The 246,203-nt window shown below is 40.2% G+C and overlaps 10 protein-coding genes, 5 long non-coding RNA genes and 1 pseudogene across 49 annotated transcripts; 9 read left to right on the top strand and 7 right to left on the bottom strand.

Moving 5' to 3' along the window:
• Window positions 1–43,681: 43,681 nt before the first annotated feature.
• LOC144990962 (uncharacterized) lies at window positions 43,682–56,703 on the bottom strand. The gene is made up of 2 exons (XR_013654848.1): window positions 56,346–56,703; window positions 43,682–43,909 (listed from the first exon to the last, which is right to left on the bottom strand). It is a non-coding gene; the product is annotated as an uncharacterized LOC144990962 (long non-coding RNA).
• A 4,541-nt stretch (window positions 56,704–61,244) lies between these two features.
• On the top strand, window positions 61,245–117,837 carry cbfa2t3 (CBFA2/RUNX1 partner transcriptional co-repressor 3). Of its 27 annotated transcripts, XM_078944374.1 has the most exons (13): window positions 78,168–78,518; window positions 100,116–100,271; window positions 102,940–103,181; window positions 103,400–103,489; window positions 104,719–104,900; window positions 107,263–107,546; window positions 108,156–108,241; window positions 109,230–109,365; window positions 109,450–109,518; window positions 109,978–110,046; window positions 110,680–110,733; window positions 111,996–112,186; window positions 112,709–117,837. In XM_078944374.1, exons 1-13 carry the CDS (start codon window positions 78,314–78,316, stop codon window positions 113,099–113,101), a joined length of 2,157 nt encoding a protein of 718 aa, XP_078800500.1. In that variant the 5' UTR covers window positions 78,168–78,313; the 3' UTR covers window positions 113,102–117,837. The 27 variants fall into 27 exon arrangements, with proteins under 27 accessions (XP_078800505.1, XP_078800507.1, XP_078800498.1 ...); XM_078944379.1 differs by lacking the exon at window positions 78,168–78,518 and adding an exon at window positions 61,245–61,263 and having other exon boundaries at window positions 109,230–109,518; XM_078944372.1 differs by having other exon boundaries at window positions 78,167–78,518; window positions 100,116–100,262; window positions 108,159–108,241; window positions 109,230–109,518.
• On the bottom strand, window positions 88,465–91,329 carry LOC110017447 (uncharacterized). The gene is made up of 2 exons (XR_002292853.2): window positions 90,722–91,329; window positions 88,465–89,388 (listed from the first exon to the last, which is right to left on the bottom strand). It is a non-coding gene; the product is annotated as an uncharacterized LOC110017447 (long non-coding RNA).
• A 1,384-nt stretch (window positions 117,838–119,221) lies between the features above and the next one.
• On the bottom strand, window positions 119,222–121,106 carry LOC144990961 (uncharacterized). Its single transcript, XR_013654847.1, has 2 exons — window positions 120,970–121,106; window positions 119,222–120,716 (listed from the first exon to the last, which is right to left on the bottom strand). It is a non-coding gene; the product is annotated as an uncharacterized LOC144990961 (long non-coding RNA).
• Window positions 120,984–124,738, top strand: pabpn1l (PABPN1 like, cytoplasmic). Its single transcript, XM_011490104.3, has 6 exons — window positions 120,984–121,168; window positions 121,972–122,086; window positions 122,507–122,574; window positions 122,653–122,759; window positions 122,851–122,938; window positions 124,123–124,738. The coding sequence occupies exons 1-6, from the start codon at window positions 121,097–121,099 to the stop codon at window positions 124,450–124,452; spliced, it is 780 nt and encodes a 259-aa protein (XP_011488406.1). The 5' UTR covers window positions 120,984–121,096; the 3' UTR covers window positions 124,453–124,738.
• trappc2l (trafficking protein particle complex subunit 2L) lies at window positions 124,734–126,834 on the bottom strand. Its single transcript, XM_004067053.5, has 5 exons — window positions 126,698–126,834; window positions 126,269–126,441; window positions 125,891–125,978; window positions 124,956–125,035; window positions 124,734–124,887 (listed from the first exon to the last, which is right to left on the bottom strand). Exons 1-5 carry the CDS (start codon window positions 126,728–126,730, stop codon window positions 124,842–124,844), a joined length of 420 nt encoding a protein of 139 aa, XP_004067101.1. The 5' UTR covers window positions 126,731–126,834; the 3' UTR covers window positions 124,734–124,841.
• galns (galactosamine (N-acetyl)-6-sulfatase) lies at window positions 126,785–147,653 on the top strand. The gene is made up of 14 exons (XM_004067054.4): window positions 126,785–127,370; window positions 127,702–127,825; window positions 129,240–129,314; window positions 129,392–129,494; window positions 130,473–130,616; window positions 131,359–131,425; window positions 132,421–132,548; window positions 132,646–132,785; window positions 132,880–132,983; window positions 136,249–136,391; window positions 137,891–137,993; window positions 142,706–142,827; window positions 146,719–146,836; window positions 147,099–147,653. The coding sequence occupies exons 1-14, from the start codon at window positions 127,251–127,253 to the stop codon at window positions 147,183–147,185; spliced, it is 1,578 nt and encodes a 525-aa protein (XP_004067102.1). The 5' UTR covers window positions 126,785–127,250; the 3' UTR covers window positions 147,186–147,653.
• Window positions 147,654–149,282: 1,629 nt separating this feature from the next.
• LOC101172145 (CKLF-like MARVEL transmembrane domain-containing protein 3) lies at window positions 149,283–156,705 on the top strand. Its single transcript, XM_004067056.5, has 5 exons — window positions 149,283–149,810; window positions 153,700–153,855; window positions 153,941–154,036; window positions 154,119–154,236; window positions 155,469–156,705. The coding sequence occupies exons 1-5, from the start codon at window positions 149,694–149,696 to the stop codon at window positions 155,495–155,497; spliced, it is 516 nt and encodes a 171-aa protein (XP_004067104.1). The 5' UTR covers window positions 149,283–149,693; the 3' UTR covers window positions 155,498–156,705.
• An 83-nt stretch (window positions 156,706–156,788) lies between these two features.
• cmtm4 (CKLF-like MARVEL transmembrane domain containing 4) lies at window positions 156,789–170,455 on the bottom strand. Of its 2 annotated transcripts, XM_011490132.4 has the most exons (5): window positions 170,250–170,455; window positions 169,692–170,136; window positions 163,802–163,978; window positions 159,386–159,484; window positions 156,789–159,290 (listed from the first exon to the last, which is right to left on the bottom strand). In XM_011490132.4, the coding sequence occupies exons 2-5, from the start codon at window positions 169,875–169,877 to the stop codon at window positions 159,126–159,128; spliced, it is 627 nt and encodes a 208-aa protein (XP_011488434.1). In that variant the 5' UTR covers window positions 169,878–170,136; window positions 170,250–170,455; the 3' UTR covers window positions 156,789–159,125. The 2 variants fall into 2 exon arrangements, with proteins under 2 accessions (XP_011488434.1, XP_023809184.1); XM_023953416.2 differs by having other exon boundaries at window positions 169,692–170,306.
• Window positions 170,456–171,985: 1,530 nt separating this feature from the next.
• dync1li2 (dynein, cytoplasmic 1, light intermediate chain 2) lies at window positions 171,986–188,951 on the bottom strand. Of its 6 annotated transcripts, none has more exons than XM_078944394.1 (13): window positions 188,767–188,951; window positions 185,673–185,746; window positions 184,486–184,602; window positions 184,134–184,364; window positions 179,011–179,171; window positions 177,356–177,449; window positions 177,102–177,237; window positions 176,905–177,016; window positions 176,717–176,776; window positions 176,550–176,594; window positions 176,357–176,471; window positions 175,794–175,922; window positions 171,986–174,793 (listed from the first exon to the last, which is right to left on the bottom strand). In XM_078944394.1, the coding sequence occupies exons 3-13, from the start codon at window positions 184,571–184,573 to the stop codon at window positions 174,684–174,686; spliced, it is 1,281 nt and encodes a 426-aa protein (XP_078800520.1). In that variant the 5' UTR covers window positions 184,574–184,602; window positions 185,673–185,746; window positions 188,767–188,951; the 3' UTR covers window positions 171,986–174,683. The 6 variants fall into 6 exon arrangements, with proteins under 6 accessions (XP_078800520.1, XP_078800522.1, XP_023809182.1 ...); XM_078944396.1 differs by having other exon boundaries at window positions 171,986–174,788; XM_023953414.2 differs by lacking the exon at window positions 188,767–188,951 and adding an exon at window positions 186,467–186,881 and having other exon boundaries at window positions 171,986–174,788.
• Window positions 188,952–190,479: 1,528 nt separating this feature from the next.
• On the top strand, window positions 190,480–195,341 carry si:dkey-56m19.5 (uncharacterized). 2 transcript variants are annotated; one of them, XM_078944393.1, is made up of 2 exons: window positions 190,480–190,684; window positions 193,117–195,341. In XM_078944393.1, the coding sequence occupies exon 2, from the start codon at window positions 193,125–193,127 to the stop codon at window positions 194,808–194,810; it is 1,686 nt and encodes a 561-aa protein (XP_078800519.1). In that variant the 5' UTR covers window positions 190,480–190,684; window positions 193,117–193,124; the 3' UTR covers window positions 194,811–195,341. The 2 variants fall into 2 exon arrangements, with proteins under 2 accessions (XP_078800519.1, XP_004067182.1); XM_004067134.5 differs by having other exon boundaries at window positions 190,480–190,696.
• Window positions 195,342–205,105: 9,764 nt separating this feature from the next.
• Window positions 205,106–209,797, top strand: LOC144991195 (uncharacterized). Its single transcript, XR_013655153.1, has 2 exons — window positions 205,106–205,758; window positions 206,777–209,797. It is a non-coding gene; the product is annotated as an uncharacterized LOC144991195 (long non-coding RNA).
• Window positions 209,798–214,671: 4,874 nt separating this feature from the next.
• nae1 (nedd8 activating enzyme E1 subunit 1) lies at window positions 214,672–220,160 on the bottom strand. Its single transcript, XM_023953411.2, has 20 exons — window positions 219,862–220,160; window positions 219,427–219,530; window positions 219,278–219,338; window positions 218,557–218,587; window positions 218,269–218,340; window positions 217,998–218,077; window positions 217,783–217,892; window positions 217,578–217,687; window positions 217,431–217,493; window positions 217,249–217,312; window positions 217,081–217,172; window positions 216,917–216,976; window positions 216,695–216,828; window positions 216,500–216,575; window positions 216,301–216,340; window positions 216,061–216,147; window positions 215,847–215,939; window positions 215,419–215,533; window positions 215,280–215,329; window positions 214,672–215,155 (listed from the first exon to the last, which is right to left on the bottom strand). The coding sequence occupies exons 1-20, from the start codon at window positions 219,909–219,911 to the stop codon at window positions 215,046–215,048; spliced, it is 1,602 nt and encodes a 533-aa protein (XP_023809179.1). The 5' UTR covers window positions 219,912–220,160; the 3' UTR covers window positions 214,672–215,045.
• A 260-nt stretch (window positions 220,161–220,420) lies between these two features.
• ca7 (carbonic anhydrase VII) lies at window positions 220,421–226,450 on the top strand. The gene is made up of 7 exons (XM_023953412.2): window positions 220,421–220,578; window positions 220,982–221,179; window positions 222,631–222,749; window positions 223,036–223,131; window positions 223,364–223,426; window positions 223,512–223,667; window positions 225,500–226,450. Exons 1-7 carry the CDS (start codon window positions 220,542–220,544, stop codon window positions 225,617–225,619), a joined length of 789 nt encoding a protein of 262 aa, XP_023809180.1. The 5' UTR covers window positions 220,421–220,541; the 3' UTR covers window positions 225,620–226,450.
• Window positions 226,451–227,484: 1,034 nt separating this feature from the next.
• LOC110017420 (histone H2A-like) lies at window positions 227,485–228,127 on the top strand (annotated as a pseudogene). The gene has a single exon (XR_013654844.1). The product of XR_013654844.1 is annotated as a histone H2A-like (transcript).
• A 5,308-nt stretch (window positions 228,128–233,435) lies between these two features.
• LOC144990959 (uncharacterized) lies at window positions 233,436–237,874 on the top strand. The gene is made up of 3 exons (XR_013654843.1): window positions 233,436–233,494; window positions 236,498–236,576; window positions 237,767–237,874. It is a non-coding gene; the product is annotated as an uncharacterized LOC144990959 (long non-coding RNA).
• Window positions 237,875–246,203: the final 8,329 nt, after the last annotated feature.

The following is a 246,203-nucleotide window of genomic DNA, read 5'->3' as shown; positions in this document are numbered from 1 at the left end:
GACTAACAGAGAAAACAAGATACCAAAGAAAGATGGCATTACGTAAAGAGTGTGTTTATTAGATTTGAACCAGGCTGCAAAGTGGTGATGTCTATATTTGTTAATGGGGCGGGGAGAGGGTGGGGGACTTTATGTACACTGACTGGAAGGGTATGGGACGTAGCTTTAGTACGTATCTTATCTGTGTGTTCATTACTGCTTTGCATTTCACTCAGTAAGCTTGGGTGCTCCACTAAATCGCAGGAAGGATTGTTAGACACGCGTGTTATTAATTTTTTCAGGGTCCCTGTGGCGTCTGTATGAATCTTAATGCTGCTGACTGGGCTGCAGCTCTATCGACTTTCTTTAAAATATGAAGAAGCTTTGCTGGAAGCGCCTGGGGTCATTAGCTGAAGAGTAGGCGCAAATCCCTCACCGAGGCTGCTCTGGCTTCGCCATGTTAAATGCGCTCTTAAAATATTCATAATCATACTCTTGCCTGCACTCACAGTCTGACACACACACACACATATGCACACAGACAATGCACCAGAGACTTAAGGGGATCAATATTAAAATGTATTCCTGTTTTGGTGTGCAGTTAATTAGCTGTGGTTCTTTTAAACCATGAAGTTTGAGAGCAGATTAACAGTATCTTTTTGTACACCAGATGAAATGCATAATAGAAGAAGTTGACATATGAAAGAGGAAAAAACCCTCTTCAAATCATTAGTTCTTTTGTTTCTTTAATGCTTTACAGACATGTTTTAAGAAAGATTCCTGCCAGCCAACCGTGGCGGCTCCTCTGCGGTTGGGGTTGGTTACTCTGTAACTTCTTCTGTGCTCCTAGAATTCTTATGTTCTGAATTCTCATAATTAAGTGTGAATTTGCATAAGATGTACATACAAACTATCAAAGAATGTTAAATAAATTCATACTGGTTATTTTTTTTAAATGACAAGATGTATTTTTTTGCCATTTTTTACTAGTTTTTGTGTGTAGTTATGATGTTCTGATCTGTGCAAGTGATAACTCACAATAAGGTTTTGAATAAATGCTTTCCATTTCTTTAAAAAACAAAAACAAAAAAAGAACAAAGAAAATATTTGCACAATTTATAGATGCAAAATGAATGTTGCAATGATTGAGTTTTGTTTAAAGTTTACCGATTTTGTTTGTATGTGCATAAGGGAAAATTGCAAAGGATGCCATTATTATTTACACTTTTCTATTATGGGAGTTCTGTCAGCTGTGCCTGCTGTGATCTTCAGCATGTTTTTTACTTCTCTTGAAGCTAAATATCACTGAACTGAATTTGGTTTTTGCTTGTAGTTTCCTTTTGTTTCAGATGATAAAAATGTCTTATTGTTTACTCTTAAAAAGTACAGTAAATGTCTTAGAGGAAGCATTTATGATTTTTTTTTTATGCATAAAAAGTCCCCCCAGAAGATTTCTTAGTTGGATGCAGAATTTTTATAATTCTACACCAGATCTGTGTATTTAGCTATGGACATGAATAATTTCATGCTTTTTATTTTTTATTATTGTTTTTGTATTTAACTTCATTAAGGTTTTTCTTTTCACTTCTATCATCAGTTCCTTTTTAAAATTATTACTCAGTCACTTATTTTATTTACTTAATCCTTCTAAAAAATAAGGTAAGCCCTAAATTGTACATTAAAATATTTGAAGTAGATCAACAGGCACAGCCTAAATGTGAACTGCAGGAGTGCAAGCTGAAGCTGTTCATGTTTTCTGTTTTACTGTATCTACACAGCTAAAGCTTATAGTTTGACTTGTAAACTTTTCTATTAGAAATGTTCTTTCAGTTGTGTGAATATACCTAAAATCCTGTAAGGTGGGAGACTTGCTTTAAAATTGAGCTGTTTCAGGTTTTAAATGTTCAGACATTGTCTTTTTTTTTGTCTTTTTGTAAAATCTAAAAATATTCTGCAGTCAGCCTGTGTTTGCTACTGTCTCTCTGGCATACTTTGTATATTATAGTGTAGATCCAGAACAAAGCAGAAGTGCAAACGCAAACAACCCAGTAACCCCTGTGGAGGATCTGCACATACAACTGACAGATCTATAAATCAAACATGAGGATGAGGTTAGACTCAAGACATTATTCCAAAAAAACTAAATATTTTGACTGGATCCAATTGTCTTCATGCTTGTTTTTTTTTTTTTTAAATAAATATCAGCACCACATTTTCCTTTTTTACTGCAAGACAGAAGTGTTGGTTCCTGTCTGAGAGGTCCTGCCCATCTACTCAACTAAAAACCATTTTATTTCATGTCTTTTTCTCAGGTTTGTTATCACCTCTATAAAACTGTTGCTTTACTGGGATTTTGCTCAGTTACAAACAAAAATAAACAGTAAATTAGGCACTATGTTAATTCTGTACAGAAATAAGCTGCTCCCTAAGGGGTGCTGGCTGTGAACTGCAGTCTCCTGCTTTGTGTTTCCCTCTTTTTCCAGTCATTTCTCGACTGGAAGCTCTCAAATGAAGCCATAAAAAAAGTATAAAGAACTAAAAATTGTATTTAAGGTCCAGGTTCTTAAAACATTGAGATAGAATTTTTTTACATCAGTATAACTGATTGTTAGGAACTAATAAACTACCTTAGACATTTAAACATGACGTAATAATTTAGTTAAAAGTGAGAGCAGTAAAGATTTTCAACAAGGATGCTCATTTTCTGAGCCAGAAAAGAGCAGCGCCTGATGCTGCTCTCCCACTGTAATATAAACAGGGTTTAGGATTCAGGGGATGGACGCATGTCTGAGACAGGTGCAGCCAGATCACATTGAGAGGGAAAGGTAAAACCTGTTTAACTGATGACTGTTTATGTGGACCCGGACAGTGGGTTTATCCTGATGGACCATTGAACCAACAAGCTTGTAAAGGTTGGTGTTTGCCTGTCTGATGAAACAGGACAAACTGATGGGGAGAAAAATGAGTGCTGGTAATAAAATAAGCATTAACTGTCATACATCAACCACTTAATTATAGTAGATCACAGATATTTTAGGAAAATTTGAATAAAGATCTAGAAAATGAGGAATTCTTTACTTTTTTGCATTACGTTGACTTCATAACAGGTTAATTGTGACATGATCAGAGCTACACCGAGCAAATAGTTGTTATACCTACTACTTTAAAAAGGAAGTAGAGTGAATAAGCAGCTGGTTGAGGTACACTATTACTATTCCCCTCAATTATTGAAACATGAATATTTCATGAGGATCCAGCCTCTTGAATGAGTCACTTGTGGTCTGTGGGCTCACGCTTATGTACCATTCCTCAAAGTTTGATAGCAGCCATTTTCAGTGGAGCGAGTTTTGTCCTGCTCCTTCTTTCAAACAGATAGATGGAAGCAGTTTTTCTGTACGCCGCTTAGAAGCTGATTGACTGTGATACTTCTTAAAGTGAAAACAGGACTGTCATCATTTCTGAGCTCTGCCGCTACATTCAGACGAAGTGTTGTGCCAGCAAGGGAACACAAGAACATCTCAAGGAGGAGGAAAAGGGTTTAGAAGATAACAGAAAATGCCCTCATCAGGGTCTTCCTCCTTCCAGCGTTACATATTGATCTGGTGTTGCAGCTTAATGTTGGTCTTTATGGCTGCTTCGTGGTTAGACAAGCCAGTTGGAAAACTACTTACTGCAGCCCCTCTTATAACTGAATCAATCCATTAAGTGAAGAGTGAAACTGTGGTCACCCTTACAATGCTTAGTGATTATATATGGCTGCTGATTGAATTATTCAAAATGCTATTCAGTTATGAGGAGCATGTAAAAAAAAAAAAATAATAAAGATGGATGTATACCACAGGTTGGAGTTTATCCATGCCTTGACAGAAAAAGTTTTAAAAAGAGTTCACCTGGGTCCAGATGAACCGTTTAAAACCTTTTCTGCAGCGGAACAATTCTGGATGAACGAGAGTCTTCACAGATATTCATGCTTTAACTTCAAAGAGAGAACCGTGACATGAAGCCGTAATGTCAGGCCTTTCAAAATCTTTTGTTTGCATGGTGTCCGTGTGTGTGTGTGTGTGTGTATGCGGGGGGGTTGTGTTAGGAAGTCGGTGAATGCGCACTTGTCTCGGCGAAAATGACTTCTGCCAGGCCCGCCCCCTCCCCTCTGCATGCCCATTGAAACCAAAGGACTGTGAAATCAGAAATTAAATGCTTCCCCATCGTGAAGCAATTCAGCCTGATACATCTTCCTGTCTTGTAATTGTTTGTTTATTGGACCTTGCTCAAAAGCAATATTGTGAAGGTCCCTGCAAGCTTAGGGAGGCAGCATGAATGCTGGAGGGAGGTCACAACACATCAATTAGCCAAAGAAAAGACAAAATAAGAATGAAGACAGTTCTGAAGAATAACAAGAAGGAACAATGGTTGTACATCTTTTGTAACACGGATTTAACGTTTCCTTTTACCTTGCATAAGTATTTGCCTCAATAAGCATCCAGGCATGTCCCACTAAAGATGGTAAGGTGGTGACAGTATTGATAAATGGGACAGGTCGTGGCCAAACTGACCTTTAAACCTTACCCTCTGTGGGGTAAAGTCCATTTTCAACCTAGACCAGTAACTGCACCCTTTTTTTCTTTCTTAGACAAAATGGAGGAGATCGGGGGTTAAACATAATTGACTAAAAACTTTTTTTCTTCTTCCAGGAAATGGGATAGAGTTTGATTAAATATGAAAACAGGTTAACAGTTTTTTTTAAAGGGCTTATACCATGCTATTCTTAAACCTTTAATAGTAAACAATATCCATGCATATGATAATAATTTTCCTTTGGTACACAAAAGAACACATTTTTTATGAAATATGAGTTATTTCTGCAGCTCACGTTCCTACCCGGAAGTACGTTTACTTGATTTCCGAGGCAACGACTCTCTCTCCGTGTGGGTGCCGCCTATTTCTTGGCGCCCACAAAAACAAGCAAAATACGAACTTTTACAAAGACAAATGTGGATATTGTGCAGATAAAAGGAAAGCATTTTTTGGAGCACCACTAGCTCCACAGAGTGTGTGGGTGTGTGTGTTAGTTTGGGGGCAGTGCTACAGCACAGACTCTTCCTGGAAGGGGCTGTTCTTACTGGTCTACATCACAATGTGAGGAGTTGCTTGATTTCGTGGATTGGGACGGGCTGGTGCTCAGAGCATCGGTTTTTAGAGGAAAAGTCAGAAATGTCCATGAAGATTCTCATTCATCCAGGTAGATTCTATCATAGTAGTAGGTTTAAAGGTTGTCATCTGGACTTGGTTTTTAAAGTTGAAGATGTTTCACCTCTTTTACCAGTCTTTTACCAGCTTTTTCAGAATTGACGTCTTCAACTTTAAATACCAAGTCCAGATGACAACCTTTAAATGTACTACTATGAATACTCAGAAATGCGTAAACGGTTCAAAATACCACTTTGGTTTTTTTTTCATGAGGAATGAAGATGATAATACACTTAAAAGCTCCAAAAATTGACTTTGCATCCTATAGGCCCTTAAAGGTTACCTTCTATCATGAAATCCTTCCCTTTTTTATATTTGAACTTAATCTTCAACTCCTTGATAAAAAAAAATCACTTATGTTGTTGCATTCAAGTAGATGCTAAATTATGGTAATTTAGGAGCTAAAGGGGTTTGATGCATATTTGCATTAAAGGGCATCAAGGGGTTAAATCACAAAAAAATGGTAAATAAGACGACATAAAAGCAGTTCTGGATTCTTTGATAACGTAAGTGGAAATGTTTTAAGGTACATTATAAAGACAGGCTTTATGAAATGCGTTAAAACTATTTCTGTCACATAAGTTGAAGTGAGGACATTTTAAAAATAGGACCAAGTCTTCAAGTTCCTGTCATTATATTAGTCGGTGACAGGTTTCAGTTTGGTTTTGCAGATCATTCGAATAAGTGTAAATACTGTTATTTTGCCCTTACTGAATGTCCAAAACACCTCTGTTTGAGCTATCTTTTCTTCTTTGGCTTCAAAACGGCTGCAACACTCTTTCAATCTAATTTCAGGAATTACAGTAAAGACACAGATCTGCTGCTTCAGTTGTCCAAAACCTGTATGAATCAGAAAGAGAATCAAAAACAAACAAACAAATAAACATTTGCATTTTACAGTACATTTCTGTTTATGTTCTCAACTCAAAACCATAAAGCAAGGTTTTAATGTTATTTTGTCCTCCAGAAATAAACATGCTAACTTGAAAGGTTTCTAAACATCATCATTCCCCCTTTAATCATTTTGCTTGAAGAAGAGCAAGAACAATATGCAGAGCAAATAAAGATGGATTCCGGTTTGGTCAAAGTGGTGCAGTTCAAATAAAAAAATTACATCTTATTGTGAAACTCTCCACCATAATCAAGTACTGACAGACAAATCAGAACATAAGACTAATATAGCTGTGTACTATCTATGTGTGCACAGACACACATAACTTGGTTACAATTATTTTTCCAGCACCTTTCCTCCTTACCTTTTCTTGTAGTGATATATTGGTGCATGTGAGGCAGGGATGGGGGTTGTACACAGGAACATGTACCATATGGATTCACAGACACCTGTCAGTAGCAGGTTTGAAAAAATGTCTCATGAATAATTCAACTTCAGCTGTAATTACTTTGTATCTACACTATATATTATCAAGCATCTGGAAAATTAGTTCTCCTAGTTGACCAACCAAATTAGTTTCTTGGCCACTTTTTAGTTTAGGAATAAAATTAGGGGTTGCGCAAAAGTATTTTTTTTAATAATTGAAAATAAACTCACACAAGCAAATATCAATATGAAACTATTGGCTTTGTGAATAGTGTGATTCCCTTCTAATTAGCTCCTTTACCAGAAGCCTTGGAGATTGAGGATCCTGCAAATTGAGTGTATTAGAGAACTGGACTGAGTGAGTGTGAGTAGAAAACAGCTTACTTCTGGCTCCAACCTGATGAAGTCAATTCAGCCTCCATTTTTCCAAGATTTGGAGCCAGACGAGGTTAGTAAGCAGTGATTGGGCCGAGACAGTTTTAGTCAATGTTTCTTCGGCAACTACTGTCGCCATTAAGGAGTGAGTTTGTTGGAAGTCCACACCCCTTCCACTGAAAGCAGGCTTGGGAGAATCTGTCCATCAAATGTTTCTAACGTTTGAGGTGGGGGCCAGAAGACATCACAACCTCTTACCGAAGCATTTGATTGCTCGGTTAAAATTAAAAAATTAAGCACATGTTTAAAAACGTAGCAGAGAATGGTTATTTTGACAGACTCAATGACTAAGTAACAGCTGTTTATTTCTCTATAGGAGTCTATTGGATTTTGGCTTCTGGGAACCAGCGGGTACTTCTTGTTTGGAACACGAGGTGGGTAGGGGTCACTTAGTCCAGTTCTTATCTACAGTCAATGATCCTGCACAGTAAGGTGTTTTTAATACAAAGTTCTCCTGGACAGAGATATCAGGTGTTGCTCTTGGAATCTGCTGGAGCCTTTCTACCAGTTTGGGATTCACAGCTCTGAATATTCCAGCTATCACAGGGATCACAAGTGCTTTCACCTTCCATATTATGTCCCAGCTCTTCTCTTAGCTCTCGGCTTAATTAGCTGCCATGAGCAGGAAACTGTCTTAGAAAACCATTATCGCTTATTGTGTAAACTCACCCAGAGTTCTCTTCTTGCAGAAAGTCACTAAATGGCACAAAACCATTTGGTCTGCACAGTTTATTAAACAATTCATAGCATTATAATGCATTGTCTTTAACATTCACTAACGGTAACAGCTTTGTAAAAATAAATACAGTAATTTGTGAAGTTACCTCATTACAGAACACTGATGCCTAATGTTGTTATTTTTAACAAAGTTATTGACACTGCTGAGTGACTATTAGGGTTAAGCAGTTCAAATTTGGGTTTCGCAGCTCTGCTATTCGATTCTGCTTTTATTAATAATACAATATTTACAGAAAATAAAGCATGCATCCTTGTGTTTGGATATCTCGCCATGCAAACTTCACCCAAAGAAAAAACAATTTTTTGTTTGTTTGATCCCATTTTTTGAATTCTATGCATAAAGCCAGACTCCCATATACAACTGTCCAGTCACGGTTGACTGCAATATAGAGTGGCCCTCTGGGCAGGGGAGTGTTGCTTTATCATTTTATTGTGCCTAGTGTTTGCAGAGCTCTCTGTAATAATGTTTATTTACAAAATACACCAGCCTATATAAGTCATTGTAAACAGGTACACCATGCTGATGCCAAATTTTTGAAATTGGGAATCAAAATAAACAAAACAAAAAGAAAAGAAAATGAAAAGAATACATGCTAACGAGCTGTTTCAAGCCTCAGCCACGCAACAGAGCTCACACTGAGCCGAAGTGTGAGATGAGTGTAAAATCAGATAGAAGAAACAAGCAGACAGTGGGAGCCGGAGCCCCAGGGCCCCGAGATCTCACCAGTCCAGATATGCAGAGTAGTGACAAAACTGAAAATGTGTTACTACAAAGTGCTCCGCGCTACAGAGTGTTTGTGCGCGGTTAGTTAGCAGAGAGTGGCAGATGTCAGACTTCTCAGCCCCACCCCCATATTGGGACCACCTGTTGGCCTGAGGCCATCTGGAGTGTGGGCTGTCTGTGGACTGATACCGCGAGGGTCAGACCAAGCATGCTGACCAGACACAAATGATCACCAGATATGACAAAAACCGACTCACTCCATCCAGTCTGCTCTCTTTGTGGCTCTTTATTCCATATCACCATTTTTTCCCTTTCCTTTGTATTTTTTATGTCCTCCAAGTTCCCTGGTATTCAGAGGTGCTGCCAGATTCTTAAGGACCCTTAAAAAAATTATAGAAGGAACATTTTTTAAAAGTCTCCAGAACCATCATTGTTATAAAGCTATATTGCATTTAAGTAAACACTTTTAAGGAAAATTAGAAATGTAGGGATTAATGAAAAATTGCCCACACATATTTTTTTCTCAATACCTTTAATATTTTAATTCACAATTAAAAACAGTCCCCTTTGAAGAACATCAAAAACAGAATAATAAAAAGATATATAATTAATAATATGAAAAAGAAAAACAGCCCATTCTATTATACAATGAAACAGTTTTTTTTTACTTAAGGAGTTATAGTTGTATGGCTATTTTTTAAAAACAAAATATTTAATATAATTTATATTTTTTAAAAGTGTATTTTGTTTACTTTGCAAAAAGCATTGCTGGAACAACGGTGCATAAAATGTTTTTCGTTTCGGTTTTGGTTACATGCAAAACTGATTACATTTTTTTGCCACTCTAGTCACATCTATATTTCTGAATCACCAAAAGAGGTCACTGAAATCTTGTCGAGTCAGCCCAAAGTTGCTGCCTTACATGACGTCTCTGTTGGGTTAGATCTTTTTGCGTCAAGTGGGTTTACAAAAAAAGAATCTGGAATCCCCACTGAGTACGTTTAAATGGTATTCAAGCGACTGTCAAAAATAAAGCCAGATGTGGGTCTTATGAATACCTTGAGAACAATAGAAAGTGATTTGAGTGAATGTAGAAAATTACGGTGGATTCGTTTCCCTTCCAGCTGATGTTTTATGAAACAGATTTCAAAGAGAAGTGGTGCAACCACTGAGCTTACGTAAAGAGTGCTTTATTGTGTGAGAGACTTGTAATTATGTGGCATACATATTTTGATTTAGTTCATGAAGGGTGACAAGCACAGTGCAATCAATTTACAAGTCCAGCCTGTTTATCAGCATGGTAAATTAGATTGTATTGCTGTCACACCTACAAAAAATACTGATTGTCTTGATTAGTAAGAAACAGGCCCTGACGCCGCATAGGTGAATATTCTTTTCAATGCTAAGATGTGCACACACGCTCTTGAATGCCACAATAAAGCTAAAATGAAAAAAATTATTTGTCCAATAGTACTCCCTGGTTTGTTATGATTTGGAGGTATCTGACTGCACCCTGCAGACTCCTTATAAAGTTGTCCATGTGTCACTTAAATGTTGGAGTGTGCAAGCATATGTCTGGGTGTGTACCACGCCTGCAAGTGAACTGTACAAATTTGAGTTTGTGTGCATGCGCCCACTTGTGTGTGTTATCGCTTGTCTATTTTGGGGTCATATTTGATAAGCCCCTGAGTGATGTGGCAAGATGAAGTGACAGTTTGTCAGAAAGCGGGTCATGGGGCAGTCACTGTGGAGGCGGCCCTCTGCGCCCATGTACTGGGTATAATTAGGTACTCATTACCATATCAGTCAATTACCATCAACCGCTCTGGCTGCTTTCTCTCAGGAATCTGCCCTTCTGGACACCAACTCTAGAGAAGAACAGATTTTTTTTTTCCGGCCACAGAAGTAATTATTTTTTCTCTGTCTTTCTCCTCCTTCCTCTCATTATGATTGCTGCTGGTAAAACAATGGCTTAGGTTTTTGTTGTGCTGTGATGCTGCGGGCACCATCTGTGGTGGTGAGGGGGAGGCACAACAATACCCATCCATATGGTCAGGGCATCAGCAGTGGGCTATCTCTGCTCATCAAGCCCCTGTCATTGTCATCAGGCACCGTGTGCATACACTTCTAGTTCATATTCATCTTTTTCACATGCACACACACGCACACAACTGACACTGAAAAGCTGAAAATGCAATGAGTGGTTCTCCATCAGAAACACTTGAGGAAAAAAGGAGGTTTATCAAGTGGTATAACTCGTAAAACATGAATGAAATACATGTCAGAATTTTGAGTCTTAGGTTCAGTTTGTTTGTAAACCAGTCTTTTCTGAGACACAATACAGTTTCAATCTTGAAATCTTTGCTCATAATCAGTTTTCATCTGCATTGATGCATTGATGGAATAGTATGTGACCGAACATCAATCTGAACCTGCAATCTATGATTGGTGTTGGAAGCTTGGGGCTTTTTTAGACATATCCATCTGTTGTCTCACGCCTCCTAATCTGAAACATAATGAACACACAAACACACACACACACACCTGCACACACACAAACACATGCAAGCATGTGCACGCAAACACATACAAGAACTGCACTCATGCAAGAACAAATACTATCCTTGATGTGTGTGCAAGCACATCCCCAAAGATATATGTTTTGACATTGATCTATCTATCTTTCTATCTGTCTGTCCGTCCGTCCGTCCGTCCGTCCGTCCGTCCGTCCGTCCGTCCGTCCGTCTGTCTGTCTGTCTGTCTGTCTGTCTTCTGTTCATTTACCAATTCACCATATGTCTTTCTGTCTGTCCATCCACAAGCTATCTAGTCAACCGTCCATCCATCTATCCATCTCTTAAAATTTGTGATTAATGTTTCTTCCTCATCTCACCATGTTACTGAGACAGAAACACCTAAACAAAGCCAGGGTGGTGGTGGGGTTTACAGTAATTACAACACATTCCATGGCTCTCAAAGAACTTTCTGTCTGTACATGGAAAGAAGAAATGTTTGATAGCTGCAGTTGGTTTGAAGTTTATCACTGAGATTTGTTTGATGGAGGGATTTCTACATTTCCTAAAAGGACCCCGTAGATCAATGCTTAAATGGTAAATATAAGTGAATCCATAAAGGGTTGTTTTATATTCTTAGCCAGTTTACTTTTGGTTCATTTGTCTTGTCATTAAGCCTTTTGGCCCATATGGATGGCATAATACTCAGCAGATCACAGGGATTGGGTTATTGTTTAAAGGATCAGATGAACAATAGGCAGGGGAGCTTTTCTTTGCCCTCTCTAGCTCCATGTTGCCTCAGGCATTAGACTGGACTGCCTCACCCTTTTCTTTCCCTCCATTCTCTCAATCCAATATTTCTCTCCAACTTGACCTATTCCTTCTTTTACCCTCTGTTCTTGTCCATTGGCGCCTCCCCCCCAAGTATACCCATCTTCCTCAGTGTTGGACAATTTTTAGGCCCTGCTTGTCCTGGTTGAACTTGGCCAATCAGCTTCCAGAACTTTTTGCCCTCTGGTCAGCTGGTACTACACCACAACACTGGGGATTTGGGATTGACAGTTTCGCCTCTGGCAAAGTAAAGACAGTCTGAGGGACAAAGTGGAAGAAGGAGGTGCAGGAAAAGAGGGCTCTCAGGGCTGCCTCTGTCAGGTCCAGCCCTCAGAGACAGCTGGGAACCCTCTCATGTCCTGGCTTGCAGGAGGGTCATCCCTAACACCACAGCCATAAGGACCAAGTCTTTTCTTTGGAACTTGACCAACATTTTAGACAATTGGTCTGAGTCAGATGTCGACTATCTAACAAACAGCAAAGAGGTCAGAAAATTAGTTGGGACCAAAATGATAAAGGAAAGGACAGACAATTTGGAAGAAAAATAAACAATCCACAAAGTCTATCTTTTCATTGGTACCCAACTTTTTTCTTCGCACAAGCTTGAAAGGTGTGTTCTGCATCTTTGATTGTCTTACCCATATTTCGTTTTTATCAAATCTCCTGAAAGGTATAATTATATCGGCCCCCTTGAAATATCCCTGGCGTGTTCGCTCGTGTTCATTTGGTGCTCAGCACATATAATTTAATTTGAATTCATTACTCCCCCTCCTGTCAGTTAATATATTCATGACTTCCAATTCCCTCAGAGCTGTCCCGCCACCTGGAGTGTCCTCCCTCATCTGTGTCACTCCTCCCCTTTCTCCCCCCTCATCCTTCCTTTTCCTCACCCCTTCTGGCCCTGCGGGATCCCTGGGGGCCCATGAAAGGGTGTTAGGGCCAGGGTCACAGAGGCTGGGGGGCCTCGCTGTCATTAGGGTGCAGTGGAATGTGTTAGCAAGGACCAGCTGGGACCAGCAGCCCTGTCCCATCCTTCTCTGTGCTGTGCTGTGCTGGTGCTGCTGGTGTGGTCATGTTTGTGTGTGTGCGTGTGTGTTTGTGTGTGTGCATCGCAAATAAGATGACACCTGCAAACATTAGTAATGATGTGGCATTGTTGGGTATTCAAAAAGACTACTGTTAGATTGTACTATTGTGTAGGTAATTCTATTCTATTCTATTCTATTCTATTCTATTCTATTCTATTCTATTCTATTCTATTCTATTCTATTCTATTCTACTCTATTTGTATACTATTGCATGTCTTTTTCAATAGAAATCTAGTAATATGTAAAAACATCTAAGAACTGCTGAGTGTTGTACATCTTATTTTTCTGGCTTATTCACCTTTTGCCAAAACATCAGGTTGTCAACAGCTAAAAGGAAAGTAATTTTTTTTTCCCATTTCATGGTGTCTGTTTCAAGCTGATTTTCTCCTCTGTTTATTTATATTTTTTTCCATCTCTCGTGTACCTGAGTGCCAGAACCTCAATTGACACAAACGTTCCTCTGTGTGCTAAATATTTCATTGCAGTGATGAACACAAAGTTTGATCGTTGCAGGATGCTGGTGTGGGAGTTCAAAGGAGACGGTGTGTCCTCTGACAGCTTGCCAGAGCAAAGATGAGAAGGAGGGAAAGGAGGAGTGAGCAGGGCATAAGGTAGGTGTGTGTGTGTGAAGAAAAGAAAGTTGAGAGGGTAGTCAGGTGGGGAGGCACTGCTGAGTTTAAATTCAGCACCACCAGTTTCCTGGACAGCTCCCTCAGTCCAGAGTGCATCAGAAAACAGGAAATTGTACAGGTTTCTTCAGGTGAAAGTGTTGTAGATGCAGCAGCAGAAACAGATCTGTGATGTTGAGCATCAAACTAAATGAAATGGCCCAGCAAAATTATTTTAAAGTTTCACTTTGATCGTCTCTTGATTTGTTTAAAATGTGTTTCCAGTGGTGTTTTAATTATCATTATGTTGTCTTTAAGCCAAAATAAAGAGCTGCAGTAGTTAATAAGAAATTCACCTCTGACTTGAGGGCAGAACTGTTGGTGTGGCTGAAGCCTGCGTCCATTTCCCTTCATCCATCTGTTTCCACTCTCTCCTGTTAGCTTACAGCCCCTCACAACCCCAACAGAACAACATAACATTAGTGGTACAACAAAAACGGTGAGCAATATTAGACCTTTTTAGCTGTACAGTTTTGAGCCAGAAGCAGCTCAGAAAAGGAAAACCAAGACGTACATGGGTCTATTTGTCTACAAATTGATTATTTTAATTGAGGCAGAGATTGTAGTACCTATGTAACATTTACAAGCTTTGTTACACTGCATTTTTTCGTCCACTTCTGATTCACTACGATTTGAATACATAAATACTCAGAAATGCAATTTTAAGCTTCTTTTTGTGTATGTCCTCCTTGAGAGGAAAAATGCTGCAAGAACATATTAAAAACACAAAAAACAAGATTTTCATGGAAGAGGGTCTTTAAAATGAGAATAGGGAGGTGCCTTGAACTCTGGTAGAAAAGCATTTTAAACCATTTAATACATAAAATTTCACTTGAGAATGTGAGTTCTAAGAAGAAAAATACACTTAATTGGTTTAAGATGGTAAAAATAAAATGCACATCTACCAATAAAATGTTGGAGGATTGATTCCTTGTGTTTGTTGTCCATTTGTCTGTCCTGCAATAATGTAGTTCTACTCTAACACAAGCTTGCACTGACAAAAGAAGTAGGCACAGAAGAAAAGGTAAACCTCTTTGTGTGATTGAAAACTTTAGTGCCAAAATGCGCCACAAATGCTGTCCTTTAACCAGAAGTCGAAGTGCAGAGAGCATGGAAATTCTTGGGGGTTAACTGCAAGCACGCTTGTGTGCGTGCATCAGAGGGAGGAGCGCAGACCTTCATTATTAATCAGAGCTCTTTCGTTAGCTTGATGGCTGCTCACACTCCATGGCTTAATGATTGAAAATGAGCCATAATTATGGGCTGTCAGTCCAGCCGCTGACACCCTCTATGCTTTTTGCATCTCACGGGTCCATGTCTTCCCCTTTTTTGCACCACACCAGGAGTTCCATCTCTTAATTTGATCGTTTTTTTTTCATCATGGACATCATTACTCTCGACACCTGTGCAGTTTTTTACACCAAACTAGATGTTTACAAAAAATCTATTTTCGGGAAAAGCTCAGATGAGATAGAAGACAAAAGTTTAAGTTGTGTAAAATACTAGTTCAAATACTTAATAGATACCTGACATATATTAAAAAATATAGACTGCAGTCGTCCTGGAAAATTTGTGAGGAGTAGAGATTACCACTGCTCAGTATGCACACACCTCCTGCTTTTCTTGCAATCTGTCCCTTGTCTCTTTCCGTCTCCACCCCCTACCTCCCCCCGGCTCTGTGCACTTAAGCTCATCGTTATGCGGCATGTGGTTTGTCAGAGCTGATGATGAATTTGTTTATGAGTGGAGGGAGCTGATTTCCCCTGAGTGGTCCTTCTCTCTCTTCCCCTCTTTCCCTCCGTTTCGTTCTATGCTTTTCTCTTGATCAGCCCATCCAATCAAACAATACGTCTGCCTCCCGGACCACCACCCCCTCCCTTCCCCTACAGCGCTTTTGGAAACCTGCAGGGTGCCTCACCCGTCTGACATTTGGATTTGATGTCAGGCAATCCTGAGCTGAAGAGGTCACCAACCATCACACTGCACAAAGGGAAACCTAGTCAGATTTCTGATCATTTCCTCATAACAACGCTGGGAGAGTGCTAATCTGTTTGCACATCCCTGCCAGTTAGATCCCTTCCATTATGCTCAGTAGTTTTGTTAATGTCATGTTTTGCATCCTGCAGCAGCAATTAGAGAAAGAGTCAGGTTTTTCAGTGAACGGCTGCTCAGCAAACTCAAACTGAACAGTAAAATAAAATAAAAATCCCATTCAGCACTATCCTGCAAGCTCTCATACATGAGTAATGTGTTGGTTGTTTAAGTCTTTGGCATCTTTTACAAGATGCCAGGTTTAAAAATGCAGGCATGTTGATGTTACAGACAATATAAACCATCTTGTCTGACAGGTTCCCCTCCTGGGCTTTTCAGTACAAGCACGCTGTTTGCAATCAAAATGCATGCACACATGAACTCCATTCATTTACACAGACGCCTTCACACACACGCGCGTTCACACTAATATCACTGTTGGAAGTGGTGGAAGTGCCAGCTATTATCAATTAATCTTTGCGTTTTTTTTCTCTTGCAGAGACGGGTAACATATGGTTCCCTGTCAGCCACTGCTTTTAATTTACTCCTTAAGTCTGCTGTGAAAACAGACCAACATCCTACCTAAATTGATGATTTGATCGAGGGGTTGTGCACTGCATTGTATTTTGTGCATTGTGTGTATTAAAGTAGTACTGTGTGCAATAAGAATGAAAAAAGGAGGTAGAATTTTGCACATATTTGACTTTCATCAAGGTGACAAAATTCTGTGGAACAGCTATATTTTATGCCAGTCTGAAGCTACTTTTGGATGCAGAAATTAATAACATTTTTTATAAAACAAAACATTTTGACATGGAAAATATCTTGTTATAAATGGGGCTTGTGGTTTTGTTACCTTAATTCAATATTGCTTTGCCACCATGATTTGCATCTACTGGTAGCTTTATTTTTTGTCGCTATTGTCTTGTTATGAATTTGCACAGACACCTGAAACAACTTCAGTAGACTGACTGAACCCTGAATTGGATAACAAATGCTGAAAAAAGAATAGGTGTTTGCTTTAGATATATACATTTAGACACAGCATTATCACAGCATTATGTATGTGCATCAGCTTCATGCACACACTGTAACTCTTTGTAGTAACATTTGACTTTTTGTTGGTGACTAAAAGTGTCAATAAGCCTTAAATGTGAGTTCATACAGAATTTCACTTGTGTGTCAAAGAAACAACACAAGTCACTGAGCGAAAGCTCATTTTCTTGAGTCCTGTACTTGATTTTTTTGTTATAGATTTTTTCCTGCAAATGTTTTTTTAGGCTTCTTGTGGCAAAAAAAATCCATTATATAAACTATTTTTTCACAAAAACTACTCAACATTATATATGTGATTGTGGATGGAACAGTTTCATGCAGCAGTGCATTGCTAAAAGCAGGTGACTGTTTACAGCCGCCAGCTCATGCTTGTCTACTTGTTTAGATAGAAGTTGATGCTGTTCAAGTTTGACCGCCTTGAACAGCAAGCCTATTACGCAAAGGATTTGCATACAAAAGGATGTTGTTGCTCCAGGTATTTTCTTTTTTATAAACATTTGAAATTGTTTCATAGAATAGACTGGATACATAAAACTGTTTTCTGACCAGGCTTGGTTTCTATAGAAACATGAAGATAGCGGCGCACATAGTTGCAGCAGGCTGGTGCTTGAATGGGTGGTGTTATGTTTGGATATCTACGGTGGCCCAGAAGGGTCACAACACAACACATTAACTTTACACACAACACATTAACTTTACACACAACACATTAACTTTACACACAACACATTAACTTTACACAACACATTAACTCACAACACAACACATTAACTCACAACACAACACATTAACTCACAACACAACACAATAACTCACAACACAACACAATAACTCACAACACAACACAATAACTCACAACACAACACAATGACTCACAACACAACACATTAACTCACAACACAACACATTAACTCACAACACATTAACTCACAACACAACACATCAACTCACAACGGAAGTAAAGCTGCAATGGAAGTGCTTTTATTCTGAAATTTCCACTGGGCTGAGTGGCTAACTGCCTAAAAGAAAGTAACGTCACAGTGAGCTGTTTTGTTTTGTTCATAGTCTGTTTTGATCTACAGCCCCCCCCCCGGCAATCTGACGTGCATTTTTGTGATAATTATGGCAGAAAAAGCAGGAAGTTGCAGATGTTTTTTCTAAAAGATGTAATAAAAGTTAAGTTACATACAAACTGTATGTTCGTTGTGTTTTCAAGACGCTGTCCCTTTAAGCCAATGCATCATGGGAGATGTAGTGTGAAAACTGCCAGAAAACGGCAGAAAGACTCGCGTCTCTGAGCTTCATGGTTTTGTTCACTTGTTCCACGGTCTGATACCGGATTCTGTGGAAAGTTACATCGCTAAAGACGAGCTTTAGCTGGTGTTTTTGTCGGAACTGACTGAGTTATGAGCTAAATTGGAACAAGGAAGTGGAGACTTTAACCACTTCTGATTGGTCAGACTGATGACATGTGATTAAGCCTTCAAGAATGATTGGTGGAGTCGTGGAGACAGTTAAAGCTGCGGGACTTTTCCTTACACAGTTATAGCTGCAGCTATTTCGCGTTACCGTCATTCTTATCAAAATGTCTTTAATAGAATCAAATAAACACAACGAAAAAAGTATTTTATGATCGTTTATATTCCTAACTACTCAGTGTTTTATCAGGACCTGTTTGGATGAACAAAGAGCTGATTTCCTGGAGATGGTTAATGTTTTTAGATCAGTTAATGAGGACAATTTTCCACGGCACACTTGACCATCTCCCACGGCACACTAGTGTGCCGCGGCACACTGGTTGAAAAACACTGGGTTAGATGACGGAGCCCGGTCCATTAAGCTCTGCCGTTCACGGAGCTTCAGTAGAACTCCAAAAGCCACACGGCCTAACGTAGGCCGCTATTATATATTCATGAGTGGGAAAAAACCCGCTGAACCGACCTTATAACTGCCCAAATTATGCATTTTTGACCGCAAATTTACACCCAAAACCGCCCAATCTGGCAACGCTGCTGCTAGCTTCTCTTGTAGAAAATTATTTTTTTTTTTTTTTTGCTCAATTTTTATTTGTTCTTCATGTTTTATCAAAACAAACAACCAAAAAGAAAATGTCGATGTAATAGTTTTTTTTTTTTTTTTTTTAATTGAACAATTGCAACATACAAAACAGCTCACTGTGACGTTACTTTCTTTTAGGCAGTTAGCCACTCAGCCCAGTGGAAATTTCAGAATAAAAGCACTTCCATTGCAGCTTTACTTCCGTTGTGAGTTGATGTGTTGTGTTGTGAGTTAATGTGTTGTGTTGTGAGTCATTGTGTTGTGTTGTGAGTCATTGTGTTGTGTTGTGAGTTAATGTGTTGTGAGTTAATGTGTTGTGTTGTGAGTAAATGTGTTGTGTTGTGAGTTAATGTGTTGTGTTGTGAGTTATTGTGTTGTGTTGTGAGTTAATGTGTTGTGTTGTGAGTTAATGTGTTGTGTGTAAAGTTAATGTGTTGTGTGTAAAGTTAATGTGTTGTGTGTAAAGTTAATGTGTTGTGTTGTGACCCTTCTGGGCCACCGTAGATATCTATCTAAGAAATGCTGCAATTACTTTGACATTAGTCAATGCAAAAATGCTACTGTGGAAATCCTTATGTCTTGGATAACCTTTTTTTATGTTTAAGATTGTACGTTTTTTTCCCACAACAAAGCTAAACAATATTTCTCAAGTTATAACTTGAAAAAACAGATCTCAAAATGAACTGAAACAAAAATATTTATAATAAAATAAAGCATTTTGCAAGTTAAAATGCAGTTTTTTTTGCTAAACTGTAACACAAAAACATAAAACTCTTTCTGAAATGAGAAATCCAAGTATATTTAATTAATAATGTATTGGTATCCCAGATTTTAGGGGATCCAAAGACCCAGTTTTGTTGTTAAAAGGTGTAGTAATTAGGACTGATGCAAAAAAAAAAATCGTATTGCATTTTTTAATAGATCTTTTTCATTTCCATTTTAGGACATTCTGGCATAGTCAGAGAGGGTAGAGAGATGCAGACATTGGTGTGGGAGACAACACAAGACTGAAAGGTCATGTCCTTTGTGAGTGAGGGGTCAGAAGTAAGTGTATGTGTGTTGTGTGTGTGTGTGTGTGTGGGGGGGGGGGGGGGGGGGTTATACAAACTGATGGTCTCAGGTGGAAAAGGAAATATGTGAGTTGAAGAGATGCTTAGTGCTGATGTGTGTGTGTGTGGTAGTGTGTGATGGATGAGGTGTGCTCATGTGGTTTCTCTGTACAGATATTATGGTCAAACAGACAATCCATCAGTGCGTACCGGTCTATAGGATTCCTCCACTTCCTCCTGTGCTGCTCAGACATCGGTCCTCTGCACATGCTAATTGTGAAACAGCTTCTTTCAATCAAATGACTAAAAATAGAAATACAGTAATAGCTTCCTGTGCAGTTTAAAGTAAAGCGAACCTAAAGACGTTTCAGAATGAAAATACACTTCTTCAGTCAGAAAGTGCCTGCAGGGTGAGAAAAATTTGTCAAGCAGCTGGTGACACATAAAACTAAGTTGTGACTGATTGGAGACAAAAACAATCCATGTGACATCTCTGAGGTGCAATTGTCATGTGGTCCTTGTGGAATTTTATTTTCACAGTATGTGTTTGCAGTGGGGTTTTTTCTGTAAAATTTATGTATCACTAATTAAGTGTGTTTGCTAGTGGAAATTGTCACAAAGTTCTCCCCAATTTCTTTTACTTTTTGTGTTAATGGCCAGCTGTTGTAGCACAGTAAGGTGCAACCCTGTTTGCACAAAATTACAAACAGCATTTGTAGGAGACGTTTGAACATGTGTTGAAACGTTTGCTGGTTTTCTGTTCCCTTAAGTTATGCTGATGCAACCAAAAAAAATTCATCCATCCACCCATCCATCCATTTTTTTATACGTCTGAATCGCTTTTGGGGTCAAGGAGTTGGTTGCTGGAGCCTCTCCCAGCTACTGTTGGGCAGAGGTGAGGTACATCCAGGATAGGTCACCAGTCTGTCGCAAAACCACACACACATTCACACCTAGTGACAATTTAGACTTATCAGTTATCCACACATGGATGAGAACATGTAAACTCCACACAGCGAGGTTTAAGTCAGAATTCGAGCCGGAGTCTCGCTGTGAGCCAAAAGCACTAACAACAACGTGCAGCCCACCAAAAATCTGAAACAGAAAAATTCCACAGCCTTGATGTTTTGGGCTCGTGTTTAACGTGTTTTTAAGTAGGAATTTGTGTGAAAATTGTGAAAAACGTACAAATCTAAAAACCAACAGCTGGAGACAGTTGTAAGCAAACTACTATTAAAAGTGCAAATAATACTTATAATTTTGAGAAAAATTACAATTCGATTCTGATTCTGATATTTGATTCTGAGAGAAAATAGTCAAAAGGCTTAATTTTTAACAATGTAATGCATAATCCATTTGTGGATATTCAATCTTATGAGGATCTCCTTTTTATTTATCTGATGAACGCTGATTGTTTGCAATATTTGTTAGACGACTGATTAGGTCCTACCTGTAAAAACTACCACGCTTCCTGGGATGTATTGATGAAGTATTCTAAGAAAGAGAAAGGAAGCATCAGCATCACTGTTAAAGAGTCACCCATGAGCTCAGGTGCTTGGTCTTGAGGGCCAATCATCACAGAGTTGGCTTCACTTAATAATGAGATCTCCATGATCCTGTGTCCAGAACAGGGTATCTTGACCCTCATCCCCCAGCCCTCCCAGCTCCAGGCACCAGCTGCTTCTGTGGCCTACCTCCACAGAATGAAAATTAGGGAGCACACACTCTCAATTTGTTGACCTTACTCTGGTCTATGAAGCATCATAAAAGCACAACAACCTGCATTATTTGCTTGAAACTTTATGAAGATTTTCACAATAGTTGGGGGGAAAATAAAAATATTGTGATCACTTTGTTTGTCTTCAAGTTTGTGCACTTAGTGAATTAAAATAAAACTGTTTTTATCTGCAGAAATTACAGTTAGACTACAGTCATTTTTCTTTCATATATATGTATATATTTTTACATCTATATTGCTGAGTGGTGTTCGCGGTACAAAAGAAAAGAAAATTGTTGAGAGTGAAAACAAGAGCAGATATTATCAGGTGTGAAATACCAACAGTCAGAGCATAGAATGACCTGGCAATATTGCTGCGTTTCGGCAAAATTAAGAAACTTATAAAACCTAAAGAAAAAACTTTTTTTGGTATAAAAACAAATTTACAAAATCTGACAGCAAAAGGGATTGCAATCGTGCAATTGCTGTATCAGAAAGGTCAAGAGTAGAGCAACAGTGGCAGCGTTTTTATTCAAACATGCCGATTTTTCATTCTTAAAAGGCAATTATTAGTTCGCAGACATTTTCTGCGAAAGGGGTCAAAATAACCTTGGACCTTCTGAATTGAAAAAATGAACCACTGTTCATGCTCTTAAATAGGAATGTCAGATTCTTTTTAAAACAGAGAGCCTTGACATGTTGTAAAGAACTTAATTACAACATTCTGAGTATTCTCCCTCCACTGAAAGACAGTCATTATTTATCAATTCCCTTTTTCCCTTGAATAAAAGTTACTTCAGAAACCTTTTTCTTATAAATGCAAATGCATGTAACAACTTATGGACTAATTCAGTTGTTTTTTAGCTTTTTTTCTCCAAATCTGTAATGTAACAAACGGACACATAACCTTTTCAAACCTCTCTACCTGTAAAAAATCTGCATATCTATAAAGTACAACTTTATTTAGTAGCAGAAGCTGAATTGCTGAGGAGCCAAACAACTCTAGATTGGACCCAACTTTTGTTTTCTTTTTTGAACTTAATTTTGACCAATTTTGGTTTATTCGCTTTAAAAGAAAAAAATGTAAGCTGAGTGTGATAAAAATGTGATAATGTGACACCAAATGTTAAACTTCATTAGTGCTTAAAAAGCACGTGTGTCATTTATATTTTTCTTGTATGCCTGCTATATTAGATTAAACCAAGAAGGTCTTAAATTAGCCATCAATAGCCTTCAGATTGTCATAATGTGGAATGACACTGAATTCTCCAAACTAGTCAACGAGTGTGATATCATTTATAGAAAAAAGAAATTGACTTTCCTCCAGCTCCAACGAAATGAAGTCAAGACCCGGCCCACTCATTTATGTTCTTTATTATTTTTTACAAATATAATATTTATATTATATAATAATTTTATAATGGACATTTTTTTTACCAGTATATTTCTAAGGAATTAAGAGAAACCTTTCCAAATCCTGCTCTACTCTGTAGAGGACATCCTGGGCTTTCAAGTGATGTGTCATGTGATGAGTTTGCATGCTGGGAACTTTAAGTTTTTCCTCTACCAAGATGGCTGCCATACCAGCAACCTCATTTTATGGAAAGATGAAAGATAAGTCAAATATATGTATCCATTCCTTTTTTTAACCTTGATAGTTATATATATATTCTTGGTCATAAAGATTCTAGGAACAATGTTTTTAGATCTGAAAACAGTTTCATGTTTTAAAAGTTTCTGTTTTAAAACGGCAGGTATTTAAAGAATGTCAACTGTGGATACCAGGACCATTTTTATGTATTTAATGGCTGCACATTAGGGGCAAAAAGTGAAACAGAGAGTATTATACATCAGATGGTTTAGGGAGATTCAGATTTGGAGCTTTCGGATGATGAGGAGGATGAGACTCAGTCTGTGATATGATGATGTAGTTGAAGAAGATGATGATTCAGGAGAAACTGATGAGTCAGAGAAGGAGCAGCAAAGTCATCGTGCTCTGAGGACTAACTTGTTTGCTTTATTTATTTTCAGGCTAATGTCTTACATTTTATGACCATGTTGAAACATTGTAGTATTTGTACTATGTTTAAATGGAAAAAAATGGCTGTTGTTTTTTTATTAACTTGATTTTTTGTGTGTTTTTTAAACAACCATCACAACAAGTTTACACCTGTGCTACCAGGGCTCCCTGCCTATCAAAATGACCCTAAAGTTTTTGAGTACTGGAGTCCAATCCCGTACTTTCCACAGTACAGTGTAACAACATTGTTCTAATTGTTTTTCAACTACCAGGGAATCACCTCAGCCTTCCTGGGAAAGTCTATGCCAGGGTACTGGAGAAGACAGTCCGAGAGTCGAACCTCAGATCCAGGAACAACAGTGTGGTTTCCGTTATGGTCGTGGAACAGCAGAGCATTTCTACACCCTCTTGAGGGTGCTGGAGGGTTTGTGGAAGTTCGCTCATCCAGTCCATATGTGTTTTTTGGATTTGGCGAAGATGTTCGACTGCGTCCCCCGTGGTATCCGGTGGAGGGGGCTCTGGGAGTATGGGGTCCGGGGAGCCTTACTTAGGGCTGTCATGTCTCTGCATGACCGGAGCAAGGGCTTGGTTTGCATAGCCGGCAGTAAGTTGGACCTGTTCCTGGTGTATGTTGGACTACAGCAGGGCTGCCCTTTATCACCGGTTCTGTTCATAGTTTTTATGGACAGAATTTCGAGGTGCAGCCAGGGGCAGGAAGGGTTCTGGTTTGGGGATCACAGGATTTGATCTCTGCTCTTTGCAGATGATGTTGTCCTGTTGTCTTCATCGAGCTGAGACCTCCAGCGTGCATTGGGGCGGTTTGCGGCCGAGTGTGAAGCGGCTGGGATGAGGGTCAGCACCGCTAAATCTGAGGCCATGGTTCTTAACCGGAGAAAGATAGTTTGCCCTCTCTAGGTGGCTGGAGTGTCCCTACCCCAGGTGGAGGAGTTTAAATATCTTGGGGTCTTGTACATGAGTGAGGGAAGACCAGAGCGTGAGATTGACAGGAAGATCAGAGCGACGTCGGTAGTTATGCGGTTGCTGTACCGGTCCGTTGTGGTGAAGAGAGAGCTGAGCCAAAAAGCAAAGCTCTCAATTTACTGGTCGATCTTCCTCTGTAGCAGATGGTCCAACAAGTAACAAAAGATTGATGTCGAATTTTACTGATTTAGAATAAAATTCAATGTTTTTTGGGTGAATATCACTCTAATGATTTAATTTGATCCTTTTTTTTTATTTTCCAAATTTAGTCCTATTTTCACAGAAATATCGTCCTGTTGTCCTTTCCAATGGACATGTTGTGAAATTAAAATAAAAAATGTTTTTAAAAAAACTTTAAATTGTAAGGTGTTTTTTTGGGCCAAATAGATAGGAAATCACATAAAAACAGAAATTGTAAGACAGTTTTTTTCCTCGGTTCTCAGGAGGATAGAAACCACTTTCATCAACCAGGAAGGAGAGAGCTTGTTGGAAATCCACATCCCTACCACTACCAGTTGAAAGCAGGCTTGGAGAATCTGTCAATCAAAAGCTTTAACCCTTGTGCTATCTTAGATGACCCCACCCTTACTTTGACGTGTTCTCCCTACCATGACAAAGGTGGATAAAGGTGGAAAGATTTCATGCAATCCATGGACACCAGTGAAGATCACAAATCATTGAAGAAAAAAGCGCACTGTCTAGTGGGTCTAGATGACCCAACTCCCAACGTTAAAGTGCCTAGGATAACACAAGGGTTACACCGTCCAATGTGAGACTACATACTCTTATTGAGGCATCTGACTGGTTTAAAAAGTGGCAGAGCAAGAATGGTTATTCTTAGAATTAGTATTCTTAGAATTCTTAGAATGAGTAACAGCTGTTTATTTCTCAATAGAAGTCTATGGGATTCTGGCTTTTTGTAACCAGCTGCCACTTCTTATTTGGAATGAAGTGGGGAGGGGTCACTCAGTACAGCTCTCGTATAATAAAGTCAATAGTATACACATTATTTTACCCTTTCAATTGCTGTCATGGATAAATAATCATTCAATCGTCATCAGACTTGATGACTTGGTGGAGTGAAAACCAAGCTAAAGAAAAAGAGAAAGGTCTTTGATCATATCATGGAGGTTGGAGTCAGAATTGCAGTCTTAAGTAATACAGAAAAACTGTAGAACAACTGCAATTTTATCTCACAACCATCTTGTGGAATTACAGATGAAGATTTGTGGACAGAAATCAAGTTAGGGATCAGAAAAAAGGGTGGACTGATTGAAAGTGATTTAAAATGAAAATAACCATCCCTGCATGTAGAAAAAGTTGAACCTTGGAGCTGATGAGCAGTGATGCAGCAGAAGACCACGTTGGCTGTTGAGTTTTATCCGGAACATTCACGTGTTTAGGATGAGTTGTAAACTATATTAAAGCATGGATCTGTCCTGCCTGGTCTCAAGCTCAGACAGTTGCTCAGATGTAGAGGAAATGTTCTTTACTGTGGATCCATTATTCTCACTGGGTATGGTTTAAATGCCCGAGCCAACATTACTGATATCATTTCCCTGCTTAAACAAAGAGTACCGATCTACTTCCACCAAGAATGTATTATTTAAAAGAAATTGGTCAGAACTACCAAACTGCTTGTGGCATAATGTTTAGTAAAAATTTGTTATTGCCTTTTTGATGCTGTTAAAGTGTTTCCAATCATCTTATTTTATAAAGCCTTATTCTAAATAAAACCAATCATCAGTCCAAAAGGAAATCTAGAAAAACGTATTTTATTATTATTATTTTTTAAGTCATGAATTAATGGAGATTTATCTTTGGTCATAAAAAGCTTTATCCTTAGGGTTCTAACTTTGTTTGTTTATTTTTATTCTTATAATTTATAAATCTCTTGGAAAATGTTCCCTTATGCTTTTTAAGTAATATCAAAGAAATTGTTTTTACAGTAAAGCTGACATTGAACTCTCTCTCTATGGTTTTCAATAGCATTTAGCAACTGTTTAACTTCTTTATCATTCTTTTACATGTAATATAAAGCCATGAATAAAAGGTGTTTCACTTTATAATCGTGATTTTTTTCTATACACATCTTCCCATTCATTTGAATAGGAAGGTGTGTCAAAGATTTTGGTCTGTACTGCACATCTATATCCCATTCAGTGTTCTTCTATTCTTGTCCATTTGAGTCCTAAATCATTAGTTTGGGATGTGGTTTTCATATGAAAATGCAGTGTAAAATCCATATTGGGAAAAACTACAGTTGGAGATGGAGCCACAAAGATGTGATTTTTGCGTCAAACAGTTTGATCTCGGTTGCATTGTACAAAGTTGGGACAGTTGGTCTTAAAAACTAATTAGCAAAACAAATCAACCATATGATGTAAGAGTTTGCTGATTACTGACTTTTTTTTTCCCTCTTCTTTTTTTTTTATTGGCATTTTGGTCCTCCTTCCAGTGCTTTCCTCCTGAAGTTGCAGCTTTCTCGCCACGAGGGTCCCTGCAGACCGGACCAGATGTTCCAGGCAGCACACTTCCCCACTCTCTGCCTCATGGAATATTCATGGGCAACCAGGCACCACCGCACAGCCGAGCACCACACAGACAGGGGATTGTTTATTTATTTATTTATTTACCTTTTTTATTTACTTCATCAACCTTTTGCCTCGCTGTCCAGCGCACAATTGTGAGAGCATTATGTTGTTTTCCTTTATTCTTTCCCTGTTTGTGTGTTTTTAAACCCCAATATTTGCCTTTGTAACTACGCAATGTGTCGACGTTTCCCGATCCTCCCTTTTTAGCTTCATTTAGTCTGATCTGCTTCGCTCCCGTGCAATCGCACGCTTGGCATCACTTTTGTTTTGCAGATGGGTGGGGCACAAGGAAAGCACTGAATAACTCATATTTTTCTGTGAAACCTAATGGTGGTGCTTAAAATCCAGCGCCATTATTTACAACCCCACCTAATGCATTGGGACTCTCAAATTCTTTGTTTGGTGGTGATAATTAGGATAAATGCTCTACAGTAATGCATCCTGTTGGGCTGTTAGTGGCACATTTTCCATGATGGATCGGCTTTTTGTTTGAATGCCAGTGTTTATCAATATATGCTCAAGTGGCATTTATAATTCGCTTTACTGTGCAAAAAATGGAAAACAAAATTCATAGCAAGGGAGACCCTGAGAAGCCCGGATACACTCTGCTTCTTTCTAAAAGACACAAAAACAAAACAATTCTTTTAAAGAAAGTCAAGGTCACAAGCAGAAAGTGAGAGAAAGGCGAAAGGAGTGGGTGGGGGGGGTAGGCACATTTTACAGTAGTTGAAAGACAGGCCAGCTCTCTGGATTGAAATGGGAGGCAGAAAGGCAGGCTGCCAGGCGGTACCTCTGCTCCACTTGACTGCGGTCCAAAATGACAGCTGACGGCTGCAGCGCAGACATCATGGACGAGCAGATGTGGCGGCAGTTTTCCAAGTGCAGCAGCACTTCATCCCTCCTCTCCCACTCTCTTTTCCCCTCTTCTTCATCTGCCTCTTTTTTCTTACCAACTCAAGAAAAATCTTGCCTGTCTGCCTCTCAGCACACATCTACGGCTGCACCCCCCCTCCGACTACCCCTTCAACTTCCCCGTCCTCGCTGAACTTTTAACAACAGAGGGCTTGTGATGGGGAAATTAACTCTCTTGATGCAGAACATGTTGTTTTAGCTTGGGAAACTGATCCCCTCCCAGCATGCACCTGTGGAAAAGAGGTTATTCAGCTCTCTCCCAGCTGAGGCACAGCTGACTACTCTCTGGCCCACATCCGGCACTATTTCTACTCCAGTTAATCAAACTGCTTTCATACAATCAACTTATTAGTAGCTAATGCAATTTAAAACCCATCAGATTCCCTAATGGATTAATTTTTAAACATTTTGCTGTGAAACTGACTGTCCTTCTTCTTCCCTTGGTTTGGGTTGTCTGAGATGTATGTGTGTCAAACATTTTCTCCCACGCAGAATTTTCACTCATCACTCAATGTTTACAGCTTCTGCTGGTCCAGATTAGAGTAATCCTCACATAATAGCACAGGGAAGAAAGCAGGGACCCTCAATGGGATGCCTTTATCAGGAGGATAGGTCAGCTAGAGCTCTTAATAAGGTTGTTATCTTGAGAGTAATGAGGAGCAGGAGGACGATGGGCGAGGAAGCAGAGGAGAGTGAAGATGCAGAGATAAAATAAAGGTGAATAAAAAGAGGAAGAACAGGTGTATGAAGGGAGCTAGAAGTGGGGGGAGGAAGAAATCAGCTCATGGTTCAAAAGGAGCTGTGCCCACAGAGAGACAGAGCCGTGCTGGGTCTACGCAGGAGGCAGTGGGGCAGGAGGAAGTCTGGAGGGCTGTGTTTGTCTGAGCACATTTGTGCATGTGGCTGTGCTTCTTTGTGTGCAAATGCAAAGGTAGGTCTGCCATATTCAATATTCCTGTCAGCCCAGACTGAGAATACAGAAACAACCTTTCTGGGAGTTTCCAGATGTTCCTGCCTCTCCGCACCTTTCCTCCCCCACATTTCTCTAGCGTTTCTCCTCTCACACATATGGCCCACCATTTCAGCAAGTATTTTTCTGACAAAACAGGGATTTGTTTCTAATGGGGTCTTTAAGGTTGGTTAAAACATTTGTTTTGAGCGTGCGGCAAGCATGCTAATAGTGGATTTTGAATAAAAGCGACATGGTTTCAGCATAAACACAGATGTTTGCTGTTGTGACAGAGACAGTTTGTACGGTTTGAACACTGCCAGGGATGCTGAGTGGAGGCAAATAACTAAAGGCTAAAACAAAAAAAACAATAAAAAAAGTTACAACATTTTTTTCTATCTTTTTTTTTGAAAAAAACAAAGCACCTTTAGATTGACTTTGTTGCTGTTTCTGCTGTGGATTTATAAAGAATAAGGGGGTTGGCGGTGTAAAACAACAGAGTTGCCTACATGCAGACTCCTCTTTTCTGCTCCCTCTTACATTTAAACAAACCTCATAAGATATGCTTGTAGTGTTGAGAAAAAGGCATGCTCCGCAGAACAAATGGTGTTAATTTGCCGCGCCTCTCTGAAGCAGCACATTAGAGAGAAGCCTTAAGGGAGAGAGTGAGGGAGGAGAAGACGTGGGGTTGGAGGTGTGGGGATGTGGTGTGTGTGGGGGGGAGATGGGAGGATGAGGAGGAGGAGGAGGAGGAGGCAGCAGCTGTGCTGGAATTAATGTCTGCATGCCAAATTAGAAACACCATGCATCTCCGTCAGAGATAAAAAGATAGATAGATAGATAGATAGATAGATAGATAGATAGATAGATAGATAGATAGATAGATAGATAGATAGATAGATAGATAGATAGATAGATAGATAGATAGATAGATAGATAGATAGATAGATAGATAGATAGATAGATAGATAGATAGATAGATAGATAGATAGATAGATAGATAGATAGATAGATAGATAGATAGATAGATAGATAGATAGATAGATAGATAGATAGATAGATACAGAAGTGTTGTTGTGGGAACACCCCAGAGGTGCAGTGTGTTCAGGGGCCACTGGTCCCAGTGGTGCCCCTTGGGGACAAAGCTTGCATTTGATTATCAGTCAGGGGATCAATAATGAGAGTGTGGGCTCTTATAATGATAGCTGCAGGCCACAGGGCCAGGAGCCTGAGGGTACTGAGCTGGCAGAACAGCCCTCATGAATACAGTACAGTGAACTCCTTCCATGTGTGTGCAATTTACAGGTCGAATGTGTCGAATGTGTGTGTGTTTGTACGGGCCAATATGGATGAGAGGTAAGTCAGATGAAGGACAACCAGAGCAGATGGTTGGTTCAAGCTGGAAGAACACCTCTCCCTGCCTCAGCCTGAGTATTTTCCTCACAACTGAAAGAACCACACTTACCTAAGCTCCAGAAGCCAGGAATGAAAGCAAGCAGCCTTTATGTGAGGATGATATGTTTTGCACCGACAATCTGCATTAGGGGTGTAACGATTGTTCGACTTAATTGATTAATTGAATTATATTCCTGCATTCCAACCAGATCGATCCGTCTGAGGCAAGTAAATAATTGAATCGACCTTAACCATTTTTAAATCATCAAATTCAAAATGAAATAACTTGATTTCAGTGATCTTGGAAAATACCATTTGGATGGAATGAGGCAGTGTAGTTTTATTTTACTATAACATAAAACAACCAAGTGTCATCATAGCGGACAACACACAGGTGATGTCAGCAAAAAATGATCAAGCCATCATTCCAGTCCGGTGTGTGGAAACACTCTGAATTTAGCAGACATGTGACCATCCAGTGTGGTGGACAGTTCACTCTGGGTTATTCTGACATGGAAGAACAACAGTGGGCTGAACTTTAAGAAACTAAAATGTGAATGGATTTACCATTAATTCTTGTTTACTTGTTTGTTTGTACACATATTTAATTTACACCTGCACTGTTCAGTACCAGGTATTTATCTCTGAGTCACACTGGTTGACGTTTTGACCAAAGACGTCCTTCATTTTGGTTTAGTGAATCGCATCGTTAAAAATGAACCAAAATAAACTACGAGCCGTGTCAGCGATCACAAACCACAAACTGTTGTTAAAATGAATCGCTACACCCCTAATCTGCATCCACATCTCCAAACCAAATGCAAACATGGTTGGAAACTTTTTCCTTCTGTATGCAGGTGTACACTCGATTTGTGATCATTAATATGGTGGTTGTCCTCCCCCCACACCGATGTGCAGCAGCAGGCCATAAAGCACAGCAACATGCAGAGTGACAGCTAGATCAACAGCATGCTCATTAGTTCATTTTGGATTTTTTTCATCTCTTTGTTGCTGCTGAGCTAAATTAACCATCACATCTTTCTTCTTTGTGTGTCCTCTGCAGAAACAAAGCCATGCCCTGTACCCCCCCACACAAAACCTCCTCCCTCCCTCCTCCCCACCCATCCTGTCATTGTAAAGTGTACTTCTCCTGTCTGACCACACTCCCCCTCTCTTTACCCCCTCCCCAGTTGTCTTGCTACCTTATTCCCTAACCCACTTGCTCCCCCGCCCCCCATGCCTTCCAATCACCCCCCGGGAGGTGACATCTGCTGGGATGCGCTCGGCTGGTTCCAGATGCACCACCGCCTCTTCCACCATTGCCACAGCCGCCGCCACCCGAGTGTGCGAGCGACACCCCGGCACTCATTTCAATTCCATCACCCTCTCCCAATCATCTTGCCTCTCCCCAGTGCAACATTAACGAGCCTCTTTCATTTGAATACATAATTAGCCGCCCGAGCACTCTGCTTCACTAATTTTGAGACAAAAGGATGGCGGAGACGAGGGGGTGGGGGTAAGGTTTGAGGGCGAAAGAGTGGGGGATGGCATGTGGGATGAAGAGGATGAGGCAAGTAATGATAACAAAAAAAAAAAAGAAAAAAACATTAGCATTTTAATTTGGAAGCAGAGGGAGGGGTTTCGTTTATCAGGATTTTCTCTTTGTCTACTTCCTCATGCTTTCTTCATAAAACCTGTGTTTGGGAGTCTAAAATTTATTTTGTCTTGTATGCTAAGTATGCAAATGTGACTACATCTGCCTTCAAGTAGTTCTTAGCTCTCTATGCATGTTTAAATGACAATGCAGGCATGTGTGTAAGCGAATCCATCTCCAAGCCTTAGGGCATGCAGCACTCTCAAGCCAAAATAAACCCCAGTTACTCCTGCACAATAAATCATTCCTCTCAATGAGTTGAGGCCAGCTGAGACACCCCTTAGTGCATTTCAGCATCATCCAGCTACATTCAATAAACATGTCTCCTTTTGCCCCTCACTGTGGGGGATTTGGGTTCGCAAGAAGGAATGGCCTTGACACTATTGCTGTGGCAACATCTAAAGAGAAATGAACAAACGAAGAGCTTTTGTGATTACTGACTCCCATTGTGATCTGGAGCTCCATTAGCTCTATTTTACTTTTCCACGTGTGAACATGCATCATTAATAGACAGAAAAGATGGACAGACTCGACAGTAAAAGAAAATGAGCGTCAGCTCTGTTATTATGTAGCTGTGACAGCGACGCTGTGTCTCCTCCTTCTTGGTTGTGTGCCAGGCCTGGCCTACTGTCAGCCATCAGGGGAGCCAAATGACAGCTTTGATCCTATTAGGATCAGCGCCAAATCAACACTTTGCTCATTAAGGGCACGCATAAGCCAGCTAACGATGCGCCCACCTTCCGCGCGGCTCCGTAGATGACCCTCTGTGCCAACTATCTGTGCCCGGTGAAGCAGAGGAGGGAAAAGTTAGTGATGAGTCAGCACATAAAAAAAAGAAAAAGCTACATTTATTTTTATTTAGAAAGCAATCATGATAAAAAAAAAATATGTTCACAATATACCAGCTGTGTGCCGTGTAAGATCCAGAATATTATTCAGTGTGGGAAAATATACATATTAGTTTAATTAGGATTTCTCTGTCTGCATGTTTTTAAAAAGATCACTTAAATCAGCTCCAGCTTTAAATGTCTGCTCTTTCCTTCTGATTATAATATGGGTCGTGCACCACTCCTTTTATCAGGACAGAATTTTAAAATTTCACCCATGACATTAAGATCACATAAAATAAAAACTGTACAGAAATTAAAGATCATCGACAGGAGAACAGGAGTTTCTCGTGTTCCAGCTTCCTCAGTATTCCTTTCCGAACTGTAATATAACTGGAAAACATCCATATCTTTTCAGGAGAACATCATTCAAGTCAGAGAAAAGTCTTTTCAAAACACCTAAAGAGGGTGGCAGAAGAAAGAAGACGAAACTATTTCATTTTGCTTCTTTAAAAAGGAAGCTCTGTTTTAGATGTAACAGAAAAATATATCAGCCCCAAATTACAGAGCCATTAAAAGTTGGTGTTTTTTGTTTTGATCTATTATCTCACTAAACTGGTTGACTTGTGCCTATCAGTGTGCACAGCAATTTACACACTCTTCACTTTGAACCCTTCCCTTCCACTCATGGAACCGTCCAGGTGTCTCTGTCAGTTTATTAACACTTTATTGATTATTGACAGACTTGAGCAGGGAGGTCAGAAAACTGGGTTCTGGTCAAGCTGATGGAGAGGAAAAGCAAACATCTAGTGAAGAAATGAAATGTTGAGGTCAACCACACAGTCTTTATCTTATGCCTTAGTCACATGAACCCGTACTGAGGTTGACCCGTATGGATGCTGGTGGTTTTGGATTGTCCAGGCCTGTAAAGGAAATTATGAAAATGGAGAATACTATTGTCGGCTGTGGTAAATGTATTATGAAGTATTTGTAAGGGGTAAGTTGGAACTCATAAAGTACAGGGGATTCTGTTGTATGGTGTCATTACGTCTCATCTACTTCACCCTTGCTTACCTTTACGTGTATCTTAATTGTTCACTACAACCTGAAGCCTACAGCACGTCCACAGAAAAAAAAAATATGCATGAACAATGTTTGCCTTACGGGCTTACCGAGTGGTCCACGATCCTAAAATCTCCTGCAGGCCACCTGTGTACTCTGTGCAGATTTGCCCATGTTTTACCCCCAAACAGCCTGTATCCATCCCTAAGGGAGGTGTGACTGAGGCATTTCTCTTCTGACCTCTGTTTTGAGAGTTTGCATGTGAAACATCCTGACTTTGTTGGCTAATAGAATTGTTTACACTCTTTCCAATCTCTGTAAAGGCAGGAATTGACATTCCTTGTCTTTTGAACAAAGAATCAACTGCGTTTTTATTGTGATTCTTAAATATATATTTTTTTATTATTTTAATGTAATTTAATGTCTCTAATGTTTCCTATTTACATCTATCAGTTCACAAATATAGTTGTGAAAGGGTTAAGTTCATTTTCAGTGTTGTGTCTGCTCCACATCAGTGTACATTATGTACCCCTCATTTGCATACTGCAGTGCGAGCTCAATTAAAATGAACTTTTAATTTCTTACAAGTAAATTAGTTTTGCATGTGATGCGTGCAAATGTTGGGATAATGGGTGCTTTTTAATGAGCTCACAAGCTGAGTGCACCCGATCAACTCCCAGGGAGGGTAAGAAGGAAGCAGGGGACTGAGCCCCAAGCCAGCAGTCTTGTGGTCACCACCAGCCACCCCAGTCTCTTCTCTGTTTTCACACCTTCCCACCTGTCTTCTGCATCTGACTCACATCCAGGCTTCCACCACTCATTCTCACCTCAGTGGATGCTCCTCCTGAAGGCCCGGCTCCCCCTCCCTCTTGGAGTGCAGAGGTGGTCTTTGTGCGCTGAGTGCTGCTGATGTCAGTGCAGCTGAACAGGTGTGCGGACAGAAAGAGTCCCGTTGTTGTGGCGCGATGGCTGGGTAAACAAACGCAACAGAGGTCTGCGCCTTATTGTAATGCCACACACAGAAAACAGTGGTATTGTAATCCCCCACACACACACACACACACACCCACCACACGTATCTAGCATCCCAGTTCACAGGGGTAGTAGAGCAGAGTGGAGTTTGAGATAGCCGAGAGACAGAGAGGCGCACAAAGCTGTATTATGATGATGTAGCCACACACACCTGCAAGCGCACACCATTAGAATAGAGTGTCGCCACAGTGTGACCCTTGCTGTGCTGCAGGTGCTCTCTGTGTGAACTGCTACAAGCAAGGAAGCCGCTGAGGGATTATCTGAGAGTCACTTGGTGTGCACAGACGCACACTCCTTCTCACATACATAAGTGCACATTCTTGTCTCAAAGACTCACTCCAATGGAATTTGTGTTTTTGGTGTTTTTAACATTTTCCCATGATGGATAATATACATATACAGAAAATCAGGCTTAAAAATGTGTTCCTGAGTATTTCTTTATTCAAATCAGGAGCAGATGAAAAAATGTTGTTTGAAAAAGATTGTGATAGTGACGTAGAAGCTACAAGCTCCCTGCTCCCCACCATTCTGATGCATTTACTTGTAGACAAAAAGATGAATGTACTTCTTGATCGTCTGAGCTGGCATCTGGCTCAAAACTATACCACTGGATAGCTCCAATATTGCTCGCCATTTTTGTACAGTATTGTTAGGTTGGGGGTGTGAGGGACTGTAAGCTAGAGGGATGACAGTAAATAGGGGTGGGTTTACTTCGCCCACAACTCCGAGGCGAGTTTCTGATGAACAACTGGCGCACTGCAGAAACTATGTCCCAGAAAACAACACAGGTTTATAGATTTTTCATGTAAACTGCATAATCAAAAATTAAAGACCACTAGGAAAGCTTTTATAAGAGATCAAAAAGATGGCCGGGGTGGGACTTTAAAGATTGGGAGTCCACAATTATCTTCATTGTTTGTTTTGCTTAACTTCTCTATTCTTCTTCTTTGTTTGCCTCTCTTTCATTCACTTCTCCCCTCAAGTCTTTTCATTTCACAATCATCCTCATCTCTATTCAACCCCTTAGCTTCCCCTGTCACACTCCGTTCCTCCATCTATCTATCTGTTTCATCTTTTTCCTCATCCCTCCCAGCTCATCTCTGTTTCCATTCCGCGCTCGGTTTTTCAGCCTTTTCCCCCTTCCTCTCCTCCCATCTTCATTGCTCTGCACAGCTGTGCAGAGGCAGATTAGTGTGTTAGTACCTGTGAGGCACAGGCAAGGCAAGCTGCATGCTAAAACCCAATCAGCTAATGTTGATAAAAGAGGTGGGGAACGGACATCTGTTCACACAAAACACCAAACTCATTTGAATCACAAGATGAAATGACTCACATCTGCTGAATTGGAAAATATCTTTTAGCCCTCCTTGTTTTAATTTGGGTGGAGGTGGGTGTGCTGCAGAAGCTGAGTTGACATGCAGAGTGGCATGAATCCAGCATACCATCGAAGCAAATGTTCGATAAAGAATGTTTGTGTTTATTCATAAAGAGGACAGGTTTTCTTGTCAGAGACTAATGGAGAGCAGGGTTAACATGTCTTTATGAGGAGGAATGTTGTAAATAAAACACAGCATGTATAAAAACTAATCACAAACATGAGCCTCTTATTGTTTAATTCACTCTGATTCATTTCCAAACTGATTGCTAAAATAAGACCACCATCGTCCTCAGATTTGTCCTTAAAATTATTGACAAAACAAATCTTATATATTGCTGCTGTGTCCATGTAACCCTTTTTCACTTCATTTTTTTTCACTTAGATTTCTTTTTAATAGATGTAATGCTTGCAAATTTAGTTGATATAATTAAAGTGAAAACGTGTTTGAGACTATATCTGTAGAATGACGTGCAGAGCACACTACAAGAACATATGAGAATATTTAAATTAGTTACAGTTCAAGGAAAAACAGCATTCCTTTTTCAAAACCCACCTATCTCACTTATGTATTGTCAACAACCTGCTATATTTATTTGACATTCTATTCATTAAAATTGCAAGAGTGGAAAAGGAAGGGTTTTTATTCTAGCAGAAGAAAGAAAGAAATGGAATTTGTGATTTTAAATCTCTTTTTTTCTACCTTGATTAATTCCACTCTTTCATATTCTTCAAATCAGCAACAATTTCATGAATCTTGTTCCCTTTTTTGGTTTGCAAAATGAATCAACAGTTGTTCAAGAAGTTGCACAAACTGCTTTTTAAGTGTATCCTCTACACAGGATGATGTTTTCTTATGTGACTTATAGGTGCTCAACAGGCTGAATTGGTGAGGGGTGGTCATTTTTACCTGCTTTGGTGGCAGATGTTCAAATAAATAAATGCCTGCAGATGTTCTAAAAAAAATTAGAAACACTTTTTTTAAGTTGAGAAACTGACAAGAAGTTAGAAAAGCTCATCCAAAGGAATGAGACATTTTAAAAATACACATATTGAATGTATTTCTTTATTACTTTTTTTTTCAAGGAGGAGAGAGATTCCTGGAGTACTGAGACGTAAATATGCATTTTTAGAATAACAAAAAAAACTTTTCAAAACAAATTTATGACCTTAGATTTCTTTTAAATAGATCATTTTCAGGTCAGGTTCTTATCTGCAATGAAGTTCAATTATAACCATAGACTTTTGCTTTGAATCTGTCACCTAAAACCTCAGTGGTACATTTTTGTTTCTCTTATTTTCTTGAGTTCTTTTTTGTTTTAGTCTTTTGAATCCTTTCCCCGATACTCTTTTTAGAATTTTATGCTTCTTTTAGAAATGATGAATCATTTGTTTATGAGGTGATAACTGAAAATCAGTTAATATTCATTGTCTAAGATGATTGGCTTGAAACAAATGTTCCTTGTTTCATCCTCATTGTCTCTATCAGAATGTTTGATGAAGCTTCATTTGCTGAAAGATTTGTGATTGTGTGTTTTATCCTCGTGCACGGCTGTGTCTGTCCATTTTCAAGTGCCCTGTTTATTTGAGCTGCTCTTTTTCTCTCATGAGCTCGAGGCATATTTTCTTTGGCGATGAATGGCGATTAGCGCAACTCTGCCAATCACTGCAATTTACATTAAATTCAAAATTAATTTCACACTTTTTTTCATCCATAATTGTGTCAACAGCTGCTGTGAAGCTAAGCTGCACACATGAATTTTAATAGCACTTTCTTCTAAACCCCTCTGAACTTTGGACAGAAGCGCAATTTTCTTGTTCAGCTCAGAAGAATTTACGAACAGATGGGGCAAAAGCGTTATTAAAACACTGTATAGTATTTTTCTTACAATGATGACAGGGTTCACGAAGTAATGAGGTGCTACTAAAAGGTGCAACAAGATTTTAAGCACAAACCTTTCTGGGTTAGAGGACAGGTTTGCGATTCAAAATTACATAGAATGTCTGAACAAATTTATATTGTTTTGCTAAGCCCTATACAATTATTAAAAGACTGGGCATATGATGCTCGTACAAGAACGTGCTGAACGTCGGTTCTTGAATGCACTGTAAGCAAACGGTGTTGACATTGGACAGTCGCTACCCAATACCAGCACATGTACCTACAGTTGGAATAGGCTAGGTGCAAAATGTGGTGCAAATCTTCGTTCACAGCTCTATTCCGATACATGAAAGACTGGGCATCATATAATTCCGGTTGGGCACAAACCACAATTAATAATTTCTTCTTCATGATCACTTTTCAAACAGTTGGCATTTTTGTTAGTTAAATAGTAAGCTACTCATACGTCACCAAAGCCCAGTCCCTGATTGGTCAAAGTTATACCTGTTTAACATGCAATACGTGTTTAATGGTTCAGCGCTTTTTACAAAAGGCTAAAAATTTACTTAAAAACATGCGTAGCGATGCGTCAATACAAGAATTTTTAAAGCAAAAGCTCAAAAAGCACAAATATGTGTGTTTACATAGACCTTTCATTGGAAGTGGCTGCTTGAAAGGGTGAGGCCTAGGGCAGTGTAAAAGTAGCATTCAGGACAAAGTGGTTTCAGTCTTCAAGTTGCATCTGCCTCTGTTTTATCTCATGACACTGTTAAGTCTTTAAAATAGCACCTGCTAATCCCCCAAACTCCGTCACGCTAACAAACCTGCCACCCGCCACAGCCCTGCATGGGTCCATCCCCCTACTGGGCCGAACATTTGATTACTTACCACAGGCAGCAGTGTGCCTGCGCGGTCAGTGGGTACGTTTCACTGTGTTTGTGTGTGAGATGTACAAGCACAATGAGAGAGTGAAGGGGGCAGAAATGATGAGGCAATAGAAGAACTCAGAGAAGGAGAGTGGAAAAAGACAGAAAGAGAGGCAGGATCAAAAGGTCAAAATTGAAGCAGTCGAGCTCTCGTCTCACCACAGCAGGAAGCCCACGACAAGCAGCCCTACAATTACATAGCCATTTAGAACAGACAAGGGTGGGGGGGGGGGTAACCCCTTAAAGCTCTCAAACAAGGGCTGTCAATGTCAGCTTAAACCAATCTTCCTGCAGAAGGACAGAATAAGCCACATGTAAAACATTTTTATCCACACAAAAATGCCTGAAAGCGGTTGGGTAAAGCTGGTCACAGACGTGCAACAGAGTGCAAAAGAGCATTTAATGTGTGCCACTGTTTCTTAAAATCAATGTTTCACTTTGTATGTTGCTGGCTACCAAATCGATTTTGTGAATACTGCCTCTAAAAGGATTTTTTTTTTTTTGCTGAAAAGTAAGAAATGCAACAATGTGTCAGAATGTTTTTACATGAAATAAAAAATATTAGTTTTTAAAAAATTCTGTCCATCTGAATCCTTCAGCGTCATCGCTGAACAACAGCTCAATTCACTTGCAATTGAATGAGACCAACGTTCGCGCAGATACAAAACCAAGAGGGATTCTAGTTTGGAGCAAAGAGCTCAATGTGAAAGGAGCTTTATATTCCACACTATTACCATAACACAACAGAACACTCCCCCCTGCTGTGAGCTTTGAAATCTTGTGTTTACATAATTAATAACTGAATTCTGAAGTAAAAAGTGCAAAAATCAGAAGGAAAAAAACAGTCATAATTGATTCCCAACTGCTTTCTATAGACTATAGATTTAATAATACTTCAAATGTATACAGTTGTGGAAGACCAGAGAATTTACAAGGTAATTATGGTGGGATCTATCAGATCACTGTTGTCTCATTGATTTCTGTATAACAAATCAAACTAAGGACATTAAAAGGATCTAAAAAATAAAAGCCAAAGCCTTAGCAAATTTCTGTGTAAAAGGGATGCATGTTGATGATGATTATTGTCTAGCTTCATCTTCATCACATTGTTTTTAAACATCTTCCATCGGCCTCCCACTGCTTTCACACTGTGTCGCGGTTTTAGATAAAGGCACATGCATTCATGCACACACACCTGCTACTTTTGCCATGTCTTTCAAAATTAGTCACACTTACTTTCACAGAAATGCAGCACAAGGAACAATGGTGCTTCCTATTGTCTATAATTGGGTTATGGTTTCATTTCATGATCTTGATCAGGAAGTCAGATGTCAAAATTAAAGTGCAAATTGATACCAAAGATTTATTTTCTTTTTTACGGGATTCTGAAGGACACAAGCTCACCCATTAATCCACTATCATAATAAACATTAACTATAAGTTTTTTTATTCATTCTCTGGGTTGAAAGCATTCCTTGGTACCTCTCAAAACCGCAGAAGATGTGAAAGGTTTGATGTAGTCCGTTGTTTTCTTATTGTTAGAAACTAATGCACCAATTCGATCTTTACACCTTAAACTACCAAGATCTTGATGTTACTCAACCAACAGAATATGATTGCAGTGACACTTGGGCTCTGTCTGAATTCCCTCAATACTCACTACAAAGTGCATTATATAGTTCATTCGCCATTTTGTCAGGGAGCCCAAACCAACAATTCCAAAATCCAGCGCCATAAAAGTTTCCTGTAAGTCTCTGCAAAAATCCAGTGTGCATCAAGGCGCTCTGGACTGATGAATATTAAAAAACACAATGCATTGCGTCTGAACAATTTTTTATGTGAAAAAAAGGTTTTTAATTTATATTTTTATAAACCATCTAAGTTTTCATCATCAGAACACAATGGATTCATAAATAGTTTTTGTAAAATGTTTATATTTATTAGGTTTTTACTTCAGGTAAACTAACATTATATGTTATCATATGCCATTTAAAAAAAGTAGTCTGTGACAGACTAGCGACCTGTCCAGGGTGTCCCCTGCCTTCGCCCACAAGTGGCCGGGATAGGCTCCGGCAGCCCCGTGACCCCGAAAGGGACAAAACAGGAGAAGATTAATGAATGAAAATAAAGTAGTGTGCATGAATTGCTTTTAAAATTTCAAGGCAATAGATAGTCCTGCTCTCTATATTTTTTTGTAGTATTTTGGGAGTAGGGAGGGAATTTGGACATAACTTTTGTTGAAGGATGTTTTAGTCTTTAAAATGAGTGTAGACCATAAATGTTCGCCACTGTCCTTTTGGTCTAAAAGGTGATCCCACAGGAAAGGCTAAAAGATTTGAATTTTGAGAATGTGATGTTTAACTGGTGGCACCATGACCTAAGCTTGGAATCATTTATTTTTCATTTACAATAATCTATTTAAAGAAAAGGTTACAGCGCTCTGTACAGAAAATGTTTTTCTGCTCAATCTCTTGCCCTTTTCAGCCCTCTGTCACTTTGTCTTTGTGATTCCCATCCTTTCTTTCTTATGCACGAAGCCCTCAGGTCCCCAAAGGTGCTCAGTGTGAATTGTGTTTGTGTGTGTTTTTTTGTGGTTTCCCAACTGATCCTTGGCACAGCCAAGGATCCAAAAGATGCTAACTCTTTGTTATTAAAAATTAAACCTAGCACTGATCCTCCAGCAACAAGCATGGATGCACACACAAATAAATACACACCCACACACAGGAACCGTGAATGTACATTGTAACCACAGAAGTGAGGTTCAAATACCACTCAACCTCACAGGGGAGACTGGTGACCTTTACCACAGCAGCTCAGTCTGTCCCTTTCCTTCTGTCACTCTGCAGCTCTTTGCCTCTCTCTTCTCACCCACATGTCAAGCACCTTATCAGGCTTCTACATCCTTATGCTCCCATGACACCTCTGCTCCTCCCTCAGTTCCAGAAAATACATCTCTTCTGCTTCACATCTCCCCTTTACACCTTGAACCTCTCAGACAGCAAGAACAACTTTTTTGAAAGCATCTGCCATGTGTCGCTTTATCACTTTACACCGCTCTACACATAATGTCCTTCAGCTTTGTTACCATTTTCTCAAGCACTTATTTTTTATTTCATTTTTTTTGCCCTGATGAGAAACAAAACTTTGATTATTTTTTTCAGCTTTCAGAGACACAGACATGTTCACAGCAGCTCCCACGTCCGCTAAAGACCTTCAGCATCAATGTCAGTGAGGACAAGAAGGTTCTACCTGGATACCTTTATACATATATAGAAAAAATGCAAAATTAAGTTATTTGAAGAAATGAGATTGTTTTAGTACAAGTTTTTGAAGTCTATTACCCCATCAACTTTATTTCCAGCTATGAAAAAGAAATCTTATTAGTTGGGTTAACATATATGAGAATAAATTTCTGAAAATTATCAATTACTTTGGCATCAGTGACAAATCCTTTACATTTTTATATTTACACTACTGCTGAGAAGCTTAAGTTATTTTAAAATGTTAGTCATGAAACAATGTGTACACTAGATTTTTTTTACTCTTTTGTTTAATTTGTAGACATCTATATGATGATGTTCTTTCATCAAGTGCTTTGACGTCACCGCATATATAAATCATCTTTTGTCACATTAGTTTCTGTCTTGAGCCATCACGCTCCTCCAGAACTAATGTCTCTAAGCTCCCCAACCACAAGTGCTTAAGTTATTCCTTTTATAACTAATATAATCTTTCATCGCCCCCATTCACTGCGCTCCCCAGGGAGGTCGGCCCTGCACTGCGAAAACCCTTGCTATGAAACATCATCATAAACAACATGCACATTTACGTTGATGGTTTACCATCTTTAGAAGTTGTTGGAACACGAATGCAGGTTTGTTTTTATGCAAAGACAACAGTGCGAATGCATTACAGTGTATTTGCCATGGAGGGAAGAACAAACACCAGAGTGGGCTCATTTCTGTTGGGTATTTTACTATGTCAATTATTTGCAGTACGTCCTATCCTCCAAGCCGAGTTTGCCTTCCTCTTGTTTTCCCTAAGAAACACCCCACTCATGAGAAGAGAAGCGAGGCAAAGCAGCTTTTAAAGACGGGGGAGAAGGAGACGCTGAAAATAAATGACTGGTACACGAAGACAGAGCGACAGAGTCGGGGACAAGGTGCAATGAGGAGGAAATGGGAGGGAGGAAGGAGGAGGAGGAGTTGAGAGTCTGAGGGGTCGAGCACCACCTGGTATTCCTTTACAACCAAGGAAAATGCCTAGAGAAATGATAATAAAATAGAGAGAAGTCGCAGGGCCTTCTGTTGCTGACAGGAGCTGTGTATGTGTCCTGTGAGAGATATGTGCGTGTGCTTGTGTGTGATGAATAATTCATGGCAGTTCATTAAGGAGAGACAGTGTGAGTGAGCGATTGTGTGTGGACGTGGACGTGCTCGTGCACCCCACGTTGCTCTGCGCCACATCGCCTGCCTTGTGGCTGCCATCTGGCTTCACGCCATAAGAGTGCCACCCTCCAAAGCCCTCACTCTCACAAACATGGCAGCAGAGGAAAGGAGGTGAGGCTGAAGGGAAAAAAACAAGGGGAGTTTATGAAGAAAAAAGAGAAAGGAAAAGTTCATTTTTCTCTTTTATTGATATATCCATATAGATTGCAGATAGAAACCTGCAAAAAGCAAAGTTTCTAAAACCTGAAAATAAGTGAATAAATAAAAGAAATAAGCATGCAGCACATGTGTGTAAGATACGCCTCCACATAGGTCCATGCGAGCCTCAGCTATCCGTGCCATCACCTCTTGACCCTGCTTCTGTTGGTGGAGATCTGCTGCCGTTTTGTCAACAGTGCTGTGAGGGCACAACCACTATGTCAGCAGAAAGCATAGCCCCTATTATTGTATGAATATTAAATGGATAGGATTTAAGCAAACAAAACCGCAAACCGGTTCGCATAGACAGCTAGTTTGGTGTTCAGATTCCCATTTTTCTTATTCAAACTTTCCCCTTCACTTATGCGCCATTGCATGTAACCATCACCATTATCACAATGATTCATTTGTTAATGACCTATTTCTATATTATTTTTTTTTTTTTTTTTTTTTTTTTAACTTGTCCTGTCCAACAGCTAGGCAAACAGATGAGAGCTGAGGGCCTCTTGTGTTGGACATATTTTATTCTAACAAGAGGGGTTATTCATCTTCAGACAAACCAAAGGTATGTCTGAATAAACCCCTTTTGTAATTGAGGCCAAACTTTATTAATTTCAATCATGTTTGAAAATCTTTGGTGTTGGACCGGACGGAAAAGGAAAGAGGGGAACAAGAGAGAGGGACGTTAGAGAGAGGGGGGGGTAGGAGGGTGATAATAGGAGGGGAAGGGGGGTAAGACCATGAAGCAGCATAGAGCAGACAGGTTTACTGGTTGTTTATCGTTACGGTACGGTTCAAATGTAGTACAAAAAGGGCGGGGCCTGTTCACACACACTCAAATATTATCAACACACCTGCTAGCCGCAGAAATGTCCACATGTCAACATGCACACAAAACAGATAGTGTTCACGAACGCATACCTATGCCTTTAAACCAACTAGTGTGAAATCTTTCATTCATTCAATCATGCAAACTATTAGTGCAAAGGTGAGCTAACACCTGTGCTCAGGTGAGTGTTTATGTTCTTCTAAAATGGATGGTGGAATGTGAAAAGAAGGAGGAGGAGCGCCCAGCCACCCCCACACCCATACCCCCGCCGCAGCAGCAGCGGCAGCCGGAATTCCCCCAGCGCCACACGGGAACAGGCAGGGAACAACCGCCCCCCGGGCGACCAAGACCGCCACCCAGGCCAGGGCCAGCAGGACCGCCGCGAGGCCCCCAGAGCCAGAGAGCAGGGAGGCGCAGAGGGAAAGAGAGCGCCGCCCCAGCCCAGCCAGGAAAGCAGCCCCCCGCCGCGCCGGAAGAGCCCAACGCAGGGCCCCACCGGAGAGGGACGCCCACAGCCCCAGACGAGCACCCCACCACCACCCAGGAGTTCCGGGCATCCCCCCGCCCCGACCCCAGGTACGAGCCAGGACCCCCCAAGGGAGACCCGCTCCGCACTCCAGGCAGCCACCCACCCGGCCCACGGTTGGTCCAGGTAGGAGCAAGGCAGGGGCCCGCCGCCCCCGCCCAGGAGGGGGGAACCCCGGGGAAAAAAGGGCGGCCCTTAAGGGATGTTATAAATATGGCCCGACCAGGCTCGGCCATGTTGGAAGTTTGGCGGGGCCCAGCGCCCAGGGGCAAGGACCAGGACCCACCCCCCAGGGACACGAACACCCCCGGCTCAGGTGTAATATGAACCCCCCCACCGCGCGGAGAGAGCACCGCCGGGCCCAGGGAGCCGGCACCCAAGGGACACGGCCGCCATCGCCAAGAGGCCCGCACCCCCCACCAGGGACGGGGTAGGGGACAGATGGACCCAGGTCCCACCTTCCTTGTAAAATGTGTGTGCGTGTATGGGTGTTTGAGAGGGTGTTTGTGTGCATGTGTGTGTGTTTATGTTTGAATGTATATATTGAAGGGGGAGGGGTGTGTGTACTAAGGGGGGTGCAGTTAAAATTGGCGAGTAGGGCACTAAGGGGACATCTCCTGATTACTCACAGTGATGTCCCCTCACCCTCCACACCAAGGGGCCCTAAATGTCTAAGGTGCGGTTAAAATTGGCGGGTAGGGTGCCAGGAGGACATCTGCTGCTTGCTTGCAGTGATGTCCAAGCACCCCCCCTACCAAGGACCCTACGTGTCTAAGGTGCAAATAAAACCGAAAGAGGGGGGGCCCACTCCATACGGCAACCATAGGAGGGGGGCCACTCCCAAGTAGCCCCCCCCCAAGGCGCATCGCAGGCTAAACCCCCCACCCCCTCACCCTAATATGAGGTTATATAAGGAAGGGGGTAAGTTGGGGACAGCTGGTAGACTGTCCCCCGGTGGTCAAACAGCCGTCCCCCAGCCCACCCCCAGCAAAGGGGCCAGGGCCACCCAGCCCAGGGGCCCACCCCCGGAGGCGCCGACACCCCAGGCCCGGCACCACCCACCCCACACAGAGAGAGAGGAGCCAGAAAGCGTCGCCCCCCCCCGGAGCAAGCCCAGGCCCCCACCCCCAGACGCCGGCCCTAGAAGAGCTCTGGTCAGGCCTCGACGGGACCGAGGAGGCCAACCGGCCGAGGCAACCACTGATTGCCTCAGCGGAGACCCCGACCCGCTAGCCCCCCCGACCCGTACTAATAATGGGCCCCCCCTCCCCCCCAGAACGCCCCCCCACAGGACAGGGCCGACAAGCCCCCCACCCCACCCCACCCCAGACCCCGCAGCCGAAGCGGGTGATACCCAGAGCGACCGGGGGCCCCGAGAGGGTTGTCCCGTCCCGTCCCAGAGCCAGGGAAGGGCCGATCCCAGCCCCAGGTGCAGATGGGCAGCCCATCCGGCGCCGCTGGGCCCCCCCCACCCGAGCAGGGCCCCCCGCCAACCCCCCCCAGCACAGGCAAAGGGACCACCCCCCCAAGCCAAGCCAGACCACCACCCCACCCCCCCACCACGCACCCCCACACCCAAGCCCAGAGGACCACGCAGCGCCCCAGCCCGCCCCACCCAGGCACCGGACCCGACCCCCCGACCAACGGAGCCCCCCACCGCCCCCGCCAGGCACCGGAAGCCCCGACCCCCACCCCAAACCACGGCAGAAAGGGCAAGGAGCAGCGACGACCAAGCCCTCCACCCCCTAAGTCATGGAGTCAACCACAGGAGACCAGAGAGACTGAATTCTTTCAAAGTTACTTGAGCTTTGGGCTGACATTTTTTCCAAGCTGATATGATCAAACAGCAGATTTCTGTGTTGACTTATGTTTATATTTTTCTTGTTTTTCCAATTTATTAAAATAGTTTTTTTGGCAATACAAAGAGTTATGAAAATGATAGATGCTAATCCTTCTTCTATATCGATGGCACTCATGTCACCAAGCACACAAAGTGACGGTGAGGCAGTGATTGAAACCTTAAGCCAGACTGATAAATCGGCACATACCTGCTGCCAGAGAGCCCTGACAGGAGTGCAGAACCACAGTGCATGCATGTAGCTGTCGGGTAGATTATTATCACAGTGCTCGCAAATGTCTGAGTTACTGAGACCCATCTTGAACATCCTCTGTCCAGTGTAGTAAATTCTGTGAAGAGTTTTGAGATGGATTAGCTGTAGATTTGAACTTTTTGTCAGTTTAAAGGTGTTTAGACAAAGTTCTGACCAGAAGCTTTCATCTGTGCTGATGCTCAAATCTGCATCCCATTTTTTTGTTGGAAGGGCAATATTGTTATCTAAATTGCATAAAAGTTTGTATATTTTGGAGAGAGTTCTATTCATTGAAAAATTAATCAGAGTGGTAACTACATCTGGTAGCTTTAAATCGTCGTCTTTAATTTTATACTTTTTAGTAATACTTGATTTAAGTTGCTGATATTCCAAGAAGTTATTTATTCCATGTTTGTCTTGAAGTTCCTGGGGGGTTATGAATCTTCTATCAATAATTACGTGCTCTAGTTGTTTTATGCCCCCTGCTTGCCAAGCTGGGAAGTGAATCATTTTTTTGTTAATAAGGATGTCCGGGTTGTTCCAGATGGGTGTCATTTTGCACGGTTGAATTGATGATTTTGATATTTTGAGAAATTCCCACCAGGCTGTTAAGGTGGCATTTATATTAATGCTTTTGAAACAATCCTGTTTTTTAACTATTTGGCTAATAAATGGTAGCTGTGACAGGTTGATCTTTCCACATAACACCTGTTCCAAGTCTAACCATGAGTTGGTTTCTGGATTATTTTTTAACCATTTTAAGATATATTGTAATCTATTTGCAAGAAAGTATTTGTGGAAATTAGGTAGTTCTAATCCTCCACAGCTTTTTGCAGATTTTAAAGTTTTTAGACTAATTCTTGCAGGTTTGTTGTTCCATAGAAAGCTTGATATGGATGAGTCTAATGTTTTGAACCATTTTAATGGCGGTTGTGTGGGAATCATTGAGAAGAGATAATTAACTTTGGGTAAGATTTTCATTTTAACCGTGGCTACCTTGCCCATAAGGGACAGAGGCAGGTTGGTCCAGCGTGTTAGATCGTCCTGTATGCTTTTCAGTAATGGGGTGTGGTTTAGCTGCACCAGTTCTGATAGTTTGGGGGAAAAGTAGATACCCAGATATTTGATATTTCCTGTTTTAACTGGAATTGTGAGTCTTTGTTCCATATTCCTGTTGAGTGGTAATAAAACAGACTTATTCCAATTAATGGAATAGTCTGATATGGAGGAGAATTCATTTATGATCATTGCTGTTTCATTTACAGAATGTAAATTCCTTAAAAACAGTAATATGTCATCCGCATAAAGACTAATTTTATGATGGCTGTGTTTGGTTTTTATTCCTATAATGCTCTCATTCTGTCTTATTGCTGCAGCTAAAGGCTCAATGAATATAGCAAAAAGAGAAGGAGAGAGTGGGCAGCCCTGTCTGGTTCCTCTTCCAAGAAAAAACCTGTTTGAAGTCTGTTTATTAGTTCTAACTGATGCATTGGGGTTGTGATATAATATTTTGATCCAATTGATGAATGCTTCTCCAAAACCAAACTTATGGAGGGCAGCAATAAGGAACTTCCAATTAACTCTGTCAAAGGCTTTTTCAGCATCCAGCGATAGTACCGTCATTTCCTGGTTTTTAATGGTGGCAAAGTCTATTATATTAACTAGTCTACGGACATTATCATCCGAGTGTCTGCCTTTGATGAATCCAGTCTGGTCGAAGTGGATTATGTGAGGAGTGATTTTTTCTATTCTCTGTGCTAGTGCTTTGCAGATAATTTTTACATCTGCATTGATTAAAGAAATGGGGCGATAGCTTGAAGGACTAGTGGGATCTTTGTCTGGTTTTAGAAGAAGAATTATGTTGGCTGAGTTCATGTTATGTGGCATTGATTGGCTCTCATTAATAGATGTGACAGTTTTATAAAATGTTGGTGCCAGTTGTTCCCAGAATTCTTTATAAAACTCAGCAGGAAAGCCGTCAGGCCCTGGTGCTTTACCATTAGGCATTAGTAACAGAGCTTCATGAAGTTCAGACGGCGAGAGCGGAGAATCTAAGTTTGTGATTTGATCCTCATTTAGCCTGGGTAGGTTTACATTATTAAGAAATGAGTCAATACTTTGCTCTGACGGATTGATCTGCGGTGTGTACAGGTTTTTATAAAAGTTTTCAAATTCGTTATTAATTTTGACCGGGTCATGGGTGACATTTCCCGTTTGGTCCATAATAGAGGTGATTGATGATTTTTCTCTGTTAATTTTAAGCTGATTAGCCAGAAATTTGCCAGATTTATTAGAGTTTTCAAATCTTTCAAGTCGTAGCCTTTGTATTTGAAATTGTGTTTGTTTATTAATGATGTCATTTAACTGCAGCTTTAAATTTTTCAGATCTCCCAGAATGTGTTCCTGTGCAGAAGCAGCATAAGCAGTCTCCAGGGTTTTGATTTTATTTTCTAATTCTAATAAATCTGCTTTCTCTTTGCGTTTTTTGTGCGTTGAATAAGAAATGATTTTCCCTCTCATGACTGCCTTTGCTGTTTCCCAAAGAACGCACGGTGGGATGTCTGGAGTATTGTTGAAGTCTAAGAAGGTTGCCCACTCTTTTTTAAAGAATTCAAGAAATTCCTGGTCCTTTAACAGAGACGTATTAAACCTCCAGGTTGTACCAGAGGGTGTGGATTTTTCCCTAGAAATGTTTACAGAGACTGGTGCATGATCACTGATAATAATTGGATGGATATTGGAGCTTTGAATATTTTTTAAAAGAGAGTTACTGATTAATAAATAGTCTAAACGGGAGTGTGAATAGTGAACTGGAGAAAAAAAGGTGAACCCTTTAGTGCTTGGGTGACATGAGCGCCACGCGTCGCAGAGACCCAGATCATTCATGTACTGCTTTAGAATACTTGCAGACCGCCATGTACGCTGGTTTGCTGCTGTGCTGAGTCTGTCAAGTTCAGGGTCCAAAACAAGGTTGAAGTCTCCTCCTATAATGATTGTGGAGTCAGAGTGAACTGAGAGTGAGGTGAAGAATCTGTGAAAGAAGGAAGAGTCGTCAACATTGGGACCATAAATACTCACTATACAATAGTCCTTATTCTGAATGGATATATTAATGATTACAAATCTGCCTTCTGGGTCAGTAACTGTATCCTTATGAGTAAAATTAAGATTTTTATTAATTAAAACAGCAACTCCTCTTTGTTTGGAGTTGTAACTGGCAGAGTATATAACTGGAAATTGTAAGCAGCACATAAGGTGATTCAAAGAATCTGATAAATGGGTCTCCTGCAGTAGAGCTATATCTGCTTTTAGACCATCCAGGTGATTTAACACTTTCAATCTCTTTGGCTCAGAGCCAAGTCCACGCACATTCCAGCTAACGATGTTAAGACTGTTCATAACTGCTCTGACTGAAAAGGTGTAAAGCTAAGTAGTGCTTGTGTGCCAGTCCGTGTGCGCGTGCCCGCATTGAGAAGCGCTGTGCGCGTGAACGTTTTCTGGCTATGTGAGCTGCGTGTCGCGTGCGTCCTATGAGAGCCTGTGTGAGGTGATTGCAGTATGTCGGCGTGTGTGTGCGGGATCGCATGTGCACGCCCCTGTGTGCGCTTGTGTGTGCGCGCGCCCGTTCCGTGCATAAATAAATACTTACCGAGGATGAGTTGCTTCCAGGTGATTTACATATAATGAGGGGGGAGAGGGGGGGGGGAGAGTAAAGGAAAGAAAAAAAGAGATAGAAGGGAAAACGAAAACAACAACAAAACAACAATAGAAACATCAGTGGGACTGAGGTGACGAAGAAAAAAAAAAAGACTGTTTTCCTGCGATCGAGGTGTGGATTATTGATGATCCGGTTTTCCATTCATTGAAGTAAGTTTAGCGGGTTTCTTCTGGGCAGCGCAGATGTTCTCAGCGCGGATCTGAAAGCCTTCAGCACAGCCAGGGGGTGATCTCCGGGTCCCGGAACAGCCGGCCGTCCACGTAAAGTTTGTCAACGGCCACAATCGCTCTCGAACCAGCAGCAAGATGCTTCCTCCTCAGTGGGAACAGGATCTTCCTTCTGCGGAGGATTTCTGCCGGGAACTGGTCATTAACGCTGTAATGCGTGCCTCTCAGTTCCCGTCCGCGGCCCTTCACCAACTCCTTCTGTTTGAAATGTTCGAATTTAGCCACAATAGGACGCGGGCGCTGGTGGTCGGACCTTCTTCCTCCGAGGCGGTGAACCCTGTGGAAGGAGATCTTCTGCACCTCCTCCTTGGGGAGCTTCAGGTGGACCTGTAAAAAGGATCTGACGGTGGCCTCGGGGTCTTCTCCTACCTCCTCTGGAACCCCCGCGACCACTAGATTGTCCCTCATGCTCCTCGACTGAAGATCCAGGAGGGTTTCCTTGATGGATCGGTTCTCCTCGGAGAGACGGGCGGTGTCACTGCTCAGGGTCTTCACGGTCTCTCTGAGGGCCTGGTTCTCTGCTGCGAGCTCCCGCACCTGCTGCTGGCTGAATTCCAGAGACTCCCGCAGACCTTGAAATTCTCTATGGAGGATCTCCAGCAGATTGAGGCGGCCATCAAAGCTGGAGAGCTTTTTGTCAATCGAATCCAGGATATCGCTCATTCCGCTGCCTGGAGAGGACACAGCCCCGGGAGAGTCCTCAGGCCGTTCACGCTTGGCGGAGGGGGTGGTGGTGGCGGTTCTGGGCTTCACCATGTTGCAGGTATTAAAACACTCGTCGATGAAATTCTCCAGGTCCTCCAGGCTGACAGAAGCTTAATACTCTTAACAGGTTATGTTAGTTAGCAGGAAATGTTTTAATATGGCGGAAAAATGAAACAAGATCGAAAATGTTTGTTCAAATGCTTACGCGCCGCCAAGTCGACTCACCACACTCGTCTCGCTGGGTCTCGCGATACTACAGCATCACGCCACCTATTTCTATATTAAACAACATTTCTAAAAAATATATATTTTTAAATTACAGAAATCAACTCATTTCAAAAATACTTGTGAATGAAAGACGTTGTTTCAGGCTTTGTTTTGTTGGTTTATTTTTTTTGAGAGAAGTTAGAACTGCAATGCATGTCCTTAGAACAACTTCAGTGTAAACATGATTTAATGGATTTGCACGCACAAGTAACCATAATCTGATTGTTTGTTACTAGTATTTAGTAAGGAATTACATAGGTGATTCAAATTTGCAGAAATTTGTCGCGCAAAGCAATAATGCAAACTTCTTCCACTCTTATGACTTTCTGTGGCAACATAGCTTTAACAATTTTCTCAACAAAAAGTAATTTGGTTATTTCCTGATTGTTTCTGTCTTCTTCTTCTTTCTCTTTCGGCTTTTCCCATCAGGGGTCGCCACAGCGAATCATCCTTTTCCACCTCACTCTATCATGAACATCTTCTACCCTAACGTTAGCCAACTTCATGTCCTCTGTTAAGACATCCATGTATCTCCTCTTTGGCCGTCCTCTTGCCCTCCGGCCAGGCAGCTCCATCTCCAACATCCTTCTACCAATATATCCACTATCCCTCCTCTGAACATGTCCAAACCATCTCAGTCTGGCTTCTCTGACTTTGTCGCTAACACAGGCAACATGAGCCGTCCCTCTGATGTACTCGTTCCTTATCCTGTCTAACCTGGTCACTCCTAAGGAGAACCTCAACATCTTCATCTCTGCTACCTCCATCTCAGCCTCTTGTCTCTGTCTCACTGCTACCGTCTCTAACCCATAGAGCAGAGCTGGTCTCACCACTGTCTTGTACACCTTTCCTTTGAGTCTTGCTGGCACTCTTCTGTCACACAACACTCCTGACACTTTCCTCCAACCGCTCCAACCTGCCTGCACTCGCCTCTTCACCTCTTTTCCACAATCCCCATCACACTGAACTGTTGACCCCAAGTACTTAAACTCCTGCACCTTCTTCACCTCAGCCCCCTGTAACCTAACGCTTCTACCTTGATCCCTCTCGTTCAGACACATGTATTCTGTCTTACTACGACTGACCTTCATACCTCTTCTTTCCAGAGCAAACCTCCACCTCTCTAGCTGTTCCTCCACCTGCTCTCTACTCTCACTGCAAATTACAATGTCATCCGCAAACATCATTGTCCAGGGAGATTCCTGTCTTACCTCGTCTGTCAGCCTGTCCATCAGCATAGCAAACAAAAAAGGACTCAAAGCTGATCCTTGGTGTAGTCCCACCTCCACCTTGAACTCCTCTGTCTGACCTACAGCACATCTCACCACCGTCATACTTCTCTCATACATGTCCTGAACTACTCTGACATACTTCTCTGCCACTCCAGACGACCTCATACAGTACCACAGCTCCTCCCTCGGCACCCTGTCATACGCCTTCTCTAAATCTACGAACACACAATGCAGCTCCTTCTGACCTTCTCTGTACTTTTCCATCAACATTCTCAAAGCAAAAATGGCATCAGTGGTGCTCTTACGGGGCATGAAACCATACTGCTGCTCACAGATCTCCACCTTCTTCCTAAGCCTGGCTTCCACTACTCTTTCCCACAGCTTCATTGTGTGGCTCATCAACTTTATTCCTCTATAGTTGCTGCAGTTCTGCATGTCACCCTTGTTTTTAAAGATCGGGACCAGAACGCTTCTCCTCCATTCCTCAGGCATCTTCTCACTCTCTAGAATCCTATTGAACAACCTCGTTAGAAATTCCACTGCTGTCTCTCCTAGGCACTTCCATACCTCCACAGGTACGTCATCAGGACCAACGGCCTTTCCGCTCTTCATCCTTTTCAGAGCCTTCCTAACCTCATCCTTTCCAATCTCTGCTACTTCCTGCTCCACAACAACCACATCTTCCTCCCTTCTTTCCCTGTCATTTTCCTCGTTCATCAGCTCCTCAAAATACTCCTTCCATCTTTTCTGTACACTCTCTTGGGTTGTTAGCACCTTTCCATCTCTGTCCTTAATCACCCTTATCTGTTGCACGTCCTTCCCATCTCTGTCTCTCTGTCTGGCTAGCCTGTACAAGTCCTTCTCTCCTTCCTTTGTGCCTAACCTGTCATAAAGCTCATCGTAAGCTTTCTGTTTGGCCTTTGCCACCTCTCTCTTCACTCTACGCTGCGCTTCCTTGTACTCCTGTCTACCTTCCTCAGTCCTTTCTACATCCCACTTCCTTTTAGCCAACCTCTTCCTCTGGACGCATTCCTGTACTTCCTCATTCCACCACCAAGTCTCTTTACCGTCTTTCCTCTTTCCAGATGACACACCTAGCACCTTCCTACCTGTTTCCCTGATAATCTCTGCTGTAGTTTCCCAGTCCTCTGGAAGCTCATCCTGACCACCCAGGACCTGCCTCAACTTCTGCCTAAATTCCTCACAAGTTTCTTCATTCTGTAGCTTCCACCACTTGGTCTTCTTTTCTGTTTTCCCTCTCTTCTTCTTCCTGACCTCCAGAGTCATCTTACACACCACCATGCGGTGCTGTCTGGCTACACTCTCTCCTACCACCACTTTGCAGTCATTAACCTCTCTCAAATGACCTCGTCTACATAGGATGTAGTCCACCTGAGTACTCCTACCTCCACTTCTGTATGTCACTCTATGTTCCTCTCTCTTCTGGAAGTAAGTGTTGACTACAGCCATTTCCATCCTCTTCGCAAAGTCCACCACCATCTGTCCCTCCAGATTCCTTTCCTTCACACCAAACCTGCCCATCACCTCCTCATCACCTCTGTTGCCCTCACCAACATGCCCATTAAAGTCTGCTCCAATAACAACTCTCTCTCCTCTGGGAAAACTCTCTATGACCTCATCCAACTCACTCCAGAATCTCTCCTTCACTTCTAACTCACAGCCAACCTGTGGCGCATACCCACTGACTACATTCACCATCACCCCTTCAATTTCTAACTTTAGGCTCATCATCCTGTCTGAGACTCTTTTCACCTCTAGAACACTGTTTACAAACTCCCCCTTCAGAATCACACCTACCCCGTTTCTCTTCCTATCAACACCATGATAGAAAAGTTTGTATCCTCCTCCAATACTACGTGCCTTGCTGCCCTTCCACCTTGTCTCCTGCACACACAGTACATCTACCTTCCTTCTCTCCATCATGTCTGCCAGCTCTCTGCCTTTCCCTGTCATTGTGCAAACGTTAAGAGTCCCTGTTCTCAAACCTATGTTCCTGCCTTTTCCCTTCTCTCTCTGGCAACGGACCCTTCTGCCTCCCCTCTTTCTTCCACCAACAGTAGTCAAATTTCCACCGACACCCTGTAGGTTAACAGCATCGGTGGCGGTCGTTGTTAACCCGGGCCTCGACCGATCCGGTATGTCTAAAGTGTTGTGGATGATTCGCATGGTTATTTTGGCAATTTTTACGCCGGATGCCCTTCCTGACGCAACCCTCTCTATTTATCCGGGCTTGGGACCGGCACAGAAGTTACTGGCTTGCAACCCCTGTGGCTAGATTTCCTGATTGTCATTGTTCCTGATTGTTTCTGTCTAATGCACTGAATGTCACTTTCTTGACAGGAAGTGAAACTTTGGCACAATTTTAACAAGGAAGATCTTCCTCACTTCAGGTGCGCTGCATGGTTGTTATGTCACTCCACACATCTTCTCAGCCAATCACAATCCTATTTTGACCTTTAACCCTTTTACACCGGAGCTTTGGCTCCAGTGTGTGTATTCTTTCGACTACAGTGGCTAGTCAACCATGTACTCAATTAATGTATCTCCAGCAGATTTAAAAAAAGAGAAAAGCAGCCTTGCAATGATCTGCAACACTGAACAGCAGTGAAGTGATTACGCGATCTGATTCTGTTGCAAAGAAAAGCTTCTGTCAGAATCAGCTGTTTCACTTTGATCACGTAAACAGACAAGGGGGTTACAATGTCAAAGAGCGCGTGTTGTTTGGGTATCACATCTCCGGTCTTAAGGGAGTTAAGTTCATGAATAGTTTTCTCTTCGCATTCTGAGGCAATTATTTGTATAGCACAATTCGAACAGAAAGTAATTCAGAGTGCTTCACAAAACAGGAAAATAAATTAAAATCACAATACATAACAGTGCATAGATCAAAAACATACGTAATCATTATAAAAATTACTTTAAAAGAAAGGAAAGAGAAAAGAAAATGAAAAGAGGTGTCGATAAGGACCCTTTAGTTATATACACGGCTAAACAGGAATGTTTTTAGTCTACATTTGAACCTTAGCACAGTAGAAGCGGTTTGCTGGGCCGACTCCACCCTGTCCTCCAACTAGGACTGATGCTTTGCCATGGTCGGGTCCTTAACCACCATCAGCCTTCAGGCTCTAGGGTTTATTCATCTGTGGTTCGATTCTTTCTAGAGCACGCACGATGTCACCGGTCCAGAGCCTAACCGCCAAAGACTATCAGCAGGACAGGAAGGACAGAAACATAGAGAAAACTAAGCATTCATTTAAAAATTGTAAAAAAACAGAGATACCTGTTTAATAGCTTTCAGAAACATTGTAACCACAGTAATGGTTATAGCAGAAATAGCTTATCATTATCCCTAGAATTAATAAAAAATGTTTTATTATTTTACTAAACCTTTTTTTAACCAGGAAGTCCCATTGAGATTAAAAACATCTTTTCCAAGGGAGTCCTGGCCAAGAGGCAGCACATTTCAATACAAAAAAATACATATAAACAAACATCATGCGTAAGTTTGTCAGACACATCCCACAACATTGTTTTTCCACCTAATTTTAACCTTGTTGCATCACATGTATTTCTTCAACAAAAATACCACTTGCTTTTTTTTCCTTTTTCTGCTCACTCACAAAGCCGATATTAATATTTATAACGGCACCCACCAGGAAATGATTGTTTGGTCACCGCTCTCAGTTACGACTTCAACCACGTGCAGTAAAATGAGATGCCAGGTGTTCTTGTGTGCATGGAGCATGTATGAGTATCTGTCCGTGTGTGTTTGTATCCTTCTGCAGGGATCCTTGGGGTCACAGTAATCTGGCACAGCAATCTCACACTGTAATCATCGCAATGCTCAGCAGGTGGTGCGGCAGAAGGATGGGGAGGAAAGTTTTTACATGTTTTCTCCCAGCTAAAGCCTTTTTGCTACATGCAGTCACACAAAAAAATCCTAAGGGAACTTGCGAAATGAGAAAAAAAACACTGTCAAAATTTGTGTGAACTTATTCCAGGATAAATTGTGTTTTCCCCTTCCTCTAACCCAATGGGAACGGAAAAGATGATACTTGAAAAAAACAATGGTAAGTGATGTTTTTAAAACTCAGATATGCACGTATTTGTTACCAAAAATACATGCGAAGAATAACTCATGAAAAAACCAGACATATTTGCTAAATGATGTTTACTTTAGGGATAAAGCCGTTTTTGTTCATTTTACATATATACAACTTCATTAATTTACTTATTTTTTGTAATTTTGCACTGACAGGCTCTCGCTCAGTAGTGTTGCTATTTCAGGAGATTTAGGTCTTATCAAGCCACCACACACAGCGATAATGAACTTGTCCTCTCCTGGAACATTAAACACATCTGAATGTGCCGGTGCATTTGTGTGCTCTGTTTTAACTCAGTCTCCCGGTTGTTACATAGTGATGAAGGGGGGCTCGGTTATCTCTGTCCGGCACCCTTATCACATCTGCACATGTGACACCTTTCAATAAGCCTTGGTTTTTGTCCTTTCATTGCTCTCTATAATGAGAGTCAATGTTCATGTAGTTTATGTGCACAAGTGTGTGAGGCATTAAGAGGAGAAGCAAGGGAAAACTGTGTGTCTGCCTGCATTTTTCTCTCTGGGTGTTTCTACTCCACAAATGAAAGGCACTTTGATAAGGGGAATCTCTACACATCAGCAAAAGGATGTTAAGCGAATGGAGTCTGTGGTACAAAGTTACAGGATTTGTTGGGACAAAGCAACATCTTTGGGTAAAAAAATAGAATAAGCAGAAGAGATAGCAAAAATGTATGTATGCACACCCCTCAAAGGACCTGAAGATAGGTTTTAGTCATTTCTTATGTGTAGATAAGGTCAAACTAACCCAGGTAATAAAAAAAAGGATTTATTTTCATGTCAAATGGATAATGGAGGATCCAAACACAAGCTTTCAAAGCAGCAGGCAGGCAGGTGAAGGACCAAAATAAACTTTAATTACAGATACTGGGAGTCCAAATCAGGAATACAAATGTAGAGGAAAAAAAGGGAACAATGATCAGACTGAAAACAGGGAGGCTAATACTGATGAGGATCTGACAAATGAGAACTGAAAACTGGGGCGTGAATGCACCGAGACAGGAATAACTGATGGGAAGCAGGTGTGTAGAGGTAACCTATCAACAGAACCCAGAGCAGGTGTGGTGCAGGTAAAACAGAAGGCAATGCAGGGATGCATTCAAGGAAATACATACTTTTAAAGTTAGAGATGAAATTTTAGATGACAAAGAAAAATACAAGCAAATAAGCAGACATGTAAAGCTGCTGCTACATTTTAAGTTTGGAAAAAGAGAGACTCTTAATATTTTTCATGATTTTAAATCGTCACAAACTTTAAGATGACACTTTTTTAGGATTTGCTAAAAAAATGAAGAAAAGCACACATCAGGAAATTGTTATGGGATGAACACAGGACCTACAGCTTGAAAGCAATTTTGTGACAATCCCCCCCCCCCCCCCCCCCCCACACACATTTTCTCACTATAACTGACGATTTTCACAAAAATTCACACACACACCACCAGGTTAGGTTTACAACCACAAACAACATTTAATTGACATTTAACATGGGGAACAATCTAGAATTTTCAAATAAAATCACCTTTAGTACCTTCTACAAATTTAAACTACTTCTGGGGATTTTGATCCTTTGCCTCATAACTCTTCAAAGATCTCGGGAAGCTACTTTGAAAAAAGTGTTAGAAATAAGAGTTGTAGATTTTGAATGGCATTAGTGTGGCAAGCTCACAAACGTGCTGTACCCCTGTTACTCACACATTTTTTTATTTTTTTATGGATTATTGTGAAAATGTAATACATGAAACTCTCACTCAAGTTGAACAAAACGAAATACGATTTGACCATTTTAGGAATGTGGGTGTGGTTAACAAAAAAATCTCTGTTGCCTAAGAAATCCAAAAGTTTACTTATTCCGATTCTTCTGAAAATTACTTAGACCTGCTCATCACCCAAACATAAAATGATTGCTATGGAGAAAAGACCAACAGAAAAGCCACCAGTCTGAAAAAAGTGTTTATTTTTTTCAATAATTTGTCACGTTCAGCTCTGGACAGGGTGCCTGGGGCAGAAATGTTTTTTCTTTTTTGATGATACACCTGTTACATAGAAAAAGGAAGCAAGTGTTTAAATATTCAAAGGAAAACCTCCTCTTTTGCCTAATGTAGGTGTGGTTTTACCATGCTGCATACACACCACTGGATGTGGTTGTTTGCATTGCTGCAGGGAAAAAAGGGTGAAAGTCTGTGGCAGAAAGAGTCAGTAAATGACATGGATAAATCTAGAGCAGGGAGTCAGAATCCTGGCCAGAGTGAATGAGCATGTGTGAAGCACAGAGCCAGGCCTGCTGGCCAGTTTCCAGAGGGGATAGTGGGTGTCCCTGTGCCAGCTGGCAGCCTGTCTATCCCATCTGTGGAGCCTAGGAAGTGTGCAGTAATCTCCCGGAGACAGCGGCTCAGCCCAGGCCAGATTTAAAGGGATATGGCCAGCTGGTCAGGGATGGACAGGTCTGTACCGTGGGGAGAAAGGAAGGGCAAGAGAAGATCACGTGGATGGGAGGAGGAGATGAGTGAGTGAGCAGCGATGAGGCAGGCCAGGTGTAATGGGCAGGAGGATGATGGGAGAGCTGAGGACTGGAGGTCAGGGAGCACTAAAGAGCACTGGTAAGAGTGATTAGAGTCCAGCTGCCAGCAAATAATGGGACTGATTGAATGTAATGTCTGTGGCTCTAACAGTAAAAACTACAGTGCCCAGACGCAGTACTGTGACTAACAGGTGCGTCAGTACTGGCTTGGTAAGGCTGTTTTTCACTGCTCTGTTGCCTTTTCTCATTGCTCTGAGTCACTTAATGAATGAAGCTAATTCAACAAAGGTCTCTGTGCTTAGTTCACTAGAAGAAATAAAAAAGAAGCTGTGGGCCATGCAGCTATGATTGACTCTTGGTTTGCTCTTCTCTGTGATTGTTGCAGATGGTAATCAGAGTGCAGATGACTAGACGGCTGCAGAATTCCGATTACTTTCAGTCTCTGCAATTATTTCAATCCTTTATTTAAAGTTTTCTGACCAGTACACCATGAGATCTTCAAAGTTTTAACATAAAACCCAAAAAAAAAAACAACAACAACAATTTACACACAAGCTCAAAAGCACAAATATATGGCAGAGGAAATCTCAAAAGAATAAATCGAGCCTTGCAAATCCGCAGATGTGCAGAAAGACGGGAATAAGATGAGGGAGAGAGGACTGGCAAAAGAGGAAAGAGTGCCCATAAGGAGCAAAGAGGAGGTCTGATTGGAGGGAGGGGATCTGGTAGTGAGGGTGGTGTGTTTACCACTATTTAAAAGGCAGCTGGCTCTGTGTGGAGATTAATAAACAGGAGGTAATAGCAGAAGGACTTTATATTTATTTTTTATCTTAAATGTTGCTTGTTTGTCTGGCTGGATGAATATTGACTGTGAAATTGGGATCAGGGGCGACACATGCCAGTGCTCAGCGTTATCTCTGGGATGCAGGCAGGCCTGGGGCCGTTATCAGGGTGCCACAGCGGCGTGCCGGCACTCCAGCTCTCTCAAAGCCGCCACATTCCCTTTGTATCTGCTAGGAGAAGCCTGTTTACCTTTCACTAGCTTGATATTCCTATTAGAGCCACTGACTATTTACCCACTGCCTTCTCCTCCTTTCCCCTTGACAGGGCACTTTGCTTTCTCTCATCTTTTTCTCTTTCAGTTTTTCTTTTAGGCATTGCCTATCTTGCCCTTTTTATTACTTGTCTCCTTACAGTTTACCTTTTGCTCTGGTCTTAGATTCTGGCCATAACCGTGATATAAAGCTTGATCAGATCAACAAATTGAAAGAACTGCAAAAGTTGAAACACATGTCAATGGGTAAGTTATTGTTCATTTTCACTTTATGCACAAAAATACTGTTGCAGCTTAAAACATCACTTGCAATTGATTCAACAAATTTAAACAAAGTTTTATCTTAATGAGCACCATAACGTCATAATGAACGGATCTTCTGTCAAACCATGTAATAAACATTTTTATGTTTTTCTACTGTCATGCTCTATACCTTTTGTAGAATCTTTTAGGAAACAGGTGTTTTAAAAGTGATTTATAAACAATGTTAAACTAATTTGAAGAGCTGGACAAGTGCAAGCTAACTTTTTTTAAACAATTTTTGCTGCATCCTGTTGCACATACATATTTTTCCAGAAACACTCATATTGAGGTAAAATGGTAAAGTGGAATTCAGTGCAAAGACCTGCAAAAGCGTTTTTTTTTTTTTTTTACAGTCTTTTACTTTATACCCACACGTGCTTGTTGACAATATTTATTAAACAATATGTGACTTGTTGGAGGTCTAGCAAATCCTAGCCAGGACCTTTCTGTGTGGAGTTTGCATCTTCTCCATGTGCATGCATGGGTTATTTCTGGATATTCCTGGTTCCTCCCATAGTCCAAAAATTCACTTCATTGGTTGACTGATAACTCTAAAATAGGTGTGACTGTGAGTTTGTTTTTGATTGTGTGGACTTGTGTGTGACTTGTCCAGGGTATCCCTTCTTCACCAAACAGTAGCCAGGTTAAGCTCTGGCAACTCCGTAACCCCAAAAGAGATACAGCGGGTTAGGAAAATGGATGGATGGATTGATGGATGGATGGATGGATGGATGGATGGATGGATGGATGGATGGATGGATGGATGGATGGATGGATGGATGGATGGATGGATGGATGGATGGATGGATGGATGGATGGATGGTTGTTGACTGAAAGTAAAACTGAGCCTATTGAAATCTTGCTATGTATGTTGTAGGACGAGTTGGTCTGCAAAGTTTAGATAAACCCTAGTTCCTGACTGATACCTATTCAACGCAAATCTTTTTAGTTCATATTTTTGTCAGGGTATCAAAAAAAGCCAACCATGATTTTAGTAAATCAGCAAAAATGTTATAATGATAAAAAAATAAATTTGGCTTTGGCACGTACCTGTTCTTTGAGTATAAATTCAAGCTATACCAAAAGAAAAATTCTGTCCTCAATTTTACTGTTGCTTATTGTAATGATGTGATGGTTAGGAAGTGCATAATTCTGACCTAAACTAATTGAAATAATTAAAAAACATATTTGAATTTGTATGGCCCGCAGGCAGACCTGCTTCACGTTCGCCGACCCCCTCTACACACCACTACCACCCTTCTAGGCGCCACCGCCACTCTTACCACACACATCTAACTCCCCCATCTCTTTCTGTGAGGGTGTCTGAGCTGCATGTGACTGCATGTGGCTAAAAGTGCTAGCATTGCTATCAGCATCATTAACTGTCTCAGAAAAACACATTTCGTAAGATGCTAATAATGCTAACTATGTTAGTAATGCTAATGTGGCTAAAAGTGTTAGCACTGCAATCAGATTCATCAACTGACTCAGAAAAACATTGCTCAAGATGCTCATTCATTGCGTGTGCAAATTTTAGTGACTTTTTGCTCAAAGGTGCAGATCATACTTTATTTGTAAATCAAATCAAATCAAACTTTATTTATAAAATAGCGCTTTTCATGCATTTTGTGCAGCTCGAAGCGCTTTAACATTAAAAACAGAAAACACACAACACTACAGTAAATACCCAACCCACCCTTCACCCTTCCCTTCCCACTCCCCTCCATTAAAACATATGACCCATGACAATGACTATTGACTATGCAAGTTTGAATAAATAAATAAATAAATAAATAAATAAATAAATAAATAAATAAATAAATAAGCAAAAAACAAACAAACAAGTAAGGCTTGACTCTGCTGTGAGGAAACGGCATTTGGGAATCTCTTCATACCAGGAGCCAGCTCGGCCATGGGAGCATCGGCACAGTGCCCACCCAGACCGGGACAACGCTGGGGTCCACTTCATAGCCGTGAAGCTGCAAAATTAGACCCCAGCTGCCCCAGCAAGGGCGACAACTGCAGCAACAACCACCGGACAAGCTGGCAAGCCCTGGCTGAAAAGATCCCCACAAGAAACACTGGGGCTAAAATCATGATAAGATACTAAAATTAAAGACATAAGATTTATTCAAAAACACAAAACTGAGAATAAGATGAATAAAATGAAATTAAATACATAAAATAGCCTATAATAAAATTAATAGAATAAATTAGCAGTTAAAAGCAACTAAAAGCTAAATTAAAAAGGTGGGTTTTGAGCCTCTTCTTAAAAACCTCTACAGTCTCTGCGGCCCTGAGGTTCTCCGGCAGGCCGTTCCACAGGCGAGGACCATAATGGCAGAACGAAGCCTCACCATACGTTTTGGTCCTCACCTTCGGAACACTGCGCTTTTCTGGACTGAGTGGTCTTTCCAGGTATCTGTTGTAGCCTCTCCTCCAGCTTGGGGGTTACTGCCCCGAGTGCTCCAATTACCACAGGAACCACTGTCACCTTCACTTTCCAGGCTTTCTCCAGTTGTTCTCTGAGTCCCTGGTATTTCTCCAGTTTTTCATGTTCCCTCTTCCTGATGTTCCCATAGCTTGGCACTGCCACATCCATCACAACAGCCTTCCTCTGTTCTTTATCCATCACTACAAAGCCTGGTTAGCTCACCCTTCAGTCTGGATCTGGAAGTCCCACAGGATCTTCCCCCATACAAAGAGTTTTCTTTATTTTCATGACTATGAAAATTGTAGATTCACACTGAAGGTATCAAAACAATGAATTAACACATGTGGAATTATATACATAACAAAAGTGTGAAACAACGGAAAATATGTCATATTGTAGGTTCTTCATAGTAGCTACCTTTTGCTTTGATTACTGCTTTGGACACTCTTGGCATTCTCTTGATAAGCTTCAAGAGTCGCCTGAAATGGTCTTCCAACAGTCTTGAAGGAGTTCCCAGAGATGCTTAGCACCAATGAGGTTCACCACAAAATGGCCGCCAAGCCGTAGGTCGTGTGGCCGTTCCATTATGACTTCAAAACTTTCCTGAAATGTCCCCAACACGTGTGTTTTTTGGCCAAATGCGCGATTTTCGGCCCATTACGGGATCGCTCACGGTGATGTCATCATCTTCGGGGGGGGGGGGGGGGGGGGTAGACTTTGTGGAAGATTCATTTTAAATTTATCCTAGGTGTGTGCACATTTTGGTGACTTTTCGAGTATGAAAAGTCACCAAAATGTGACTTTTAAACAAAACTTCCAATTGCGAAAACAATATGGTCCTAGCACAGCGTACTTTGAGCTTTTCCTTTTTTTTTTAAATGATTCTTTTTTAATTCTTTTGCTGTGGCTTGATTTTAGTCCATCCAATTTTTGTATTTTAAAACTTTCTTTAAGACCCTTCCTCTTTTCTGCTCATACGAGATAAAAAGTTTTTTCTTCTTTCTTCTGAATAGGTGCTATTTTACCAGAAACTGACTGTTCCTATCCTGGACGTTAAAAGAAGATATTTTCTTTTAAAGGGGATGCTAAATCAACAGCTAATCGAGGTGAAGGCAGTAAAAAAATAAACTACTCAGATTTAAAAATTGTTATCATTTTAAACAAAAGCAACATTGTAAATTTTGTGAACCATAAAATTTTTACGCTGCTGAAACCAGGTCACTGGAAAAGAAACTGTCAACCATCTCATTGCAACAAACTGACAATTTAAAAAACTATCTAATGTGACGTTGTGGAGTTTAAAAGTGTAGTGGTGTGTTAAAATGGCAATATCTATGCCCACAAGCATCTTTATTTAAACAATACTGTTAGCCTAGCTTCTCTGGGTAAGAATGTCCTTCTTATTCTCCTATCAGAGAATGCAGGGCTGCAGTCATAAAAAAATGAAATAAAAATAAACATGTTGATAGTTTCAAAAACAAAAATGAGAACTGTCAAAGTAGAATATTAATTTTTAATGCAGTACTGACAGCAACAAACCCTAAAACCCATGTTGTGTAACCTCCAGGGATATTACAGGACATGTTTATTTTTCATGTTTTGTGTCCTCCACAACCAATAAGTGAATTTTAATTTTGTCATCTAACCATCCGAACATCTGCCATTCTTTTGATGGTTGGTCAGTCCATCTGTCTGGTGATTAGAACACATCTGTGTGTCTATCCATCTGCCAGCTTTACAGCTTTTCAAGCCAAGGTGTGGGGGACACGGATGGCATAACTCTCTTGTTATGCAGCAGAGGTGACAAAGGGCAGCGAATGGAGGAAGAGGAGTGAGACATGGAGCTAATATTAGCACTCTTGACTAAAAAAGGTAGCACATACCGGTACATACAGAGCTACAGTATAACTTTGCAGCTTTACATTTTACCTGTGAGCCTGCATGCTCATGACAAAAGGCATGATCTATATACAGCTGGAAGTTTCCTCACCAGGTGGAAATTCCAGAACAAGACTTTCTGTTCCCCATGAAGATCAGTGTTTTGGGGGTACACATGTGCTGCTGTTTCCTCTGAAGGCCTCCTGCTGTCACGCTACCATGTAGCATGTTATGGAGACTTTCTGCCAGATGTTGTGTTTGGATAAAAATGGAGCATGTTTAGAATGTGCACAATACTATTCTTTCTAACAAACAAAACAAATATCTTAATTATTATAACTTTTTTGAGCTTTATAAATGAAGGACTGACAACAGCATTGAAAAGGGCCACTTTTTTAGCTGGTTTTGCAAACATGAAAACAGTAATGAGGGATCTGGTGATGAGTGCATGCTTGAAAAAGTTGAAAAAACAAGAATTCAAAGAAAAATGTTTTAGTCATGCACCATAGTACACAGGAGGTGATCTAAAACCAATTTCACATAAGAAGGAAGAGCTTTTCTTGCACTGGTGAGGTTCTGAAGCAGTTCATTGGTTGCACTTAAAATTGTAAATACAGTTTCAAACAAGAGAGATTAAACGTGAAGGTCTTTTAGAAATAGGTATAATTGTTTTATTTTAGAATTTGATAGATTACTTTATGATTATCCCTACAAAACCCTTGTTTTCTTAAAAGCACTACAAGCACAAAAAGTGGCCATAATTTGATCTTGATGTCATTGTGTTTCTGCGCAATTGCAACCAATCAAAACATGTAAAAAAGTGGTTGCAACTTCTGGACCCAAGTCTTTTTACAGATGAGGAAACTTTAATTAGAACTGTTGTTCTATGCTCACTGGAGCTTGTCCACTTCAGATGCCAGCATTATGGTGCTCAATGGCTCAAATTCTTGTGTGGCTATATCTAGATTCCTCTGCCTCTTGCTTCAGATCAATACACTTAACATGGTCTTTGGCTTAATTTTTCATTTTGAATATCGACTGCTGTTCTGTTTTGGAGTGTCCGTCCAATTACAGCGAATGCAATTGATTTTTTTGCACAGGCTGTGCTAAATTGGATTGTTTTATGTAAAGCAGATCAAAGAACATTATTCCCTGAACTCCTGTCTCTGTGTAAAATATGACTCTAATGAGGAAGGGCACCCTGACACGCAAAGATCTCTATGTATTTTTCGATCTATACTTTTTTGTCAGTGTAAAGTGACATAATAGCACCAAGTAACAGCACCAGCTACTAACACAATGAATTTATAGGGCAGCATTTTTATGAGGCCACTAATGCACAGTGAAGCTACATTCACACTGTCTTTGGCAATGCATGTTACAGTGGCCACTTCCAGTGAAAAGTCTAAATGAGTATGTATGCACGTTTTAGGGTTCCGTGTTCAAAACTCTTGCGTTCACGTGTAGCTACGCAAGTTTACATGATAGTTTTTGGGCTGTATGCACAAAACGCATGGCCATTGAAAGCATGTTAAAAGTAAAAAACAGGGTTGAACTTTGATCAGTCAGGTACTTGGGTTTAGGGACGTATGGATGGCGTCCCTTTAATTCATAGAAGTACCAGCTGTTTAAAAATTCATCATGCAGGAAAAATTAATAATTGTGGTTTGTGCGCGCCCAGGATTTCATAGAGCTGTGAAAGAAAAATCCTGCAGCAAGATTTGCAAGACTGCTTTAAAATTTTGCACCAAGCCTCTTCCAGCCAGGTGGTGGATATGCGCTAGTAAACTGAAAAAGAAAAAGAAAAACAATAAAAAGAAAAAGAAGACTGTCCCTGTGTAAGGATTCTGTGGTTTAGTTGGTTTACCGGTAATTGTTCTTGTTGCTCCATGGTTTTTTCTTTTCCAGTTTGTTTATTAAATGTTGTATTTTCTGTCATCATGCCTGGTCTCCTGCATTTTGGGTCCTCCACCACCACTTCCTGACACCCTGCTCACCCAGTGTGAAAGCCGCGGCCCAAATTAATTTTGAAGAATGACTGCGTGGTGTGTTCATGAACGCCCGTCACATATCTGTGTGTCTGTGGCTTTATAGGATTGGGCTTTTGTAAAAATTGTTTGGCTGAGTTTTGTTGTAACTTTTAGCCCAGAAATGTAAAATCTGCATTACACTAAAGTTGTGCAATAAAGAAAAAACAAAACATCTAATTGCGATTTTAATTTTTTGTGTCATGGCTGTTCAATATCCCAACAATTTTTTTTAATTTAAAATAAGATGTGAAAAAATCTAACAACCACAATAAAAAGTATTAACATTCTACTTGTTTTTTTTTACTAATAGAAAAGGAGCTTTCAAAAGTTCAGTTTTCATACGGTCTATTTCCCATCACAGTTGCAGGACTGGCACCTGGCGCAAGTAAAAAGGGGTTGCTCCTGTGTTTGTTTTTACTGCAGTTATCTCCTTTTAATAGTTTACCTCCGGCTTTACTCCTTGAGAAGCAGCACCCCACATCATGTCATGTAGCAAGTAACTTAACTGTAGATTTTTGTTGAACTAAGACCTTGCTGTTAAGATGGACCCTAATCTTATCACAAAGCAACATAAAATTCAATATTTGGCATAGCCTCAGGTATCATGTTGATAATTTACACAAATACTGTACGTGTAATTAAAAGCTGCCCCATATTCATTTGAAAATTGCTCAATGACCTTTTACAAGAAGCTGCACTCATGAAATATACATGACCCTGAAAACAGAATGGCAATCAGAGAATTCTAATCTTTTGTACCGTGTGATGCCGTTCTCAAGACAAAGAGTTGTAGTATCTGAAATTCTATGCCTGTAAAAGGGAACCATTTCTGCTTTAGACTGAAGACGTCATGAATTTATGTTTTATGCCACCTATGGCTGCTAAATTCTAAGTTTAGGAAAATTCCTCCAGTAAAGAGTTTCTAAAAAAAGCTATTAACAAATGCGAAAATTAAAATGTTGCTTGTTCAAAATTTGTCTTCTTATAAACTTCACTGTATTGTGTTTCAGACTTGCTGTTTTAAAAAACATGTACAATAGCTTGAAAAACAACCCAGTAATAAAAGTTGCATTACAAACGTGCTGTTTTGTAAGAAGAAGAAATTGTTTTAATCCATAAATCCTCAGATCCATTTTTCCTGAAAAGAAAATTATGTGAGATATAGATTTACCACAGACCATGGTCCACTTCAGATGTTCTTCCTTTACACTGGTGTCACCATGGGTTCTTGGTTACGTTAGCCTGAAAAAAAAAAATAAACGGTAAATATACCTTAGATTTTAAATGACAACCAAATCAAGTCAAAATATTTTTTGTTTAAAACTATAGGCACACTTCAAAAGTTTGAAAACAACCGAGAGTCACTTAACATTAACCGTATTTTTTTGTGTTGGATCTTAAACCATGCCTGGTAAAACCTGGTTTTTGCAGTGATTTCGTTTGTTGCCTACATATTTTTTAGTAAGACAGGGGGTGTAACATTGAAAGATCCAGCAATCTTTTTTATATTCTTTATAATAGTCTACCATCCATACCATACATAATAAACTGATGTATTTCTTGCTTGCTTTTCATCTTTATTATAGGCTCTTGTCCTTTCAATTTGTCTTATTGCAGGACCATACTGTTGCTGAAGCCTGGAGTGGGAACTTTGAGTACAGCTCTTCGGAAATCATTTTTATAACGCAGGTTTCTAGGATCTTCATGATCTGGAAGCACGGACTGACCTAACCCGGCTACTGGTGGGCAAAGATGGGGTACACCCTAAACAGCTCGCCAGTCTGTTGCAGGGATGAGTTTTCTTATCTTAGGTGAAACCATTTTCTTTAGAGGAATTGTTTTTTTTCTAAGTTATTCCTTTGAATGCAGTAAAGCTCCAATCCTACCTATAGTTTCTGTTGGCACCCAGGTATGACCAAAATAAGGACAGCACAAATGGATTCACTTGTCCACTTGGACAATAAATGGCTGAATACCACAAGAACAATGAAGGATAGTTTAAAGGATGCCACATAGGTTCAAGCTGTTTGGTTGAATTCTTTTTTTATTTTTTATACACCTTTACTCCCCCTAATCCTCTTTCATCCAAAGAAACATTTTTAAAGCTGTTTCAGTAGCCTGAAAATCAATCTGTTAAAAAATAACGTAATCTTGTTGGTTTTAATCTGAAGCCAAATAAAAATAAACAACTTACGATGAAAACCTAAACGTGACATCATTATAAATAAGTCCTTACTTTAGCCCTGCTTTGACAGAACCTCTCCAAATTACATCACCAGCTTTCTCTTGTCCCAGGTGTTTAAGTCTGATGTGCTAATTGGCTGCTGTCTAGCATTTTACGCTCATCAGCTGGATCAGCCAGCAGATCTAGCTGTCAGCATTCGAAGTATTTCTTGAAATGCTCCAGTCAAATGAAGTGACTTACGAACTACTGAGAAGTTAAAGTAGCTTATTGATGGTTCAATAGAGCTTCAGTTGCTAGGGGAAACCAACACTTTACCCAATACACCTCACTTCCTTTTCCATTTCACTATCTTTTGTTGCTGATCCGATAAGCTAATAGCCACCGGGTGTGTCTGTTTGGTTTCCATAGAGAAGTGGAAATGTGTTGCATTACAGCTGTCTGTTTCTTGTCTCCTCACTTAAATCACCACTTTCACATTCCTGGAGGCTAGTAGGCTACTAGAGCTAAGAGTGTCATCTTTGAATCTTTGCCCCACCTCTAAATGTGTGTGCATGTGTGTGCAGAAGAGGGAAACGAGACGAAGACGGGGTCACTTTCTATTTCTCTGGGTCCTCCCTTTCTGAGCTGTCATCACTTCCTGGCACCCTGCACACGGCACAGCTGCAGGGGAACCACTCTGTAGGGAACCTTCGTTTCCATCTGTCTCCAATTCACAGTGGCTCCTATTTAGAGCAGCTCAGCGGCTGTGCATGCCATGAGCCACGAGCAAGGGGAAGAGGCCAGGTTTTTGAGGGTCAAGAGAGGTTGATATCAACATGCTCTGGTTCAAGGCAAAACAATCACAGGACTTTGTTTTGGCCGAGGCACACTTAACCCGACTCGTGTCACATTAACCTCATTGGAATATAGTTTGTATTTTCTTGCTCTGTCAGTTCTTTTTATTGAACCTAAAGAATAAACACGGCGTGCATACTATGGAGCGCCGCAGCCAAACACGAGGTTCCTAGTTATCAAAAACAATGTCACCAGTTACACCACTGAGTCCATGTGTGTCTTCACAGATTTGTGTCTCCAACATGTGCATACACAACGTGTAATCCTGAGCTTGTGTCTGTTTCTGTGAGTATGATGCGCGGCTTAATTTAGCAGGTGTGCTTTGACAGTTCTTGAACAAGTGCCAAGGCTGCTGTGTGAAGGATAAGAAAGAGGAGGCGCTCGTTGTGCATCTGTGCGGAGCTCCGCTGTGACAGATGGGGACGGTTTAACTTATAGAGTTCTGTTAAGATCTGTAGGTTTGTCTGACGCTGTCTGTGCCAAACAGGTGTGTATTCTAAAACACCTCAGAGGAAGAAAAAAAAAAGGTGAACATGCTTTACTGAATTATTTGTCTGCTGGGGATGTTTGTGAAATGCTGTGGGTGTGCTTTCTTCTTTCTTTTGGCCTTAAAAACATTCTCAGTAACTTTCTCCATTATGTGGAGTGTGAAAAAAAAAGAAATTACTGTTGCTATAGTTGTAAAAAATAAAACACTAGTTGTAATTTTTGGAAGCACCATCCCTAAACACTCACAAATTTGCAAAACAATAATTCTCAGTTTCTGTGTAACAGCTAACTTGTCAGCTGGGATTGAGATTCAATGTTTCAAATTGTAGAATGCCTTTAGAAAATGTGTAAATGTTGCACCATGCTGCAGTATGTTGGCGCAAAATGCCCCTCAATTGGCTGTAGAGTTGAAAAGTTCAGACTCTTAGTAGTGGCCAGGTGTCTCACAGGCGGGCAAGAAACTTCACCATATGGCAGCTTCTCTCCCACAGATGCCAGCCGTCCCAACTGCTGACTTTCTCATGCTCTACTTTTACTCTGCAAGGTGAAAAGTTGCATTGCACTGAACCATAATGCTGATGTGTTTACATTTATAATGGAAGAAAAATATAGTTGGTCATAGAAGGCTGCTTTTGTTAACCAAAGAGACTAGAAAATAAGACTGACAGGTTTGGATTTTCTCAGGATTTCTGAAGCACCAACCAAAGTTGCAGATTATTTAGCTTCTTTCCTGCATGCTGACTGGAGGTTTAAAGTGGTAATGAAGTCCTGCTGTGTCCTCCTGCTGGGTTTGTATTTGGTGAAGGGTGCCTGTGTGTTGCTGATAGAGGGATCTCTCTGACACAACTGCTCTGGCCCGTCGCATCTGGGAGCAAGTAGCAGCAGCCGCTGGGGGTTGATAAGGAGAGGCTAGCTGCTCTCCTGTAACTCTCATATTTTTTTTGCCTACTTTTGCTCCCCATGCTCTCCTCCCTCTCTGCTCCTCCCTCCAACCATCCTACCTCCCATCATCCTCCTGACCTTATCTGGAGGGAGAAGGCACCACTGGGTTGCTACTGTGATAGCACCTGCCAGAACCAGAGCTGGCCTCTGGTGATTATGGGGGGAATCATTATCTCTCTCTGCCTGAAAACTCATTTTATACCTAGGAACATCTGGGGATGGGTTCTTGGGGAAGCGTGGGCTTCCATAAAAGGTAACACATAAAACTCTGCACTGGTGTGTTCATTGGTGTGTCATAGAAGGACGTTGGGATGCAAGAGCAAAAGACAAGAACGTGTACATCAAAGGACCCTCACATATACCGTATTTTCCGCTCTACAGGAGTAAGCCCTGGCTGCAGCCTGCAGAATGCACTACGATGCCCCATTCTGCAGGCTGCAGCCAGGGGTAGTTGCTCTACAGGGCGCACCATCAATGGATAGTCTATTTTAAAATTACGTCATATACAAGGCGCGCTGAACCATAAGGTGCAATTAAATGGGACAAAAGTCAGAGATATAAGCCTGTCAGTCAGTCCAGATTCTAGTAACGGCAGCGTGTTGCAGATAAATTCTGGTATTACTGTAATACCAGAATTTATCTGTAACACGCTGCATGTTAGCCAACTTTGCATGTTCACAATACCTGCAAAAACAGAGGTTGTGTCCTTTGCTTTATTTACTGTGTATATTAGATGCTGTAATGTGCTCGTATTGATTAGAGTTTCACTTCATGAAATTGGTGATGTCATATTCGCTGTTTAAAAGGGAAAAACAAGTAATGAGCAAGTTGTCCGAATTGCTTTTAAAATCCAGGGCACTACATAGTGTCAGGAACTCGTGGTGGAGGACCCAAAATGCAGGAGACCAGGATTGGTGACAGGAAATAAAACATTTTATTAGCAAACTGAAACATGACAAAACTATGAGGGGAAACAAAACTGTGACAAAACAGAGCAGATGACCTGACAAGGAAGAACAGAAACCAAGACACTTAAATAGGCTGAGGGCAATTAACTGAACTGAAGACAGCTGTGGATCATGAAGCTGAAGGTGGAGTGACTGACAAAGAAAACTAAAAACATGACCAAGAACAAAACCACAGAATCCTTACACACAGTCCCGCACTAAACAGTTTTTTAGTGGTTTGGGATTAGGGAAGAAATTCGGACATAGTCAGACTGATACCTCTAAAGAGAACATTACTGTGACTACACTAACTTCCAAACGTGATGACACACATAAAGAAGCACAATCAGACACTACTACAACATTAACTGTGCTAGCGTATTCACTATAACATGCGATGTACCTCTCAAAATGGCTTTGCAGGCCCAGATCTAGCCAGCCCCACATTGGGGTGCAGGTAGAATATCGGGGGGGGGGGGGGGGGGGGGGTATTCCCCCGATGTCCAACCCCTAATATTGGGATGAGCACATGCAGGACATGGCTTTGGGCCATGCTGAGGCTGCATTTGTTGCTTTTTACGTCTGAGATTCTATGTGTCCATCTGTCTGTCTGTTCATCCTCACGTTTTTTTTGTCTTTTATTTCAGTTTTAGATTTTTCTGTTTGTTTTATGTTTAGTTCTTTTCATTTGTGGATTTTTGTCACATTTTGGGGGGAAGTCATGCCATCCTTGCCCATGTCTATATTGGGCCTTTTTGCTTTAGCACAACTAGAAATAATCAATATATAAGGCAGACTGGATTATAATGCGCAATGGGCCCTATTGTGCGGAAAATACGGTATGTAAATAAGCTTGATCATGAATATAATAAAAAGTAAAACCCTGGACTTCAACACAAATTCAGTTTTTTCTGTGAAGATCTGCTCTCTGCTTCCCTTCCTTTTTCACCTCATATGTTCTCACAGCACTTCATATCCTGCAACGAGCATCTGTTTTCATTTTGCTGACTATTACACTTTTGCTGCCATTTCCCAAAAGTAGATTTTATTTAATCAGCTGCACAGGGAATTCATCTGCTATTTAAATTGTTATTTGGACTTTCAATTCGCTCTTTTTCACGCTGATAATGTGCTAACTTTATCACAAAACCCTGTGCATGAAGCATTATAAAAGTGGGAAATTCCAGTGGTTCAACAGATTAAAATAGACACTAAAAACACCTAAATTGCACATTTCGCACACACTCTGGGTTTATAGAAAAATCACTTCTCTGTCTCTTGTCCCCCACACCTAAAAACTGAAAAAGCCACAGAAGGTTGTCTCACTTCCTCTCTGCTGATGACCATCTGTGTGCTGGTTTCAGCCAGACTCTTGGCACATCTGTGTACTCATATCCCTTCTCACTTCTCTCAACAGCACTGTACTTGCACCATCAGAAATGTCTCTTTGTATTTTTTTTTAACTAGGTTGTGCATGATCAGTGCTGAGAGACTTGCTGTTACACCATGGCCATTTTGTGCTTTTGTGTTGAGTGTCTATGTCTATGGAGTAACAAGACACCCTTTGTGGATTTCTTAGTACAGAAACCAAAAAAACACTGCAAGGATAAAGACAAATTTATCGGACAAACAGAAAATTGCATTTCTTTAGTTGCAATTTCAAGTTCAAGTTTCATCAAAAAATGAATTAAGCTAACTTCTTTTGTGCAATTACAGCATAATTTCTGTGTGAGTCAGGGATTTTTCTCCCAAGAACCCGGTAACGTTTGTCCGCAGGTTCTGTGTACAAGCCTGGTCAAGAAACCCAAGTTAAGTCGCTATTCTGGTATGAATTATGGTTTTAAATGAGGGGATTAAGTTGTAATTTTAAAAGAAATGAAAAAAAACAGCAATTAAGTCAAATTAAGCATCCATACATCCATCCGTCTACAATTCCTGCTTAGTCCAGAGCAGGGTTACTTGTGTATTTTCCAGCGATTTCAGGGTGAAGGTGGGGTACACCCTACACCAGGGGTGTCAAACTCATTTTCACTGAGGGTGACATCAGCATAGTGGTTGTCCTCAAAGGGCCAGACATAACTTATACATGTAACTAAATGTAATGAAAAAAATAAATGCAACTACTCCTTAACGTTAAATAACTCATTATTTATTTATTATAACTTTTTAAAGTGACAATTCCAGTTGCATAGAAAACATATGTTTGCTTGTTACTTTAGCTTAAATCCTTTTACATTTCTTTCTGTCAGGTTATGTTATATGGACAGTGTTTAAGTCCTAATGTATAGTTGCCCAATCGGATATTTCAAGTCTGATTCCCCCTAGATATGAATAAATACACACCATTTTTTATTTTTTGTTTCAAGAAATTCAAAACTTTTATGCTCTCGCGGGCCACATAAAAAGACATGGAGGGCCACATTTGGCCCCCGGGCCTTGAGTTTGACACATGTGCCCTAGACAGTTCGCCATCGCGGGGCCACACAGAAACATACAAATACAACCACAACTCTGGAGTGATTTAGAGTCACCAGTGAACCGATTGACACAGATTTTTGGATCATGGGAGGAAGCCAGAGTGCTTGGAGAAAACTCATGCATGCATAGAGAAAACATGCAAACTCCACACAGGAAGGTCCCAGTCTGGATGCAAACCAGGGCTATTTGCTGAGAAGTGAGAGTACTCATAACCGTGCCACAATGCAGTCACTGTTAGCATCTTGTTGATTTAAACATGTGACAAAAAGGTTATGCATTCTCTTTTTTAAACCACCTGCTAACTTTTTCTAAAAGCCACAAGATGCAATTGCATTTTGGAGGATTTTGAGGCTTTGGTCTCTAAACAGGTGATAAGTATTTGGTGGGTTGGGGTCAGAGAAATATGTACAAGAAGCAAGTCAGTGATGTCAGAATTTTAAAGAGATCTCCAAATTCTTTTTTTTTTTTTTTGTCTGGTAAACTGCAGTATCCAGCAACCATCTTCTATGACACTTCAATTTGTATGTATCGTTATATCTTTTTAATGTCTTATACTTCTCTTTGTCAATATTTCCAGTAGAACTGTTACAAAAGTATGTATGGTATGTTCAAACCTTGAGTAGGGAATACATAGGTTGCATGAATCACCCAACAACAGTAAAACCACCTGCCGAACACTGTGTTGCTGTTCCTTAATCATTTTTCTTTGGACCCATAGCTCTGCAGGAGTCCTGTAAATACTGATAGCAGGTCTTTAGGTCGTCTACAGACATGTGCAGTTGTTCTAGTTGATTGGGAATTGGGATATCAAGTGTTTGACGCTTAGAACAGAGTGCAAGCCGCTTTACTGTGTTGATCAAGGGGATTGCTGTTGCCATGAAGCATACACTTGGTTACAGTTTCGGACAGAGCATGGACGAAACAAGCATATGAACTTTAGGTGTTTTAATATAATCCATTTAAACATGTAGTTTGAAGTACTGTATTATGTGGAGTACAAGTCAGTGCCGGGATGCGGCTTTTGCATGATTTATCAAAATTAAATAACAACAACTACTAGACGGCACTGTAGGTCTGTGTGTGACAGTTTTTGTTACTAACAGCAACGCAGAAGAAGAGGCGCCGCTCAGTCTAATACCGGGGTTCGGCGAAATTGTTCCAAAATAACAGAGGATGAAATATTCAACGAATTTAGTAATTTGAAGTATTATAAAGAGTTTAGTTGACTTTTTAGCATGTTCTTTATTCTATGGTTATCTGAATGATTGTTCATATGTTGAGCTTATACACCAGATTCCCTCATAATTCATTAAGCTAAATAAGCATCAATTTGTTACTGTGGTGAAGTGTGCATATATTTAGTCTATTACTCTTATCTTTTCTTTTATTATGATTTTCCTTTTTTTAAGATGAAATGACAGTTCTTGGTCTTACATTTTGTTGAATAAATTTCACCAAAATTGCAACTCATTTATGATTTTTTCTTTTTTACTGTGCATTATTTTGCTGCTGCGACTTAAACTCTGTAGCAACTTTTAGTCCGAAAACTACAGTAGTTTTAATAACATAAATAATTTGTCAGTGATCTTACATTTCAACTAGTTAGAATTTAAAAACAAATTTGCTAACATGTCTACATAAAATGGCCAAAAAAATAAAGAAGTTAATCTTTTTTTTCAATTTAGGGGATGGGACTTGAAGAACAAAAACCGATAGCCCTAATATAAAATTTTAAGACCACAACTGACGGTTGATGCTGTGACTTCTTTGGAAAACATCTTGTTTGTGCACTCCGATGTACCAGCAAACTGTTTAGGGTGTACCCCACCTTTGCCTTACTGTGTTGGTGGGTGGGCTCCAGCATCCCCCTGTCCCTACTCAGGAATATGTGATAACTTTGTTTAAGCATTTCTCCAGTCAAAATTCCTCTGAGCTTACCAGTCCATATGTCCCCAAATAGGATGCTTTGATTAGGGACAACAGGATGTTCCTTTGTAACTACCAGGCAAGGTGCACAGAAGAAAAGAGATGTAAGTCAAACGGAGCACGCAGAGGGGAAGGAGTGGTTGCTGGTCGACACAGCTGGTTCCTGACAGAGGAAGCCCACATGGAGGCCCAGGTCCTACTCACTGCTGTCATCTGCTGCTATCAACTGAGACAGAATTGCTCCCTGGTCTCCCCAGAGGCTGAAGCCCTGCAGCACCAGAGAAAAAAAAACCTACACACATAAACTGTAACATCCAAGCACCAAATACACACTTCTCTTTTGAGCCGCAGAGGCAGGCAGGGCAGGAGGAGGGTTCAGCTGCGAGCACAACCCCTCAGACACGGCCACAAGACAAGCTGACCTGCTGCTGACACTCACTCATACGTGCTGCTGACTGTCTCGGTCATACTTTAGAAAAGAGAGAGGACGGAAACATCAACCAAACAAGTGTGGAAAAAAGAAAAATCCAGGATTTCCAAGGAATAACACAGCTGAGACCTGCAACAACCTGGAAATAGGAATTTTTCTGTCTCTCCTCATTTTTTGAGACACAACATCAACTTATTCCTTCTGGCAGGTCAATAGCTCAAATAACCATCTCCTGGAGCATCAGAAACTATTTATAGTATAACATTATGGAAAAAAATCAGGTGGACACTCTTGAAATTTGTTGAAAGAGAACAAGCAGAGAGAAAACGTCCCACAAATTTGGGCCAAAGGTGAGACTTAAGTAAGTTTTGTGTTCACATCAATTGACTACTTGTTCAAAAGTCTCCAGAAAGGCCAGACATGTCTGCTGAGGTCCATTTGGAACACCACAAAAGGGCTGACCTGACAGCCGGGTCATCCTATGCCCCATTGCTTGCTGCGCGTGTTCCCACGGTCACGCTGATCAGCCACCGGGAGCTAAGGGAGAAACCAGCTCCTCACAGAGTCCAGCCAAGGAGCCTGGATCTTCAGCTGACAGCCAGCAGCCACTACAGATGCAGTGAAGGTAGGAGTGCGTCATTTTATGTAGTCTTTTGGCAGCGTTAACTGTGATGAGTGATGGAGGGTCTTGCAGATGTCAGGTCTGTTCATTAAGTAGAGGTGATTGACACATAATCAGTTTGTGTTGACTCAGTACCGCATGCTATGAGGGCATCATGGGGCTTCTTTAATCTCGAATGTGGAGCAGGTATTTGATGATTGAAGAGAGAAGATTCAAGGTCAGAATTATTTCAGAAAGCTCCATCCTTTCCTGCAGCGAATGAATTTGTGCAACACAACAATTGCTCCATTCTAACGTTATCATAAAATGTGGCATCCCTTGTTGTCACCTTTTCACGTGGCGGCTGTCAGGTAAAAATTAAGATGTCACTAATGGAAGGAGGGGGCAGGGTCTTCCTCTAGGGTTCCCTATGGAGCTGCAGTGCCGGGGTTTAGCTTCAGTGCCTTCACTTGCAGGTCAATAAGGGTGACTGACACGGTACAACCCAGAAGTGAGCTTTCTGCAGCCAGATGAGGGGTATTTCAGAGGCACCCAGGGCCAAGAGGATGAAATAGTACTGATTCAAAAGAGGACTCAAAGCACAAAAGTAAAAATGGAAACCCAACTGAAAGGCTTCATTCAGGGAGATGCATTGACAATCAGGCTTTAAAGGACTCATTTTATAGACTGTTAATATGTAGGAACCATAAGCCAGTCCAAGGACTAATACCCAGCGTAGTGAATTACCTGCAGCACATACCGTCTCTTGGCAGTAATGAGCTTTGTGAACGTTGCTGTGATAAGGCCTCTATAATTAGGCTTAGTCATAAGCGTCCCCCCTGTAATTCTGTGATAAAAACCCAGCAGAATTCAGCTGCTGGTTCTCTGAGTCATCACACTCGTGCATTCACCAAATCAAAATGTAATTTTTGTAACTGTAAACAAAGCCTTTTGTCTCAAGAAACTGACCTACCATCAAAACACTAACATACATATATGTAGGGGGGTACAGTCCAGCAGTATGTTAATGCTGCATGTGTTTGTGCGTGCAACCATGAGTGTATGTGTGTGAGGTGTTGTGAGCCGCAACATAGGCTTCCTGTGAGGGAGCAGATGTCGCAGAGCTCAGGCACAGCTGCGACGGGCGATAACCGCAGTGGCAAGAATATGTCGGCACGCTGGCTCTTCTCCTTGGGTCTTATCAGCCACATGCAGCACGCCGACTCACACACATGCACACACACACACACAATCACACAGACACTCCACAATAAGGAACTGCCACCCAGCACCAGCACACTCTCACAGCAGGCCCAGATAGAGCCACTAAAGCAGCGGGAGAGATGGAGAGAGGAAGAAAAGCAGCACGAACTAAATCAAGGGACTTTGACGGAAAAGGTGCAGAGGATCCCTAACAAAGCCTTGGCTCACGTCTGCTATATCATAGACTTTATAATTTTGTGCCAATCCTAATCCTCAACAGAAATGAATGGGATATTCTTTACGCTTTTATCTGGCATAAAGGGGCATACCACCATAAATAACACCTATAGAGGCAGACTTTTGCCAGTTTCTCAAACTTGATGGTATAATTAGGGTCTCCAAAGACGTACATTGTCATTTAAATTTCAGACAAAAACAAGAACAATTCACTATCTTTAAATTGCAGAAAATCAATTTGATGCTGACAAAAAAACAGCACATGATTCTTTCTAGTTTGATTTGACCAGAAACCCAAATGTTCCTGACAACTGACATAATGATCTGGCGGGTCGATGACACACATGAATTGGAAGAACCCTAAAGGAATAAAAATCCTCCGACATGACCCTCCACAAATACTCCCACACTGAAAAAACGGAATCTTAAGAAAGTAAAATTTTTTCAAGAAAAACTGTCTTATTGTTTTTTTTGTTTCAGATTAAAAATATTCTTATTGAGAACATTATTCAATTGGAAAAGAATCTTTGTTTATTAAAATCTTTCTCAGAAATTTATTTAAATCATAAGACAGTTTTTCTTAACCCACTGGCAGATTTCCTTTCACATTTAAAGAATGTGTTTCAAACTTTAAGAATTTTGGACTTAGTTGTATTGTGTCGGCTTTTGCAGTGCAGGTTAACAATAAGCTGCTTAAATGAGGCGTGTGGCATCTTCAAGGATCAATTTCATGGCAAAATTCACGTCGACTTTAGTTCTGTCTCTTTTTTTTGTTAATTTCTTATGGGTTTATTTGGCTGTTGTGCCTCATCACTCTCCTTAGAGGCAAATTTTGAAAACCAAAGTGTGAAAAGTTTCAAATCACATTAGAAAGTCATTCTTTCTCACAGCTTTCCTGCTCAATGACAACATCATGCAAACACCAGAGCAGATAAATGTGAAGCATTGCAAGAGAAGATGAAGTGCAAATCAATAAGCGCCGAGAAAACTTTAGGCTGCCTCTTTTTGGAGTGACAAGATGGTGAAGAGGTGCGTTTGTGTGAGACAGAGAGAGCAGTTATCCTCTTTATTTCCTCAGCCCCAGCTTTGTGGTTTCTATGAGGAACAGATGTTCACAACTCGATACAGAGTCTCATCCCCCTCAACTCCCTATCAGTGCCAGCTCCCCCAACTGCCTGCATGGCACACTTACACACTCTTGTCTCATGTGAATGCGCCTTCCACTCTCACCTGCATTCTGTGAACGTCTCCCTCTGCGGCTCGGCCAGCATATCCTGTTCTTGAGTCAACACTTGATTTAATCAGGTGTGACTTCCTCCTTGGTCAGTTTGCATTGCTGCATCTCAAATGTGCTCAAAGCTGTTAGCCACATGGACTTTTATTGTTTTCCATCTGTACACCTTAATGTTTGTAAATGACATTCTTCTGCAAGCGCAGTTTAGCTGGATTCATATCCCAGACTAAAGGATTTGGGTAAATCTTTTGCTGTTTAACCTTATTACCAATATTTTCTACTCTCTGCTTTGGGATTTTTGTCCTAGCAGTCCATGAATAAAAGATGCTTCAAGAGGTAATTGTTTCTTTTGGCTCAGAAATGAAAAGACCCTTTAGTGTCTCATATATTCAAGACAGTTATGTCCTTTTTTAAATACAGGATGAAAAAACTGTAGCCTGCAATGCTAAACAACTAAATGACCTCTTTCTTCTTGTGACAATAGTTGAGGAATCTCCAAGGACATTACTGTATCGGGAAGCATGCATTTTGAATTCCAATCATGTCTCAGAAAGCTGCCACTTTACTGCTCGATTTCAGACAAAATGTCACAGGGTCCATGGCTGCAATTTGTAAAAGCAGCATTTGAGCGCGTGTGCTTGAGTGGGTGGGTCAATGATCCGTTACACCGTGCCATAGTGCTGAGAAACTCTCCTTCTGCCCCCGCTGTGGTAATAATAAAGCAGTTTAGAAACATACTTGGGTTAAAGATGCTGATGACAAAAGGTGAGACATAAACATCCTTTTAATATGCACACACACACACACACACACACAAAAAGTGATCTAAAATTCCTGAACTCATATTTAGAGGCATGTGACTCAGAAGCAAACATTATTTTTTCATGTGACACAAAGAGGTATTTTCTTTTTCTTTGTTAACTTTCATTGGTGTGAGAGAAGCTTCTGGACTAAACAATGGTGATAGTAATAGCAGCTTCGTAGGAGTGTGATGTGTTTAGAAAGGGATAGTGGAGGAGAAAAAAGCGCGCGAATACAATTGGTCTAGCGTTCGTTTCAGCCAGCTGAAGGCCTTATCTCCTTTCAACACACTAGCCTGTGACTGCCACTATAGGAAGGGATTTACAATGTGTGAGCAGAGGAAATGTTGCAAACTTCTCTCTTTCCCTCATGCTTTTAGTCTACATATTCAGCACGGCAGCACAATGGATGAACTCTGTTTTTGTGTCTCAGCGAGTGCTCCAGCTTGCAGAAGATTCGCTCAACATAATAAGAATCCAGAGCGGTGGATGGGGTGTCTGGTGACGCAGAGATAGAGTAAAAAAGGAAGGTGAGACAAAGGTGTCTTTGTCATTACTGCCTTCAAAGATGTTTCCAATCGCAGCGTTGTGGCGCAGAGAGTTCATGAAGGTGACGGTGAGCGTTGGCGTACCTTCTTTGTGCAGTTTATCAGGTCTACCCCATGAAGCGTCGTAACTAACCTGGTGACCGTTCAACAAAAGGCCAAATTAAGTGGAGTGAGAGGCTGTCGTACAGGCAGGCTGACAGGTTGACTGACACTGTTCCCGTGGAGAATAACATCTTGTCAATCTTGGTGCTGTCACCTTGACAGGGATCCTTTCTTTGGATGCAACCCTCATCAGCAGCCTTCTGTCAGTCAAGGCCACACATACACACCTCTCTAAGTATTCTGCACAATGAAAAAACAAGCTATACACAGGCAGGCTGAGGAGACACATTCAAAAGCACAAAAACAGGTTATTGCATGTGGATAAAATAGGGATTTTCTGCATAAAGTGGGAAAAAAGACAGGATTTGGGGGGTCTCCTACAGTCTTGGGTGTCCTAATATAGTGTACTGGCTTAAGTCTGGTAATGAGTATTGCATAATCTTAGTTCAGAGTCAAAGTCATTCATCCGAAATGTTGCATGTTGAAAAAGTGCACTTTTGCAAGTGAACTCCTTACTTTGACTCTTCAGCTTTACACCCCCTTCGGCAATGCCAATTGAAGCTACCACTTCCGATGAAAAGTCAATGGAAACGTGTGTAAATGTGCATTTTGGACTTCTGTGTTCAAAACTCTCACATTTACGCGCAGCTATGTACATTTTTATGACTATTTTCGGGTAAATTTCTAAAAAACAGCCATTCAATGTTCTTTGCAAGATGACATCCCTTTTAATTAATGGAAGTGCCAACAGTTTGAGAACTGATTATTGAGGAGAAATTAGTCAATGCAATTTGTACTCGGCCGGAAATATGTAACACCAAGTCTTTCATTTTTTATTTTAGAATAGAGCTGTGAAAGAAAAAGCCTGGAGCAAGATTTGCCACATTTGAACCACTTGAAGATTTTGCAACAACTTTCAGCTAACAAAGAAAATGTGTGGGCTAAAAGTGCGTTTAAATGTGCACGTCACATGGCCGGTGTGAACGTACAGTAGCTTAACAAATCCATCTAGTACCTTTACATAAGTGTATTATCTTTGTGTGAGATGTTTTGGTCTAACCAATGTCATTCTTAGGATGTCACTTTATACATTGGCTGGTACAGAAACGCACTTACTGCTTTAGTGTGAAAGCTGTGTTTGTTTTTAAGTAAGGATATATCAGAGAGACCAGAGTGTGGTTTCTGTCTGTGTGTACTTTACAAGCAGGTTCTGTTGAATTTGTAGACACAGGTGAGGTCAGTTTTGTCTTCTTTTCCTGCTTAGAGTTTGTGTGTGTGTGTGTGTGTGTGTGTGCCTGTGTGCATGCACGCACACAGAAAGAGGGTAGATGGGTGGGGTGGAGGGGCAAGCAGACTGAAGAGGACAGGTGGAGAATTCTCACTATATAGAGGGCAGATGGACTTTATCTGTCCTTTCTTCTGTCTATTCTTGTGTCAACCTGGGGGGTGTCGATACCAAAAAACTTCTCTTTTTAGCTTGGAAAATGCATTTACCTTTTCTTTATTATAAAAAAATAACCAAATGATATACTTTTAAAATAGTTTTCTCATTTTCGTGATTTTTCTCAATCAAAATCCAAACTTCTCTTCAATTTTGGACTGTTGATTGGGAAAGCACTTCAATATATCGTTATTTTCCCTGCAATAGTCACAGATTTTTGGTTAGGTTATAAATACACACGTTGTCTTACAAATCCAATTCGAAATTTGTTTCATAAATTGCCATTAAAATCTGCTTTCCCTGGATGGCAAAATATTATAGACACCTATAAAAAATTAAACAGTAGAAATTATCACACAAAAACTATAACAAAAATTATGAGTGATTTCAGTGTTTAAATAAAAATAAAAAACATATGCGTGGTATTAACAAGTAGACAGTATTTGCTCTGATGGTAGCACTATTTACTACACAAGTCCTGTCTTCCATCTGTCCACCCTAACATCAGTCCAAGGCTGTTTATGGCACCTGAACACTGAGCAAACTGTAAATTTTCACAGGCTTCGTAATAATTCCTGGCGGACGTTCACAAGCCGACTGACACATTCTTTTGCATTATGCAGCTCCCAGAAAGCTGTTGTGAAAGTGTTAAACAACGCTAATAAAGTCTGCAGCTTGCTGTTGCCCTTGTTGCGGCCGTGTGGTGCTGATGTGAGGAAACAGCGGCTCTCACGGGCCAGATGTGGTACTGCAACACAGCGGAGTCCCGGGATTAAAAATGATGCAGCAGTCACCACCTTTAAAATTGCCGAACACTAGTCAGACTTAATGCAAGCATATTTATTCATTCATTTATTTATTCATTTATTTATTTATAGATTTTGCACTATATTAAAACATCCAAAAAGATTTAACTGACATTCGAAATTGCACTTTGAGTGTGCATCAAATTTATCCTAAAGTTAAATTTGTAAAATAAATAAATAAGGTTAGATCTGTGTCACTTTAGCAAGGATTTCTATGCAATAGCAGCACGCTCTCATGGTACTCGAGAGAGACAGAGAAAGAGACATAGAGAGACACAGACAGAGAGAGGGAGGTAGTGTGGAGTCGGGAGCTCCAGATGGTGTTTAAACGCAGACAGAAGGCTACAGCGAGGACACGGAGAGAGGAGGAGGAGGAGAGCGCCACGGTTACTGCGCACAGTGGCTCGCCTGCTCCGCTCATCACTGAAGACAAAAACAAGTCCCCCAATTGCCCCACTTAAAAACATTTCTATTGTGAACTGACGTTAAAAGAAGCCATTCTAAAACGTACAAGTATTTTTTTACGTTTTTCCTGAGGACGTGAATGTTTCTCAACACGAGCGTCTAAGCGCCGCTTGACGGAGGAGCGGCGCGTCGGAGGCGGACAAGCGGCGAGCGCCTCGCGCGCGGATGTGCTTTTCGCAGGAAAACGCAGCGAGGAGGAAAAACTAAAAACAGAGGCGAGGTCTGCTCTCCTATTTGGATATGACAACTTTCTCCTGACGCCACGGACTTTGGCTTGACTGTGACAGCGGTTCTGAAGGTGTCCCAGGTGAAACACCCTGGGACGCGCACGCTGGAACACCCCCTGGACGCAGAAGATCCGCATCCCAACTTGGGGAAGGACTTCCAGATATAAATCAGAGGCTGATCAATTGTTTTATTTCCTTAAAAGGAGAACACAAAGGACGTCATTTGCTGCAGGTCAAACTGCTGTCTATTGTTTCTTCTGTCTGGAGGGGGAAGAATTGTTCCGTACAGCGGATTTAAATGACTGGGACAAGTTCTGAATGTGACACAGAGACAGCAGAAGACACTGATTAGACAAAAAATAATAATATTCAAAACAAAATCAACCAAAGACACCAGTTTGATTAAGGAATAAGATTTGGCTTTGTTTATTTTATTTTTTTAAATTTTCTCTTTTTTACCCCTCTAACTGAGAAGCAAGATACCTCACACCCTAATTTATTAAACCTGGACCCCATCTGAACCCCCAAAGGAAGCTAAACATTTCCATATGTGTAAAGACTGTCGTTTTTTTCCCCTCACAGCATTTCAGAGCTAGAGAGAAAAAGGGTTCTGAAGGCTTTAATTTTCACCCCCCATGGATGCGGATTGAGACTATTTAAAAACCTCCTTAGAAACTATTTGGTGTGGATTACCACCTTTGCCATTACCTCAGCTCGACCTCGACCTTGACAAAGTAAGTAAAAACCTGCAGAGATGCTGGAACAAGCAACTTCCCTGAATGGCGGCAGGTTTGATTTAGTGGCTGAGAGTTGGTTAAAGCTGCTGTTTTCTAAAAAACTGTAAAAAAAGAAAAGTCTTCTGTTTAAAAGGAAACTTTTGAAGTATATTGCACAAAGAGACTTGCTAGAGTAAATATTAAGAATGCTTTTAAATTTAGGAAGATGAAAACAACTTGGTTTTTCTGTTTCTTAGGGGCCAACTCAGATAGATATGTGTTTTTTTTATTGTACATGTTTTAGTGAGCTAAAAGAGGAAGACAGAGGTGAGGTCATGAGTTGTTTGTCCTGCCTGACTGTGCTGCACATCAAAGACAAAGTGAGGATAGCAAATCTCTGGTGATTTTACCGTCCATCTATGCCACATGAAAGTGACTGGTGTGAAGAGATAAATGCCTTCCATTTACCCTGACCTGAACTGCCTCAAAAAACTGGCTCGTCACCTTTTTGTGTGACAAAGCTTCATCATTGTCTATTTTTTTATATTTATTTTTGCGAAATAAACTCAAAAAAAGTGACGATCATGCTTTTCTGGTGAGTGCAGGGCGTGTGCTTTACTGTGGGAGACTAGAATGTTATCCACAGAAAAATAATCAATTGGAAAGCTCAAATAGAACCAGTGATTTATTACACCTTCAAGAGGAAATAACTAGAGGTTTTCACTCCCTCCCACTTGAACAGCCTCAGCGATGAACTCTTCGAGTGCAACAGTAAAACACTCCAGCCATTTTCTCTGCAGGACACAGCCCTGCATAATTGGCCCTGGTAAATATCATCTGAATAATTGAACAGCTGATAATAGTCTTGAAGAATGGATGGGAGGTTGCAGAGGTGAAACCGCAGTGCAGACACCCTGCCTCACCGCACATTATATTCCTTCAACACCACCAAGGCGAGCATCTCGTCTTCCCTCCTTGCAGCCAATCAGCGGATCCTTCCGGCTGCTGAAGCAGATGTACCCACTTCATCACTAAGTAGCGCTCTTAAAAGGCAGGCCATTCATTATGACCCCGGTGTGCAGTGTTTGTTCGTTTCCATCTACCACAGGTGCACCCTTTTGGATGTCTTCTGCTTCATGTGCAGAAACATGATGAAATGTGCTCCTCACAACTGTTGTGCCACCATTTAGTACCCACACGAGGCAGTGTTGACAATCACCTCCTCGTGCGTTTGACCACCAACATTGCTGTTGAACATCCTCATCCTTCAGTGCCAGAAGGGCAAGCAGACTGAGAGTTTCCTCCATCCTGTGACTTGATGCTGCATTACCTGCTTGTTGTTTACCGTGCCACTATGTGGGACTGCTCGGCGGGCTTTGTGTGTGGTGACTGTACTGATATAAATGCGTGCACCACAGGTGAACCTGACTGTCTTCTAATTAATGAGGGGAACAGATGGCCCGGGGTGGGCGGGAGCAGCGAGCGCACCGCGACTCGGTCAGGTGGTCAGCACAACACAAACACCTGGGACCTTCACAAACTAGATATGTGGCATTCGTGAGCGTGCGCTTGTTTTTCTTTGTTTGGCTAAAACATACAGGTCTGGTGTTGCATTTTATGGCCTATTCAGTTAGATCTGTTTGCAATTTCTCTACGTGTGAGAGGAGAACCTCATGTTTTAAAGATGAACGACTGCGTTGGCAAATTACTTCTGTTTGCGTTTATAGTTGTAGAAGATAAGGAACTTTCTACAGATAAATTTGGTGTGCATATCTTCCAGTTTTGAAGGCAGAAAGCGATGTCAACTGTTTGGATCACTGCTATCCTGGCTCCTGAGAAAGTTCTGGTTACCTCCAGCCCTTTCCCACTTTTTATGGGTGTGTGCGCTGCTCTTATTTTGACCTGGTCTGTTTCACATGTGTTTGATATTACTGTGACAGCCTCCCCGGGGAGACGGGGTAATGTCAGAGACCAGAGTGGAGGAGCAGGCAGCTTACCAACATCTGATGGAATGGGAAACACTCTCAGCGATGGCTGGTCTGCTGTCGCCACACCGTGGGACCAGAGCAAAGAGTGGGAGCCAAGAAAAATCTCAACTGTGCTTTGGAAACTCTTTTTTCCTCAGTGTCTCAGCCCCATTTCCATGCACCCACTCAGACTGTGAGAAGTGAAACTAAGTGGACACAAATGCTTAGCATTTTTGTTTGAATTTATCACAATTTTTATATTCTGAGCAGACTTGTATTAGGCTAAAAAATGCAGAGCATTTGACAGCTTATTGCTTATCATGCATAAATCTATCTACAAGTACATGTCACTTTCAGTAATGCCTTTTTCAAAGAGGTTGCTAATTTCCAGATCACAGAAACTGTCAGATGTGAATAGGAGCAAACAAATGTTGCAGCATCTAAACTGCTGACAGCTGAGGGTAAAACATCGTCCCCCCTCCTCCCTTCCTTGGCTTGTGCCAAATACACCTCCTGCTCTCTCAGCTCACCTTTTACTTCCTCTGTTGCCCACTGACCTCTGACCCCTTTGTCCTCTCTGCACCTTCTCACCTCCCATCCCGTCTACACGACGGTAGGAAACAGGCTCAGATCAGAGTCAAACAGAGGAAACAGCTGGGCCAATATAACCTAGCTGTGTGGCGGCTTCTTATCAAACTGAGAGGACTGACCAACGGAGAGAATGGGAAGTTCATATCACCACCGGTACTTGATATAAAGGATCCCTCCCCTTCCCCTGTGTTCCACACTGAGGCCTTTATCAGGATAAGAAGTAAACAAACTGTAAAGGAGCACAGACCCCTTCCAAAGAGGTCCTCTCTGGATAGGGAAGTGCTGCAAGGGAGGAGCGCGCATTCGGAGAATGGGAAGGAAGGCGCGTCTCTTTCACATTTGCTCTCTTTGTCTCCTTACAGTTTTTTTTTTCTGCTAAATTAAAGGTGTCGTTATCTTCTGGAAACAGATCCCGTGCCACACAGATGGTTCCGTCTCTCCGAATGGGAAGCTGAACCACTGAGTACCGTTGTGTTACCAGTTAGTTGTGGAGACCTTAATCTTGGCTCCAGCCTTCCTTCCTCTGCCTGTCGGTCTCTCTTGCCACCCCCTCCCCTCTGAAACAAACACATGCAAAACAACGCACACACATATAACACTCAGATATACATATTGTTAATGAAAAAAAAGGTGAGACTTCACAGATTCTCATGAATCTTTAACTGGAATAACTTTTAAGAGAGTTGTCAACATTAGTTTAGTGACCTGTCTTCTGTTTATACCACAGATTTAAAATCTCCTTCCTTGAAAGTTTTCACCACAATATTTCAAGGAAGAAGATTTTAAGTGCAGATTCTGTGACTCAAGTTCATGACAGCGCCACGTGAATCAAGGAAAACCTTCACCGACATATTTATACCTCAGAATCATAAATGGAAGTGGCCTGAACAGTCAGAATGAAAGCCACAAGTTCCTCCTAAACCGCACTCAAACCTTGGGAAAGTAAAAGCGCATTTTAACATACTTATGTAGTCCAGAGCACAAGGCAGTAAGAGCATTTTGAATACAAACATAACAAAAATGAAATATTGTCACTGAAGAGCAATTCCTAACTGTGACAACGTGAGTCCAGATCATTCCAAGTTACTAATTAGCAAACATAATCAGGGGGTTATTGGCCCAGCCGTCACTCAGTTGCTTCATTGACCAGCTCTGTTTTTGTGGTGGCGTCCTGGAGTCGGCAAATGGCCCAGAGGAGTAGCTGGTATTTGTTTCTGTAGCTTCCAGCATGTGCTGGCTGCAGGCTAAATGGAGAAGCTGTCAAAGCTTCTCTGTAACCTGTCACATGAAGGCTCCCTGTCTCGAGCACATTCTATTTCTTGGTGTGTGTGTGTGTGCAAACTATGGGGTCTCGAAGGATAATACACAATACCCTTCCCGTGCCTGGCTAATGTCAGCAGCTTTGTTACTGTGCCTGTGAGCCAAATGAAGAGGTATGAGAGCAATGGCAGGCTAGGGAGCAGTTCAGGCTACAGACAGTTTTGTCAGTGCTGACAGCTCCGCAGTGACAGGGCAGACACTTAACACAGAATGAAACGGGATACAAGACATCACACTGCATAAATGGCTAATCTGCTGTTTGTTTTCCCATCCCAGCTCCAAGTGACAGCTCAGTGTCAGATTTTACCAGCTCACAAAGCCGTTCTCAAACTCGTTTTCACCATCGCACATGTCGATATCAAGCCTGCGATGCAATCTGTGCCTCCGTGCTTGTGTTTATGCGCATATTGCCAGGGTCAAAACGAAGCCTTTTGTCCTCAATAAATCACCAGGCAGCAGCGGTGATGTAAGAACAAACAGAGCTGCTGCAGCTGGCTAGAAAGAAGGAGAAACAGGAGAGAGGAACACAGAGAGGGACAGGACAGCAGCTGTCGGGCTTCCATCGCGCACCTGTCACACAGGAAGCGAGCTGCCGGCCACCGTTTCCTGGAGACACCTCCTCAAACACTGCTCCTGGAAGACATGGTGGGAGGACATCTGCTGCAAGGCAAGAGCCACACAGCAGCTAGATCAATAAAGAAGCACGCTAAGAGTGAAAGTTAAATGTCACATAGCTCAAAAAAGCCAAACAGAGTTTCTCAAGCTGATTCTCACATCAGCTGCTCTGTATCTGCATGCATGTGTGCGTGTCCAGCTTGTACAGCTTAGAGGATGTTTGTGTTATGGCAGAGCTCTGTGACAGACAGGTCACTCTGTGGAGACTTCAGCCTAACTCTCCCACAAACACAATAAGCCTGCATGCCCTAAACTTAACAGTGAGATATTCCCACGCTTGCTTCTCTCAGCCGTCCCCTCCAGCACGGCCCACTCCAACCCCCCAATTCGTCCCTGACCAATATGAGCTAATCCAGATGTGGTGCAGTCATTCACAGACGAACAGCTTCTTCTATGTCTCCTGTTTCCCCAGTCTTTCTCGTCATTCATGTCTCAGCCTCGGCTGCTGGGTCTAGCTGACCAGAGTAAAAGGTGAATCCACACAGAGCAGTTGTGTTTGGAGCCATCCCCTGTTTTCCTTCTCCTCTGCTGCTGTTGGAGGAAAATCCTCCTTTCTTGTTTGTCAGGTTTATCAGACGGAGTTCTCACGAGGCCCTCCTTGCCCTATTCCCAGGCTGCCCTTCATGCCGCCTGTATGCAATTAACAGAGTAATTAAAAGCATGATGAGCTAATAGGCGTTGGTTGAAGCTGCAGGTGTTTGGATGGGGGAGCTTATTAAAGTAGATGCACGCATTGCAAATATGCTTGGAGACAAGATAGGCATTTGTGACTTGTTTTTGTCTTTTGAATAAAAAATCCAAAGAAATGTTAACGCAAGAAGTTACTTGAATACACATCCACAGTCATTCAGAAGGTAAATACTGGATTACAGTGCAACTTCAGGTTTAGCATAAAATTATTGTTAAAGGTAAAAATTAAACCTAGCTTTTTAGTTAAAATTGTGATTCCAGGACAGTGTCTTGATGCTAGTCAATGTAGTAATTCTGCAAGTACCATTATTTCCGGATTATAAGCCGCTACTTTTGTCACGAGCTTTCAACCCTGCAGCTTATTCAATGATGCAGCTAATTTATGCATATTTTTCCCTTTATGCATTTTATCTAACGAGTGCTAAGGGCGCTCGAGTATAAACGGTAAAAGTGATACAGGGGGAATACGGTAAATGTGTCGAGGAAGACGCAAGTTTAATCTAAATTCCTGCTTTGTGAATGAATAGCACGAACAGACCCTCATCATGGAAAATGCAGGAAGTTCAAAGCAATCGTTAAAAGCAGTGTGAAAAAATTCACAATCACCAATGGGTTTGGAAAAGCCGGTCTGCTGCGTGACGGAGAGGACAGCGCAAGATCAGGAGTGAATTTGCCTCAGGATGAGAGTGACGCTGACAGTGACAACGAAAGAGACATTGAGAGAGTGTGTGGTGAAGAATATCTGACGCTATTCCAATCTGACACTAAGGAGGAAGACTTCCATGGTTTCAGTGCACAGGAGGCGCGTGCCGCGCAGAGGCACGTCTATAAGTTACTGCTGCTCTTTTTTAACCTGCCCTGTTAGTGCTGTTACTACCATATTGCTTGGAGCAGCGCAATAGTGAGTGAGAGCGCTCCCTCTTGCGCTGCACGAGCTCTCCCCTCTTACTTACACACGCGGCGCATGGTTTCAGCGCATTCACATCCTCATTCTACAACACATGTTTCAATGTGGGCACATGTGGCTTATAGGCAGGTGCGGCTTATGTATGTACAAAATGTTTTATCCTTTAAGAATGTAATGAGTGCTGCTTATAATCAGGTCTGCTCAATCTAGTCCGAAAATTACGGTACTACATTTGGACTCAAAACCAGACATTTTTGCAGGACCACTCCCACTTCAGTTGTTTATTTTATGGAAAGATTTTGGGCCTCAGTGTTTCTGGAACGCTGTTTTTAGACCAGAGTTTTAAATATTGTCAGTTTCTTTCATGCTATGTTCACATCAGACGTTTGACTTGCAGTCCTGAACTTGTGTTTAGCCCATGGTGTCCACACTGCACAACCAGGGAGGGGCTTCTTCTTGTTCTTTTACAACTGTTTATTAGCGCATGTCCGCCACCTACAGTTGGAAGAGGCTTGGTGTGAAATGTTGTAGCGGTACAAATCTGGTGAATCTTGCTACTGTCTTTTTCTTTCACAGCTCTATTCCTAGAAATGAAAGACTTGGTGTCATAGAATTCAAGCCAGGCACAAACCACAATTATTAATTTCTCCGTCATGATCCGTGAATTATAAGGGACGTCATCTATCAAATATGAGGCCCCGTTTGGTCAAATTTCCACCTGGTTTAACGTTCAGGGCGTTCAGTGGACATCCGTTTTGTACGTAGAGCCCAAAAATGGTGGTAGAAATGTGCTTAGTGACGCACAAACACGAGATCGAGCTTTAAACGTTCGTTTACATAGACTTTTCATTAAAAGTGGTCGCTTGAAAGCGTATTGCCGAGGGCGGTGTGAACGCAGCATCATAACTGATGCAGCCAGCCTGGTTTCTGGACTCATCAGAAAGAGGAAAGACAATGAAAAGTCAGCTCATATGTTGGTTCATGACTGCCTGAGGCTGAGCTTTCAGCTGGCAAAATTAGACACACAGCTGGCAGGACTAGGGAAAGAAGATGTAAATGAGAGGAAACAAAGGGAGAGTTTTCATCTGGAGCAGAACCTCCATGTAAATGTCTGCCTGTCCATCTATTCAGTCCAGATGCACATGCACACACACTCACTTCCTCATGTCTGTGTGTTTCATGTCTCTTACTTCCTCCCCCCTGTCTCAGCTCTCTCTCTCTGTCTTTACCCTCGTCCCCCCTCCCCTCCCAGTGGCAGCTGTGCTGGTGATGGCTGTGTGCCCATGGTGCAAGCTGGCTGTGGGGTCCCAGGTGGCCCACATGACAGTTATTGATGTTCAGGTGTTCAGTTCTTCTCACACTGGGACCCCGGAGCCACACACACACATGCCCACACACACACACACATGGATGTTAAACCACACACACACAAAAAAACACTAAAATGTAGTTCTTGTGCAGAAAACATGTGAGCAGTCATGTCATTGCACTACAGTACGTTCAAAGACTGTGCTGTGACTGCTGGGAAAATGTAAACAGCAAACTAACAAGTACAACAGAGAATTTGGACATACAGCTGTTGTTTTTATCTGCTGAGAATTACGGTTTTCAATATGATTTGAAAACAACAAACACGTTTGTTTGTCATTTTGGATGCATCTTGCTCTGCAGAGCTTTGGATGATTGCTCAGTGTGATGTTTGCTGGGAGAGCTCATGTCGGTACCAGTGACCAGCGCAAGTCTAACACACTCCAGATGTGTCTTACTAGCCAGAGAGTTGTTCTTGGCACAGCCTGCCTTGACCAAATGTCACAAATACCTTCCTTTATTTAGGAATGACTCTGGGTTTTGTGGGTGGACAGCAAGCCAGGAGAGATGGATCCTCAGGTAGGAGATGAGGGAGCATGAAACGAGTGAAATGAGTGGTCAACAATCTAGAAGTACAAAAGAGGAAAAAGAGGGAATACGACATGAGATAAAGAAAGACAGGAGATGGAGGAGAGCAGGAGGCGGTGGAGAGGCCGAAACAGCTAAAGTCTAGCATCTGGAATTTATTAGCAGCCGTTGGGAAAATCTGAAAAGGAAGTTTTTTTTTTCATTTGCAAGCACGTCGGCAGTAGTGATATGCTGCATATAACCACTTCACTCCCAACATGAAGAGCCGAGCCCTCCCAGAGGAGAACAGATGGTCGCTAGAACTTCAATACAATTACATCAACAGCTCTCATAGATATAAGCTCAGCGCGACAGGGTCCCTGCAGCTCTGAAAGACAGGAATATAAGTCATCTAATCTGAGCACCTTTTGGCCCTGAATAAATTTCCTTTGATTCATCCTCACTCTCAGGAGCCGGTTTAGCTCGTGCTGGTTTGCGGCGCCTTCCGTCGGTGAAACCCAGGTTCGAATCCGGGCTGCTCCCTGTTCCCTTCTCTACTTCTGTGCCAGTCCCAAGCCCGGTTGCTTTGAGAAGGTTGCTTCAGGAAGGGCATCCGGCGTAAAACATTGCCAAGTTTACCATGCGACTTGTTCGCTGTGGCGGCCCCTGATGGGAGAAGCTGAAAGAGAAGCATTCATCCTCACTCTCACTTATTTTCATATCTTTCTTGCTTTTTGTGCCAGTTTAAATAAAAACTGGTTACTTGTCAGATATGTTTTTCTAGTAATGGGGTCAAAGAGATAAAAAAGTTATTTTTATGGCTTATTAGGAAGAACCAATGACCCCCCGCCCCATGTCCTCTCATTCTCCCATTTGCTTTTCATTAAACATGTTTGGTCAGCCGGCGCTGCATGTGAACTACACACAGATTTCCAAGTAACATGGGGGACAATGTGTGAGCTTCTGGCCACAGTATGAGCACATCCAGGCTACAAACGCATCTGTGAATGCATCTGCTTCAGACATTTTGATTACGTCTAACTTTTCTGCATGTCTTTAAATGGATTTTCTAGAGACTTGAAGTTAGAAAAAGATTCAGATGGGAGTGTGAGTACAAACGTGTATGCATGTGTGTACACTACCGGCCTCCATCCCACCCTGTCATTAAAGAAGGCTTTAAAGCCTCTGAACTCTAAATCAGCTCAAGATGAAGAGGAGTCTGGGATCTTTCTGCAGCCTCTGTGCTGACACACATACATGTGCAGATGCGCAAACACGCACGTACATTCCTCCTTTACCTATGCAGAAAAACAAGCTCAAAGTGACAGCAAGGAAGCTTCCAAAATAAGAGCATTCACTAAAGATAGATATGGAGCATACGTCTCTTTTTGAGTGTTGATTTTTGCCAACTATTTCCTTTGAACAAGCAGTGCACAAATACCTGATGCTGTATTCCTTATGTCCAGGGCACAGGGTCAGAATCCTGAATGTTTTGATATAAAGGCCTAGTAGGGTGGGGGCGTGGAAGGCCAGAGGCTCAGGCTCTGTTTGTGTGGACTCCACAGCGGCTGGATGGGGAACAGATGTGGAAAGGCAGGCGGCTGGGCAGCCAGCCAGAGCAGCTGGGAGAAATTAAAAACAACAGCATTCCTGGAGACTGGGGGAATTACAGTGGAGAGGGAGGGAGGGAGGCTGCAAGAGACAGAGGGAGAGTTTTAGGCCTATGTGGTCACTGACGACAGTCTCTGCGGACTATGAAAGATTGAATAGACTGGGGGGATTTAAGGGGACTGTTTTGCAGTGGTTAGCCAGAGCTAATAAGCTGCAGCTGTATTTCCAGTGGAAGTACACATGCACACAGACGCAGGGTACTCTCAGTTGACATAATGCCACATACACTGGTAAAATGGACCAAAGACACACAAACAGAACGGAATAGCAGTTATCAATATTTTTGCATCACGTCCCACTCCGATCATCTTTTGATCTATTGTAAAAGTGTTCCCAGTGGTCTTTTAATAATGATTATAATGCTGTTTTTGGCCCGAATAAAAAGAACCTGTCATTTTGCAGGACATAGTTTTTGCAGAGTGGCAGTAGTTTATTAGAAATTCGCCTCTGCTAACACTTCCCATCATCCGCACTCTCTCCTGCTAAGCTTACAAACCTTTACAACCCCAACCTAACAAAAGCTGTGCAGCACAAATGGCGAGCAATATTGGAGCTGTCCAGTTGCACAGTTTTGTGCCAGATTCCAGCTCAGACGAGGAAATCAAAAACATACATGGATCTATTTGTCTGCAAGTGCATGCATTGCAATGGAGCGAAGCAGGGAGCTTGTGGCTTGCCGACTGTAGCACCTAAATCGCAGCTAAAATATTTTTCAAATTTAATTTTGTCTGCTCCTAAATCACATCAATTTGAATAAGAAATACTCAGAAATGCAATTTTAAGCTTGCCTTGGTATATGTCCTCCATTATGAGAAAAATGCTACAAGAACATGTTAAAAACACAAAAAAACACAATTTTCCTTGGAGTGGGTCTTTAAGAGAGCTCTTATGAAGGTGAAGGTCTTGTAAGATTTAACAAGACATCAAACCAAAAGTTTGACAAACCAAGGGGCTGTGCAGTTGTGCTGCATACTATATGTGGTTGTGTCTTGCTGGGATTTGTGTTTTCATCTGGTTTCATCATGGCATAAAGGGAGAGCAGAAGACAGGGAAAAATTTTAGAAGGCACGCTGCAGACTTTTTCTTGGGCGAGCAATCTTTTAGTCCTCATTACGTCAAGCAAACAGACGTTCAGCTGTTTGCAGACTCCAAAAAAACAACAACAAACAGGTATAGGCTCTGGCAAAGTAAGTGGTGATTGTGTCAACCTGTTTTATTATCCACACAATCTTAGATCTTATTTAGAACAGGCAGCGGCACAACTGAGCAGATTTCCTTTTAATTTTATTGGTTTTTGCTGAAGATATAAATATGGAGCAGAACAGCAGCGTGATCCAGACCTGAATCTGGAGAACAGATCAAGCTTTGCAGGTGATTGAAGTCCTTTTTTTTATTCTCCTGCTTGAAATGTTTTGTCCTTCAACACAAAGAACAATAGGAGCACAGATGGTCACAGATGAGGATGCAGTGCTAGCGGGCTTCCTAATGTATTAAAAGTAAATTCCAGAGCACGGTGTGTCTGTGTGTGCCCCGTCTGTAGCTGGCCAGATTAAACAGCTGTCCGTAATCCCATGGTGGGAGCAGACAGACAGGATGCTCCCCGTATCCTTCTGTTCTCTCCCTCCTCAGATTTTCAACTCTGAAGTCAAGCTCTTTGAGCATCAGTGTCTGGAGACAGTTCCACAACAGTATGCTTGATTTTAAAATTGGATGTTGATAACCTGAAGACATTACAATAAGCAAATTCCAGTATGGAGGCTAAAATGTATAAGCTCATTAATTCAGATGCATTCATTTTTAAGCAGACGAGAACAGTTATTTTGAACCATAAGCCCCCCCCCCCCGTCCGTCCGCCACCAACTTGTGTGTTTATGATCAGAGTGTCTGGCATAAGCCAAAGAGCAGAGTGGCCCTTGTGTTCTTGTGGATCACTGTGTCAGTAGCCCTCGCACAGCACACTCCAGTGTGGCGCTCTTTAAATACAGACACCAGCTGTTGAACGCTTCTGCATGAGCTTTCTGAAATAGGCTTACACCAAGCACCGGGGCCAAATGACACAGGGCAAAACATGAAAGCAAAAGACAAATTAAGTGACACTGATTTGCTGTAATAGGTGTTGACTGCATTATGTTTACAATGCAGCTATGTACAGGACTTGAATGAACACATAAAGGCCAATGCTCTGAAAATTTGCTGCAAGAGTAAGCATTGGGATTTTTTTTCTCTTTTACCAAATATTATTACTACATCAGTTTAAGTTATTATGATGGAGTAATTCTGTAAACACTTATAGTCCAGCTAGGTTTTCTCTGATTCTTTTTTTTTCTGGTCAAGAGAGAATTTGTGAACCTCTATTTTCAAAAAGATATTATCATAGTAGAGGTGGATTTCAATAAATTCTATTTATTCATAGATATTTTTTTTGTAAAAATGTTACTCCAAAAAGTAATTTTACTTCTCTATACTTTCACTTTAATTTTTTGTTACTTCTTTTGCTTCTAACATTTGTGCCAAATTTTCTAAACAGCAGTTAAAGCCCTGTTGCTGTCAAAAAAGGGGCAAACATTAAGATGTTCCTTTTTATGTCAGTCATTGAAGAATGTATATTATAAAGGAACATGAATATTTTCTTGTGTTGCCAGATCACTTACTGAAATAATTCGATCCCAATTGTCCTTCATAATCTTGAATAATTTTTAATATATTAGAGTATAAAAATGCTGATTTTAATTTTTTTTAAACATTTTTTAGTAGTGCTTTGAACTTGAGAAATGGTTCACTTGTTACATTTTAATTCTTAAGTAATTAATTGCATAACAGCTTTTGACTTCTCCTTTATAATGATAATGATACTTTACCCACTTCTGATTATTTATTTTTCCCATGGTTTGAATATGAAAACAAAAGAACGCTAGCATGATCTGATCAAATAAAAGTTATTTTAACAGCACTTTACTTAGTTTAGAGACATTAAAGACTTTATTTTTTATCTTAGTTTGAAACATGCGTACATGAAACACTCTTATTATAACCATACAACTTACTGCAGTTAAATGACAATGGAGAATTAATAAAAATAATTTAAGTAATTATTTTTTAATAAGTTCTTACTTTAGGAATTTAAAATACTTCTTTAATTCACTTTGTGTTTAAATTTACCTTTCCCCTGTCTAAGGCAGCTCCATCAGTGTCTCCCTTTCTTATTAAATTCTATTTGTCTAATATATTAGGAACTAGGACATTTACGCAAATAGTACAAGATGTAATATTTCTTCACCATTCTTCATCAGAGCCTCGTTGAAAGATCTGGTTCCAGCAGCTGTACGGGCAGACGAATACAATGACTCTATTGATAGATCAATAAATAGAGCATGATGCCTGCATGCAGATTTCTACAAAATATTCACATTTACTGGTCTTAAACTCACACAATTTGAGGTGACAGACCTTGTTGATTGGCATGTCACTCTGTTATGCTTTCCCCATGTCCTTCGTTGCACCATCTATTGCCTTCATGTGACAGAGCTTAGCCTTGCCTTCTTTGGTCCTGGCAGGGTGTCTGGCAGAGGACAGTGCAGCCTCTGGTATAGCAGGACAACACAGAGCTCTGCTGAAAGCCAGTCTGCAGTGATGGACAGCAGCAGATCCAGCTGCACTTGTCACAGGCTGTCAAGCCGGCTGTCTGAGCTCGGCAACGAGAAGGGACAGGCGGGGAGGTGTGTGTGCCCGTGGATGTGTGTCTCGGGGTTGGAGGTTACATGTGGGTGGGGACACTGATTGGGATGTCATTGCTACATGGATTGTGTATGTGTGAAGGAGAGAGCGACCGGGAAAAAGTAGAGAGGGATCTCAGTCACCAGCAGCTGAACGAGAGAGCAGGTGTTCGCGTATGTCTCCCAGGCCCATGAATCTCCAACAAGAAACACAATACAAGCTTGGATTTGTTTCCACTGCCTGCATTGATTTGTTTTAGTTCTGTACATGGGGCTTTTGCTTAAAGGAAACAATCGATGGCGCTCAGGTGAAAATGTCAGCGCTCTTCATCTGAACTTCTTTTAAAAGTGTGTTTTTTTTTAACCAGAGCTGGAGCTTTATCATGGTAACTGTCGTGGTTTTTCTCTGTGGTTTTTCCTTCTTATAATGCAGGTAGCAGAGTGCAGAAGGCTGGAACAATGCCAGATTCACCTGCGGATGTGAAAACCCAGCCCAGGTCCACCCCACCCACCATGCCGCCTCCACCCCCGGCTGTAAGCCAAGCAACAAGTCGCAATGCCTCTTTCACTCCGACCACCAGTAAATCAAGTAATGTTCTTCTTTTTTGCTTTTAAAAAAAAAGGAAATTAATAATTGAAACTGGACTTTTCTATTAACAATAAATATCCAAAATTACTAGCATAATTAGCTTATTTATTGTTTGTGTCTGTAATTCAGAACTCTTTAACACACTTAGGTTTCTTGATAGATTTGTGTGCTCCAGTAGTTACAAAAAAACCCAGCTAAAATGTAATTTCACAGAGAGCCTCTAATATGACAGCAGAAACTGTGGAAGGCACAGTCAACAGCACTACAAACACAAAGCTGATTAGAAGGTGCGAACATGGATTTGTTTTGGACAGCATGAGGCTAATAATGGATCTAATGCAATAACCTGGTTACTAGATGTTAAGGTACCTGTCAGGATGATTTCAGGTTGTGGTTGTTGTGGAGCATGAAGGATTTTCCATGCCAAAATTTTGTGATTTTAGAGACAACTAAATGTCAACACTTGATGGTGCATCGAAGCTGCTAAAAGCTAGAGGAAATTATCTGGCACAAGACAGAGGTTAGATGTCCAAAAACCTGATAAATATGAACATGGTACAAAGACTATTTATGAATCCACTGTGTTCTGATGATGACTTTCATAGTTTTTTATGAAAAATGAATGAGAACGCATTTCTGCATTGTTCAAACGCAATGCATTGTGCTCAATATTTGCCCATCTCATGAGCATCAATGCCCGCTGGTTTTTTGCAGATATTTCTGAGAAATTTCTATGGCACTGGATTTTGGAATTGTAGATTCAGACAGCACTACAAAATAGCGAAAACACTTTACAATGCACTAAATCGAGAGTACTGAACAAATTCAGAGACAACCAGAGTTCTGATCGCTTTTATGTCTTCACTGAAAAAGTATTATTTTTATTATGCATTGTTTGTCCTAAAACTTGTATTTTTTATTAGTTGCTTAGTTGTCACTAAGGTCTTACACTTTAGAAGATGATCCAGACCAAACCTGTAAGTTACTTAGTTAAGATATAGATTTGTGCAGCATCCTAAAACCATATGGGGAACTATTCCTTTGAACACAATTGTCACTTTGTATGTCTGCACAAAGGTTGGGGAATTCCAAATATATGTCTATTCCTCGCATCATGAACAAGTGTTTTGGTCACTTGTACATGTCAGGTGTGTCTCTCTACAGACTTGTGCATGTCTTTTTGTGTCAACAATGCCCTTGCTGGTGGAACAAGTGTCCTGGGTAGCATGTGTGAGTGTGTCTGTGGCATTGTGCATGCGTGTGTGTTGTTTATTAGCTGGTCAGGCGGCGCTGGTTACAAGGAGCATCAAGCCGAATGCTGTTGCAGTTTGTACATGACATTCTTCCCTATATAGTAATGACAGCCCATGTTGTTTCACCTGTCGTGGTGGGTGCTCGGCATTGTAGCTCTCTCCGTGCAGCGCTCCCTCTCACTAAAATCAGAACACGAGCATAGACAACCAGGATGGCAGAGTCAGTCCACACACTGCAAAAACGAGATCTTAAGAAAGTAAAAAGACCCATGTTTACAATAAATGTCTTATTTTCTGTCTTGCCAGAAAATCTTAGTGAGAAAGTTTTTCTATGGTAAAGTAATCTTAGTTTAACAAAATATGTCTTAGTGACTAGATTTTTTTCTTAAAATAAGACTTCTTGGTAAGACCCTTTTTCTTACTCATTTGGCAATTTTTTTTGTTTGGCAATTTTTTTAATATTTTAAACGTTTTTTACTTATTTCTAGCAGGCTTGTTTTGGCAGTGCATGTGACTGAGCCAAAAATCCCACCTGATGTGAAGTAGATTGATGAGCAAACTAGCAGGCCGGTCAGCTGTCTTTTCTCCATTAAAAACCAGGTGAAAACCAGGTGAAGCAAATCCTTAACTATCCTCAATATTGAGGTCATACAAACCTAGAAATAATATTTTTTATGTACGTAATCTGTTTATCAGAAAAGGTCACTTTTAATAAAAAATCATTGCATCAAAGGTTTCACAGATGCAGGATATGGTGTTGATATGACCATTTTTTGTCTATGTCCGCCTTATGTATACACAAAGTTCCGTGTATGAGTAAGAAATTGTGAAGGCGAGCAGGTGTGTCTGGCTCTGTATTATTATTATTTTTTGTATATACATGTGTGTATCTTTGCTTTGTGTGTGTTTGTATATAAAACTGTGTGTCTTTACTGATCCTTAGAGCTGCAAATCTACTTTCAGCTGGTGGCCATGTGCAGGGCCAGATTTAGCTACACACCTGCTACTGGAATAAAAGTAACACAGGCCAAAGGAATATTTTTGGCTCCTCTTTAACAAGTTCCTCTTATAGTTGTGTCCTAGTGAGTTGGTGAGGAGTAGGGGGGAATAGACTGATACAGGCAGAGATGGAAGGGCTTGAGGGGGTCAAGTGGTAGCATTTGTGAGACAGCTGAAGTTCCCGCAAACACACTTGTAGCTCACAGAAACTAGCAGACAGTTGCATCACCCCACTCCCAGCTGACACGGTATCGAATTCTAAGTCTTGTCTGCTTTCCTTCTTTATCATCTTAAGAGCATCGTCCTCTGTCAGCAAGCTATAAAGGCCCTCTTCTTGTCCCAAGATCTGTCACCACATGACACCCCAGAGCTCCTGACCCAATTCACAGCCATGCTTCTGCCTGTTCTTTCTGCAGTGCTGAACGGAAGCAGCCACTCGCCGACGTCGCTGAATGGTGCTCCATCCACCCCTAACGGCTTCAGTAATGGGCCAGCCATGTCTTCAACGGCATCGCTCTCCAACCAGCAGCTCCCGCCAGCTTGTGGAGCTCGACAGCTTTGTAAACTGAAGCGCTTCCTGACGACATTGCAGCAGTTTGGCAACGACATATCACCTGAGATTGGAGAAAGAGTGCGCAGCCTCGTGTTAGGACTGGTGGTATGTTGTAATTACTGTTTCAAAATTAGCTTTTTACCTTTTTCCCATACACAATATTGGTTGCAAGCTCACAGTCAGGTTCAAACCCTATTATAATAAAAATCTATGACTAAAATGTGCTGTATAGGGTATATATGTATAAACTTTTCTAACTTCAGTGGTTTCTGTGAAAAAGGTCTTTAAAATGTGTTCACTTGCTTTCTCTGTTGCACTCTCAGAACTCCACCCTCACCATTGAGGAGTTTCATTCCAAACTTCATGAGGCCACCAACTTCCCCCTGAGGCCTTTCGTCATTCCTTTTCTAAAGGTGAGTGAGTTTTGACAGGTTGCATCTAAAACAAATATATTGGCAAATACTTTCTTTTTCTTTAAAAATGATCAGCTTCCAATCATTTCTGTAAACGCATACATTTTTGGTTTACAAAGTATTCATGAAGGTCAAAAAAAGTCTGCTCTGAAGTCTAATTTAAATATTTTCTTAAACATTTTATTTGAATATGTGTACATTTAGTGTAAGAAACTATTTAACTTTCATTAAAACATTATAGAGTAAAATATTGTTCAATATTGTCCATGGATTTTAGGACATAGTTTCTTCAGAACAACAGGAGTTCATCAGAAATTTGCCTCTGAGTTGTTTGTGGGTGGAGCTGATTGTGGCATCTACATCACAGCTAGCTTTTTCCAACTGCATATTTTCATTTGCTTCTGAGACAACAATTTGAATACAGGAATAAGTAAAAAAAAAAAACTAGATTTGAAGCTTGATTTTTGCGATATATGTCCTCCATCATGAGAAAAACAACACAAGAACATGTAAAAAAACACAATTTTTGTTGAAGTATTTTATAATGTGCAAAATAGTACTCCACCTAAAAGAAGAAAAAAGCGTGAGTTAGTTAGAACATCGTCCTCATGAAAAAGGAGATTGTCTTCAGAGATAAAGGGCTGGAGAGCACTGGGGGAAGCCTTTCTTTCATTTGCAAATATTTACATGGGATGTTTTATATGCCCTTAAAAGGAAACCATCCCTGTCGGCAAGCATATTTAATGCAGACAGTTGAAGGGTCTGCGTGTAAATAAAAGCGTGTGTCGGACCTCCTAGTGGTGTGGTGATCCTCCACATCTGGGACACTGCAGTAGTATCTGTGTTCTATCAACTTGACAGGTCTGAGAGAGCTTCTTGACAGCACTGTTACACACACGTTCACCCACAGCCACACATGCAGATCCAGTGCACATGAAAGCGCACCCCAAAGAGAGTGAGACATGGGAGAGGAATGTGTCAGGGGACCTGCCTTATCTCGTCCTGTCTATTCATCTATCACCCCCCCCCCTTTCCCCTTAGCCTAATCTGGCATTATTTCACTCTCACCCCATCCATCTAATGTTCCACTGTGAGTTTTTAGTGCTCTTCTTGTCTACTTGACTCTTCTCCCAGAGTTAACATCAGTACAATGAAAATGTATCTTTGCTGCAGCAACGTATGTCTTTACTAAGCAGAGATCTGTGTCTTTCCTTTTTTGATCACTCAAGGCAAACCTGCCCCTGCTGCAGAGAGAATTGCTCCACTGTGCAAGGTTGGCCAAACAGACTCCAGCTCAGTATCTGGCTCAACACGAACAGCTCCTCCTTGACGCCAACGCCAGCTCACCCCTCGACTCATCCGAGATCATGCTGGAGATGAACGAGCACGGCAAGAGAAGGACTCCTGACAGGTAGCTTGTCTCCATTTAACACAAGTAAACACAGACATCAGAGGACCAATGCACTGGCAGGGTTTGGCACAGACTCACACCAGTGCATTGTCAGAGTTCTTCAGAAAGCTGGGCACCCACGGGAGGCTGTAAATCTTATGGAGGGAGGGTGAGAGCCAGATTGCCCTTATGCCAGACTGTCCATGGGAGAAGAGAAACAAATGTATTAAAAAGAGTTAGAGCCAAAATGAAAGTAGATGCAAAGAAAAAAGTCAACTTTATAAGAAGTCATCAACTAAAACCAGTTATACTCCTCTTCCACATACCTACTTCCATTCTATTGCACTTTTTCATTTTTCTTCATATGTCATCACTTATTCGCCCCTCTCCTTGACCTGCTGCCCCCCCCCCCCCACAGCTATCTGTATTCAGTTTTTCCAGATGGTATTGTGATGTCCAGAACACAGAGCACATCCTGACACGGGGGTGCAATGTGGTGGGTGGTGTTTTGGTTTGGATGTACGCAGGACCAGTGGTTGAAGTCGTACACGCAATCCCACTGTAATCCGCACACCTCAGCCTCCTGGCCTCTGGCTTATAAGCAACATGTCAGACTCGGTTAGGGGAGGGGAGTACAACCAATATTGTGCCAGCTGTTCCCATGATTTGTTGCCTTCCACAATCAGAAGTGTGTACAAAGCGCGCTGACATGCACAAGGATGCACAAATAAAGTGAGCACACACAAGCGCACGCCCATCTACATGTGGCAGCAGCATTGCATTTATTTCCTTTTGATCCCCGTGATGATAAAGAGTGTTTTCCATCTGAATGCCTGGCTATTGCCATACAGCTAAAAAGATTAATATCAACACTCCCATTTAAACCGTCCAGATGGCGTGGAAAACACAACCCTTTAACAAACACGCACACACACTCGCTCAAACCGCACAGACACAAATGAGCGCAACTAAACATCTGTCAAATAGACAGCCTTGAGCCCCCACTGCCCCCTAAGCTTGGTAGCAGGGTGGGAGGGAGAAATACTTGCAATCTAAGAGTAGGCAGACGGATATTCAGATTAAGAGCTTGAGATGCAGGGTGTTCAGTTGGACTTGGTTTTGTTTGATACATATGGTGTGCAGCTGTGCAGGAGATTTAGAGGAGCAGCGCTTTACTGTATCTGCACAACAAGCAGCAATCATTCAAAAGTGTGTGTGGAGGTGTGTGTGTTAGCATATGCCATATGGATCGCTATGGAACTTTAAAAACATGTTTGTATTTCTTGCTTGGGACTCAAAAATAGGGAAGTTTAACATAAGAGATAATATGAAGCTGCAACATTTTTCATTTAAAAATAGAGATTTTAACAACATTTAAAGAAAAATTTGATCTTGAAAGGGATGTTTTCCTGCACTATGGGCTATCAGCATTCACAATACACTTTGAGGACTGGGATTCGATTAGGAGAAAAAAATGTAACTTTTGTTTTGTTAAAATGATGTTAGTTGAGATTAAACTAAAAATTTGACACATTTTTTTATGTATAATGGGAGGCTAGGAACTAGCATGCTAGTAAGAGTTAATTAAAAAAGATCTAATAGTTGAATCTGCAGTTTTGATAAAGTGGTGACAGGTTTGCAAAGCGCATGTCATTAAAGACCCACTCCATTGAAAACAGTGTTTTTAATATGTACTTGTGGATTTTTTAATATTAAAACTGCACTTCTGAGTATTTCTTTATTCAAATCCTTGTGAATTGGGAGATGATGAAAAATACTGTTGGAAAAAGCTTTTATGTGTAACACAGAAGCAGGCCACAAGCTCCCTGCTCCACTCCCCTTTAATGCATCCACTTACAGACAAATAGATCCATGTATAATCTTATCTTCCTTCTCTGAGCTGGAATCTGGTTCAAAACTGTAATTGCTTTTCTATTGCTCGTCATTTTCGTTGCACCTGTAATGTTAAGCTAGGGTATATGTGGGGCTGTAAGTTAGCAGGAGGGAGTGTAAACAGAAGGATGTGAGTAGCAGTCATCATGTCACCAGTCCTTGCCTAAAATAGCATAATCATCATTAAAGACTGTTGGGAACAATAGATAAAAAGATCGTTGAAGTGGGACTTTAACTTGCATTCAAAACTTGCATTCAAACTTGTTAAATTCAAAATCAAAAGTCTGCCTTTGTCACAAAAAAGTGATAGATTTTAGTGCTTTTATTGTTGTCATTGGTTTTATGTTACTATAAAGTCATTTCCTCACCAAACGGTGTCATGGTAACCAACAAAAATGTTAATTAACTTCAGTCTCTATTGTTTAATAGCCGCAAACCTTTTTTCCACATTCTGCCATGTTTTAGCTTACCACCATGTCTCTCTCTTCAGGACCAAAGATAGCTCAGAGAGGGATGGACTGCACCCCGAGCACCTGGCTAAGAGACCCTGCACCATCAGCCCCAGCCATCGTTTCAGCCCCAGCACCGGTCTCCCCGCTCACCCGCCCCCTAACGGTCTCCCCACACACCCTCCCAATGGCCTACCCCACCCACCCAACCCCCAGGTGGGACCCCAGCACTATCGCTTGGAGGACATGGCTCTGGCTCACCAGTACAGAGACGCTTACAGACATACAGATCACCGCGACAGTCGAGACAGGCACCGACCGACAGGTACAGCAGCTGCAAAGCACGCGTCTGGTTGGATACATTTATTGATCAGAAGTCACATGTTGCACACTTATATGGTCAGGACTGAGTGAGCTTGTGTAAATATAAGTAGGGTGTATGTGGTGAACAAAGGCCAGTTGTCAGTCCAATGTGATTATCCATGTGGCCATGTGTCTATATAAAGACCATAGCCATACGTGCTTAGTGGCCAACTGTGGCCACCATGTATGCCTTCCATCTGCTTTTCCAAAAGGAAAAAGACATTGTATCATTGCTTAAACATGAGAGAGTTGCATATCTATACATTCACTTGCACTAAAATAAATGTAACCTTGCTTGGTAAATTGGATGATTGAGTTTTTTGGTTACATGCACATGCAACAACTCAATTGGTTGTTGCCACTTTGGAAGAAGAAATTAAGAAGTTCATGCAAATAGAGTATGTAGGCCATGTATCATTCAGAGTATTTCATACTGATGCAACAGCAATTAGAAACATTTGCATAAAACTGCATAAAACATAACAATGGCCTTTTTTTATTTTACATAATATGCTATAAAATGCTCAGCATAAGGGCTGGACATGACATCTTGTCTGTTTTTCATTGGCAGCAGTACACGGAGCCCGTCAAGAAGAGGTGATCGACCACCGTCTTACAGACCGGGAGTGGGCAGAAGAATGGAAACACCTTGATAACGTATGATTGCGTGACTGTTATGGTTTCGTATGCTCATATTTTTGCATCAATCATTTCCCAGAAAGCCCAAACAAAAAGAGCAAGGTCAATAGGAACTGCTGACCGACAGAGCAGCTTCTGTTCCGGCTAAGTTACCAGTTGACGCACAGCTGACCAGTAGGGTCTGTGACAAAGGGCTGAGCCAACAAGAGCTACACACCTTTCAGGATTTCTTCCACCTACATCAACTCAGTCCAGAGAAAATCATCTTTACTTTGCACAGATCCATACTTGCATGTAAAGCGTTAGACGGGGACGGCGACGGGGCCCCAGATGGAGCTCAGGACCCCGCAGAGAGCAGCTCCAGCTGGGCTCAGCAGCTGAGACAAGAGCTGCAGTCATGGAGGGAACCGGCCAGGCTTGGACCTTTGCCAAATTTGAAACACTTTGCTGAAATAAATATAGCTGACTGGAAGGGGGAGGGACGCAGTTCTGGAGAACCAGAGAAAAAGGAGGCAGAGATGTGTGCGTTGGATGAGAATATGTATCTAGTTAACTAGACCAAACCTACAACTAGCAGACCTTGTTTGATTTTTGAGGGGGCGCTAAAAAGAGATGAGGAAAAGCAGGAAATGTGTTGAATTGGCAGGGAACAGAGCAGAGGGGTGGAAGAAATTTACTCAGCCTGTTCATCAACAGCCCAGCTGTTTCATTATCATTGTTGTGACACTCCTAGACATTAAAATTCACTGACAGGCACACAATCCATGAAGAGGTAGACTGATGTAGGAACACAGTGGCATAAAATTGGAGAATGGTGGTATGTTGTAAAAAAACATGCTTGATGACTTGATTTTTTTGGTTGGAACTCTTTTAATTCAAAACTCTTTGAACTGTAAGGATGTTTCCATTATTGTGCACATTGTGGATGTATGTAAATTGTTAAGCAAACTTTTATTTTACTGTTCTCATCACTTTGGGTAAACTTGGTATGTTTATTTTTTTTCAGCTCCTCAACTGCATCATGGACATGGTAGAAAAGACACGGCGTTCCCTGACGGTGCTACGGCGCTGCCAGGAGGCAGACAGAGAGGAGATGAATCACTGGATTCGCCGCTACAGCGACGTGGAGGAGATGAAAAAAGGTGCGAGCAACGGACAACAATGCCTTCCACCTCCTTCTACTCTTCCTCCTCCTACTCCTCACCACAACTCCTCCTCCAACACAGCTAGCAGCAGCGAATCACTGCCTATAGGAACTTCCTCGGCTGCTGAAAGGCAGACAGGCAGACAGACAGGTAGACCAACACACGCAGGGCATGTTTGGCAACGCAAAACACTCACAGCAAGGTAGGGCTCATTTGCAATAGCTGAATCTGCTAAAATGCATCAAATTAGACACAAAAGTCAGTCAGATGGTGATATTTTCCAACACATTTGGAAAATTGCACTCATGCTGTGAGGCAATACAGACCTGGTTGCAACATCTTGTTTTTTTTTAACCAGCTGATTGCATCCTTATGCTTAGAGCATGCTCATAAATAGTATTCCTATTTATTTTTAAATTGGATGTACCCTGTCTTTTTATCAAATGACTGGAAACCTGCTTGACAGTTTGTTTCCTGGTGTTGCCACACATTTGTATTGATGTCAAAAAAGAAATTGGGAACAAGCATTGGACAAATGTGTAAATAGAAAGTTTTAGAGTTTGCTGTCATGCCTGTATTACTGAATTAGTTTCTGCATGTCTATTTCAGAGTCCCACAGAGACTTCTTACACAGGCCTCCCTCAGGATATCTTCCTGAAGAAATCTGGAGGAAAGCTGGTAAGGGTGGAGCATTTTCTTCCCTCTGTTGCCGTCATGGCTGACCCCACGCAGACCAACACAACAAGCATTGTGATCTTTCATGACCTCCGCCGTGCCTACAGAGAAAACTGAGGCCCCCTGGAGTTGTAAATAAATTAGGCCTAGAGAGTTAGGGGTTTGTGTCGTTTGGAGCCAAATGCCTTCCATTTGTTACCTCTATGAAAAGCCACTGCAGTTAAGGCTGCAGTGAAAATGCAGTCACCAAGCCTACTTTGGGCCACAGCAGCGCAGCATGGGGGCGGAGCTTCACTGGTCCTCACTGATCTCCAAATTTCTTTAGATTTGATCCCTTTCAACTAAAGTGTCAAAAACGATATCAGGGACAAAAAAACAACTTTAAATATTGTTTTGACTATATTTGTAGCCAAAGATAAGCATTACATGGGCCTTCTTCTTTACTGCATGGATGCATAGAGCCCATCTCGGGAATTGTATGGCTCAGCCCTTGTTCCACCTCAGTCCCAGCACTATTATGTTGCACTCATACTCCAATACCCTGAGGGGGAAAGATGCTGCTGCTGTCGGCAAAATGCTGTGCTGCATTTTCACCAGCAGGAAAGGCTCTTTTAATTGCAGTTGTTTTTCATACAGGTACTACAAGCATCCCACTATCCCCAGCTCTAAAGCACCTCCATACCAAGCAGGGTGAGTAACATATCTCACTCTCGACATCTAATCTCTAGTGCTTGTGTGCATAAAAATGCGTGTATCTGTCACCTCTATGTCAGTAGCCAGGGTAGTCTACATCGTGTAGCTGCCGCACCTCGCTTTTAATTAAAACCAGACACATATTCTCTGGTCTGGTTCAGGTTGAGAGCCTGCGGTTCTTTAGAGAACGGGGATCTGAAGTGAAGAAGCTGACAGAAATAACACGTCTGAGAGACTTGCCAAATCCCTGTGGAATTAAAACATTAATATCGCTGCCCCCGTGTTTTCCATTAAGTGCTAATTGCCACAGCATCTGCTATGCGGTCTCCTTGATAAGAATTAATTAAATTTGCAAACTAATCTAGGTGCTGCATGCATTAGGCCAGATAATTGAGAAACTTAGAATAATGGAGATAGTGTTTAAAAGGAATAGAAGAAAGAGGAAAAGGCACTGGAAGGGAAAAAAGGAAGTAGAAACGAAGGCAAAAGGTAAAAACGAGAAGAGAGAATGATGAAAGGCCTTTAGAAGTATGACTGTGTTTAAGCCACCGAAAGAAAGCAAACTGTTTAAAACATTTTTGCATATTATTGATCAAATGCAACCTGTGCATATAAAATCCACAAAGCGTAAATGAGAAAACATTAATGTGCATTTACCGACAAGAGCAAGGATACAGCTCCCCCACCGTCTGTCTTTGTGCATCGTAGTTCGAAATATCTGCAGTGATGAAGAAAAGGGATATCTTTGAGTTCCCCTTTCAAACAAATGCATGAGAAGACGTTATCAGCTTTTGCCTGGTCATTCTCACACACCTGGCAATCCTCACTTGTTCATTATTTATGGACGTTCATGCCTTTGGACCTCGATGGCACAAAAATGCTTCTGTGTCTCGAGCTTGATCAATTGCGCATGTATTTACAGCCTGTTCCTCAGATGACTGGAGTTCACTGAGACATCATGTATTGCACTTTGAAACTAATATCTAAAGGTGGTTAAATGGATCAAGCTGAAAGAAAACCACAAAGGACAAAAGGTCCCAAAGTAAAAAAAAAGTCATTTGAATTATTATTTTAAACCAAATGAAAAAAACACCAGTTGGTGGAATAGTGATGCCAATGATAACTTGGAGGAAGATTTCAATCACTGAAATGTAATAAGTTGAAAGTCTGACAAGTTTGGGTTAAAGGTAACAGAAGATGGTAACAAGCCATGAGAACTGATGTTTTCTCCACCTTGTCCTTTTCTCTTTTTCTGACAGAGGAGGCAGTAAATGAAGTGAAGCGACAGGCCATGTCAGAGCTGCAGAAGGCTGTGTCAGACGCTGAGAGGAAGGCTCATGAGATGATTTCTGCTGAGCGCTCCAAAATGGAGAGGGCGCTAGCCGAAGCCAAGAGGCAAGCCTCTGAGGATGCCCTGACCGTCATCAATCAGCAGGAAGACTCAAGTGAAGTGAGTATCACATCTTTGAAGGTATCTCAGAGTTTTTCCTTGGGCCTTTTCATTGATTTATATATTTATGAGGAAAATTAAAAATTTGAACAATCTTGTCTTTTCTCAGCATCTATGTGTATGCATTATTTTACCTTAGCATTTAGCATTTGGATTTCTTCAAACTGAGCAGCTTTACAAAGTAAATGACATACTAATTTGCATGTTCTTAGCTGATTTAGTCAGCAATATGGAAGCAAGTATTAGGTTTTTTTTACAGCCCAGGCCCTATTGCTCTGTGTAAATAAAAACAGAAAGATGCAGACAGCCTGAGCAGCCTGCCAAGCTAAAGCCATTACACAGCAGTTGACCACCACTTGCTGAAACACAAACCAACACTTGTATACAAAATTTAACCAAATGAATTGGACATACGCTTGAATACCAATTTTCATTATTTATGTCAGAAAGGGAAAACTCATTTCCTGGGATACAGAGAAGACTTAATTTTATAAACCCACTTTGGCATTACTGTCTCACCAGAGCTGCTGGAACTGCGGGAGGAAGGCCAGCGAGACATGCAGTGGCTGCAACACAGCTCGCTACTGCGGCTCCTTTTGCCAACACAAAGACTGGGAAAAGCACCACCACGTCTGTGGTCAAGGCCTACAGGGACTGCCAGGGGGCAGTGCTGTGCCTCTGGGAACCCCATCCTCTTCCGCCTCTGCCTCATCAGCATCCTCCAGTGCCCCTCCAACACACTCTGAGAGCACTCCTCCAGGGCCCTTGTCCCTGGCAGGCCAGAGCAGTATCGCAGGAGGGACTGGCAGTGGCAGTGGCAGTGTCTCTGCCAGCCCCAAGGAGAGCAGCTCCAGCAGTGTCTCTCGATCTACAACTCCAGCTACCCCTGCCCTACTGGATGCCACCTCTCGCTGACACCTGATTCTACTCCATCCAAAACCAAACTGAGGAATCTTCCTCACACGCTGCTCCCTCTCCTCCCCCCTTACTGCAGTTTCTTTTGATTTCACTCGTAACTAAAATTGTTTGGAAAAAGTTCTGAGAGTACACTGGTTTTCCCACCTTAAGTGTTTCAGCCTGTTTTACAGTTACAGCCACAGATAAAAACAGTCCAGTCAGGAGTTTAACATAGTTTAAAGCATGAGGAATGCAGTGAACATGCCCGGTAGCTACATAAGGACACCAGGTTAGGGCTCCCATAAGTCCATGCATTGATTTAGGATTGTTTGGTAGCATAGCACTTGAACAGGATTTCCCTTTAATTTAGCATCAATGAAGGAAGACCAGCCCTGGAATGTGCACAAGCAGTCCAGGCATTTCACTGCTGTAGCATTTGTTCAGTTTCTCGATGCAGATAGGCAGGGAGCACGGATGGTTTTTGAGGTAAGGGGGGGAGAATTTGTCATGTGATTTATTCCTCAGAAACACAGCTTAGTACTTACTAAAGGTTTCTTTCTGGCTTTAAAGGGAAAAACAAAGAAAAGTCCAAATATTCTGAATAAAGACCAGTAGTGATGTTGATGAAGAAAAATTTAAACTGCTAACTACCTTGCTAGCGAGCCAAGAAAAATCTACACCGGACTCACCTCTCTGCACCATTATGAACCCAAATGAATTCAAAGATGAAAAGTAACGTGATCCAAACCCTTATATTACACTGCCAAAGTGAGTAAACAAGCGATAAAGAGAAGCACTCATAACCAAACACAAAGCAACATCACCTCTTCAGCAGATACGCCGGCCCTGAGAGCACCAGGCTGCAGAGGAGCAGCAGAGCAAGACCCAGAGTCTGACGATTTAAAAATCACAACTGTGATCCGCTTTGAGCTGCAGCTGCCTTCCGCTGCCCGCAGGAAACTACACTGACTCCTCAGCGATGGTCTAGATTAGTAAATATGAACAATGCTGTGAATCTGCAAGAAAAACTTCACAAAAAATGACAGAACCTTGCCACAATGTGGTACTTTTGTGAACAGAGAGGACACAAGGAGAAGAAGCAAATCGACTCCACTTCAAAGGAAGGAACTAACAAATACACGGCAACTGAACTGCCAAAATCTTCAACACAAGCTGGAAACCCTTGATTGCGTATCATTAAGAAGACACATGGGAAGGGGTGTTTGTGGGAGATTTTTTTTTAAAGGGGAATTTTAAAGGAATTGTTCTTACCTTTACATTCACTCCTTCCTTTTCCAAAGCCCAATGAACAGCTTAAAGAGCCTAGTCGAGGATAGCGTGAACCTTGTCCTCTCTTTCTACCTCCCCTTACCTGACACCTCTGTTCTTCACTCTTTCCCAACTCCAGTCTGCACCAACCGCAGCCGACCTTGGACAGAGCCACAAAGCAGTCTCAAGAGGAGGTTTAAACCTGCTTGTAGATATTGTTCCTTTTTTTGTTTTTTCAATAATGTCTCTTGTATCTGATGTCCACATGTACTGGCCTAGTGTATATCCTATAAGACGGACTTTATTTTGGGTCTGTTCTCTTTAATTGTCCTCCTTTAGGTTTGGGCTGAGCAGTGAAAACAGAGCAAAGACGCTTACATTTGTGAAAGGAAGCCCTGCATTGTACTTCGTTTGACTTCCTGTATCTATATTGACGAGATGAAACCCCTCTTGTAGAATATTTTGTATTGCTCGCATTGTAAGACAGTGAGAGGACGGAGGTGCAATATGAAGAAAATTCAGCTACTGAATGGAACCTCAGCAACTGCCCGTAGGGTGTCATATAATATAGATACATATAGATATATTTAAAGTAACATCGGTAACTTAATGTGAATGTACATAGTATTTTAAAAAAGGTCCAAAAATGTGTTTGCCAAATAACAAAAACCTTTAATGTCCAGACGTCCTCAAACGTACGTTTTCTAAATTTTTTCACTCATGAAAGTTAAGCACATTCTCAATTCATTTAGTGTCATTTAATTCAGAGTGAAGGAGACTATTAGAGCTCAACAGCTCCATTCTGCAGTTCTTTATTTTAGTCTACCACTGACAGCAAGTTCTAATATAGTCATTAGTAAAACAGGGTTAAAAATTGTGCCTCAGTTTTAAATCCATTTAATTGAAACTTTAATTCATTCACATCAAATTTAAAACACACAAACTTGGCCAGTTTTTTTCAAGGACTTTTTCAGATCACGCTCCATATTAGTGACCATTGTGATCCTGTCTCTTAATTCCCATCAGTCTGTGTGTTTGGTTATCTTCTCCCTATGGTGCAGGGCAAGCCATTACTGTAGAATGAAGGGATGTTCCAGTGTTAAGCTAACAGCAAAAGCTGATATTTTTCCACCCACTCTCTAGAAAGACTCTTTTTTCCCCCCACTTATTTCTAAAGATTACTTTTTATTATAAGATTCAGATCTAGGACAAAACGTTATTTCCGAAAAAGCAGAACCCCATTTGCTGTTTTCCCTTTTTTTTCTCCATAAGATTTCTCCATATGCTTCACCAACATCATATTACTGTTATACGCATGGCTGGTCTCATTAGCACTTGGAAAAAAATGAAACAGAACAAACAAAAGCTTTATAAAAAACAAATGTGGGTTTCTTTTTTTCTGGACTGTCAAGAGTCCTCTAATTCAGCTAAGCTAAGAAAGGTAAGAAAAACTGTAAGGTACCCCTGCATCTGTGTGTAGTATCTATGTGTATGTGTTATAGTTACCTTATTATAGTGTTGACCTCAGCCTTTTATGGGCTCCGTCCCCACTAGTATCTAATTTTCCTTCACTACGGCTGCAGACCACCCCTCAGCACCCTCTCCCACCTTGGCACTCGCTACCTCCTGTGAGCATACAGCTAACCCCCAGGAGATGCTTACCTGGACACTGAAAAGCTGGGCTGAGAGCAGACAAGGACACACACTAAGACTCATGAATCCTCGAAAGAAATTGTCATTATTTATGTTCACATCTTAATACTAAGATAACTAGCTAAACAGATAATGCTGGAATGTATTCTTAAGCACACAAGAGTCCTACCAAATTTACTGAACGCAGCCTCAGCTACAGCATGCCATTTGTTGTCTGAAACCAATAAAAGCACAGACCAAAGTACTCCTAACTCACCATTGTGGACTACAAAATGGTGTGTAAAACTGCAAGTAATAAGGTTAGAGCTCTGCTACACCAGTTAACCAAAGTTTCTGACGTCCACACTCTGACGAGTCCGGGCGTAGAGAGCATGCTCAGTGGACCCATTGAGTTTCACCTGTGTAGAATTCTTACTTAAGCAATTAAAGTGCTTGTTGACTACATTATGAGTGCTTCTGTGTACAAAACAGAAGTGTCTCCTTTTTAAAAAGCCTGCTTACAGCATGTTCTTACAGTAACAAAGCCTCGCAGAGATACAATGAATGCACTGTGAGTGTGTGCTCGTGTGTGGGTGGAGTATTTTTGTGTTTTTGTAAAAAAATAAAAATAAAAACTTTTTATTTATGTCTCAACAAATTACTTGAAACCTTTGGAGCTTTAATGAAAAAAAATAATCATCCGGACAATGGTGGCATATTGATTCACAGCATGTAGCAGAAGCTTTGTGCAGTAAAGCACCATGTTTGTCAATGGCACTGACATCAAAACAACACTGCAATGACAGTTCCATTCAGCTGGAGTACTTTGTGTGTGTACCTCCTTGTCTGTGAGTAAGCCCTAAGATAAACTAAACAAAGCCAAACCCATTTGTACATTTCTAAACGACCAAAATGCAACCAAAAGATGTTTTCCTCTTCTTTCGGTTTGTCTTCTGTTCGAGGTTTTATGATACATCCCAGCAGTGCAGATTTTTAAGTTGCTTGTTCTAGGCCACCGACCTACCAAAAGCTGGAGCTGCAGAGGAAAGAGCAAACTGTCCTATATTCAGATGTTCCGTCTTGTAATTGTTGGGTGGCAGGATACAAAACGATGGATGATCTGTTTTCAGTTTTTGCTGTGGTGTCATTTTTTTTTTTTTTGAGATATTCTAGATGGCAAACGCATAAGGGCTCTGGTGTTGAAAGACTTTCGAAGGGTCTCCAAAACCTTTACATCAACCGATTTGTATTTGAAAGTGTACTGGACATGGGCAAAACACACATTCAGAGAAGACAAATATTCACAGACAGACATTTGTCTCTTTTTAATTACCACTTGATAATGTTTGGAAGCTCATCTGATGCTATGGGGTCACTTCTTTCCTGTTAAACAGGCTGCGATGACGAGAAAACTCAGTAGGCAAGCAGTGGATACAGCACTCGTTTTCCCATAAGCCATGCCTCAGGATGGTCTTGTTTTTACCTTTAAACTAAAAGATAAAAAAAAAGTTTATGGTTTAATAGGTGTAGGGGCAGATTCTATACTGTATTGTGCAATACATTATTACAGAAATACAATGTTTCAACAGGAAAGGTTGGCACTATGAAAGTCTTTCCTAGTTTGTTTCATGTCCCTCTTCCAACAGTCCTGTTGCTATTTTTAGATGAAGTAAACTGTGCCAGAAGAATGAAATTCTGATTTGTATTTATTTCTTGCATGCTTTTCTCCCTGTTGCTAATACTGATCTTTAACTGTTTGCTCTGTTGGATGTGTGAAGCTGTAAAACATTCTAATTCAGGTTATTGTCTGTGTTGAGCAATGTAACTGTGTAATTAAAACATGAAATGATGTATTTACTGCTCTCATTACTTCTTTACAGAGCAGGGGTGTTCTCCAAAAGGCTCTTTAGTATAAGAAGTGAATGCCTCAGGCACAAAGATAGTTTATGTAAGTGATCTGAAGTGGTGTTTTTGCAGACACAATAGCATTAAACAACAAAAACGTTTGTTATTTCAGAGGATTAAATGTACAGGTATAGGTTTTAGACTTTTCATCATGTTTAGTTCTACAGATTTATTTTAAGATTTTAAAGATTGTTCAGTGACACCGTTTGCATACTCACAAAAATCGTATACCTGGAAGATATTAGGTTTAAACAAACTGACAACACAATCATTACAAGATCCTAGTCTGTGTGATAGTCCAATATCTACTATTATTTTGAGGTCATTTGAAACTTCCTGTCACTTTTAAAACTCATACCTATAAAACAAAACTACAAAATGCATCTGATAAAGGTGGATATATAGTAGGAAAGACTTTCTTTTCGGGGAGTGTTACGATTGGCTCTAGACCACAACAAATAAGAGGGGAGGCGAAACCGGTTTTAGCACTCAAAGTACTTTTTTTTTTTTTTTTTTTACTTGTCCTGTCCAACAGCTGGGCAGACAGATGAGAGCTGAAGGCCTCTTGTGTTTTTACATATTTTACTTTTACAACAGGGGTTAAAGTACTCAAAGTACTTTTAATAAGTTCAAACCACTCAAATAACAAAGCATGAAGATGTGGTGTTGCATCGGGTGTCTGGGAATGAAGTGTATATTTTCCCTGTAGAGAAATAGCTGAGGACCTGAGAGCAGAGGATCTGGCCGTGGCAGGAAAACCAGAGAATTAATTCTTCTGAAGAGCTCCAAAGGTGGATCTTTTATATCCATCACCTGATTTCCTAGTACCTGCACCTATGCAGGAGGAGGAAAAACAGGGTATGCACCAGGAACACACCCATACAGCCCAGGGAGAAATCTACATGGGTTTATTCGGTATCTCCTCTTCGAAATTCCTACAGTTATTAGTTAAAGGACACTGGATTTTCCTATCTAGGTGTCACTGAAAAAATCACTCTGTGCCTTAAGACCAGGAGCCCGTACTTCCTTCTTTATCATATAACAGTGAGAGGGTATCTTCTTCTAGAAAAGGCTGGTTTCACCCATCATTCATTCATTCGGGTGGTAATTTTCTCAGCAAATGTCTACCTCAGCGTATCAGTTTTCCGGCCGCTTCTGAGTCAGCTGATGCCATTTCTCCATGCAGGGGCACAAAATTCGGTTATAGCGATTCACGAACCCGTGGAAATAACTGTGAGATATTCATTAGCAGCCGGCAAGGAAGCCGACGGCCGCGTGCTCTTCATCTCCGCTCCCCTCCTCTGGACGCAAAAGTATCATACAAACGCCTTGAGTTGAGATTTTGTGATGAACCAAAGGAGACATGTGACAGAAAAAGGAAATCTGCAAATATGTGAAACCGCAAATATTGAAAAGCGAATCAGCTGGGGAATGCAATCAGCTAAACTACCAAGGCCTAGTCTTGATGAAGACCACTGTCATTCTCAAGATTAATAACATTTTATTAAAGCTATCAAAACGAAGTTAACCACATTAATTACTTCATTTTTGCTAACGCTATTTTTTGTCAAATCGTAGAATAGTGTAGTGCATAAGCAAGGGAAGATTTTGCAGTACACATCACAATTGTGCTTATCACATTTGCAGACACAGTTCTTGCTGATTAAGACCAATAAATATGCCATCATCTGTAATGTTTATATTGCAATCAATTGACCTTTAAGTAATCATTAGTTGCACATTACACAATGTAATACTCCTGTATTGTAATTAAAAGAGCTTTGATTTTTTTTTTTTTTTAGATTAGATAACTTTATTTTTCCCATGATGGGGAAATTCACTTATCTGCTGTGTAGGTACCATAACCATTTGGCCTGCAATAACTGTTCGGGGTCCTTTCAACTGAGGATAACACTACGGTAACCCCACTTGGACAAACTACGTAGTGTGGAGATCTGCTCGGGCTCTACATATTTTCATTTCACGTTTCCTTTTGTAACCTAAAGTTATTTGCCTTCATAGATTGTGTCTGACATTATTCTTTGTAATGTTTATTGAGAGATTTTGCCACAACCCACTTTGTAAAAAGACCTGTGGCTGTTAGAATGAACCTGCTGCTCCACACAAACGAACCGTGTCTCTGAGCAGAGCAGCTGGAGTCTCGTAGCTTCGTGTTCGCAGGCAGGGAAGGTGCTTTGTTATAGTGTGCGGTCCAGAGAAGGGTTCGAACCGCAGTCCATTCGGCTGCAATGCACCTAATAATATTCATAATAATAAAAGCACGTTTAGAAGATAATCTCGCTCTGTGTCTGAGCTCTGTTTGTTTACGACGGACCGCATAATATCTTCTTCTATGGTAATATCGTAATTTGTCCAGATCAATCACTATCTGACACGTCATCGGACCAACGGACAGCCAATCACATAATGTGACGTCAGCACTAGTCCCAGGACCCCGAAGGACCCCTAACGTTGTTGCAGGCTGGATGGTTATGGTACCAACAGGGGCAGCAGGAAGGACATTCAGAAATGACAGCAAAAAGGACATCAAAAATGACATTCAAATTAAATTAAGTTAAACTCAACAAATTAAACTCATATTATCTGCTTCTGACACAAATATATTCTTTTCTACAGACAATTATAGAGAATGTATCAATGTGGTGAAACAAAATAAAGTCATGGATGGATTACAACAAATTATCTTTGCACCTAGAGGGGAGCCAGTTTAGCTCGTGCTGGTTTGCGGCGCCTTCCGTCCGTGAAACCCAGGTTCGACTCCAGGCTGCTCCCTGTTCCCTTCTCTAGTGGAAGAAGATCTTTGCACCTAGATAAAACCAAAGTGATGTTTTTGTGGTCAATACCAAGCTCTCAAATAAAATAAATATTCTGTTTGTACACACACATTATCAGATGATTTCTACATTTTTCCCCCCTTTTGTGTGTGCAGATGAAGGAGGCTACTGGGCCCCCTGCAGTCAGAGCCATTGATACGGCCCTGAAAACAGTCCCTCCCCTTCAAGCGCAGATCGGTCTGGCGTGTCATCTCTCTCATTCACAGGTGATATCTATTAGCTTACTTCTTGTGCAGTGAAGAGGTGTCCGTTTGCTTAACGTCGTCCGTTTGCTTCCGGTGAGAGATATTCTTTCGTGGCGGTTTGGGTGAGCTGCTGTTCGTGTGGCAGATGCAGATCCTGGGCCGGGGGCATGGCTGAACATGATATGGAGTACCGCTATCTTGAGGGCGAGGCCATGAGTGGGCATATCAACGAAGATCCGGTGAGTCGTCACTGGTTTTTACATAATTTCATCATGTTAAGTCGACATGCTTCAACAACGTGATCCAGAAAATCTTTTAGCTAGCAAACATCATTAGCGGTCGAGTCGTTTTCTTGTAATAGCCTTTAGCATTTCTCGGTGCTGGTTTAATGTTAAAAGAGGCCATCCCTTTTCCAAAACAACAAGTTAATATTTAAAAAGACGGAAAAAGAAAATCCCCAAATGCTTTCCAATGTCCTTCTCTTTGGATTCTATCGACGAGAGACGTGAACACATAAAGCCGTGAGGAATGATGGGTAATCGTTTGTCCACAACAAAAGGCTGAAGTTATGTCAGGAGTAACTGAACTATATTGTACCTGTACACCAAATAGTATGCTAACGGAACTCTTGAAGTCCAATACAAGTTCTAATTTGAATCTACTGTCTCTTTTAGTGTGAATGATTCAAATATAATGATGCAGTAATTGTGGAAAAAATGCTAACAGAATCTCAGTTTTAAGTCTGTTGGGGTAGTGCAATGGAAACATTACAGATGAATGAGCCTTGGGTCTGCTTTATTGAGCATATTTACGATTACAACTTAAAAAAAATAATTGTAAGAGCCATATTGTCTAAAGAAATGCAGCTAATGAGTGTAAAATGTTTTAAACCCAAAGGAGAAGCCCAGCCTGGGTAATATCGGCACTTAATATTTATTTACTTTTTTATATTTTTACAACAGTCACTTCTGGTTTTAAGTTTCAGGCTATCATCATGTTAATCACAATGGGTTCTGTGTCCTTTTCTCTTTTTGTGTCTCAGGAACTGATGGCCATCAAAGCCAGGGTTCAGGAGTTGGAGATGGAAGAACAGACGGAGAGACTGAAAGAGGAGGAAAGATGTGATGCAGAGGAGATGCTGAGCAGTCCTCAACCTGGTGAGATGTCTTCTCTTCTCTACTCGTTGGTTTTGGACACATGTCTGCACAGATAAACACATATCTTTATACATTTGCTATGTTTTGTGCCATGTGCTGAATTTGATAAAGTTGATCTTAATCTTAATTCAGGTCAGGGAATTTAATTCTGCCTGCCTGGCTAAACTCTGTTACATTTCATTACTGTCAGATCAGTTTTCATCACTGTCCAGTTAGACAAAGCTGTAAAAATCAGATGCCCTCTTACCCTCTGTCAGTTTGTTGGTCTTGACAACTATACCGCCCATAAAGCCATTTCAGAAAAAAATCCACCTCATCTTAAAGTTTCAAAATATGATTCCATATTTTATTTTATCAAGGGTAATTTCTGGCAATAATGGCACACTTCTCTAATATAATCAGTTTATGTTTCCATTCCAGGGCCTTTCTACAACATGACTCCTGAAGAGAGGATGGATGCAGACAACAGATCAGTCTATGTGGGGAATGTAAGGCTTGCACCTCTTTGCATTGCATTTGGCATATTGTTTTATCAGTGTCCTGACACTCCTCTGAACATATCCTAGGTGGACTATGGAGCCACTGCAGACGAGCTGGAGATCCATTTTAATGGTTGCGGTCCTGTCAACAGAGTAACGATTCTGTGTGACAGGTTCTCTGGTCATCCTAAAGGGTGTGTGGTTCATTTGCACGTTTGACTAATCTATACAACAATGGGCATCGATGGTTAATTCATATTTTGTTTTTTTTTTTGTCTAAAACAGCTTCGCCTACATTGAATTCTCCGATCGAAGCGCTGCACAAAGTGCTGTTGGTCTGCATGAAACGATGTTCAGAGGAAGAGTCCTTAAGGTACTGTCTACCTTATGCTAATGTATACCACATCTGTCTTATCTTATTGTGAAATACAACTTATTGCTTTTTCTGGAGCTGGATTTGTTTTTAAATTGCACCACACTTGGTGTGACTGTCTGGTTTTCATTGCTATATTGCATCTGCACACATACAGCATTAAGTATGAAAGTTTATGATACTTTTCGTAAGCCTCTCTGATAATTATTTTATCTGAGCTAATGCACGTGACCAGAATCAAAGCTGCTCCATATTTTTATGTGGATTGAAAAGAGGTCTGCTGGTTTACAAGCTGGCATGAACTCCGTTACCTTAACTGGGGTTCTTTTACAACTTTTCAAAGTCGTTTAATCGCTCAGCTTGGAGGGTCAGTTGAATTTTAATGTTTAAAAAGTACTTTCATCTACCAAGGAATGAGTTTTAATCAAATAAATGAAACATATCTCCAGTTTAAAGTTTCTTTTTTTTTTATCAAACGGTATTAAGTCCTTGTGTGGCTTTCTTTTTGCGTGATCTACAGCAAAAAACAAAATTGTTTTCAAACATTAAAAAAAATTCCCATTTATTTGAATAGGATTTCTCCAAGAATTGACAAAAAATCAGTCAATTCCAGATAAAGATAAAAATTGTCGTTAAGAGCAAATGCAGGAAAATATTTGAGTTTTAAATAACTAGTATATAGACTAGAGTATCTTTTGGCTAATGTGAAAACACTGACACATCTTCTCTTTAACTCACTTTTTAGTAACAGGCTCTGCAATCTTATTCTCCTATTTGCACTCAAGTTTTCTGCAATCCCAAAGTTTGACCAAATGAATGTCTGTGGTTCATGTCCACTCCAATGTGTCAATAGTACCAAAAAACTACTATAACTTAAAGGTAGTCATGGCAGACATTCTTGCTCTGTGCTTTCACTGCTCTGCTTGCTGTTGATCATGATTTGGTTACTCCCTCTTAACATGCTGCAAACATTTATAAATGGACAGTGGTGTAACATAGTGAATGGGCCGAGTAGTTAGCTGCAAACGCAGAATAATCTAAAAGGTCTAAACATTATCTTGGTTATATCTTATTTCATTTAAATTTAGCCTTTTTTTTTTTTTTTTTGGTTCAACATTCCAGAGTTGTGAATGATATATTGGTAACGGATGCCTGAAGAGTAACTGGCATCTCTTGGTTTACAGGTGTTGCCTAAAAGAACCAATATGCCAGGCATTAGCACCACTGACAGAGGAGGACATAGAGGGAGTCACAGCCGAGGAAGAGGAAGCGGCCACCGTCCTCCTAGATATCAAAATGGCTTTCGAGGCAGATTTCGGTACCAGTCAACAAGGCCACAGCACCAACCCCCCCATCCCTATTACCAGGGAGCATCTGTGGGGAAGAGACAGTGGGGTCACACTGACTACAACGAACAGACATCAAAGCGCTACCCATGTCTCCTCCTCATCACGCCACCCTCAGAGGAGGTGGGTTCAGGATCTAACGGACAGCACTACCCACAGCAGCGCTAGATCTCTCTGCAGCTTCCTGCCATGTTGGATGGGTGGGATTTTTAGGCAGCAAAGGCTTTTCTCTCCTTTGAAATCAAACTGAAGGTCCAACTGCTGAGTTTTAAAGTTATGCTGATGTGAACGCATGGGACAAGCCTTGAACTCTTGATTTAGCTGCATCTGTTTTTGTTTTTTTACAAATTGATGGGAGTGTCTTGTGTGTGCCTGAAATGTTAAAATCCAGTGAAATGTGCAACTTCTTTACTATGTGAATAAATAAAAACAATTAAGCAATCCACCGGTTAAAGGTTATGCAGGTTGTCATTATAAACTGTTTAATCCCAATTTTACATTACAACATTTAAACACAATAGAAGGCCATATGTACAGTGAATGCTGAGAAGGAGAAGTCAGCCGGTTTGAACCATCATTCCAGAAACGACTCCGTTGAAGGCTCTGTGTAAGAGAATGGAAGTAAGTGTGTGAAATGCAGTACAATGCCTTTCATTAGAAAAAAAACTCACTTGGACTGAATGGGATCCCCAGGATTATAAAATGGGTTGCACATAACATCTGTAAAAGAGTTGTGCAACTTCCTGAACATCTGAAAGAGAAACTTGCATTTAAACAAGATGCTGAAAGAAAATCGACCAGCCAGCAGTAATTAAACATGTTTTCAAAATGTCCCCTTTCCCTGAAAATAAAAGGGCAGACGAATGGCACTCTAAATGATCAGAAGTGAAAATAAATACTTAAAGTTGACTAAAAATTGAAATATGAATCAATGTAAATTCCTGAAAAATATTTGGTGCATAAAAAACATTGGAAATAGTTTAGCCAGTGACACCAAAGACCAGAAGAGCCGGCATAAGGCTTAAATTCCCACTCCGAACATCGTTTGATCTCTTTAAAAGACCCATGGTCTTTTAATTAAAAACATGCCGTTTTTAGGCGGAAAAACAAACATGTTGCTTTCTAGAAAATAGCTTCTTTCGAGTTCACCGAGTTCTGGGCGGGACCGTCGACGTGGAGTAAAGCCGCCATCTTCCCATCATCTGTTCAGGCGCTCTGCTGCTACCTTACACCCCCTCAAAACCCCAACCTAACATTACGCGTGCAACAAAGTTGGCAAGCAATATTGGAGCTATCCAGCCGGATGCCAGACGAGGAAAAGGAAACCATACATGGATCTATTAGTCTGCAAGTAGATGTATCGGAATGGAGCTTGTGGCATGCGAAAGTAGCTTCTATATCACAATTAAGTTCTTTTTCAAACAGCATTTTTTTGTCTGCTCCTGATTTACAACAATTTGAATAAAGAAATACTCAGAAATGCCACTTTAAGCTTAAATTTCTTTACACGTGTCCTCCATTAAGAGAGGAATGCCACGAGAACATGTTAAAAACAAAAAACACAATTTTCATCAGAATGGGTCTTGAATTTAATAGCATAACTTACACTTCTGATTTCATTGTCCCGCAAAGATGTATTCGATGAGTCCACAACAATAACAAACTTGACCTTGGAGTTGGTCACATACCCATACCTAGTTATTTTTCCAGTCAAGGGTCAACAAATGACACATTTAAAGACTTTTCCTTAGCTATTGACAGACCTATTTGATTTTAGTGACACATCCAACAACTTCAGACACTTTATCTTTGTAATACTAATGCTAAACGATTCAAATGTCATACACAGCATATGCATTAGTTTATAGCTTAACAACAGAGGTTTTCACGTATTTGTTGGAAAACAATCCAACAGATCAATCAATGATAAATTCCGGTCTTCCCACACATTTTCTAATAAAAACAAAAAAAACCCAAAGGATACACTTTATAGTCCTCGGTTGGGTAGAGGAGACCGAGGTACAGTTCCCTTTGGTCTCCCAGGGCTTTCCCAACAGAGGAGATCTTCTCCTCCACCACATCCAGAGAAGTGTGCACTGTGTAGTGAAACTTCAGCTCGTTTTGAGTCGCCACGCTGCGGATGTACAGCGGGTAGTTCTGAGAAAAGACACAGACAGGAGGGTGTGATCAAATAATATAAAGAAAGTGGAGCATGATTAACTTCTCTGCCTTTTACATTACAACTCTGGCTGTTTTAGCCTAACTGATTTAGTTATATCGGTTGACACAATATGTGAGTGTTTTAGGTCAATGTCACAGCTCACACTGTTACCACATATCACTACGCAAACAAAAAAACATAGGTTATCGTTAGTTAGAAGCTGTCCCACCAATTAATTTAATCAAACGTTACCTCTTTAGCTATCACTGCTATGCACACCGCCATGTTGAATGTATCCTTCTCTCACTTGTCAGCCGCAGTCATGTGACACTACACGTTGCATTCAAAACTATCGGAAAAATGACTATCACAAGGAAACGTAGGTGTGTGAGTTTATTTGAAGGTGTATTATTGTTGTTGTTATTATTATTGTTATTCGTTTCTTTTACTCAAAATATCAAGATACATTTATAAAAAAAGGAAAGTTAGCATGATTTTATTTTTATACGTTATGCATAATTGCTTGATTTATTCAATCAGTAACAAAACCTGTACTCAGTGAATGCAGCGTTAAACAAGGAAGCGTTTTATTTCAGATTCAAAGAAACCTAAATGCAAACTTGCTAAAATTACGCTACAATTACTAAATATTCTTATTAATATCTTACGAAACTAGTCAAATGTTATGGTATCTACATAAGAGTGAATGCAGGCGTTTGAAAAAATGCTTGAGAAAACCTTTTCCTTGAAGCTTACATGACAACACAAGAACTTATCTTCTGACTTCGGCACAACAATATCGGCAATGCGGCGAGTTGCGTCTGTTCCTTTTCTTAGTGTTTTGAGTGCAACAATATGTTGCTTTTTGTCGGAAAACACACCAAATACCTCATCTCCAAATATTATCATCATGCTCATGGATGACGTAAGTTAATTAATCATTTTTACAATTAAATATGAATGTGCACAAAACATCTGAAAGTTAGTGTTTTGGAGTGTTCTTGAATATCTTTATATTCCATCTTCATGGGGATTTCTTTTTAAATGTTTTATTCTGTTTTTCTTAAATCAAGTTTGAGCTGCAATGTGACATTATTCCCATCCTGTTGTGTAGGATTACAATGTAAATAAGTGTGATGTTATGGCTGAGAGATCAGTCAGAGAGCCTCCTTTATTCTCTGTTACTTTAAGTTGATAAGTAGTTGCTGTTGATTCCTCTTTCCATAAATAAGTTGCTTTCTTTTTCTGCTCCTCAGATGGGCTGGGGGGATTTGGGGGTGTTTGGCCAGCCTTCCAAGGAGACCCCCAATCTGGATGCCATGGCTGCTCAGGGAATTCTCTTTCCAGACTTCTACACTGCCAACCCACTTTGTTCACCATGTGAGTCAGCAAAAAATGTTGTAAAACCTGCACGGGCAGATGTGTGTTTATTTATTAACATTGTACGGCAGATGTCCAAGGTTAATAAGTATATAGCTATGCACTGCAGCTTGAAAAAATTAATTTACCTAAAAAAACAAAACTTAAACGGCATCTAATGACAAAGTCCTGCAGGTATTACAACAAACGTTATCATCAATCAGTAGGAATGATGAAGTTAATCAAGTCTATGTCTAAATCAGTTGCTGTGGATCTTTATGGATTCCTTAAATAAGAAAGACAAAGTTTACACATTCATACAACATTAAATGGTGGTATACAACCTTGTACATTGGTAACACAATGTTTGTCAAAATTGAATTTCTTTAAAAGATTCATTTGAGAGTTGGAATCCTACAAAATGGGTCTGATTTGAGGCAAACTGCATTCCCAGCCTTGGAAGTGGCCACAAAACTTCCTTAATGATATATATAAACAGTTCCTGTTACACATTCAACTCAAACTACACCAAGTGAGCCAAGTTACATAGTTCACTTCACATGTAAGGCTGGAAACCACGAGTGTACAAAATTCCCCTGAGAATCTACTAGGTGTACATCTGTTGTGTTTATTGGAGTCAAGCATTGAAGCCATGACCATGATACAAAAATATTTGGACCCAAACTCTTCAGATCCAAATACTAATCTACAGTCAGTGGGACGTCACCCATAGAAAATGGCTTACTTCCGGCTGCAATGAAATTAGGTCAATTCATGGCCATTTTTTGCAACATGGACACCACCGTGTCCAGTTTTCATATACAGTCAATGCCACCGTGGCCATAATCGGCCATGTTTGAATGTGTTAGTGTCTCAGGGATGGGGCTGCACGGTGTGTAGTCTGCATGCTCTCTCTGTGCATGCGTGGGTTTTCTTCAGGCTCTCCAGCTTCCCCCCCACAGTCCAAACACATGCTTCATAGGTTAACTGGTTACTCTAGGGTCCCTAGGTGTGCATGTGTGGGAGTATTTTTGTTCCCTGCGACAGACTGGCGACCTGTCCAGCGAATGTACCCTGCCTTTGCCCAACAGTAGCTGGGACAGGCTCCGGCAACACCGTGACCCCAGCAGGGATGTAGCGGGTTAAGAAAATGGATCAATGTTTCAGTCATTTTCACATTTTTGCAGAAGTGCTTTAAAAATTCAGATAAACTGATCAGTAACAAAAAATAAAAATATTTTAGAAAGATACATGTTACTTAGCTGAATAACTGTTATTAAAATCCTTCACAGTAATCATTTTGAACACATTAAAGGTGAAATATTCATCATATTTAGGTTGGTAGAAGGAACCATTGGTTACTTTCTTTATTTTTATGTATAAGACATTTAAGTAAACACCAATTCCCCAAACTTTTCTATAATTCTGTCCACAGCCAGAGCTGCACTTCTCACTGGAAGGCTTCCTATCAGGAATGGGTTCTACACAACTAACGGTCATGCCAGAAATGGTAAAGTTTTAAGATATTTTCTCTCTTTAGAGCTTTGTCTTTTAACAAAGCTTGTCCACTTGTCCATGTTTTTGCAGCTTACACACCACAGGAGATAGTGGGAGGAATCTCCAAGGATGAGATTTTGTTACCTCAGTTGCTAAAGGAGAAGGGTTATGTCAACAAAATAGTTGGCAAATGGTAAGCTCTTTTACCATTTGACTTTCCTCCAAGTTCTCAGACATTAATGGTCAGATGTGGGGATATTTAGAATATTTATCAAAGATTTGCTTACCCGTGTAGAGTTTCATTGTCATCTGCGATCACCTTAAGGGAGGTCAGGAAAATAGAAGGTACGATTATCGCGGATGTCTTAAGTGTATTGTAAAGTATTTGTTAGAATAATGTAAGTTACTCCACTCCAGTCGATAATAAGGTATAAGCCTACTGGTTCCTTACTCGCCACGCACAAATGCTGCAAGCACGGGGTGTACATGTCATTTGTAAGTGCACGTGAGATGCTACACTCCGCCTGCCTAATTTCCTTATTTCTAATAGCCAGGCTGCGTCCAAGGCGGACAATAGGAGCCTACATTTTTCACCTTAACAGCACTGACAGGCTCCTTACGCAGTGTGCAGGATTTGGGTGGGGTTGGAAAAAAAAAGAGAAATCTGCACAACATGCCTGTCTACCTACTTCAGCCTTACTTGCTCTTTATACATTTTGTATAAGTGGTTGATGTGACCTGGCACCAGCAGCATACCCTTAGAAAAAAATGTACTTTTCACTCTACGGGTTCACCGAGCGATCTACAACTTTGATAATTCGTGCGAGCCACCTCCATTCTCTGTATAGATTTGCCAATATTTTACCCACAGACAGAAAGTTCCAGAAAAGAGTGCAGCTAAAACCTGAATCTCCATTTTCAAAGGAAATTGTCGTTTTTTTGTAATGATTGCAAAAGCAGTTCTTCAGTCATTCATTTCTGATCAGTGTCCTTTTTTTTAAACGCAATGTACTTATGATGTGACTGAAAAACACAACTTTAAAACAGAATTTAATGTCAAACACGATAAGATAAGAAGACTGAGCCAAAAGAAACGGTCCTAAGAGAAAGGGTTTTGATAAAAAATGTGGATTCAGAGATATTCATGGTACTAACCTTTTTGTCACTTCAGGCATCTAGGCCACAGACCACAGTATCTTCCTCTGGAGAACGGTTTTGATGAATGGTTTGGTGCACCAAACTGCCACTTTGGTCCCTATAACAACACCGTCAGACCCAACATCCCTGTCTACAACAACTCTGAGATGCTTGGGAGGTAACAGGACACACACGCAGAAGCAGAGTAAAGTTTCAAATAAAAAAATAAATAAAAAGATTGTTACCCATTAATAGGTTAGCCATTTCTCTGGTTGTTCATCTGGATGAGACGCATCCCTTCACATCACTCCCCCCTATACTTCCCTGTACCAGCTGTGCTTGTGTATTCCATTTTCCGCCCATTTGTTTTCCCCTAAACAGCCATATGTGTATTCAGGGTCATTGGAACTGGCAGCCGGGCATGTTTTTCGCTTAGCCGTGGGTTTAATCAGCACTGCATACCTGGGCCCTTGACAGACATGCACACATATGCACGAATACGCACACAAACACACACACGCCCTCAAGAGACGGCAGGTTGCGTTGTCTGTGCGCAAGGACACCTGGAGGAAGTGAAGCATAGGAACGGGATTTCTGTCACTGCTTCTTCACGTCACGCTTCAGCAGCACCTTATAACAGTTCCCTCTGCTCGTCTTCACAGAGAGTCCCTCTCTCACAGAAAAATCCTGCAAACACAGTCAACAAGCTGGAAATTTACTTCCATTCTCTTGATAATCTTGTTTTACAGTCAGTGTAGGAGAAGATTGAAACTCCTGATGAAACTGCATGGTCAGGAAAATGATCTTTTGTGCAGATGGAAGAACAGAAGACTTCGTGTCGTGTTGTAAAGGCTATTTGAATCGATGATAGCTCACTGGTGGAGATGGTGCATGAAATCATGTCAGTTCTTGTTTTTCAGATACTTTGAGGAATTTAAGATAGATAAAAAGACCGGGGAGTCAAACCTCACACAGATGTATTTGGAGGTGAGTAAACTGTAAAAATACTACTTCCAGTACTTACTCAGTTACAAAGCTACAATATTATATTGATAAGGGGGTGATGGCTTTCAAAGAGGGGTATTGAGGCTATTCCAGGGAGGGGAAACAAAAAAAAAATCTTAAAAAATCTGTAGCACTCATTTTATTGGCACATATTCCCAAAGGGAGTTTCATATTTTTTCAAATTTCTTTTGTATATATATATATACATATATATTTATATATTATTTCAAGCTCTATGATCCCAGAATCTAACCAATAACAATCAAGGCCTCATTGACATTAAAACAGTTGAAAGAAGCTCCGATGAAGCATTTTATACAGGTAAAACGTTTTAAGCCTCCTAAGCTTTTCTATAGTCTTGCAAGGGTCTGTAATCCTTGCATTGAATATGATGTACTTGAATAAAAAAAAAGTCATTAACAGACGGTGTATTTAAAAAAAAGGGTTTTTATTCACTGCTCTTGAGTAAAGGTCCTGTTTTAAATGCTCTCCAAACAAAAAAACAAGGTGTTTGTCATTATGTACGTCTACCTGCTGAAGTGGATTTTGTACCTTGTTACAAGATGACACTTAATCACATTTTGCAGGCGTCAGCTCCTTTGAAGAACTTGTTAACAAGATGTAAGCAGTATTCTGAGACACACTGCCTCCTTGAAAAGTGTCACATCTCAGGGCGTTTAGGTGTGCATGTCAAGCTTTACTTTGTTTTAAAAGTCCTCAAGGCAACATTGCTTTTAGTTTTGCACTTTGTTGGAACCATGATCCAAAAGAAATGTTTCAATTCATGAAGTGATTTAGTGATCAGACGGCACAAATCTTTGTTAATCATATAGTCAACCCAAATTATATCAAAATGATATAATGAGACTGTGTAATTATATTTGCCTTACTTTTTTAAATCTCCCTGTATCTTGAAGGCTAACACAGAAAAAAAAAAGTGAAGGACATTGGGGTAAAAGTCTCTTCCATCTCTGTAGGCGGGTCTAGACTTCATAAGTCGTCAAGCTGAAGCCAAGCGGCCCTTCTTCCTCTACTGGGCAGCTGATGCTACTCACTCCCCCGTTTATGCCTCCAAGCCCTTCTTAGGGAAGAGCCAGCGAGGCCGGTAAATGTTCCGTTATTGACCCTTTATGGACACGCTGTTTAGAAGTTTAAACCACAACTTTATGCGTTTATGTTGGTTCATGAACTTTGAATTACAGCTATGGAGATGCAGTAATGGAGCTGGACTACAGCGTTGGTCGGATCTTGACGAAGCTGCAACGTCTAGGCATCGACAACAACACTTTTGTCTTCTTCACCTCAGACAACGGGGCAGCTCTGATGTCTGGCCCAAATGAAGGCAGGAACAATTGTTTTTTTTCTTTCTTTTTCTCTTCATTGAGGCAGTGTATCGTTCGATGAGTAGAAAGATGTTTTTCTGTCTGGATCATCAGGTGGAAGCAACGGGCCATTCCTCTGTGGGAAGGAAACCACCTTTGAGGGGGGCATGAGAGAACCTGCCATTGCCTGGTGGCCTGGACGCATCAAAGGAGGCACTGTACGGCCGACTGTGTTTGAAAGCTTTTAGCAAGTGAACCCTAGACAATACAAGATAGTGGTTCAGCAGCATGCAGACGAGGTTTAACCAAGCATCCAGAGCTCTTTGTAGTTCTGTTACAGTTATAGTTCTGTAGTTCTCTTTGAAAAAGGAAAATTGGTCAGAGAACTTTGATTCACACTTTCAGTAAAGGCATAATTATTTCACATAATCTTTTTTGTTTGATCGTGTATCACCTCAGTGGGATCCCTTAACGACAAGCAGCTTTCTAAAAAAAAAATGCAATTGAACTCCAGAATCTGAACTGTGATTTCGGCCACGAAGCGTGTGGCCAACCCCCCGCCCCCCGCAAGTCTTTCCTCAAATATTTTTGCCTTGAATTAATGCCCCAAGTCTCTTATTTTCCATCCCATTCCCCAGTTTAACCCCCCACACACACTCCGCGATCCCATAAGCCTGTGCGTTCAGCAAATGACTTTTAATTGTATTAGGGCCAGCTGTGACACGGGGCTGTGACGCAAAGGGATTTTGTGGAGGAGCAAGCGGAGGCTGCAGTTTGCAGTAAGCCTTGCCCCTGGCTCATCTCACAGGGTTGTGCTGGGGCCTGATAGCGCAGCAGAGTAGTGAGGGAGAGGGGGATTGGGAGCGTCTTAAGCAGCTAATCTGTTTGTGTGTTTGCTGAGGTTGGATTGAGCTGTAATGAGGACTTCAGTATCTGAATATGCCAGGCGCTCAGGATAAAGGAATGGGTAAGGGGAAGGAGTGGGGGCGATGGTGGGGGTGTTTTTTTTTTTTTTTTTTAAGGGAAGGAAGCAAGGAAAGACTTGAAAAAGGTGGCTGTTGTACAGAGCAGAAAGAGAGGAGCGCAGTGCTAAAGACACAGGTACTGGCACACTGTGAGGAATGCTGCTGTGCTGGCAGGGCTTTGCAGCACCTGTGCCATGTCACGACTGACTAATGTGCTCTGTGTTCGTGTGCACGGCTGCATGATTACTGGCTAGCCTGACAGATAACCTTCTAGTTACTTCTACCAATGCAGACCACCATAAAGGACAAATTTAGGCACACTTGTTACTTAGCTTTGGGAAATCTGTCTGAAGTGTTTTGGTGAAGCTCTGCTGGGCCATTCATGGTGACAAACCTGCTTTGTTGGAGCTCCTGCACCGAATTTATAGATTTACATGTTTTTTTAAGAGGTTGAGACACAACTTTGCCCTTTTTTTTAACCCCTCTGGTGTTTGTTGATCTGTGCTTTGGGAAGCTCATAATCTTTTTAAGGTTTTTGATGTAAAACAAAATTTGAATTTCAACATATTTTGTTCACCGTTGTGGTATTATAATAATGTTTATTAGTTAAGCACAAAACAAAAAGAAGTTATCAGGCTTGTTTGGATTTAAATATCAATAAACTGATATTTAAAGACTCACTCTGAGGAAAATTGTGTTTTTTTTAAGATGTTCTTGTGGCATTTTTCTCATGATGGAGGCCAAAATGAACCTCAAAATTGCATTTCTGAGTATTGTTTTATTCAAATCGTTGTGAATCAGGAGCAGACAAAAAAGCTTGTAGGTGTGACATAGAACCTTCAGTCGCATGCCACAAGCTCCCTACTCTGTTCTATTCTGATGCATTCACTTGCAGGCAACTAGATCCATGTACATCTTTGTTTTCCTCGTCTGAGCTGGCATCTGGTTTAAAACTGTACGGCTGGATGGCTCCAATATTGGTCACCATTTTTGTTGCACCAGTAATGTTAGGCTGGGGTTGTGAGGGGCTGTAAGCTAGCGAGAGACTGTAAATATATATAGGGATGATGGGAAACTGAGAGGTGAATTTCCACTGAACTCCTGCTGCTCTGCAGAAACTATGTCCTAGAAAATGACACAGTTTATACGATTTTGGAGGGGAAAAAAGGCATAATCTTAATTAAAAGACCACTGGGAACACTCTTACAAAGACGATTGGAGTGGGACTTTAAGAGGAAAAATGGGCATGTGCTGGAATGAAGGTGCATGGCTGGTCAGATTCAGTGTTTGGAGGGGAGCGGGTTGATGAGGATGATGATGAGCTGTGGTTGCTGTTGGATGGGGAGTTGGGTGGTCTGTCAGGCTCACCACATTGTGGAGCATCACAATCCCTTTTGTTGGTTTATCAGCGGCGAACACACGGGCAGAGTGAAAAGAAATGGGGATAGAAACATCTCTGATAACCAGCATTGCAACACAGAGAGAAACGAGACAGTGAGAATGCAGCTTTTACAAAGAGTGATGAGTTGGACAAAAAAAAAAAAGAGGAAGGAACAAAGGGTGATGAAAGGCGAGGTTCAGTGCAAGCTGCAGACCTGTTATGGAGCTAATACTGGAAGGACATCATGAGATAAAGTTGTCTGTCTGGCTGGTTAGAGTTTGAAAGTTTAGGCTTTTTCTTGCGGCGGTTATTGCCAACTAAATGTCAGAACAGCTTCTCTTTTTTTGGTTGTCGTCTGATCTTCTTTATTGGTCGGTGTGTCAGTTTAAGTGCAGCTTAAAAAAGTGGAATGAAGTGAATGTGTGAAAGAGAGGGGGTATTGATGTGCAGATAGATCATGGAATGCATTGCAGAGCTTTTCTTTTTTTTTTTTTTACTGCGGCTACTTCTTTGGATACAGAAGGAAAGGGGGGAATTTATTTCCATACTCTGGAGTGCGTGCACGTCCGCGTGCGTGGGGGCTGCCGATAGGAGCACAGCGGCACATGGCGGTGCAGCTGCAGAGGCCTGATAGCGCTATCTGATTGTGAGCGTGCCGTCTCCCTCTAAGGCTCGCTCAGGAGAGAATGGAACTGAAGATCAAGGATGACAGCGAAAAAATGGCATTTTATCTGAAAATAGTTCAAAGTTTATAAATAAAATAAAGCTTTTCACTGCAACTGGGAGAAGGAGATAAAACACCGGCTCGCTCCAGCTCCAGCTTCAGCAGTCTGCTTGCCCGGTCCGTGTCCTTTCCCTACATCCTTTCCTGTTTTCTGTCAACCCCCCTTACAAAAAAAAAAAAAAAATCACATTTAAGACGGAAAGACATTTTGCGGTTTTGATAGTAAACCTGCATACAGCGATTAGAGGGACTAAATGCATCTATTCACCTTTCATATAGAGTTTAATACAGAGTGGGAGGTTTTTGTAAAGTTGTCATGGCTCCTTATCTCTTCAAAATTGCATGCATTGCATGAAATAGCAGATATTTTTGTTATTTGTGGTTGTACTCTTAAAGCCTCTACTATCATGCAGGTGAGTTTCCAGCCTGCCAATGTCATGGATCTGTTTACCACCAGCCTGGCTCTCGCCGGCATCGGTCCTCCTGGTGACCGAGTTCTGGATGGACTGGACCTGACGCCTGTCCTGTTCAACCACTCCCATACTCTCCAAAGCAGGTGAAGGCAGTTTTTACCCACATTCATGCTTGAACATCCAGACTGAAGTTGGATCTTGGTGGTTGGAGTGCTACTTCAGTGATCATTACCACTTTAGGCAATAAGGTGGAGCTGAAGATGAACCGATGAAATGATTTCTGCACCTAATGGAACCCTTTGAACATGAGTTAGAGCAGGAAGAAACTGGGCTGCCTTTTCAGATGGCTTTTGCACCAGGAAAGTTTTCAATTCAACTGGATGCAGTATGCTACAAGTTTTGCAGTTCGGTTAGGTTTTTTAAAGTTTACCAGGACTGAAAGCAAACCTTTAAATATCACCTACCTTATTTTAGGAGCACTACTGCCTACCAGAATAGAAAAGAAAACTTTCATATACTGAGAAACATCTCAACCTAGTCACTACAACTTTCAACTTTTGCATCTTCACATTCACACCTAGGGACAAATTAGACACCCAGATTAACCTATGAAGCATGCTTTTGGACTGTGGGAGGAAACTGGAGTGCCCGGAGAAAACCCATGCATGCAAGGAAAACACGCTCCACACAGAAATGTCCAGGCCAGTATTCGAACCAGGGCCTTCTCGATGTGAGACGAGAGCTCTATATGGCTTCCTCCCATTGGTTCCCTTCTGCTCTTTGGTCCTCTGTGTGGTCCTTGTGCGTTAAGGGAACATTCACACTGGCAGGTTTGATTTGCACCAGGGATTGCTGGTTCCAAACGTCTACTTTTTCTGCAAATGAAAGCTGACCTGAATGCTGGTGCAGACCAATCATGTGAATTCTGGTCCCCTTGAAAGTCGGGGTCTCCCTTCTGAGACGGTCTTGTACAACCATGCGGTTTCACTTTTCAATTTTGGGGTTCCCTAGGAGTCCCCCTGCTGGCCACACAGAGGACTCCTCTGAGGGTCAAGTGTACAGAGACATTCTGTCAAATGCATGAAACAAATTTAGTTAAAACTGAACAGGATAGAAACAAGTTAAATTAAAAGAATAATTGAAAAATATGTTTAAAAGGACTTTGCAAATGGACACCAGCACCTTTGTGTCTGTTTTGATGGCAAAGTTTTGCAACCTTCTGACTCAAAGCTGACAATTAATTGAAAAAATAAACACATTTCATTTGAGAACACCACATATCAACTCCTAATTAGAGGGGTTGACAAAATGAAGTGTTGTAGTGGAAGAATGAAAACACATTTTCAGGAAATTGTAACCTCTTGTTCTTTTTCTTTCCCGACTCTGACAGTAATGAGAGTAAAAAACTTTTTCACATAACATTGTTACTTGTCCAGAAGGGGAATTGAGTTTCGAGGTGTCTTGGTAATTGTGGATCATGCTGAAACCTAAGATACCTTCTTTAAATAACTAACTATATGTGAAATCCCACAAGCACAAGAAATGTTTTTCAGTGCTATTTTCTGCTTTAATAAAGTATTGACATTTCTGATGATTCTAATAAAAAAAAAGAGCATGTTTTCACCCTATCTGTTCACAACAGGCCAATCTTCTTTTACCGCGGGAATGAGCTGATGGCTGTGAGGCTTGGACAATACAAGGCACATTACTGGACCTGGAGCAATTCATGGGAGGAGTTCAAACAGGTAAGATTCCCGTTTGACCCTACAAGCCTGTCCCAGGCTGGCACTGCCACGTTGTACTCTTTTGTCTTTCCTAATCTCATTCAAGCACACAAACACTTTGGCTGTTGTTGGTGTTATCTTCAAAATGGCTCATCAGTTGACTGCTGTGTACATCAGAGTGTAATGAATATTAATGAAGAACCCCCACAAGAGCGAACCTGCATCATTCATCAAACAGTTGACTTGTTTGTTCAAGCTCCGGTGGAAATTTTCTCCTCCATTTACATATCGTCATCCCCTGCTTGTTCTTTTTAGCATCATGGAGCTAAGCTATTCTGTAATTAAATCAACTCGGTATGGATTAAATGCATCAGGAGAAACGGGAGAGCTGACACCTGAGAGGCAAGAGAGTTTGTGCTTCAATTTTCGTCTCTTTTCTCCCCTCTGCCCACAAAACTCCATCTCTCTGTCCGCCCTGCATGGCTATGTGTTTTTCTTGTGATCCAGTTTGTTTTATGCCCCATCGGTCGCTTAAATTACTCTCTCCTTCAGGACCGCTGAATCAATAGCAGCCTCCTTTATCAACTCATGTGAACTGAAGTGGAACTTCACAAATAATGGCGTCTGATTGCTTCTGAGTTGCCTATCGATTGGTGTGTGTGTATGTGTGTGTGAACATGGGAGAGAGCATGAGGGAGAACAGGAGCATAGACATTTGTTTCTCCACAAATAGGTGCAAACAGTGTACGCTGTTGATTCTCTACAATGGAAAGTTAAATGTCCAGTGTTCTTGGTGGCATCATGGTCCTTAAACTGTCCTTGAGTGTGTGTTGCTCTCATGCACAGATGCTTGATTTTGCTCAAAATTTCAAGCCACTAAGAAACATTTTAACTTCTGAGTAATAAAATACACAGGATATTTGATATTCACTAGTTCCATATATGAAGCAAATGTTGAAGTTCTTATTCATCGTTCTTCAGCTCAAACCGCTTTGACATAGTGTTTTATCCTGGGCATGTTCATCACTTATATAAAAAATAGCACAAACGTTTGTCTAAAATGATCTTTATTAGCTTTTTCATACTTCATATACATTGTTGTGCAGATTCCTTCTTAGTATGAGTTTATTTTAAGATCCCTGTTGAAACAACATGCCAAAATCTGACTACTATATACAGCAACTACATACCCTTTCTAAAAAAAGTCAATATCATTAAAAAGTGTATTTGTTTCCATATTTTCATTCAAAAAATTAAAGTGACTTAAAATATAGATTTGTGGTCTGCTGTTTAATTTTTTTAATGATTTATTTGTTCATTTTTACATGTATTTTACATAAATTGGGGTTCCCACTGCTTTTGAGTGTGGGTCAACAGAGGAAACGTCTAAATTTGGTCGAGGAGAAGGAATATTGGACTGTTGGTCTGTGGTCCAAGGTCCTGTTTTGTGATGAAAGTAAAGTGTGCCTTTCATTTGAAATTGGAGGAAGACTGGTGAGAAGCAGAACCCAAGCTGCTGTCACGATTTTGGCTGCCATGTCCAGCGCTGTAGTTGCTGTGTTGGTAAACTCTGCTTACCTCAATCCAAAATTACTGCAACAGTCTAGCAGAACGTTCTAGAGACTTAATTATTCCTTGATGGAGATGCAGATTTCACCGTCCAGCAGGACTTATTCCGTGCCCACACTATTGAAGTATTATTTTGGAAAAAAACATTTTTTTTGATTGATTTTTATGTGATCATAGTTTTTTGTCTTTATCTTTTTGCGAAAACTGAGAAGAACATGGGGATTTCTCCACAGTTTTCTACTTTTCTGAAATCCTGTTTTGTGAGTTTTATGCGGGTGAAACCCAATTAATGGAAAAAATAAAGATATAAATACTTGAAATCAATTAAACATTTGGCCTCAAATGTCAATTTAATGACATTTTAATTTTTTTGAGCTGAAATTATGGAAACATACACATTTTTCTATGATATTCAGATTTTTGGAAAGAGTCTGTATAATATCTATATGAATAAAACAGGTGTCATAATATAGGAAAGATGTGAGATTATAGCCGAGGTATGAGAAGTGTTATGCATAATAGTAGGTCAAACAAGAAGAATATAAGGCATTTCATGACAAATACTTAAACTGTCCTTTAAATCGTGGACACAGTTTGGGCTGTTTTGGACGTCTAGGCTGTAATAATTTCATGTTTGTGTTACTATCAGCATTTATTTCAAAAGTCCTCAGTCATTCACACTACTCCTCATGTGCCGTACAGCTAAATAGACATTTAGGAACGCACTCTTGTCAGGCCGGATTTCTGTTTTGACAGGTTGACTCTGATTTTAGTTGAAGAAGGAAAAGATGATGTGCATCTCCGTAGTGTTTCTGTGTGAGATTTCATCTGAAGCGAGTTAGTTCCAGACAGCAAAACTTCTTTTTATTGTTTAAAAAAAAGACATTGTGGACGTAGCTGTGTAGCCATTTACTAAACCCTCTTTATTACTGCTCAGGGTCATGAGGGGAAAGTATCTGTATCAAGCAGAATTTTAGTCTGGGTCACACATATGGGAATAAAATTTTGTCCTTCCTGTTAATGAAAGAAAAACCTCACAATGCTCACTAAAGTAATTTAAAACTAATATTAGTAATAATAATTTACTGAAAACTCAATTTTACTTAAAAAACATCCACACACAAAAATCAAGCAATGATGTTCCATCTCTTTACTTTTCTTCTTCTTTTGAGAATTCTTATTTTTAAAGTAAAGGACTTCTTGTCTCCTTTAGAAGCCAGTGGTGACCATGAAGTAAACAAGCGTTCTATGAAAATATATCTGCTTTTATTTAAAGAATTTCTATCAACTGTTACCCCTCCACCCCCACCCCTCTCATATTTTGCAGGAAACCTACTTTTACTGTTTCAGCTCCATTTCACTGTTCACTGAGTTGGAACTAATTCATCTTGTATATACGGCTTGGCAGTGTATTCTTGCAGGTTAGAGGATGGTGTCTGCAAGATAAATCTGAGGAAGTCTGTGATTTTAATTGAACAGAGAGAGCCAAAGAAAGAGCTATATGGTCTGTTCTCTCTTAGCGTGTGCTGGTAGAAAATTGTAATTTATGTCACAGTTGTTTCAGTTAAAAAACGTTGCTATTTTGGATTCTTAGATACACAAAACGATCCCTCATAATTATGGATTTCCTCCTTAAAAATCGGGCCCTAAGGAGAGCGTTTTTCCCATGTTTCCTACATCTTATCTTGTCACAACTTGTGCTCCAGTCTGAAAGCAGCTTCTCTGTATCCATACTGTTAATGTCATGCGAGATATGAAGCTGTGGCTGCAGTATCTTGGGGACAAGTATGGGAGTTGATGTGCGCAGCGGGCTTTCTCTGAGCCAAAGACTTTCTCCATCTCTCTCTGTGTCTGCATTTCTAAGCTGTTGGCTTCAAAAGACAGGACAAGTCCTGGATCAGTGGAAGCCTCGCTGTACGGGGGGTAAATAAATCTCGTCTCTCTGCTTTTCTGTCCTCTCTATATGTATTTTCAGGTGCTCTGATGAGTGATCTCAGAGGGGGGGCGGCCCCACTCCCTTACAGATGAATGCTTTTCCAAAATTAGTTTTGCTCATCAAAAAGTGTGTTTGTGTACAAGGAGAGGGGAGCCCCTTCTAGAGTGTGTGTGGGTGTGTGTGTGTGTGTGTGTGACTCAATCAGACTGCGATCACTGCCAGCCTCCTGAGAGAGGAGTCGCAGAGCGGGAGCAGAAAGATGAAAAGGAGGCAGCAAAAGTCTGAATGATTCCAAACGCTTCCCGGTGCAGCAGATTGAGCAAAACAGATTGGAGGACAATATGCGTGTGCACCATGTGACAATGGGTATTTAGCTCCCAGCAGCAGGTGGCTGGAAGCAGAACACTCAGATTTGAGTGTACTTTCCTTAAGCTGCACAGTCATTGTTTGTGTGCATTTTAGCTGAAGTCTGGAAAACAAAGTGACAAAATCGTGTCAGATTTCTTCCCGTTTACTCTCTTAACTTTGCTGCAAAAAGCTGCTTTTTAAATCTGTCTGACCACAAAAGGCTTTGAAATCGCTGCCAGGTTTGTGGTCTGTGTTTTAAAGTATAATTATAAATCAAACATTTAATACGATGACACATCTCTTTTATTGCCGTATAAACTATGCTTGAACTGCAGAGTATTTCTTTTCTTTCTTTTAAGTTTTACCTCTTGCATTTGTAAGCAGATCTGCTCAAGTGAGCAGCATGACAGGTATGAAATTATTTCTATTTTGATTGTAATTGACCTTCAAGCACGCTGGCTCATCATAAACTGATTTACAGTTTCTAATTGGTGTCCTAGTGTGAGCTAAGTTTGCCCAAACTACTCTTGAAATAGAAAGCTATGAAGAAAAGCAGGCTGCCTAACACAGAGAAGGCCCTCGTTCGAATCCCGGCTGGGACCTTCCTGTGCGGAGTTTGCATGTTCTCCCTGTGCATGCGTGGGTTTTCGCCTGGCACTCGGGCTTCCTCCCACAGTCCAAGGATATGCTTCATAGGTGCAACTGGTGTCTCTAAATTGCCCTCAGCTGTGCATGTATTTGTGAGAATGTGACCCTGCAGGGGTGGCTTCAGGAGCCCCCGTAACCTCAAAAGGGATGAAGCAGGTTCTCAAGATGGATGGATGAATGCTGTATCCTATTTTGTATTTCTTTAACATTTGCTTTCTTGCTGTTCTTTTAGGGTGTAAACTTTTGTCCTGGGCAGGAGGTCGCCGGTGTGACCACCCATGAACAAAAAGAGCACACTCAACAGCCAATCATTTTCCACTTGGGGCGGGACCCTGGAGAAAAGTACCCTCTGAGGTCAGTTTCCTGGAAAGTTCAGCCCCATTTTCGGAGATAAGAATCAGCAAGTAAAGAGAACGAAGTGTCTCAGATAGATTAAAAATAAATAAATAAAAAGCTCTGGAGCAGTACAAAATGAATGAATCGATGCGGCTATGAAAAAGACGCTGAAGGATTGATCCACTCAGTGAGTGCATGATTACACCTGGCTTTTTGTGACTGAAAACAGCTCTTTAATGATCGCTTTCTTGGACCTTCACCCTCAAGCGGGCCGCTTGCGGGTTAAAATTGCAGGATAAATTGTCCAGGTCTAAATTTGAGAGCGGCTGCTGTTTAATGTATTTGGCGTCTGCCTCCGACGCAACGAGAGTTAAGAATCACTCTGAGGGTATCGACGCTGGAGGACACACTGACAGCCAAGAATAAAGTAAACCTGTTACTAAACAAGGGTGCAGACATGCATTGTGCCTCCCTGTGCACTTTAAATACAGAATATTAAAGCAATCTAAAAAAAAAACAGCACTGTAGGGGTCCCTGAGTAATGCATTAAGATAATCCCTGAACGCTTTGATGAAACTATTCTTTTTTTGTGTGCTTTCTGGCTCCCTCCTGGCAGAAAACCTCCTCCACTGACCTTTCCTTTCTGCTTCTGTGTCTTTCACATTCTTTGCTGCAGCCTTATCTCCATCTTTGCTTTCGGCTCAAACTCTTTTCTGAAGTGAGATTGGTTGATAAATCATTCATGTTGTTTTTCTTTTGCCTTAGTGTTCACTCATAAAAAAAAAAAAAAGGATGAGGAAGAAAAAAAAATCAGAAGAATGAATCACTATGTAGCCATTTTTTTTTTACTTGTGGAGAGATGCCTTCTTGTCTTTGTTTCCAAGGTTACCGTCCTTTACATCTCGACCGTCCCCCTTCACTTATAATGCACCGACCAACTTTGGTATACTCCCTTATCCTCTCCAACTTTTATTCAGGTCTCGTCTCCTCAAAACTGATGTCGCTCTGCCCCCCACCCCACCCCCTTCATGCCTGTGCGTTCACGTGTGTCCCCGTGCTCTTAGATCCACCAGCTGGACTGGCTGCCCGGCCATCATTAATACCTGTCAACACCTAAAGAGCCATTTAAGATGATGTAGGGCCTGCCTGAACACATACCTTCAATACTGTCGCGTGCCGCGATACAACAAAGAACACACACAAGCAGCACCAACCCACAGTTGAGCGCAGTCGTCCAGAGGAGCTCGGTGCCCTAAGTTTCTCTTAGTTAACTCTCTGTGCAGTAATGATTTTAACATTCCACGTTTTCATCAGAGCATGGGACACTCATAGCTTTTCTCCGTCAGTGCTGAATGGAAGACGGACACTGACCTGGCCTAACGCGGTGAGACGGCTGCAGATTGCTGAGAGCTAATGCACCGAGATTAACACGTCTTGCTTTCTCGCCAGCCACCCCGGCTCGTGTCCCCAGAGCCGCTGCTCATTGACAGCGCAGGCCCAGCTTTGACACTGCAGGCAGCCTAACACAGTCTGGCCTCATCTGCTGCCTGCCACCAAGCTCTTGTATCTCCAATCAATAGTCCTCACCGGAGTGCTCAATTTCCACCAGGGTGGAGAAGCTGGGGAAGGGGAGGGGTGGGCAGGACAGATGTATTTGATTGTCTCCTCAGTTCCCCCACCTTCTGCTTACTGTGTGGCTGTTTGAAAATCTGTGTGTGTGTGTGTGTTTGTGTTCCAGCAATAGTGTTATGAATCAGTAATCAGAGCGGTGACACACCTGAGCAATGCCCTCATCCCCCTTGGGTGCCATACATTATAAATCAAAAGACTCCATTTGCATAAGGCCTGCTTATTATTCCAGATTTTGCCTCTTCGCACGTAAGCTAAGGGTTATAATTATGATAATGAGCCGTGCTGACTGTGAGCTTTTCATTTGCCGGATGCAGGGAGGGCATAAACAAATGATATTATTAGTTTTTGATTTAGAGGTGTGCACTGTTCGGTTTCCAGTGCATAGACAAAACAACGGCAAAACTTTTGGCAACTTTCTCAGGGCGCGCTTCACTTGCACACACTGGTGTGCAGAAATTCCACTCCTGCAACAGTCCGATAAATCTCTGCACCTTTCTTTTATTAAGCTGCTTCATCACAAAATGAGCCCCGGCGGAGAATAAAACACCCCCAATGCTGATCGAGATCAGGCAAGAAGCAGAATTTGCAGGAGTTGAGTTAATCGGAGAGTTCGACTTTTAACCAGCTGTATTGTTGCCTATTAAAATGGATCCCAATGAATTATGACAATTGTGGCACATGAGGGGAGAGACTAATTGCAGGCAGCACACCACCAGTCATATAATTGTAGGGGAAGTAAAGAGTGAGAATGGAGGAAAGGAGCAGGTGTTGGCTGATGGAGGAAGCCTTGCTGCCCTGTGGGAGATCTAAGAGGGAGGGTAGGTGTGAGCTGGACAGGGCCTGGGGTTATTACTCTAATTGACACTTCACCTCACACACATGCACATGTTCCCCAGGGGCCAATCAAAGGGTTGGCTTTGCAGTGGAGGGATGGATGGAAGACTGGCACAGGTGCTGCTGGCAAATGTATCAGGGGTGTAATTGCACTGCTGATATTTGTCTATCCCTGTGTCACGCCACCAGACGCTCACTTCCCCACAATACACACACACTTACACACTTGCACGCCGCCCATTAACCCTACAGGTCCTATTGAGAGCAGCGTTCCTTTGAAAGCCTTCAGGGCCCCTGTGTTTTACACTCTGAATATAATAATGCACAGAGGTGCTCGGGCTCACTGCTGTCCAACAGCAGTAATTGAGAGACGGGGGATGTGATGGGGGTTACAGTTCACCCCTGCTGAGTTTGCTGCAATAGATTTGGCCAGAGTGGACAACCTGTTTGTGTTTCTGTGCTGTTAGAGACGGCATACATCATGCAGAGTCAGGCTTCTGCATTAGCTCGATATATATTCAATATGGACTTTTGTTGTGTCCAACTTACCTAAGAAATAAACCAAAAAGAAAAATATTAAAACTGTATTTCCATGTATTTCAAGTCCCACACCCATCATATTTTGATCTAAAGCGTTTCCATTGGTCCTTTAATAACTATTATGCCGTTTTTGTTGTTTTCTAGGACATAGTTTCTGCAGAGCGGCAGGAGTTCATTAGGAATTCGCCTCTATGATGTGGGTGAAACCTTGGGGTGGGGTAAACCCGCCCCCTTGCCCATCACCGATCTATTTACATGCTCTCCCGCTAGCTTACAGACCGTCAAAACCCCAGGCTAACTTAAGTGGCGCAAAAAAAGTGGAATAAAATATTGGAGCTATTTAGCCGTACAGTTTTAAGTCAGATCCCAGCTCAGACGAGGAAAACAAAGACGTACATGGATCTATTTGTCTGCAAGCGGATGCATCAGAAAGGAGCGGACCAAAAGTTTGTGGTTCGCATGTGTTTTTTATGTCAAAACTACAAGCTTATTCCAACAACACTTTTTCGTCTGCTCCTGATTCACAGTGATTTGAATAAGAAATACTCAAAAGTGCAAATTTTAACCTAATTTTCTTTACATCTGTCCTTCATCAGAAAAGTGCCACAAGAACATGTTAAAAAAAAACACCATTTTCATTGGATTGGCTCTTTAAGTTAGAGGTGCAAATACTAAAGTACGAGTTTAATAAAACAATTTTTATGTTATTGTGAAAACAAAATAAAGTATATAAGTACTGAACAATTTTGTACAGTTAATTTTTTAACTTGGAATTTACTGTCTCTATTTAGACTCCAGCGCTCCAGTTGTTTTGTAAAAACTAGAATCTTTGTTATTTTATTGAACAGATTGATAAATTACCAATCCTATAACTCAAATAATGTATTTTGCATGTCTTTGCAGTGTTTTGAGTAAGGAGTACCAGGATGCTTCAAACTGGATCTCTATTGTGGTGCAGAAGCACAAGGAAACTTTGGTCCCTGGAATGCCCCAGCTTAACATGTGTGACATGGCAGTGATGGTGAGTTTCACATTACTGTTGGAAAATTTTTATTTTCAAACAAATATCCTATCATTCTCAATTTTTGTCAGAATTTTTAAAAAGATTGCAGTTTTTAAAGTGCTTTCAGGATGCTTTTTTTTTACAGATTTCAAAACAGGCAACTGCCTTTCTCTGTATTTAATCATGTGATAATACTGCCACCTAGTGGTCAGTAAAAAAATCATACTCAGATGAAATATGTACTTAATTTTCTTCTGTCTTTCTCTTTTCTGTTTTGTAGAATTGGGCGCCTGCTGGCTGTGAGAAGTTAGGAAAGTGTTTGAAAGTTCCTAAGTCTGAACCCTGGAAGTGTGACTGGCCTCACTAGGGCAAAAGCAGAGAACGAAGATCTTAAAAGGAAAACTTGATGACAAAAAGAGGAGAAATTAGTTCACATTAAAGTAATTACATGTTAATTTGCATTTAATTTTGCATTTTTGTTATTTGCAGAGCAACCTCTCTTTTCAGTCTACACTTCATAAAATTGGGAAAAAGGGAAAAATTGGCCCTTTTATTCTGAATATTCGATTAGGTTCAAACTTTGTAAAAAGATTTTTCATTTACCCTGCGACAGACTGGTGAACTGTCCAGGGTGTCCCCTGCCTTCCCTCACAAGTGGCCGGGATAGGCTCCGGCATTTTTCATTTACTTTTTACTTTTTTCCCTAAAGATTTTTTATTTTTTAATAAAATGAATTCATAAAATCAAAGCTGCATTAACACCTTCATTTTTGTTTTGTGTTTTATTTTTGCATATTCTTTCTTAAAAAATAAAAGCTGCTGCATAATAAGAAAAAGTGTTGTAAACAAGTCAAGATTTTGGACTTTAAAGAATTGTTTGAAATGTTTTGAAACGTCAATGAGCTAAACATAGTGGCCTTGTGGAAGGGTGTCCACCTTGACATCGGAGGGGTCTTTAAGTAGTTATAGGATTTAGAACCATCAGTCATAGCTGGTTGAGTCTAATCCAACATGAACCCATCAGTTTAAAATATCAGTGGTGGGTTTCAACCATCCCATTTCTTTGAACTTAGAGAGGAAAGTAACAAATACCTGTGATTTTTTAGGTTTGTCCACCTCAGTTTTCCCTAATTACACTATATCATCAAAAGGATTTGCTCACCTGCCTTGACTCCCATGTGAACTGAAGTGCCATCCCATTCCTAACCCGTAGAGTTCAATAAGATGTCGGCCCACCTTTTGCAGCTATTACAGCTTCAACTCTTCTGGGAAGGCAGTCCACAAGCTTGAGGAGTGTGTTTATAAGAATTTTTGACCGTTCTTCCAAAAGCGCATTGGTGAGGTCACACACTGATGTTGGTGGAGCAGGCCTGGCTTTCAGTCTCCGCTCTAATTCATCCCAAAGGTGTTCTATCAGGGTTCAGGTCAGGACTCTGTGCAGGCCTGTCAAGGTCCTCCACTCTGTCATCCATGTCTTTATGGACCTTGCTTTGTACTCTGGTGCACAGTCATGTTGGAAGAGGAAGGGGTCTGCTCCAAACTGTTCCCACAAGGTTGGGAGCATGGAATTGTCCAAAAAGTTTTGGTACCCTGAAGCATTCAGAGTTCCTTTCACTGGAACTAAGGGGTTAAGTCCAAGTCCTGAAAAACAGCCCCACACCATGATTCCTCCTCCACCAAATTTCACACTTTGCACAATCCAACGTGTACCATTCTCCTAACCCAAACTCACCCATCAGATTTTCAGATGGAAAAGTGTGATTCATCACTCCAGAGAAGGTGTCTCCACTGCTCTAGAGTCCAGTGCCATCCTGCTTTTCACCACTGCATCCGACGCTTTGCATTGCACTTGGTGATTTGTGGCTTGGATGCAGCTGACAGTGTTCTGTCAGCTGACAGTAGACTGTGGAATATTTAGGAGCTGGATGTGGATTTGCAGCACATGGCATCCTGACAGTTCCATGCTGTAATTCACTGAGCTCCTGAGTCCTTTGTGGCATTTTTTTGTTGCAGGGTTCGCACAAGTGGACACAAAGATCACTTCTCTTCTGTTGTTACCTGCTGAAACTCAAGAGGCTAACTTTCCTCTTTTGCTCTCTTGTTGTGACTCACAGCACACCCGTAAATGTTGAATTTGGAAATGTGCAGTTAGAGGAAGATGGCACTTTTGCTTCCTCTTCTTAAAACTATTTTGAAACATAAGTTTGCCTGCTCAGGGCGTTTTGCAGCCACTGTTTTGGTCTGATGGCTTTGACCTTTGACAGGCAGACACACTCGTTGGAGGTTTTATTTTTATCATCTGATGCATCTGTTTTATTGCACAGAAGTGCGCATCAAAAACGCATTGTTTTTCCAACTCTCCTGTGGTTTTGCGTTGTTTCCACTTCCCTAACTCAAATTCTCAACGTTCCAATCAAATGCAGCTTAATTTTAGACTGAAGTTCTCACCAAGACCCAGACTGGATGCTGATTGTGTTTGACTGATGCGACAGCTTCAACCAAGGAAGTGAGATTCAGAGACAAAAAAGTGCGCAAAAAGAGTCAACAAAAAGCTTTTGATTTTTTTTAATAATTAATTCTAAAGCTACTTTTTAGGAATATACTTTTTTTTATCTCAACTAAAGTGTGTGATAGGAGGAGGCGGATTTTTCCTGTGACTTGTGTGGTGGATCACATTTCACATCTGCACCAGGCAGATGTTGCGCCTTTTTGGAGCTCGTTTCCGCGCTGTCAGTGTTTCCGTTTCCACCTCTGAGCCCAGATCGCGCCTCCACTCTCTCTTTTTTTGTCTTTTTCCGCTTTATGGTGGCTTGCTTTGCACTCGATCAGGTCGTTTTTGCGCGTCGGGGGTTTGAGGGGAAGTGGATCTTTCAACAATGGGGGACATCGAGGATCCGGACTCGAGCGGGGCGCGCCAGCCCGTCCTGCTCTCTGTTCTCCCCAGCAAAGAGTTCGCCACCTCCAGGAAAGGAATGCTGCTGATCGCTGAAGTGGTAAGAAAGTAACAACGCGATCCTGCAAGCAGACACTGATGGATGAAGCTGGTCCAGTTCATGGACGGAAAGTCTGAAGCCTTGCGCAAAGTTTGGACATGTCACATTCAATGGAGATGGAAGAATAAGTGTTTTGTTGCCTTCAGACAGTAGCGGTTTTAGGCACGGGCCATACGGGCGATCGCCCGGGGCGGAAAAATGACGGAGGGGCGGCGCCAGCGGCTCAGCTCTTGTAAAATACTTTATGCATCACTATTGGTTTACTTATATCACAGAGTTTGTAACAGCCTGAAACCTGGCGGCGCCCCCGCCCCGCAGCTGCGCTCTCTCCTGTCTTTGAGAAGTAGACGCAAATGTGTGTGAGAAGGAGAAGGGAGGGGGCGCGGGGTGAAGGATGCAGGCTGAGAGGTGAGCACGGAGCGCAAAACGCATGCGCAAACCTGGCTGGATCTTCTTCCAGGGGGGCAACGGTCGCGGGCCGCGGCTCAGTGCTTGATGAAAAAATAAAAATAAAAATTGCGCCGCCATGTAGCGAATTGGCGCCCCTGGGTGCAGCTGCACGCGCTCCTTCTGGAAATGTATGACGAACGGGGGGGGGGGGGGGGGGGGGGGGGCTGCGGGTATAAAAAAGGTATAAAAAAATCATGCTTTTTTGGTTATTTTTGTGTGAAATGCCCAAATAAAAAATGGGAAAACAAAAAAAATTCTTCACTTAGATGACAGTTGGTTTAGTCGACAGACTTGATACCTATGTCAGGACATTTATGCTAAATGCAAAAACATCTGAAATATGGAGAAAAAAGGTCAAAGCTGGTGCCCAATTTAGAAAGAAAAGAGAAGAAGAGGAGAAAAGAGACAAAGAAAAGGGTAATATCGCATAACTAGATGCACGTTTTCTAAATTCGAATGCTACCTGCCCTACAACAACAACAACGTTGCAGAGGAAAAATCTCTTGTTTGGTCTATCATGACCAAAACTGAAGTAGGCCCAAATATTGCAAATAACGTCATTTTTAAGATATTTATTCTTAAATGTTTGCTCTGCCTTAACTTGTTACATTAGTTATGATTCGTGTGTCTGTCTGCTCTGCTGTAACACAAAGTTTTTGTTGTGTTTTATTGTTGTATATTAGTTCATAATGTTAAATAAGCTGTGATGGTAGCATGCTGCTGCTGCTGCTGCTGCTGCTGCTGCTGCTGCTGCTGCTGCTGCTGCTGCTGCTGCTGCTGCTGCTGCTGCTGCTGCTGCTGCTGCTGCTGCTGCTGCTGTTAGCTTTTCAAAACTCCAGTTGATCAAGTCATACCTGAGATCACCAATGTCTCAGGAGCAACTCACTAACCTGCTGTTGTTAGTATCAATCATTCAGGGGGGGAGCAGATTTCATATGATGACGTTATTGACAAGCTTGCATCAGGAAGGCCACAAAGGTTAGGTTTTAGTTAGTGTTTTCTGTTCTTAGTGCTGCAGTTACATTTATTCTAGTGTATTATTTGTGTGATTTGTAGTTTATAATATTTATTTCAGATTATTTGTGTTTATTAAATATTTCCTAACTGTATTTTCAGTTACAATAAATGGACAAAGTGACTCTATTGGGGGGGGCGCCAGAGGAGGGTCTCGCCCGGGGAGTAATTCAGGGTAGAACCGCCACTGCCTTCAGATATGATTAGACTTAACGGAACTAGTTCAGGATTTAACGAAACCGTTTTTAAACGACATTTCAACTTTAACATTTTTAAGGAATTTCAAGTAAATCAACTTCTGTTTTATGGTTTCAATCAAACTGATTGACGTTGCTGAAGAAGGTGGGTGGGGGTGTTTTAGTGCTTGGGGTGGGGTTGAGGGTCAGCAACTCTTGCAGGGTCTTCATGCACGGAGAGCAGACCATGTGACACTGATCATGTCCACAGCCACTGCAGCCTGAGGCTCTCACTGGGACTTTCTGCTGATTTGCTGTAATTGTACATGTGACAGACTGGTCTAAGTCTGCAGTTCTGTGCAACTTGGAAAAGAGAGCAGAACCGGATTCATTCACTAAGAACTTGATGACCAATAGGGAAAGGGTAGTGAGAGGTGTGATGGGTTCTCTTTTTACCAGTGCTTTCACAGGGAGGAGCTCACGTCTGAAAGAAATGACATATTCATAAATAATATTCTTGTAAGATAAGTTTATCTTATTGTGACACCTCACCATGTCTACAACAGGTCAAACTGATTGGAATTCTAAATCAAGACTTTCTATAATAAGTATAGTTATTGTGTATGTCTTTAGACTACAGTCAGTGTAAACCTATGGACACCCCAGGCATTTGACAGGCGTTTAGCCCATGGTGTTCACACTGAACAAACAGGGAGGGGCTTTTTTCCTTCTTGTTTAACTGTTTACTTGCGTATGTTCGACACCTACAGTTGGATGAAGCATGGTGCAAAATGTGGTGCAAAAATGGCAAAGGCTTTGTCTTTCACAGCTCCATTCCGATGTACGAAAGATTTGGTGTCACATATTTCCGTCTGGCCATAAACTGCAGATTTTAATTTCTCCTTCATGATCAATGTTCAAACTTTTGGCACTTGGTGAATTGAAAGGAACGTCATCCATTCGTCAATACCCAATCCGTAACCCTGATTGGTCAAGTTTGTATTAATGCTTCTGTTTAAAAAATAAACGACATCCACTGCAGTGCAGTACCAACTCTAAAATTGATGGTGGATTAACCCCTGCAAAGTCATTTAAAAAATGTGGTAGATCGTGAGTTTGATCTTCAATTTGTGTACATGAAACTACCGGTATATACAATTTTGTATATTTAACTATATTAAAAGTTAATTTTAAAGAATGATTTTCCATCCACTGTTGTTTAAAATACAACACTGTGTTGCATCTTATGTGGGTTTAATCTTGCTGTTTCCTTTGTGGCTATTGACATTAGAAGCTCTGTGTTATTCTAACCACAGTCACTTATCTGACAGTTGTGAGGTCAAAGAAAAAAACAGACCAGCTCTGCCATTCTTTGTAGTATTAGTCAGCCAGACCCCCTGCTGAAGAAGTAGTTTATTTTCAGCCAAAGTGGTCGACATAAAAAATAGCAGCATGTGTGTCATTAGCCAAGACAAAGAACATGAGATTTAAGGTGGAAAAACAGTTTTGTTTTATTTAAAGGATTTTCAAACTCTGACTGAGCAGATCCTTAAAAAAAGTGCAGATTTTTAAAGTTTTACCTTGTTTATTCCTAAAAAAGAAGCTCAGTGCATAACTCTGCATGTAACATAGCTTATTAAAACCCTGTTCGATTATTAATTTACTTTTAGCTGTAAAACAAAACAATAATAGATATAATTTAAAGTATGGCGTGTCTCTGCCCTTCTGTTCTCAAAGACTTCCTGCTAGAAGGATATATTTAATGACTGAAGATTTTGGGAAGTTACAGTAGTTTGGGGAGTTACCCCCTCAGGATAACTGAACACAAAGACAAGATGGCCGGGGTCGTGTGGGAGAACAGTGTCTGGACTTGCTTTCATTTGCTCCTAATGGAACACACCAAAGGTCAGACGGGCTCCGTTTTTCCACAGAGCAGTTAGCTGCTTGTAAAACTTCCTCTTTCATGGTTGAACAGTGACATTATTTTGCTTTTGTTTAAATTTAGAGATGCTTGTGAGGGACTGGTGTACCAGTCTGTGTGAATATAGATGAGCTCCAGCAGCTGTGTCTGTCTACAGGAAGTGGGTAGCTTTTAGGTGATTCAGAAAGTGCAGATCTGAGATCATAACTTTTTTTATCAGTTGGATCTGCCTGAATGAAATTCAACTCAAGCTGGTGTCTCAACTCTTTACTGACAAAGTCATTTACTGATTTTGTGCTCTAATTTTGGGTGTTGTTTTTTTTTTCAGGGTCTTTCCTTCATATCGTTTTTGTGTTTTGCGGCCTCTGCGGCAGCAGCGTTTGTGACCGTCCCCCTGCTGGAGTTCCTGGGCGCTATCTTCTTGTTGTTTGCTTACTCTACAAAATTCAACGAGAGGTTTAAAGGCTACTGCTGGCCACTTATGGTGAGCATCTCCACACTGTGCAAAACTCAGTCTTAAAGAGCATAAACATGGACTTTCCTTTAAGTTGTCTGTCTTTCTCTCAAAGGATTTTGTGAGATGCGTAACTGCCTCCATAATCTATTTCATCATCTCTATTATGGCGGTGTCCAAATATGATGATGGCTCCTCTAAAGCTGCTGGGGTAACATTATCTACTCTGATCTGGATGATCTCTTTTGGAAGTTTTTCTCCTGAAATCTCATCAAGCTCCCTCCTCTCCACAGGTCTTTGGGTTTGTTGCCACTATTGTTTTTGCTTTAGATTTTTATTTCATTTTTAATGAGTTGGCCAGTTTCCTGAAACAAGGAGGCGAATCCAGTGAGGAACCACCAGCACGTGAAGGTACCGACACATGGGAAAGATTGCTGCTAAATACATTTCAAAAGATTTGACATGATTGTGAAACCAAGAATAGAAACCATAAAAAGTGTGTTTTGTTTAGTTACACAGGGTAGCATGTTACACAAAAACTGCACACAAAAGGATCTAAGAAAACCCAAGGGGCTTCTGTTTGACTTCTAAAATGAAGCTTGTTTAAAAACAAAAGTTAGGTCCGTTCATAAAGAAGCCACTAAATGGCTTGTAACTCAATGTTGTCAATCCTTGATCAATGGTAAGACAGGTGCATTTTTCAACATAAATAACTGGCTTTGAAATGTATGTTTTTTACATATGTACCAAGATTTAATCATTTTGACAGATATACTGCAGTAACCAAAAATTATTCAAGTTTAACTTTAAAATTATGCCCAAAAATCCTGAGCTGTAGAACAGACTTAAAGTGAGTCTCCACCAACGATCAGGTTTGGTCATTCCACTTATATGATACCCTGTACCTTTGTAGTTTAGATTATGGAGGACACAGATTCATGTTTATGGTTTATGGTCACGTTCTGATGGCTAGTATTCTCCTTTGGGATTTTTATTGGGGGAGCCCTCCACATCCTTACCATCACACTTCCAACCCTTTTTTTTACCTCAAGTCTGATTTTTTTGGGTTGCTCTCTTTAATTGAAGGAAAGAAACTCGAGCTTTCAAAAAGGTTGACTATTTTAATTAATAGAGGGATTCATGCAGTCCCGGCTGGCAGGTTTTCTTTTTTCTACTAATGTAAAATGAGTGAGTTTTCTGCTGGAAATTCAGTTGTTGTTGATTTTTAAAAGAAATTTGGAAACCCTATTTAATAATTAAAACGTTATAACTCTAAATCACTATCCAATCCTATTAAAATCTCAAATCTGTGTTCAAGTAGGGATTCTTGCACTAGATTAGGACTAACCTGTTTATATAGATAGTTTAATCGTAAGCTAAAAATGCAAAAAAGAACAAGCACATAAAGAAACACAGTAAAACCAGGAATGTTTTACATTTAACCGGACAGCATCCTCATCCTCCTTTGATACAGCAGAATGGTTGTGACAAAACATACCTATATGACACCCAAGTGTGTTTTTCTGCAACCATCATGATGATGTCTTTAAAGAAGAAAGCTCATGTATGCCTTTGAGTCTCGCGCTGTACCTTAAAGGTAAATAAAGACCCTCACCTGAACATGTTTTGTTTTTTTCCCCCAGACAATTTCTCAGACTCCGACTCGGACTGAAACCTCAGAGACCTTCACCAGACGACATGTTTTATTGAAACCTGACTACAGTGATGACTGCAGAGCTGTCAAGATCTGCAGGTGTTTCATTATTTCAGAACTCCACATTAATGGAGAATATGACTAAATTTAGGGTGGCATCAGCCGTTTCTCAGTTCCATGCTGTAGACGTCGGCTCTACAAAAATATGAAAAAAACTGTGTTTGTTTTGTTTCACACAACATTGACAAAATTCATGTTCAACATGGGATTAAACCATAATGAAAACCATTTTCTGAAAATATTACCTTGACTTTGTTACATTTTTTCTTGTGATTTCCAAACTTTTTCAAGCCCAAGTTGATTCTCTGTTGTATCGTATTTGTGTTTTGGTTAATGGAAGTTTTATTTGACTAACTTTCTAATATTTTTGTCATGCTGTGAAGGCTCCTTAAACCTTGTTGTAGGTAAATTGAAGCAGAACACTAAATTATTTTAGACATTTTACTTATTTAGGAACTCTAAACCAACAGTTAAATATATTTGAGTAACATCACATTAAAATCTGAAATGGGAAAACCCCGATGGGTTACCATTAATGTTCCTGTTATGTTTAATGTGTTTAGGACATGTTGGTTGGCTGGTCACAACCTCTAGTTTTGAAACTAGACATTTTTGAAAGGACTTATAATGTACCAGCAACATTTTATGAATTCCAACCTAATGTATTTTAAAATCTGAAAGTTTTATGGAAAGTTTCCAATGATTCCTTAAAACCATTTTTTTTTGAGTCATCGGAAAGATTGTTATTTTTTTAGAAGTGGTAGTTTATGTCAGATCCTGTCAGTACTTTGTGATTTTTCTAATTCCTCGTTTAAATGCAGTATTTGAATGCTACTATAACAGAAAATATTAGATAAAAACATTGGAATTGTCCGTGCTTTTGATTAGTTCCCCTTACAGAAAATATTCTTTTCAAAGCTAGTTTTAATCACTTTTATTTAAAATGCATGAAAACAGGATCCAGAGCCACATTGATGTAGAATAGCAGGACTAATGTAAGATTACCTCTCAGTGAAAATTGATGCGTTTTTTTAAACATGAATGAGAAACCTGAATTTATCTGTGAAATTCAACACTTCTGTTCTGTGTACAAGCCTTTGAACCATTGTTTGTGCCCTTTACTTTTTGTGCGAAAATGTTTGAATAAAAACATTTTATTTCTCAAATATCATCGTTTTTAAAATCCTCATTTTAGCATTGAGCAGATGTTCTGAGTATTTTTATGCAAAAACACAATAAAGCACAGCTGTATGTGTCAGACTGGTTTAATAATTACCACAAAAAAGCACTCAAACTTAAAAAAAAAAGAGAGGTGGAGAATCAGGAAATTAGAAGTTAACCTTTAATTTTCCTCCATGAATTCATATTTATGGTAACGTAAACACAAATTCAGCTTTAAAATCTTTTACAAAAATATGACAAATTTATCAACCTAAAAGAAAATATGCACTTGTATGAATTTCTTTCTGAAAAAGTGTCTTAAAAACCACTCAAAAGCAAGAGTATTTTATTTGGTCACCAACATAAATACAGATGATTGTCTTTTTATACAGCTAGTTTGGTCATTCGGCCGAGAGGACAGCAAAGAAACGTGGAAGTTAAGTCAAATCCAAGAAACGCCTGATTACTCAAGCAATGCAAAGCTACCCATTAGGCTGCAGATCATTTATTATTATTTTTACAAAAATTCAAAGATATGGTATGGTCTTATTCATAAATATATAACTGAATCTTTCTGGCTGCCTGAGGTCAAATAAAGTACTCTAACCACCAGCAGAGGGAGCTCTAGAGGCAATTAAGACCCTGCAATTATTAGTTATTTTACCTTTGCTGGCAACTGTAGTGAAGGTTTTACACATTTAAACAATGCAAAACATCTGGGATGAAATTTCTTTCTTCATATACAACAATAAGATCAATTTTCTTATTTGCTACAAGTCTACTGAGCCTTAAGAAAAAACATTTCAGAAGGGAAGAATCCGCTTTAAAGTCTGTTTCAGATTTAATAGCAGCTGCAATGCACTTCTTTTTTTTAAATACATGACATCTGCAGTCAAATTGCATATGTACATATGCAAACAGATCTGTTCTAACAAACAGAGTGAACACAAACTGTACCGAGTTTCTTTTCCTACGCTCTCCACCCCCCCCAGCCCTCATTCAGTGTTCTGCAACATTCCTGTCATGACTGAAAATCAGGAAGGCAATATGAAATACAGCATTCAGATGGAGGCACCATGTGGTTTCAACCTCAAATGTTTTCAAGGAATCACAGATGGGAGGACCTGAGAGGCAGTTTTCCAGACCGAGAGCAATTGATCTCAGCTATTATATTAAAAAAAAAGGTATTTATGTTTCACTTCATTTTAGTCAGAAATGAGTGAAAGTCTGATCTACAGACTCAAATTTGTGCAAAGGGGAATAGATGCAAACATTTAAAGAAGTATTCAAATATTTGAATCAGTTTCTGGGAGATTTTAATGAAACATTCTAGCTGAGTTTCTCAGCTAAACATTCTGCTTTTTCCAGAATTCCACAAAATAATATGATTTAAAGTTCACTGATTTTATGTGAAACAGCAAGTTTGGGCTGTGTTGGCCGCTCTGGAGGGGTCAACTCCATTGTGTTTAAGATAAACTTAACAGGTAAACTTAGGTGTGGTCAAGGAGCATCTTTTAACAAACTTACTCTAAGGAGGGGTCTGTGTCAAATTCCAAAAGATTTAAAGCCCCTGCAGGAAACCTGAGGATATTCCCTGTAACAGAGTCTAAGAGAAAATCCATATAATTGTATTTTGTATCACATTTTGTGCACAAACTATTCAAATTTTGTTTTTAGTGTCAGGGAACCTATGAGTTAACAAAGCTTTAACATTAAGTCTGGACTGATGTGAATGATACAACGGCAAGAAAATGGAAATTAGAGTTGTTTTTAAACAGATGGTAAACCCTGAAAATGGTTTTCCACATAAAGCAGTTCATGCTTACTGCTGATTTTAATCTCATACTTACATCTGTTGCCAGTAGAAGGCGCTGTAGCCTCTTCTTTAAAAAAAAAAAAAGAAGCTTTTCTAAGTTGTAATATTGACGGCAGAAATAATTAGTTAGATGTTAGTGGGTAAAATGCCTAAAAACAAAGCTTAAATTAAGAAGATCATTTTCACAAGTAGGGCGGTCAAAGAGTGCAGGAGCTGAGGTGTAGTTACCTTTCTTGCACTCCAGGTTACTGCATGTTGCTGGTCCAGTGATCAGGGATCACATTTCTAAGACTTCACAGTCACGTCATGACAAAACTGTACAACAGCTGACTTTCCTTCAATGCTGGGCTACATTCACAGTGACAGAAATCCTTCCAGCGAGTCAGCACAGACTCCAGAGAAAGGGGCCGACGCTGCAGTTTTTCTTTTGTTTTTTCTCACAGCTCTTTTCCGCTGCTTCAGACCGAGTTTGATAAGCCCACCTTCAACTCTAACAGGCTGTCACTTGAGTTTTAAAATGTGATTAAAAGTCAGAATCACTAAACCCTTGTCCATCACAGTCAGCCTCTCAGAACGCATCTCCCTCTGAAGCTGTTCGCCAGTCGGCTCTCATGCGATCTCAGACCGCGCCTCCATTTCTCCGCGAGACGCCGTGCGAGCTCGGATGTAGTCGTTGGCCTGAGCTGCCCCCTGACTGCCGTTGCCCCGGCGATACCTCCGTACTGCCAGGAAGGTGTTTAATCCATACACACCTGTCACCAGGAAGCCAAAGACCTGCGCAGGAAGCACAGCAACAACGTCTAAATCTGAACACAATTTTTGATGAAATCAAACTGGTTTAAAAAAGGGTTTGGGTTCTGAGGCCTCACCACTGCTGCTATTTCAGAGCCAGTTTTTGAGTTGATGAAGGCCAGCACCAGAGATGACAGAGAAAAAAACAGCGTGCTGACTGCCGTGTTCCCCAGGTCCTGCAGAAAAACACATTAAACACAGAGGTCACGACAAAGCTGTTTCATTTAAGAAATGACCATTAAATGTATGAACTTTAAACACTAACAAGCAAGTCATTCCGTTAAAGTTTATCTGGGAAAAACAAAACGAAAAATCATCAATTTATTTGAATGTAACTTTTGATTTGACAGTTTAAAAATGGAATAACACGTTTCTCCCTTTTCAGAATCTTTTAGAACATCTTTTTAACAAATTGCACGACAAAGTAGTATATTAAGTTCCAGAATCAGCTCCACTGTAGTCTGAATTGTAGATCCACTCATCTTTAACCCCTTGAAACCCTTTCAGGGTCGCGGGGTTGCCTGCTGTTGGCCCAAGGTGTGGTACACCCTGAACAAGTTGCAAATCTGTTGCAGGTCACACACTAAAATAAAAATATTAAAACTAAAAGAGTTAATGAGTGTCTATTTTCCTTTTTTTATTTTTAAAGTGTCACTCTGATAATCTTTTAAACTTTTGTAAAAATGTTCCCAGTGGTCTTTTAATAATTAATGTGTCATTTTCTAGAACATAGTTTCTGCAGAGCCGCAGTAGTTATTTATAAATTCATCTCTGAAACGTGGTGAGGCTGTTTGCCCGGAGCAACCCCGCCCCCAATTCCCCTCTCCATTGCTGAAAACTCGTAGCTGGGGGCTTGTGGCCCACCCAGCGCATTTTCTACGGCACAAATAAACTCTTTTTCCCAACATCTTTTTTTTTTATCTGCTCCTGATTTACAAGCATTTGAAGAAAGAAAAGTTAGAAATGAAATTGTGAGCTTAGTGTTCTTTATATATGTCCTTCATCATCAGAAAGAAGGCTACAGGAACACCAAAAACATCATTTTCATTGGAGAGGGTCTTTAAAGAGGGGCAGTTGAAACTACAATGGAGACTCAGGCGACACTCCAGCCCCATTACTGTGAGGTCAGAACAAGAGGGGGGAGCAAAGCAGCAGCTCCGGCAGTCATAGAGGGTCACTCGGACCATCCTCGTGATCAGAGGCATGACTGCAATCATGGCTGGCGTGTTCTCTAATATGACACACAAAGCTCTCCCAGTGAATGCACGGGTGCATGCATGCAAAAAGCAGGAGAGCAGAAAGCCTCTGCTAATGTTTTGATGTTTAATGAGTAATCTATATGGACTCATATCACACTGTGGTCACAGATACAGATGATGGTAAACTTTGATCACCCCACACACACACATGCTGAGGACACACGCCTACCAACGTCAAATGCTTCCACTCATCCTGACAAACCTGCCTGACAGGAAGCAGCCCTGTTGACATTCACCTGCTAATGTGGTGTTTTTTTTTTCACTTTGTGACTGCAGAATCCACTTAGATCAGTTTTACAGTTCGCTGAGTCAACCTTCAGACTCTTTCATAAATCACTTTTTAACCAGGCAGCATAAAGCTTCAAATAAAACACAGAATGACAAGTGAAGCTTCGGTGTTCAGGCATAATCCAACAGAAAACTCCTCTTCTCTTTGAGTTTTTGGTCTATATTGTAAAACATTTGCATTAACCGTTTTTGTTTTTCAAATTTGCTGGTAACTTTGTGACAGTTTAAGCTGCAACGCTGAAACACATCACGATGCATCAGCTGCAGAAATGAAGGCCTATTAGCCCCATTTTTCTCAAGAGTTCTCAATGAACAGCTTCAGATGAAGATTAGGAACAGCTTAACAGCTTTATTCATCAGATACATGGACACACAAGGCTCACTGGTACTTGGAGCCACCCTCTTGTGTCAGGGTGACCTTTCTAGTGTCCTGTAAGAACACAGTTTATAGCAACCATACCAGCCATGACCTTTGCTTTTCAGCTTTGTTGTGATTTCTTTCCCCCTATGTCTGTTAAAAAATGTCAGGCTGTACTTTGGTTTGAACGTCTAAATGCAGGTAGCCATGGAAACTAAAGTCTACTACAGAACCATTAAAGAAAATGTTTTCTCCAAGGAGTGGCAGCAAATATCAGAAAGCCTTAGATTTTGATCGGGAAACGTAACATTTTTCTGTAAATTTTATTTATTTCATATATTTTTTTACATTTAAAACTGACTTCTGATTTAACACCGACTTCAGAGCCAGCATAAACTTCTCTACATGGGTGGCAAGTTCCAGCAGTCCAAACCAGAAGGGGCTTTTATGGGAGTCCAATTATGTGTAAAGTGAATGTGAAAAGAGAACAGTGGTCTGGAAAGCGACTTAAGTTAACAAAAAAAAATTAAAAACAACACACATACACAAGTCAGCTGCTTGCATATTCAGCAGAAAAACTACAACAGAGGCAAAACCACTGAAAGAAAAACAGCTAAACGTGGAGATATACGGACATGAACCACAAAAAGACTTCTGGCTCAGAGCCATTAGGATGAAGGAGAGTTTTTTTAGAAAATGTGGACATTAGCCAGGTTAGCTTTAGAACTTTTCAAGCATGTGCTAAGGACGATAGCATCGCCTGACCCAAGTACCGCAATACTCTTCACTGACTTGCAGAGCACCGTCAGTGAAAACAAACGTAAAAACACAAAAGGGCTCATCTAGCCAAAACAAACACACATCATCCACATAGAAGCAGACTTCTATGGAAAAACCTCTCTGGCACGATGGGGTCTTTACCCTGTGGACTGGCTAAATATTGTAAATATTTTGCAGAGCGTTTCATTTTCAAAACATCGAATTAAACTTGAAATACTTCCTACCAGGAGGGTTTATATCATTTCCTTAAGGAAGAGATTAAAGTGAAACGAAGGTGCTTGTTTCCTGCTCTATGCTGCCAATGTCATCACACAGAGGAACCTGGAGGCTGCAGGATCGTATAGCAAAGAGTTTGATTTAAAAAAATAAAAAGTTAAAAAGTTAAAAAGTTGCTTGTGAGAGTCAGCCAAATTACAGAGTAGCTCGCTCCACATAGAAGTTGTGCCAGTGTCAGCCCACAGCTTTCAGCTGGAAACAGAGCAGGCCGGCAGGAAAGTTAACTGTTGGTTAACACCGACATGAGGACAAGCAGTAAAGTTTCCAGGGGCCCAAACAAGAGAGGAGCGTCTTTGAACTTCACGAACAGCTGCCAACCATCAAAGATTTATGAGCATCAATAGTTGGAAGAGGAAACCATAACTTCCTCAATCGTCTTCAAATGCAGCAGCAGACAGGGGGGTTCTATCATAAAAAAATGCAATATTATCAAAATATTTTTTCTCTCAATATAAAAGCCTTTATTTATCTAAGACTGCCAGCTTTATTATATATTCCTAAACTAGAAATCATTTTTTAATGAAAGATAACCAGATCTCCAGGTCAGTGAGCTTGAGAAGAAAATGATCGTAAAGAAAAGAAGGAACAGGAGGATTTTAGATCAAAAGCAGAGGTATCCAGTAAAAGTTCCTAAATCAGCAGTCTTTAATTGGCTCTGGTCTCTTTGAGACATTGCTATGCAGCCAAACGGAAAAGCCATAGACCAGCTTTTTTTTTTGAGTTTGAAGTACAACAAAACTTTACCAAGAAACTATGAAGCAACCTGACATCTGGGGATGGATCGAGTTGAAAATCCACTACAAAAAGCACTATGAGCTGTGCGACTTTAGTTTTAAAGTATAGCTGGAGACACTGTATTTTAAAAAGAAATGTAAAAAATGAAAAAGAAAAAATGCAGTCAGCAGATGTAAGAAATCAGCTCATTTTGGAAGAACTCACATTAACAAGGACAAATTTGATTAAATCACAGTTAAATAAATCCTTATTTAACACTTTTCATTGACTCAAAATCAATCATAGGGTAAAGATTATCACTTAAAGATTTCAAGCTTATAACCAATTAAATGGAAAAAAAGGAAAACAATAGTGCTTGTTTTTTACTAAAAATTCAAAGTTTACAGATGTTTTAAATTCAATGTAACAGTGCTATCTAAGTTCAGCAACCTCCTATCAAAAATTACCGGTACTCCTCTGCTAACCAGTATTTTGTTTTTTTAAGTAATTAGGACAAGAAACAATATTCTAACTTTTTTTTTAAATTGCTACCTAGTTGGTGACATTCCTAAGAGAAAAGCCATGACGTTTATCAATATCCAAACCAATCTGTTGGTCATTTTCTTTTTCTACATCTTTGGACTTGACAAAATGCAGAGTGCAGCATCTTACAAGTGGAACCTGTCCTCTGACATGCTTTTAAAATACACCTGATATGAATGTTTGGCTGTAAATTGAATTCTTTCCTGTCCTTCAAGTCAACCGATAGTCACAGTGGAGCTTCTACAACTTGCCTATTCATGCAAAACTGTACAAACCGTCAGGTTCCAGTTGATGTGTGGGACTTTGGTGTGGATGTTGAGGCAGAAAATCAGGAGGAGAATTCCCGTCACCACGGACGCACTGCAGCTGACAAACTCAAAAAAGTAGACCCCTCCACATGGAGCACACATCATGACGGTTTCTATGCAGATGAAACCAATGACAGACAGGACCTGGAGACAGAAAAAGCAAAAAATTGAGAAAAACATTGTCCAAAGACAAAAAAGGACATATGCAGTGTACTGGCCCTGCGATGTGTAAAGATAATGCATAAAATACAGCTTATTAGTGAATCATAAGAGTGGGCTGGAAAACTAGGTCACCATGAACAAAACAGTACCCAGACACGGAACCCTTCGTGTTGCTGCTGATTAACGATTTTTTTAAAGTCTTCATCTGTTTGTTAGCAGGTCTGCAAACTCTACAGATTGAAAGGTGATGGTAGGAATAAACTGGGGGCCAACAGCTCATCTCATGAGTCCTGCTCTTGGCAGACTGTGAAGACGCCAGCCTTCAGCCAGCATCCATCACCCCAACCACAAAATGAGAAGAATTCAGCTTTTTAGGTTTTCTGCTCTCATCTGGAAACCAAGAGACACAGCAAGAACCATCTGAATGTCGCTGCAGGATCATACGGACCTCAAGCACACGTAGGTATTATAGTTCAGATGAGCTGCGAAGGTCAAGGAAACCAAAAGGCACCATGCAGTCTCTGTGAATGTAGTTAAATGTAATACAAATGTGTCATATAGAGTACAAGAATCCTGCTGAGCTGCATTTGTCTGTCGCTGCTTTTTGCTGAGCTCTCAAAATCAGAGTGTGGAAATAAAAACCAGACACTAGCGATCATCCACGTCCAAATGTCAAGACCCATGACACCTTTAACTTTCTGACGACAGTCGGCTATCTGTCGGTTTGAGGTCTTGGTGAAACACACTTCTCTTCTGTGTCACTCAGAAAATAAAGCAGCTGACCAAAGCTAAGCGATGAGATCCTGTGACTTCTGTAAAGCAAAGCTGAACACGGCTGATGATAATCTTCAAAAACTCCTCATCAGTGATGTTAATGTCGAATGTTAAAGACACACTCTGACCATCTTTTGATCTATTTTCAAAGCTTTTCCAGTGGTCTTTTAAATATGATTATGGTGTTTTTGCCAAAAAAAATTAAAAAAAACTGTGCCGTTTTCTAGGACATATAGCGGCAGTATTTTTATTAGAAAGTCTCCTCTGAATTGTGGGCGGGACCGTTGTTGTGGAATACCCCCCTTCCCGTCATCCATAACTGGGCTATCTGTTTATGTGCTCCCCCACTAGCTTACAGCCCTTCAGGGCAGGAAGCTTGTGGCTCACTCAGCATATTTTCTATGTCACCAATGTCCCAACAAAAGTCCCAATGCCCTTTTTTTGTCTGCTCCTGATTCACAACAAATTGAATAAAGAAATACTCAGAAATGCAAGTTTGAGCTTAATTTTCTCTATACATGTCCTCCATCATGAGAAAAATGCCACATGAACATGTTGAAAACACCAGTTTCATCAAAGTGGGTCTTTAACATGACCTCAAGTAGGAACACCACATTCAGTACATCTAAGATGAAGATATTAAAATAAGTAGGAATGGAGAAGGTATACGATTCAGCTAACAGAAATACTCGTTTGAAGTTCATTTCAAAGCCTATTTTTCCTACCAGCTATAGGAACTCTATAACCAACCTCCATCTTTTCGCCCATCATTCAAATCCAGGCAGTAAAAATGGCAAAAATTCAAAGCAAAACAAAGAAACCAAATTACTGTGTTCTATCGTTTTGTTCTTTATTGTTGTTGACAGAAAGACACGAAATGAGAACATGGCAGCTGTGCATGAAGACGTTTGGTTATAAAAATGAAAGAGTGTGACTGAGAAGCACCAAAACTAAGGAATCAAATTGTACTGCATGGATCCGTTCAGCAGCAATAAAAAAAAAAAAAAAACAACAACTGTTGGACCATTTACTGTCAAGGGGGCTTGTATCGAGTGAGTGTGACATTGCCCACAGAAAAGGGCTTACACTCCCAGTTCCTACAAAATGAGGTCAATTCAGAAGCCATCTTTTTCCCAATATGGACACCACCATTCTGGAACCAGCTGATGACTGTAAGCAGGGATTGGTCCGAGTCGGTCTGAGTCAACATTTATGTTACCCAGTGTTGCCAATTAGAAGTGAGCTTGTTTGAGTTACACACCTCTACCACTTGAAGGCGGGTTCAAGTGAATCTGTCAGCCAAAAGTTTTGAAGATTCAATGCAGTTCCACATGCTTCTATTGAGGCATCTGATTGGCCAATTTATAGCTTTAATAACTTGCAATCTAAACTAACATCACTGGTGCAACAAAAATGGTCAGCAATATTGGAGCTATGCAGCTCTTCAGATTTGAGCCAGATGCCAGCTCAGAGGAGGAAAAGAAAGACGTACATTGATCTATTTGTCTGCAAGTGGATGTATCAGAATGGAGCGGAGCAGGGAGCTTGTGGCTTACTGATTGTGGCACCTGCGACACTGTTACATTTTTGCAACTTCTCCTGATTTGATTGGAAATAGGAAATACTCAGAAATACAATTTTGAGCTTAATTTTCTTTATATACAGTACAGACCAAAAGTTTGGACACACCTTCCCATTCATTTGAATGAGAAGGTGTGTCCAAACTTTTGGTCGGTACTGTATGTTCTCCATCATCAGAAAAATGCACCAAAAACACAATTGGGTCTTTAAAAGGACATCTCCCTACCACCACTAGCCAGACCTCACTTAGGAAGCTGTGTGACAGCAACACAATCAGGGCTACACCCAAAGAGGAGTCGGGGGCCGCTTAAGCGAATGATGTCATGTCTCTGGAGTGTAGCGTTTTGCCTCCACAGCTCTCTGTGCAGCAGGTGCTCAGCAGTCACAGAGAAGGAAGTCGGGAAGCACCATGCTGGGCAAAAAGTACAGGAAGCTGTTCTGTGTGAACTTTGACCCTACTATCCATTCTCACTGTGCAAGCACAGCTGTGATCACCAACTCTCACTTCCATGCCCTACATCCAGGCACACCCAAATCTTTGGGATTAAAGAGACTATTAGTTACCTCTAAATGTGTGTTGTGCTCTGATCCCCTCACTACACCATCTGTTATGGGTGGAGAATTAAGAGAGGAGAAAAAGGCGCCTGGCGTTACAGCACCTATGTGGGATTTGTGTTACTACAGAAATACAACGGCACATTATCTCTGTTTGCTTTATGGTTTGTTTGTTACTCAGTAACAAGGTGGGTTGTGGTTTTCTTAAAACATCCCAAACAAAACTCCTACGAAAAGTGGAAACAAGGAGTTTGGTGTCTCCAAAGGTGCTGGGAGGTGTCGAATTTCTTTTACTGCGAGGAGGGCACCGAGCGGTTATCGGTTTGTTGACCCAGTCAGGACAAGGATGGAGACGGATCCACAGACAAAAGACACACCTAGCTCAGGTTACAGCCCTGCTGGGGGTTACTCAGCATTCGGCCCATGCCAAATTATTAATCTAATGTAAAAAAATCACAAATGGAGGTATTGAAAAAATAAATAACACGGTTTGAGTCAAACTCTGCTTGATGTGGTATCTCTTAACCCACAAGATCTTGAAAAAATGAAAACAAAAACATTTTTTTGTGGTTGATTTTAGATAATTCAGTCATAGTCCTTAAAAACATTTTTTACAAGAAAATAAGCATGAGTTGGCTGAAAATCTTCCGAAAGAAAAAGCTTTCTGCTCCTGATATATCAATGTCAACAAAATTGAAAGCAATTAAAAGACTTAATAATAAATAGAGGTAAAACCCAAGAAGACTGACTTTAATTAACAAGATGGAAATAACTTTCAAAAATGTATAATTGATTATTTGTTTTTATTGTGTTTTAGGCTTTATTACAACTTATTTGATACCTGATACCAAAGATATCTAAAAAAAAGAAGTAAAAAAATAGGATTCCCTCTTTTAAAAAAAAAGGTTTTGTACAGTAAAAAGGCATAACGGTGCTCTTATTTAAAAGCTGCGACTGCACTGGATAAAAAACACTTACATAAATACATTTATGTACATTTATAATAAACACCTAGAGGGGAAAAAAGCGATAATTACAAAACTGTTTAATTTCAACAACATATTATGTTCATATAATGTGAATAGTGTTGTTTGTGGTGATCAAAACATAAATGTCAGGGTGGAATTGAAGTATTTTTGCAAAGAAAGTTTAAGGATTGAATTGGCAAACAAAACCTAAAGAAGTAAAACCAAAACAAACATGATGCAAATGATAGAAGATTCCATTTTTCATGCAGTCCATTTCACAAAGCCTTGTTGTCTGGCTTCTCTTCCAGCCTACTCTGCTTTTACAGTTCTTCATCGACAGAACACACCTGATCCAGGAGAGCAGTAGCAGTTGAAGCAGGTATCTCTTTAAAAAAATGGACGCTCGAAGCCTTAAACAGCACAATATCAAACTTTTCTCAATAAATGTAGATCTAATAAGGCAGAATTATTTAATAAATATTTTAAAAAGAGGTTTCAGGAAAAAGACTATCGCTATGGAGGAATGTTACTTTGTCTGCGCTGTCTAAATGGATTATCTATCAAAGGACTGCCACAAGATCTCCATGGCGCATTGATGATTCCAGATGGTGTTGATTTTTCAGTGTATTAGATACTTTAACCCAGCACAAACACACAGGTCTGCTCTGCTATAAAAAGTGCTACAGGGTCATTCTACATCCTTGGCTGCCACTTAGTGAAACAAGGACAGAGCAGCAAATTAGACTCCACTGAAGCCTGGCAGGAAGCCTTGGATTCCTCCTCTGAGATAATGAATGCAGGCCTGGGTCATCCTCTCGTCAGAGAAGAGACTATCTGAACTGGAAAATCCCTAAAAGGCCAAAGCACACCATTGGGAGGACAAACAACAGCCTATCATGGCCGTCACATATTTCCAATCTACTAAAGATGCAACAAATCCAAATGTTGGAATGTTATCAAAACGTAATAAATAAGCAACCATGTTTTTAGACGTATTTGCAAACAAGCGCTGTAAAAGTCTGGGTTGTTCCACTTAAACTTTAGAAAATGAAATGCTCTGCTATGGTGGATTTACCCCTGATTGAAGACAAAACATTAGGATCTCCTCCAAACTCTTAGGTGAGGTGGTCCTTCTTCACACGTGCACACGTGCAAACATGACAGGTAAGTGTGCACGAGCTCAGACTGGTCATGTCAACCAAGCTGTTGAATTCTATCCTTCTCTTTGGAGTTCAACTGTGTTGTAGCAGCAAAACTCTGGCGCTTTGGGAAGCTACTGTTATTCATAAACACTGGAGGAGGTAATTACTGAACAGTTTCCGGCTGCTGCCACACATCAGTGTTTGGGGGGACATGCTTTTTATCCTTTTATTGAATCAAACTAAAAGAGGAAATTACTCCAAATTGTACGTATTTGATATATTAATTCCTCTTCTGGCATGGTACCATTTCTTCCTCTCGTTACTCACGCTTTGCTGCTCTGTGGTTGGATACAAACATCTTTATTTAAAGATTTTATTCGCTTTTTAAAGCATAAATAAACATTAGCTCGCAAATTAAATAATAATTTAAGATTAGGGAACAGGATAATAAAATGCTTGGAGTGAAAAACTTTCATATTCATTAATAATCATTTAAAGTGACAAAAAAGTATATTTTTGTTCACTTTACTTCATACTTTGGTTTATTTTATGTGATTTATAGTCATGTTTATTTAATTAAGAACATGTTAGTAGTCCTGGTTGTTCTAAGTAGATGAGTCCACAGACACTGGGTTATTCATGTTTCAGGGCTGCTCGAGTGTGTTAGAAACTCACCACTTCCACAGCTTTCAGGATGCCAAAGTATGACCGGAGGTACTCCAGGTCGCATCTCAGTCCCCCCAGGACGTTCAGCGCGTGGACGGGCTCGGTGGTGGGCTGATAGGGGCTGCTGGCCCCGGAGATCATGGAGGTGTTGGAGGCCTCGCCGTCAAAGCCCTCCGTCTCCTCGGTAGTCCTCATGGTGGTTGTTGTTGTTGTTGGGGGGGTTTTTTCGGGATAAGCTGCTGGAACCTCGGCTAGAAGAGCACACTCTGTTCCATGCAGGCTGCAGCTAGCGGACGGAGAACGACAGGGCTGTGCCGGGTTTCAGCAGCGGCGCTAGATGCTGCCGAGCATGACGCGCAGAGCTGTTCGCCTGGTCTCTCTGCTTATGTCACCCGCTGCCTCCTCCTGCTGGTCGCCTGTTCGAATCCCGGTATCCCCAAGCGATGTCCCGCTTCTTCAAAAAAAAAAAAAAAAAAAAAAACCAGCGGGGATTACTTTACAGGCAAAAAAAATTCTACTTCTATTAAAGCAGAAGCATCCAGGTATTGCGTACTGTAGAAAACTTACGCTCAGAAGCCGCTTTTCCTCCCTGCTCCGGTCGCAAAGCAGGTTTGGCCCCGCCCCTCTGGAGACTGCACATTCTTTAGTAGCCTCTGCGCCTTTTTTTTATAAACTGCCAAACAGTCTCCAAACCCGACACAATCTGAACGATAACAGCAGAATCGAACTCGGTGTCTCACTTTGCGACTCTTCCTTTCACACTCGTCAAATCCGAACAATTTGCTGCTGTCCTTTAGGGATTACGCGAGACGAGGCTTATTTTAGGACCGAGCTCAACATTTTTTTGACCATTTTTTAAAAGATTCTTGTAAGGAATAAACTAAACACAGATTCTCTACATCAAATACTCTTGAAAATTTCTGGGGCAAAAAAGCAAAGTGGTGTCATTTATAAAATGCAACTTAATTTCGAAGTGTAACCAATTCATTTTTCTTCATGTCCATTGACTGCCCTCTATCGAGGAATGATGGTACTGCAGGAGAGGTCAGTTAAAGGTGCTCCAGGAGTCTGAAGCACCAAGAAATGATGTTTTCACCCATTAAAAGTCTACTCCGACCTTTTAAGCTATTTAAAAGTATATTATGCAGTTTTAGACTTAATCAAAAACCTGTGTCGTTTTCTAAGACAAAGTGTCACCTGAGTTGTGAGGGACCATTGGCGAGGAACAACCCCCTTTCCTGACCTGTTGCACTGGAGCAGGAAGCTTGTGGTCCGCCCAGCGTATTTTCTACGTCACAAATAAGCTCTTTTTCAAATGGCATTTTTCTTAATTTGAAAATTTTAATATTCAGGAATGCAATTTTGAGCCTGGTTTTTCTTTAAAGGCCTAAATGTCCTATATCCTCATGAAAATGCAACAAGAACATGTTAAAGTCCCACTCCCATCATCTTTTGATCTATTGTAAAAGTGTTCTTAAAGGTCTTTTAATTATAATTATGCAGTTTTTAGCCAAAATAAAGAAAGGACTTCAGAAATTCACAGATGTGGCTGGGTCTGTTGACACAGTAAGTCTGCCCTCATTTGCCACAATCCCTTTGTTTACACTCTCTCCCGGAAGCTTATAGCCCCTCACAACCCCAATCTAACATTGCGGGTACAGCTGTACAGATTTACACCAGATGCCTGCTCAGACAAAGAAACAAAGATGCACATGGATCTATTTGTCTGCAAATTGAACAGGAATGGAGCAGATCCGGCTTGAGGCAGCCGACTGTAGCTTTTAAGTCACACCTACAAGTTTTTTCCGACGGCATTTGTTCACCTGCTCCTGATTCACAATGGTTTGAATAAAGAAATAATCAGAAATGCTATTTCAACCTTAATTTTTTTTATTTGTCATCATGAAAACAGGAAAAACATGTTAAAACGTCCAAAACTCGATTTTCTTTGGAGTGGGTGTTTAAGTATCTGTTGATAAAGTGATGCCTTTGTGGTTTTTCAAATATTTAGTGTTCACATCGCTGAGTTTCTACCGAAGTGTTCCAGCTACTAATCTTATGACAGCTTTGAAGAAAATATTCTTTACACAAAGTGTAGCTCCATCTCTACCATGTTTTAGCATGGAGGATTTAGAAACATGCGCAAACACATGCTTAAAACTCAGAAATCTAAAGCTTAACTGCAAAAACACAAGACACCTTTTGCATAGACAGTTGAGGATTATTTGGATGTTTTATTGATGTCAAAAGCAATGCAGTTGCTAAAAGTAGTGAAATGAGTGCAGACAAAAAGAAAACACACGTCTCGATCCTTGGTTTTATTTAAGCCGTGGGTCTGATAAACATTTCCGTATCATTGAAGGCATTTTAAGCTAAAAACAATATGGCGACTTGGAGGCTACAGAAATGAGTTAGACATACAAACTTTTTCATCCAGAACACCCAAATGCAGCAAGTCATGTCCTTCAATCGTCTTGATATTTTCAGTACAAAAGGGCTAGAAGCTGAAGCTGAAAGTCTTGTGGAGGCGAACACTGCCGAGTGGTTGAAGGCAATTCTTTTTAAGGAGGTGAAAAGGCAATTCTTTGCGATTGACAGGTGAGTACCAAAAGGTAACAACTGTTCATTATTCAATCTTGAGAGTAACAACAAATCCTTGCAAAGAGCAAGTGTAAAAGACACGAGGAGGAGCCGGAGCGCTTCCATCGATGCAGCGAAATGCCAAATGCAAGTACGGGCACGCATCAGAAACACCGGTCACAGGTCCTTCGTTTACAGTGACATTTGGCAAATCAAAAAAAAAAAAAAGTAGAGGGGTAATCACAAGATGAAGATCGAAGTTTTGTTGTTAATCATCCTTTTATATCTGTTCTTAACTTAAAAAGGTAAGGCAAAACAGATAAGCAATGTGTTTTCAAGGCAAGAGGTGCTCATTTCAAAACATGGCATCACTGGCTATTAATTGTGCTTTATCCTTAGCTACAAATGATTAGAAATTAATTTGAATAGATGATTTAGTAAAGCAAATGAAGGGGAATTGAGTGATGTTTTATTAACACAACACTGTGAAAACAAACTGTATTCGTAGAGTAAAAGTTTGAAAAAAAAATGTTTAAGTCCCACTTCCGATCACCGACTTACATAAATGTGATGCAAAAAAAAACTGAGCATGGTAGACGGGATAAAGGTATGTTTATACGTTGACATGGTGTTAAAAAGAGTTAGACCTTAATTTGATGGAACATTACAGAATAGGAACGTGTGTAGCAGGAACTACAGGAGCAATCTTTGGTTTTTTAATCCAATTCCAACTGTGTCCTTTTGGCCATTATTTTTTTTAACAGCTAAAATCTTCCCAACTGCCATAATTCTGTCAAAGCTACAGTCTACACCATACATGGCCTTCAATAGGACCTTGCATATAGTTAAGAATGTTAGTGTGCACTTCTTTTTTCATTATCGTGTCAGAAAAAAAAAACAGATTCTTTTGATATGATACAGCTTTTACAAAAAAAAAAAGACCAGAAATAAAAGACAATCAAGCAACCCTTCAAAGACACAAATTAGGAGTATTCCTGTGAAGGCAAGATGGCCTTTACTGTACATTGAATGTGATGGCTGTCAATTTTAATGGACACTGAACAAAAAAAGTTTAACCCTTTTTTTCTTCTTTTTTTTTTTTTTTAAATCAGGGATGTTTCTACAACTACTGTCATTTAGAAACTGGGAATGTTTTAACTTACATGAAAAGTACAGAGTGAAAACAAAGGATGAAGAGGTAAGTGCTGTCAAACACTGAAGGATACAGATTCTGTTTGTTTTTTTCCGTCAAGCAGCTGCATGTATTTTAGCTGAAAATAAGTAGCATCAACCGCAGTAGATGGAGGAACATATTCAGATCCATCAGGTGGGACTTTAACAACTGTAATAATTTACATTAGGAATTCAATGCATTAAACTTAAGCTCACAGAATTGGAAAAAGTTAGCAGACCACAGGGCTTGTTGTACATCAACAAAAATGGGAGGAAAACTTCAAGCGGTGGAGCTACAGTGCATTCCCTCCATTGTGGACCAGAACCTCTGCTATGACACCAACAGCTAACCTTGCGAGGCACTTAGGAGTTACAGTAGGAAAGATGCCCAACCCGTCCCCCAAACCTGTCGCTAAAAAAAGCTAACTCAATGCAGGTTCTAAGAATTCCAATCAGTCTTTGTCCAGTCAGACATGCTATTTTTGGACAGAAATGCACTTTGTACAAAAAAAAAAAAAAAAAAAAAAAAGAGTAAACCTGAACCTGAATTTTTTTCTTCTTCTATATTTACAGAATCCTTTGAGATGAACAGGGTGAGTCAACTGATATGCTGTCACATCATTAGCATCATGATGTCAGTATTGTTTTTTTTTAGCACTGAACCAATAATCCTTAAACCAACATACGGCGCTGAAAATAAAATAAAGAGGAGCATTGCATAAATACACCAGAATCATTTGTTTTTTGACATACTACATGTGTGTGCGAGTATTTGATTTTCCTCTTCTCAGTATTTAGAGTTTAAACACCTTCCAATGTCAAACCAATTCCTTCCACGAGACAGGCATAACCAGGCGCCACAGGACCAGTATCATAGCACTCTTGAAAACCATGAGATGTACCCCCCCCCCGAAAAAACTGGGGCCTGCAGCCCAACGAATCAGACGGGCCGCCAGGGAGGGTCCACACATCCCCCCCCCCCCCCCCCCATTACATTTTCAGCAGGAGAGGAGAGCATAAGGCCAAGCCCTCAGTAGTTATAATCTCATTAATATCTCCACCTCTCATATCACGATCTTCCAATCTTTCTGAGACTTTCTGTAGCATCTGAAACGTATTTGGTGTGCGCTGACTGGTACAGGCGTTGGGGAAAGTGGTCTTTTTTTTTTTTTCATTTTTATGCTCACATGTACATCGATTTTTCCAAGGGTAATAAAGCAGTACACAATGAAGCTGGTTTTGTTGCCTTCACGCTTCGTTCTCCGTCGGTGGTATGTTGTTAGCTGGAACCATGGAGTCTTGTTTGCGAGTCATTCGGTCCAATTCTGCCTGGACATCAGTCAAACCCGGCTTCTGCCCTTGAGGAAAAACAGAGGAGAAAAAAAAAAAGGCCAAAAGTAATCTCCTGTAGCTTCTGCGTGTTCAGACTTGTTGGTTTTGGCCGGCAAGCTGATGATGGCTGGATGGTGATGTGTTCTCATGCTGATGGTTGGTGACTTGCAGCCGCAGTTAGCACGCATGCGAAAATCAGTCTAACATGTAGTCATGCAGTTTTCCCTCAGTTAGGATGAGAAAAGGCAAAGTTTAGGATGTCAACCTTCAACGTGGATAGCAGTAAAGGTGATTTGGAGCAAAGGAATTAGTTTAGCACGCAGTGAGATATGACGTTGCACAACATTGGTTTCCATGCAGGCACCTCAGCGGGTTGTGTCAGTGCATTCAGGCCCGTCAGAAGCTTCCTCAGAGGTCAGGAGTTCAGTCAAAACAGACACCTTGCCATATCCACCTTTAACAGGCTTAACACGGGTGGAGGAGATAAAATGCCACACGGCAGGAGCGTTTGCATGTATGCATGTGATCACTTCAGCAATCCCTGCTGTCACTGAGAAGACGTGGCAGCAAAACGGATCGTTTCTCTTTTTTTTTTTTCTTTAACATTTTAAACGCACTTCAAAAAGATGCAAATGCTTAAGTGGAAAAAAAGAGATTCTTGGAACAGAAATTCTGTTCAGGAAATTTGAGATATATTCACATAAAGGCTTTGTTTTTAATGTGCCCAAAGGCAGTTTTCACTAAAATGGGACATATAATTAGTTGCATGATGATAATTTATTTATTGCTAATGTTCTTGCTTCTCCTCCCATATTTGAGTTCATTTTTTTTTCCATTAGCTGACCAATGTTTTTTTAATCATCACCATTTCATTTATTAAAATCTCATATTAATCTTTATTTTTTATAGATTTTCTGTTAAAGTTAGAAATATGACTGCATTCAAAAGACCTCTCTGATATAATAAACATAAAATGAGATAAGAATCACACGTGTGTGTAGTAGATGCATGTATGGAGGACTATACCTGTTTTCTTGGCAGACCCTTGCACTCCAGCGCCAACTGCTCCACTTCCTGGGCTACCGGGTGATCCCGTCTTTTTACTCAACAGGCTATTGAAGAAATTGGCCAGCACTCCTTCGTTTGCAGCCCCCGCTAAAACAGAAACACTTATGAGTTGGTAAAGTGTTGTAAGAACAACCCAATACAATGCTCTAAAAAAAAAAAAAAGAACAATTTCTAAAATATTCTTTGAGGAAAGTAAAAAAAATAACCGAGGATATGTTTCAAAAATCACCAGCTCTGAGAACAGGAATATACCAGGGATGTATGTCGAGGTAACTTTGTTTAGAAACCAAACACTCCTGCTGCAGAGTGTTTGGTTAAAATAGTCTCCAGTTTGGTATAAACTAAAGGAAAACTGACAACTAGCAGCTATTAGCTTTTAATTTGAACTTCTTTTCTCTCAATAAATGGAACTAAATTAGGTAAAGTTTGGAATCAAAGCAGTTTTGATGGGGTCTAAACATCCATGTTACGCATCAAAAACAGTGATATATTCTCAAATAAAATAAAATCGCTTTTCTCACCTTTCATGTTAGGGTCAGGCTTCTTGACAGTAGATAATGGCGAGCTGCTGCTTACAGTGGGTTGGCCACGACCGGCAGGCCTGGGGGACACTGAAGCCGGCCGTCCTGGAGACTCCTAAAGGAAAACACACGTGTTCATGAAATAAATACGTAAATAAATGTTGTTAGGTCTCATGGCCCTTCTGAGACTTACTGTTGCTCCTCTTGTTGGTGTAGCTGGCTGCTTTGCTAGCAAAGACTGCAAAACACAGCAGAACAGATAGATTGAATCATTTCCAGCAAGAGCCTTTCAATTAGAAATTAGAAATACAAAACCTATTTGTCAAATTCATCCTATTCCTTCCATCCCTGCACACTTACCTGTTGCTTCATGAGGAATACCTGCTCTTCTTCTGCACAAATCTCCTTGTCGTGAACCAGCTGAAGAAAAAAAAACATTGCGTGATGTAAAATACTCTCTAATATTTATAATAATCTGATACATTGATGATAGTTCCATTATTATACAAAAACAATCAACACTGTCTTCGTTTTCATATTCGTCATACCTTTCGTACTGGAGGTTTTGTAATAAAATCTTCAAATGGATCTTCTGGTCTAACTGTTGTGAAGTTTTCATGCAAAATCCCAATTTTCTTCTCATTATCCCATCCTGATGGACTAAAAAAAGATAAATGTGTCAACCAGGCTTTGTGTGGAAAAATGTAGTCTCTTCTTAAAAGAGAATACGTTTAGTTCAGCTTACATGAACACTGCATCTTTCTCCACCACTAACGCAGGAGTGACAAACTGAAAGTCATACAACTTATGTAAAATATATTTGTAAAGCAGATCCAGGTTCTTCTCCTCTTTTACTGAGGTATAGATCAGGCCAGCTCCGTCTGTTTCATATAGTTAAGGGAGTAACCTCATAGATTGAGCAAAGAGCCAATAAAGACACAATGAAAAAAAGAAAAACAAGATTTTAAACATTACTGATCCATAACATTGGAAGGATACACTGTAAGGAGAATCGCCTGATGTGGGACTGGATGAAATCAAAGTGCTCGTCTCTGAAGTCATGCTCCTTCTCTAGAACACTGACTGCATCACACTGAAAGAATGACAAAAGTTATTTAGGTGATGCCTGATGTGCAGAGTGGTTAACAAGCATTCACCTAAAAGGTTTCTTTTCTTTTTAAAAAGCCTATACCATGCTATTCTTAAGCCTTTTATAGTAAACAATATCCATGTATATGATAATATATTACATTTAGCACACAAAAGAACACATTTTTTATGACATATTAGTAATTTTCAAATCCGGAAGTAGGATCCACACTTTTGCAAAGATGGATGTGCATATTGAGCTGATAATAGGAAAGCATTTAGTCCATCACTGCTAGTTCCACTGAGTAAGTGTGTGTGTGTGTTATTCTGGGGGAGGAGCCATCAGCACAAACTCTTTCAGGAGGGGGCTGCTCTCACTGGTCTACATCACAAAGTGAGAACCCGCTTGTTTTCTTGGGTTGGGAGGGGCTGCTGCCCAGAGTGCAGGTTTTCCGAGGAATACTTAGAGATGCGAGAACACTTTGGGATTGTTTTTCGTGTGGAATAAACTTTTTGATACACTTAAAAGCTCAAAACTGATTTTGCATGATATAGGCCCTTAAAAAAAAGAGAGAGATTTAGTAACTAAACACTTCCCTTCTTTGGTGTCTCTAACCTAACTTAGGAATTTCACATTTGTAGCTACAACTTAACACATTTGTAGTTTGGTGAAAAGAAAAAAAAAAGTTTGAAGATCATTGTATAGGAAAGTTTCCCGGGAGTAAAATTCTGATTGTTTTTGTCAATAAATCATCAACAAATTATAGGATGTGTAAAACTTCAAACTGGCAGAGATATATTTTGCTGCATCATGTAAAGCCAGAAGTTAGCCTGATTTTTATTAATATTCTTTATAATTGCCAATAAAAATGTTCCTTGGTTCAAAGTTCTCAAAGAAAACTTCTAGAAAAAAAGGTTAATCAATCATGTGAAAGACCACAGACATCGTCCTAATATCTTTTGAATGTTGATTAATATCATTCACGAGCCTCATGTGTCCTTTAAGGTGTGCCTTTAACCAACTCTCACAAGTTACCATATCAGAAGATCTTAATGCCAAAGGTCATCAAGAAGGCCGTTTAAAGTCAGTTTCTGTCTAAAAACAGACAACAAGTAATAGATTTCTTCAGAAAAAAAAACTAGATTCTTATGAACAGAAAAACAGAAAAAGGAATTGAACACAAATGCCAGTCAGAAAGGTCTGAACACAAATATGTTTGAGGAAGCTAAAGTAATGGGCCTGATGATAAAGTCTGCATATAATTCCTCTTTATGGTTCAAAGGCCTTTTTATTGCAGAAGTTGCCCTGAAAAAAAAATTACAATAAAAGCAGGAGGATTGAAAGGTGTGATCTGAAAAATGCACAACAACAAAGCAGGAGGTGCATTCAGCACTTTTCCAAAAAGAGCTTTTTTCTGGTTTAATGTTACCACGGCAACAGGTTTAAGTGGTAAATGGAGCTGCTAGACTTTAATCCAGTGTTTTTTTAATGAAATGTTTGAAACAACTTACACACACACACAAAAAAAGCTAACCTATAAAAACACAAATTGTGAAGTCTTTACCTTAGTGCAAACTATTAGCACTGGAATGCCAAAGTTGTGTGTTAGTGTGTTTTCTCCGAGTGGTAACACAACTGCCTCATCTTCTCCTGATGTTGTGGCCCTACGTGGGGAGGACGGGGTGCCATCTTCTGGTTCTATGTACTCTTGGAAAGCTTTTACCACTGAAAGAGACAAAAAAACATTTTTTTATTATAGGCTTCATTAAAGAAAAGAGAATCACATTTCTATGCAATAAAAATTAAAAGTCTCCATGTTGTAATAGTATTGGTACCTTGTAAAAAATCTCTAAATACATAGCTTTAAAAAAAGAAAAGTTGTGCAAAGTTGTGTCTTTTCACTTAAATTATGCCCCCAAATTCAATCGTGACCTTAAAATCCTTTTGCAAGCATTAAATACTGTTTGATTTCTACAACATACATAGTTTGTTTTAAAACTTAGAATAAATTCAATATAAAATGTTTTGAGACCTCCCAGTTCATCTTATTTTTTAATGTTTATAAGGAGCACAACATCCAAAAACATAAGAGGTAATTTGTGACTAATATAAAAATATTAAAAATGAATAACATAACACATTATCATTTATTTGTATATTTTTTAAAACAAGAGCATAAAAAGTCCATTCAGACTAATACCAGAAACACAGCTAAAGATGTCTTATCAGAATAGTTAGAACTGCAGTTAGTTTATGCTTGTTTGAAGGCAGAATCAATGCAAAAACTAAAAGTTCTATTTGAGCAAAACAAACAGTAAAGAATCTTTTCCACAGATGTGCAATAGTTTTTCAACAAGATGACAATAAACAACCACAGTCCAGTCTGCACAGGAACAAAGTGGGAAGAACGCGCTACAAACACCGAGCGGGTCTACTGACAGTCTTAAGTTTCTAATTTAAAAAGCATTCTAAAATGAAATACATGCAACCCAGTAAATGTTGCACACTTCAGGACATTTTTACATAAAAAAGAACAAAAAAGGCTCATTTTTGGCAAAAAGGTGGAGAGCACAATGAATCCAATCCCAGTCTTGTTGTTGTGCTCTCCTGCTGTTCGGCTGGGGTGATGGGGATTACACGCAGGAAGTTCTGGCCAACTTCCTCAGACGCCTTGAGAATGAAGTTGGGACACAGCCCACGCGCCAGACCGGCTCCTCTATTCGAGTCCAGCCATTTTTGTTTAAAAGTGGGACTTTTTTTCCCCATAAGTAATAACTAGATTATGCATAAAAGCAAAGAAAACCACAATAAAAATAAAAGATTACCAAGAACCCATGTTGATAAGGGTTTTAAAGTGCACATTATTGTACAATTATGGTAATTAAATGCCAAGAAAACAACAGCCACAAACAATAAAATGTCAAAAGAAATTTTAAAAAAGAGGCTAAAAATTTGAAATTATATTAGTCTTTTCTTATTTGCACATTGTTTTTTTTTTTAAACAGGTAAACTGCTTAGCAATATTACAGCTAATGAAACAACAATGCAGATATGCTTTGATGTCATCTGATATTTAACATAGAGGTTATGAAAAGAGCGACAGCATAAGGAAATGCTACTTTCAAAACCCTCGTTGCTGAATGTCAGTGTGTGTGTGTATCTTCAGTGAAATAAATACAGCAGGAATCTTAATGAGGCAGATCACATGACTAATTAATAGCCTAACATTACCTTCCTAAGATAAACACAAGTAGTGTTTTCCTTCCACCAGCATTTTACCCTCCTGTTAAAGATCCACTGAATGCAATTTAAAAGACTATATTTAATCACATTGTATAAAAAAGAATTTCCCTTTGTCATCATACTGTTTTTTTTCTTCTAAAATTGAGAAATATTCCAAAATGATTTTCCAGTTCCCAGCAGGAACAGCAAAGGAACCGTCAGAGTGAGCCTTGAATTACAGAGATGGTTTTAGCAGCTTGAACACACACTTTGGTATTTTTCTTTTTTATTTATAACAGACTCAAGATTACTTGATCTGGAGAGTCATTTAAAAATAGAAATAAAGTAGCACAGCCATGCAAACTTTGACCCATGATTATCTGCTCCTCAAAGGTGAGGCCAAAAATGTGTCTGTACTTATTGCTTTCCATAAAATAAAAGCCCGAATGCGACAAGAGTGTCTGAATTACTTTGCCTTTTAAAATGCAGTCAAGTGGCAGTACTGTCGTTTGATTCTGTAATTTGACAAAAGAACTTTCCAAATAAAACTACTTTTAGCTATAGAACTGCAGCAACCTCTGTGTCCAGTCCACTGAGTTCAGACAAACAGAGTGTACTTCCTTTCTTTTCTCTGACGCAGCTACTGCAGGAGGGGAAAACATGATGCAAGACACTTGCAAGACTTACTGGACAACAGCCATTCCCTCACACACACCCACACACTTCAGGCGCTCAGTCTAACTCAAACTCAATGTAATCTGACCAGGCTTTGCCATTGTGCTGCAGACATCACAGAGATGCTTTATCTGCGTGGCATGCTTCAGGTAATCAGGTAATCTCAATAGGAGAGGGTTAGGTGACAATGCTGGTCAATGTGAAAATGCTGAACAAAAACAGGCCAAAATAATAAAAAAAGAGTGATAGAAAGTTCAACTGTGGAGATGTAAACACTTCCCTAGAACAAGTTAACACTGATTTTAGACTTTGTATAGATACAAAGGGAGATGTTAACATGTAAATGCACACAAACAACAAAATCTGTCCTTTTTAATGTGCTGTAAAGGCCGGTTATACAAACCTAAATATCAATACTAGAGTTGAAGAATTTGGGATTTTTATTTTTTTCACAGCTGCCAATGTTAAAACAAAACGTATTTAAATCTATGTTTTCAATTATTCAAGATTTCAAACCAGATCAAAACAACATTAAAATTTTCATTTGGGGTTTTACCAAAAAACTAAACAGGCTTTAAACAAAACAAGGCAGTCTTCGTCCAAATAAGCTAAACTTAATGCTTAGCGCTTTTGCCTCACAGTAAGAAAGCCCCCAGTTCAAATCCTGGCTGGGGGAATTGAAACGGAACATCAATGGGGGACCTTTCTGTGTGGAGTTTGCATGTTCACCCTGTGCAAGCGTGGGTTCACCCCGTGCAAGCATAAACTCTGGCATCCTCCCACCATCCAAAAACACGCTTCATAGATTAATTGGTTACTCTAAATTGTCCATAGATGTGAATGTGAGAGTGCATGGGTGTTGATTTGTGGTCCTGGGCCAGACTGGCGACCTGTCCACAGTGTCGTCTCCCTCCTTCACCCATGAGTGGCCAGGATAGGCTCCAGCAACCCCGTGACCCCGAAAGGGACAAAATGGCTTAGAAGAGGAATGAACGAACGAATGAATGAATGAATGAATGAATAATGCTCCTAAAGAAAAAACTTTTTTTTTTTAAAGAACCAAAAACGTTTTTCACCGTCCTGCAATCCAGTACAGTGATCCCTCGCTATAACGCGGTTTACTTTTCACGGATTTGCATTGTGCATTGTGTTCTGCATTCTGATTGGCTAAAAAGTCACTCCACTTCTTCTCTACCTGTGCCTCAATAACGTTGCAGTTTAATATGTACAAGTACGTAAAACAGCTTGCCAAATTGTACGTGTAAATTCTATTGCAATTTCAAATTTCTCTAAAACATATAGAAAAAAAGAGCGACAACAACTGCCTATCACTATGTTCTTCTACCGAACAAACACAGCTGCACCGAGGGCTTCAAAAGAAGAAAACACTGCAGAGTGGAGTCAGGATGCAGCAGCTCAGTCTGAAAAGCAGTGAAATACACCTGAGTCACTATTTGTCCGACTGTACTTGTACTACAAAAAATACAGTCGTACTACTTGTACGACTGTATTTTTTCCATAATCATTTTAAATTTTCTCCCGTTTAATCCAATTACTCGGGTCGCGGTGGGCGGGGCTAATCTCCGCAATATGAAGCCTTCTGTTCACATTGATGATTAAAATTATTATTTGACAGTAAAGTACAGAAGTTATTTGTTGAAAAAAACGTTTTTAAAGTACTTTTGTTTGTGAATAAATGCTTGAGCCTGTAAAATGGTCTGTTCTTTCTTTTCAATGTATAATAGAGGATTTAATTGTATAATTGTAAAAAAATTAAAGGTTTCTCCTTTACGGAATTTGCCTATAACGGGTTCTTTTTGGAACGTAACCCCCGCGAAAAACAAGGGTTTACTGTACATCAAACGATTAAATCATTCAACCAAACGTAGGTTCTGGCACTCTGTTACTGATTAAAGAAATTACTTTAAGATATTATTTTATAATATTCATTGTTTCACACAGAAGGAGGTAAACTATATGTGGGATTTTGCATTTACCATTAAGCTGCGTGCTCTGATGTGCAGCTCTGTGAGATTACTCCTTACTCTGTTTACTCAAAGCTGAAAGTTTCCTAGTGGCTCATGAGGATCAAGAACTGTTATCACTCACCTCTACCCAAGTCCTACGTAAAAGCTACACATTGTAAACCTGTTTAAATCCAGAACATTCTTGGGATACGTTCAGTTCGACCTTAAAGAGCAGCAAAAAAGCCATCTCTGAAGACTACACCCCAAACCCTGCAGGCTGAACCAAGCAGTTGGAAAAGCAGCCCTCTTTCTAAACACAAAAGAGCAGTTCATAAGTGTGACGGGGACAGATACTAAAATTAACAGAACAGCATCTGAGTGAACCACACTCAAAGATCTGCAGAGCTCGCCTGCAGCCAGAAGATGCAGCTGAAGATCATGGGCCTGTCTGCTGATGACCTAGAAATCCTCCATGACAACGTGTAATGCTATCAAGTGTCTGCATTCCATGCTACACATTATCCGAGCTCTGCTTCTTTGCTAGCAGGCAGTCAGCAAGGAGCCGCACTCTTCTTATGCAAGATCCACACTGCTGCTTCCATGAAATGCCTCTGCTGCATTCACTGTGGATAGTTTTCTTTAAATATAAATATATTTAAATACTAGTTTTTGGACATTTACATTTTGAGAGTAAGGGCAACAGAAATTCTTAGTAGATTCACAGCATATTAATTGTCTATGATTTATGTATAAAATGAAATGTCAACCAAAGCATTTTGTTGTTATTCCATCACAAAAAAAAGTGGTAGAATGAAGAACTCACTCCTCTGCTCCATTTCTCTCATGTCCTCTGGAGGAATCTTTAGCTTGTCCACATGGTCACGGAGCACACTGGCCCACTTCTGTAAGGACTCCATAATGGTCCAGGGTCGAGACATGTCCACAACGAACACGGCTAGGCAGTCAGGTAGCGACTGAGCTGTCACAGCAAACTTTAAAAGGCCTTTGTGATACAGGTCCCCATCCAGGATCCACACATTGCAGCGGGTAAGGTCTACATCACAAAAATGAAAAAGATTGAAGCAAGATACAACAACAAATGTCTAAAGTAATATTGTTGTGTGACTGTATAGTTATTAATCTATGACCGCTAAAGCGGCATGACGTAAACATACCATCACGGTCTTCATCATGGACACTTAAGTAAAGGTACTCCAGTCCTCTGCCCTTCTTGTTGTGATCAGCTCCTTGGAGTTTGGACATAAGTGTTGTTTTTCCCGATCCATCCTCACCTGCAGACAATGCACATTTATTATTTTTACTAAAGGCAATACCTTGATTTTAACAGTAATAAAGTTTAAAGTCCCACTTTGATTGTCTTTTGATCTATTGTAAATGTGTTCACAGTGATCTTTTAATCGATTATGCCATTTTTAGCCAAAATAAAAAACCAGTGTCATTGTCTAGGAAAAGGTTTCTGCAGAGTGGCAGTAATTCATTTAATTCTCATCTGAGTTGTGAGGACTGTTTTGGTGCAGAGTGACCTGACACCATTTCCCATCATCCCTTTGTTAACACATTCCCACTAGCTTACAGTCCCTCACAACCCCAAGCTAACTTTAGTGGTGCAACAAAAATGACAAGCAATATTGGAGCTATCCAGACGATCAGTTTTGAGCCAGATGCCAGCTCAGACGAGGAAAATTAAGACGTACATGGATCTATTTGTCTGCAAATGAATGCATCAGAATGGAGCAGAGTAGGGAGCTTGTGGCCTGCATAGGTCCTAAGTCAGACCAACAAGCTTTTTCCACTTGCATTTTTGTCTGGTCCTGATTCAGAGCATTTGAATAAAGTAAATAATCAGGTATGCAATTTTGAACTTATATATATTTTCTCCATCATGACAAATATTTAACAAAAACACATCGATGATTAACATTTTGTTTTCCATGGAGATAGGAGATGAGTTCAGATAAAGGTGTGGCAAAGGGATTTCCCAAGATCAAATGTGTAATATTTTTGCTTAAATTTAAAACTCAGCTAAAAACTTGCAGAACCTCAGTTAAATTTGCAAGCTTTAATAATAAGATTTCACATATAACTATTGAGCAGTTTGTCAAAATGTAACACGTAAAATTCATTCAAATGGCCACACCCTAGAAAATTCCAGAAGATACCAGTTTTTCCTTTTTTTTCCCCACCAGAATGTATTTAATCCAAACGTAGGAAAACCAAAGAAACGGGAAAAGGCTGTAATCCCAAACAACTATGACGTTTGCAGATGGTTTGCTCTCCTAAAGCTCCACAGAAACACCGCAGAAGCGTGAGGTCTCACTGAGACAGAACAGCAAATACTCACCAAACACCAGGATGTTCTTTCCTGATGGCAACTTTGAACTTGATCTGGTTGAAACTTCACTCAGTATTGAGGACCTATGGAGGAAAAAGCGCACAAAAACTTTTTAGCACCAGAACAACCACGAAGCTCTAGCTGACACTTTCCAGCACTTTGCTTTTATTTTGAAAGCAATAATCCACGCAACAGCAGCCCACAGATGAGATCATGAGTCCACGAATGCACATGAAAACAGGAAACGACCGTCCATCAGGACTGACCCCAAGCACTAAATAAGAAGACGCCGAGCTAAAGCTCGATTATGCTATCCAAAACTAAAACAATACTAAACGCTACTACTCAAACTTACAATTCAATTAACATCTTACTTAAATTACAACGTTTTCTTTTTGACAGCTTGCTGTGCCCCTCATAAGGCAGCTAACCAAGCTGTTCTTACTTAGCAACTCCTGACACATGAACTCTCAACTATAGCGCTTGTATGTGAACGAATCCCGGGAGCCTAATGCGTCCAAAATGAGTAGAGACAGTACGAAAAATTACAAGACAACCCCTAAACGTCGTTAAGAGAGCTGTAGCGCAAAACAAATGAAAAGTTACCTATAAACCTAGTTAGCCTGTTAGCCGGAGTACAGTTAGCGGGCTGACCGCTCCAGTCAGTGCTAACGTTACTGCTAGCCGGGCCGGTGTGCGACTGGGAGCAGCCGGCAGTGACAAAGCAGAACCGCGGCGGGCTGCGCCTCTCCGACGGAGGCCCCGCTGTGACATAAAGTCGTGAAAGGAGCAGCGGAACTTGCCAGAGGCTTTGTCCTTCTTCGTCTTCGTTGTTATTGTCGCCCGAACCGGCTGCACCGGGGAGGTGTTTGTCCAGAACGGGAGCCATCTTCTCTTTCTACACCCACAAAGGCAAGGCCCTGCTGCTTGGCCACCTCTGGCACCGCCTTCATCCAACCAGCCGAGAGTACGTTACATTCGCTGAACGCGACGCCGCATGGAGACCCGTCTGCTGCTGCTCTGTTCACCAAACGGATGGACAGACCGCAGCCGTATTTGTGTCGTAGGATAACGATAAATACACAAATACAAAACGATTTTTTTTGTTTTTAAACAAAGGTTTTAATGCTCAAACTCGAAGTCAAACTTTCATTTTGAGAGTTCAGCCTACTCCTGGCTGCGCCCCCAACAGATGATGTCATCATGTCAGCTGATGTTATTTTTTTATTCTGAAAAATTCAAGTTCACATTTGTGACAGAATGATCAACTAATTAGAGTCAAAACAGAAAAATAAATTAAAATAATAAATGTAAATTTGATAATTCACAGGAAGAAAAGTGAACTGTGAACAAAATAAATTTGCACATGACAACAATCAACAAATAGGGGGTTATCCATTAACTAGATGAATAGACACAACAGCAATAATAATAATAAGCAAAGTTCTTTATAATAGGTCCTCCAGATAATTTGAAGAGTCACTTGTCCCATTAAGGAACCAACATTTTTGTTTTTAGAATTTACCCAGGATAATTATAACACTTAAACAATTAATTTCTATATTTTTGTTTTCCAAAATTATTCCAAAAAATTATGTAACTAATAGAGAAGTCTGATAAACATGGGATCTTGGGCAAGACCCAAAAGTTTTTTCAATATCAATATCTTGGCTTTAAGAAGCATCTGGTGTCATCTGGTTGTTTGGCTTCCATCAACAGAAGAATATGCAGTTTAAATTTTTGATAAACTTATTCCTACTCCTCGCTATGCTAAATCCATTGTTTTTCAAAAAGCTTTAAGATGTCTTGAAATCTGTTCCCCAACATAAAATTGTTAAATAATACCTATAATGTTTTGTCAAATGTAGTTTTATTTCTGCATTCTGTACTTTTATTTACTCATTCAAACCCTTGTAAAAAAAAAATAAACTAAACAAAAAGCATGACAGCAAGAAACATATTTTTAATTTTATTAATAATTCCTTAATTAGTTATTATAAAACTCTCCAAATTAGCTATTTCTATCGATACATATTTTCCGAAATTGTTTTAAATTAACTTGCAACTCGATAAGGATTTTTCTTTTGTCTGCAATGACCCTATTTAATTTTTTTTACATCATTTGCTAAAAGCCCTTGGCAAAAAGTAGTCTATTTAAGTGTACTGCATGTATACTTGTCTCTATACTAAAAGACAGGCAGTGTACTTTTATGTACTGTATATACATTATAAAATTCAATTGTTCGAATTTAGTCTGAAGAAGTATTCGGTTTGTATACTTTTTTGACACTACATGTACATAGTCTATTGTTTACTTGCAATACTTGTACCTAGATAGACAATTATACTTAATAAAATCAACTTTGATTGTACTTTGATTTTTTTTTAATTAAAAAATGTACTTTTCAACATGTCAGCATTGATGATGCTGTGAAATATATCAGTAAGTTGAACTTTTGTATTTTTAAAACACAAAAGATGTAAATCAGACCTCTATAAGAAATTAATGAAATCCCTTCATTGTTTGAGATTGGTTTGACATGATAAAAAGTTTGACAGTATGCTGTTTACTGGTGCCAAAAACAGTTTTAGGGCCAAACTCCATGTTTCAAAGATTTTATTTGGACATCAGTGCAGCATTTGAGTATTAATGATATTTCTTTTCTTTATTATTATTATTATTATTGTTTTTTTGTTTTTTTTACAGTTTTAAGAAAGAAGAGTCTACCAAAAAAAGTCATAACCAAAATTAATTGTTTTTAAAATATAAGTTTACAAACTATGTTTTGTAATCTTATTAAATTGTGAATCAGTATCCGTTAGATCCTGTATTTTGGCAGTGAAATGTTAAATACATTACAGTAGTTTGGTTAAAAAAGATTGCTCCATCTGCACTTGTGCTGTTGTGGACTGTTATTTCAGTTCAATACATTTTAGAATAATTCTAAACCTCTTTTTTTCTTTTTTTCCACATTCAACAAGTAGATGAGGCTATTAATCAAACTAGTTTTGTAAATACTACTGATTATTCCCTTGTGCAGGGGAAATAACCCTCACTGAGAGCCAGGCACAAGCAAACAACTCTGCATTCCTGCACACTCACCCTAGTGTTGAGCTCTTGTCCTCTAGTGTGTGGAAACACCTGTTTCTTTACATCTCTGTGGGTTTCTGTTCTGTGTGGCTTGACCATCTGGACATGGATTTGCATACAGATGAGCTTGAGAAAAGCATGGCTACTTTGTAGGATCTTTCAAGGCCTCCTCCAGTATCTTTGAGCCCAGCCTAGGTGGAGCGTGGTGGTTGGCTGGGATGGTGGTTTCACTCCTGGGAACGCATTCCAGGGCTTTTGGATCATGTGAAAGTCAGCCATCTCTGCCCCTTTGTCGCTGTTTAGCCTGCCCGTCTTCAGTGAAAGCAAACAAAATGAGTCCCATTTACTTGTTATTTTACTAGCTCAACCGTAAAGCTTTTTTTGTTTTTAATTAAAATGAAGGAAGCAACACATTGTATAGTATCTAATTCAGGACGCTTGAATAAAGTTGGTATTTTAAATTTATTTTAAAGTTTTTTCAACTAATTAACTCATATTTTCTCTTGGTTTATGAACTCAAAGAGTTAATTTTAGTATAAGAAAGCTGATTTAGTGGTGTTTTCTTAATCCCTCTTCAGGATTAATTTCCATGCTTTGTCACACTAAAGTTTATTCTCCTTGGAGAAAAACCTGCTTCTCATGTTGTACCCAAAAAGCATCATTATCTTATTCACAATCAATTATATTTATTGAATATTGACAAGTTATTCTTTCCCATTGACTGTGTTGTGTGATAATGTACTGTAACAGCAGAGTGTGCTATCTCCTCAATTTTACTGCTTCATGTTTACTCTGGCAAACCAAGTGAACCAGAATAATCAATAGAAACACTCAAATCTATCTAAAAAACAAAATGTGTGTATGTTATGGAGAAATACAGCTACATGTTTTATGTTTGTTGAGTCAAATAAAATCATGCTCACTTTTGCAAAGCGCCAATTATGTCATCATTTTCACCTACATTTCTTTGAAACCACTTTCTTGTTTGTTCCTTGTGGGTTAACCAAAGCAAATCACACAGTCTGCTATTTTTATACAGCTTTCTTACAAACAAAAGGCAGTTCTTCAAATATCATTGAAAAAGTTGCAAAAAGGGCAAAATTAACAGATCCAGATCTTCCTCTTTTTTTGTCTCATGAACAATAACTGTTAAAAATAAAATGTTTTTTTTTCTTTCACACTAAGATGAATGTTGTTCCTGATATACATATTGTCAGAGTTCGATAATCATAGATGACTTTCAAGCATTTCAACCTTAAAGGTTTTGCATCGGGATGCAGAATGAACTACCAGGTGATCTGGAAGGGTCACTTGTCCCATTAACACATGCTAAGCAAATAGCAAAAAGGTGCCACAATTCAATGTGTTTTGTAGCATCAGCACTGAACATTGACTCTTTTGTAGCACCTGGTTCATTTTTAAGTCATGAAGTACTTAAATGCAGTATTGAAACGCAACCACGAGCTCTTGTTCTGTAGTTTCAAACATCTCATATCAGTTTTATTTAGAAAATGTATCAGAGCTCATCATATTAAGGTTCTGGAATATTCTTGTTAATTTAAAATCAATAAAATTGTGCTCATCTTTGTAAAACCGCAGAAGTCTTGTTTTTGTTTTTTTAATAGAAAAAACGTGTTGAAGTCTGTGCATAATCACCCTCTGGCTCATCGTATTTGTTCAACAGGGAGATAAAGTGAGAAGGGCGTGTGATGAAGAGGAGGGGTTACAGATTGGGAGGGTGTGGGTTGCAGACAGAGCAGTCGTGGGGTTGGCTGAATCGTCGTAGTGACAGATGTCCAAAGCATCGCGAGGGGCACTCCTCAGTTGCACCACACCGCAGCACGGAGAGGAGGGCCGGATTCATCTGCACCAAAACCCTGCTTTACCATCCAGCCAGACTCTGGGAAGGAATTCCGGTTCTTTTTACCAAGTAAGGATTCAGGTCAGCCACTTTAAGCGTGTTGCTGCTTTCGGATGATTCGCAAGTTTTAGGGTTTCTATAACTTTATTGAGAGGTTTATGATTCTGTGGTCCTTTCGCTCTGTCCTGTTCTCATTTTCTGTAGCTGCAAGTTTAACTGAAGGTTTCCTCTTTTTAGTCACATGTTGATTTTGGCCTCTTTCTTTGTGCTAAGGAGTTGTGTTTGTTCGGGTAGTGCTTTTCAAATCAGAACAATTGAGTTCGTAGAGAATATTAAACAAACCAAAGTTAAATTTAATCAAATTTTGAAAAACAAAAAAAAATCCCATCATGCAATCGTCGTGATTTGTACGTCTGAAAGCGGCACGTTTGGGAGATCTTGAACAAAAAAAAAAAAAAAAGGGCTGAGTCTGACAGTGGGTGGGTTCAAATGGGGGATGGAGACCTTTCCAGCTTTCACCACTCGTGACTGGTGCAGGTTGTAGGATATAGTTTAATTTGGCTGAAGCCTGCAGTAGCCCTTGGCGATGCATATTAGATACCTTATGTGTGTGTGTTTTAAGTTGTTTGCTGCCCTCTCCCAGCCCGTTTAGTGGGCTGCTGCTGCTGGAGAGTCCCCATCCTTTGTTACCGGCGGGGCTCAGGCCGCCGGAGTCCCTTTCATATGTCTTTCATCAGCGTTGGGAGCAGTGTATTCATTAAAAAAATGAATGTGTCTGATTGCCATCATCGTGATTAAAAAGTAAAAATAATGATATTTTTTTGCTCATATCTTTAATGCAGGATTCATAAAAGATCGAAGAAAGGCCTTTTTATTCAACATAGCACTTTTCATCATACGCTGTAGGATTAATATATATATATATATATATATTACATTTATAAATCTTAATTAAATCAATGTAGATGATCTTGATTGCTTAATTGCAGCACTAAGGACAGTTCCAGGATTGGAACCTGTGCTCTTCTATTGCCTCAAGCATAAGAGCCCTGCCTGTTTCTGTTGGGTCCTAATGTTGAAACAAAATCCATGTTGCAGTAAGCCTCTAAAATGTGCTTCTGCAATTAAAATGCATGCAGACTGTCTGATACCAAGATTTCAGGTATGGATGGGCTTTTTCTTGTTGTCTGTATTTATTTTCTCCTTTGGAGTTAAATAAATACGATCCCAAACTAAACTTCCTGTTCTCTACTGCCGCTGCTGCCTCATGTAGCAATCCCTGAACAATACGCTTCCGCTAAACCCACAGCAGTGTCTGACACTTTAAAAAGAAAAAAAGCAGATCTGGACCAAACATGCACAATTTGGCTGTTTTTATATGTTAATGGGAATCTGACCACAGGCTCTGAATGGTATCTAGGTTTATGCAGAGAAGCAGATTTTCTTTATCATACTGAGAAAGGAAAAGTCATACATCATAAATGTTCTGACTTGTGGTCCCGTTTTGGCACAGAGCCTCGCCAGACATTCCTGAAAGTGCAGTGAGTCTGGCGCTGTCTGACCTCTTTAAGGTTCCCATGGATTCAAATTTGTTTTCCTACTAAAATTTCTTTGAGAGGAAGCAGTTTCCTAAAGGTGGTATCTTCTTTTCTTCCACCTTCTTCTCATACAGACAGGAAAATTAATGTGATGGAAAGAAATTACTTTTACAATTGAAAGAATTTAGTCAAAGCTGGCCTTAATTTTAGGTAAACACTCAACTAAACCATGCCATATTATTATTTCTTAAATAAAGTTGAGTTGGGGCAGGGATGTGCATATATATTTTTTAATTTAGATGATGGCTTTTTGGACTTCAGCTACGACCACAAACACCTCTGCAATGTGCGTTTAAGTGGCTACTTCCTATGAAAAGTCTACGTAAATGCGCAAAATGAGCTGACATTGAACGTGCTTGAAAGTTAAACAAGGTCGAACTTTGACCAATTTGGGCCTCAGATTTGGTAATGATGTATGGATGGACCTTTTAATTCTCTGAAGTCCCAATTGTTTGAAAGTTGATCATGGAGGAGGAATTAATAATTGCAGTTTATGGTCGGCCGAAATTATATTACACCAGGTTAAGTCATTTATTGGAATAGAGCTGTGAGCCTGGAGCAAGATTTGCGAGGTTTTCACCACTTCGACATTTACACCAAGCCTCTTCAAACTGTAGGTGGTTGACATTTGCTTGTAAACAATGGAACAATGGAAAAATAAAAAGAAGCCCCTCCTTGCTTGGACAGTGTGAAAATCATGGGCTAAACGTTTCTTCAAAAATACTTGTTCAGCACGTTTCAAATGCCTGATGTGTATGTAGCTTTAGGCTTTTTATTTGCCTTTTTTTATATATGTTTATAATTAATTGAAACCTTGAGGTGCACCACATTTCATTAAAACTGTGTCTCAAAGTGCATGGCAACTGTGGACAAGACATTGATTTTTTTTAAATTTGCTTTTAGGAAACACCATGGGAGGCAAACTGAGCAAGAAAAGAAAAGGATATGATGTAAGCGACCCCAAAGATAAGAAGAATGAGACCGCTGCATCTGAGCCCAATGTGGAAGAGTCTGCAAAGGTGGAAGATGGAGCTCCACCTGCAGACATGACGGCTGGGGAGGGTGCTGTAGTGGAGGAGCCCGCTGTGTCAGCTGAAGCCGCAGCAACCGAAGCTGCCGCACCCCCAGAAGAACCCAAATCTCCACCTCCAGAGGAGGAAGCCTCTGGTGGTAAGGAGGCAGCTGCTGTCGAGGAGAAACCAGCAGCTGAAGCACTTCCAGCACCAGAAGTGTCAGGTCTTCTTGAAGAAGAAAAAGCTCCCGTGGCAGAAAAGTCTGCTCCAGTTGAAGAAGAACCAGTTTTGCATGCAAGGGAACCTGCACAAGAAAAAGCTCCTGATGTTGAGGAAAAAGAGACAGTGACAGAGATTGTTAAAGCTCCAGATGACATTGAATGTGCAGAAGAACCAGCTCCCATCACAGCAGAGGAGGCTGCTCCGGAACAGAAATGCGAACCAGCAGACACGGCTCCGGTTGTAGAAGCAGAAGTTTCTGTAGCAGTGGAAGCAGCTACTGTTAATGAAGAAACATCAAAAGACACAATAGAAATATTAGCTGCTGCAGCAGAAGAACCAGCTCCTGCTGAAGAACCACCTTCACCAACAGAAAAGGAAGCAGAGAAAGAAGTACCACAGAAAAATGATGTAGAGGATCCAGCAACAACAGAGTTGCCAAAAGCTGAAGAAGCAGCACAGGCATCTTCAGCTCCTGAAGCAGAAGAAGATGCACTGGTTAAGGCTGAACCCGAGTCTGCTGCTCCACCTGAAGAACCCAATGTAGAAGTTCCTCTTGTACTTGCAGAATCCGTTCCAGAACCAAAAGCTGCTGTTGAGCCAAAAGAAGCAGTGAAAGAGACAATGGTGCCTGATCTAGAACCAGAGGCTGAGTTAATGCCAGAACAAGCCTTTGAGTCAGAAACCAAACCAGAGCAAAGCCCTGAGGCAGATCCAGCAGCTGAGACCACAGTAGAGCCAGAACAAAAAGAGCCACAAGTAGCACCAGAAACAGAACCTAAACAACCATCTGAGCCCGTGTCTACAGAGCTGCCCCAACCAGAGCAAACCTCAGAGCTAGAGCTAGAAGAATTGCAGCAAGCAGAACAACAGGTCAGAGTAGAGAACGGACCAGGAGAACCTGAATCAATTGGAGCCGTATCAGAGTCTGTGGAAGCAGAAATATCCGAGTCTGTGAAAGCAGAGATGAAGATCTCTGAAAATGTGTCTGTGGTAGCAGCAGAGCCTGTCCCTGACATCGTTGTCTCAGACCCGGTCTCTGCTTGTGACATGAATGTTGAGTTGGAAGAGCCTGCCTTGTCTTGCCCAGAGCCAGAGGTGGAAAGCAAGATGGAGAATGGAAATTTAGAGAGCCTGTCTGCTACAGAGGACGTGGCAGACGGAGTCAACGGAGAGCTTGAAGAAAACTCTTCCGCTCCAGCAGAGGAATGTGTAAATGGAAATGAAGAACAGGAGGAGATGGCGATCAAGGAGCAGAGTGATTTTGAGCTGAAAAAGGATGTGACCCTGTGTGGAGGTGCCCAGGAAGTTTCTCCATCAGACATGATGGATAGTCTGAGCACAGAGGTCACCCAGGGAGTCTGAGAAGAAAAGTTCTCTTATGTCACTGTGAAAGTAATCAATTTGTCGTTGATCCAAGAAAGCCATCAATCCAACAAGGCTTTCTAGAGTGTTTTGTGACCACTAAATCCTTTTTTGTGGCCACTCAGGACAAGGATACTTTCTATTGAGTAACCCAATAGATGGTGTGTATCCCAGAGTGACGGGACACACACGGGCGCGATGGCAGTGAGACGGAAGTGCAGAGAAAAGACTTGTGCGCAAAGGTTGCAACTCAACGGCATGAAGAAAAAATACTGAACAGTAGATATGGTATTAAATAATAAATGAATCTGTGTGTGTGCGGCTGAAAAAATGATGCACTATGGTCTTTGGAAGCATCCATTATTAGCATTTTACTGGATCTAGATTTACGTATATCCTTTCTATTATCACATGAAGTACAATGACATGATGTGTTGGCCTTTTTTAAATGATGGTACCTGTAAGGTCTGTTCATTTTAAAGTGATTGTTGAGAATAGATAATAAAGAGAGATTACTGTAGTCCACAATAATACTCTGTTCAAGTATTCTCACTTATTTCTATCAGTTACTCAGACACTTGCTCTCTTTTTTTTAAATCACATTTTTTGGCTTATATTAATTTTTTTACACTCACCAGCCAATTTATTAGGTACACCTCGCGACTACCAGGTTGAACCCTCCTTTACCTAAATCCTTGGTGGCATAGATTCATTCAACAAGGTATTGGAAACATTCCTCAGAGAGTTTGGTCAATATTGACATGATAGTATCACGCAGTTGCTGCAAATTTGTCAGCTGCACATCCATGATGCCAATCTCCCATTCCACCACATCCCAAAGAGATCTGGTGACTATGGAGGCCGTTTGAGTCCAGTGAACTCATTGTCACGTTCAAGAAACCAATCTGAGATGATTCCATCTTCATGACATGGGGCCTTAACCTGCTGGAAGTGGACAACAGAAGATGGGTGCACATTGTTCTTAAAGGGATGGACATTTTGGTATTGTAACTGTGCAAAGTTGGTAATAAGTTGCCAATAGTGTGCCACAAACATATCCCCCACATCATTACACCACCATTACCAGCCTGAACCGTTGATACAAGGCAAGATGAATCCATGTTTTCATGTTGTTAAAGCCAAATTCTGACCTTATCCTCTGAATGTTGCAGCAGAAAACGATACTCAACAGACCAGACAACTTTTTTCTATTCTCCTATTGTCCAGTTTTGTACCCTCAGTTTCCTGTTCTGAGCTGATAGGAGTGGCACCTGGTGTGGTGGTCTGCTGCTGTAGCCCATCTGTCTCAAGGTTGGACATGTTGTTTGTTGAGAGATTGTCTTCTGCATACCTTGGCTGGAATATGTGGTTATTTGAGTTACTGTGTTTCTATCAGCTGGAAATAGGCTGGGCATTATCTTCAGACCTCTGGTATCAACAAGTTATTTTCACCCACAGAATTGCAACTCAGTGTATATTTTCTTTTTCAGACCATTCTCTTTAAACCCTATAGATGGTTGTGGGTGAAAATCCCAGTAGTTTAGCAGTTTGTGAAAAACTCAGACCAGCCACTCTGGCACCAACAAACATGCCAAGTTCAAAGTCACCTTTCTTTCCCATCCTGATGCTCAGTTTGAACGGCAGCAGGTCGTCTTGACCATGTCTACATGTCTAAATGCATTGAGTTGCTGCCATGTAATTGGTTGATTAGACATTTTTGTTAACAAGCAATTGGACAGGTGTGCTTAATAAAATGGACATTGAGTGTAATTTAGTAATAATTTTTTTCAAAAGAATACATAAACTTGGAAGGTATCATTTTATAAGACTTAAGCCCATACAAAGGATAAGAATTCTGTGTATGTTCAAATTGTTTTCTTTGAGTAAATTAACATAATTTAAGGTAAATTTCAGTTTCGAGGTAACACTAATGGCTGCCTGCCTCTTGTCGCATTACGATAGCTATTGTTGAGGGTGGATGCCACACCAGCACACCCTCCTAACAGATCCATTCTGGCAAAAGGAGCTGAAGGAGGGGGGAGGGGGAAGGAATGCATGCAGGAGGTAGAGAAAAGGAAGAGGGGGGCTGGGATGAAGAGTTGCTGGATCAAAGCCTTTGATGCTGGATAGAGACAGAGACCCCTCCTCTGGTTAAGGACACTTGTAGACATGGACGTGAGCTGGTTTTGACTGGATTTTACTCTGTAGGAATAAACCTGCCTTTATATTTGTCATTGCTCTCGCTGATGACAGTGGAGGAACTCTGTGAAGCAGGTGCTAAAACATACATTAACAGAAGGATGTTAATGGTTTATTTTCTTTTTCTTTAGTCTATGAGTACAGATGAAGGTGAAATGCTTGGAAAGAAGGAAAGCATCAGGAAAACATTAACAAGTGTAATCCACTCTTGGAAAAAAAACCTCCCCTGGACTATAGGTCTGAGCAGGGAAGAGATCTGATGGGCGATAACGGAAACCTTCCTTAGAAGCAGCCATGTAATGGGTCCACCAGCATACCAGCTCTCTTGTTTCCCTCAAAACACCACAGTGTATGGGAGGAATGTTGTGGACAGTTCTTAAGCCAATACTGTTAACTTTCATTTTTTTTAGACTTTTTCTGTTGAGGAAAAATACATTTTGCATAGACTTTGCTGCTACATGTTTTAAATGAAAGTATTTTGTGGGTTAGTGGCTTAAAATTGGCTTTGGTTTCTCCTATTTACCCACTTAAATTGGTTTTTAAAATAAAAACATCAAACAGTAAGAATAGCAGATTAACTCTCCAACACAAACACTTCTTACTTAGACGCAGTTATTTTAACAATTTAACCAATCTAGACAGAATCATTTGAGATTGAGGGTTTGTTTCAACATCTCTCTGATTTACTTTCCTTCACTTTTATTTGGTTGTGTGCACATGCGTGTGTGTGCGCTTGTGTGTGAGGGAGAACAAGGTCCTTGTCCTTTGAATCGTGATTTACACAGTGCCTTAAAGTTGGATGTTTGTGAAAGGCCAGCTGCACTGCTTGGTTACCCTGACACTATGTGCTCTATATGCAAACTGCTGCACAAAGCTCAAACTGTGTCTTAGTCTAATTTGCCTGCATGAAGACTAGCATGTACATTTCTGATCACTCTGACCGTTACCTCTGAGTATGAGAAAGAAAAATAATTTGCAAACTAAATCCAGAAAGCATACTACACAGTTTGTTCAATCTTTCTTCCTCTTTTTGGATAAAGATGACCACGAGGAAGCCTATATTCCCCATTTCATAAATCGACTTGTGTGTTGCAAATGTTACTTAATATTTACTTTTAATACGTGAAGGTATTAAGGAGAAGTTCTGAGCTAACATCCTCTAAATGCACCTACCGTCTATACCAGCCCAGGTTTAATTTATGTAATTCATACTAAAACTTGGTTTAATATGTCAATTATTTGCTTTAGAAGAAGTTTTACGCTAAAAAAATATTTAAAGAGATATGTGGAAAAAAATACAGGCATTCAAAAATTGGTTAGCCTGTTCTATGGATAACTCTTTTAACATGGCTTAATCTTTAACCCTGGCCTGCAATGAACTTTCTTTACATATTAGTTTTTAAAAATATAACCAGTAACTAAAGCTGAGATGTGCACATGTGGCCTTCACCACAAAATAACATAATAAAACACATTAAACGCTTTTCACTTTACTTATAGAACTTGATTTATCTGATGTTAAAGCAGGACATTTTAACTAGTATAAAAAAGTGAGGTTTACAGATCATGCCTAAAAAATGTGTTTATGACTAAATATGTTTTTAATATTCCAAAATATGGGTGCTTCATCAGAATCTAAATCTAAGAGTACACAAAAGCAAGATAATTGATGAGTTAAGACATTTAAAAAAAATTAGTTGTAATCATCCAACAGAAATGACACCCAGCAAATTCAAAGCTTCTCATCTAAAGCGTGCATTTTCAGCTGTGCATAGTTTTTTACCACAGGAATGGTGCTACATTTTTGTTTTTAGATGAAGGAGACCAAAATGTAAAAGTAGAAGAAGTATGTAACTTTATTAGAAAGCGTGCTTGAAGGCAGAAACATTAAGAGCACTGACTCATGTGCTTCCACAAAGGCTTTTAGTTTATCTCGTCACTGGGGATGGAGGAGTGTGGGGAGACCTCTCAGACATCAATGCTGTCAGATCTATACACTCTGTCAGCTCAGCTGGGGTGGGGGATAAAAGTCTGGACACTCAATCACAGCAAGAGCTGATAAGGGGGAAGGAGCAGATGTGCAGGGAGTAACAACGACACGGCTAAAACATGGCTCACTCCTTCCTTTTCACATTTCTCTTCCTAAATAGACAAACACACTCATGAACAAAGCTCTAGTGCTTTTAACATCCTCAAAGTAAAGACACTTCCTCTCTCTTTCTCACTCTAAAGTGTTCGGAGGCAGATAAAGTTAGTGACAGTTTGAAAGATCAGCAGAAATGGTTTCTCACAGATTCATTTCCCCCTTATTAATGTGCCGGCACAAGGAGGAAGGTGAATCATCTTTTCATTTTTCTGCTTTGAGCTCTCCCTTCCTTGTTAGCATTTTTGCACTGGACCAGGCGTCTGCAACCTTTAGCACTAAAGGAGCAATTTGGTCCAGTTTCTTACCAACTTAACCCCACAAAGAGCTGCCAAGACTCCCAAAAGCACCTTATTTGTGCTTCTGGTCATGTAGCCACAAAATATAGCTTTTCAATATTTACAATAATTGAAATATCACACTGTACGGTAAAATTGTTCCTATGTAAGACTATTTTAATTTCTTTTACTTTTGATAGGGGCACACATGCAAGTTACTTTCAAAATAAAATACAAACTGTGTCAAATAAAATCCTCCTGTTGCAACAAATTTAACAGGTAAGAAAACAAACTCAAACATTTTCTATCATTATGATGCACCTTTTTTCCCCTTTACTATCAAAACTAAACATGACTCTATTGGTGTAGAATAAAAATAATCTAAACATCTATTGTTTAATTTTTCTCCAGAATTAAAAAAGATGCAATAAGATTTAAAGATGTAAATATATAAATAAACCAAAACTCATTATTTATTCAAACTGTTAGCAATTCTCTTCAAAGTCAAAGAGCCTCAGTGGAGCCGCATGTGGCTCCATAGCCTCAGGTTGCAGACCCCTGCATTAGAGCCTCTTCTTGACCAATACGTTTGCCTCTTTGTGACTCCCCTTCTGTCCTCTTTTGGCTGTGATTCATCCCTTCACCATCCTCAGTTTCCTCCATGTGGGCCAGTGCACTAAGGCTGTCATTGTGCAGGCCAGAGCCTATAGAGTGCTTGGTGGTTCCAAGGATCAATATTGATCCACTGGGTTAGTCTAATGAAAGCTGAGAGTACAAGTGAATCCTCTTTGTCTGCTCAGAGAACCTATCACTCCCAGCTCCTTACACATGCGCACTTTCTCACCATGCACACACGCAAAGAGAATGCTTTTTGCTGCGTCTCACTCTGCTGATGCAGCTGTTGCACTGAGTGAACACTTTATAGCTACCCATTGTCTGCACTGTGTGTGTCTGTGTGTGTGTGTTTGGAGATGGGAGAGGTGAATGTAAGCTTTAGAATGCATCTAATCTGTATCTGTGAAGATGTAGTTCTGCTTTAGAGGCTTTTACGAAGCATAATCAAGCACAATTAGATCCGGGAACACTGAGCTGCTGCTGCTGAAAAGGCTTTTGTTTGCAATAAGAACAAAAACTTTCTTTAAAAAAATGGCAGAGCAAAAAAAGTGAGTCAGCAATGCTCATATCAGCTTTCATTTTTGGCACACCTGCCCAGACTTTCAGTGTCCTGGAAGTATTGGTATGTCTTCAACTTAGCAGTTTTTGCAGGGCAGCATGCCCAGCATCAGTTGAGGTCATCTACTTTACTCACCTTCCTGACAAAGTGTGCAGAAATGTAAAAGTAATCATGCTGATAAACTCCTGCCTTACTTTGTTAAAGTTAGCCTTACCCTATCTTTCTTTGGCATCCCTAAAGTGGCTGAAGTTCTGGAATTGAGGAAGAAATTTAATCTGCAGACGGAAATTTTCAATCATATTTTTAATAGAGGACCCTATTCTAAAACACAGCAGCAATGCAATTTTGAATTTTAGCTCATTTTTCGTTTTGGACTTGTTTTCTAGGCAGTTGCAACCTAATGCAGCTCTTTTGAGGTCAGCCAATGCATTTTGATAGGGTCATTATCTTGGCTCTGCAACAACTTCATTTTTTCCAGTTATATATTGCACGTTTAGTGGCAGTCTGTGATTTATTGCCCAGATTCATGACCCAGGTTCACCCAACTGATGTTGTCAGACTGATGTTCCCCTGAAGACTGAAAGGCTTTGGTACAGTAAGTACTCAGGAAGTAGAACTAGCCAAAATATTACAAATCACTATGTGTTTTCATAGTGCAACTATGACACTTAAAGTGTGTATTTTTTAATCATATATACTTATGCTGTCAACCACTTTTAACATTTCTCACTTGTTCAATCTTTCAAAGTGTTTCACTGTGAGAAAGACAAGGGAAATAGTCTGACAAGTCTGAAATGGTTCCTAATTTGTATATTTTTTTGTCTGTTTTTGTCAGGAACTAGTGGTGTAGGACTCAAAATGCAGGACACTTGACCTGGTGGCAGAAACTCCAACATTTAATAAAGAAACTTGAACAGGAACAACCCCATGGCAAAACAAAAAGATGACACAGCAGATGACCGGACAAGGGTCAATTTAAAACCAGACACTTAAATACACGTAGGGCAATTAACTGAAATGAAGACAGCTGAAACTGGTGTGACTGAAAAAATAAAAGAGAGATTTCAAGACAGAACATGACCATAACAGAACTGAAAAAAAAAAAAACAATTTTTATGTGGTCTCATTTGATTAAATGACCATTTAAGATACATGAATTCTATATAACTTTGAAATTAATACTAGGTGACCTAATCTTGTCAGATTCAAAAGGCATTTCTGTTATTTCCTCTCTGTAAACTTGTTAAAAAGACTTTGGACATATTTTGTCATAGTTGACATTTGTGTTTGTGGTTGACAGAGTAAATAAATTCAGTATGTTAAAGTCCAAAGATGAAAACTAAGTCTTGACTCTAGGCTTTGCAGGCTAAAAGTCACCAGTAAAAGGTATTTGCCTTTTTTTTTTTAATAAAAAGCGACATTTTACATTTGTTCTCTTTACCGTAACTCTGACATTGGAGCCTGACATTTTACTAGCCATTTTTCATGTTTTTCCGTAAATACTCTTGTGCAATGAAATTCCAATTTTAAATTGCTTGAGTGCCAGACGCACTGGCAGCAGGGGAATGTCCCAGAGGAGAGATGACTTTCTGTGTACCTTTGGCGAGGCTCTTTTTAGGACAAATCCAGTATCCTGGCTGAATTTTTCTTTCAGAGAATTACAAGACTGAAATGCATTCTACGTAAATATGATCATACATAAGTATTATTATATATGAATCTTATCTCTATTTTTAATTTTAGTTTTTCACGATTGTGAAGACAACTTCATAGAAGCATAGGGGTCTAAGGGCAGGGATGCAAGTATAGCTTAGTCAGTTTGTTAGTTCATTTTAGTATTTTCCTATTGAACTCTTTGTATTCATGATCCTTTTGAGGTCATGTTTTACTTCGAAGCCCATCGAGACGACTGTTGTTGTGATTTTGGGCTATACAAATAAAATTGAATTGAAATTGAATATTTTACTGGGAGCTTTTACCAAACCATATTCAAAAATAGGTTACTACTAAAAACAACCAATAGTTGTTTGAATTTAGAATCACATAAAAGTTACAGATCAAAACAGCCTACATGTGAAGCGTTCACTCAGTTATAAGGCCTCTTTCTAAATCGGTGTAAGTTGCAGCCTTGAATTCTCTCTGTTTTCAGCTGTAAATAAATCCAACAAATGCAAGAACACTCAAATCACTCAGGGATGAATCAAAGCAGACGTGCTCAAAAACCTTCACTCCTCCTCTGACAGCATCTGCTGTCCTCACTGCTCTGAGCGCTGTTCCTGCTGGGGATCAGCTGCACTTTTGCACCCCGCAGTGACCACCCATAGGCTGTAGTCTTTTGCTCCTCCCATTCTTCTTTGTTCCCTTCTGCTGGCATACTCTACACCTGTCATACATCAACCCAGTAATCAGGCAGCAGGTGGAAACCACTCCCACATAGAGCAACGTGCCAAGTGTTCTCTGAAGCCAACTTTGGAAAAGTGAAAACACGAACATGTCTTTTTTTAAAGGTTTCATTTTATTTTGGGAAAGTAAAGGATTGGGTTAGGTCTTGTTTTGTTTGGAGGAATCATAAAATGTCTTGTGCCATCCTAAGTCAGGGTGTATCGAACCATCCATGCATCCATCCATTGATCCATCCATCCTGTTGGGTGAAGGTGGGGTACACCCTAAACAGGTAACCAGTCTGTCTGACAGGGCTGCCCTGTTCCATCACAGCTGTAAAACGCTGTTAAAAAAAAACAGTGTCATCTGCGTAAAAGTGAAATCACTCTGAAAGATGTTGCTGATGTTTAAAGAAAGTTTATCAAGCAGCAATCTCTGAGGCATATCTTTAGCTAGGGAGGAAGAAACTGTCCATCTGTTTGTACTTGTTAACTTATTAACAAACCAAAAAACAATGTGATCAGATGGTCCAGTTTGTCACTGATTCAGCTAAGATTTATCAGCAGTGCCATTAAACAGTCATTTTATTATAAACAGATGTTTAATGTCATTTAAAACTTTCAGAGCTGCTGTGGTTGTATTATAATATATTACAATATTTTCAAAAGTCAAAATGGAAACTGGCAGCTTAACGCAGAGGATACCATTCAGTTTGTTGTTGACTAGAGTTTGGGAGATTTTGCCAAAGATGAGCTGACAACCCTTTGCAGGCATGGGATTTCATCTTTATATTTTATTATTTTCCTGCATTGTTAAAATCAAAATGATGATGCATATGTGTCAGTCTAGGCAAAACACCAGTATCCAAAGTAAATAATTGGACTCGGGTTCGGTAGGACTTCAAGATTTGGAAAACATTTAAAACTGAGTACCAGTACCTCTGGAACTGAGAGGGTTGACAGGATCAGCTAACAGAGGTTCAAAATATATGAAATTCTCATTAGCATCTGTGCCCTAACTGATTTGAATGTGTGTGTGTGCGTGCGTGTGTGTGCGTTTGTGTGTCATTGAAAGAGGCAATAGAGTTTTACAAGTAAAGAAATAAAGTGAGCTTAAATCTGTCTGACAGCCATTCAGGCAAAATTTTCTGCTTTAACAAACAGCTATGTATTGACACCATTTTCAGCAGAATCCCTTGATGCAGATATTCATTAGTGATTAATGCTGAAGTCTGTGCTGAGTTCAGTCAGTGGAATAAATTCTTGAAGCACAGACAAGTTAAAGAGATGGGTCTGGCTAATAGTTGGAATTCTGCTTTTGGCTCAAGATTCCTGTGGTTTTATGCTGTAATGTGTTTTGACATGATTCTTTCCCCACTTAAGTTATTCGTAATCCATCCCTCTTTTTTCTTAGCAGGTCTTAATGCACAGTTGCTTGGTAAGGCAAAAAGAGCTGAGACAAGATTTTTTGGTGTTTGCAAAAGATCTGAACCCTATATATTTATAAGCACTTTGTACAACAGTGAGTACTGGATACAAAAATGGTTCTTTAGTAGGTAGATGTTAAAACCCTCTATTTATAGAGCTAACTAGAAATAGCAGCTTTGAGTATTTGTCACTTACAGGCTAGCTGCTGCAGACACGTGGACACAAACCTCTTGAAAGAACATTGAGCTCCAAGACCTCAAAGATGGACTTATTTGACGTACTTGAATACTTGAGTGGTCAAGAAAAAAAATTGATTAACACAATTTCTGTAACTTCCAGAATAGTTACAACTAAATTACAAAAAACGTTCTAAAACAAATCACAAAGGCTTGAATACATGCAAATCAACTCAGTCTTTGTTTGGTGTTTTGAATCATTTATTTGAGCCTCTTCTGTTTCTTTTGTCTTTGACGTGTCAAATTTCATTTTGCCATGAAAGACACTAAATGTTTGTGACAGATAAATGTCTCAGCTCTCTATGCCCACCCAGTGGCAATAAATAAGAGGGAATTTGGACTGTTTGTTAGTAATGATAATTTAAAACTTTATCATAATAACTTTATCTGTCAACATTTTTCTTCTTCTTTACGATTGCTGGTTTCTGCATCATAAACAAAATTCAAAGGATTGAAGAAATTTTAGTCTGATGAAAGAATAACATTATTTGCCAAAAAAATTAGGCTATGTATATATCTAATGCTTAATTTTCAAGTGTCGTATCTAATGCTTAACACCTTTTTTAGGTGTTTTTTATTCTAAACAAACCATTATACTTTTGATTAATGATCCTATCTAATAATGGGTCCCTTATTTTATACTTGTTGAAGGCATAGATAAGTCCAGCTGATCTACTAGACCCCATCACAAAGGACACCAATCTTTTTCAGTGAAAAAATAAATATATATTTTGTTGCTTAGTTATTAGATCTAGTTTTTAAATACATTTGTAATGTCCCATGTGGGTCATGCTGGGTCAGTCAAACTGGCCCCTCCTCTGCAGATGATCACTAGGCAAGTCCAGAAGCCTACTTTAGTCACTGCTTGCCCCATTAAATCCTCTAACTTTGTCAGGGATCCATCCCAACAGGCACACATGCAAATAGAGTATATACAGCTCCATGTGCCTTCATCCTCCATAGTGCCCCAGGCCCATCCCAACGCCATATGTCCTCAATGCAGCCTTGGCAGCTTCACACTGCTTCGACCTCAGCAGAAATCTTTAAATGTCTTTTAGGTTGCAGGGAGGACGCTCCAGAAAGACCAGAGGGCACCCACAAAACACATGGTGAGGCACTGTGATCCCACTGTTGCTTAGCAGGAGACACAAAGACAAAACCATTCACTATGTCACCAACCCTGTGTCCTGAACAGTTTAAATTATATATATATTGCAAAATAAATTGATGCACCACCCATTCGTCAGTACTTTTAACAACGCTTAGAGTTTATTCTCAGCCAGATGAACATTATTGATTAAAAAAACAACCAAAAGAGTGGTTTTATATTAAGACGATCTGTCTCTTTGGTTTAGTTTTCTCTGTTAATTAAAATTCTCGTTCTTTCACTTGGTTTTTACATTTTAAATTAAAGATCAAAGCTGTTTTTTGGTAATAGTCTCTCTTTAGGTTCATAATTGTAGTGACTCATGTTCAAATCCTCTGTTTCGCCTCAGCTGTGGTTTCATGTTTCAGCTTTGTCATGCTTATTCTCAGTTTTTGAGTTTGCCAGTTGTGTTGAGATTTCTGACACTTCTGCCTTTGGAGTCCAACATTTGCAGTTAATTGTTCAAATCAAATCATCTTAATTTAAAGATTTCTGTCAAGCTTTTGTTTGTGAAGATCTTTAAATATTCCATAGAAAAAATACAGACTTTCTAATCTTTAATGTGACACTGAACTCTAATCTTTAATGTGAAACTGAACATAAATCAGTTTAAAAAGAATAAAAAAGAACAAAACTTCAAAACAGGTAGTAGTTTAATGAGCATTGGCTTGCTGACCACCTTGATTTTTCTAAACATGATATTTAGAGCATTAAACCGATTCTCATTTTAGAAAATACAGTAAACATGTACAATGTATGCTCCTATATTTGAATACCTGACTTACAGTGATAAGTTCAATTAAATAAGGCTGCTTTAGAAGTTAATTTCTCCATGGAGAGTTGGTTTCTGTAGTTTTTAACACTTTTCTTTATGGTTCTTGTAAGGTTTCTTATGTAAAATGTAGAGATTTGTGGTGTACTTCGATAACTAAACACAGCTTAGTGATGTGGTCCATTTTTCTTGCCTGTCTTTGCCACAGGGCGATTTTGTCCTGCTAACCAGCGTGACTGGAACAGCCAGAGCGAGCAGAATGGCCCATTGACAAAATGACTCAGATCCGCCACTGCTTTGCATTTCTGATGGAGAAGTGGCCAGCAAAGCAGGCCTGCTGATGGATTTACTCTAAACTATTATTGTGGTTCAGAATAAAGAAACCAACAGCATTCTGGCGGTGTTTAACAGGACATTCTACTCAGCTGATGCTCGATGGAGGGGCAGGAGGAACAGCACCGTGTGTGTAGTGTGTTCAGGTGTGTGTCTGACTCAAATGAACCAACCCCCTGGAAGATTTTTCCAATAAACTTCTTCTAAAATAATAACATCAGCTGATCTTCTATCAACAAGCAACTGACTTTTACCTGACCTTCAGGGCACGGCTTTGGGAAAATATGGGGTTAGGGAGAAAGATAAGCTTACATACATCCATCTACAAATAACTTGGCTTTAAACAAAGCACTCTGTAAGGTCACACAAATAGTAGACTACAATCTTAAAGAGTTTGAAGCTGTGGGCAGCTGTATCTGCAAAAAGGAATGTAAAACTCGGTTTTAAGATGAGGCATCCTGTGTTTTTCTTCACAGCGGGCCTGTAAAAGTTAAAGGGGAAAGGAGGGGCTGAGCATCTGAATCAGGGCAGAGACAGGCTAAGGCTTTCAGGGAAATCTGCTGGTGTATGGTTTCTTTGCCGGAAACAAATTACAAAGTGTAAACCACAAGCCTATAAAAAAAGGAATTTTGTTTTTATATTGTAACTTTTGATTTTGTTACTCATCTGTGAAAAGGCAAGGCAAGGAAACTGTGGATACAGCAAGTGTAAAGGTTGCATGGAACTTAAGGTTGTTTGTTGCAAAACGATTACAAGTGTTTCCAGCTATGATGACAAGATTTGTAACAGACATAAAACCTGCATTTGTTATCATTCAATCTACCTCTGGTATTTTCAACAGAACTTTTTGGCTGCATAAATGGTGGCTGGAATGCTTGTCTGTGTCTGCATTATGTAATAACAGTCTTCAGGCCGCAGAAATCTTCCCCAGACTCCCTACATGGCAGCGCTACTTTCCACTTGAACGTAATTACGCCACACTCCCCCTGCTGTCTAATGAGAGGATTAGGCTCCACATATTTGTTTCAATCTTGAGTTACCCCTTCCTTTCTGCCCCTGTCTCCTCCTATGCTCTGCCAAGCCACTCTGACTGCTGCGTTTATGGGTCTCTGCAGATTCCCCGTGGTCAGGATATTTTGCTGGTCTGCTGACACATGCAACTCACAAACACCTACGTGCCCCCTCATGTAGATGCATGTGCACACACAAACCTGGGACGACAGTCAACATATTTACCCTGTATAAGTGCTTTTTCTTTTTTGATGTATACTGGATGGATGATCTGTCTCTTTTTTTCCTCTCTCCGCCACTCTATGGTGAGTACCAAGTGTGTGATTATGTAGTAAAAAGAGGAGCTTTTGAGGATAATCAGCACCATATTACCAGATTGTGGATAAAAGTATGGAAGCTGAATCAGGGCTGCCAGTATAATTACAGGCAGGAATCTGAGCAATGCTGTGATCTGAACTGGGTCTGACACTGTAGGGCCCCATGCAGAGGATTTCTCCACTCACAATGTGGGTGTGGGTCGATTTGGACATAAGAACAGGCATCTTAACTTTGAGTGCGCAAAACCAGAACACTTACATTCGTCACAGTGATGTGGTCGTATCACTTGCAAGCTTTCTTTTACTTCTCTAAAGCTGCCCACCCAAAAAGAACTGCTGCTCCTTCCTCACAACAGCAAGAGGCCATGTCACTTATCTGAGGAATTCACTCCTCTTCATAAACACTGGGCTGTGGAACACATCCCTCGCTCTTGTCTTTCTCTCACAAACATGTAACCCATATGCTATGCAGGCCGTTTGCCTCAGAGGAGCACGGTTTGCCTTCCATGTATACTCTGAGGATAGTATGACCTGATAACCACGAATCCACACCAATCAACAACTGCAATTCAAAACCACAAGTGAAACAACATCCAGTGGCACAAAAAAATTCACAAACTCTTTTTAACTTCCTCACAATAGAGGCGTTACTCAATAATGATTACCATAAAAGAAAAATGGAGCCAGTTAAACGGTAATGCAATGTTTTTTTGTTTTTTTTTTTTAAATTGTAGAATGTTCCTTGCTGTGAGCATTAAATCTGTGGAAAATCTTTGCAGGCTCCTCCAAACTTCCTCACAGGATTTTCTGGAACAAGATGAGTGAAGTGAGGCATGTATTTGTGTCTCTAGCAGGAGAGATCGGTATCTGAGAAACAACACAGGGATGCAGCTTCACAGAGAAACTGTTTAACTTCAGAATGGAATTCCAGCTGCCATGTTTTTAAGTGCGATGACAGAGATACGAATGGCACCTGTAGAATGTACTCTGTGGTTGGTTTCGTGCTCCCCTCTCTCTGTAAATGATATGCTTGAAATCAGCAAACATGCTCCCTCTCCACACAACAGTTTGAACTCTTTCAACAAAGCTATTTGAAAAGCTTCACATAGAAGTGGAGCTGAAGAAAATTCTGATATTTTCTCCATTTGGGAGAGAGAGTAAGCTGATGATACAGTATTGTAGCAGTTGTCATGCCATGTGTCAGAGTTTTGTCTTGTGTTTTTTTCTCTTGACAGTATGCACTCATTTATGTGTGTGCATGAGGGCGCATTTTTATGAGCAGGATGTGATGCACAGGTCTGGTCGGGGGGAGATTGGATCTCTGACCCTGACTCAATCTGCTTACATCCAGGCTCACCAAAGGCCAACTGCAGAGAGGAGATAAATGGAGATGAAAAGATCTACTTTCTTTTTTTTTCTTCCAAAAAGCCTATTGAACCTCCATGACAGAACTCTAAAACTAAAGCTGATAAATGGAAGGAAAGCATCGAGACATGTCGGCCAATGATTTAGGCTACTTTGTAAGATTGTGAGGACAACTTTGAGGAAAAATAAAGAAATCCTTTCAATCTCTGTGTCACATGTGGACTGGAGCCTGTTTTGTCTCTTTTCTGATATCGTAAAACACAAAACCCGCCTGTGCTGCTTACTTTTGGTATATAGATTTGCATTCACTCACATCTGTTTTGGTTTGTCATGTTGAAGTTCATTTTTCTTATGAACTGCAGCACCTGGTAACATCTGGCCATCTGCCTGTCTGTTAACACGCAAACATGGGATTACGGCGGTGAAACTTGTTTTTCTAACATGTATAGTTCACAAACATACTTCTTGACACCAATCTGTTATGGGACGTACCACGCTTTCTCAACTGCAAGTTGCCATTTGCGTTTTGTTTTCAACTCAATTCTTCTCGACTCCAATCTGCACATTTACTTGATATTAAGTGAAAACACTTGATTTAATGATTATTTAATGATTATATACTATACAAAGTTGGTCCCCTATGTTGCAAAAAATGAAAATAGATTGTCAACAACAATTTCCTTGTTCTTAGAATGAGTTCAGTTCTGTTTTTCTTCTTTATCGGTAAAATCTGATAGCATGTGTCCCACGCCTTGCTGTGCTGCATGAATTTATTAACAATGCATCTGGAAAGAATACAAATTATACGCAGCAAGGGCAGCTCCACCCTCAAAAGGCTTTGACTGTCTAAAGCTATGTTGCAAATGAATGTCTGTAAATCACAGAGCACATACATCACTCTGCAATGGGATCAGAGCATCCACTACACAATTGAATTAGCCACATTCCAAAAAGTGTTTAAATGGAAAATAAAAAGCTTTTACCTCACCAGGTTTATAGCTTTATGTTAATCATTTCTGATAGTTGTCAAGTCTTGGGTGAGCATTTCTGCTCCAATCCTCATATTTCTTTTTTAAATCAGAAAAAAACATGTTCTGTTTGCTTTCATCTTGCAGCTTTGGAAGGAACCAAGTGGAAAGCTGATGATTTGATCCTCTGCTTTGCCAATCCACAGATTCCTGGACAGGAAACTGAACATATTTTTAATAGAAAAAAAGCAGTAAAATCTGCTGCATGATTATATGTACAACTTATTATAGGGGCTAGTTTTTTAAGATGTTCCAAGTGGTAAACAAGGACAAATAGTCTTCACAAATGGTTGTGACAGAGCAGGCTTTAATAAGCTACAGCTTCCGTCTATCATCTCTTCAAACATGTTACTTTTAGACACTTTTTCGCCTTAACTGAAAAGGATTGGAGGACTGAATGAATGATTTTTATCAGTGAGGGTATGGATTTATGTTCTTTATATGCTTAAAATAAATAAAAAGTAAAAGTCACCATAAAAGGCAAGATGATCCCATAAAGAAAGTTTTTGTTCTTGTTAATTAAGAAAAAGAAAATATAAAGTATTCGCTTTAGACAAGTTCTTTCCTTGTTATTTTAAATTTTTATTATTAAAGCTAATCCGAATCCCAGATTTCTTTGAAAAAATATTTTAAAAATATCTTTAGGGGTTACATTGTTACCCATATAATTTTTTAATGTTAACTGTTTCTGGGTTTGATTGAAAAGGACATGTGTGTGTAGAGGCATTTACATCTGCTTTCTTTTTGGAGTCAAAATGTCACAAATGGTAATAAATGCATCAATAATTCAAACTTTCCTAAAAAATAAAACTGAACTTGCTGTGATTTACTGTTCGTTGTTGTTCACATTAACCTCCATGTATGAACCACTGTCTCTAGAAGCACTGAGTAGCTTTTTTTCCCGCTCAAAGTAATTTAGATAATATCTCACAATTTACATAAATAACATTTGTCAAATTGACATAACATAAAAACTGGCTACACATGATTTAGAAAGCAGTAACAGCTCCATCTGTTTATAGTAAGAACGAAAAGCCCACAGCAGACCCTGAGAGGTTTCAAGTATGCCGGCCTCCTGCAGTCTCCCTGCAAACACAAAAAAATCCTCCACTCAACATTGTTTTAATTCAGCTTGGGCCTCAAGAGGAGGTGGACCACTTGGATAGCAGCCAGTCGAATAGTTCAAAATGAAAAACATCACCCTAAATCTCCACCCATGTGTGCCTCCCAGTGTCTCTGTTGAGTCTTGGACTTTAATGAAAAATGCAAGCTTCTATCCTTTCACAGGGTGTGACGAGGGGACACTCTAGCCTCGTCCTTGGGGAAGATAATGACCATCAATCTGCCACCTTGACTGTGTAGTTTCCCCCCCATTACCTTACACTGACTCATCCAGCTCTCTGCCTGATGTCCTCTGCTTTTATTGCTGGCAGCTTCCGGCGAGAGTCATGGCTGGTAGTGTGGTATTTCTGCTGGCGCTGCATCTGATTTACTGATTGATTTTTACATTAATTACCCCATCCTTCTTCCAACTGAACACAAAAAGAAAAACAACACATGTGTATTTGGCTTGTTGTCTGTGTATATGTGCATGTTAGCACCTAACATGTTGACCACTCTAACAATTTCAAGTTATGGCACTTGGTGCTATAGACAGTTCAATAAGGAGAGATCTTAGGAATGTGACTAATAAAGATTCATTTGTGATACAAAAATATGCATGAAATAGTCCATAGTCTTTTAGCGGTTATGCTCTGGTTAAATTATGTCTTTATTCTGGTGGGATAAGCTTGGACCATATATGGATAAACCCCAGAGCCTAGACGCTAATGGTGGTTGGGGCCAGTTCATGACAAAGTATCGGTCCAGGTGGAGAATGGGGCAGAGGAGGTCCAGCATAAACATTTTGGAATGCCCATGAATTTAAAACCAGAAATATGATTTTTATTGGCTGAGAAAAAAAGCGGGGAATTTAGTTATTGGTTGAGTGAAGGCTTAAAGTGGCATGAAGGCTTAAAGTGGCCTGAAGGCTTAAAGTAGCGTGAAGACTGAGTGATGCAAGAACCAGGCTTACCCGGATGTGAGGTAGATGTTCCTCATTGAAATTGCAACAAAGCTTCACTATCCAAAAGTTCAAAGTCTACAGGGCAGTGGTCAACCTCCATGAATATAGAAAGAGGGAGGAGAAATTGCAGAGATGAAAACGTACATACAGAACCATATTATGAAGGGTAACCAAACAACCCAGAATAACCTCCAAAGACATTAAAGGTGAACTCCAAGGTCAAAGAGCATCTGCGTCAGATCATACCATCTGTCCCTATTCAAGCAGGCATCACGGTAGACGACCAACAAGGACACGACTGTAGAAATGTGACACACAAATCCTTTTAACAAGGTACAAAGCTTTTAGGAGAATGTCTGTTGTTACAGCGAGAAAAAAAACTGGATATCTTTTTAAAAGTCCCTTTAGATTGAAGTTCTTCAATACGTACTAATAATAAAAACATCATCCCTACTGCAAAACATGAAGAGGACTTGGTTTCTGGAGTTCTTGGTCTCAGTAGCAGGTCACAGGTCATTCAACTGTAAAATACTAAAGATCACAAAACACCTAAGGATTAATTTTTTTTGTGAGCCCTCGATCTAAATTCTTTCAAACATCTGTACAAGGAGCTGGAACAAAACCCTCCGGAGATGATACCCAAAAACCTGAGATGTCTGGAGCCGTTTGCTTATGATGAAAAAATCAAAGACCTGTTGGGAGGGGCTGGAGTCTCACTGACAGATACAGACACGCTTTGTTTGCAAAAGCTTGTGCAGCAAAATATAAAGTTTGGCCATTTTGTAGAGGCCCATTTATTTTGTTCTTCTTTTGTTGAGCAACAACTCTGAATCAGTATTTGGTCATTATTGAATTTTTATCTATTAGTGTTTGACAAATCCAAGTTTTTTCACTGAACGACAAGTCATTCTGTTTCATGAGTGCTAAACCTGTGAATTTTAAAGTAACTCCTGCCAATTGATTTTTTGAGGTACGCCCATTTGAAATGGAAAATTTTGAGTAACTGGCTTGTTGCATCAGCCAGGGCCCCTCTTTCTCTCTCTCTCTCTCGTCTGTTTATGTCTGTTAACTCTTATCAGTGGCCACTACTCATTACAAGAGAGTAGGTGTTGGGTTACAAGGACATACTAGTTAGTCTCAACTCTCTGAGGAGGCACTAAAAGTGCATTTAAAATGATCAGACTTCAACTCATGTGGGAGGTTAATGCAGCCATGTCTAACCTAACTGCTGATAAAACAATCAAATTAATAATTGATGCTCTGATAAACAGAAAAAAGGAGAAACGTTAAGTATTTAGGACTAAATCATGTCGGATTTTTCTCCAACTTGAAAAAATTAAGACATCCTGTGTCCCTGGAGAACCCCTATACTGGCACACTGTCATCTTAAGAAGCAGAGGATGGATGGAGACATGATAATCTTTAAGGGACAGTGGATAAAATTCTTGATTTAGGAAGTAGGGTGTGTTCTGGCAGACTGCTGAGCCCTTCTCAGACAGATTGAAACTGTGTCTGAACACAGAGCATGAGGGAAGCAAGTACTAACCAGGAGACCTTTCCATTAAACTCAATTTATGTAAAGAAAAGAACATCTTATCATGGCTTACATCATTACATTGATTTTTAAGGAATTAAATAGTGAAAAACAATACCATCGACAAAAAAAAAAGTAACAAGGCTTGCAAAATTTCCTGTAAAGCGCTCCCTAATGATCATACAAAACCACATGCAGTCTAATAGTGACTTAAAACATGTCAGATTTGAGCAATGGAGCCCCCTGCTGTTAAGGTAAATCAAGCAGCTTTGCTTGGTTTCACATGGATCCTGCTTGGAGGTAAGTCACATTACATGCCTCACATGCATATCATCAAACTTTTATTTCAGACAAAAATCTCTGTAACCTGGCTTATAAATTTAAAGCCACAGTTGGTGGTCATGATTTTTTTTTCCTTTTCTGAAAATACACAAACAAACACAAACTGGCTGATTGTTCCATCCTTTTATTTTTATATTAATCCTTGCGGTTCAACAGTACACGTTTTCAAACGAGGTGCTCCAAAACAAAACGCAATGGGATCAGGAGGATAGAAAGTGCTGCTTTGTTAAGTTACAATCACAGCTTTAAAGGAGTTTTTTTATTTTTTTTATATTTTGCATGGTAGGGTATTAAAAAACAGAAAATACTTGAAGAAAATGCCAGAGGGTGCTGCATTCCTTGCTCTTCCATATCCCGTTCCAGAATGTGTGATTTTCTTCAAAACCCACAGGAGCAGTTACCAGTTGGATTTATTAGAGTCCGAATCTGTTCAGTATTTTTGCAGATTTGTCTGTGGGGAAGCTCTGCATTTGTCACCGCGATCATAGTTGGAATGTTGCAGAGGTCTGCGACATGGCGTTATAAATAAAAGTGTTGTTGAAGGGCACAAATTGATGGCTGATGATTTTGATGGCCTCCTGAGCAGCTGATCCTGTAAAAACATAATGCAAGAAGTCAGGAATATTTCTGATATATCAGCAGCGTGTTGAATGAGACGTAAAATATCTCTGAAAATCAGGAATCGTTTTGTTACAGAGGAAAGCAGAGGGGTTTACCTCCCAAAAATGCAGAAACTGTGTGGGGCTCAGCAGCTCCGTACCGACAGCTACAGGAGTAAAACAGCTGAGAATTATTTCATGCTCTTTACGTATTTACAATAAAATAAAACAATATAGCGAACAGGCCAGGACTTACAACTCATGGATGTAGTCATCTTTGATGTTGACACTCAGACTGTACTCCTGCAGCAAGCTGTTCACACACACCTTCAGCTTGTTGATGTCTTCTTCCACCTGATAGTTATACACTCCTGCCAAAGGAAAAGAGTTTAAAGTTAAATAAATGATTTTTTTTTTGCCAGTGTAAGTGTATTTTCTTTAGATGGAAAACTGATTATACAAAAAGAAAAAAATCCTGTCACTCCTCGCAGCCATTGTCCACATGTTAGGTTTATGAAATCCTTACATTTTCCCTTATGTGGTAAATATTTGACTTTAAACAAACACCTGATATAAAATCAACACAAATACTTCAGTTTCTTTTTTGAGGCTGAAAGAGCTTTAAATGAAGCAGCTTTTTCCCCAATCAGCATAATTTTTTTCTCTTAGCGACAGAAGTTATACCTGGGTAGCGGGAGTGCTGCTGATAGAAGCGATCAACAGCACGAAGCATGAGGTAGAAGACCATCTCACTGTCGGGATTGTCCATGTATGAAGCTGAGAAGACAACACTAACATTAACAAACCAGGGCTTCATGCTCACAGTACAATGAACAAATGTTGAGCTCAGTCCTAAAAAAGTATCCAATTTAAACAAGCAGACGAATCTAAGACTGACCGATTTCGTCTTTATTTACAGAATCCACACTATACTCTTCAGCCAGAGATCTGCAGCGAACCACCCGCAGGAAGGATGCATTCTTACCTACAGACCAAAAACAAAACAAAACGTACACCTATAATATCACAAGGAACATCAAGAGCGTCTGAACAGCCTAAGAGGTTTACACAAAACTTTCAATTAAGCTGAACTGTGACAGTGAAAGTAAAATAAATAAATAAAATGAAAACAGCTTACAGAACAGCTTGATGTCCTTCTCAGAGATGCTTTCTGGAGGCTGGAGGGGAAAAAAAAAAGGAAACATTTTTTTGCAGTTTCCTCTTTTTAAAATACACAATGATAATTTAAAGCCTTTAAAGATCTGAAAATGCCATGGTGTGGGTGTGTGTCTTCTTTCGAGGGGGGGGGGGGGGGGGGGGTTGGGTGGTCCACAAACCTTTCCAACAGACCGCAGTAGACATTCAACGTGCTTAGAAACTGCTGCAGCATCCTGCATGGCCTTTTCCCTATAGCTGAAGGGGAAAAAAAATACAAATAAAACAAAATGAACACAAAGACAAGACAAGGAGCTACTTTATCTTAAGTGAATGATAACAGTTTCTCCATTTTAAACGGCCACATTCCTACTTACACATTTTGGAGGTTGATGAACTTCTGAGAATCTGCAATCATGTCTGGGATGGTCCCCCGCACAGGAAGGCTTCCTTTGCCTTCGTCGTGGACAAACTCCTTCACAGCTCGGAGCATTACCCAGAAGGGGGATGACTACACCAGACATTTTACTCTTTAAGTACATTTTTACTACTTATTGATTATCAATGAATGTGACTGAATTAGTGAGAAAAACCGACACCTGTGATGTGATGCTGTTACACTGCTCGCTGTTGAAGAGGTTTTCAATGGAGCTTGGAATCTGCACAGACAAGATGAATGATAAAAGATGAGCTGGATGACCCCACATCTAAAAAAATAGAAACAATTATTCATAAAAAGTTTGGATAGCGTCTTGTTTTGCACCTTGGTTAGATTTAATGCCGTGTTGACATTTTTAATAGCCTCTTCAAAATTCTCTTCGTCCTCTGGAACACCACCGTCAGTCTTCCTGGTCCCTGAAGCACAAAAACATTTCAAATAAAATGCATACAGGTGATAGAGTTGAACGTTTCTACGGTATAGAGCTGATACCTTCCCGAATAGTTTGTCTGAAGGCTTCCTTCTCTTTGTAATTTTTAGGTAGCTGATCATTGTGCTGCAAAATAAACAAAAACAAAGTGAAAATAACAGTAATCAAAAGCAAAGATTAAATAATGGTAAGTGGTGATATATTTTAGAATAAATTTGTTATCAAACAGAATTGCATTTTATACCTCACTGAGCCATTTTTCCAGATATTTAGCAACAATTATAATCCATGGAGTGTGACTGTGGTCCTGCAGATCATATAGATTAGAACAGGATAGAGGTTTATCTCTTAGGTTTGCGATATTTTAAATGTACAGAAATGCAAGTCTCACCTTCTTGTCCATGCTGTCAAGATCATAGGAATTAGTGTGGTTCTTAAATTCTTCAAAAGGCTGATCCAATCGAAGATCCTCCAACGCATTGTCCGGATGAGATTCAATCACTAAGCAGAAAAGCGGCATCAATCAGTACACAACCTTTGAATTTGCTGCATGCAATCCAACCAAGTACTCAAGCAAAGCTGCTGAGGTCACTAACCTGTGTGCTCCTGTACCACCAGCCTCATGTAGCCTATGAGACCGTAAGTTTTACAGATCAGAAAAGGTACAGAGGCATTCCACAGAACTGAGCCGAGTCTCAAACAAGTGCTGTTAGTAAAAACACAAAATTAAAAAAAAAAGACACATTATGAGGACAAATCTAAAACAAACGGTAAAATCAAAACGGCACAAATAGGTAGACGGATGCAGTACCTTTCAGGCAACTGCACACCAATGACTATAGTGAATCTGTGGAAAAACTCTGGATCGTTGTCAAGTAGCTTGTCTGGACTCTAAAGAGGAACAAGCAAATGGTACACAACAGATTTTTGTGATGAAACGGCTTCATTTCATGCGTTATTTTCATAAAGGTCGAATTTGATTTTAAAAAGGAGTTGTAAATAACAGCAGCTTATTTCTTCCAAATTTCCCACTAACCATGGGTTGAAAGGTAACTGCAGGTTACAGCTAAAGAAATACCAACCTCCTCCACAAAGTTACCAGATACATCACCGTTCAGTTCCTGCAGCAGTTCAGTGGCAGCCTGAGCTCTGTTCTGCAGGATAAACATTCAAATGACAGGACTACTTTCTTTTTTCTTTTTATTCAAAACGAAATAAATATGCATGCAAAAACGTAGATTTAAATATAGATATGGAAAAGACAAATGCACAAAAAACATTTTAAAACATCGAATATATATATACATATTTATATATATACATATATATATATATATATTTTTTTTTTAATTAAAAGCAAGAATACTTACCCTTCCAATGCTGTTGTTACTTAAAAAAAAACTGTAAGAGCAGATAAAGAAATGAGTTAGCAGCACATCTTCATACCTAACAAGGACATAATTGTTCTACAAAAAGTATAGAAATTTCTGTTTAGTAGAAAATTTTTGTTAGAAGAATGCTTCTTTACAATAAATAATACTAGAGAACTACAATAATTAAACTGTCAAAAAAAAAATCCTGATTATCCTTCTTTCCCAATGTTTTTTACCTTTACCCTGTTTGGACATGGACATCATGGGTCAAAGGAGAGGAGACAGCTTTAACTAGAATTACAGAATTCTAGTCAAAATATCCTACTGCTGCGTAAATGGGATGATTTCAGATTCTGTCAATGGTGATTAGACTTTAAAATCAAATTGTTGAAAAGATGCTTCGCTGCACCGTTAGAGAGGTAGGTTTGGTGGAGGCAGTATGATGATGTGGGTAGGGATCTCTCTCCGTGGAAATACTTGATATTCTGCAGCCAATGGTATCTCCACAATCTGAGAGCTAACCATATCTTCTTCAATAACAGGACTCACACTCACAAAGTTGGCTTCATTCAAGGCTACATTTTCTGACCTCAGTTCCATAGCACATTTTGTGGCACAGTCAACAACATAACCCTTTTAGCTGTCTTTTAACGGGTGCTCCAAAAAAAAAAACAGTTTCCTTGCATTTTGTGTTTTTATTAGATTGAAGCAGCCTTACTTGTTTCCAGCATCTTCTCCAGACACAGTGTGTCCATCCACGATGGTAAAAGCTCCTATTCCTGGAAACAAGAGCAGATCTGGGGATCAGACAAGTTGTAGGATGATGGGATTGATGACTGTCGCCATCATGCAGCATCTCCCACGTACCTGGCAACACCAGATTCTTGAGTATCTCTGTTCCAGTCGCCGTGGCGTTGATGAGACAAACATGAGCATTCTCCAGAGCTTCTTGGCCGTGATCCCCCCACAGTCTGGAAACAGAACGTTACGTCACAAACTGTTTCCCAAAGACCGAAAAGAAGATTGTTATGCTGCTGTTTTAACATAATACACGCAATCTGTCTATGTTATGATTTAAGTGGAAAGCGTCACACTAAACAGAAACATGCTAAAAAACAAACAAACAAAAACATTCATCCTCGAGCTAGCGATGGTCTTGAAATTATACAGGCTAATGGCAGCTAGCACTATTAGCTATGTAGTACTAGTCTCGTAAATGTCTTTTCAGTCTCTTGTTTTAAATTGTCTAAATTTCCAGGTAATTAAAAAATGTATATTAACTGTGGCTACATTTTCACGTACCTGAGCTGTCTGTCGTATTTCTGTTCCTTAGAAGCCTTGGTGGCTGCCATTGTAGCTTAAGTGACGTTAATGCATCTAGTTCACTTCCGCGAGAGCAGATTCGAGAGAATATTCAAGAGCACTTTCGACACGAAATAACGGGGTTTAAATTGATCTAGTAAAAGATTTATTTGAAGAAATCTCATAAAAATAAACCACACAATTTCTGTTATTGCGTTGCTGCTATTGTTAAACTATTGCCACAAACAATATAATGACATAATATACGTTTTTGTAATATGGAAACACAGTCTAATTTATTTAATAAAATAAATTGTATTAATTATTTCTTTCTATGAAAAATAATCGTTTTTCTCTGAACAACCTCACGCAATCAACCAAAAAACAAAACAAAAAAGAAAATAAAAATAAATTAACCAAAAACAATATGTATATTTTTTAAAAGTATTTCTATACGTTTAAAATCAGGCAAATTCCCCTTTATAATTATACTTTTGGCCATTTATTTGTATGAGCGTGCGTTTCTGGTAGTGTGTAGGCGTGAGGGGGCGTGTCCTTCTTCTTTGAGCGCAAATTAAAACCCATCAACAACAACACAGGTGCTTAGGCTTATCTGCGTCCGTCCTCCGCCACTGACCTGCACGGAAAGCCCGGTCCAAACTGTCAGCCGAAAGCAGACGATGACAGGACACCACTGGGGATACGGAGAGGGGGACGGTAAGATTTGGCATCATCCTGTCACTATCAACATCTTTAATCATGATGTACTTCAACTAAGAACAAAATTTGAAATAGCTTTAAATGCAAGAGTAGCCTTGCTTCCAAAGGATGTGCTGCTGTTAATTCAGCTTCCAGAGTCTGCTCTGACACATAATGTATAAATACCTTAATGCCTCTTTAAGTCCTCTGCTATATTTCCTTTTATGCACAACTTATGTTCTTTATGTATTATTTATAAACCATTTTTTTTAAAGAAACCTATCATCAGTACATTTTGAAATAAATTTCAGTTTATCTGTAAATACGTTTTTTCCCCCTTTGGTTAATATTAAGGCTAAAAGTAAATAGGATGCGTTTTCATTGCACTTTTAAAAACAGTTTTATTCTTTTTCATTTCAAGGTCCCTCAGCATGGCATAAAAATTACCCAGTGGCCCAGGGAAGCCGACAATCTCCTATTGACATTATCCCTCATCAGGCTTTACAGGATCGCAGTCTGGGCCCCATTGTCCTGAACTATGATCACTGTACTTCCATCAACATTTCCAATAACGGACACTCTGTAGTGGTGGAGTTTGATGATTCTGATGATCGCTCAGGTGAGGAAAGAACATCAACATCGATTTGCTCTGATTGCCTTGTTTGGACATTGTTCATTGGTTGGCCATCCTGCAACTTTGATAAAGGTCAATGTGCAGAGATAATTCAGCTGTGATTTGCGCATCCTGCCACGTGCAGATATAATCCTTACCTGAAGAAAGGGGGGGGGGGGAGTTTTTTTTTGGGGGGGGGGGGGGGGTGCACAACACATGCACGGCTGACCATAATCAAAGGTTATAAATCAACCTGTGATTACGCTGCAGGAAAGTGCAGCCATGACTAAAGGGAATGAGTATCTGTCTGCTGGACAAAAGATATAAATAACCTGTAGGTGATCTCAGATGCTGTTATGATGATATTTTTCTTTATGGCTGGGTGTTTTTATGTTGAGCTACCTGTCAGTTAGTTGAGCATTAATGTTGGAACTGTGAGTAAGCTTAACTTTTTATAGCTCCAGCAAATACTGCTCGAAACGATTCATTATGAAGACAGCATCATAATGCTTCCAGTGTGGATTTATAGTGCACACAGAGGTGTATTTGTTTTAACCAGAAGAAAGGAGGAAATGCATGTCAAGACTGTAATTTTACCTTTCATGAATATGTGACAGTAAAATTGGTATATGTGTCTCCACACTTTCATCCGTAAACACAAGGTTAGTCAGACGATCCAATAGTATTGCTTTGTATTTTTCACAACTTATCCTCAATACTATTGTATTTGTGTTTAAAAAACAGCGTTTTGTGCAAGTGCACCATAGTTAATCAGACCCTGAACGCTATGACCTCTTTCTTAAATGATGTCTAACTTGATTAGTGAACAAGTTTGTGTCCAGAACTGCTGAGTAAAGAAAAAGAAAACACTTATCAATCATTTACAACAATTACTTTGTCAAGAGGACCAAACATATGCTCTCAATTTCATTAAACAAATGTCTAGATGATCAAATGGAACAATGCTGGACAGAATGTGACAATTGATTCAAGTCAATCATTGTCTTTATTACAAAAACGAAAAAAAAAAAAAGCTTGGTTTCTTATTCAGACTTTATAATGCTTTAGTAAACGCAGTTTGGCAGGTTTTAGGAACACATAAAACAACAGCTTCTCATGTAGTAGCAGGAGACGACAAAGGGAATCCTATTAGTGAAGCTTCTTAGGTGGCATATACTTAGCAGAAAGACAGTTGAATGCAGCATGAACTGAGAAACTACAGTGTTTCTGAAATTACTTTTTTAGTCACTAACCTCTCAAGACCCTTAAGTGTTGGTAGGCGCATCTATCAGCTTAATATTTCCTTTTCTTCATTAAAGTTTGTATCTTTAACATTGTATCTTCTTGGTGTCTATCGTTCTGTCATGCTTTATATATGGTGGGTACCAAACCTTTGTGGGAAGTTTTCAAAAACCTGTGGTGGAGAAATGTGAGTTATTAATTTTTTTCTCTTGCAGTGATCCAGGGAGGCCCTCTTGACAATCCATATAGGCTGAAACAGTTTCACTTCCATTGGGGTGGAAAGGGATGTGAAGGCTCTGAACACACCGTCGATGGCTATGGTTATGCATCAGAGGTCAGTGAACTACCTCAGGTTGTCAAGGCCTCAAAGCCAAACAGGAAGACGCTTTCCATTGTTGAAAATGACAGAAATCATGTGGATTTTTTTAATTATTGGGTTTACATTTTACTATGTGCATTTCTGACTTGTGTGGCTTCTGGCTTGATTTTCACAGCCAAATATGTTAAACTGAACAAAGAAAATGAAAAATACATTATCTTTCTATATACTTCTCTTTTTTCTGTATGTTAAAAACATTCATACAATTCAATTGTTTTCCTTTTCACTGTTTTGTCTTTAGCTTCATTTAGTTCACTGGAATGCTGTCAAATACTGTTCTTTTGGGGAAGCGTCAACAGCTCCCGATGGTCTTGCTGTTCTCGGAATTTTTTTAGAGGTAAAAAGTCTAAGCATGCTAAATTTTTTTTTTTTTTAAATACAGAAATAAATTGTATGTTGGCCATTTTTAGTGATTTAATGTTTTCATTTGAACGATTATAGATATGTAGGTGATTTGAGTTATGTTTTTGGATCAGACCTGATATTTTGAATGGTTTTATGACATTGTGTGAATTTGTGTGTTGTTTTAAAATCACAACTGTAGTTGAAAAATAAACATGTTATGTAAGACAGGTGACGACCACAGATGGCTTCATATGATAACAGATGCTCTGTATATGGTCAAATTTAAGGTGAGTGAATTTTAATTAAACATTTTTTTTTAATGACCTGTTCTTTTTTAAATTAAAAGTGGTTCTTTTTATGTTTTTACTGCAGGGTAGTGGGACAGAATTCAAAGGTTTCAATCCAAAGTGCCTTCTTCCTAGTAGCCTCCACTACTGGACTTATCTGGGATCACTGACTACCCCTCCGCTACATGAGAGTGTCATCTGGATTGTCCTGAAGGAACCAATCGCTGTGTCTGAGAAGCAGGTAATATCTGTCAAATGTAGTGCTGCTGTTGAACATTAAACCTGTTTTATCTCCAGTAGTTTTGTATTAGTGTATCAGCACACCCACTCCCGCAGCATAAACCACAGTCCAACTAGCTTGTTTGCAAGCCATAAAAGGTAAAAGCCTCTGGTGCAGATACATGCATTTGTCAGAGTAGTGCTTACATGTGTTTTCTATTTTTTGTATCACCATTATTACAAGAAATCTGTGATTTTTTGTTTTGATTTTATCTACTAAAAACTGTAAATTTTATGGAATTATTTGCTGTCTTACTGTTTGTATATATCTCTCTCTATCCCTATTCATGCTTCTTTAACACTATAAAGATAGCTCTAATTATTAATCTTAACCTTTAAATACACATTTTAAATTACTGCATAATCAGTAATAAAGAAAAACATTTTAATTAGTCAGATGAACTGCAGCTCATTTAATGGCATGTGTAGAGGGTTTTACTCTACTTAGCTTTAGGAATATTTTGTTGTCCAACATCACTGCATCAGCAAACCAAGAGAGTTGATAGTGGACAAATTTTAGTTAATGATAAACTTAATAACCTCTTTGGCGGTGAAAATGTTCCCAAAACTTAAAGAAAAAAAAAACTATATCCACAAGTTAAGCTGGCTGGCTGGACGTCCACAGAACATCCACTCCTGGCCTCCCTTGAAGCTGGATGTGTGCGTCTGCCAGTGGGATTACAAGTTCACTTTCTGCTGATCTCTTATAGTCTAGTTTTCTGTAAAGCCGTGTCTGCTGCAAAACTGGAACTGAGGTGCAATTTGGATGGCCAACTGTGCGTCCAATTCACAAATCGTTCATCTGCTCCATCTGATTATCTTGATGGGCTGATGACAGGATGGGCACAGAGCTTTACGCAATAAACGCTGGCTTGCTTACTCAGCAGGGAGCAGACATTATGCAACAGGGATTTATTTGGGTTTTCATAACAGACTGTGCAAAGAGGAGAACACCAACTTTTTTCTTCAGGATCAAATGTTGACGTTCAGTAATACATTTATCAAGATATTAGAAAATAAAATAAAAACAACATAATGATTGTTCTGTATCACAGTGTTATAATGACACCAAAGTTGTTCATTTTTATAATCTATCAGTGTTCCTAAAGTAGCTGTGAAAAACTTTGTTAGAATGACTTAACCCTTGAGAACTCATTGGGTCAAATTTTGGCCGCTGTTTTTAAAAAAGTTTTTATTTAAATAATTTTTTTCTATTTTGGAATCATTAATTATCTGTTTTTATTTTAAATGTTTTGGCTGATGTTAATTGCTAGTAGGGAAAATGTACAAACAAACAAAGGAAAAACAAAATAATTAAATTCACTTTCAAAGCCCAGAAGAAAATTGTACTTGAGTTTTCCAGGGTTAAAAACATCAAATTTGCTGTCTAAATTAGTACTATACAATGCAAGAGCCTCAGTAGTTAGGATGCAAAAGGTTTGTTTACTCTTTTGAGATTTGAGCAGTAAAGAATCTTCTGCTCTTTATTCTTTGCCCAGTGACCCCTAAAATATAGTTTTATCCTTTAAACTTTTGTTTCTTCCTGGTACTCCTATAAATGGGGTATAAAAATGGGATGTAAGATGCTATTTTAAGTATGGCAGAAATTAATCCATGTACAGCAGATAAACTAACATTAGCCAAGAGTCAGATTCCATTGTTATAATAGGTGTTGTGTTTTTGTTTTCTTTTAGGAATATATATATATATATATATATATATAATTCAATAACTATGTAAATTTCGTTTTGCATTTGAGCTCAAACTGTTTCCTACGAATGCTTTTCTCCACAGCTGGGAAAGTTCAGGTTGCTGCTTTTTACTGGTGAGGAAGAAGATCAGAGAACACGCATGGAAAACAACTTCAGACCTCCTCAACCTCTTAAAGGAAGGAAAGTGCGCTCCTCTAATTAATACGACCTCAGGGCACCTAAAGCATTGAATTCTGTTTTTTAGACAAAAGCAAACAATTTCTTTCTTTTTACTTTGGACAAAAGGAAATAAATAAATAAATAAAATCTGTGTAAATGTTAGTAAGAAGGACTCCCTCTATTGGTCAGAGTAGAAATGCCATTTTAATGATTTACCTAAAAATACAGATTTAAAAAAACCTTCTTTTTTTGTTGCTTTTCTCATGGATATACTAACAGAGAATATACTGGCAGAGGATCAACAGCTTTCTTACTGGCCACTTGTGTGCTGTTGATCTATCGTGGTGAAGACATGTTCCCTGTCCTTAAGTCCATAGATCCCCTTCAATCAGATTAGTGGTGCATTTACATCTCCTTCTCTGGTATACAGAAAAAAGGAAATGGATGTTTTAGGGGTTTATTATCCCTTATTTTGAAGGACCTGTATCCTGATAGGGTTCCTGTCGTGTCTTTTTTTGTTCTTTTTTTTAACTCACAATTGCAGCGAGTTCCTGTTATAGTGGATTTAACAAGAGCAAACGGCGGTTTTGTCCTGAACATCTTGTTCAGTTTTATGTGCAGTACAGACGCAGACATGCCTGGCAGAGGCCTTGATGTTGCACTTAAGGGACTTTTTAAAAGACGGATCACCTCCATGGATTGGGGTTTTAATAGGAGGCGAAGTGAAAAAAAAAATCACTAGAAGATTCACAATTTAAGAATGTTTCTGTTAATTTGGATTGTATAAATATGGGACTGATGTGTGGTCTGCATGTTCTTCTGTTAGATATGTTGCATCTTTTGTTAATTGGAATAAAATGTTAACTAAAGCTAATTGTTCTACAAATCTGTTGTTTGACATATGGTAGAACATATTTTCAGGTGAACTGATAATTTTCAAATATGGACTCCAATAGCATAAAGATATTAGTAAAACATGAAGATTTACTGAGACAAAAATACATTAAACCAGGCATATGGAAATATATGTAAAGAAAAATGAAAATGACTTGTTTGGATATAGCTGAGTTTGTCTTTTAATGCTTTTCCCCCCCCTTTTTTAAATTCTGTCATTGAACTGTTTTACTAATTTAAATAGCATTGACTTTTGACAATTAAAACAAATGTTTAAATTCTCCTTTGCTAACAAGAATAAGAATCAGGGTATTTAGTAGCCAGGTTAAAGCCTGGATGATTGTAGGACTGATGAACGAGTCTGTTACTGCATTCGCAAATTTGAATTGAACAATCAAAAAAAGAAACATTCCTGACAGTTTTAAATATGGAAAAAGCCATATTTACTCTGCATTACCATTGTTCATGTTTAGACCAAAGTTCGTTCCCTGATCTTAAACCCTGTTCATAGTTTAACTCTTTAAATTGTGAGACACCAAAGATGTGGTGCCTGCTGGGGAAAAAACATAAAAACATTTTTGTTGTGCATTTAGAAAAATGCAAGGGGGCCAGTTTAGCTTGTGCTGGTTTGCAGTGCCTTCCGTCCGTGAAACCTGGGTTTGCATCCGGGCTGCTCTCTATTTCCTTCTCTGCTTCTGTGCCGGTCCCAAGCCCGGTTGGATTGAGTTGCGTCAGGAAGGGCATCCGGCATAAAAACATTGCCAAGATAACCATGCGACTCATCCTCGTGGGAGGGTTGTTTCGCTGTGGCAACCCCTGATGGGAGAAGCCAAAAGTGAAAGAAGATATGGAAAATATTTAAATAATTAGAAAAATATATGTTAAAAGGTTGATGCAACTAAATTATTTTAGTGAAGTGGTATTTTTATTTAATGTGCTTTCTTAAGCATGGATATTTTGTTTTTACATTTTGTAGAGATCAAGCTGCTGGGTAGCTCGGTTGGTAAGGTCAAAGGCTACCATGCAGGGAACCAGGGTTCAATTCGCAGAGGGGAATGAACAATGGTTGGTCATGGGGCAATTACCATATCAATGGCGACCAATTAACATCACCCAGTGGGGGCCCTTGGGCAAGATTGAGCATGGTTTAGCTGCACCACTCCACCCAGCAGAGGAGTCAAATGCAGAGAAGAATTTTTTTCCTTTCTCTGTAGATTCAGAAAAGAACGTAAAACATGTCTGGAGGCACAAAGACTGGTGGTAAAGCCCAGGCGAAGACCCGTTCCTCCCGCGCTGGTCTGCAGTTGTCGTGTCCACAGACTGCTGCGCAAAGGCAACTATGCGGAGCGTGCCGGGGCCCCGGTGCTGGAGTATCTGACCGCTCATCCCCCCTCACCTGCAGCTGACTGTCTGCAACGACGAGGAGCTCAACAAGCTGCTGGGCGGAGTCACCATCGCTCAGGGCGGCGTGCTGCCAACATACAGGGGGTGCTGCTGCCCAAAAAGACCAAGAAGCCCGCTAAGACAAAGTAGATCCTGTGATCCAGCAGTAGCTTGGTTGGTAAGGTAAAGGCTGCCACGCAAGAATGCAGGGTTTGATTCCTGGTGGGGAATAAACAATGGTATTGGGGGCAATTATTATATCAAGCAATTACCATCACCCAGTGGGGGTCCTTGGGCAAGACCCTTAACGCTACTGCCTCCTGAGCGCAGTTCAGCTGCAGCTCACCGCTCCTCCAGGGGATGGGTCAAATGCAGAAAAGAATTTCCATATTGTGGGATTAGTATTATTATTATTAAAAAATCAGTAATGCTGGGAAGTGACCTTTACATGTTGGGTTATTTAGTTTCTATGAGTTTGATTCATGGTAAACATATTATGACTCCTTTAAAAATGGGGAAAAACTTATTTTTGTTTCAAAAAATAATTTTGAGTTCAATTAAAATACTGCTAAATTAATTCGACAAATAACTTTTTAATATTTATTTTATCACTTGTGCAGACTGCTTGCTCTTAATTGATCATCCTGAGGGTGGCAGCATTTACCTTTGTTTGTTTGAACTCTGCACGAACTGATTTGTTTTTCAGATATGTGGATTAAAAGACACTTAAAAATAACCCCGTGAGATGATAAAGGGAAAAATAGCTGAGAAAAGAAATATAATGATCTACAGATGATATCATGTTACCGTGGAAACACAGGTTATCAGCTCAAGGTGGCAGCTTTTCTCAGTCAATAATGCCTGACCTTGTCCATGTCTCTCTGTTGTTTTAAGCTGGAATCAAAAGGTTGTTCCAATGCCGTCTGACATTTATGTAAAAAAATGGGTTTTGCTCACCGGTTAAAAAATAAAGAATGAAATATATAACGTGAAGTGCACAAGATGGGACTAAATAACCCTTTCAAAATAGCATCAGTGGGCTTTATTGAGGCAGAGAATACCTGAACGGGCATATCATCCTGAGCCACAATCGATGCCCCGTGTAACATAATATTAGAGTCAGAACTCAGAAATGGACTGTGTCACATGTATTTTTAGCGGCAGACTATCTTCTTGCTTGTTGAAGTTATTTTTTTCCCCAGACGAAGCAACATTTTGAAATACAAACCTGCAGGACAAACAATGGGCATACAGATTTATAGTCTAAAAAAAGACGTGTCTCTCAGAGAACAGCCCAGTTTGCTGCTCGGATCCAGCATTGTTTTATCAGCACCCCATCCATCCCATCACAACCTGAACATTTTCTAGATAAAAACTACAATCAGGATAAATGCTAACCAGGCTTATCCGAAAGTCCTAAAGGGATAAATCTGCCTGTAATAGATGTAAAAATAATTCAGACATTGCCAACATCAGATTTCTGCAATTTTCAGTTTATTCTTGAAGAGGATGAACCGGTATGACAATGAAACATCACAAATTATAGAGCTGTTCATAGTCATGTGGAAAAAAGTACTTCAATCTGAAATTCTAAGATTATAGGGGACTAAATCTGGAAATTATGATAATGTAATAACATCTAGCTGCCTCATTTTCAAAGCTGAGTTTGTACCACCTCAAATCAACAACATTAGATCATTTCTTAAATTCACTCACTCATTTCCTATTCCCACATCGGCCTGTTCAGCCACTTAAGGGTCACAAGACGAACCACGCTGTGCGATTGTTCATTCATAAATGGTAAGCTGAAATGCAAAGACATTTCTGATGCCCTACATTGGGATTTGTAGAAACGTGCAGGCTGGGGCTAATTAGCACTTCTTGATTCTGCGACCATCAGCAAAATTGAACCTTTGGGTAACGTACTGCTCTGCTGGATTTATGTGTGTCAATTTAAAGAAAGACCCATAATGTTGCTGACTTCCCTAATAATGACAGTAAACATTTTACAAAAGACCTACAGCTACTAGGGGTATTATGATTTATTTCAACACTGATTCAATTCACAACCAAAAAAAAATATTGAACAAAGCAGACTGGTGTGTCAGATTCCTTTAGTGCTGTTTGTTTAGAAAGGTTTGCCAGTTTGTCTAACATATAAGCTTGTTTGACAGTTTTCATCTAAAACACGTTCAGTGTATTCTTTTGCTTATGATAAAAGATAACGATCTTAAACACATTAGTAAATCGTTAACATGCTGGCTACAAAACGGGTTTAGTAGATGAAATGGTTTCTTTTTATTTTTGCCATGATGCTTTATTAAGTGACAGCTAAACTTAGATTGTTATAGTGTCTAAATTGGGAGATAACCCTCAGTTTGAACTTGACTTTATTATTGCCTACAGGTAAAAGGTCACTTCTTAAGGAGGCTAATAATTTGGACTGTGTTAGCTTTTCTTTTTGTTTCATAATTTTGTTTTTACATGCAAAGTAAAGTAACATAAGCATCCAAAAGGAAGCTAGGATTTTAGCAAAAGCTGTGTTAAAAATTTCTTTGCTTTGTTTAACAGAGTTTGGAAGATAATTTTGAAAAAGTGAAAATGTTTCTGTCCCTAGGTGTGAATATGAGTGTTGCATGGGTGTGTGATTGTGGCCCTGCAACAGACTGGCGGCCTGTCCAGGATGTCCACTGCCTTCGCCCACAGTTGGGGACAGTCCCCGACTGCCCCGTGCCCCTCAAAAGGGACTAAACGGCTTAGAAGATGAATGAATGAATGAATGAATGAATGAATTACATTTTTTGGGGGGCTAACAATTTTGTTACAATTTGTTAACAATGAATTTCTTCGTTCTTCGTTTTCCTTTACGTTTTTAACAATGTAGTAGGGTAACCTCTACAATTGTCGTAAGTCTCCGTGATGAGTCTTTCATCAGGCTCTGTGATGTAGCTGGTCTTTCAGTATGGAGGTTCTCAGTAGTTAATTTACTTGTGTTCTTGCGTCTGATCTTGCCAAGCTTGTGTTCTTTGTCTTGGGTTTATTAGCAGTCAGTTGGGTTGGGTTGGCACTGCTGGCTCCTATTTCTGCCTGGGAGCTGGTGGCCTTTCAGGAGCATTGCTTATACTTTCAGAGTCCCTCTGGAACCAGCACTGGGGACGCCCTTTCAACACAGCTGATCTGAAACCACTAAAGCATATAAACTAAAGCAAGAACAAACACCTCCATCTCAGCATATTTCAGTGTTTGAATTTTTCACAGATGTTACTGTGATTTAGACTTGCTAATCACTGAAGCTTATCTGGAAACTCCTGAGGATCTTCTTGGAGCTTTTCCCTCAACAGATCAGCTGGATTGATCTTTTTCTAAGGGTTTTCTTTTTGTAGGAAAGGAGCCCTCCACTGGTCTGTTGCAAAACTGAAACCAGAATATGCTTAAACCATCAGTAAAATAACTACTGGAAACATTTAACAAGAGAGTTACACCTATTGTGTAACCCAGATAACAGAACAGACTTGATGAATCAGGATGCACCACTTCCACCCGACCTCATTTTCCACATGTTAGGTGACCCACAGTCTATGTTAATACTTATGGAACAAGTGACTGACAATACTTTCACAAGTAAGATGGAGTTGGTCTCAAACTACTAAACAATTGCTTATGAGATAATTTAGATGTGCTACATCTAATGCATATTTTTTTCGTGAATACAAATATATTCATGAGTGTAAATTCCACAAATACACATTAATGGTTTTAGCTTGTCATGTTTTCAACACCTTTTTTGATAACAATAACAGTGGACTTCAGGTCAATTAAAATAAAAATCCCAAATGTTTTCTTCCACATTTTTGTTATATCGGCTGAGCCACTCTGTCCCCAAAATGAACAATGTTCAATTGTTATGCTCACTGGATTTAATATAACCTAATATTTAAAAAAGATTATTAGTTGATTGATTTATTTTTTTTAAATGTAACTCAATATGCAACACCGTTGTCAAAGCGTACGAGCCAAAAAGCACACATAGACAGACGTATGATGCCACAGCAGGGATGAAGGTAAACCTTATTATCTCCTAACAAGGTAATTTGTTGTACAGCCAACAGAGGAAAAAGCAATAATTAAATTTAAGAAAATAGAACATTCTTACTCAGCAGAAGTGCAACGTACGAATAACTGCAGAATTGAATATTGCTGTGTTGAGGATGCTGTGTGATTCACATCCTCCGTTCTTAGCAGCTGAGGTGGAAGCAGGATGCTCAACTCCTAAATCATTTTCCATTTCTTGATAATTGGCAAAGATAGCTTGTATACCTCCCTATGAAAGGACACAGCTGTGGTTACCATGGATACAAACTGAGCATGTACCACAAAACAAATGCTTGGCCGCCCCATATTGTCCACACGTTGCCACGAGCCAGTGATCCATCAATATCACCTTGCTGGAAAGTAAAGCCATACAATAAAAATATCCAACCTGTTTTTTTCGCAGAAAGACCCTCCCTGTCATGGTGACAAGTGCCATTTCATTAGGTGGGGGGGAGTTATCTGGACCAAATCAGATAAACACACACATATATATACTCACACCAGCTGTCCCTCATGTTCTTGACATTAATCCTGGCTCAGGGTCAGCTTTGAAGAATATCTGTCACATATTGCTTGCAATATACACACCCTTGATAGGTTTAATAATATATAAATGCTGTAAACATTTAGGTTGTGTGAAGTGGCCTTGGCCACCTAGTACATAATAAATGATAAAAAAGAGAACATGAGATGTCTTTTCTTAGCACCATCACTGGTGTCCTGCTGGGTTAATTAAAACAAACAGATCTTTGCTGTCCTGGGTGACAGCTCATGATCAGTAATTCAATACTTGGCTGTCAACTTATATGGCACCTTTTATCTGGTATTGTTTGAGCTTGGCCTCATTTCTCAGATAAACCCTCATTCTTAGCACAAAGATTCAGTATGTGGGGCACGACAGTGACACGCTAACCCCCCTGGCATCACCGAGTTTGAAGCTGGACAGGTTTTGATGGGGAGAAAAACTTGCTTGAGAGTCCTTTATAGGGCATTGAATCAACCCCAGATGTATTGTTTTTACTGACCGTCCTTAGCAACCCACACAGTGAGTGCTGCTTCAGAGCTCAGTCAGCCCTAATTTATTTCATACATGTCTGTTTAAAATCTGTGTCAGGAGTGTTTAGTTAGTTAAGTAAACACATCTAAACAATTGCAGTAGACTAAGAAGTATAGATTTGTATTTAACTGTGAGGGGTGCCATTTCTGAAGAAAGTTAAGTTACACCTTTAATGACAAAGCAGTTTTTTTTTGTTCTACTGTGAATTCAATACCATCTTTTAGGTGTTGCTTTTCAGAGTGAAACATTTCTTTGTACGGTTAATGGTTCTCTACTCGGTGCTGATACCTTTACAAGATGTTTGAGAAATTAAATGAAACTACTTCTGTTTTGATGCATTTGGACTTCAACACACACACTGGTTTTTCAAGCCTTTAATCAGACTTTATGACAACAAATCATCTTAAAAACATCCTTTTTTTCTCTCTCATTTATCTACCCTTCATGCTGCAGAAGACAGAGAGTGAGGGAACCCCAATCCTGGGAAGCAAGGTGAGGAAGGTAACCATGGCAAGTAACCATGAAAACAGAGTGGCAGGTACAGGTACTGTGTAATAGTTACTGTAGATCACATGTGAAGAACCAGAGGGAGCCCCAAAGACGCTTTCAGTTATTTTCATAGCAAATTCAGGGGTCATAAATGTACAGCTAACATGTTTAAACATAAGCACTTATTAATAAAAGATTGGTTTGCTCAAAATGTTAAGAAAATCCACTTGAGATTTGACTGAACAATAAATTGGTGTTACCAAGCCATTAATGCTCAAAGAAATTAATTTGGGACTTTTAACTAATTTCGGCACAAAAAAAATATTTTAAGTTGTGAAAAAATGCAGGATTATTGTGCTTTTTTTTTTTTTTTAGGAAACATTGGCTAGATTTATATGCTGATGCCATCATTTGGATAAAATAGCAAAATTCATGATTCCAAATTTTTCTTTGTATTTCAAAACTTAGAAAACCTTTGCATGCAGAGTAGTTGAATAAGCAATACATTTGAGAGAAAAGACATAAACAGATGCAAGAATGTTTCAAATCGGATTTGATACATTTATAATTATAAACAATTCTGTAGTCACTATGTAATCTGTTTCTTCATTGGGATGGACCCCTGTTTCTTGAAGTAAAAAAACAAACCAAGAGAAAATGAAGACCTAAAGGTAATAACACACAACTGGATGTAAATAGAATTAGTAAAAATGGCCATTCTTTGCAGAAGCGATTACATGCTTAAAAAGTAGTTTTGATTTTTTGTTGCAGCACTGGTCTGGAAGTTAATGTTTTGCACACAAGCATTTTCTACGGCGAGCTTAGGGAAAAGTAATAGTTTTAAATACAAAAAAACAGAACTCAATCATTCTTTAATTCTTCTTAATTTTTTGAGTTAACCTTCTACACACATAGTCACAGGACCCCAGTTTAGCACAATTGACTACTGTGTTAATATAGCCCAAAATAGGATGTCCACGTGGATGCCAGGTCTTAGGAGGTTAACTTTAAAAACTTAAAAAAGCATCTAATTGTGCAAAACACTCCACATAAAATTCATTTTTTTAACTACATCCAAGCATTTAAATGCTTGAACTACTGTACATTCAAACATTTCCAAATACAAACATTTTAAAACAGTGTGCTGAATCTCAGAATAAAGCAACAAAGCAGTTCAAATTATGACTTCAAAAAGAGGAAGCGGTTTTCTTCTATGAATGTATTTATATTTGGCAAATCTAACAACAGCTTATTTTCTTAAACATCATATAAGAACTGAAATAAAAAAAAATCCCTCAATTTTGATGCTATTACATTTAATAATAATAAAAGGTTTTACTTTAGTTTTAACAATTTATATTTCAAGTTTTTCATTTTGATATTCACTTTTTAGTAAACTTTTGTTACTTACAATCTTTACGCTTGTTTCTTTATGTGATAAATGTCAAACTTAGTTAATATAAAATCCTCAAAATGTTTAATAAATCTAACGTCTGAAATCTCTGACTCCAAATTATCATCATTTAACTTTTTAATGTGGAATGTGAAGTTGGAAGAGTGGATTGTAGCATTAGATAAATAGCATTGTGAACCAAAATGATGCAACTTTTTGTATCAATATACAAAAAAAACTTAATTTCATAAATTATTATCTCTATGATGCAAATTTAAACTTTGAAGTATGATCTAGGGGAAAAAAAGCTTAATTGTTTAACTGAAGGCACCAAACTTTTGTTTATTATAAAGATTAGATTACATTTAAAAAAAAGATTTCAGTCAAACTTGCTAAATATTTATTTTTTATACAATTGAAGGATTTATAGCAGTTTATAGCAGAGTCCAACTGAAAAACAAAAACAGTCTGATAACTGTACATGTTTGAGTGTGATGGATGCATGTGATCATGTCTGTGTCTATCCTTTTGGATGCTCTCCAAAAACATCAGAGACCTCTGCTCAGTTTGATCCGTGCCGCATAAGCTATCTGCTGCAGGTCCCACAGCCAACCACCACTGACACATTCAAGTCAGAGGGGTCAGCCGTATATCCAGAAGTGACACAAGTTTCCAGGGCTCATATCCCTCAGGTCCACAAGGTCAAAAATAGTCCCTGTTAGCCTTTTATAAATCAGAGTGTTTCTATAAAAAGCTTCTGGGTGACCAGAAACATCAGTTGAAGCCACATCGCCCTATCTTTAACTTTATTTATGTCCTGGTGTTGACAGTTCCACTTGCAAAGCTTTCCAGTCACCGTCACATGTGTGCCGAGCCCTGGGTCCAATGCTGGAAAGCACCATGGAGGGAAAACAGTAATCAGTCAGCCCACAGCGCTGGTCAGCCTGGATCCCTTAGAGAAACAAGCCGCCTAACAGCTGCTGAGTTAACGGCTTGATGGTTCTCGCCCTGAGATTCTTTCCATCTACTAGTGTTTATGGAGCTCTGCTCAGATGACAGATAAGCATGTCCACTATTGTTAAAAGATGACTGGCACAATTATAACTGTCGCACGTGAGAACCATTGTTAAATGAGAGCTGTAAAAATAGAAGTTTTATTAGCTGTAGCTCTCTATAACAAACACAAGCCACCTTTCTCTGACTTTGGCAGATGTATTTTATTCACACTGTATTAACATTCATCCCTGGCCTTCTCTGTGACACCTACAAGGCCCTTTAGCTATCATGTTGAAGCATTAGGAATTCCCTGCGCAAGAGCCATTAATTAAGGACTTCCAAAAGGCAACTAGCACTCTGAAAAGCAAAATGCTGTTCAGGATCATTGCAAATAGAGCTAAACACATCAGATTGTGACAAACTGTAAATTTTGTACCAAGGGTTACTTGCATTGCACTGAAAACCTTTCTTAATTTTTTGGAACTTGGTTTTTGACTTGTTAGAGTCAAAAACCTTGCAGTGTCACTAAATTAAAAAAAAAAAACTGCCATGGTGATGCAGCACTCTCTGTTCTGACCGGATAGGTTAGAGTAACACTGCGGTTGCTCTGTTGGCAGATGTTGATTTTCCAGCTTTGGCAATCCACACCAGCAAAAAGTCAGCGGAGAGGTTCCTGCGTGACTCCCAGTGGAAAAAGTGAGTATGCTCCTCCTCCCCAGACATTTGTCTTCCTCATCTCTTCTATTTCTTTTCATGGGTTTCATCAAGAACAGTTCAGAGCATGTTTGCCCACACAAAGGACAGTGGGTCTCCTCCCACTCAAGCTTCAGTTCATGAGTGATGGCAGAAACCACATTCAAAGTGGACAAAGAATGTGTAGGTGGACTGTGTTTATGTCTGAATCTGTTTCTGCTTGTGGGCGTCTCACACTTTTACACAGTCACAGCTGTTGCTCTAATGGTCTTTTTGTCTTTTCATTAGATTTCCATCCATACAGCAAGTAGGTGGCCATCATTTCTATCAGTAATCACCTATTGCACTTTGTGCCGGTCTGTGTTTGGCTTGAAGATTGTAATCATGCAAATGCTTTTGCCAAGATGTGTCAGTGCTCAATGTGTGTGTGGGACGAGTGAGTCTCGGGGAAAGAAGTGATTGGACCATTTTCATGTCATCTGCTGTCATGTTCTGGAAGTCTGTTAGCGTTTTTGTCTTGAAAAGCAGAAATGCACTTGTGCAAATCAGGCAGATATTATAATGAATGTTTTGTATTTAACAAACATTTTAGACACAACTTTAAATAAGCCTTAAGTACTTTTATTTAAAATTAAACGAGGAACCACTTTTTAATACACATCCTAAATAAAGCATTTTGTTGTAAAGTACAATTGTAGCATCTGAATGATACAAAAAAGTTAATCTATTCTATTTTTTATTGTATTTATGAAAATTCTTACTAACAGGTCAGTCTAAATGCTGTGTAGCAAGAGCTGCACTTGAGTATTTCCCATCAAATAAGCATATTTTGGAATAGGATGGGCTTCGTATTGTGCCAAAAGATGACAACAACTCAAATGAATTTTAAAGAATATTGGAAAAGTATGATTAGATGAAATTAACAATTAAACAAATAAAAATCAGTTTCTCCTTTATTTCTCATTCTCTGGAATGATCAGTTGTCTCATAATGTATCACACATGAGCTTCACACTAAAACATGAGTCTATCCAGTTATAATGAGGTTCTTTCCAAAAGTATTTTTATTTATTGTTCATTGTTCTGAATCTGAATGTGTTCTTTGGGCTTCTTAACTTGTTCCATATTTTCTCCATGCTCTAATAAGTGTCAAATGCACTAATTGATCACATTTATTCTTCTGTTGTTCAACAGTTGAATGATTCTGAAGGATCATCCCCAGCGGGCAGGTTTGGGGGAGCCAGCTGGCAGAAATGAAAGTAGACTATGAGCTTGCACAAGATAGCAGTGGCTCAGCATTAGCTTCTAAGTTTGGCTTGTGTGGTTTCTATTTTAGTTTTGATCGGAAAGGTTCTCTAAATGTTTTTGGCAAGTCGAATGGCATGCTGCTAACTGCTGACTTATGAGAAGCGGTTGCTTGATAAAGCTCACACTGCAGATGGCTGCTGGTTGTTCTGCATGCTCTCTGTCTATGTTAGGGAGGGAATCCACCATGGTGTTGGTTACAGATATACCATTAGCTATTTCCTAGTAGAACCTTCTTTGTTACCTTGGGTTCTGTTGAGTGCATTCTAATGAAACCACATATTCATTATTCAGTCTTAGATGTGCACCTTCTGTTTTGTCCAGTTAAACACATTTATTCCCTGTTTTCTTACACCTAAGCAATTTTTGTGCCACATCAGATTCACAATCAGAGCACAATTTTGTTTCATTTCAAGTTTACAATTCTGTTGCAAATTAACTTAATAATTATAAAAATAAAGTTTTTTTTTAAATAAAATAAATGAAAAAAGATAATAAATAATGCAGTATATACAGTCAGAATGTAGATGATGCAAGAACGACCATGGAGTACGACCATTGACAGTGAATGAGAACTGCACTGAGTGTGACGTCACTCATATAAAATGGGCTCCAACTATTTTTTCACGATATGAACATGTTGAAAGAAGTTATCATCAATGAGCGGTGATTGGTTTGAGTTATTCTAAGCCAACATTTCTATGGCAACCACTCTCACCAAACAGGAGTGAGCTTGTTGGAAGTCCACACTTCTACTCCTACTATGGGGAGAATCTGGTTGTGTCTGAATTCCTTCAATCACTACATAGTGCACTACATAGTGCACTATTTAGTGCGTTCGCCATTTTGTTGGTGTGTCTGAGTCTACAATTCCAAGACCCAGACCCACTCAAAACCAGACATTTACATGCACTGAAGGCACCTGTGGATAGTATGCATCTTGAACCTGGTGTGACAGGGGAAAAACACAAAACCTGAAAACAGAGCATTACAGTCAAGAAAAATTATAATGAACTGGAAGTTTAATTGAACTGCGTTCCGTTCAACTTAAAGACACCTTTTCTTAAAGATAGACGTGTCCGAATTCCCACACTACTCACTATAATGCATTATATGGTCTCCAACCCTGTTCCTCGTGAGCTACTGCACAGCTTGTTCTGCAGCTAACCCTGCTTTAGTAATCACTGGTCACCTGGATCAGATGTGTTCAGTCAATCAGAAACTGGGCTCACTCAATCCAGCTAATCAGGAACTACTGAAGAGGAGTTAGCTGCAAAACAAGCAGCGCAGTAGCTCAGAATGAGCAGGGTTGGAGATGGCTGCTTGGCGAATATAGATCACAATGCATTGTGTTTGAACAATTTTTCATTTGACAGCCAGAGTGTGAGTCAACTGTGGACTGTCCCTGGTCATCATTTTCACTTCAGTCTAGACGTGTCACATATTTCTCATAGGGTATGTCCGAATTCCCACCCTAATTCCTAACGACTAAAAAAACTAAATAGTGCGGGACTATTTAGTGCCCTGGATTTTAAAGGCAATTTGGACACCATGCTCACTACTTCTTTTTTTAAACTGGGAATATGATGTCATTGATTTAACAAAGTGGAAAATCTCATTGATATGAGCGTTTTGTGACCACCATTTATGAACCCACAGTGTTCTGAAGATGAAATCGTTGATATTTTATTAAAAATGTACATTTAAATAAATTTTCTTTGCAAAAATTGTTCAACAATGCATTGTGGTATATATTCGCAAATGTAATGAGTATCGACACACACTGGTTTTTCGCAGAGACTTCTGGGAAACTTCTAGGGCACTCGATTTTGGAATTGTAGATTTGAACAGCACTACAAAATGGAGAACACACTATATAATGTACTATGTAGTAAGTAGTGAAGGAATTTGGACTTAGCATCAGACAACACCACAGTGTGGATTTATTTTACTGGTACTTGTGACCAACACAGTTGTACCGAGAGAAATATAAAAATTCCCAATGTAAATACAGTTATTGCAAATGTGGAGACCCACTTTCAAAGTTCCATAGATCTTTAAATCAATAGCTGAAAACAGACCTCATTAAGAGTTCTCTTGAAAATTGCTTGGAACCTAAGACATTGGCTGTTTTACAGGACTGACCCTGTCTAGAAATCTGTAATGTACACTTGTGGTTGAGACATTATGAAACAAGTATGCTTAAAAAAATGGGATGGAAAGGTTCTTTGGGCTTTGCCGCAAACTTTGTCTTTAGAATCTGAAAAGTATTTATTCTCCATGCTAAAAATATGTGGTTGTGAAAGTTGGAACAACATTCTCTAGTTGTTCATATTTAATGTTGAATGAGAGTTGTCACTTCTTATTTATTAACATAACACAAAAAAGAAGTAAGGAATGTGAGGTAGAGTGTTTTAATGATCTTGTACTAAACTTGTGGTCACCTTTTTTTTTCTTGTGATGGCTGTTTTAATTACATTAACAAATATACTCATGTAAATTAGTTATTTATTGTTTAAAAAAAAACTCAAATTGTTTAATCTTAATAGGAATTGCTAATCCACAAATCTCTTCTTCCAGTTTTCTATTTAAAACCAGCAAATTCTTCAACAGCTGGTCCAAATCTTGGTAACACAGATGACACCTGAGCTGGCATAACTCGTTTATTTTGTGACGCCCCTGCAGTACACCACAAAATGGTGTAAGATGCTAGCAGGCAGTGCATTCATAGAACTCTATGAGTAAGTGGTTGGCTTGATGTGCAGAAACCTCTGTGCTGAGTATGGAGTGGAAGTCCCAAGGTCAAGATGGGAAACACCTCTGATGGTACTTGAAAAGATCAAGATTCTGTGGGACTTCTGAGTACAGACAGACAAAATGGTACCAGCCTACAGAACAGACATAGCAGCGCTGAACAAGAGGGAGAAAATTGCTGTAGGAATCCCAACAAGCGGGAGGAAGAACAAGCTGTAGAAAAATGTGGAAGGTGAAGATAACAGTGGTCCCTGTGGTAATTGGAACACTAAAGGCTGTGACCCCCAATAGGGAAAATGGCTCCAGTAGATTCCAGGAACATCATATATTTACATCACAATACATCACAGTTTACAGTGTTTTCATGAAAATGCCTGCAGTTAAAATATATATGCAATCATTAAGCCAGAAAGTCCTAATGGCACAAACGAACACCTACAGACCACTGCTGTGACGTACAGTAGCTAAGTTAACTTTTGTGTGTATTGCTGCTGCTCATTGGCTAAAATTGTTCATTTCCAGTTTCCTGTTTTGATGATATGAAATGCAAGGGTGACTACAGCTTCTGACATCCCATAAATAGCAAGAGTGACGCACATACGCTGTCAAACACCCATTTCCTTTGACAAGCAGTTAAAGCTGTTTTCCTGGTCAGAACATTAAATTACTGTATTAAATAAATGACAGATAACAGAAAAAAATGACCCTTTCTCCACTAGGGATTTTAACCCAAACATTTAATATGAATGTGTGTTCCACATAAAGCCTTCTAGTCTTTAATTTCAGTGCTGAAAACCCCATTAGTTTGATTCTTGCAGGCTTTCAGTCAGCCAGACAACACTAGAGGAAATAAAAAGAAAGCATTAGAGAGGATGGTAGTTGCAATCAATTTCTGTTAATTACAAGCAATGATGAAGTGATCATCAGTAAATGTTAAACTGTTAAAGTGACAAAATATCTTCTTGCGAAACTGTACCATACATAATGCTGAGAAGAAAAGACCAGTTGTCCCTATGAAAATAATTTCTCAACAATTTTATTCCAATTTTCGATCTTCTAATGTTTAGGTAAGTTGCAAAAATGAGCTAATGTGAGAATGGATATGAATTTTGAGGGTAAATGTAAACATAAAAAAGGCTGTAAATGTATAATCCATGAAAAGTTGTTGTCTTATGGAAACCCACAAAGATGCATCACAACAAATCAAAGTACTTCTGGCTGTCAAACACTGTAGACCAACATTGACTAATGCAAAGCTCTATTTGTGACATAAATAGTGTTGACCCAAGTCAACCCAGTGATGGATGGCTAACAATACAAACTTGTTTTACTGCCACAGAACATGAGTAGTTTACAGTCAACAAATCTTTTTCTCTATGTCCTGGTGTTTTAAAGTAAGAACATTTGTTTTCTAGATTAAAATAGGCTTGATAGATGGATGGATGAATGTATGGACAAACAGAAAAATTGACAGATGTAGATATAGGCTGTAAGTACTGCTTTCAGATTAGTTTCAATCATTTGAGAGACATAATCTCTTTAACATTTCTTGAGTCTGTGACACGCTCACCGGATTCCCAAACCATTTTAAATAATTCCTCTTTCCACGCGGAGAACTGGCAGCTCTGCTCCTCAATGTAGTGGATAAACAAGCTTCTTATCATAATCTCAAGGGTGACGCCCTTCAAAGAAAAGCTTTTCCAAGCTGTTTATGACCTTAAGGCTGCACTGTAGATTTACTGGTGAACGGACAGTTTAATCTTTAAAATAGGCTTTCCCATCACCCCAACAGACGAAACTGCCTGTCAGTCTCCAGCTCCATGGATAACAACTTATTCCTGACTCTTTAAGGACAATTCACCACTAGTGCAGTTTTCTCATCCCAGGTTCATCATGATTGACTGGAAACAGTCAAAATTTCTGCTGTTCATTTAATTAATTTTAAAGGGCCACATGTCCTGCTATAAGTAGCCCCAAAGGGAATTCTGACAAAGTATGGACTTGTTTGTAAGGTCTTTTTTATAATTTTTTAAATAAGATGGACATTCCATTGTACATACTTAGAGGGTAATGACTGGACCCACAGTATACAGTGAAAGCTGATTCGTCACACTAAACTCACAGACACTGGACCCACCCAGAGAAAATAAAGTTCCCTCCTTAAAGTGTGACAGTTGATCTGTCACATGCATCTTCTGAAAAAGGCCATTTTCTGTCAACTCAAAAATATAAATCGGTACTTTACTGTTTTTGCTCCTTGGCACTTCACTTTTACATTTAGAAAAGATTTTTAGACCCAAACTGCATTAACGGGAAAAAAAAACATCTTTTAAAGTTTTTATTGGTAGCATGGTGTTAGGGTTCAGTGTGGGGCAAACAGTCAGGGGACTCTGTTTAGAACAGGGGTGTCAAACATAAGGCCCGCGGGCCATGTCCGGCCCGCCAGATGGTTCAATACGGCCTAGTCACGAAGAGTAAAAATCATAAGGATGTTTTTTTTAAAAAGCACGTTTCTTTTTTTTTTTTTTTAACTTGTCCTGTCCAACAGCTGGGCAGACAGATGAGAGTTGAGGGCCTCTTGTGTAGGACATATTTTACTTTAACAAGAGGGGTTATTAATCTTCAGACAAACCAAAGGTATGACTGAATAAACCCCTTTTGTAATTGAGGCCAAACTTTATTAATTTCAATCATGTTTGAAAATCTTTGGTGTTGGACCGGACGGAAAAGGAAAGAGGGGAAGAAGAGAGAGGGACGTTAGAGAGAGGGGGGGGGGGTAGAAGGGTGATAATAGGAGGGGAAGGGGGATAAGACCATGAAGCAGCATAAAGCAACAAGTTTACTGGTTGTTAATCATTATGGTAAGGTTCAAATGTAGTACAAAAAGGGCGGAGCCTGTCCACACACACACTCAAATGTTATAAACACACCTGCTAGCTGCAAAAATGTCCACCTGTCGACATGTACACAAAACAGATAGTGTTCACACACGCATACTTATGCCTTAAAACCAACTAGTGTGAAATATTTCAGTCATTCAATCATGCAAACTGTTAGTGCAAAGGTGAGCTAACACCTGTGCTCAGGTGAGTGTTTATGTTCTTCTAAAATGGATGGTGGAACGTGAAAAGAAGGAGGGAGAGTGTCCAGCCATCCCCACCCCAAGACCCCCACCGCAGCAGCAGCGGCAGCCGGAATCCCCCCAACGCCACACGGGAACCGGCAGGGAACAACCGCCGCCCGGGCGACCAAGCCCGCCACCCAGGCCAGGGCCAGCAGGACCGCCGCAAGGCCCCCAGAGCCAGAGAGCAGGGAGGCACGGAGGGAAAGAGAGCGCTGCCCCAGCCCAACCAGGAGAGCAGCCCCCCCGCCGCGCCGGGAGAGCCCAACGCAGGGCCCCACCGAAGAAGGACGCCCACAGCCCCAGACGAGCACCCCACCACCACCCAGGAGTTCCAGGCATCCCCCCGCCCCAACCCCAGGTACGAACCAGGACCCCCCAAGGGAGACCCGCTCCGCACTCCAGGCAGCCATCCGCCCGGCCCACGGTTGGTCCAGGGAGGAGCAAGGCAGGGGCCCGCCGCCCCCGCCCAGGAGGGGGGAACCCCGGGGAAAAAAGAGGGCCCACAAGGGGTGTTGTAAATATGGCCCGACCAGGCTCGGCACGTTTCTAGTCCATTCCTGTGGCGAGTCATGATTTTGTAAAGAAAAAAAACGAAATGCGCAATTCCGCCACTAGGGGGAGCAAAGGAAAAGCAAAACAGGTGAAACAGCATATCTCTGCAGGTGCCAAAACCAAAACCCAACAGCTTTGTGTCTGGGTAAGATGCAGTTTGGTTCCCCGAGATCCTCACCACTGTTACATTGCTATAAGAATGATCAGTAGTGACACCCTAATGACCAAAATGTTGTCAAAAAGAAAAAAAGGTTGAAGTGGAGTGCAGAGCTTTCCAGGAAAAATGGACAGAGTTTTATTTGTTCACAGAGCTGAATGCAAAACCTGCAAGCTTGGTATGTCATCAACAGGTCGCAATGCTCAACGAATATAACATTCAGCACCACCATGTGACTCACCACAAAGAAAAGTTTCACCATTTGGTGTTAAGAAAAGAGAAGATTTACCAACTATTAGCTGGACTAACAAAATAACTGTCTGCATTTACTGTGGCCGTGACGTCAGTGATGGAGCAGTGACAGCTACCTTATTGCAAACAAGGTGGAGCAAACATCCAAACCATTTTTGGATGGTGAACTTAATGAAAAATGCTGAAGGAAGGCTGCAGAAGTGTTGTACCTCAAAAAGCAGTTTACGTTTGCCAACATGAGTCTGTCAAGGATTACGATTCCATAAAAACATCTCTGAGGAGACATAGGTGCCAAATGAAGGAATCCAGTCATTTATTGTATTTTCGGTCGCTGTTAATGAAAGCACTGACATCACAGATATATATAGCCGTGCATATTTATTAGAGGTGTTAAAGAGACCATCACACTGTAGTTTCTTGAGTTGATGGACACAACAGCAGCATATGACATAGTCAGCTCTCTAGTTACTGTGCTGGACAACGTTGGGGTGAACTGGTCACGTGATGTCAGTCTGGTCACTGATGGTGTCCCTTTAATGGTCAGGAAAAAGATAGGTGTTGCCACAAAATTCAGGCAGCCAACCAGGAAAAGATTCTTGGACATTTCATTGTGTTTTGCACACTTGAATAACTGTAAATGTGTTTTTGCACCGGATTTGAATTCTGATATTGATGGTGGGGTGAAGTTTCAGGAGAGAAAGGAGGTTAACTCCAAATTCTTATGTTCACAAATGTTTGCAAGTTTAATTTAGTTTAATTTTTCATTGATTTGCACATTTACGTTTTAGGCAGGTGTTTCATTTTTTTCCGTAGTCCCTCCTGAGTTTATTATTGGTATTGCTTCAGGGTCAGATGTAAAATATTCAGTCTGTGTAAACTTAAATAAACCAATTTCTTATAAAGTGAAATGCATTTTATTTTAGATCCATTGGCCTCTGTGAATGAATGTGTAATAATAAGTGATTAGGGTGACAAAAAAAAAAGCGATTTTTTGCTTTTATGTTAGTGTTCCAGCCCAATTGGGAACATACGGGTTGAATGTGGCCCCTGAACCAAAATGAGTTTGACACCCCTGTTTTAGAAGATCTCCCTCTGCCAGAAGGAAGTGCTTCAGTAGCATACAGAACTTTGAAAACTAAGTATGAATGGACCATGTGCAGCCTTGTGATCTTATATTTACTTTGTTTATCCAGTTTTGCAAAAGGAAAAAACGTTCTAAAACAGCATTGAAGAGCAGCTACAGAAATAGTTGGCAGCTGGTGTACATCAGTCGCAATAAGGCAATATTTAATGCTATCAAGCTGTGTGCATCATCACTGTCAGTGAATCACTTAAGTGTGAAAAATGGAAAACCTCAAATGGCCCTGACCTCAGTCAGCTGTCCCTTAATTGTGGAGAGTTTATATTAGTCAGAGTTAATCTGCTGAGAGGCCATACTGAAAAGAATTCACAACACAAGTTCATTCCCATGCCCTGCAGGACAATTA

This window comes from Oryzias latipes, chromosome 3, assembly GCF_053564925.1.
Source record: "Oryzias latipes strain Hd-rR chromosome 3, Olatipes_Hd-rR_3.1".
Lineage (NCBI taxonomy): Eukaryota > Metazoa > Chordata > Actinopteri > Beloniformes > Adrianichthyidae > Oryzias > Oryzias latipes.
Note: the sequence above shows the minus strand (reverse complement) of the source record. Positions and strands in the feature narration are given on the sequence as shown.

Bases quoted from the DNA above. Each gene is read 5' to 3' on its own strand.
- trappc2l (XM_004067053.5), bottom strand. From the start codon at position 126,730: ATGGCGGTGTGCATAGCAGTGATAGCTAAAGAG. The intron at 125,036-125,890 runs GTAAGTTATGCT...TTTCTCTTTCAG, and splicing joins GGGACAATGAAATCAGAAGT to ATGTTCAGGAAGTTGCACAA. The intron at 124,888-124,955 runs GTGAGTTTTTTT...TCTCTTACACAG, and splicing joins GGGGATCCCATTCAGTCCAA to AGCCTTCAACGGAGTCGTTT.
- nae1 (XM_023953411.2), bottom strand. From the start codon at position 219,911: ATGGCAGCCACCAAGGCTTCTAAGGAACAGAAATACGACAGACAGCTC. The intron at 217,893-217,997 runs GTACTGCATCCG...TTTTACTAACAG, and splicing joins GGTGTGCAGTTGCCTGAAAG to CACTTGTTTGAGACTCGGCT. The intron at 215,534-215,846 runs GTATAACTTCTG...TTCCTTTGGCAG, and splicing joins GCAGCACTCCCGCTACCCAG to GAGTGTATAACTATCAGGTG.
- LOC101172145 (XM_004067056.5), top strand. From the start codon at position 149,694: ATGGGGGACATCGAGGATCCGGACTCGAGCGGGGCGCGCCAGCCCGTC. The intron at 149,811-153,699 runs GTAAGAAAGTAA...TTTTTTTTTCAG, and splicing joins TGCTGCTGATCGCTGAAGTG to GGTCTTTCCTTCATATCGTT. The intron at 154,037-154,118 runs GTAACATTATCT...TCCTCTCCACAG, and splicing joins GCTCCTCTAAAGCTGCTGGG to GTCTTTGGGTTTGTTGCCAC.
- galns (XM_004067054.4), top strand. From the start codon at position 127,251: ATGCGGCGAGTTGCGTCTGTTCCTTTTCTTAGTGTTTTGAGTGCAACA. The intron at 132,786-132,879 runs GCAGGAACAATT...CTGGATCATCAG, and splicing joins GATGTCTGGCCCAAATGAAG to GTGGAAGCAACGGGCCATTC. The intron at 136,392-137,890 runs GTGAAGGCAGTT...TGTTCACAACAG, and splicing joins TCCCATACTCTCCAAAGCAG to GCCAATCTTCTTTTACCGCG.
- pabpn1l (XM_011490104.3), top strand. From the start codon at position 121,097: ATGGCTGAACATGATATGGAGTACCGCTATCTTGAGGGCGAGGCCATG. The intron at 122,087-122,506 runs GTGAGATGTCTT...TTTCCATTCCAG, and splicing joins GCTGAGCAGTCCTCAACCTG to GGCCTTTCTACAACATGACT. The intron at 122,939-124,122 runs GTACTGTCTACC...CTTGGTTTACAG, and splicing joins TCAGAGGAAGAGTCCTTAAG to GTGTTGCCTAAAAGAACCAA.
- ca7 (XM_023953412.2), top strand. From the start codon at position 220,542: ATGACAGGACACCACTGGGGATACGGAGAGGGGGACG. The intron at 221,180-222,630 runs GTGAGGAAAGAA...TTTCTCTTGCAG, and splicing joins TGATTCTGATGATCGCTCAG to TGATCCAGGGAGGCCCTCTT. The intron at 223,668-225,499 runs GTAATATCTGTC...TTTTCTCCACAG, and splicing joins TCGCTGTGTCTGAGAAGCAG to CTGGGAAAGTTCAGGTTGCT.
- si:dkey-56m19.5 (XM_078944393.1), top strand. From the start codon at position 193,125: ATGGGAGGCAAACTGAGCAAGAAAAGAAAAGGATATGATGTAAGCGAC.
- cbfa2t3 (XM_011490059.4), top strand. From the start codon at position 78,314: ATGTCTGCTGAGGTCCATTTGGAACACCACAAAAGGGCTGACCTGACA. The intron at 78,519-100,115 runs GTAGGAGTGCGT...CTTATAATGCAG, and splicing joins CCACTACAGATGCAGTGAAG to GTAGCAGAGTGCAGAAGGCT. The intron at 103,490-104,718 runs GTGAGTGAGTTT...TGATCACTCAAG, and splicing joins TCGTCATTCCTTTTCTAAAG to GCAAACCTGCCCCTGCTGCA.
- dync1li2 (XM_023953413.2), bottom strand. From the start codon at position 186,552: ATGGCTCCCGTTCTGGACAAACACCTCCCCGGTGCAGCCGGTTCGGGC. The intron at 177,450-179,010 runs GTAAAGACTTCA...TCATTCTTTCAG, and splicing joins TGCTAATAGTTTGCACTAAG to TGTGATGCAGTCAGTGTTCT. The intron at 174,794-175,793 runs GTATAGTCCTCC...TTTTTCCTCAAG, and splicing joins AGGGTCTGCCAAGAAAACAG to GGCAGAAGCCGGGTTTGACT.
- cmtm4 (XM_011490132.4), bottom strand. From the start codon at position 169,877: ATGAGGACTACCGAGGAGACGGAGGGCTTTGACGGCGAGGCCTCCAAC. The intron at 163,979-169,691 runs GTGAGTTTCTAA...TTCTGTCTCCAG, and splicing joins TCCTGAAAGCTGTGGAAGTG to GTCCTGTCTGTCATTGGTTT. The intron at 159,485-163,801 runs GTTTGTACAGTT...GTTTTTCTGCAG, and splicing joins ACATCAACTGGAACCTGACG to GACCTGGGGAACACGGCAGT.